The 225,404-nt window shown below is 42.1% G+C and overlaps 12 protein-coding genes and 1 non-coding gene across 26 annotated transcripts; 7 read left to right on the plus strand and 6 right to left on the minus strand.

Annotated features, from left to right (window-relative positions):
* Positions 1–6,237: 6,237 nt before the first annotated feature.
* polr3h (polymerase (RNA) III (DNA directed) polypeptide H) lies at positions 6,238–10,406 on the minus strand. Its single transcript, XM_049562246.1, has 6 exons — positions 10,022–10,406; positions 9,029–9,125; positions 8,543–8,629; positions 7,508–7,571; positions 7,154–7,388; positions 6,238–6,992 (listed from the first exon to the last, which is right to left on the minus strand). The coding sequence occupies exons 1-6, from the start codon at positions 10,130–10,132 to the stop codon at positions 6,942–6,944; spliced, it is 645 nt and encodes a 214-aa protein (XP_049418203.1). The 5' UTR covers positions 10,133–10,406; the 3' UTR covers positions 6,238–6,941.
* Positions 10,407–11,637: 1,231 nt separating this feature from the next.
* On the minus strand, positions 11,638–32,786 carry LOC125878932 (aconitate hydratase, mitochondrial-like). The gene is made up of 18 exons (XM_049560453.1): positions 32,722–32,786; positions 29,330–29,472; positions 28,583–28,841; positions 26,380–26,472; positions 26,104–26,262; positions 25,821–25,971; positions 25,593–25,697; positions 25,409–25,500; positions 23,865–23,970; positions 23,304–23,461; positions 23,005–23,078; positions 22,710–22,821; positions 21,410–21,592; positions 20,990–21,085; positions 20,506–20,697; positions 20,166–20,298; positions 19,356–19,477; positions 11,638–17,505 (listed from the first exon to the last, which is right to left on the minus strand). The coding sequence occupies exons 1-18, from the start codon at positions 32,755–32,757 to the stop codon at positions 17,374–17,376; spliced, it is 2,346 nt and encodes a 781-aa protein (XP_049416410.1). The 5' UTR covers positions 32,758–32,786; the 3' UTR covers positions 11,638–17,373.
* A 2,131-nt stretch (positions 32,787–34,917) lies between these two features.
* LOC125879477 (protein Tob2) lies at positions 34,918–45,588 on the plus strand. Of its 2 annotated transcripts, XM_049561389.1 has the most exons (3): positions 34,918–35,178; positions 40,451–40,524; positions 40,619–45,588. In XM_049561389.1, the coding sequence occupies exon 3, from the start codon at positions 40,668–40,670 to the stop codon at positions 41,877–41,879; it is 1,212 nt and encodes a 403-aa protein (XP_049417346.1). In that variant the 5' UTR covers positions 34,918–35,178; positions 40,451–40,524; positions 40,619–40,667; the 3' UTR covers positions 41,880–45,588. The 2 variants fall into 2 exon arrangements, with proteins under 2 accessions (XP_049417346.1, XP_049417345.1); XM_049561388.1 differs by having other exon boundaries at positions 40,451–45,588.
* Positions 45,589–50,297: 4,709 nt separating this feature from the next.
* On the minus strand, positions 50,298–66,036 carry tefb (TEF transcription factor, PAR bZIP family member b). Of its 2 annotated transcripts, none has more exons than XM_049560384.1 (4): positions 65,797–66,036; positions 57,780–58,346; positions 55,326–55,543; positions 50,298–54,086 (listed from the first exon to the last, which is right to left on the minus strand). In XM_049560384.1, exons 1-4 carry the CDS (start codon positions 65,900–65,902, stop codon positions 53,871–53,873), a joined length of 1,107 nt encoding a protein of 368 aa, XP_049416341.1. In that variant the 5' UTR covers positions 65,903–66,036; the 3' UTR covers positions 50,298–53,870. The 2 variants fall into 2 exon arrangements, with proteins under 2 accessions (XP_049416341.1, XP_049416340.1); XM_049560383.1 differs by lacking the exon at positions 65,797–66,036 and adding an exon at positions 59,065–59,770.
* Positions 66,037–67,646: 1,610 nt separating this feature from the next.
* Positions 67,647–91,808, minus strand: LOC125878904 (zinc finger CCCH domain-containing protein 7B-like). 2 transcript variants are annotated; one of them, XM_049560382.1, is made up of 23 exons: positions 91,597–91,808; positions 91,275–91,342; positions 91,139–91,175; positions 88,660–88,857; positions 86,923–87,081; positions 85,970–86,050; positions 85,468–85,527; positions 85,229–85,283; positions 84,980–85,131; positions 81,476–82,022; positions 79,791–79,852; positions 79,602–79,695; positions 79,322–79,483; positions 76,517–76,731; positions 74,817–74,917; positions 74,502–74,683; positions 74,273–74,361; positions 71,005–71,174; positions 70,712–70,817; positions 70,369–70,477; positions 68,907–69,043; positions 68,618–68,787; positions 67,647–68,441 (listed from the first exon to the last, which is right to left on the minus strand). In XM_049560382.1, the coding sequence occupies exons 2-23, from the start codon at positions 91,331–91,333 to the stop codon at positions 68,261–68,263; spliced, it is 3,126 nt and encodes a 1,041-aa protein (XP_049416339.1). In that variant the 5' UTR covers positions 91,334–91,342; positions 91,597–91,808; the 3' UTR covers positions 67,647–68,260. The 2 variants fall into 2 exon arrangements, with proteins under 2 accessions (XP_049416339.1, XP_049416338.1); XM_049560381.1 differs by having other exon boundaries at positions 91,088–91,175.
* A 1,506-nt stretch (positions 91,809–93,314) lies between these two features.
* Positions 93,315–106,361, plus strand: rangap1a (RAN GTPase activating protein 1a). Of its 2 annotated transcripts, none has more exons than XM_049562119.1 (16): positions 93,315–93,415; positions 95,070–95,189; positions 95,342–95,469; positions 96,132–96,191; positions 96,362–96,541; positions 98,248–98,382; positions 98,658–98,816; positions 99,161–99,274; positions 99,393–99,492; positions 99,695–99,779; positions 100,814–100,955; positions 101,992–102,108; positions 103,766–103,871; positions 103,991–104,079; positions 104,214–104,378; positions 105,565–106,361. In XM_049562119.1, the coding sequence occupies exons 2-15, from the start codon at positions 95,078–95,080 to the stop codon at positions 104,337–104,339; spliced, it is 1,653 nt and encodes a 550-aa protein (XP_049418076.1). In that variant the 5' UTR covers positions 93,315–93,415; positions 95,070–95,077; the 3' UTR covers positions 104,340–104,378; positions 105,565–106,361. The 2 variants fall into 2 exon arrangements, with proteins under 2 accessions (XP_049418076.1, XP_049418075.1); XM_049562118.1 differs by having other exon boundaries at positions 104,214–104,335.
* A 1,933-nt stretch (positions 106,362–108,294) lies between these two features.
* On the plus strand, positions 108,295–116,441 carry chadla (chondroadherin-like a). Its single transcript, XM_049561305.1, has 11 exons — positions 108,295–108,396; positions 109,765–109,923; positions 110,091–110,285; positions 110,380–110,535; positions 110,653–110,798; positions 112,932–113,170; positions 113,434–113,699; positions 114,824–115,160; positions 115,272–115,624; positions 115,731–115,897; positions 116,132–116,441. Exons 2-11 carry the CDS (start codon positions 109,765–109,767, stop codon positions 116,439–116,441), a joined length of 2,328 nt encoding a protein of 775 aa, XP_049417262.1. The 5' UTR covers positions 108,295–108,396.
* Positions 116,442–116,790: 349 nt separating this feature from the next.
* trnaq-cug (transfer RNA glutamine (anticodon CUG)) lies at positions 116,791–116,862 on the plus strand. Its single transcript has one exon. It is a non-coding gene; the product is annotated as a tRNA-Gln (tRNA).
* A 138-nt stretch (positions 116,863–117,000) lies between these two features.
* On the plus strand, positions 117,001–120,134 carry rbx1 (ring-box 1, E3 ubiquitin protein ligase). The gene is made up of 5 exons (XM_049560969.1): positions 117,001–117,147; positions 118,645–118,723; positions 118,902–118,972; positions 119,691–119,776; positions 119,967–120,134. Exons 1-5 carry the CDS (start codon positions 117,070–117,072, stop codon positions 119,977–119,979), a joined length of 327 nt encoding a protein of 108 aa, XP_049416926.1. The 5' UTR covers positions 117,001–117,069; the 3' UTR covers positions 119,980–120,134.
* Positions 120,135–121,477: 1,343 nt separating this feature from the next.
* On the minus strand, positions 121,478–131,041 carry st13 (ST13 Hsp70 interacting protein). Of its 3 annotated transcripts, none has more exons than XM_049561629.1 (13): positions 130,881–131,041; positions 130,347–130,486; positions 127,977–128,025; positions 127,770–127,866; positions 126,654–126,727; positions 126,452–126,518; positions 126,261–126,345; positions 126,048–126,158; positions 124,137–124,239; positions 123,763–123,879; positions 123,545–123,584; positions 123,129–123,217; positions 121,478–122,152 (listed from the first exon to the last, which is right to left on the minus strand). In XM_049561629.1, the coding sequence occupies exons 2-13, from the start codon at positions 130,454–130,456 to the stop codon at positions 122,018–122,020; spliced, it is 1,077 nt and encodes a 358-aa protein (XP_049417586.1). In that variant the 5' UTR covers positions 130,457–130,486; positions 130,881–131,041; the 3' UTR covers positions 121,478–122,017. The 3 variants fall into 3 exon arrangements, with proteins under 3 accessions (XP_049417586.1, XP_049417584.1, XP_049417585.1); XM_049561627.1 differs by having other exon boundaries at positions 123,545–123,587; XM_049561628.1 differs by lacking the exon at positions 130,881–131,041 and adding an exon at positions 130,658–130,769 and having other exon boundaries at positions 123,545–123,587.
* Positions 131,042–133,289: 2,248 nt separating this feature from the next.
* On the plus strand, positions 133,290–148,480 carry xpnpep3 (X-prolyl aminopeptidase 3, mitochondrial). 2 transcript variants are annotated; one of them, XM_049562203.1, is made up of 12 exons: positions 133,290–133,902; positions 133,998–134,113; positions 136,348–136,470; positions 136,675–136,862; positions 137,052–137,271; positions 137,567–137,751; positions 137,895–137,957; positions 138,317–138,430; positions 139,430–139,515; positions 140,724–140,907; positions 143,673–143,793; positions 146,702–148,480. In XM_049562203.1, the coding sequence occupies exons 2-12, from the start codon at positions 134,044–134,046 to the stop codon at positions 146,866–146,868; spliced, it is 1,521 nt and encodes a 506-aa protein (XP_049418160.1). In that variant the 5' UTR covers positions 133,290–133,902; positions 133,998–134,043; the 3' UTR covers positions 146,869–148,480. The 2 variants fall into 2 exon arrangements, with proteins under 2 accessions (XP_049418160.1, XP_049418159.1); XM_049562202.1 differs by having other exon boundaries at positions 133,290–134,113.
* A 2,505-nt stretch (positions 148,481–150,985) lies between these two features.
* ep300b (E1A binding protein p300 b) lies at positions 150,986–199,962 on the plus strand. Of its 7 annotated transcripts, none has more exons than XM_049560421.1 (30): positions 150,986–153,009; positions 155,226–155,827; positions 157,977–158,153; positions 162,047–162,350; positions 162,830–162,943; positions 163,165–163,407; positions 164,972–165,077; positions 165,177–165,305; positions 165,438–165,576; positions 165,708–165,891; positions 166,106–166,183; positions 166,939–167,018; positions 167,693–167,845; positions 168,363–168,893; positions 169,686–169,931; positions 170,008–170,203; positions 171,066–171,217; positions 175,619–175,858; positions 177,655–177,743; positions 178,844–178,954; positions 181,192–181,248; positions 181,592–181,669; positions 182,212–182,279; positions 183,961–184,111; positions 188,462–188,722; positions 189,000–189,165; positions 191,511–191,678; positions 191,801–191,962; positions 193,761–194,042; positions 195,391–199,962. In XM_049560421.1, exons 1-30 carry the CDS (start codon positions 152,916–152,918, stop codon positions 198,580–198,582), a joined length of 8,553 nt encoding a protein of 2,850 aa, XP_049416378.1. In that variant the 5' UTR covers positions 150,986–152,915; the 3' UTR covers positions 198,583–199,962. The 7 variants fall into 7 exon arrangements, with proteins under 7 accessions (XP_049416378.1, XP_049416380.1, XP_049416381.1 ...); XM_049560423.1 differs by having other exon boundaries at positions 178,874–178,954; XM_049560424.1 differs by having other exon boundaries at positions 171,066–171,184.
* Positions 199,963–205,669: 5,707 nt separating this feature from the next.
* Positions 205,670–211,069, minus strand: cbx7a (chromobox homolog 7a). The gene is made up of 6 exons (XM_049561478.1): positions 210,745–211,069; positions 209,446–209,489; positions 209,218–209,283; positions 208,999–209,065; positions 206,939–207,254; positions 205,670–206,846 (listed from the first exon to the last, which is right to left on the minus strand). The coding sequence occupies exons 1-6, from the start codon at positions 210,811–210,813 to the stop codon at positions 206,326–206,328; spliced, it is 1,083 nt and encodes a 360-aa protein (XP_049417435.1). The 5' UTR covers positions 210,814–211,069; the 3' UTR covers positions 205,670–206,325.
* Positions 211,070–225,404: the final 14,335 nt, after the last annotated feature.

The following is a 225,404-nucleotide window of genomic DNA, read 5'->3' on the forward strand; positions in this document are numbered from 1 at the left end:
GATGCCTCCTTAGTCAAATCCCCTTTAACGTTAAGGGGGTAGTGCAGTGATGTAGTAGTGTGTATCCTAAAGTTGGAGAAAACTTAACAAGAATGATGAAAATGAATGTAGCACAGAGGCCAAGATATCCTGACTATTAGTGCATATGGGTTTTAAAAAGTGTTGCTACAATTCTTATAATGCAACTTAGCTGTGTGTTTCCATCAATTAACAACCTCCAGGGCTGAAAAATGAAGACAATGTGAAAGTGCCAAAAACTGCAGTTCACCTAATGGCCACTTGAGGCTGGCTCCAAACGTGAGTCAGTCCTCATAAAGCTCCATGTTTAATGTTCAGCTTTACAGCAGAAACAAACAGCCTGGTACAAAAGACGGTTTTGGTCTTTATAGCTGAGTTGCATAGCAAATCACAGTGGCAATACATCTATGTCCAAACAGGTGCGTCGGAGAGGGATGAGCAGAACACAACTTGAAGAGAAAAGTCATCGGGTTTCATCAGGTTTTCCTGATAAAGGTTTAGTTTACTGAAACACTGCAGCATTAAAATAATTATTTTTGCAAGTTAGCTGTGCACAGGAGTTTTCTCTACAAGTAACTACGGCTACAGCGTTGGTTAGGTAACTAAGGCGTGACCCTAAGTTCACAGAGTATAGGTGTAGCTATAACTGTAACTATTTCAGTGTGTTTTCAGTTCATGAAAATCAATTGTAATATTGAGGTTGGGGTCTTGGTCTTGCTCAGAGTTTGGTTAAACTAAAAGACTCTTTATGGAGTCAGATGTTCAGTTTCTCTAGTAAGAGGTCTACATTTTGCTTTAATTGTTTCATTGGTTTTCCCTATTAAAGGGGTTTTTTGAGGGAGTTTTTCCTTGTCCGATGTGAGGGTCCAAAGGACAGAGGGATGTTGTATGCTGTAAAGCCCTCTGAGGCAAATAGTGATTTGTGATATTGGGCTTTATAAATGAAACTGAAAACTGAATTGAATCGAATCAAATTAAATCGAAGCCTGTTTTTCACAATAAAAAAAATCTGCATTAGCATCAGCGTTATCACAGGTAACCATTGCTATAATGCACTGTGATGACTAATTTAGCCGCCTCAGGATTATCTCCACACTCTTATCCAGATATGGTCACTTCTGGTTCCAAAAATCCAAGATGGCGATGGCCAAATATTTTCATTCATTCATTTTCTGTGTGCTGGAGCCTATCCCAGCTGACATTGCCAGAGGCAGGGTTCACCCTGGACAGGTCACCAGACTATCACAGGGCTGACACATGGAAACAGACAACCATTCACACTCACATTCACACCTACGGACAATTTAGAGTCACCAATTACCCTGCATGTCTTTGGACTGTGGGAGGAAGCTGGAGTACCTGGAGAAAACCCACGCTGACACAGGCAGAACATGCAAACTCCACACAGAAGGGCCCTGGCTGGCTGGTGGATTCGAACCCAGTGCTAATCTCTGCAAACTCAAAGCTTCTACACTGGAGTCCACAAAACAGTGGGTGACGTCACAATGACTACATCATTTACACAGTCTATGGTTTCCATGAGACCCTCCTAATAAACTCCACATCTCCAGTGTGTAACACAGGGTTCCTGTTAGAAACATGAAGTCTTCAAGCCCCACTTTAGATGACAAGCTGACCTTGGGATGGAAATCTTGTAGACTGCCCCTTTAAATCCAGCCCCAAGTTTCATGACATGTAGAAACACTAATTTTCTTTTTCTCACCTGCACCTTTCCCTTTGTGAGTTTCCCTTTGGCTCATTTGGAAACTATCTACATTCCTCTGAAACCCCCGTGATCATTAGGGGTTATCTCTGCTTCCAAGAATATTTATAAACGTGAAGATTCAATTTTCATATCTACTTGACTTGCATTCCTATCTTAGTGTATCACAGGGCGTTATCATTGTACAGTGTGCATTCAATACATGTCAGAGTTAGAGTGTGCCTAAATTATTCATCTCTGTCTATGTATAGAGTGCATTGTTCACTAATACTAAAATCCGCTTCATATCCTGTCGAGGCAGGTGACCTTGCCCTTTAATACCTTGTAATCTGTGATCCCCACAGTGATATTTCAAGGTCAGGAGATAAGATAAGATCAAATATAAGATAAGATAAGCCTTTATTGTGTCTCTAAGGGGAAATTTGTAGTGGGGTTTTTGAGCACCCACCTTTAGGAATAGGGTTGTGCATGTAACTATGCAGATATCCATAATATACCAGAACATACACACCAAGAATATTACTTGACGTCCTACACCAAAAACTGCACACACATCCCATAATAAATCAAAACCATAACCTTAATATTGCACCGGATATGACGCGGCAGATGACTGATCTCCGGTCAGTACTCAAGGGTTGATACACCCCACAAACCCCATTAACACTGACACACGCCGCGTCGATCCATATAGGCAGGCTTTACATGTTTTTCACGCCCACGCACACACCATCCTCTCGCCTGTGATGATGCAGGAGCTCCGCACGCGGCGTGACGTCAGAACAGCTGCAGAACGCCGCCTCCAGTCCAGTGGTGCGTTTCCTGACGTCAGCGCCCCCATTCCCAAACGATCAATTGCATCCAAACAGGAGTACTACAGGCGTAATATTACACAGGGTCCGGACACACTAAGAGATGAAGCTCACAATATGAGAAACTGCTTCAGTGGAGATGGATCCAAACATTCAGTTGACACACACACACACACACACACACACAGACACCAGCAGCAGCAGCAGCAGGAGAACATCTGGATGTGCAGAAATGAAGCAACAGACTTAAGAGGGTCACGGCTCCACAAATCTCTCCCCTGTCCCGTGATGATCATGAAAAGGCAGTGTGTCAGTGAAATGTGTGTGTGGAGTTAGTTGAATTCACTTTCCTCAGAAAACCATGAAACCACATTTTACATATTTGCTTCTCCCCTTGTTTTATTCTAACAAACAACCAAATTAATACCGGATTTAGAGCCTTAATAGCTAATATCTGCAATTTCTCAAAGCATTCATGCAGGATAACTTGGACAAAAGCAGGATGAGAGGTCCGTCACAGAGAGCAGGACGCGGTCAGATATTGAGGACGTGTTCCACCAGTCCATCCTCAGCACAACCACAGATGAACACATCATCTAAAATAAAATCTATCTGATTTATTTGACGGGTTACCTGTCCAGCATGCAAAGAATACTATGTCCCGACCCCAAAACAAAGCCACCCTGACACACTCCCCCCTGCAGCCACCTCAACATGCACATATAGCCACAGAAATGTTACTTACTGCATCGGCTGCTCTGCTCCGGTGGGTCGAGGACGATCAGCGCGTGTGTGTGAGTCTGCCTTGACTCGGTGTGTATTATATAACGACTTGTTAAATAAATAAGTCGACTAAATCCGTGCAGTCCGACGGAAAACCCTGACGTGACGACGCGAGGGGCTGCTGAGTCTGCGCAGCTGGCGGAGATTCCGATGGCGTGATGCGACTGTGTGTGTGTGTATGTGTGTGTGTGTGTGTGTGCGCGCGCAGAAAATGACTCTTCATTCCTTGTCGTGTGTGTCATCTGTTGGGGCACAGTGAGCTCAGTGTTGAGAGGTACTGATGATGTTAACCACACTGCAGCTGCTCTCGTGCTGATCTGTTATTAAGGATGTGTGATTGATTTTACATTTTCACATATGTCACTTAAAACCACCAGAAAAGGTTTTAATGCCTGTGATGAGGTCAGAGAGCGTTGATTTAGCTCCACTGTGTCTGTGGTTATGAATATATGTGCATGGTGAATACGCTTCCTGCAGACAGTGTTTGTGAAGCATGAAGCAGGGTCACATGCACACCACCTCCTTTTGTCAGTAAACACTCTTCACAGTCTGACCCAGTTTCACAACACACGACTGAGACAGACACGGACTGACCATGCAGTTGTCACATGACACACAGCCCACTGCATTTCTAATAATTACACAGAAGTGTGTCAGAGTTGCTAAACTAATAGAGACGAACATTAAAGGCACAGTTCACACAAGACACAATAATATTTTTCCTCTTATCTAAAGTGTTGTTAATCAGTCTGGATTGGTTTGGTGTGAGCTGCTAAGTGTTGGAGATGTCTGCCTTCTCTTTAATACAATGGAGCTGGATGGCACTGGCTTGCAACACATTCTCACTCCAACCTCGTCACGTATCAACGTTTGACTCTCCACGTCCAGATACGACGTGCAATGTACCACGGGTGCATTTGTTGTTGACGTTCTGGGACACCGTGTCAAGTTCTGCCTGTTACATGCATTGTCTTCTTTCAAAATACACTTCAGTTCTCACAGGAAATTTATTGTTACCATACAGCTTCTTTAAGTACAACACTAGGAATTGTTGGGTTCAAGAAAAAAGAACAGGGTTTGGCTTTATAATTTTACAGGAAGCGAGCACTGCTCTCCTGGGTGAAAGTCGGTGTTTGTTGGCCCAACTTGGACATTGTGTTTCCCCCGACGCCGCCGGGCAGCAGCATATCATGCCAACGTTAAAGGACGACTGTTTTTCATCGGTATCTGACGCCACAAGTCACTGCCCGAGCACCGCGTTTTAGGACTTCTGAGTAAGACCAGGTTGCAGCTTGTGGTGCTCAAAGCATAAAAAAAACCACATTAAGATAACTTAACAGCGATGTCTCTTTCCCGAAATCGCAACACATTCTCACCCCAACCAAGCCTCCAGGAACAGCCCTGGGTTTTGGAGCCAGTTTAACATGGTGGCCAAAAGTGGAATCACACCACAATGTGGAAGATTCGGGTAATTCATACAGCAAAAATAGAGCTTTTTTTGGCTTCATGTGCAACTTTAATAGAAATGGCGGGGGGCTTGTCTCAACTCATCAAATACCGACGCTTGGTCGGTGGCCCATCGCATCAAAATAGACATGCTGGTTACCCTTCCTGCGTCGGTGTTGGACATTCAGGGACAGCGTGTCAATTTCGGCTTGTTGCATGCACCATCTCTTTTAAAATTAAACTTCCATTTTCAAATGCACAGTTTCTGCTCTACAAATTTAAACAGTCTTCTTCAAAATAAACTTAGAACGTAGGCAACAACAAAAAAAAAAAATCATTTTTAGGTTTACTTCCTTAGGTTTAGGCAACAAACGCACGTGGTTAGGTTTAGAAAACAACATGATGGAGAAAAAAAACATAATGTAACATCACATGACACATCACTAAAATAGCATGCTAAACATAATAGCACACTTCATCAATATTAAAACAACTCCACTGACTTTTGGTTTCATACTGGACGTGAAAAGCAGGCTTTCAGATGAAACTGCAGAGTTTGTTTGCGGACTTTTCCATTCTTTTTACTATGGTAGCTGCTCAGAGCATTAACAAATGCCGCCTTCAACATTGTCTCACACCGCCCCCAATGGTTGCCTCCGTGCCTCGGTGTTTGACGCCGACATGTATTAGAAGGAGACTGGGGTGGAAATCATGACCCGGTGGCTCAAGCTAATCCACAGACCTTGATGTGAGCAGTTTCATGTAGGGACTATTCTCTTTGTACCAAACTACACCCACCAACCGTATCACTGCTCAGAAGGAAGCGTGCAGCTATTGCTAGCTCACCTTGCACCGCTGACCCAGCTAACATTACAGCTCAGCTGAGGAGGACGTCATTAAGGTTTAAGAGCACGAGCCTCTCATCCATGAGTAGATGCACACTTTCTTGTGTGCAGTGATACGGTTGGCAGGTGTAGTTCGGTAGAAAGAAAATAGCTCCTACATGAAACTGCTCACAACAAGGTCTGTGGATTATCTTGAGTAACCAGGTCATGATTTCTGGAAAGAGACATTGCTGTTGAGTTTTTCAAATGCATTTTGTTGGCGCTCTGAGCACAAGCGTGTGCCATCCACTTGCATTATATTGGAGAGAAGGCAGACATCTCTACGGTCGGTATCTTCAACACTCAGCAACTCACACCAAAACAATCTAAACTGATAAATAAGACTGCAGGTTACGAGGGAAAATATGTATGTTTGATTTTGAGTTGGACTGTCTCTTTAAGAGTGCCCAGCGCAGATGTGTTGTAAACAAGCAGCACTGTGGCCTTCACTGCCCTTCAAACTGTAGGATTTAAAAGCTGCTCGCTAATCCGTTTTGATATACTTCCTCTAATCACACAAAATGAGAAATCACAACCACTCACACTGATGATACGTCCTTTTACTGTGAGACTGTAGAGAAATAGACTGCAGGGATGTTAAATAAACTGAGGATGTGTGAGGGAGAAATAACAAATAAGCTTGAAAACTTTTTCTCGCACTGACAAAAATATATTTTATTGCTGTAATGTTACCTCTGCTTGCACCTTGATATAAATGTGTTATAAGCTGTCCTGTGGGTCTAATTTCTACCAACAAAAATACCACTCAGCCTTTTTGAATCGTAAGGTCTCAGCATACAGCACCACATTTATTCATCCCTAAAAATGCTATTCAGTGTTGACTTTAAGCCATTTAAGTCAGTTTTGTGCCTTGTATATGTCCAACTATCACACTGAAGTTGTGATGACAGTTTGTTACAAATAATGAATCATTTAAACATTGATTTCTTTTGAATTCGAGGTCAGAATCTCAGGTAAAATATACCAAATGATCACAAATGTCCTTTGAATCATTCTGTTTTTAAATATATGGGTAATTTTACATGTAAACATGAAGCTGGTAAGTTAAGAGCAGTTTTTACCACACAGTCTCAGTGTGACAGAGAGTAGATCAGTCACTTCACACCGATGTCATCTTGGTTCAGAGAGCAGCTCGACTTTGCGTCTTGCCGTCTGTACCCAAACAGCTGGGTTCTGCATCTCCAGCCGACCGTCCCTCGTCTCGATGGTTGATCTGTTTGAAACCACCAAATGTCCTCCTCGTCCTCTGCAGTGCTAACTGTTCCACCATGACAGCAGCCCCAGCCCCGGGTCGCAGATGGTCCCCTGAAACAGCAAGGCAACAGCTCAGGATGGACGTGAAGCGACGCACAAGGGTGGTTATAAACATTTTAATTAATTAGTCGTAATCTCAGAAAAGGTAGTGTTACACCAGTATAAGAGCCCAGTCACACCAGCATTTATGACAACCAGAATAAATCACTTACAATCAGAGTGTACGGTGCCTCTTTCTTCTCCACGCTCTCCTCTGCTGGCGCCGCCGTCGACTGACCCGGTTGTGCTGCCGTGTCTGCCGTAGCGGTGGACGGGCCTGTCGGCGACGTGTCCACAAAGATTTCATCCGTCACTCGAAAACGGATCTCCTCTCCTTGGTCCATGTAGAGGTCGTGGGCCCCCTCGTCCGTCTCGTATTCCCACAGCCAGACTTGCTCTGCTTCATCACTGAGGCTGCAGCTAAGGTCCGCTGGACTGATCAGGAGCTGCAGCTACAGTCACATTCGTAATGATATGTGATGCAATCCACTTTCCGACATCTACAGGAACATTTAGAAAAAGGATACAACTTTGCAGGCTGTTGAAGTGACTCTGGTGGAATGAGAATGTCGTCAAAGAAGCCCATCGTCACTGTGAAACAGACGTTACAGTGTCAGTGTTTACATCGGTACATGTGAGAGCAGAGACACATGTGAGCCCTCAGGTCGACTGTTTATAATGTCTTCTAATTCTAAACACAATTCAGACTTTGTAGTGGAGTTTAATTTCTTTTTCTTCTTCTACATAAACCAGTTCTTGTTACGATTCCAACACTGAAGATAAATTATATTAAAAGAAAGTCAAATGAGGAGTAGACAGCAAGAGGTAGGTGGCTTCTTTGGTACCAGAGGTGTGAAAAAGTGTAACATGAAAAGAAAGAGAACCAAATAACTGAAAACTTCTTGGATCCTAGCGGGACTGATTTTTCATCGGCTTATCCAAAGCCAGGTCACGGGGGCAGCGGGCCAAGCAAAGCACCCCAGATGTCCCTCTCCCCAGCAACTCCTTCTAACTCCTCTAATGGGAGGAGCCCAGGAGGATCCTGATCAGATGCCCGTACTACCTCAACAAACCTCTTTCTATGTGAAGGAGCAGCGACTCTACTCCGAGCCCCTTACCCTATCTCTAAGGCTGAGCCCAGCCACCCTGAGGAAACTCATTCAGCTGCTTGTATCCACGACCTCATTCTTCTAGTCACTACTCAGAGCTCATGACCATACATGAGGGTTGGGACGTAGATGGACCAGTAAATCAAAAGCTTCGCCTTCCAGCTTAGCTCCCTCTTCACCAAGATGGTCCGGTACAGCGCGTGCATCACTGCAGAAGCTGTGCCAAACCGCCGATCCACCTAATGCTCCATTCCACCCTCACTCATGAACAATACCCTGAGATACTTGATCTCCTTCGCTTGGGGCAGCAACTCTCTCCCAACTCAGAGGGGGCAATCCACCATTTTCCGGCGAAGAACCACGACCTCTGACTTTGAGGAAACAAATAATCCATTTGCTAATGCATTTCTGGAGATTAAATCAAACATGCTGAGGTGAAAACACAGACGTTACCATGAACTCCCTCTTGACTGCAGTACTTGATCTTGCCGAGCAGGATCTCGTCGAGGAAAGGATGAAAAACAACGTACCTGAAATGAACTGACAGAAAGATGGGAGCCAATCAGTGGGTTAGAGTCAGGTTATTCATGACTTAAGATCTGAGTGCTAACAGTGGCACTAAGGGTGTTTCACTGTGGTGCCTGAGACCAACCTCTTTCACTCTGCAAGCCTGAGAAAGTGTTATATTATTGGATATAAGAAACAGCAGCAACCTGTTTTGGCTCTATATGAGCATGTCCTTTAGTACTTTACTCTGAGCAGGGCACTAAAAGGAAACTGTAGGACCGAATTTATCATAAACAAATTAAAACGAGGCAGCTACCCACTTATTTACAATCTGTTTGCAATATTTGGCAACACGTCTAAAATCTTAAGTGGCAATAAAAACACAAAACATGTTATGATGTGAGTCAGAGAGGAGATGAGAGAGCATCAAACCTTTGGTGTGTGAGGCTCCGTCCCCCGGGAATATGTAGGAGTCCTCCAGTTTAGTGATGTCATACAAACAGATGCACAGGCCAACGTTATAGACCACCTGTGGAGATACATTTGTGTTAGTATTATTCGTTCTCCAGCACTTTAGGGTTTATTGGGGGTGTTTTATAGGCAACAAGAAGAAAACTACTTTTATTGAGAAAAGGAGAATGTTTTTATAAAGTATACACTCTCCAGCCACTTTATTAGGTACACCTTGCTAGTGCCAGGTTGGACCCCTTTGCCTTCAGAGCTGCCTTAATTCTTGGTGTCACAGATTCAACAAGGTGCTGGAAACATTCCTCAGATATTTAGGTCCATATTGACATGATGACATCACACAGTTGCTGCAGATGTGTCGGCTGCACATCCATGATGAGAATCTCCCGTTCCAGCACATCCCAAAGGTGCTCTATTGGACTGAGATCTGGTGACTGTGGAGGCCATTGGAGTACAGTGAACTCATTGTCATGTTTGAGATGATGTGAGCTTTGTGACATGGTGCGTTATCCTGCTGGAAGTAGCCATCAGAAGATGGGTACACTGTGGTCATAAAGGGATGGACACGCTCAGCAACAATACTCAGGTAGGCTGTGGTGTTTAAACCATGCTCAGTTGGTACTAAGAAAATCTCCCCCACACCATTACACCACCAGCAGCAGCCTGAAGCGTTGATACATCAACAAGGCATTTTGGCTCACTGGATATTTTCCATCCTCTGTAAACCCTAGAGATGGTTGTGCTGAAAATCCCAGTTTCTGGCACCAACAACCATGCCACCATCAAAGTCACTTAAATCACCTTTCTTCCTCATTCTGATGCTCAGTTTGAACTTCAGCAGCTCGCCTGAATGCACTGAGTTGCTGCCACGTGATTGGCTGCTTAGCTATTTGCGTAAACACGCAATTGAAACAGGTGTACCTAATAAAGTGGCCGGTGAGCGTGAACATATTATACCTTGTTTGCCAGCTTCTTGTTGAGCTCCTCAGCTATGGCGTCGTTGAGTTGTCTATGGAAGTCCCACGGAGGGATCCTGACAGTGTCGACCATCTCCACCAACACGAACATGATGTAGGCTGGACACTGTGAGCAGGTACTCACTAGCACAGGAACATAAACACACACACAGACACACACAGAGCTGCTGTGGTGAAATAGCCGCACTGAGCTGTCAGGTGCCGCCAAACTCACTCTCACAAACGGTTTCCTGTTTTCACACAGCGAGGATTAAAATGCAGATCAATAACTGCTCACAGTCTGCCTAATGTCACTACTAAAACTATGATAATCTGCAGCGAACCAAGTCAGAGCAGTCCATGATGTCTCCATGTGATGATTTACGACAGTGAGTTTTTACGACATGTCGCAAAACTTAAAGCGACAGTGCACATTTTTAAAGTTTCCATTTAAGAAACAAAAACAAAAAACCTTTACTAAACATCTTCAATTCACAATAAATAAATATAATAAATAAATTAAAAAAAATACTAATTCCAAGCAGCATATTTTAACACGGAGAAAAAAAATAATAAAAATAAAAATAATAAAATAAAAATAAAATTATTATTATTAGTGCAGTAATAGTACTATTATACATAATTAGATAGCTACATATAGATATCTAAAATTATTAGCTCTGTTATTGTTAACATACAATGATTTTTCTTTGTATATACCATAACAGGTTATTTGGTTTCCATACTTTTTAAAGATTTAAATATAAATCAATAGATAAAATGTAAAAATGATGTTCAATGATACAATTGGCTAAATATATACATAGATACCAATATATAGGTACCAAACTGTCATTTTCTGTTTTCTTACATTAAATTTTCTTTATGAATTGTTAACAAAACCCTTGACTGCAGTACTATTAATAATTACAACTGTTTCATTTTGTCATAGACTATTTACCTCTATTGACTAATCTTTTTTTCTGTATTTGTGTAAATGCTTTCAATCCATTTATTTGTTCAGTGAAGTTAATTTGAATTTTTAGTTGTTTTAATTATCCGCATCTTTAATTAAGGTGCCACGCTATATCAGTGCAACAATAAAATAATAAAATTAGGAGTCTGAGCCAGTTTGCTTGGCTTCATGTTTGTGAAATTCACTCTTTATAATAAGCAACTGAATTATTTTAGAAACATTTACTTCCATTCCATGACATGATGAGACACTTTGCATCAGTCTGCACTCTCTGATCTGAATAATAAAATCACGAGCGTAGTTTAAATTTAGCTGAGTGTGGAAAAATAATTATATAGTACACAGAGTTCAAATCCATTTAAGTAGATACAGGTATGCAAGTATATATGTAGATACTTCAAAGTTGTGGCTGTTGTTTTGAAGTGAACAGATAAACATTACTGTATAAACAGAACAGACAAATAGTTATGAATGTTAATCAAATGTCAGTGAACATATGTTGAGGGTGTTCACCACAGAGTGGATCGCAGCCTGTTGGAGTTCACACCGAGCACTTGAGGGCAGCATCTACTGTAAGACTCCGTACAGACAACACATGATTTCATCACTGATTCCATTACACAAAGAAAAACACAAGACAGTCACTTCACAATTTTATCTTTATTAATTTACCAGTTATTTTGTAAATGTCAAGATAACTTTAATCTCCCGAGCAATAAAACTGTGGGTGTTTTGAATCATCTGCTTACATAAAGTCAAGTTTAATGCTGTTACTGGAGTGTGAGGGGAATCATCATTGTGATAAAACATCTGTTCATATTACTTATCTGCTGTACCTGAACAAAATGAAGCAGGTTGTAAAATAGATATCAAACACATCCAGGAGGACCGAACGGAGCACACCTGAGTACAAAAATCACACAACCGGCATGCCTTCATAAACATCTGATTTGTCACTTTACAGTAGCGCTTTTAAAACTCAGAGGCTTCAACCAGTGAACGACAGAGCATTATCTTACATCAGCGGTTGTTTTAAATGTGCTGACGGAAAAATAAAGATTAAATTCATCAGTATTTTTTAAAGAATAAACATTGATCCTTGTGAATTATGTGGGAAATAAAACCCTGTGTATAATCAAATAATTATGCACAGTAATATATTTGAAAGATCACATACTGACGGGGTTGATTTTTCAAACACAACTTAAAGGAGCTCTTCATGATATTCAGAGTGGATCTATGATTCAGAGGTTGTCTGCACACGGCTCTCAACATGGAGGCGGCTGAGCTGGAGGCTAGCAGCCAACAAACAGTTCTAACAACGGCAACAGTGCAGAGCTAACAATGTTAGCCTGGGAGGGAACAAGGGGGTGGGCGCTATGTTTCAGTGACAATGCCATCCTGATATCAGCTGTAACCGCCATAAGAGTGCAGTGCAGAGTGGCAGCAATTAGCTCACAGGGACACACTCACAGGGACTCACATGCACCAACATGCTGCTAGCCCATCCACCACAACAAAGGACAGAGAAGCTCGACGTGACTACATTCTCTGGTCAGGACGCCATTACTTTGCTATATCTTTACATAGCAAATCGTTTTTTCTGCTATATTAATGCTCTGAATATCATAAAGAGCTCCTTTATGGGTAATTATTACTTCCCAACATCTCAGTATTTTTATCAGGCATCTTTGGCAGTAAATCTGATACACTGGTGAGCAGTGTTTAACCATCAAAGTGATGATCTTAATGAGGATGTAAAACATGATTCGTAAAGAGCAGCTGATTATATGGACAGATAACCCCTACGTGGAGTCATTAACGTCCAAAACGACTCTAAAAGTTGGGCTGCTGCTATTCTAAATCATCTCTGTCCCTGAAAACTATCTGAACAAAACTAAAAGTTAAGAAAATACACATAACAAGTCACCTTTCTTGAAATAACACATCTCTTTTCACTGTCTGCAGCTGACAGCTACGATCCGACACCTGTGCTTTAATTTAACCCACAATCCAAAACTGGTTTGTGAAACCATTCGATTAAAGGAACTTGAGTTTAATCAAGATCACACAGGGGACTCTATGTTATGACATTATGTTACAGGAAGTCACAAACAGAGTTAACAGCTCTCATTTAGACAGGCAGCATACAGCATGTTACCAGCACTCTCTCTCTCTCTCATATATATATATATATATATATATCTATATATAATGATTTATCATTTATGTACACACCCCTATACAAAGTGCAACTATATATCACATCATTTACTCGGTTGTTTTAAATGTGCTGACGGAAAAATAAAGATTAAATTCATCAGTATTTTTTAAAGAATAAACATTGATCCTTGTGAATTATGTGGGAAATAAAACCCTGTGTATAATCAAATAATTATGCACAGTAATATATTTGAAAGATCACATACTGACGGGGGTTGATTTTTCAAACACAACTTAAAGGAGTTCTTCATGATATTCAGAGTGGATCTATGATTCAGAGGTTGTCTGCACACGGTTCTCAACATGGAGGCGGCTGAGCTGGAGGCTAGCAGCCAACAAACAGTTCTAACAACGGCAACAGTGCAGAGCTAACAATGTTAGCCTGGGAGGGAACAAGGGGGTGGGCGCTATGTTTCAGTGACAATGCCATCCTGATATCAGCTGTAACCGCCATAAGAGTGCAGTGCAGAGTGGCAGCAATTAGCTCACAGGGACACACTCACAGGGACTCACATGCACCAACTTGCTGCTAGCCCATCCACCACAACAAAGGACAGAGAAGCTCGACGTGACTACATTCTCTGGTCAGGACGCCATTACTTTGCTATATCTTTACATAGCAAATCGTTTTTTCTGCTATATTAATGCTCTGAATATCATAAAGAGCTCCTTTATGGGTAATTATTACTTCCCAACATCTCAGTATTTTTATCAGGCATCTTTGGCAGTAAATCTGATACACTGGTGAGCAGTGTTTAACCATCAAAGTGATGATCTTAATGAGGATGTAAAACATGATTCGTAAAGAGCAGCTGATTATATGGACAGATAACCCCTACGTGGAGTCATTAACGTCCAAAACGACTCTAAAAGTTGGGCTGCTGCTATTCTAAATCATCTCTGTCCCTGAAAACTATCTGAACAAAACTAAAAGTTAAGAAAATACACATAACAAGTCACCTTTCTTGAAATAACACATCTCTTTTCACTGTCTGCAGCCGACAGCTACGATCCGACACCTGTGCTTTAATTTAACCCACAATCCAAAACTGGTTTGTGAAACCATTCGATTAAAGGAACTTGAGTTTAATCAAGATCACACAGGGGACTCTATGTTATGACATTATGTTACAGGAAGTCACAAACAGAGTTAACAGCTCTCATTTAGACAGGCAGCATACAGCATGTTACCAGCACTCTCTCTCTCTCTCTCATATATATATATATATATATATATAATGATTTATCATTTATGTACACACCCCTATACAAAGTGCAACTATATATCACGTCATTTACTCACAGGTCCAAAGTCAGTGACTTTTTTTTAAGTATATAAGGATTCACCTCAGGAAGTGTAATTATTAATCCACACTTCCTGGACTACAGAATGAAGAAGTGACTGATTTATTAACTTTCTGGTTAATGACAAGCTAAACAGAGGACACCTACATAAAACATAGCAGCAGTGACCTCAAACATCCCTAAGCTCGCAAAAATATATAACCACAGTGTTTCAGTGGCGCACACTAGGTATACATTATGTCAAACTTAATCCAAGAATGATTTTGAATCTACATTTTCTACTGAAAACTTGTGTATCAATAGTGAACGTTACGCGTTGTATGTCAGTCTTGTGGAGTCACACACGACAGAGACGTGCGCTACAGAGTGAAATGTTTGCAAAGGATAAAAGAAGCATGGCGAAGCACACCTAAAACTACTTCCCTAACTCTACAAAGTGCTAGTGTACAGGCATCTGGACACTAGATTGTGCGTTAGTTTGTGTAAGAAGACAGCAGGCTTTCTCATGCTATGGAGGACCAAACCTCAACCTGAAAAAACATTCAACTCCAAGACAAACAGCCTGTCAGATCCCGTTACAGCTACACAAGGCAATTTCACACGCTGGCAGCTCCAGATGATAGTGAGGACCAGCAGAAACAATGAGAGAAAATATCACGTGTGAGAAGCTTTGACCCAAAGGATTTCATTGGGTTGATGAGACAAATGACCTACTATAGAAAAGTGGAGCTTTCTCCGGACATTGTAGGCTGATTTTTTATGATACTGTTATGCCGCAGTTTCCTTCCTACATAAAAAAAAAAACTTGCCCGCAGCAACACAAATCTGACTTCAGCCCATTTCCCCAAACGTATCAGGTTGCGGTTTGGACTGCATGAAGCAGCCTGGAGAGAGCAGCAAGAGAGACAGGGTGAGCAAAGAGAGACGCACAGATGCGAACACACACTGATGTTAACCTAGTAAAACAATCATGTATAACACACACATACACACACGCACCCACACAGGACAAAACACAGATGGAAAGAAAAGAAATAGCAAGGCTAGCGCTGACACAATGGCGGTATGTGTTGTGTTGTCACACAATGCGGTGTTATATCATGCAGAAAGACAGAGAACAAGCAAGTAGAGCTAAAATGATTTGTCGATTAATCAATTAGTTGATCGACAGATAATTAATTGAAAATCAAATAATCGTTTTAGTAATTTTAAAGCAAATGAGGCCAAACAGTTGTTGATTTCATGCCTCCTAAATCTGAGAATTTGATGCCTTTCTTTGTTATATGTGATAATAAACTGTATCACTTCAGATGAAACCATTTAAAGACATCAACTTGGGTTATGGGAAATTTCACAGGGCAAATTTCACTATTTCTTGACATTTTACTGACAGAACAATTCATCGATTAATAGAGAAAATAATGGACAGAATAACCGATAATGAAAATAATAATTCGTTGCAGCCCTGTGAGCCATCATGCAGTGAAAGAGACCCAGGGAGTGTACACAGATTCAAGGTCAAAACGAAAAGTCCAACAGCAGCAGCATAAAAACACAAGACCTCAGACGGAGTGACGATAGATTGGGCTGCAGTTGTACCGTGACAGTGGACGGGCTGACAGGATTTCAACCGATCCTGCTTACAGTAAATAAGTCAGTGTGCCTGGCAGTTTGTTTTCACAGTGGCTCAAAACAATGACTAGTGAGGCGACACTTGTTCAAGTTGAAGGCAAACCTAGCAGCCCGCCACAGGAGGAAAATGAAGGACGACTTGTGGAGTTTGTCGCTATTTAGTGCATTTCAAGTATGCTGCGTTCCAATGGGGTTGTGTTTACCACATTCACGAGAAGAGTCCAAATAAACGCCTCCTTGTTGTGGTGTTCACAGCTTCATAAGCTGAATTTTCTGAGAGCTCTGAGTTCATGAGCTCACATTCACGGCTTCCCATGTCATAAACACAAGCTCAAAAGTTCCATTTGAATGCAGCATCACATTGAACATGTGGTGGAAATGTTCTTCAGGTCTGGAGATAATGAAGGAAAGGTACATTCATGTGAGTTGGACAACTCAGTGAGCTTATTGAGCTGTATGGATGGAAACCACTGTGACAAATATAAAACAGGAAGCCTAATGAAGAACAACAATTGTCTGGTCTTTGGACGGACTTTGCAGTTAAAGATTTTGAAGCAGGAAGCTGTTAACTCGTCATTAAATATTAGGAAACTGTTATCTCAGCTTCACCACTTCTATTTTAATCGTATTTTGAATCTAACTTTATCAATGCAGGGTCTGACTCAGGTTTGTATACTGCTAGATTCGTTCACAGATTTAGGAAAACACAGCCTCATTCAACTGTCTGTGTGTGAAACAGTCAGCTGAGCGCTGCAGGGTAACACTCAATGAACAACTAAGCTTGACAAATCTGATTTTAAACTGAGGAGTGCTGCCAGTACGAACGATGCTGCCTTTTACAGACACACTCACACTGCTAAGCTTCGGTTATGTGCGCTTGATTTGAGCATGTTTGTGTAATTCTGGCTGTCGTCCGGGAGTGCTTTCACAGTAATCCTGTCTGTGCATGTGCGTGCCCATGTCAATGTGTGTGTGCGCTTTTCATCTGTGCAGCGACCTTGTGTGTGTGTGTGTGTATGTGTGTGTGTTTTCTTTAACTGATCATGACTACAGCTGTCCCTACACCAACATTTAAACCAACAGGTCTGGTAACTACCGTTCACCGCGTCTCTTCCTCTTTGCGAAGCCCCTTTCTCTGCCCTCACTTCTCCCCTTCTTAACCCATGCCAAGGCCCCTTGGTGGCCCCTACAGGCCCCACCTCCCGCGTCTCCACCTATTACTGGAGCTCCTTCATCCTGTTGAGAGCAGAGCCGGCCCTGAACCACTCGATCTGCGTCTCGTTGAAGGAGTGGTTTAGAGTGATGGACTCCTTGCTGCCGTCGCTGTGCTTGATCACTGCTGCCAGGGGCTGAAAGGAGCAACAAGATGCATCAATCATTTATCCAATTTTTCTTTGACATAATGTTAAGAAAGGCTCCGCTGTCTCTGGGGTCAACATTTCATTAAGCTGGGCATACACTGTATGATTTAAGTCAATTTTAGAAATGTTTAATTGAATTCTAACTCGTGCTGTACGAGTAAATCATCTGCAATGTAAGGCCAGAGCTCACTTTTTATGCGCTCATTTTGTACGGTCCGATCATCAACTCAGTCTGTGTGTGACTGGAAAGAAAGCTTGGTTGAAAGCTCAGAGGCAGGTAGAAGTTTGTTTGCCAGCTGAAGTCTGTAACGCTACACCAGTATGGTTCAGATGCATTATTGCCAACGTTCTTAGTTCATATACATCATGAAAGGAGGAGGAGGAGGAGGAGGAAACATCAACGTGAGAAAGAGTGAGAAAAAAAAACACATGATCTTGGGGAATCGACTCGTCACTCTGCTACAGCTGTGCGAGAGCCTGACAAAAATCTACTATAGTTAACTAAAACTAAACTGGGATTACAGCCTTGTGGTTGTAGGTCTCCACGAACCAGTTAACATCCATGTCTGTCCAGACACACATGTAGCAATGGCAGCCGACAATGCTTCAAATACAGATGTTGCTGCAAAGAAGCTTCAAATTCCAAAACCAAAACTAATCGGTTCACCGTTGAGTCCAACCGAATGTTCATGCCAAATTTGACAAAATTCCCACAAGGCGTTCTTGAGATATATCGCCCACAAAAATGGGACGGACAGACAAAATCCAGTCACAGCTTTTGGTGGCACAGAGGTACAAAAACTAGGTGGGAGAGAACATTTTATTTATTTAACAAGAATTTAAACTAGACTTGAGAAAAAAGGAAACTAACTAAAACGATACAGGACCCATCACACCCCCTGTTTGCAGTGTTTGAGTGGCTTCCCTCTGGATGTCGTCTTTGCTGCCCAAGCTGCAGGACTCAGAGGAAGAGGGCAACTTTTGTTCCCAGAGCTGTCCTCCTGCTCAACTCACAGCCATCACTGACCCGCTGCCTTAGTGATTTCAATACACCCAACCCCCCATCCACCCACCTCCAAACCTTCCTTTCTCAGGAAGCTTGAGACTGTATAGGAGGGCTGGACTGGACTCTAATGCAATGCACTTTAAGAATGTGTTTTTTACACTTGTTTTTATATTGTAGTTATTTATGTCTTGTGTGTTTTTTCTCTGAACTACTCAGTGTGCTGCTCTTAAATTGCCCCTCTGGTATAAATGAAGTTATTTGAACTGAACTGAACTGAACTGAACTGAATTGAATTGAATTGAATTGAAAGTAATTCAAACTAAACTAAAACACTCTGGAAACTAACTGAGACTAAACTGAATTAAAAACAAAATTTAACAATAAAATAAAAATGAAAAATATAAAACTATGATACCCCTGGCTTACCAACTGCCAACCAAAATTTATGACATGTCAGAAATTCAGCTGAACGTCTGGTGGCCATTCGGGAACAGATGGTCGAGCTCTGATAGCTACCTGCTCCCTGTGTACGCTGCATGAGAAATGATGCCCAACAAAGCTGAAATTCAGTCCAACTCTAAAATGAGTCGTGCGGCTGTTGTGTTTGTCTTTTAATACCAATGCTGAACTTCTAAAGTGTTGCACCTGACGAATCCCTCCTGTATTATGAAAACTAAAACCACGAAAAACTAAACTAAAACTAAACATTTTGAAGACACAAAAAAATTGGGTCCGACTCTAAACTGAGTTGTGTGGCTCAGAGAAAAATCAGGTCAGAAACAGGCTCAGATCATACAGTGTATGGCCAGCTTTAGTGCAGAATATTGCTCACCTTGCCAGGAGCAAAGGATTTTAGCCCAGCGATTGTAATCTTGTCGTCAGGGCGAATTTTTTCGTAGTCCTGGGGGTTAGCAAAAGTCAGAGGCAGCAGGCCCTGCTTCTTCAGGTTAGTCTCTGTGACGAGGAGAAAAGATGTAAATATGACAAATAACAAGACACCGACACTGATACTGTGCTTCCATAAGAGAGGGGCTCTTTGTCTAGGTGCATCTGTTACAAGGTCAGGGAGCATAATGCATGTGAGCATGTGTGTGTGGTTGTTATGGACTGGTTCCAGATCTCATGATGAATAAGCTGCTCCACTTACACAGAACTCATGATGCTAGAAATCTTTTTCATCAACACCAAATGACACTGAAAGCTTTGCATACAGAAAACTGCATCAACTGCATGCAATGGTTTATTTTGTGTGTTTCTGGTTCTGAAGAAATCTTTTCACACCAAAAAATGAAAGCAACATTCCTGATATCAGACGGCCTTTCATCTGCCCACTTACCTGCATCAAGCCTTCGATTACAAACTGCCACTAATGGACTGTAATTATAACTTGGAGGCTCTCTTCCATACTCCTTATTCTGGCAGAATGTAAACATGCCAGACTCAATAATCATCAGCTTGCTCTGAAAGCCAACCACACCTAAAGATGCCGCTTCCCTGCTGCCTCTACCGTTCACAAAGAAAATAAATTAACGGTTTGAGTGTAAAGATGATAAAACTGCAGTGATGCCTGAATATCTCTAAAATGAAAGACAGATTAGTGGTTGCATGTTATTTTATTCACTCTCTGTGCTCTGAAACTTACCGTGGATTCTGGCAAAGCTCTTGACGATGATGGCGCGTCCTCCAAGGTGTCGTGGCTCCAGGGCAGCGTGCTCTCTGCTGGAACCTTCTCCATAGTTCTCATCTCCGACCACCACCCAGTTCACTCCATTGGCCTGGATTATACAGTTAAACAAGACGAAGGAAACATTTAAACTGCTGTCAGGGTGGTGACAACGTGCTAAGGAGGAAATTGGGAATTTAGTTGCTGGAAAAACATGTAACACAAAGACAATTTTGCCTGGTGTTCGTGTGCCATTTAAATCAATGTAAAGTCTAAATGTAAAACAAATCATCAACTGACATCATCCCATCAAACTCACCTTGTAGTGGCGGGCCACATCGGGCACACCTCCGTACTCTCCTGTCAGCAGGTTTTTGACCTTGTTCACAGCATCGTTTTCACTGTTGACTGCACCAATCAGCAGATTGTTGGAGATGTTGTCCAGGTGACCACGGAACTTCAGCCAGGGCCCGGCAGCGCTGATATGGTCAGTGGTGCACTTTCCCTTCACCTACGGCCACGGAGAAAAAGAGAGGAAGAGGAGGAGTGGGCAATTCGGAGGATGAGGGAAGATGGAACAGAAATTTGACAATGGCTATTCAATGCTACACCATCCATCCATCCATCCATCCATCCATCTTCATACACTTATCTGGGGCCAGGCGATTCTGTGCCGACTTGAGGGTTTTACTCTCAGATCAAAGAAATTTTTCCAAGACGGGTTAACTGTGGCAAAAGTCTCGTAACCTGCGCTACTCCTTACTTACACATCCACCACAGCTTCCCTCCCACTTCCTGCTCACCTTGATAAGGACCCTCATGTCCTCCAGGTCTTTTCCATGCCACTTGTCGAAGGGCTCCAGCAGCTGCAAGCGGTTGCTGGTGGGGTTCACGTCCACCTGAACAACATCAATTCAGTGTAAGACATAAAGGCTCTTCCAAGAATATTTTCAAAGGATAGTGGGGCAGACAACTCCAATATCAAACTGAATTTTATTTGAACATCAAAAAATCAGTTTGTTTTTTAACAACTGTCACATAACACATCTCTGTGTGAAAAAGCCTTGATCACACTGTTAGTTTACACTGACTCTTTCATGTACCTTCTCAAACTCTGACAGAAGACGCTCACCTCACTTGAAGTCTGTTTTATTAATGCTGTGCTGCTCTCTAGGTTGTTGTCATAAGACACTGTATCTTATTAAATAAAAAAACAGAATCACCTTCACCGAGCTGCCCTCAGACGGGGGGTGCTGGTAGGTGTCCTGGCCTGGGTCGAAGTCTCTGGAGGGGAGCTCGTCACCAGTAGGCGGAGTCAGCTTGAACTTCTCTCCGTTAGGAGCGGTCAGGTAGTCGGTCTCTGGGTTGAAGTTGAGAGTTCCAGCAATAGCCATGGCGGTGACGATCTACAATGAATTACATAATAGGCATTTAGGGTGTGCAAATGTCAAAACCATTAAGGAATACAGAGCTAAGATTTTTATTGTGAAGTCCTCTACTGATACACACTCACTATGCTGTATGTATGAGCTACTGTGAGGCTGCCTATTGATGCCCATGTGGTCATGAATTGATCCTTTGCTAAGTCCTGCCCTTGGACGCAGACTGGCCAATCATAATGCAGAATCGGGCCAGCTCAGACCAGGGTCCGACAACAACACAGCTGTGCTCTATTGACTCTAATGCAGTCGTTCCACATTTCCTTCATTTTCAGGCTGGTTTCGTGGATTTGGAGCTAAATGTTGTGCCGTTGTGTATTAATGATACTCGTTACCTGGAGAGGTTGGAAAAAGATATACGTTTCTTCCCTGTTCCAAAACCAAAATCAAACCCTGAAAAGTGTAGGGTTAGCTAGCTAGCTACTGAAGATATAGCCTACTGAATGTATACACATGCTGCTTTTGCTTTTTAATGATTATAACAGTGAAACAAAGAGCGACCCTGCTGCACAGGAACCAGTGAAGGGAAGCAGGGAAACTTTGCTGGTGTTCAACCAGCTGTGTGTCATCGAAGTGTGTGCAGATGAACGTTGTTTGACTTCCCCCAGAGATCCCCGCCTGGTAGCAACACGGGGGTGAAGCCAAACACAGTTCCTCTGCACACACTGTGATGCCACACAGCTGGTTCAATATCAGCAAAGTTTCCCTTTATATTCATTGTCTTGTGTGGCGATCAGCAGTGATGTGGTGGTTCACTTTTATACTGTGATCTGTAGCCTATAGTTCAGCTTTAGCTTCTAACTATCTTTGTCTTTTTAACCTGTTGTTGCTGCTGAGTCAGTTTGACATCCTGGATATATCCTTCAGACACAGACTGTAGACCCCTCTGTCTGCTTCTCTCTGGAATCACTCTTTCATTTGTCCAAAAATATGATTATATTTCTTCAGGGAGTGCAGTTAGTTACAGTGTGGGCTCCATGCTTACTCTGACAGCTTGTCGGACCATCACAAAGGGGCGGGGCTTAGCGAAAGGTCAATTGCTGAGCTTGTATTTCACTTGATGTTCAACCTGCAGACTTCTTACCTCAGGAGAGGTGACAAAAGCATGAGTAGCGGGGTTGGCATCATTCCTGCCAGTGAAGTTCCTGTTGTAGGATGTGACAATAGTATTCTTCTCTCCTTTTTTCACATCCTTCCTGAAGAAAGTCAGAACACAGAGCATGTTAGTCTGATGCGTTGTGTTTAACCTGCATCACTCAGGGGAATTTTCTATTTGATCTTCCACCTTTACTACTGTGAGCCACCTGTTTCAAATCAGGTCTAAAGCCCTGCTTGTGTCCCTTAGCGGCTGAAGTTATCGTTAGAAATAGCATGCATACCTGTCCCACTGTCCGATGCAGGGTCCACAAGCGTTGGCAAGTACGATTCCACCAACATCACTCAGGATCTTGGCCTGAAACAGGTACAACATGAGTTTGAAGAAATCCTTTCTTGCATCTTTTCAACACACATCTTTGTATAAATGTTTTCTGTAAAACTACAATTACTGCCACACGGTTGTATTCCTACACCAGCCAGTCAAGTTGTAGTTCACATCCACGTCTATTCAGACTTAAACATGTAGTTAAGACTTTAAAAGAGTTTAATGAAAGGTCAATGATGTTGTAAAGAGACTCACATATCCGTCCCTCTCGATAGTGGCGCGGATCTGCTCAGAACCTGGGGTGACTGTGAACTGGGCCTTGCACTTCAGACCTTTATCCAGAGCCTGCTTGGCCAGAGAGGCTGCTCTGCCCATGTCCTCGTAGCTGGAGTTGGTACAGCTACCGATCAGACCTGCAAGACACAAGTTCAACGTTTGTAAGAGGAGAACAAGGAAACTAAAGTGAATGAGTCTACAGTTACAGTGGAAGAGTTTAAGTATTCATCTGTGCCTATGAAATAAGAGGAAGGCTGTTAAAGAAGAGAAGACAGAAAAGACAAGCAAGCCTGAAATTTTACATCTTTGTCATCTTAATTATATTCTACTCATTCTGTCAATGACTGGAATTATACTGTACTCGGCACGCATTTAGTAAGCTACTTTGGAAGGCCACACGCAGAGCTGTAATGTGATGCCATCCTGTCAGGTCAATAACACAGCTGCTAGGAACAAAGAAAGAAATATCCAATTTCACTAGACAAAGCATTAAAAATACTGACATTTGTAAGATAATACAGCTGTGTGACAAATACTGACCAACTTTAACTTCCAGAGGCCAGCCGTTCTTCTTGGCCGTAGCCCCGATATCAGACACGGGGTGGGCCAGGTCAGGGGTGAAGGGCCCGTTGATATGGGGCTTCAACTGTTAGTAGAAAAATAAGGCATAATGAATTCATAGTTCGGGTAATGTGGGACATGTGTGCGTATGCTATAAATATTGTTTTCTAAATTTGGAAACTTTTTAAAGAGGAACACTAATAATAAGCACTTAAGCTGCCTCACCATCCACATGACACAGAACAGGATGAAGCCAAAGTATGTGACTAAATGAGAAGTGGGTGCTGGAGTCTGTTTTAGTGTACAGCACTTAAATTCACATCAGGAAAGCTTTTACTTAACATACCAACACATGCATAATTTGGTAGGTAGGCGACTCTTAAAGGGGACATCTTATATTTATTTTAAGGTTCACACTTGTATTTCAGGTTTACATGCTTTTATTAAAACAAAAACACTTTATTTTCATCATACTGTCTGTGCTAAAACACCTGTATTCACCCTCTGTCTGAAACACTCAGTTTTAGCACCTGTTTCTTTCAGCCCCCCTCTCAAAAACAGCCCGGTCTCCTCTAAAGTGGTCAGCTTTTTTTGTGGTTTTCCATATTTCAGTGTCTCTGCACTGTAACTGCTGCTGGAAGAATGACTGCAACGGAAAATAGCAGCAACTTCTACCGTAAAAAAGGAAAAAAAAACAAAACAATAAAAGCTTCTTGTTACAGGGCTGCCCCTAACTAAGAATTTTACAATATTAATTGAATTATTAAATTATGTTTTGGGCGGAGCAACACAATGGTTTGAGTTGAAGGTGTGAGAAAGAACAGTATCAGTAACATTGTTAACACTGTGCTACATTACAGAGAAATACAAAACCGTACTAATGAACCTTCATTAATATAGGCCTATATTTTATCTCCAAATGCACGTCACACACTGAGCGAGCCGCCTGTTAATGACGCTGTGGGCTAATGGGCATGTAGCTACTTCCATGTTTCAGATGATACGTCATGTTTGTAGTCGACCAATGAAGATGAGTTTACATATCACCTTGGGTTCGTCCTTCACCTTCTCAAAATGAGCCCACACTTTGGATTTCCTGCCCGACATGTTATTAACTAGCCTGTGGAATAACCGCAGGTACCAGCCCTGGAAATTAACCTGACTGCTGTCTGACTGCTGAGCGTGGACACTTCCTGTGTCTGTCCTTTCAAATTAAAGTCACACATGGTCCAGTCATATAGGTTTTGATTTATTTTGACAAGGTGCAGCTCCTCATAGAGTTTCAGGTTTGTTTTTTCTGCGACTAAGCAACCAATGAATTCTTGCCGACTAATGACCTTTCTGGTTGACTAATATTTCGACTATTAAGGGGCAGCCCTACTATGTAATGTAAAAAACAGTAGCGTGCCTGGGGTGTGGTGGTAGAATAAGTGTTTCACCAGCCCATCACTCAGGTAAAGGCAGTCAACCTCAGGGAAACACTGGCCTTAAATTACAAGACTTGTGACAACGCTTTGACTCACCTCACTCAGGTTAATCTCAATGAGCTGGTCGTATTCACAGCCTTTATCTGGGACCAAGTCATCTTTGAACTGATCGGCCACAGTCGCGATCTCTGAGAGGGAATGAGGGAGGAGACAAAGTTGTAGGTGCGACACACTGAGTGAATAAAGACTAAACAGACAGAGTAACATTAAAGAAACCGACCTCCACGGCCAGTTTTCTCCATGTACGTCCTCATGCGGTGGTTGTAGGGGAAAATGGATGTGGTGGCTCCAATCTCAGCACCCATGTTACAGATAGTGGCCATTCCTGAAAATTCAAAGAGTGAAATAAACTGAAGTCGCCACTGTTCTTCCTGTCTTCAATTTTCACATATAAATAAAGAGTGTCTATCACAAACATTCCAGTTTTTCAGATGTATCTCATCCCTACCAGTGCAGGAGATGGAGTCAACTCCAGGTCCGTGATACTCCACAATGGCTCCTGTGCCACCTTTTACAGTCAGGATGCCAGCCACCTTCAGGATGACATCCTTCGGAGAGGTCCAACCAGACAGGGTTCCTGTCAGCTTCACTCCAATCACCTGAGGGGAAAAAAACATGAAAAAAAAAGACAAAGGTAGAAACATTTGTAGAGACACCTAGTGGTTGAAAACAGGTTGAAACTGCTTTGAAATTAAAATTAATTTACAAGATATCAAATGGCCAGAACTCACTTTCGGACACTTGAGCTCCCAGGGGATTCCAGCCATGACATCCACGGCATCAGCGCCACCCACTCCAATGCAGACGGCCCCCAGGCCACCGCCATTAGGAGTGTGGGAGTCTGTACCAATCAGCATCACTCCAGGATAGGCATAATTCTCCAGGATGATCTGTCCAAAGGAAGAGACATTCAGAGTCAGTCAAACATTTTTTCCTGGGGCCTCAAACTTCAAACAAAGTGTAGTTTGAAATAATTTATAGCATCATTATAAATCAGTGTAGTGTACCTGATGGATGATCCCTGATCCAGGTTTCCAGAAGCCAACTCCATATTTAGCAGCAGCAGTGGCAAGAAAGTTGTACACTTCCTCGTTTATCTCCTGCGTTGAGAGTTATTGGGGAACAGTTATTTTCACATATGATGCATGAGAATCCTTGATGTAACCATAAAATAATAAACTTTGCTGCAGCACTTAACCCTGAACCCTGTAATCCAACAATATGATCACACCTACAGAATTTGAACCAACCCGTTGCATCTACTGTACCCCAAGAAAACTGTTTAAAGGAACAGTTCACCCCAAAATCACAAATACATATTCTTCCTCTTACCTGTAGTGTAATTTATCAATTCAGATTGTTAAGAGTTGCCGAATGTTAGAGATATTGGCTGTAGAGATGTCTGCCTTCTCTCTAATATAATAGAACTTGATGGCACTTGGCTTATGGTGCTTACACGCCAAAAAAATACATTTAAACAACTCAACAGCAATGTCTCTTTCCAGAAATCATGACCCAGTTACTCAAGACAATCCACAGACCTTGTTGTGAGCATTTTCTTTCTACCAAAGTCCACCCATCAACTCTATCACTGTGCAGTAGGAAGCGTGCATCTATTCATAAAAGAGAGGCCTTGTACTTGTGACAATGCGAGATGTAAACATTAATGGCGTCCTCCTCAGCTGAGCTGTAACATTAGCTAGCTCAACGGACCATATGCCGCCCACCAGGACAATGCCATGATGTTGTTTCTAGTAGACAACTACAGCACTCCTCAACAAGCTTATGACCCTGAGGCAGAGGCAGACACCAAGCGGCAACCTCCGGGGCTGAAAAATGAAGCCAACGTGGAAGTGCCACTGTGTCACTGTGCAGAACAAAGTGTGCATCTACTGCAAACTCACCTAGCACCACCAAGCTAGCTAATGTCACAGCTCAGCCAAGAAGGACACCATTAATGTTTACACCCGCTCTGTCATGAGCACAAGCCTCTCGTCGTTTGCAGGGTGTAGATTGGTAGAAAGAAAATAGTTCCTGCATGAAACTGTTCCCAACAAGGTCTGTGGATTATCTTGAGTCAGAGGAAACATATGTATTTTTGATTTTAGGTTGAACTGTTCCTTTAAGGCCGCTACCTTTGCAACCTCATCAATCCCCGCTAGCTAAGGATCAATTATTAAATAAATCTAAACAAGCCAGTTCAACACAATATACCTTACTGTTAGTTACTGAAAAGTTATCTTGAAATGCAGCTGCACTAATCAAACACTGCCCAAAATAGAAATTGGCTCTTGTTGCACTCATTGTGTTGGTTGATAAAAACTGGCTCAACTAACACAATGAGCCAAAAGTCAGAGGAGAAACTTATAAAGCTGCTGAGTCTCTCCATAACTGCTTCCTGCCGACACATTAATGGGACCTTATGAGGTTGGTATCGGATACACACTTTACAAGCAAAATGGATAGAGTTACAGTCTGTTGTTGTTGGCATCAACTCTGTGTGTGTGTGTGACAGGCTGTAAAAACCTGAACCAGCTCTGGTCCCCTGAACCTGAAGTCAGCATTACGCAGTGTTGTAATGTTTTGTCAGTCATGTTCAAACCAGTGGGATGATGACCTCCTTTTATATTTTGTTTTGTAGTAATAAGCATTCAAGTCCATGTCCACTTGTCAAAACTCTGTCTGATCAGATTAGACTGAAAATGTATGGCAGAATGAGGCTAGTAGCAAAGCAGAGAGGCACCAAAACATGCATCTCATTAGGTGAAAAGTGTCAAAGAGAAATCTTTTCTTCTGTCAATAACAATTTGCAACCAATGGTCGTACCATAAAAACATATTAAGGCTGTACCAAATGTCACGGTTTTAAATTTGGAGCTTCTTTCGAGGTTTGCGAATGAAGCTTTGAATGTCTGTCGTCATATTTTATGAGTCCATCACCCTAAAGAAGGCTTAAATTTGACTTTTGGACTTGACAACACTTTGGAGTAATTGGAAATGTTTGGATCACACAAGTCGGAAACTATACAAACAGTATAATACTTATAATATCAGTGTCGGCTAATCTTTATCTGCAACTGTGCAGAAATGATTTCGCAAATTTCAAATGTCAACATTATGCATGAAGCTTTTAAGCATTTAAATATTCAGCACAGCCAAAATATTAAAACTACAATATGTATAATACCACGCTCCATCCATCTGTTCTCACCTTAGCTCTCTGCAGGTCCTCGGCCCCTCCGATCTGAGCCTCAATCAGATGATCACAGTGGATGGTGGAGGGAACCGCCACCTTGGGCAGACCACTGCTGATGAACTGCAGCATTGCCATCTGAGCTGTAGCATCCTGCATCGCCACGCGGTCTGGACGCAGGCGCAGGTAGGTGCGGCCGCGGTCAATATCCTGCCCCACTGGATCATCCAGGTGACCGTACACAATCTTCTCCGACAGCGTGAGAGGCCTGCCGAGCCTGGTGGGGTGGAGTAACACAAAAATGTAGCATCGGATACCACAAAAATCTTCACTTCTTATATCTACACATATATTTTAAATGTTTTTGCAGTGTCCTCCTGTGCTTTGTGTATCACTCCTGGAAAGCACTACATTTCATCTGTGGCTAAGAATCATGGAAAAGCCCTGAACAACTAAAGATACTATAGCTTATCAGGACAGCAAACATTTGGAGGCAAGCTGTTCATGTAATAGTCACATAACAGCCACACAAAAGGCATTTCCTATTCCTGGATTACAGCATGTGCTAAGCGCAGTACGAGGGACCTCCAGGACATCCAAAGTTAGCTCCGTGGCCCCTGTTGACCCTGACAAGTCAACACTGTAAATGCCACAAGATTAACTGTGCAGCTGTAATGAACACCAGCCATTCCTCGTGAGCCAAACTGTAATCAACAAGGAACTCTATGTGTCCATGTGTAGTTCTGAGAAGTCTCAACTGCTGACCTCCTGCGCACAGTGTTGATGTTCTCGTGCATCTTCTCATAGTTAACGCTGGAGCCGGGCTCAAAGCGGCTCATGGCCACCTTGGCCTTAGCGCTGAAGGCTGAGGAGACATGAATGCGCCTTGCACCAGTTCCAAGGGCCAGCTAGACCAGAGGAAACAGAGGACAGTGTTGAGAATTAACAACACAGTTTTACTGCACAATTTAGGACTAACACATTACGATTTTAGTTATATAATAAATACGCAGAGAAAATAGAGGTCACTAAATTATGCAAGAATGGAACCACATGTGAGGATAGTTAAAACATAATCTTGTAAGTCGCACCAGTAACAATGTGGCCTACAGAGACGCAGAGGAATCCTCCATTTTGGTCGCAAACAGGCTGGGTCAGTTTGATTAGACATTGATCAGATCAGCAAGAGAACTTGGAATGTCTCGAACCGCTCTACAAATCAGTATTGGAGCTGAACAAGGCATTTTTAAATGAACAGTCATTGTTACATTGTTTTTGGATTGACAACATTTTTGGGGGATTTTTCAGTGCTGTCTTATCAATACTTAATTTAAATGTCAGGATTATGTTCATGCTGGTAATGAAAACAGGCTGTCAAAATATTATCCAAATCTTTCTTCTCCAGCAATAGCAAACTGACATTAATCTATTTGTAGACACTGTGTAAACCATTTTAAGACCTCTCTTTTAATAACTTTAATGTACTTCAAGTGTGTGATGTAAAATTTTATTGAGGAGTAAAATAGATAATATACAACTACTGCATCAACATTCTGGCAGAAACCCAATATAACACTGAATATTAGAAATTAAATCAGAACACTGCTTAAAGAGTGGGTGATCCAAGCCAAAATATGAGGGATGCCATGTTCACTTCCTTTAGATCTCACCCTTAGTGTTGATATTCAGCGGAAAATCACAATGTTCAGAGAAAAGTGGGTTAGAGTTTATCCAGCTCATATTTCAGGGTAAGCCTCGCCCACTAGGCTGTTACTATCAGTGTGATACACTACACTCTAAACTATGAGCACTAGAGGTACAGGCAAAGTAGTTTAGAAGAGCATCATTTACTACAAACATAATCAGTGTAAATAAACTGGCAGCAGCAGTGGAAGATTTGCTCTGATGCCTTTTCCCATTGCTCCAGGATATGTGGGTTTTTGGTGGCCAGCATTGAACAGTGATCAAGAATAGGCAGAATAAGGCCAGTATGGTCATTCACTGGTATTTCATTAGCAGAAATAGACATTTTGGGATGTCATTAGCCCTTGCAATTTACAGAATACCTAATGTTAAGCCTAAATGCGGAGACTCAAACTAATCGGGTTGGTTCCCAGGCTATCTCATCATCAAAACTATACTCAGATGTGTTTAAAACATTCACAGAACTCTTGTGGCCACACTAGAACACACTGACACACTACTGGGCAGCAGGCTCAGTGTTTGAGCCAGTTCTTTTGACAATAACAGGTGCAATAATTAGTTTGATTGCATGGGTTTTATATTATGTTGTAAATCAATGCAATGCTATCTAGCCTCCCTCATGTTTACATAATAAACTAAACGTGCAATAAGTGAGACTGATGGCCTTTCCTGTACTGCTTAAATATCAACTAGTTCTCTTCAAATGGAAAAAGACATCTCATAAACATTGGCAAATGGAGGTAAACGGCACATCTAAAATCAAAGCACATTACTCTGGCAACCATTTTCGTCTCATTTCCACTTATTTTCTTATTGTGTAATTTTATAATAGGTATGTTCTCCCTGTATTTTTCTCCTTATACCACTTACAATACCATATTTATTTATGGGAATAAGACTTGTTGACATAAGTGAACGTTTATGTGTGGTGACATCATCTGTGAGAATAGTTTTTGATTTATATTCTCAAATATCAATGCAAATATTAAGATAATAAATTGACGAAGCACCACGAAAAGCAAGACTGCACCTAGGGCTGAGCATTATCTTGATGTTATTTCAATATTGTAATATGAGATTGAATATTGTCTTAGATTTTGGATATTGTTATTAGCCTATTTTTATATTTTATATAACCTTTATTTGACCAGGAAGTTCCACTGAGACTGAAAATGTCTTTGCAAGAGAGACCTGGCCAAGATAGCAGCCAATCAAAACACATTTAAAATGCAACAAATACAACACATAATGCAAAAATCCACAATAAAACAACATAGCGGCCTCTCAAGAGAAACAAGCGCATGTCTCTGTCACCACATTCTTCGTGACGCCCTTAAATTCATCAATGGATATAAGCATTTCCGATTTAAGATCCTTTTAAAGAGTATTCCATGTCCAAGGTGCATTGTAGGAGAATGCAGTTTTCCCCAGATCAGTTAAAATCTGCGGTACATTAAAAAGCAGCCACTTGGAGGGCGTAGCTGGTAACCAGAGGTAGGCCAGAAATTTGCCCAATATTGCTTCATGGATAAAAATACACCAGTGTGAATGGTCAATGACGTCCAACCCACTTGTATCCTAAGTGCTGTCCTGTCCTGGTTTGTATGACAATAAAATTATGTAATTTTCTGAATTTGCCAGACTGTTCTAGCTGCTGCATTGTTTGCCTTTACCCATTTTGTCATTATGTCCACGTTGATGATAAACATTTATCAAAAATCTTATTGTGTAGGCTATATATTTCGAGAAAGCACCATAGGCAATCCTACAATATCCTAATAATAATTCAAGGTATGTGGTTAAAATTATCATGATATTTGAGTTTCTCCATATTGCCCAGCCCTAACCTCACCCAGCAGACAACAGAAACTCATGTATTCATCATTTACAACACATGACACAGAGTGTAGGGCGCAGGTTACTTTTATGTTAACATCCTTTAGTAAAAAGTTGCTTATGGAGGGCCCTGTGTAATTCAAAATAAGCATGTACTATTTGATTTCATCCACTAACCAACAGAGGCCCAGAAACACACCGCTCAGCATCAGCCCCAGCTGTCAGGAGTGAACTATTATAAAGAGCGTATGACGAAAACTCCGTAACCTTGCGATCACCTTGTAAACATCAAGCCACCTGGGACCGTTAGCATCCACTACTCAGTTGATACTGACTAAACTTGATGCTGTTATTAACATTATAATAACATAACACTGGTATCTGTACAGTCAGACTTGGTTTATAACGGTAACGATGCGTCGCTGTCATGAGTCAAACGAGGACACGGTGACCTCACTAACGGCGGCTCGGTGCGCACTCTTCTCTACATTTACCGGCTGTCGGTCAAGCTGGAGCAATACCGGCTGTACTAAACGTTAACACGTATCTATTGTCACATGTGTACTCGATAGCAAGGCATTTAAAAACTCTGCGAAGGAAAAATAACGTTTTCTTACCCGCAGCCTAGTGACTGTCAAACAGTAAGACGCCATTTTGTTCACTGACAAAGATGAGTGTCGGCTTCGTGTGACGTCACCGGTTTATGGAGTCCGTTATTTAATTATTGGGTTAAAAAAAAATAATTGAATTAAATTCAATAAGTAAATGTTAATATTTTTGTAAATAAGATATTATTGAATTAAAAATGTTTTAAAAATAATAAACGATTTTTATTATTATTATTATTATTATTATTATTATTATTAATAGTAGTAGTAGTCATCTATTTAAATTAATGAGACAAACAAAGCAGTTATTCTTTTTCTTCATACAGTCCTTCTCTGAACTCTCTATTGACATCTTTGAAAAAGAAGTTTCTACATGACTTCTATGTGCCAGTTGCTACATCATATCTTGATAACACATTTATTTCATATAAACTTTATCTTGTTGTTATAGGCATAAACTAGGCAATGGTAGAAAGTAACAAGCATTTACTTAAGTACTGTAATTAAGTACAATTTTTAAGTATTTGTACTTCATTTGGGTAGTTCCATTTTGAGCTACCTTAAAGTCTACTTCAACTCCACTTCATTTCAGGGACAAATGAAAAAATGTCCTTTTACTTCTTTGACAGGTACTTTTAAGTTTCAGATTTCATATATAGGCCTACGTAGATTTGCCCATTTATCCAACATTGTACTGATTAAAATAGATAGCTATATACAAAGTAGCCAGGACGTAAAACTACAACTATAGCTTCACCCCAGCAACACAGTATCAAAATATTGCTTACACAGTGATGCATCAATAATGATACAAATCAAAGAAAATCTACTGCTAATATTCAGTATTTTTGTAATTTAGTATTGCTACTTTTCTTAAGAAAAAATTCTCAATACTTTTTTCACCACTGGAACTAAAAGATGTCCATGAAACATAACATAATATCACATATGATATGATAGAAATATAATAAATTGGTACATTTTTGTATTTTTAATGCAATATTAGACACTCAAGTTAAAAAAAATCATAAAATAGCCTTGGCTGGAGGACATTATTGAAGTGAACAGCATGTTTATAGGCTCACTCTGTACTGTCCATTCCTTTAATGTCATTTTCAACCCCGTTTTATGTTAAAAATATTTTCTACCTGAAATCCAGTACTTCGAAATTTTTAAAAAAAATCAAAAACAAATGCATGATTATGTATTTCAAATGCCTTAAGTTGATGTTAGCGTCAATAGCTGTACTGCACCGGAAATTAGTCTTTTTTTTCTCCATGTGTTTTCATCTTTACAAATAATATTTTTAAATGCAAAGGCATACTTTAGTTTTGGTTAAAAGCCCTTCATGTGAGCTCTAAAATCAATGAGTCAAGTGATGAAGTAAAGATAGGAGGCATGCCTGCAAAATATGGTAACTAAATGTGTACATGTAAAATTAAAAAAAGAAATTAAATACAGAACATTTGGGAATGTGTGGGTTTTAATTCATATAATTTTAATTGATTCATTTTGTTTATACAAAGTCCATTTCCATAGTCCAACTGATTGGACACCATAAATTCTATAATATAATAGAATAGAATAGAATAGAATAGAATAGAATAGAATAGAATAGAAACCCAGAGTCAACAAAAAGCCAAAGCACGTTTTATTATTTAACACTCTCATTACCGCACGTCATTGAGTGATAAAGAAGAACATCATTTCCCAGAAGCCCCTAGTACAAGCCAGGTTTCTTCAGCTGTTAAATGGAGGCTGCAGCCCAATACTGTGTGGGTCCTCCCCCCTCTCAGCCAATAGAGACTCTGTTGCTATCACCGCTTATATTTTTAGCAAATTGCTCAGCACCGTAGAAAACTACAAATATCCCTCCGCCGATTAAACTAGAGCCTGTTAGGTAAACACGGACTGAAAAACGTTGCATTTTCAGTTTTTGGCGTCGCTGCTTTTCTAAAATGACTACAAATACACATATTATCTTGAAAATTAAAAATATCATGTTTATCTTTTTATTTATTTTTCAAAATCAAGCTGCAGGTTAATATAAATATAGATAATAAGTACAGAGATGGTATTAATGATTTGCAGACAGGTGAGCAGGTGCATGGACACCGTTATTTAAAATAATAAAACAGCAGCTACAATAATATAAAGAAAGTAGTCCCTGCCGTCACGGGCGTGTGGGCGAGTCACACTGTATAAATACGCCGGGTTGTCAAACAGTAAAGTTTCTCTGGACCCTCCATGCAAACTGTCAGCTGAAGACTAACTGGGAAAATCCTTTGGCTGTGTGAGAATTGGGGCAGCAGTTAAAAAATACCAACAACACCAAGGTGAAATAAATCTAGTGGTGAATATCTGCAGCAACGACTCGATAAATCCGCCTTGCAATCCGAGACAACACAAGGGAATAAAAACAGAAACGCAGGAGTACAAGTCAAGCTGGAGCATCAGAGACGATAGGTGAGTAATTAAATGTCAGCCGGTGCTTTGAAGGGCTTCATTTTATTTAACAATCCGTATAAGGCGTGTGCACTGACAACAGCATGTTGCTGTGTGTTGCTGTTTGTCCTGGATGTCCATCAAAACGCGCTCACTATACTGAATGAGCACAGGTTCAGCCATTAAATACAGACTTTTGTTTTTCTCTCAGGCCATTATATATCAGCTGAGGTGCCCCTTAAAATCTGCTCAGCTGTCATGTTTCTCTGTATATGCTGTGTGATGGGGTTGTTTATGCTGAGGAGGGACTCTTCTTCGTTGCACAGTGAGCACACACTCGGTCGATAGGCTGTTCACCACTTAATTAGCCTTATAATTTAATTTACAGCGACAATTTGGCATGAGGGGGGGATTCTTCACTTGCATGTCAGCTAAACCAGTGTCCTTTCTGCTCCAGTGCCTTTTGACTGACATATGGCAGTAATCCCCAGGTAGACCCTGCTCCCTTATTATCTGAGCTTGTCATCACACATGCAAACCTGGCTGATATTTCTCCAATCTCACGCCACCTCTTGCATGTTTACCTCCATTGTTGTGCAGCATGCAAAAAGCTCCATGTATGTCAATATATTTACAGTTACACAGGGAGAAGTGAGAGGCATTCAGCAAAAAGGAAAATTGTGTTGAGGCTTTATGTCCATGGCCTCCATAAACCCTCCCTCATAACATTTCTAAAGGTGCTTCTGCTTTCATATTTCTGTTATATATAATGTGCATTAGCTTGTGCTGCCTGTAAGCTCACTAGATGTGGTTCTCAATAGATGAAACCTGGCATGTGGTGGATGCTTTGCAGCACACAGTGCCACACATTTGCAGCTCTGATAATGAGTCCATGTAAACAAAAATAGCACTATAGGACCTGCTGCTGCTCTGACCCGCAACAACAGGCCTGCACAAAATGAAGCCTTCAAGCTGTGTGACAAACCTGCAGGTGAGGAATAAATATATGAACACAGGCAGGGGATTTATGGACGTGAAAGATCTTGGTGTTTTTATTAAAACTGCAAGCTGTGGTTTAAGATTAGGACCATTTCTTGCACTCCTGAAGCAACACATCTGCACATATTAACTGAGCTATTCCCCTGATATCATTGGATGACATTGTGTTTATTGCTGTTGCCTTTTTTTTATAATGAGAGGTAGGAAATGCAGAAGAAGCTGGAGGTAGCTTAGCTGTGTGTGTATTCAAGGTTTTCAGTGATGCTTGCTGTTGCAGGTGGACCGGTGGATTCTCATGCGCTCAAAAGATCCTTTCCTACATTTCATCTCGTGTTTAATAACTCAGGTGCTGGAGAGGAATTTGCACCACAGATGATGCAAAATGGGGCCCTATTTATAGCCCATTCTAACCAACCCCCCATCTTATCCTTCAATGTCACCTTTTTCGTGCGATAGGGGGAAATGTAAATCTTGAACTGTCACTCCGGCAGCCCTGCATCCAGCCTGCGCAGCTTTATCGGTAATAACATTAGAATTGTCTTTAATCGGAGGCGTCTTTCTAATCTTAGCTGCCGAATCCCCATCTGGCAGGGAAGTGAATGTTAGTGAATTGTTTGTGTGTGTATAGAGGGGGAAGGGAGGGGGTGATGGCGCGCACTGCATGGTGGGAAATGCTGTTCTGTGAAGTCGACTAACTGTCCTGCCATTTTACACCTCTTCCCTCTGTGTTTCTGTGGTGTTGTTGTGTGTTTTTTTTTTTTTTGCATGTAATCTTTCATTCAGTTTGACTCTGCCCGGTGATGAATGGATGCTGTGTGACTGTGCTGAAGCATTAGGCAGGAGGCACTCCGTGGGATCGGATTCAGATTATAAAGGATTTATGAGGCCCACAACACAGCATCTGTTACATCCATCAGTAGATCCTGCAGCCGATAAAACCAAAATATAAAACGTGTGTCAGTGGTGTTTGCTACTGAATAAGAATAGTGGTCGTGTAAATGAATTTGCTCACCTCCCAGTATGTAGATTAGGTGAAACTGGGATGTTTTCCGCTCATCACACATACTGTATTTTTGCTATCCTGTATAATTCCATTCCTAAAGCCATAATGGAAGCTTTTCACACCATTTCCCCAAGCTCTTTGAATCTATTTTTGACAGCTTCAGAAACATTTCACAACACATTGCCCAGTTTTTTTTTATTTGAATCAATGTTTGCCCTCACAGGTCAGTATAGAAATGTCTCAGTACATAATGTATTAAGCTGTGGCTCTTCTACTGCTCTCATGCAGGCGTGTATGTTTCTTGCTTTCATTAGAGCAGTGACCTATATGGAGGCTGGAGTGTGCCACTCAAATAATTATGTAAATCAATGAAGCGTTCACTTAAAGGGGCGCTTTGCTGATTTTCAGCCAGCTCTGTATCATAACAATGTGGGTGGTATATGTGGAAATCAAATGTGGTCAACTTTCCTCCATCCTACCAGTGCTCAGATCTCCAATCTCCCCCTCCTTACCTAGCTCGAATTACTGTTTGTACTGCCTCATTTTTGTAGGCCCACCACCATGGACACAGAGTATAGAAGCGGATCAAGAGAGAGAGACCCACCCCTCTTTCTTTCTCTCTCAAGCACAGACCAAATTCAGATCAGACTGTTAAACCTAACAGTGCTGATCAAATATGAACCAAAATTCTGTTACTGTGTTGCCTATTTCCCGCCTTAAACGTTTTCAGAAACATTTTAGTTTATGTTTTAACTGCAATACAACAAGGAGTATAGAAGTGGATCAAGCGAGAGACCTGCCCCTCTTTCTTTCTCTCTCAAACGCAGACCAAAATCAGATCAGACTGTTAAACCTAACAGTGCTGATCCAATATGAACCAAGATTTTGTCACTGCATCACCTATTTTCCACCTTAAATGTTTTCAGAAACACTTAGGTTTATAGTTTAACTGCAGTACAACAAGGAGTATAGAAGTGGATCAAGCGAGAGACCTGCACCTCAGACTCAAATCTAACTGTAAAATAACGCTGGTCAAATATAAACCAAGATTCTGTCACTGTGTTGCCTATTTCTCCTCTTAAATGTTTTTAGAAACATTTATGCATACTGTTTATCTGCAGTACAACAGAGAGTATAAAAGCGGATCAAGAGAGAGACCCACCCCTCAGACTCTGTTCAAACTGTAAAACAAGGCAGTGCTTATCAAATATAAACCAAGATTCTGTGTATTGCTTAGTTCTCACCTAAAATGTCTCCAGAGACATATTTTAGTGCACTGTTTGGCTGTAATTCAAGATTTTGCTTTTTTGTATAAACGGAGGTTTTAAAAAACTGGGATAAGATGGTAAAACTAAGCAGTGCTGATCTAGTACAAACCAAGGTTCTGTTACTGTATTGCTTATTTCTTGTATAAAATGTTTTCATAAACCTATTTTAGCTAACCGTTTAACTGTAATATGACTATATCTCTTTCTTAAATTTAGACCAAATTCAGGATCAAACTGTAAAACCAGGTAGTGATGATCAAATAAGAACCAAGATTCTGTTACTGTATTGCCTATTTCTCACCCAAAATGTCTTCAGAAACGTACTTTAGTTTACTGTTTATTCTCTTTGACATATTATAGTTAGAAGTGGATCAAGAGAGAGCTCAGACCAGACTCCAGTCACACTCGTTTACATGACACTTGAAAAAACTGAATTATTGCCTTAATCCGACTATAACTGGACAACTGAATTGCATGTAAACGCGTTAATCCGACTAATATCGGAGTTCTCCAACTCTGATTAAGACACCCAGATAATGCGATCGGAATTCAATTTTCTCTGGCATGTATATGCCGTAATCGGAGTTAAACTAGACAATGCATGTGTGCATGCTCCACACCCCCCGTGCTGACGTATGACCCCGGAACAGACAAGACATGCTATTGTTGTAGCCCTCCAACAGAATACGGCGTTCTTGTCTGCCTCTCGAAATCACCATGACCACGAGGGATAGTGTGCACCTTATCTGCACAATCAGTAACGCGTACTTACGTATGAGATGAACAAAGCTGTACGATTATCCATCTTGCTGTTGTTTGAAAATGCCGGTCTGCTGCCTGACTCCAGTTGTTTATTATTAAGTGATGTAATAGGTCAACCGGAAAGGGGGCCGTATTAACCTGCTGAAACGACGCATATCGCCACCTAGTGTTGAGGAGGAGGACACGTTCCCGTCAGTAATTCGATTTTCTCAGTTGCTTGTAAACTGGGACAAGGAGAGAAGTCTGATGAGACGCCAAAATCGAATTTTGAGCATAGCTCGATTAAGCTGTGCATCTAAACGTACTGACTGTAAAAGTAGGCAACGGTGATCAAATATAAATCAGGATTATGTTACTGTTTTGCCTATTTCTTGCCTAAAATGTCGTCACACATATTTTAGTGCACTGTATGGCTGTAACATGAGAATTTGTGAACAGGAAGTGGGCAGAATATTGTTAGCTGGATTGTAAAATCAGAAGCTGAAAATACTGAAATAAAACTGTAAAACTAAGCAGTGCTGAACAAATATAAACAAAGATTTTGTTACTATTCTTGCCTTAATTTTTTTCAGAAACACATTTTATTTCACCATTTAACTGTAATTTGAGATTGTTTGTTATCGGCCAGAGACAGACCCATTATTGTTTCCTGCCAAAAAACAGCAAAGCTAGCATCGCATCACCCACCAGCCCAGAGCTTTTATTGAACCTGTGAGGTGCAGTGCTTTCTGGTAGTTGTAGGTTTTATACCTCCAAAGGGAAAGTGAATACCACAGCCTCTCATCATCATCATTTTCTCTCATCACGTAGCACTGATTTCAAAAGTATTTGTCTTTCTACTGCATAGATAGCAAAAGTGCCTCATTTAATAGCGTTTCTTTACTGTGATGGAGGTTGTGTGAAGGTGAAATATTGCAATTGTTCAAAGAACTGGCAGAAAACAATATATATTTCAGTATATTTTAGTGCCGATGTTGGTGTTTAGACAAAAATTAAACACATATATTTTTCATTTAATATCGAAAATAATGAGCTGTAATTAATTACTGAGAGAGTCTGTTAATTCTGGTGGCACACTCCAGCCCCCGTTCAACAATCTGGCTTTCTATGTCCAAAAACTATAACTGTAATTAATTGTTTACAGCTGGGTAACAGCATCCTCCCCCGTCTTTATTTTTAATTCATCTCCCTTGATCTCCCCTTTAATATTCCTCTGGTTCTTTCTTAAAATGACTCCTTTCTTCTGTTTTCTTCTTCACAGTTGGGACCTGAAAACATTGCTACGTATTTGTGATAACAAAAGACAGCCTGCAACCTGCTGCCCCCGCCTTCAAGGTGCCTTTACCATGGTGACACTAAAAGAATCATACACTTTACAATAAGCCAGAGGGAAAAACTCCTTGTTACAGTTGCATTGCCTCACTTTCAGCATCATCTTGATCACTTTGCTCCCACGACGGCGCTAACCTGGTGCAGCCATGCATCTAGAAGTGAAGGTCGCCCTCAACTTCATCGTGTCCTACCTGTACAACAAGCTGCCTCGGCGTCGAGCTGACCTGTTCGGCGAGGAGCTGGAGAGGATACTGATGTCTCGTTTTGAGGGTCACTGGTACCCTGAGGCCCCTCTCAGGGGCTCCGCCTTCCGCTGCATTCACCTGGGAGCGCCGAGGGACCCCGTGGTGGAGTTGGCCGCCAAGAGAAGCGGACTGGACACGGAGGAAGTGCGTGCAAATGTTCCTGCGGAGCTCAGTGTTTGGATTGACCCTTACGAGGTTTCCTACCAGATTGGAGAGAAGGGGGCGGTGAAGGTTCTCTACCTGGAGGACCCCCCAGGCCTCGGCTGTGACAGCGAGAGGGCTGAGGGGGTGATCAGAGAGGGTAAAGGAGATGCAGAGGCAGAGGAGGCCAAGAGTCTGGGCTTTAACCCAGAAGCTCAGGTGTTTGTCCCAATAGGAAGCCAGGCATCTCCCGCCCTCATGCCTTCGCTCTCCAGCTCTCCCACACCTCTATCTGCCCAGTCCTGCCCTGGCCTCTTCAGCTACCCCAGCTCCAGCACACCCACCGACCCTGCTGCCCACTCCTCAAACACCTCTACCCCTTCACCTCCCAGCGGCGGGCTGCCCTACCTCTCCACTCAGCAGCCACCCTCCGCACTTCCCACCGCCCGTCCTCAGCCCATCACCTTCACCACCGCCAGCTTCGCTGCCACTAAATTCGGCTCGACCAAGATGAAGAAGTGCAGTGGGGCCGGGTCGGCAGCTAGCTCTGGAGTCGTCATACCACCTGCCCAGAGGATGCTCACGCGCTCTCCCACCACCATCTCAGCTCCAGAGCTGCTCAAGCACAAGCCCCTGTCTCTCTCCTTGCACTCCCTTGGAGGTCCCATCGCCAGCCAGCTCTCTCCCAACGCCAAAGAGTTTGTCTACCCAGGATCCCCAGGCCCGCTTTACTTTGATGCTGACACCCAGCCCATGCAGCCCCATGCCAGCCCATTCCAACCCCCCCACACTGTCAACACCCACCCGTCCTTTGACCCCTTCTCCAGCCCTCCCCCCACCCAGAGCGTGGGCATCATTGGCAGCAACGGAGGAATCTCCTACATGGAGAAGCCGCCGTTTGTCGAGGGTTTAGGAAGCTACAACCTGCAATATCCTAGCCAGTCCTTCCAGCCTGTTGTGCTGGCCAACTAAGCCTTCATTTGTAACGATAAGAATTGTCAGAGGAGGTGGGTTTTGGACAATGATGCTCCAGATATTTTCAGTTTTTCTAACAAATTGTTCTAATACTAATACAAGTTAAGAATTAGTTTTACTACAAAGATTTAAAATACCACGTCCACTGAATAATTCATGTGATTTGTTTCGTTCCTCCAACCCCACCCTGCCCTTTTGTCCGTTGCCGTTACTCATCACGTTGTGTGTGTTGGCTCTGATGACAGGAGTGGGTGGGGTGGGGGTGAGTTCCTTTCTACCTTGAGTCGTTGCCAATCTCTTTATGTTTATTATTTAGCATTGAATGTTAATGTGAGGGGCTTTTTTCCCCTTGACTTGTAGTTTAATGGACCCGGCTCTAGTATAGCTCTGTTTTTGCACTGCACTGTCATGCTGTGAAAAAGGACCTCGCCAAGTCCTGCAGGGAACGACGGCTGTGGAAAGCTCAGCACTTTGCTCTGCAATCTGCTCTGCCCTACTTGCCACAAATACAGAGAGGGGGGCTCTGCTGTCTGTGTGTGTGTAGTCCTGTTCTGTTTTGTTGTGGCTCAGCGTGATGGAGAGACTCATTGTTTGTACGGTGGGCCCCGTTACCCTTGAAACGCACTCGTGCGCGGGCACAATTTGACTCTGTTGTTGTCACGGGGCGCATATTGGAAGCAGTTTATCGTCAGCTGGAATGCGTACATGACACGGGTTTAAATGAAGTGGGAGCAGCGGAGGGAGCAGAAGGGGAGCATTGGGGTGGTAAGGGAGTGATGTAGTAGAATGTATTGTATCTGTCAGGGGAAGCTGCAGCTGGAAGGTCAGGGAAACCTTGGGGAATGTGAAAAGCAAGTCAAATTTTTTTGCATTTTAAGACAATAACACTGCACTGATACCTCAATTATACACACTGGGATGTAAGTTATGATCTCATACGTGAATTCAAATGGACGCACACATGCAGAAACGTGCACATGCACACAATTCCAGTTAGCGGTGTGTGAAGGTGAAGAGGCGTAGGGGATGCAGCAGGGATTGTGATAAATGGCTTAGCATGACTTTGACTATGAAGGAGAGGTTTTCCTCTGCATGGGGAGGAGAGAGGAGAGATGGGAGAGAGGGGAAGACCAAAGGAAAGGGAGAGCGAAGCAGTTAGAGGGTTGTGTTGCCTCGGTGGCGTCCAGGCTGTATTGGCTTAGAGAGCGACACTTTAAAACCCAGAACACGTTTCTGGTGAGCTTAAATGGTATTGAAGCCAAAGGCTCACACTGTTCTCTCCCTCCTCTTGAAATTCTTCACTGATCTTTTCTCTTCTGGCTGTTAACAAAGGAAAACCAGAGTGATACAGTTCAGGTTGTGTGTTTTTCCGCAGTTACGTGGACAAAGATGAATGTGGTGTGTGGCTTTTGTGGCTTTATTGGATAGCGTGTCAGATCTGTGGAAGTCTCTCGTCCCTAACAATGGTTTGTTTACCAGCCGGGTCCATGTGATTGTTGGTTAGTCACTACAGGGAAGGGTAACTCTCAGATGTCCGTTTGAGCTGTCCGGCACTTTATTACTGGGCTCCTGATGCTGCGTGTCGCCCACAGACACGAGCGATACGCCATTCCTTCGCCCTCTGTTTGGTAACAATTAATTCAGCTGTCATGAAATGCTTTAGAGATTCAAACAGGAGCTTAATTTGTATTCAAATGCATTGCGCTGGTGAGGAGATGCTGTTAGTCCCGTCCGTTTATTTGAATGTTTGCAAGTACCCATAAATGTTTTTGTATAAGACGACCCGAGGACCCTTGACTTGTGCTCACGCTGGTTTTTGCAATGTGACAGCTTGTCATATGCATGCAAGATTTTCTTTCTTTCTTTTTTTTTTGTTTCTTTTCAAGGGAACGGGGTGGGGAGGTACACATCTCTGTAAATGTTACGATTGTGAGGGAAAGATGCATTTATAATTTTCTTGTTTTGTAATTTATTTCCAATATTTCTATATTTTTGTTTTTGCAAAATGATCACTTAACATTTGTATGAGTAAGACATGACGAGTCCAGGAATATGTATATACAAAGTTCTTATGTTCAGATTCTTTGTTTAGTTTCTTACATGCTGAGGTTATTTTTTCAGAAAATAACGTGAATATATGCAAACCGAGACAAAAATAAAAAGATGTACAGAATAAAAAGTATTGAATGTGTATTGTACCTTGTACAGCATTTGTCTAATAAGACGGGTAAATGTATTCATTCTTCAAGTTGGAGTTGAAGTTCAAGATGTGAATGTTTACAGTGGGATTGTGTAGGAAAAGATGGCTGATATCACTTTTCTCTCTCTGTGCTCCCAGGGCAGTCTGTCAACACTACTCCCATAGGCAGTACATTTAAACCAAAAATCTCCACATTTCAGATTTAATTTAGAGTGCATAGAATGTCCATCTCCCCGTTTTATGTGAATTCACTGCATATTGTGTCATCGCCCCGCTTATTTTTGCCCCTGAAATTGTCCATCACCCAGTTTGTTCCCCTTTGTTTTTTTGTTTTTTTTTTTAAAGGAACAGCGCGTAAGATTTAAGGGGATTTAGTAGCATCTACTGGGGAGGATTGCAACCAACTGAAACTTTTCCCAGTTAGAATTTCTTAAGTATTTGTTGTTCAGGAGGTTTTTATCAGGAGCCAAATTAAAACCAGTAAAAACACTGAGCAGTTTCACATACACAATCAGTGTTCCTCAGTCGCTGTTTGGCATATCTGAGAGGGGCCATGAGCCCAACACCTGCCAGTGTGGCTCAGTTTTTGTCTCTGATAACTTACAGTTTGCTCACCTAATTTCTGATCCAGACGTTTAGGAGGGTTTTCCACAGAGGTCTCTTCCTCTCTAAACAAGCGGACCAGGTGATTTAAACAGATCAAAACACTGAATAAAACAGTTTCAGGTTACAAATTAGTGTTCCTCCAATGCAGTTTGGCATGTTGGACATAGACTGCTAGCCCAGCACCTGCGAATGTGTGCTCACCTTTTGTCGCTGATAACTTAACATCCAGATGTTTAGGAGCATTTAACCAGAAGCCAAATTATCCATAGAGGTCTACTCCTCTCTAAAACAAAAGGACACAGTGGTTTAAACCAGTAAACACACTGAATAAAGCAGTTTCACTTTACAGATCAGTGTTTCTCCTATGCTGTTTGGCATGTCACCTTTTTTCTCTGATAACTTAAGATCCTGACATTCAGAGGTTTTTCCTAGGGACCAAACTAGATAAATTTAAACATCAATAAAAACATCAAGTGAAGCAGTTTAATGTGAAAGATAAAATAAAATCAGTGTCTTTCCAACGCTTGTGTCGCGAAGTGGCTTCTAACTACAGTGGATGACACAGATATGTGAATGGCCTCATCTAGAGCCGGTGTTTGATTTGACCGCTCTGGGTTGCTGCGAAACACAGACCCGCTCCTTATGTAGATATAAATGGCTCATTCTAAGCTAACAAAAACAATTTTTATTTTCAGGTGATTATACACTAAAGCAGTGGTTCCCAACTGGCTCAAGGTCCACACAGTTTAATACATTCAGCGTCACACTTGCGTTTGGCCATGTCGTCGAGCTAGTTTGCCATTTCTGTCAAGTAGCTGTCACTCATTCTACAGCAGGAAACAGCACTTCAGATATGCCAGAAATCCACTGTAATTCAGAATAAAGTTTTTGGTTTTTTTTAACAAATTTGACACGTTCGTGAGTCACTTGCAGGCCAGTCAGTATGGACCAACGACCCACCAGTTAGGAGCCACTGTACTAAAGAAAACATACTTCTGCAAATATATCCCCCTAAATCCTACACAGTGGACCTTTAAATAATTTCACATCAACACTAACACTCCTATATTCGCCTGTGTGCGACCACAGTACCTGACCCCAGATTTATACGAACAAAATGTTATTTTACCTCCCTCGTATCATATATTCCATCAGATGTTACTTTTCCTCACCCCATTTTTTTTTTGTCCTCTCCTCCCCATCAGCCTGGTCCTTTGGTCCTGATACTATAGCCATATCCCAGACTGTCTTTGCTTGCACAGATGCTCACCCTTCTCCAGTGCAATGTAATGCCATAATTTAAATTACCCTGAAGGATTTAAGGGGTTTCTACCTCTCTGCACCCGGAAAAAAAAAAAATTATAGTATATCTCCTCAATAGGACGACAGTGTTACGGCAGGTTCAGAAGGGACGAAGGAAATGAATGTGCTGTGAATGTGATCTGATGTTCGTCAACCCTGGTTGAGATGGCCTGCAGAAAATACATGAGGCACCTGTTCATTTGTGTGTCTCTGAGTGTGTAGAGATTTTTAGTCACGTGCATGTCCAAATTGTCCAAGTGACTCCTTTTTTCTTTCCCCACATCTGTCAGATTATTCAGAGCAAACGAGGTGAGTTATTAAATTTCTCCTGCATACAAATCAAGCTCTCGAGGTGAGAGATCTGAGGATGTGAGCAATTACCATAAAAGCTGTTTTGCCCTCACATCTTTTAAGAGTGAATGCCAGTCTGTGTTTTACACTTGAAAAGAACGCATCAGATAGTGTTTGAAACATCAACTCTCAACGCAGGCTACTCTACAATCAGGGTTGAACACTGACGAAGAGGAAAAACAAGAATTTTGTATTCTGATGTCCTTTGCTTATATCGACGTGTGCGTTTTATTTTGCACTTTGGAATATTTCATTGTCATAAAAGAAGTTTATTTTCTATGTAAAATTTAACATTTAAGAGTCAGATAGATATAATTAAAAGTTCAGATGATGTATAAATATAGTGCTTTCTTTCCTGCCTGTATTTTATTATTTTTTTCCTATTTTGTATCTGATCTGTACACCCTGTAGATGTGTAATGAATCTTTCACTACTGAAATGCAATGACCTGTTTTCTGTGCTGCCCCTCGGGAATGGGGAGTTACTACTGCAGTTTCTTATTGTATCAGATTCTTTTTTAAGTTTGTAATAAAAAAGAACAGATTGGCAAAAAATAAGCATGGAAAATAAGCTAATTGTGTCATCCTCGTTTGTGTGCATGCGGAGCTGTGTGACCTTTATTGTGACACAGATTTTCAGCTTACTGTTACAGATACATCAAGACATGGGTCTACATTTTGGGGGGGTGGGGTGGCGATACACACCTTAATATTGGGAGCATTTGTCTCCAGCTTCTGGGTAAAAAAAACCCTCACATCATGTATAAATAAAGAAATGGCGCTGAACAAACCCTGCCTCAGTTAGTTAGCTTTTAGCCACCAACAAAAAGACCCACCAAAAAAATCTATATCAGTTTAAGTGAACGCTGTATTTATAATAATTTCACTGCTTCACCTCGCTGTCAGAGAGCCTTTTTGGACAGGGAATTGAAGCCATTATATCAAAGTCCACAGACTCCATTTTACTTCGCAGAACACTGGAGTTGCTGGTCTACGGTGACCCCAAATGTTTAGTGTGTGAGGTAAAGCAGAGCAAATATTTATATAGAGTGTACACTGACACCAATATTGACTTTTCTAGGTGCCAGAATATGTTTTGCTTCACTCCTGTGGCGGTAGATTTGGTACATTAAAGATGTGATTGTTGTTATTTGGTCTATAAGAACATGAAACTAGCAGTGGAGTTTTATTTTTGATGAATTAGAGGCATTTCCACCATAGATTGATGCAGAAAGGGGACACATTGGTGCCTAAGAATCAACAGAAAAGGGATGTCAACAGTTAACTGTTAATTGATAAACCGCCAAGAATATTTTGTATGTTTATTTTTGCTACTCTTCAGTTTACTGCACTGTGCACCACCAGTGCATGGTGGGACACAGACAGCTGGTTAGCCCTGTTAACATGTGGAAACACGGAGCCCACTGCCCACCCTCAGCTCTCCACTGTTAGCCTTGGCTCCTCTGCACTGTACACCAGCTGGGTTGGGTGGGAGCTAACTAGCAGCGCACCCTCTGTATTTTGAGCCACAAACCCCCGTTAAAGATTTTTTTTTTTTTTTTTTTGTATTTTTGCCTTAACTGATAAGACAGCTGCAGATTGACAGGGAAGGTGGGAGAAAGAAAGAGGGGGATGACACGCAGCAAAGGGTCCCAAGTTGGACTCTAACCCAGGCCACTGCAAAGGACTCAGCCTACATGGGGCGCACACTCCACCAGGCGAGCCAGGGGTTGCCCGAAAACCCCCTTTAGCACTTTTAACTACTATTGGCACTGTTAGCAATGTCAGCACAGCTAGTGATGCTGACATAGTGAACAATAGGGATGTGAATTAGCCAACATGCTTCTTCTTATTTTGCACAATGAATGAATATATATATATATATATATATATATATATATATATTCATATATGTCTGTCTATGTATTTCATGTCTCCATCTGCTGGTGGGCCATCATGATAAGAGTATGCATAAATAATATGATGTTAATTCCACTGCAGAAGAGACTTGATGACCGATAAAATTAGGTGGGGAAAAAGTGGACATATCAATATCGGTATTGATTATCGGCCTGATGAGTTGTTGCGGTTGTGGCTCTAGTCCGTATTTCAAAGTATTCTTAAGCAAGATACTGAAACCCAAATTGCTCCTGATGGCTGTTCCATTGGTGTGTGAGTGTGTTAAAGACTGAGTAGCAGGTGGCATCTTGTTCTGAGTGGTTGGAGGACTAGAGAGTCACTCTACAAGTGAGGTCCATATATTGGCAAAAAAACCAATATGGTGCATCCCCAGTTAACAATGCTAAAGGAGCTTTGTGGCCCAAAATGAAGCCACTTACGCTCCGGGGGCTACCTGACGGAGACTGCAGGGTGGTTGCTGTTTCAGCAGCAATGCTGTCCCACTATTGGGATGGCATCACCAGCAGTAACTGCAAATGAGCAGCACTATTAGCTACCTCCAACCCAACCTGGCTAGTTCACAGTGCAGAGCAGCAAAGGCTAACCTGAGCTAACCAGTGAGACCACAGGGTGGGCAGTGGGCACCATGTTTCCGCATGTTGGCAGGGCTAGCTGTCTCTCTGTCAGAGAAGCCAACAGAAAATAAGATTTTTTTTTTTTTTTTAAAAAAAGCAAGATATTTACTTCACAACACAATAAAATTGTACTACCTGTCATTTTGTGTTTTTTACTTAAAGGTCAGGGTATCGAAAGTAAACTAACATACCTACACCAGACTGCAAGACACTAAGGGTTTGTCCCTGGACCCCCCCTTTCATGTGCCCCCCACAATATTTAAACGAAACCTACACCCTTGCATCCAGCTATACCTCTCACCTCTTAGTGTGTCATACTCAGTTACTGTTGAACATACTGCAGATCAAAGCCATGAAAAGTAGATGCCTGTGTTCCTGTGAGAAGCCTCAGATTGAAATGCCGGAGCTCTTATTGCAGTAAACAAATTCAAGTGATGTTTGATCAATAATTCAAAGCAAAGATGAAATTCTCAAATGGTGAGGAGCCAGATTGCTCACCACCCACCTCAGCTGGACCCATCCCAGCAGATATTACTTTAAATTTCATCATCCAGCGCTCTCTGTCTGTCTGTCTGTCTGTCTGTCCGTCCGTCCATCCTGTGCTCGTGTGCCTGTCGGATGCAGCCAGCTGTAAGGTTGGCTGGCTCATGTGAACACGCTGGGCTGCGCTCTGTATAGTAACATGTAGTGGTGTGACATTAACATGCATGGCTGGGCTCCTCCTTGGCTCTCCTCCACGTCTTCATCGCCCACTCACTGCATCCCATCTCCATCCCTCCCTCCCTCCGCTCACATGTTTTTAACTGCATCCCTGTTCTCCATCTTTCTCTGTCCATCCCCTTGCCATCTTGTTTGCACCCCCCTTTCTCCTTCACCCCCTGCTCTTCCCTCCTCAGCATCCTTCCCTCTCCTCCCTCCTCTCCATCCTTCCAACCACCTGATCCATTCCTCGCCTTACCCCCCCCTCCCTATTCCCAGAGCCCCTCCCTCTCTTCCTCGCTTTCCTTTCTCCACACACACACACACACACACACACACACACCCATCCCGCTGGTCTTTGAGGCTGCTGCTGCTGTTACGCAACGCTGCTCCCCAGTGTGTCGATGTGATCATTACGCAACATCTCCTACTCCTCTGGAATACTGATGAGCAGCAGGACCGAGGCGAAGAGGGGACAGTGAAAACAACAAGGCGAATGAAAAGTGTGATCATGTTATGTGTGTGTGTGTGTGTGTGTGTGTGTGTGTGTGAACGTGTGCATCAAGGAGGAGCTAAAGGATGAGGAAGACGTCTCCAGTCGTCCACCAAACTGTGCTTTCTTTTGTTGTCTATTGTTTCTTTGTCTCCCAGCACCAGTGTGCCTCCCGTTAAAGCTGCTGCAGCTGCTCGATGACTCAAGCAAGGTCAAGCAAAGAGCCCCACATGTCATTAAATCCCAATTTATTTAAATTGCATGATACAAGATACAGTTAGGACATGGTACTGCAGTTGCATGTATCCCATACATGATTAAAGACAATACAAAAACACCTAACAAAAACATATATGTTTATATAAAAAGAGAAAGTAAAGCAAAAACACCACATAACAAACAAAACGTTAAAAATCAATAGACTTTTAAATATTTTTTTCTTCTTCCTCAGGAGTATTGTAGCTACTTTGAATAGCAAACAAGGACGCTGTGTCATTGATGTGCAGCACCCAAAAAGCCAGTGCCAACAGTTTCAGGCCAGAAATTTGTTAAATTTGTGTTAAAAGATATGACATAATAACATTCCTTTACTTTCCTTTATTAGTTGCAGAGAACAGCAGAATGACTGTGGTAAACATTAACAATAAGAGAAAGCAAGAAAGCGCAGCTGGTTTTGGTGTATCAATACTGCAGAAAATAAGTACTGAAACCGTTTTAAATATTCAGAATCAATACGAATCGATAAACTGATATATTTGACAACGCTAGTTCGGATGTAGACACTATTTTGCACCATCTAAAGGTAAAGGAAACAATAGAGCTCTCAAACATGCGCCACCTGCAGGCAGAGTGGTACAACTACAGTTTTTCGTACAGGTTTTGTGCATTACGCAAAATATTTGACATGAGAATTAACGATTTTAGTTGTCCCGACACATCTATGTTTACTGGCTTCACTCTGGGCATGTCAATTAATGCTTTCATGCTCAATTCTCTAATGATGTAGTGCCCGATGAAGCTTAATTTTAAGTCATAAATGGAGGTTACAGTTACTGAATTTTCCTCTGAAACAATTGTTTTAATTTCTACTAACAGCAGAAGAAGCGTTGAATAAAAGAACACAAGAAGAAAACAGGTGCTTCAATTAAAATAGAGATTGCTACTGTGTGCAGAACTATAAACAATCTTGATTTGTGTCCTCTAAAAGACCGTCTTAGCCTGTACCTTTCGTTAATTTGGTTCAAAATTAACCAAGAATTTGCATCCATCGACCACAGTCAACGCCGAGTTTGAATGTCAATGCAACATAAAACACGTTGCTAGGTAATGTCTCACACTACACCATCAGGAAACTGGAACAAACACAGAGCCTATCGAGAAAAACACAAAATCACTGACTGATCCAGTGTACTGTATCTAGATATAGATCAATCTTATATAGTAAATAGAAAACAATCCACACAGTGATCAAAAGATGCTGTTTTCAGCTGACGTTTGCCCCAAGGTCAAGCACTGGCTGCACAGGGATAGGTGGCGCCATTATGCAAGTCATAAACACAGGACATCACAGCAAAGATGTTCTGCTTCTCTTCTTTTGACAGAACTGTACAATAGACCACCGACCTCCCCATCAAAAACATATCTAGTTTTCAGTGATGGTTTACAGACATAAGTACACTTGGTGTAAAATATTCAAGAAAAAACAAAACAAAAGACAAGTTGACAGGGTTTCATGCATTAGGATCCTAGACTACAGAGGATCTAAACTGGAAGCACAAATGACTTTGGGGGCATTTTCTATTTAGTACATCATAGCAATTTTACATACAACATCATCACTGAAATAAAACGAGCATTATATAACAGAGTATTATTGCCACATTTATTTTTCTTTCCAAGATTACGGTGATTATGAGCACAAGCCGACTGATCGCAAAATGTGCATCAGCCAAAGACACTTGAGATATAGAGTCCCATAACAGTCTGTAATGTATTTACTAATTTAGACACAGCCAGTTTAGCAAAAAATAAAAAGAACTATAAACTCGGAGTTTTGCCAAATGGAACTAAGCTGCTTTTTATGTGCTCTCTGTTTCAACCAACACCACTTTGTAGCCCTACGGAACGCTTAACCATTCAAAACAGGAAGTGTTGGATGAGGTAAATAAGAGTGTGCCCTCTCCTTTGAGAGTTAGACACATGCTGTGTGTGTGTATAGAGAGGAAAAAAAATCCCATAAAACTATATAAATCTGTTTTTAAAACAAACATCCAAAAACACAGTTTACCCATTGATTTCCCTGCATTGGTTTCGTTACAAGTATTGTTCCTCAGAGGAAATAATTATCTGACATATTGTTGTACATCACAATCAACAGATGCATTATTACCATCAGAATAAATACAGCACTCATTGACTATTTGGCAAATATAAGGAATAGTATTGGGTTAATAAAGACATGGTCAGAATCCCTGTCTGAGGGAATAAAGACCATGAGACAATCATTTATTTACAAGGATTAGAAGCAGTCAACTTTGGGCCTGGCTAATGTTTTCTCTTTTTAAAAATCAATCCAGCCATCACTACACCGAGACCGGGCAGGCAGTGGCTCTAGCACCCTCTACCTGCGGTGTGCAGTAAAATAAACAACCCTACGCATTAACATACCCCTCCACCAGTGAGGGCCCTGGAGATCATCACACGTTACACCTTCAAAAAGGAACCGACAGAAAAAAACTCTTCATTTTAAAATATCTTTTTAAGGAAACCCAAAGTCTTTGATAAAATCTTGTGTGAGGCTCTGGAAGCTGATCTGAGGTTAGTAGAAAAGCAAACTACATCACAGTAGCTTTAAATTTTAGGTCATGCATGTTTTTTTTCCCTAATACGCTACTGTGTCTCCCGTTGTGGTGGTAAATAACGTCTGCCACCACTATAATCTGTTTTTAAGAGAAAGTGCAAAAATGGATTACACACGGATACACGCACATATCTATGTGGTGCAGGGAGATGACTATATATACAAAGTTTTTGTGTGCGCAGAGGCGTGCATGTGGGTTACAAGAAGGAAGAACTGTGACTGAATCACACCACTAATCTGTTTCTCCTCTGCCGACCTGAGGTCTGTGCCTCCGCTCTCTTCAGGCTGGAAGTACCGCTTTGAATCTGCCTCCTTTATCCCGTCTGTCTCTCTCCTGCCCTGCCGTGAGTTAACGAACATCCTTCATCTGAGCCTCAGCCGGAGTATTTTTAAAGGAAGTACAGACACAAACATGAGTGCAACACAAGGAAATGTGAGGGGCGGCATGTGTGCACCGTTCTAAATACAGGACTTCTAACTGACGTTACTCGATCATGCTTTGGTCCACTAAGAAGAAGTGCTGTGCAGTGATAAAAACTGATTTGTGTAAGTATTTAAAAGCCTGTGATTCTTTTGTACCAGTCTGCTCTTTGCTTATTTCCTGACTTTCTTGAGACCGTCTTAAGACAGATCAGATTTATCCATGTGTGTTTGACCATGGGAGTGTCCACAATTGTCCCCTTCCTCTCTGAGTGTAGGAGCCAGGCGCTCTCCACAGGCCTTCCTGTGACCACCGCTCACCTCATGTCTCACCGCCTGCCAGTGTGCATCCGAAACTCCAGCATCGAAACAACGGCTGGAGCATGACACAGTGACTGGAGGTCAGCAAAGACGACAGTGCAAATTTAGATTCCCTTGGTGTTTGTGTCTGTGTTGAATTCTGCGGGGAAGGGAGTTCAGCTTTTTGTCTCATTGATTACGTCGTGGGTTTTGTTCTGAGTTCTTTACAGTGGGCCATACTTCGCCTCATACCGGGTCAGGATGTTCTTGCAGCGGCCACAGTCCTTCCGCAGCTCGGCTACTTGCTGCCGCAGCGCAGCGTTTTCCCGCTCCAGGAAGGAGGCGCGCACTGTGATCTGGTTCTCCTTCAGCCGCCGTGCGTCGCGAGAACGCTTTGCTGCCACGTTGTTCTTCTTTCTCCTGGACCAGTATTTGTCATCCTGAGGGCAACAGGAGAAGCACAGTTGAACATAACCAACATTAGTGAGGGATTTGAAACAAACGAACATCTGTGTAGTGAAAACATCCCCCACATCTTTGATCTCTAATCCACAGGCCACCACTCTGTTTGCTTTAATCTTCACCAGAGCTGACCACAACAACTGCAATCACACTTAATCATTCTGTCAGGGTCAAAACTATTGTACAAAATTGTACACCAACTGTATCTATTGAAGGGTAACTCTGGTATTTTTCAGCCTGGACCTTATATTCCCATGTTTTTGTCTCTAAGTGACAATGACAATATTTGAAACTGGTCCACTATTGAGCGAGAGGGCTGCAGCTAGCAGCTGCAAAACACTGTAATGTAACCACTAGGGGTGGTCGCACACTGTCAATTTACGTCCGCTAAAAGAGCTTTTATTTGCCACTGACAGGCTCAGATTGTTATTCTAAGTGTCTGACACATTATGGAAAGGATCCCTTCAGAGATAGACCTCTTAGTTATAGAGTAAGATCCTTTTTGTTTAACCAGAAACAGCCCTGAAATCGTCATTGCCAAAAACCCACCAGACTCCATTTCAATAAACAGTGATTTAAGCATGTACAGAGACAGCATGTTTTCACACCTAACTGGGTGAATCAAGGATTATTTCAATTAAACCAGAGTTGATGGTTGTTCAGACAGTGAAAAGACAAACCAAGATGGTTTTTCTGAGGTTTATTTTGTCTCTGTCGACTTTGAATGAAGCGTGTTTTGCAATGATAAAATTACTGTTTATTTAAATGGAGTTTGGCAGGTTTGGCGTTAAAGATTTCACAGTTGTTTCTGGTAAAGCAAAAAGTATCTTACTCTTTAAGAAAGTGTCTATCTCTGTAGAGATCCTTTCCATAATGTGTCAGACACTTAGAATAGCAATCTGATTCTGTCAGTGACAAAAACAAGCACTGTTAGTGGATGTAAATGGAAGGCGCGAACATGCCTCGAGTGCATCTGCCATCTGCAGCCCTCTGTCAATACTGGACCAAGCTCAAAAACCGTTGTTCCTATTGGTAACTTAGACACAGAAACATGGGAAAATGGGGTCCAGGTTGAAAAAAGTTACCCTTTAATGAAGCAAACTAAAATAATACAATAATAAGTCTCCCATTCATCAGTTGCTAACAGTTTGCAGCTTTCAAACAAAGTGTTTCTTTGGTGCTCAATAGACACTGCACATATGTTTAAACTAACCCACCTTCTGCTCATCAGGAACAAACACCTTCTTGGCCTTCTTGATCATCGGCTGTGGTTTCAGCTCCTCCTCAGAGAACTTGTGTTTGCGCGGGTTGAACAGCTCTCCCCCCGGCACGCTGGACAGGACCAGGTCTGTGGGGTCCGGCTGGAAGTTAATGTCCACCTCAATGGCATCTGGGTCGATGGGGGAGGGCGTGTTGCGCTCTGCGGGGCTGCGATCTGTGGGGATGGAGAGACAAAGTAAACTTGGATACATGAGAGGCCGCAAAATGACACAGTGGGGATTAAGTGACAGTGGGGTGTATGTTACACATGTTTAGACAGACTTTTTGAGCTCATGGCACACAGTGTAAAATGACCTTTTCGCCTCATTAGATGTGTAAAGAGCAATATCAGGACTTACACTTTTTAAGTGACTGAGCCCTAATATTGTTGATTATAGTTTATCAATAAACAATTATAACTTTAGTATACTAAACAGAAAATACCAAACACTTGCAGGCTACTGTCAGTCAAACAAAACAAGCAGCTTTAAGACACGACTTTGGTACAGTGATAGACCTGATACTCAGCTTGCTCTGCCCGGGGGCCACTTTTGCAAAACGACAGAAGGTCAGGGGCCAGCTTCTAGGATTTGAGGACATAAGGGGCTTAGACCCGACCTCTGTCAGGCCGTCTGGGGAATCCTCCCCTGACACTTTTTGACAATCAAGCTGTATTTTGTAATTGTAATTTAAATGCATTCTGGCACCTTTCAATCAATTTATTTTCATTTGTGGATTAGAAAATGGGCGGCAGGTCACCCAGCACCCGATAACGAACCATAAACTGAGTATCACTGAATTGGTTCCTGTTCACTTCCTGTCAGCTGCCAAGGAAAACTACCTACAGTGGAGGATTTTTTATGGTTTCCTCGTTCCTTGTTCCTTTTGCACACTGTTATCCAAAACAGTACAAAGATCCTGTAAAACATCACCGCTCTGTGAGGCTCATAGTGTTCAGTATTTAACTCTGTGGGAATGTTTGAGGCTGTGGCTGTGGTTCGAGTGTTTTGGAGTGTGCACTGTAATTCCTTTCTCTTCTTCCCAGACTGGGTTTTAAAACAATGACATGTCTTTCCTGATGTACTGTAATGTCATTTTTTAAAGGAAAATTTAATGGCTGCATGTTGGGCTGGGCAATATATGGATATATATCCTAAGTGTTGTCTTTTCCTGGTTTTAAAGGCTTCATTACAGTGAGTTGGTGTAATTTTCTGAACTTATTAGACTGTTCTATTATTTGCCTTTACCCACTTAGTCATTATATCCACATTACTGGTGACTATTCGTCACAAATCTCGTGTAAATATTTTGTGAAAGCATCAAGAGTCAACCCTGCATAATCGCTCCAATATCAACAGGTATCTGGTCAAAAATATTTGGGCGTCTGTGTGTCTGTGTGATACACTGATTTCTGATTGTAGCTGAATTTACAGCTGTTCATATGAGCTTATGATTTTCTCAACAAAGCAGTGACAATGTCTGCATTTGGTTTAGTTTTAAGGCTTGGAGATACAAGGTTTTCACAGGTCGCAGTGGCGTATAGTGGACCGGCATGCTGGCGACAGGCCAAACACAAAGTTATAGCATGGGCTCAAAGGTCAGGTTTAAACTGTGTGTCTACGTGTTCAATGTTAATGTTACGCCAGCACCTACAAGGGTAGAACGACTAATAGTACACCTCTATTTATTGACTGTTTTATTCTGTCTCAACATTTATTATTAAGTATTTATTGCTTTTATTGGTATGTTTTCTTTAATCATTTTCATCTCTATTTCTCATTATCATCCGTCTTCTCTCTGATGTTATTTTGTTTAATTTCACCTTAATTTTTGTGTTGCCTTCACTACTGTTTGGCTTCTATTGTTGTATTACCACTGAGGTATCTTGCTTCAGCTTTAGAGGGACACCTTTAACCAAATTTAGGACAGATTTTTGGACAAATCATGTTATACTTATTTAAGCATCACAGGTTAGCATTGCAGACAAGTAGTATATATGTGGTCTTGTGCAGAGCTAAGTGTTCTGTAGGAATATGGTGATTAGAGTCAGTTAAGTCAACAGCTAAGTGTGAATATGAAGTAAAATGACAGTATTATAGTAGTTTTGTTTGGTTTACAGTTGTTAAGACCTAAAAAAAATCAAGTTTAAGACTGTTTTAAGGCCTTATTGTAGACACAAAGATGAGGACAAGGACCTGTAGACACTCTGTATTCAGCTTCTGTATACAGAGTTCAAGAGTCTCAGCCAGCAGGAACTGTTTTGCTTAAACGATTCAGTCTAACAGTAATGGGGGAACTTAAAAACAAACAGGAACAAATAATGAAAGTCAATGGGAGTTATCTGAAGTATCATAAAGAGGAACTGCACAATGACACATCCACAAAGAGTATAATAAAAATATATTTGTCACCTGTTTTCTTCTCTGTCACTTCTGCTGTCGCCTCCTCAGGCTCCTCTTCTTGTCCTTCCTCCTCTTCCTCCTCCTCCTCCTCCTCCTCCTCTTCCTCTAGTTTAGCTGGTTGTAACGTGGTGACGGTCACCGTTTCCTCTGGGTCTGAGGTGACCGTGGAGGTGGCGGAGACAGAGGGGGAAGCTGCTGAGGTGGGGACAGTGGCTTCAGCCTCAGCAGCATCAGCAGCAGGAGGAGAAGTAGTAGCAGCAGGAGTAACCTTGGGGACGGATTTGCCTTTGACTCCCACTGAGGCCAGCGTCTTCTGCAGCTCCTCCTCCTCCAGGCTCACGGGGATCCCGTTCTCCAGGAGGAACTCATCCAGGTCCATGTACTCCAAGTGGAAGGTCTCCCCATCGTAGGGGATGGTCTTCTCCCAAATGGCCGGGGTCAAGGAGGCTGATACGCCTCCGCCACCACCACCGCCACCGCCGCCTCCTCCTCCTCTGGAACCTCCACCAGCACTGGCTGCTCCGGCCCCGCCTCCCTCCACATCCTCAGATGAGCACAGCTTCTCTTTCTCTATTTCTGCATTAAAGACACGAGGGGAACAGTGGTTAAAGAAATGTTTTCCGTGTGTGCACATGCCAACCCTGGTCCCCTCGGAGAGGCTCAGACAGGTGCACGCACAGGGACGCATAATTAGTGGATGCAAAGAGGCAGGGTGGAGAGAGGGGGGTGTGGCAGTGTGCAAAAATTAATCAATTAAAAAAGAGGATTTACATCAAATTAGCCTGTCAGTGAGTTTTAAAGTGGATGGAAAGATGGAATAAAAGGCAGACTGAGGCTTCAGGGACGAGGACAGAGCGCCTGCCTGCTCCACACATGCACCACCACAACACAAACCACCACCACACACACTCGGGACCAGATAACACAACACTAGTGTGTGCGTTTGAAAGCCAAACACCGCCTTTATCTCTGAGTGTCTTCCCAGTGTGCGTGCGCTGTGTGGAGAGCAGCACAGAGGAGTTGGAACTTTCTGTTCTTTTTATGTTTCCTCGCAGCCTCACATGAAACTGGCTCCGTGCAACATATGGCACATCCGTCCTAATCCGGTTTATTTACCAACCATAATGTCATCCAATTGCAATTAACGCCGCATGGCACAGATGTGATTACGCACATTTTGTTGCATGTATAAACAAACTTGTGGTTCACAATGCAGAGACAAACGGAAGCGCTCTGTGTGTGTGTGTGTGTGTGTGTGTGTGTGTGTGTGTGTGTGTGTGTGTGTGTGTCTTACCGTCCTCGCCTTCCTCCAGGATGTTAGGAGGAGGGATGTCCATGATCTTCTTCAACACAAACGGAAAGGACTTCTGCGGAGCCGCTGTAACGACGGCACCGCTCGGCTTGAGCGCTGATTTGCCTGACATTGTTCCCTGCTACGCTGCGAGCACACCGGGGCGATGTTCCCTAACGGTACCGAGCCTCCTCTTCCGCCTCCTGCACCGGGATGCAACAGGATCTCTCACACACGCGCGGATCTCCCTTTGTTTTCACTGACGGTGCCGATTTCAGGCCTGTTTGTCAATATCTTTAGGATGCAAAAACAACACTACACAAGCCCCTTGTTCTCTGTGCCCACCGAGCGCTCATGTTGGATATTCATGAGTCGCGTGCCCCGCCTGTTTGTGGAATAGTAGAAGCTGATTGGCTGACAGTGCTGTCTGTGTGAATGTGTACGGGCGCTCCTCTTTGTCTGTGTAGTGGCTCTGTGGCTGCTCATTGGCTGCACTCTCCACATGGAGATCAGTTCTTTATATAGAGAGGTATGTACAGTACATATGTGCACCATAGTAGGAACATACAGTCTCGTGCATGCTGCATATGAATCCAAAATATATAAATAATATAAATAATCACAGCGCGCGCACACATCCTGCAGGGAGCATCCAATCTTAATCACCTGCACACCTCTATCATGACCACACATTAACCTTCACACACACACACACACACACACACACACACACACACACACACAATAAAATACAATGGAGTGAGCTCGTGCATCCTTCCCTCCCTCAGTCCTGCACAAGGAGACACTCGTGGCAAAACACGTGCCCTCCGCCTCCATCCTACTCACGTGAAAGTACAATCTGTCGAGGGGCGTGGCTTCACATCTTTAGCACGTGTGGGCCAAGGCGAGCTGGAGCGGGCGCGCGCTCGTTGCTGGAACAGCTGTCACGGGGACCCAAAAGGTAACTGAGTGCATATTTATCACCTGACAATAACACCACCTCGTGTCTTTAAGATACATTACCACCTTTTGGTTCTACCTCCTGAAAAAACTACAATGTCTCGACATCCCAAAACTACATTTTAAAATAAAATAACCCTCTAAATTTAACTTTTGTTTCTTTTGTGTGCACGTGCTCCTATCGTTTATACTCTCTATGCCACCCATCATTTCACCCAACCGTTATTATAATATATTTTTATTCTTCTAATAATGACATTTTTCCACATCAAACGCTACAAAGCGGAAATCTCACGTTTCCGTGCACGCGCTGCTCCGTTGCGCGCCACAGTGAGCGCGCGAGCAGGATGTTTAGTTTCAGGAACACGATGTTCAAACCGCAAAAACACCCCACCTTCCCCACTAATCTCTTATTTGTCCTCACAGACTCACCACAGTGGCCACACGGTAAACAAAGTGGAGCTGGTCCAGCACAGAGGAGACCAGTTAAACCTCTGCAGCTGCGGCTGCTCCATCACTGCATGCACTGTTTGCATTCCTGTCCTATCTCCTGATGGTGCAATAGGTGGAGGAAACACCAATGTGAAACTTGTGAAACAAACCATGCAAAGATTTTAACATTTCCCTTGATTTAATAATTGAAAGTGTTGATGACGGGGTAATATCCTGCATACATAGAGCCAGTGACCGGCAAACATCCCTTGTGGTTCACCCATGTTACACCACTATCCGAGAATACTGTGTGACACCCCATGACTGTATGACTGTCAGCCACAGCACCACACACGAGAACCAACCAAACTCTACAACAGCATCTAAAAAAAAAACACTTGTCTTTTTACATGCATCTTGTCTCAGTCACTCTGAACAGCCGGTTCACACTTTCATTTCCAGTAGATTACTGTAATGCTCTTTTTTGCTGGACTGACAAAGCTTCTTCAGACTGCAGCAGCAGAGTTTTAAGAAAAACCAAAAGGTCTGATCACATCACTCCTATTTTATCTTCTCTTCACCGTCTCCCAATAAAACAAGTCTTAGGTTAGGTTAGGCTGTGAAGCTGCGCCTACTCAGGGCAACAAAAAAGTTTATCTTGGGTGCTTCGGTACAATGGACAATCAAGAGAGGATGGCAGGAGAAATATCCACACACCTGTTTAACTGAGCTGGACAGCCACAGAAAGGTTCCCAGGCTGAGATCAGTGCCAAAAAATAATAAAGTCAATTTATTCAGACTATCCGTGCACAAAAAGAAGAGTGCTCAATGTGCAAAAAATAATAATGTAACATATCAACTACATTAATAATGAATCATTTATTTGATCTAGCTCTAAGAGACGGCACATCAGAGGAGGAGAGAGTTCCTTTTACAGCACCTGAGGATTACAGCACCTGTTTTTATGAAAAACCCTCTTGATTATTTTGATCTGAGGACCCTTAGGGACTAAAGAAATATAATAACTTTCAAGGTCATCGAGGAATGGACACATAATTTGACTTCAGAGGTAGGGAGTCACCACCTTCTTTTCATCTCTCTTGTTTACCATGCCGGTAAATCTGAATGAATTATTCTTTGGTGCTCATGGTTTCAGTAAAATTAATTTAATGACTCGATTAAGGAGAATGTAATCGAGCTAACAATATGTAGCATCCAATGTTAACTCAAGTGGGTAGCCGACAATCTATTTTCTACATCCAAAGATCTTCTCTAAAAATGAATCACTTGGCAGCCAGCCCAGGCCTCTAATTGGGACAGGCCTTTTTTTGTCAAAATGTGTCGCCACACCGGGTTAGTAAAAGGGACTGGGCGTTTAATTGAAGTTTTATGGTATTTTTAATCTAAGAGTGCTCATACTGCAATCCAGACTTGTCATTTAGTTTGCATACTGACTGTTTGGAGTTTATTTTGTCAAGTAAGAACACAATAAAACTGTTTTACAAATGTGTTACATAGCTTGAGACTCCCTCTTTGAGAGAATGATGAATATTATGGTGGTCATGTGGCGGGGGTAACTGGGTAAGTGTGACATTGAATCATGTGTGGTACTGCACCTGTACTTGTGCAAAAAAAGAAAAAAATCACAGTATACAAAGCTGACAATCCTTGCTATTTGGTAAATATGCTGCAGAACTTGTTGGGAAACAAGAAAAGCCTTGGGCTCAGATTTGCTGTTTACAGTGCAAAACATGCAAACATAAGCACGTTTCAGTGCCCTCTACTGTCGGTTCACATCGATGGAGACACTGTGCTCATGGAGCAGCTCAGATAGGAGGCGGCCTTGAGGTCCAGCATGAAGGTTTTGTTTATGTACTGCATCAAGGATCAATTAATCGAAGCAGAACACCAGAGCAGCACCATGCTGCCAATATATTTAAGTTTACAACATGAGTATTTCTGCATGTGTTTAAAGACAAATCATTTCACAGATGTACCAAAAACTAGAGGTCAGTTCATTCTTTCTGCCAGAGGTCAGATGCCAGGGTGAGTGCCCCTCTGTCTGTTTGTCTATTCCCATCAACCCTGCTATGACCCCTCCAAGACTTAAAACATCCATCCGTTTTCATCCGCTTATCCGGGGATGGGTCGCAGTGGCAGCAGGCCAAGCAAAGTACCCCAGACGTCCCTCTCCCCAGCGACATCTCCCAGCTCCTCCTGGGTCCTCCTCTCTAAGGCTGAGCCCAGCCACCCCACAGATGAAACTCATTTCGACCGCTTGTATCCGCGATCTCATTTTTCCGTCACTACCCAGAGCGTTAGACAGACTTTACACAGCCATGTCCACATTTTTAATTTGCATTCCACCAGTTTAGAGACAAATTTAGTCAGTGAATGCAACCTATTTTAATTCATGAAATATGTTAGAAGCATAGTAAAATAGCATAGTAGCAAAGCAATGTTTCCAGTGCTATTAAAGGTCACTTCCACTTGGATGTGACAGTCTGATTGTAGACAGTAAGCCGACCATGATGCACTAACTGTCTGCAGGAGTGTCGCCATTATCACATGTGATCTGGTTCAATTACAGCTGGAGGCCTCTGTTGGATGTCACTTCTCCTCACTGTCACTCCAACTGTCAGCTATCGAGTAAAAATGCCCAAAACAAGAATCTAACTAAAAAAAGCAAGTAAGCAAGAAAGTCTACAAGATGAGCAGAGTGCACAAAGACTCTAATGATGTGATGAAACCATGAGTGAGGAGTGTTTCAGTGTTGTTGCATCAGCTGCAGGCTTCTGTATTGTGACTGCACTGTGAAACAGCAGCACACACACAGTCTGCTGACTTAATACAGCTCGCTAGTTTTGGCCACTTATACCACATTTTGAGTCATCGGAGGAGACGGACCACCGGCTCAAACTTGCAACAGGTTTAATTTGAACGTACAACCATGGTCACCTTTACTACAGTAATCAGTACAATGAGTGTGTTTACATGGACATGAATTAAGCGTTTATGATTGGGTGTTTGGAGTACCCTGTTTATGTGTTTATGCGTGTAAACACCATATTCCGTTACTGAGAAACCTGAACATGCTAGCTGGAGTACTCTGAAAGAAACTGGGATGTACAAATTAGTTAATTCATTAGGCAGCAGAATGGCCACTGCTTGGATTATTATCACCAGTGATGTTGTGAGTGGTCCAGGTGAAGGTAATTTATGCCTCCTAACATACTGTTCGTAGTTTAATCCAGTGGTTCTCAGCCTTTTTTGTGTCAAGGGCCCATTAAACTGATAAAAAAAATAGGTCATGGGCCCCCATTTGATATGATTTCACTTCAGGGACCTCTTTCTGAAAATATTTTTGGTAGTTAGATATGATTAAGAGCAGAATTTCTCCTGTTGTCATCTACAGTTGATGAGATAATACCCTCCTGAGACCCTGCGTCCTCTTATGAGGGCATCACATTTTGGGTTTACTTGATCCTTTACTTCATTTGACGTAACTTGACCTGTCGTCCTTGTCCGTGGACACTTTTTTGTGCCAACTAGTGCTAGTGAGAGCACAATACAATACTCCATGTAAAAACAAAATGGCAGCCATCTTTGCCAAGTCAGTCTGCAGCTGATCCCGACACAAAAGTGGACGGGGTAAAACCCTGATCAGATTATATGGTTGAAACTTGTTTACGTCTTATTAATAATGTTTATAGTTATGGCAACAAATTTGACCATTTGAAGGGGCTTTGAATTTGATCTTAGCAACAGTAACAAGCTAAGACACTGTTAATTAGGAAGTACTCCTTTAAAGACATTAGGACTTAGGCTGAATTTATACATCTGCGTTGAATCGACACCGTAGCTACGGCGTAGGCTCCATGTTGACGTAGACCCTACCCCGTAACCTGACTTGCAGACCTTCAGCTTCATATGAGCAGAGGAAATCTCCACTCATCGCTAGGCTAATTTATACAATGTAAAATGCCATAGGCTTGTGCTAATAACGTTAGCATGTTGGATTTGTTTGGAAAACGTGTTTATATAAGACAGTTGTTTTGTTGGTGAACCTTGTGAGTTGTAATGGAGCCAAACTATGTGCCGTTACCTTTGTTAAATGTTGCTGTTGTCCCTGGTTTTATACGAGAATAGGGAAAGATAGCTAGCTACTAGGTTAATTTATACAACGTAAAATGCCATAGGTTTGTGCTAATAACGTTAGCATGTTATATTTGTTTGGAAAATCTGTTGAGTATAAGACAGTTGTTTTGTGAGTGAACCTTGTGAGTTGTAATGGAGCTCAATTATGTACTGCTACCTTTGTTAAATGTTGCTGTTGTTCCTGGTTTTATACGAGAAGAGGAAAAGATAGCTAGCTGCTAGGCTAATTAATACAATGTAAAGTGCCATAGGCTTGTGCTAATAATGTTAGCATGTTGGATTTGTTTGGAAAACGTGTTTATATAAGACAGTTGTTTTGTTGGTGAACCTTGTGAGTTGTAATGGAGCTAAATTATGTACTGCTACCTTTGTGAAATGTTGCTGTTCAGACTGGTTTTGTATGAGAAGAGGAAAAGGTCGCTAGCTGCTAGGCTAATTTATACAATGTAAAATGCCATAGGCTTGTGCTAAAACATTAGCATGTTGTATTTGTGGGGAAAATGTGTCCAGATAAAGACAAGTGTTTGTCTGTGAATGCTGCGAGTTATAGTGAAGCTGATTTGTGTACTTGTGTTTGAAATTGTCTCTATTAAGCCATGTTTAATGTGTGTTTAATGTGTTTTTAACGTGTGTTTAATGTGTGTTTTGAATCAACTAAACTTTACAGCACTTCACAGAAACCTCCACCGCCGACTAGTGTTTTAGAGGTGTAACTGCAGAGTGACACAGACACACCAACGCACAAGTTTGAATGCTCACATTCAACATATCGTATCTTACATATCGTTGACAATATTCAGGTTTTTTTTTTTTATATAATTACTGGCTCCTACTGATCCCAAATAGCTGAAATAATTTAAAATGCATACCAACCAAACGTTTGGGTCTCAGGAGGAGGATAATGGAGGAAGTGGAATCTATGATCAGAATATTCACTCTCACACACTGGGCTCACTTTCATAGTGAATTACAAGAGCCCGCAGACTCCTGATTGAGAACCACTGGTTTAAATTGCATAGGTTAGTGTGTGGATCATATGCTTAGCAGAATAAATCCAACAGTACATTTCCCATTTCCATAAGCAACATCAAATTGCACGTACAACACTTTACAGTATATGAAAACAGCTGCAGCAAGTTTCAAGGCTGTCTGTCGGCTTTATAAATCACGAGACAATATTCTTACCGGTGTCATCAAAGGCAGGGAAGGAGAAGGGATAGTCAGCCAGGGACTTGAGGAGATCAGGAACATCGCTCCTATCTCCAAAGAAGATTTGGTTAGCAGTTGACATGATGACCGACCCGTGAAGAATCTAGTGATGTCTGACAGAGAAACGCTCAAACTGTGACTCAGCACCTGACTTCAGTCACTTCTAACCAACTTTGCAGCAACTCACATCACGGGGACGTCTCCATGTGTCCAAACAACTTGTATTCTAATGAGGAAGCGGAGCCACGCCCCTCGGATGATGCTGATTTGACGAGCGCTGGGCACGCGCCTGTCAGTCACGCCGCTGAGCCAATGAGTAGCAGGGGGCGGGCTCTGAAGGTGAGAACAACAACAACCCTGTTGAGCTGAGCACATTTCTCTCCACGCACGGCAGCACGTGCAGGGGAGAGAAGGCTCGAGGACAGGAACCCGGAAGCTCTCCGCGCCATCTTGTGACGTGTTTGAGTACTGCAGTAAAAAGGGAAGGCTCAAACTACATGTGAAATGAACTGTTTGTTTGTTTGTTTGTTTTTTTCTATTGTCATTCTTACTTCATTTATTATATTTTAAAAATCTGTTTACTGATATTAAATTATTTAATTTTCAGCTTTTGTAGAATGGCACTCATCTTTGTACATTGTATTGTTAGATAAAGTATTAAAAAAAAACATGGCTGATATTACAATGAAAATGTATTTACTTAAAGCATAGGAGGAAGTGTTAGCAGCAATATTGCTATGTTTACAGGTCTAAACAAACAGTTTACACTTTTCTATCTGCCGGAGTTGTTACAGTTTTGTATTTTCTATACAAGTTTTTTTTTTTATTATTTTTTAATTTTGTTTTTAGTTTTTAATTAATTTTCAGTTAGTTTCCAGAGAGAGTTTGCTGGTTTAATTACATTAATTCAAATTAAATCTATTTTATTTTATTTTATTTAGTTGTTTAGAAATACTTTAGGTTTTTTTGTTTGTTTGTTTTTTTAAATGGGGGATATTTATCATATTGGCAACCCAGTCTAAAAGCATAATGCACCAATGCCTTGCACACTCATCATGCTTTTTATGTTGACAAAATTGACCAAATTGACATATAGGGGGTTTGCATGTCCCCGAGGGTCTCCCAAGGGAAAATGGTCCCAGGGGAGGGGCAAGACTATGTTGATTCAAAAAGACCACAATGAAATGGCACATTCGGGGACAGAGTACCTCACCCAGTATATGGACATTAGGGCCCACCTCTAGAGCCAGACCTGGGCGAGGGGGACTTGCCAGCGAGCATCTGGTGGCCAGGCCTTGGGCCATGGGGTCTGGTTTGGCTCAGCTCAAATGAATAACATGGAGCCGCCACTCTATGAGCCCACCGCCTGCAGGAAGTAGCATCTGAGCTGGGTGCATTTATGTGCCGAGCATGCTGACCCCTGGTGTCACAGCATAGGCCTAAATTTGTTTCCTTCTTAAGTTAGACTAATAGCAAATCTAATCCCACTGTGTAGGATTTAAGGGCATCTATTGGCTGAAATGGTACATAATAGTCATAACTAACTGGTGGACTGGTGGACAAACCAAAGTCTGGCTCAAGATAGTGACAATCGCATTTTCGTTTCGGCCACCTTAGCTCTCCTCACCCTTAGCACACGAGAGAAGCTTCAGTTCTGCAACCTCACTGCTAGATGCCGCTAAATCCTACAAACTGGACCTTTAAATCTCAAAATAATAATTTGGCTAATGTAGCAACACCCGTCTCTGACAATAAACATATTATAAACAGAATGCTCCACATAAAAACCCACAAAGTCAAACACACCAACAAATCCACATTACATCTTTGCTTGAGTACAAACTGATCGTGACAATTTTTATTGAGACTTTGAGAAATCATTTGTGAGGATTATTTCAATTCACAGTAAAAGGCCTTGAACCCACTCTCTCTTAGTGAACTATGGAATGAAAGCTGTAAATATTACTCCCCGCTCAAACAGGACTCAAACAGAGGAGAAAAGAGTAAAACTAAAATTTAACAAACATTTTTCAAAAGGCTGAATGCATGGTTACATATGAACTTTTTAAGAATACCCTGTGGTGAACGGTGTGTGTGTGTATCTGCTGTGGCACCAACATGAGCCTTAGATTCACAACACTAAGAAACTTTCTTTACCGATGTCTCAGCAGAACAGCCATGAGCAATACAAGTCGGTCTGAAAATGTTCCATACTGTAACAAGAAATACACACAATTACCAGTTTAAAGTAAAGAGTATATGGCATGTCAGGGAATGCAAATAATAAATGTGCTTTGTGTCTTATTCCAAGTGATTTTGGCAGGAAAATTGGAACTGCTAGTTTCATCACATCACCTGCTGAACTTTGGTCCTGATTTTAAAAATAAACTTAAATGCTAGTTTGGCAGTTATCAGCTTGTTAAGTTAAAAAAACATCTCCTCAGCCCTGAAGTAGAAAGTTGTACTTCCCAAAGTCAAACTCATCAGGCATGATAAGCACGTCTTCTCTGGCTTTGGCCAACTTCCGCCGCAGCAGATCTCGTCTCTCTGTCCACTCCTGCAGCTCCTCTACGCTGTGGGCGAAGTCGCAGCTCACACCATCGGGACAGCCACCATCCAACCTGTCAAATATTAACATCATCAACACTGACATGCTGAAAAGATCAGTAAGATAGAAATTCAGAGGGTGTTAAGTGTATCTTTGGGTTTCTCAGATACTCAAACCAGTTGCCTTTAGCTGTGAATTATTTTTTTTACACGAACTGAACCCCAAAACTGATCCAGGTAAAGGTCTTACTTGGGGCAGAGTTCAAAGCACGGGCCAGGGAATCGGTAGCTCCACGTCAGAGCTTCATCTTCTCCCTCACAGCTGAACACTCGGTCCTTGTGCTTCTCAGTGGAGATGTGCTGCTGCCACTGCCGCTCGCTGTTACTGTGCTTACCACACAGACGGCAGTGGAAGCCACTCTGAAATACAAAGAGGAAGCAACAGCGTCATTGTCTCCTTTCAGATGCACAGTCAGGAAGCACGACGTGTACGTTTCAGTGTAACTGCTTCTGGTCTTTGAAAACAAACGTGTACCCACCATTGGCTCAGCATAGTCAGTTGGCATGACGATGTATTTCTCTTCTGGTACAGGCTGGGTGATCGAGGCTCCGTCTGCTTGGCGGTTTTGGGTGGTTAATGTCAGCCACATGTCGTATATCTGCTGCATTTCACGCACTGCAGGCATAAAGACAAATATGTTATCACTCTAAGTTGTTATCTATAAAAACAGACTTATTGCTTACGAATATTTTGGAGACAGGAAATTGGTGACACAGATGGTGAGGTGGAAGCCTGACTGCAGAAACAGTTTAATATTTTTTGGCACATGCCATTTTTGGCTTTTGTATGTACATTTTTAGTGTGAATCCTACGCATTGTTTTATAAATGAGACCTCTGGTTTGGTCAAGGAGGAGGAATTTAACTGTCCATCGTGAACCTGACAGTGACCACATTTACGTGCACACTAATATCCCACAATTATTCCGAACATGACAAAATTCTGAGTCATACAAGCAGCGTATTCCCTTTGGATGTTCAGAATTAAGCCTTATTCAGAACTGTTCCCAAAAAGATAAGTGAGATTATTCAGGTTTTAATGGCACTCTGTGGACATGTATGCAGAGCATTCAGAATATGCGTCTCAACTGGGGTTTCTACTGCAGTTTGCTACACACAGCCTCCTGCCTGTTTCCAGTGGGATGTCGGGGCTTTGCAGGCAGGTCACTCTGCAGGGTCCTTACAAAGCTGGGGATAGTGGGGCTGGCTAAAAAGAGTACCGTCGCCGCAGAGAGAGCACCACTACAGTAGGTGGCTCTGGCTGAGGAGGGAAACCCCGTGGTCAATTGGTGCTGGGATGCAAGCCGGGGACTGATCACCCCCGTCTGGGTCGCCTGGGTGAGGGTGTCTGATGTTTGAAAAGACCCGAAACACCCGATGATCCCGGGATACATCACTAATGATGCATCCCAGTGCATCCACAGGATGTATTCTATAAGTAACGGACAGCTCTGTGCGTCATCATGCTTGCGTTGGGCAGAAAAAAAACACTTTTCTGGTAGGGAAGGAAGAATCCACCTACTTTTAAACATTATTAAAGACTTGAATACCAAGAAGTTTTTTTTTATATGAGCAAATATTGCAATGCTGAACTTTTCAGGAAGGTGGTTGCAGGATTAAACGCAGTAGAGTGTGTTTGCACAGTGGAACAACTCTGCCACCAGTGGAAATCCTATTTTTACGCAAAGAAGCAAAATGACAAGCCGCTCCTCTTCCAACATTTTGACGTCATAAATGACATGTTAACGGGAGTGTGTGCTGCTCCGTGTAAACAGGAGTATTAGTGGAACATTTATTTTCATTCGAAATGTAAACAGCTTAGAGGTTATACTGTCTTTTTCAGAATAAGGGCAAACATATGAATATTTTGTGCATTTATATGTAGTCAGTGTTGAAGGAGTCAGTGGAGTGCTCTTTTAAAAACACTATTCTAATAACTCACAGTCATTATTCTTCATATACATCCACATGTCTCTCTCCTCCGGGCTGTGAGCGAAGGTGCAGTTTCCAGAGTAGTTACATTTTCTTTTCTCCAAAATTTGGGTACATATCTGCCAGGAGAAAACGTGCAGCTGTTAACACACATCACAATATATTGTACAAACCTTTAACAAACACCACGACATCAGGCAAACTTACAAATGTCATCTTAAAGCACCAGGTATATAAAATATTGTAAACATAAAAGACAAGCAATGCAAGAAAGACCATCGCTCATCAGTGTGGGATTGTTGCTTGGTTGAAACTACTTGTATGAAAGTGCATAGGAGCAGAGGAAGACCTACATCATACTGCACAGGGAAGTTCTTGGCATGTGGCAGCGGTCGAACCTGAACCCATTTACCTCTCTCCAAGGACTTGACCAGCAGCACCCACCTCTCTTTACTCCATCTGAAGGTGACGACACAAGAAGAGGACAAAAATATGAGGTGGGAAATAAGTGGATTGTTCTGACTCACTGTGATTTACCAGTTGTATATGTGTGCAACATTTAACCTTTCACCTTTTTATCAGACAGGCTTGAAGATAAATCTTTGGGTGATGGGGAAACTCTGCTTATATATCATTTTGTACTCACGTGTGTCTGGCCTTTGCATTGCAGTATTTGAGGGTTTTGTCTGGTTCACTGATCAGGCCGTCCCGCCAGCAATAAGAGCAGGCAAACTTCATGTTCATATTCAGATTCTTCCCACCTCCTCCTCCTCCTCCTCCTCCTCTTTGTTTGCTCCCACCACCTCCAGAAGACAACTGCTCAACATTAAATGATAAGAAAGATAAGCGTGATAGTCATTTAACAACATTTCTTCTTTATCTTTCACTTTTAAGCTCAAAAACAAATCAAAAACCTTTGATAGGCCTTTCCCAAACTGGACACTTCCCACTAAATGAAGCACCCTTCGTTAAAGTGTAGGTCAGTGTTTCCCAACTGGTCCAGTCACAGGGTCCAGTTATCTCCTCAGCCATTAGTTCAAGGTCCACACAGTTAAAAACATTCAGTATCACACTTGCTTGGACATCACAGCTAGTTTGATGTCTCTGTTAAGTAGCTGTCTGTTAGTCACTCGCTCTACAGCAGGAAACAGCACTTCAAAATAAAAGCTCTGTGCTGGAAATTCACTTTACTTCAAAATAAAGTGTGGTTTTTACAAACTTTACACATTTGCGAGTCACTTGCGTTCCATTCAGAATGGACCCGTGACCCACTTTTGGACCTCAACCCACCAGTTGGGAACCACTGTTTTAGCACAAGTTGGCTTTTTATGATTATATTGCACTATTAAGTTCTTTGTTTTCCTCTGAGAACGTCTATTTTTTGGATTTGGAATCAATAGCTAGCCTAGCGAGGGAGACTCCACCGCTTTTTAGGTTCACCAAACTTAAGGGGAGGGAACCAGGTCATAGTAGCAGCACGGTGGTGCAGAGGTGCAGAGTTTGCATGTTCTCCCCGTGTCAGCGTGGGTTTCCTCCGGGTGCTCCAGCTTCCTCCCACAGTCCAAAGACATGCAGGTTAATTGGTGACTCTAAATTGTCCGTAGGTCTGAATGTGAGTGTGAATGGTTGTCTGTCTCTATAGCCCCTTTTACACTGCCAGATTTTCCGCGAATGTTGGGCCGTTTTGCCGTCAAGCTGCGACACACAGAGCTGGATTGGCGAGTTGATCCAAGTCGCCCAATTTTCCATCTCGTAGGGTAGACATTGGCGGAACCTTCTTGGTTTAAAAAGACCGAGGCGGCCTTCCGCAATGGGAGGGGCTGTTGAAGACTTGTGGGAGGAGCTGTTGATGACGCCACACATGCGACCCACTGGTGGTGGATAAACAGGAAACAGCTGATAGCAGGAATTAGCGAGCAGCTAGTAGCAAGAGGGAAACACAAACCTGACAGACGCTGTAAAGATGAGCAACTGGGGAGACAAGGAATTGCGCGCCCTCCTTGTTCTCGCAAACGAAGAGGCCATTAACTGTCAGATGACGGGGACGGTGAAGAACAGGTCAACTAATGAGAGAATCGCTGAAGGACTGACCAGCCGTGGCTTCCCTCCCACATCACTGATTATGTCACACGCTGAGCTACACGTTTTGTTACTTGCTCACGCCCCCCATTGCCCCGAAAAAAGCACATTCTGTATAAACAAAAGTAGGTAGGCGGCATTTTGCTGCACTCCCCGATTTTGTTTTTATACTGCCAATGCTGAAAAAAGACTGATTGGGCTTTCCTGCAAATTTGCACAACTCCTATCTAAAAAGGGCTTATGTGTCAGCCCTTTGATTGTCTGGCGACTAGGACCGTAACGGTACATGTATTTGTGTCGAACCGTTCGGTACGCGACTTTCGGTTCGGCACGACCCTGTACCGAATTACTGGGCGCAGGATATTATTTTATTTTATTTTGTTTTATTTTAATTCCGTTTTTGCGAGCCGAACCATTTAAAATATCTAGTTCCCCGACGGACATAATTGAGTGACGGATCGAGTCCGACCGTAAATCTCCGCTTTCACTTTGTGCAGCGCATTCTGGCATTTTGACAACATGGCAAGTGAGCCTGACGAACCTGAAGACCCACCCCCACACCTTAAGTCCTCCGTTTGGGGACACTTTGGTTTCAGGGTAAAATACGAAGATGGAAATAAACAAGTGGACAAGACAAAAGCAGTGTGCCGGCACTGCAGAACAGCGGTCGGGTATGTACTTGGAAACACGTCTAACATGCTAACGCATCTAAAGTGACACCACCCGAGTTTAAACGTTAACTGGCACGACTAGAAAAAGCAATCTGGTGCAAACTACGATATCGTCGTCGTTTAAAAAGAAAGAGCGTTTCCCTGACCATCGCGCTAAAGAAATAACCAACACCATTGGAGTTGAGTAAAATTGTTTAAGCTGCACTTTAGATATAAGCATGTTTTGTTTCCTGCACTTTAACAAAGTGGGAAAGCTAAGTAAGTTCCTAGTAAAACTGAATCTGAGCAGGCTTTAAAGCTGACCAGCTGCACTATACTTTTTATTGAGTAAAACTGTTAAAGCAGAAATTTATATTTCTATTTTTATTCAAACAATGTGAAAAAGCAGGATTTTATATATATTTGTTTCATTCAAAAATTGTGTAAAAAGAGTTAACTGCTGTGGTGGTATGTTTTAATAAGGTTACCAATAAGTAAAAGATATTTAATAGTTATATTAAAAACGAACCGTGACTTACTTGGTACTGAGGTACCAAGATTTTTGTGTACCGTTACACCTCTACTGGTGACCTGTCCAGAATGTACCCCGCCTGTCACCCAATGTCAGCTGGGATAGGTTCCACCACACCCCTGACCCCTAACAGGATAAGCGGTTACAGAAAATGAATGGATACATTTTTACCACTGTATAAAGGACGAGCCTACAGCAATGAAAAATTGAAACGTTAAAAAATAACTCATTCATTTCCATATAATTCTTAGTAAAAGTCACATAGAGCCACTGAAGAGGGGCTAACAAGCCGTATGCAGCTCCAGAGCCACAGGTTGCGTACTCCTGGTTTAGAGTATCAATACAGCAGCCAGCTACAGGACCAACTTCCCTTTCTGCAGTGGAAAAAGGGATTGTCATAACTTTTTGTAACCATGGAGAAAAACGAGAGTTAGTCTCATTTTATGTTATCCATATGTATTTGTTCCACTTCCCTCAGCGTGAATGTGGAAACGGAGGAGTAAAGGAGGGTAGGGAGAAAGGCCCATGGGGTCACTGTTGCAACATGCAGGTTAATTACATTTACTACAGTAAGAACAAATGGGAGGTATGCTGGACAAGTCTGGACATTGTCTTGTTTCAATAAAACTATGAAACAAAAAATGCTTTCTTACTCTATTTCCTTTCTGTTTGCTTGAGTTTGCTTGATCCTGTTTGTCTTGATACTTTATGGATATTTTTACGATCTCATCTGGGCTGATACCTGAAAACAACACACACACACACACACACACACACACACACACACACATAGAGAAATAAAGTCAACACTTGTTTTAAGAGAAACAGCACAGGCTATTGATTGTATTCTTATTCCTACTGCATGTGTCTGACAGTCTGCACCTGTGTCCCGCTGCACCCTCCATGTTTTCAGCTCTATGGGGGAGTGGGCAGAACAGCAGCTGTCCTCTCTCTGGCAGCCATACCGGATGGCTTTGGGGCACAAATCCAAGTGGCGCTTGACGCTCAGCGGCCGCACCTTACTGTAGTTCACACTGTGGGTCCTCACCACAAACGCCAAGCACCTGACGGACAGAGAGGGACAAATCAGAATGCATTTAAGATAGAGTGAAAGACATAAGGAGAAGAGAGCTATGATGATGATGATGATCAGAGGATGAGGACTCTAAGTGACACTTATGTTGTAAACATGCTCACTTATTGGCATCGAAGCTGTGGCGAGCGTCCAGGTTAGAGCAGATGGTGTGATTGTCTTTAGAGCGGTTACTGATGATTCTAGGTTTACTGTCATAGCATACCTACGGAGACACAGGGACGAAAATAAAAGAAGGAACAACAAACAAGAGGAAAGACGGAAACACAGAAAGACACATTTAGAGACTGAGAGGTGATGATCTTAAATGATTCATGATATTGATACATAAATCTGACACAACAAAATGCTGTGTAAACGTTAAAGACACAAACAGACATATGAAGACTGAAATCATAAATACAGTAATGCAGTGGGACAATGGACAGAACAAACACTGGCTACTGGTTCTTCTTGTTCGCCTGTACGACTAAGACTCGAGTTTGTGCTTAATAACAGAATACCAATAAATTTAATTAGTATTTTAATAAATGAACCAACTAAATATACATGTACATAAACAATTCGAAAAATTGGGACACTTGCTCACATTTCTATACATCTAAAACTACTTAATTCTGTATTTCTACATTTCAACCACTATTTATTGGTAGATGTTTGTGTTTGTAGTTTAATGATGTCAGTACAATCTGATTCTCAAACAAAAACTGACAAAAAGTAATAGAAAAAAACAGAAATAAAAATGTTGACACACATTAATAAATGAAAGTGTAAATACATACAAAAATAACACTATATTTGCAGGAAATTTCTAAATTAATTCACTTAATGTATTCCTTGATTAATAACTAATATTTATTAATTCATTAATTTATTATTTATTTAATTACTTACATTTTCTTTTCTGCATTGTGGAAATTGTAATAAAGCATTTAATTAATTTATAATTAATTGTACAATAAGAATAAGCATTAATTAATGTGTTTATAAATTTACTGATCTATAAATAAATAGACTAAATTAAAAAGATAATTCATTATTGATATTACAATGAGCAATGAAAAGAGTAATTGTAAAACGTATTTACAGACATCTTAATTAATCAATTAATAGTTCAGATTAAAAGGGAGCTATATAAACAACAAAAAAAACAACAGTAAATAAGTATGTCATTTAAAAATACATTAATTAATTCATTATTACATAGTTGAATTTAAAAATCTATTTAAAATGTAGTTGAAAGCTAGAAATAAATAACTGGATTTAGAACTGCACTGAGAATACTTTTATTTATTCTTTTAATTATTAATTAAATATTTATTAATTTATTTCCAGATTTATTCTTGCATTTATGCATGTGTTTATTTACTAATGAATAAGTCAAATTTTTAAAAATGTATTTCTAAGTCGATTTTAAAAATTGTAATATTAATTTTTAATTTAATTTTTTAAATATTATTTTTAAAAAACATTTTTCATAATTATATATGAAATATTCTTTATTATTATTATTATTATTATTATCATCATTACTGTCCAAATACATAAAACAACTGTAAATATTTCAGTGGTCAAAACAACAACTACAACAAAGTAAACAGCAAGACATAAAAAAAAACAAATCCATAACTAATGAATAATATATAAAAAAAAGAAGCAAATTATAAAATAGAAATACACATTATAAAAAATTAAGTAAAACAGACAAGACTTGAGATTTAAAAGGTTTTTATAATGATAATAATAATAATAATAATAATAATAATAATAATAATAATTGTATAAACAGTGTAATGGCACTAACCTGACAGAGGAACAGGAACATGCCTTTGTGCTCCTGCAGAAGGTGGATGATGCTGTTCACAGGATCTGGTTTGAGGTCTGCAGTTTTAAACAGCAGGTTTCTGTCCAGCGTCCCCTTCCTCTCTTCTGTCCAAACGTCTATCTCTAGCTGGTTGTAGGCAAATGTGCATTCCTCTCCGTACTGACACCGGGCCAGAGCCCCGGACTTCAGCAGCTCTGAAACGTAAAGAGAAAACACAGCTCATGTGAAAAGTAATATTGCAGTAATATTCTGATGCAGGAACCAGAGACACTGAACTTGAACAAAGCCCGGGAGTGTGTAAGTGCGGTGAAGTCTGGACATTTGGATTCAGCCTATGTCTGTAGTATTCGAGATATTTCCGTCTGGATCAAAGTGGAGGACCAACTGACAAACAATGACCTATGGACAGACATTACCATCTATATAGTGCAGTGCTGCTAGAATAACTAAAACCTGTTGCTTTACTCAACATAATAAGGTGTCCACAAAAGTTTCTGCATCACTGCCAAAACTCAGATATCATAATAGCTGCTGTGATGACACCCAGCACCATGTGCAGAGAGCACACTGAGCCACTGGGACACTCTTCCTTCTTGCATCCTGTCAGCAAATGATTAACGCTCATTTCCTGCTCGAGGTCAGACCAGCAGTCTATTTGGGCCATAAAATACGACGAGCAATGTGTGACCTCCGAGACGTGAACTCCTCTCCCTGCATTCCAAAGGTCTGTTGAAGGAATTAGCTTGTCAACTGTCATAAAACACTCACGTATGTTTTGTCTCTGGCTGTCTGTGAAGAAACTGTCTCTGTTTGGTTACATCTCAACTCAAACTCATTTATAAAGTTTAAAAGCAGCTCACGTTGACCAAAGTGCTGCACAAAAGGAATAAAATGCTAAAAACACACACACACACATAAGAAGCAACATTACTGTCACTGCTCACATTTAGAGACACAGCACACACAGGCACACATCAGGACGGGACAGAGAGGACTGAGTGATAGAGAGTTACAGTAGTCTAAATAGGAGGAGATGAGAGCGTGAGTGACTGTCTGCAGGTCTTTGAGGGAGAGAAATGGCTTGATTTTGGAAATGGTGCAGAGTTGGAAAAAGATGGCTTTAATACTGCCTTTTTTTAGTTTGTCAAACTTAAGGCGGAGTCAAATATCACACCAACATTTTTGACAGGGGGTTGTACATCGTTAGAAAGGCTGCCGAGCTGGTCAGAAATCCTTTGGTCAGTTTAGACAAAAGGGGTTTTTAAATTTATTTTTATTCTTTTATTCTACACAGACATAACCATGGGAGGAGTAAGAAATAAGTCACAGTGGGAAAACAATCCCTTGAAGTTATCAAAGTCAGTCTTTTTGTAAAGTTCTGAGACGTAATATAAATGTATAGAGACACAGGTCAAACAAAACACACCAAGCTGTCATGATACGTCAGAGGGGTATTCCAGGTAGGAGGTTCAACAAACTCTGAGTCTAACCCTGAACTCTGAGTTGATTTACCCTAAGATGGGAAACTCTGAGTTACCGGTTCCAGAACAGCTGATCTGAGTTAGTTCAGTCAACTCTGAGTATGTTCACTCTGAGTTAAGCCGACAATAAAAAGCCATCATCAATGGAGCTCCGACTCCACGATTCACCATGGCAACAGGTAAATAAAAGACAGGCCTCCATTTTAATCCAGTGGATGTAGAGATATTAATGCATGTGTAGCAGACGGTGCACGAAAAACACAGGCGGCAGCAACTGAAAAATAGGAAGATTTCAAACATATAGGCTAGGCTATAGATCAAAGACATAAAGACATGCCTGTAAACTCACAGTGTGACCCAGTAATAATATGTTTGGTGATTTGCACTTGAAAAGACGTTGAGGTTAAAATACAGTAGATTTTAAAATGTTGGACATCTATTTGTATCTTGACTCAACAGCATTCAGTGACTTTATTTCAGCTACAAATGTAGTAAATTTAAAGACACTGAAATGCTGCACCATTGCTCACTCAGAAATATGAACATATAATCCCCAATATTAGGCTATAGGAGTTATGTTCCATCAGTGCGACCAATGACATCAGTGACAGAGATCATTAGTCATTGATACTACGTATCTAAAGCTTCATACCCATTTTTAAAATTTAAATAATTAGACCTACACATTATGTGCAATAAACATTTGGGAGCTGCTCTGACAGACTGACAGTCTGATCCTTGTGCACAGTGTTATAAAAATAATAAATATAAAAAGGACAGAGGTTTGATTCTGAGCTGAGGGTGAATTCTCGCTGTGTAACATTTGAATGTAAAGACAAAAACTGAGGTCCAAAGAAATGATTGATGTGCATAAATTCAGTAACTTAAGACAGTCCTGAGTAACAAACTAATATCCAGCAGGATTTAGACTGTGACAGATGGTAAATCTCCGCTAATGAATGCACTTCAATACAAGCTTTGACACGGACTGAATGAATGAGGAAATGAAACAGCGTGTAAGAGGTAGGAGACAGAGAAAAACTCAGGGTTTATTGAAGAAAACCTGCCAGCGAGCAGGTTATGTTCACAGAGTCTGTTACCATGGTGACTACCTCAGAGTTTCAGTTACCTCTCTTTCTGGAACGGATAACTCAGAGTTTCCCTCATCTCAGGGTTAACTTACTCTGAGTTTTCACGTTACCTGCTTTCTGGAATACCCCCCAGTTCAACTCCAATAACGACGAACACTGGCTGCCAACAGATGATTCACCACAAGAGATCCTGAAACCATTGAGAGCTTTACCTCTGCAAAGTACAAACGGCCCCTTGAAGGAACTCCGGGTAGGAATCTTTCTCACTCTGATCCACTCTGAAGGATGATCTGCTTTTCGTCTACACAACAGAATGTCCTGCTTACACTTGTGAACCAGGTCTGGCTTGTGAACAAATGAATACACCCCTTTGCCTGCAACATTAAAAGAAGAACTTCAGGGTGAAGATGAAACCACAAGAGCCTTTCAAGACGTGCTCCAAACAGGAAATATTAAAGGGTTATTTGAGACGAAGCCGGACTGCTGACATACCTATACGTGGGTAACAAGCAAAGCAGGCCGGGAGGAAATCATGGGTGGAGGACAATGGATTAGAGCCAGCAGGTGGTGCTTGATTATTCTTCTCCTTTGTTGCCACAGAAAGACAAAGAGATTTCAGTTAATTTCAAACAAAACACACAACAGCAGAGCAGGAAACACACACCAGATAATCAGTCTTACTTTGTAGTTATTCTTTGGAGATCGTATTACTGGAGCTGCAGCAGCGTGAGAGCCTGTGATACCTGACAGGAAATACATTACACATTATGTAAACATGTAATGCGAACATGCTTTGGACATGTTTTAGCTCATTTATTACAAACAAAGAGTGGTATTAAATATTTAAAAAAGGGAGCACTTAAAGTCCAGTGTGTAGGATTTAGGGGAATATATTAGTATAGGTGGAATGTAATATATAATGAGTGTAATTTTCCCGCCAGAGATGTGACGTTCCACGTCCTCAGAGCCAGTCCGTGACGCTAGGGATCAGCACGCCAGAGGTCCAGCCCCTGCCTGCCACCTGGCACACAATGCACCGAACCTTGAATGCTGTGTTTGCAGGTAGTGGGCCCACAGGGTGCTGGCTCCATGTTATCTACTCCCCCCCAGGTCTGGCTCCACATGGGGGCCACAGTGTCCCCATACTGGGCGAGGTCCTCCAAGTCCGAATATGCCGTTTCATCAAGGTCTTCTTGAATTGCTCTAAGTCTGGCCCGTCCCCTGGGACTACTTTACCTTGCGAGAGCCTACCAGGGGGTATTAGCCCCGGACAACACAGCTCCCAGGTTCACGGGGACCCGCAAACCCCTCCACCATGTTAAGGAGGCGATTCTTGGAGGAGTGTCTGATCGGGCATCTAATCAAGTTGCGTCCTGGGCGCCTCCCATTGGAGGTGTTCCGGGCACTTCCAACTGGCAGGAGGCCCTGGGGCAGACCCAGAACACACTGGAGGGATTACATATTTCATCCGGCTTGGGAATGCCTTGGGGTTCTCTAGGAGCAGCTGGAAAGCGTTGCTGGGTAGAGGGACGTCTGGAGGGCCTGCTGCCCCCGTGACCTGACCCCAAATAAGCGAATGAAAATGGATAGATGGAAGTTTAATTTTCTTGATGTACTGTATAATCACCTGAAAATTAATATCATTGTGTTTTCGTTACCTAAGAATGAGCCGTTTATATCTACATAGGGAGCGGGTCCTCATCCACGGAGATTGCCATGTTTTTACAGTAGCTCAAAATGGACAAACCACACACTGACTCTAGATGGAACCATTTGCGTTTTAGTGTTGGCCACCGCAGTGAGCAGCCCCTCTACGACGACGTGTCTGATTTTTAATATGAAACTGTTCATTCAGTGTTTTTACTGGATTAAATCAGCGGGTCCGTTTCTTTCAGAGAGAAAGAGACCTCTCTGTGGATATTTCGACTACTGGTAAAAACCTCCTGAACATCTGGTTCTTGAGTTACCATAGAAAAAAAGGTGAGCACATTTTAGCAGGTACTGGGCTGGCGGCCTGTCTCTAACATGCCAAACAGTGTCAGAGGAACACGTGAAGCTGCTTTATTTAGTGTTTTTCCTGGTTTTAATCATCTGGTCTGTTTGTTTTGGAGAGGAAGAGACCTCTGGGAAAAACTCAGCTCATGGTAAGAATCCTGAACACTGAAGGAATTCTAACCAGGAGAAGTTTCAGCCGGTTGCAATCTGCAATCCTCACCACTAGATGCCACAAAATCGCCACGAAATCTTACACACTGTTCCTTTAAGTTGCTTGAATCTCATATGAAAATACTCCACACTTTGACTTTCTAAGTGCTCTAATCACTCTTCGATTGAAGAGTCACTCTTCGACATGAAATCATAATCACCAGTAGAGCTGAAATTGGAGAGCGAGTCCAGGCCTGTTCCCCCGAAGGAGACTGCTGGCAAAGCTGTACTGACACCTCTCACTGAGGGAAACATGTCCAGGACATCAAGGGAGTCGAGCGGATCCGCAGCTTTCACAATATTTTTAGGGACTTCTCCACCACCTGGATCAGGCACCGTCTTTATGGTATCTAACTCATCTAGCAAATCATCGAGGGACTTTCCCCCTGCATCTAATTCTGTGTTGGACTCATTCAAAGCGATAGCAGCAGCATTTGGAGTCGCATCCGAGAAGTCATCCAAGGAATCAAGGCCGTCCAGAGCATCCAGCGCCGTGGAGGTAAAGGTCGGAGCGCCCACACCAACTAGAAATCCAGAGGTCAACAGGTCGTCGAGGGTATCCAGTGTCGCAGAAGTGGTGCTGCAGCCACCACCTGGAAAGGAGTCCAGGGAGTTGAGCGGGCTCACAGCTGAGCTGAAGAAGGCCGGGGGTAGCTGCGGTGTCGGGGCGGGCAGGACAGACGTAACTGTGTGTTTGCTGGTGGGGGTCTGGAAAACATGGAGAGGTATAGTGGCGTGAAGATGGATGACAATAAGGGACAGAATATAAAAAAACTATGAGCAAAGTGACACGGCTGCTCAATTTAATGATGATACACAAAGTTTTTGGGGGATGTTGGCTGACTGTAGCTGGATAAAACTACAACTGCCGCCTCGTGGTTAGATGCCTCTATCAGGCAGCCAATTCACAGTTTTCATTGAAGTCCGTCCAGACTCATCTGTAGCCATCACAGTAAATAATGCTTCAAATATGGATGTTGCTGCAAAGATTGTATTCTAAAACATGGATGCTTCACACAGATCTTCAACCTGACAGCATAGACGATCTACACCAGGGATGTCAAAGTCATTTTAGTTCATGAGCCACATACAGCCCAATCTGAACCAATAAAACCATCTCAAAATGACCTGTAAGTACCATCAGCTCCAATATTTTCCCTTTTTGTGTATAGAATTACAAGTACATTCTGTAGACGTTCATCCTTTTACAAAACAGATGAACAGCCTGCGATGTCGTACTAAAAATAAGTGCAATTGCAACACTATGTCTCAGTTTTTCCACTTTCAGTCAGCCTGCTTACATGTACATTTATCCATATATTTCCTGAAACAGATTCTTTTGTACTGAAGCTGCTGATTGACAATATTTTGCACAATGTTCAATAGCTTTAAACATGGTGACATTAAAGTCACAATGTGTAATTTATGTGGTTGTTTATTAGTAAATAACTATTGCTTTCATAAATATATATTTACTAAAGTGTAATGCAATTCACATACAAATGGAAGCTTTCTCATAGGCTTAGAATGATTTCTCTATATATACACAGGCAGGGCGCGGTCTGCTGGAGGCTGCCCTCTTGCGTCGCCATATTTGAATACAGTGGCCGAAAAGGATATACGCGCTTTACGTTTACCTAGAACTTGCCGTCACTGGAGACGGTTAAGGTGAAGATCAATCCGGGGCGCTTCTGCGTGAACCTGCTTTGTACTTTTATGATTCTGTCGCACTTTAAATGGAGGACCACACATATGTTTTGCCCCGTAAGAGGGAAACCATGCCACCAAATAAAAGAAAAAGATCAGATAAGCGAGGACAGGACAAAACGTGAGTGAATATCGCCGTTGCTTATTCCAGGTGGAAAGAACTCCTGAAGGAGAAGGATTTCACAAGGGATGCAGAGGTTGCCTGCTTTCTGCTAGACAGGTAATTCAGTCTGATATTTTAAAATCATTTTGGCTTCATGTTTGCAACTACTTTTCCCTCTCGTCTAAGTCTGAGTGACGGCTACGTTTACGTGCTAACCTTATCCTAGCCTTGGCTAACGTTATCCCAGAGCTACAGCTAAATGGTTAGCCTAGCCTACAGCCTAATCTGTTGATTCTTCTCACGCTGCTGCGGAGGCTGCCACCCTCTCCTGCTCCTCTTCCCATTTGGATTGCCGAGACACACCTCTTCGCCTGGCTGTTCCAGCACCGCCTCTACCCCCTCGCTCCCTTCCTCTCCCTGGTCTTCCTCCTCTCCCTCTTCCTCATCTCTCTGTGGAAGAACACTCTGGAATCGCATATATTATAATTGTACCAACCTATATTTGCCGCACTGTGCCGCGACTATCACATAAAACGTGTTATTTTAGCATTACTGTGCTAATGCTCGTGTTACCAAAACAATTAGAAATAAAACACTCCTAACATATATCTCACAGATAACCTATATCTCACTAGTAAGCTATAACATATCGTGACATGGTTTAGATTCCTAAATAAATATTCACCTCGTCGCTAGATACTCCTGAAAAACTCTGCTGTCTGCACAAGGCTTTTTGTCCTACGAGGCCACCATCACTTACCCGATGGGAGGGGTGAGTGAGTGAGCGCTGCAATCTAGAATTTGACCGCTGATGTCACTGTTACTCACCATTTTTACACACTGAGGGTTTAAATATTCACTGTAATATCAGAGAGCTGTGTCCTGGTCAGGGTGGAAAAGCCTCTGAGGCAGAATTTTACATGAAGTACGCACTGTTTAACTTGCTCCTGAAATCAGGCACCTCTAATCATCCACTGGGCCGGATTGGACCCTTTAGCGGGCTGGTTTGGGCCCACAGGCCGTATGTTTGATACTTCTGCTCCACACAATCAGTACAGTTCCAAGGTGGACACCGAGATTAGTGTCACCAACTCAGTATCTGACCAAATGTCTCCCCTTCTGTTCCTGAGATATGACGTTGAATTACAACCAGAAAAGAGTTTTTGTAGAAGTAGTGACCAGATGTCAGACTGTCAGCAGCATGCATCCAAGAGGAAGCTATAAAAACTGTGTGCACGGCACCAAAAAAAATGCAAATAAAGAGAGACAAAATGTCAAGCAGAGTGAATCTGGGGTTGGCTTTCACGTTCCGCTACGCTGGTGATACTGTCACAAACATTACGTACCCAACAATTCCTGCATCGCATAACCATAAAGGAAAACGTACAACCTAATTCTTGTTGTTTTTAGAGTCTGACCTCTAATGTTTCCTCCCTACTGGGCACATTTGTCAATAAAACAGCAAACAACTGTCCATTATCTGTTTCATGACCTCCACATCTACACTTCAACGGCATCAGTGTGTAAGAGATAAAAAGCTGAAAGATTGTTTTCTGTGATGGCTAGGTATCCAAAGCAAGACTCAGACTCGACAGGTTGAACTCTACAGCACTGGAATGAATGAAAAAGTATGCAATGTGTTGTAAACGAACTAAAACATGATTAAACCTGTTCTTTCAAAAATACCATGTGTGTAATGCCCACACTTTTAAAGACTTGGACAGTATCAGTGTATCACACATGCTCTCCCAGTGAAGCAGTCCTCCACAATCAAGGACTCCTTCACTCCATTATCACTGACAAAGGTTAGTTTACTACTCCACAAGGACAAACGCAGCACAAACACATATTTCACCTCCTGCTCGTTGGGGAAGCAGTCCAGCAGGCTGTCCAAGTCATCTCCCATCAGTTCGCAGTCCTCCAACGTGTCCACCGTGTCGAGCACCACCGAGGAGACGGCAGGAGTTGGGGAGGGACTGGGGGACGGAGACATGCTGGGAAAACGGACTGAAGAGAAACAGGATGGAATTTATTAAGACCATACACTGCATGCTGCCTGTTGTTGATGCAACATAATTTTGATAAAGGATTCAAGAGTTCACACCTGGTGCGAGGCCACTCAGAGGATTCATACCGTTTCCTACATGAGCAGCAGACACCTGGAAGTATATAATATATAATAAGCATGTGAAAACAAGAGAAACTGATTAAATGCTTAACAAAAAAAACATTAGCTGTTTTCTCATTTGGGAACTAGAAATATTGGAATTTGGAAATTTGTTTTATTTTTCATATTTTTTTCTAATGTATGGTGGTGAAATGTTTAAGATAATAGAAAGTTGCCTTGATGGCTTCAGTAGTCATGTTTCCATTTGCAGCGCCTCTCATGATAAGTGCACCTTCCTGGGAAAGACAAAAACAGACCAGATATGAGAGACACAGCAAAGTGAGGATCAAGTCAGGACAAATCTGCACCATGTCTGCACTGGAGTTAGGCAATAAGACAATATACGCAGATTTTTCTTGACCATATCTACAGTCGTAGGCATTTCTTTATTATCTCTGGACTCTATTATCCCCTTTACATATTTAATTGCAACACCAATGTACTTTTTTAAGGTATTTAATTCACACTTAAATCATTTTTACTACAAGGACACTAAGTCATGATTTATGTATTGTTATCACAATATGAAATTACAAGATTTTATCCTTGCCCAACTCTAGACAGCCTCCTATCTGACTATGACAAAGCTGAAGACTGAGAAACTGAGAACTGGTTGAGAAACATTATTCATTTATTTTCTGCAGAGAACAAAATCTAACTGGTCGTCACTTTACTAACCTTTGCTCCAACATAGGGTTTCCGATTTTTCAGTCCCAGATGGACGGCCAGCTCCTGAGCGAGCTCATTCACCTGTTTGTCCTGTCAACAGAAAAAAAACAAATCAATCCAGTGCACCAGCGACAAGTCTGAAACAGTTACCATAAGGAAATGTGAAATGTTGCATGTCCAGAACCAGTTCAATTCATGCTTATAAACACTGTTCAATCTCTTAAAACAAAACAAGAAAAATAATTTGTGTCACTGGCGGAGCAGAGAGAGGCTTCTGAAATGTCTGATGGATTAACAACGTTGTCTAGAGCAGCCGCAATCAGAACACATTACAAGTGCACTCAGTGGAATCTAGGGTTAACTGAATCTTCAAAGGAGAGGCCTGGCCCAGTGGTTCTGTGGTTGGAGCGTGCATCCCATGTACAAAGACACCGTCCTTGCCTCAGCAGCTGTGGGTCTGTTTCCAGGCTGCAGCCCTGTGCTACATGCCATGGTAATGGTATGCCACAGTGCCTTAAGCTAAATGCTAACACTGGCATGCTAACACGCTCACAGTGTCTTTGCTAACATGCTGATGTTTACACGGTAATCACAGTAAAATGGTTCAATGCTTAGAATGTTCACCATCACTGTTTAGCACGTTACCATGGTAGCATTTGCTAATTAAACAAGTAAAAATTAATAATCCAAGGTCAAAGGCGATGTCACTAGTTCTGTGTGCACTTGGACATAAATAAGTGTTTGAAAAACTGCAACTGTTGACCTGCTGGTCATCCTCAAATAAATTTAGGAGATTTCATGGGGATTCATCCTAACAGAAAAATTAATATTATTATATATAATTACACTATGATATTGCATCTGTTTACTCTGGTACAAAGAAGCATTTCACTTTAAGGGCCAGCCATCACCATTCAAAGGGTCAATCTAAAGTTTTCATTTTCACCCTCCCCTTCCTTTACCAGCCGAGTGATGAGCAGACAGTCTGTGGTGCAGTTGTAGGCCTCCTTGTACTTCCCCAGCTCCTTCAGACAGAGTGCCTTCCTGTACAGGGCCCTGCGGCTCTCCTTACACACTTTCAGAGCACTGTCGCAGTCCTCCACGCCTCGATTATATTCCCCCTGTGGAAGACATGAGAGATGAAAGTAAAGGACAGAACTGAAACATTTCGAGTCGGATCAGTTTCGTTTTTATAAGCAGCTTGTTGTTCGAAGGAGGAGGATGAAGAGGAAAGAAGAAGGAGGAGGAAGAAGGGGGAAGGAAATGAATAAGGAAGGAGGAAGAGGAAGAAAAGAAGAAGAGGAATATTGGAAAATGATGGAGGAAGGAAATGAGAAAGGAAGAATAAGAAGAAAAATAAGGAAGAAAGGAAGAAGAAGAAGGCGAGAAAGGAAGAAGAATAAGGATGCAGAGGACAAAGAAGAAAGAAGAAGAGGAAGGAAGGAGGAAAGGAATAAGGAAGAAGACAAAGAAGAAGAGGAAGGATGGTAGAAGAAGGAAAGAAGAAGAAAGACAAATAAGGAATGAAGAAGAAAAGGAAGGAAAAGAAGAAAGGAAGGATGGATGGAAGAAGATGAGGATGGATGAAGAAGAAAAAAGAAGAAGAGGAGGAAAGAAGAAGAGGATGAAGAGGAGGAAAGAAGAAGAGGATGGAAGATGAAGAAGAAGAGGAAAGAGGCAGATGATGAAGAGGAGGGAAGTAGAAGCAAAAAGATTGGAAAGGAAGAAGAAGATGAAGACGGCATAAAAGGAGTTTTAAAGAAGAAGAAGAAGAAGAAGAGGAAGACGATAAGGAGAAAGGAAGAACCATTTTCTGTGAGCTAAACTACAGTTTAAATAACACAGAAAACACTACATTTTAAACTCCCCTGTGTCTGTGAGGACTGGGCCTGAGATTTAGTCCTGGTCCTCCCAGGTTCGCCTTGGCCTCCCCTTGAACTCATGCTAAAACCTCCCTGTGACTCTTATCATGTTGATGAAGTGTCTCTCCCGCTCCCAAAGCATTCATGTACTGCCTTGGTGTCTGTGGTGAAATCCCCTGCACTGCATTATTTATGGACTTTCCCTCGCTACAGCATAAAATAGTTTACATAGTGAAAAACATTTCTGACAGGAAGCTGTGATGGACGAACCACTGGCATGTTAGGCAAAGGATAATGTACAATGAGGAAGTCATTACTGCTGAATAAAACTCCTTCAGGAAGCTGGCTCCAAAAGCGAGTCAATCCCTATAAAATGCCAAACTGTACAGCAAAAAACAGTTTTGGTATCTGTAGCTATTTTCGACCATGTCATGTCAACTGTACAGCAGTGGATTTTTATACAACTCTCTCGTTAAAATGTTAAGGCTTAAAGTTTATTACACTGCTACATGCTGAAGAAATCAATACACATATTAATTTAAAAATTATTGATTGCTTCTGCTAGGCGTCTATGATCAGAGCTGCAGCCATAGCAACAAACAAAGCCTTGTAATAATGGGTATTAAAGATTACAAGTTAAGCTGTCATTATAATGGGTCGATCCACTTTTATCTGGCTCCTTAACTGACTGACTCACACACAGATCAGGTTTGGGTGTGGAGGAGCGTTTGTCACAAGCCCTCAGTACATAGTCACAGCTGTACACATTCTGTCAAACAGCTGTCTACATCTCCACAAGTGTCTGTCTGAGCTGCACTGAAACAATCTGTGTCTCACCATGCTGTGGTAGGCAGCAGCCCGGTTGACATACAGGCTCTCCAGCAGAGCTTCGGGGATCTGGATCTCCTCGGCTGCAGCGTAGCAGGAGACGTTCAAGCCTTCACTGAACTCCCTCACCGCCTGCTCCCACTCACTGTCTTTGAATAAAGCGTTGCCCTCTTCAAGCAGGTTGCACACTAACCGGGTCAGGAAGTCCTGAGAGGAAAAAGAAAGAGGGAAATAAGATGCTAGTGGTTGTTTGTCCCAAAAACTGGATCAGTCACACCCCACAGTTAAGCTTTTATTCCGTTTATATATCCACCCTGTGCAGCCCAACCATGTCAATTTTATTATTTTACTCTTGGATCACACTACACATGCACATGGACAGTTAGCACAATGGCTTTTAAAATACCATCACGTCTACTTTACTGGTTGCTGTAAACATTCACACTGTTCACACTGGCCCTAAGGTGCTCCCTTTGTATCATAACTGCAATATAAGAAATAATATGAAGCTTCAGCAGAGTCTGCTGCCATGCTAGCCGCTCTGTGAGGTTGTACTTTGGCACTGTGCTGCTTTGAGCTTAACGCTAATGTCAGAATGCTAACGCGCTCGCAAAGACAATATGTTACATTAGGGATGGAGGATAATATCGGAACATCAGTGGCATCGGCCGATGTTGGCTTTAAAATGAAATATCAGAATCAGGCGCCATGCTGATTTCGTCTGATATCACAAATTAATATAAATATTTTTCAGAAACAAAGAGACAACTTGTTGCTCTGTACAATCAAACGTAGATCAGAATCTTGTGTCAGGTGCTCATGGAGAACAGGAAATAACAGGGATCACAGGAAGGCAATCCAGGTACTTTTAAAATACAGAAAACGAGGAAGGAAGTATTAAGAAGCCTTTATTGTAGCGGCTAAATCATTCAAAGAGCTGACATGTTTCGAGCACTGCAGGTCTGCATCAGGGCTTTAAAAACGTGTCATTACATCTGTTTTACAAACTTATTAAACCACAGTAAAGTAAAACAACACCTTTAGAAAACAAAAGGCTGTGAATTATTATTTTCTTTAGGGCTTTTTAAAGTTTAAAGGAAATGTTCTTTATTAATGCGTATAAATCAGACAATTAAATACCAATGCTACACAGTGCAAACACAAAAAGGCTTCATGGTCTTCATAAGTAGGCTACATAAATGAAAATAGATATAAAAATAAGGTTAAACTGGGTAATATGGTTTTAAGTTGTAACCGTTCTTTAAATTTCTTAATATATTATCATTATATTATTGACGCTTATTTCCTGATATTGCTATGTTTTATGCATGTATTTTATTTTTTCCCTTTGACCTTATCTTTTTCAGTCTCTACATATGTTAAATAATCCTAAAAAATGCAAAAAAAAAAAAAAAAAGAAATGTGGACTTTTACATAGAAAAGCTTCACTTACTTTCAGAAAAAAAAATTTAGATCAAATCAAATAAACATTAAATTAAAAATACATGCAGTAATTAACCTCGCAAACTCAAATTTAAGACTATTTAATGACTTTTAAGGCCTTATTGTTGTAACACTGAATTTAAGACATGTTTTTTGTATCATAGTCAGCAGCATCTATAATAAATGACATGCTTATTCTACATAAACTATACATATGAATATTTTCTTCTGTATTTTTTGTCATGTACAGATACAGTGATGCTTGCTGCATAATATACGCGTTGATGTCCAGTGTTGAGTCTCTGTTTGATCATGAGACGACACAGTCAGTGCACAATACCCAGCAGGGATTGTTGTAACTGCATGACGTCACTTTCACATCCTGTCTGAAAACACAGTGTTTCAAGCTGGCATATAATGCTGACACACATATTGACACCTGCACTGATGATTTTATACCTAATATTTATGGTTATGCTTTTTGTGTGGTCGTTTCATCAGCTTTTACTGTGTATTATGGAATTGTTTGACTTTATCATCTATGGATACATGGCTGTTTTTTTTCACTGTGTCTTGTAAGGTGTCCTTGAGTGCTCTGAAAGGCAACTATAAAAAAAATGCATTATCATTATTACTAAAATACAAGTACATAAACCTTCTGTCAGGACTACAGGACAAGTTAGCAGGATTTGTCCTCTGGGGGACAATGAATACGCACAGTTTCATAGGAATCTATGCAGTAGTTTCATTGTGGTATTGACAGGAAGAATGGTTACAGCAACCAGCAGCTCTTTCAAAAGTGATTACTCTGAGTATTACGACAGCTTTGAAAGGAATCTGAAACCCAACGCGGCCTCCAAGAGGAGAATGGGAAGAAGTCCTTGATTTGACATGCAGCCAGGAATGAAAACAAAGACAGAGGCGTTTTAGGAAACAGAAAGCTCAGGAGCAACTTATGACTGAGTGATTGAACATGATGACACATAAAACTCACAGGACAGGAGTGAAGAGACAGTGGAGACAGACATGACATTGTGTTTGGTACCTGGTAGCCCTCTGGCTCTGGATAAGCCAAGGAAGATCTACAACACAAGATGCGTCAAGGATGTGAGTCGTTCAGGGACAGAGCAGGTTTCACTTTCAGTCAGTCTGCATTCAAATTAAATAGAAACACATCTCACTGTATAAACATCAGAGATCTGCTTATCTCTTCCTTGCGTTTCTGTCTGGCAGGGTCCATGCTTGTTCCCTGGGGAGAGGACAAACACACCACAAGTGGATGGATGTTGATAGTGTTGAAATGTAGCTGGTGACCCCCCCACTTCCTCCATGAGCACAAAGCAAGAATTGACCACTTCTGTCACATCCTGCACAGACACCCACCGAGCCTGTCACATTCATTTAGCATTAAATATAAGTACTAATACCCAGCATACAAGCCCCTCAGCCCTTTTGTTTCCCTGGCTATCATGGCGCGAGTGGGCCAACTTCAGACACACCTACCGTATGAAGTGAGGAAGTTCATTGAACCGAGGCAAAGTTTAATATCCGAGGAGGAAAGACGGAGAAACTTTCGCCAGATGAGATGTGGAGACACTGCAAACCGACGAGGCAGAGTCCCGCCAAGGCTCCGTGACTGACTTTACATATCTCAGTTAAGTTTCGATTCCCAGCAGCCCCAGTCCACCCATGAGCCACCCACAAACCTCCACACTGGCCCTTTAATGAACACATGTGTTTGAACCCTCAGTACATTCTTTCAGGCACCACTTCCTGCATACACACCATAACTTCCACACACACGTTTTTATTCTGCGACGAATTCACACACAGTTTGTTTTAGTTCTTTATTTGACATTACGACACAAGCTATTTTAGGAACAATAACCGTGTAATCCTCAATATCAACACGATGTCCCAAGTGGTTCCTGACAGATTGTACTCGGGGCTAAATATCCACCGTGGTTAGTTGAAGAGTCTACAATAACGTAAACAAAAAGATATTAATAAATAAGTACATACATTTATTTATTTATTTATTATTTTTAAATAATTTATTTTGAATTGTTTGTCATAGTAAGTTTATTTATTGTATTTACCAAATTAAATACACTTTTTTTATGTTACAATCAAGGGGTCAAGTAAATCCAGTTTCCACCTGAAATTGACTGACGCAAAATTATTTTTTGTGTATTTTCCTCTAATTTTTTAACATTACATTTACAGTAATTTTATATACTTTTTTTTTTTTTTACATCTAAGAGTCACTAAATCAAGTTTCCACTTGAAATTGACTAATGAACTAAAATTATTTTTTGTATAATTTCTTCTAATTAATTATCATTATAGTTACAGTTATTTTCTATTTTCTATTTTATTTACCTGATAAATTAAACTTTTTTTTTTTACGTCTGTCAGTAAATCACGTTTCAACCTGAAACTGACTAATGACCAAAAATGTATTTTGTATAATTGTTTATTATTATATTTATACTAAGTTTTTATTTTTTATTTTTATTTCATTTAAATGATCGATTAAACTTTTTTTTTTTTACATTCAAGGAGTCAGTACATCTAGTGTCCACCTGTAGCCGTCTAATGACCTAAAATTAATTTTTGTATAATTGTTTATTATCATATTTATAGTAAGGTTTCATATTCTTTTATTTAAATGATTGATTAAACTTTTTTTACATTCAGGGATCAGTACATCAAGTTTCCACTTGACACTGACTAATGAACTAAAATATTTTTTTGTAAAATACATCGTTTACATATTTAGACCTGCATTCAACAAAGTGGTAGAAACAACAAGGGATGCCTATAAATACATAAATAAAAACAGAGACAAAGCCTGATATTGCCACAACAATTGTATTGTTTTATTGTTTAATTGATTATATTATATTATATTATATTATATTATATTATATTATATTACATCATACTCATTTCTAAACCAAGTTTATTTGTATTTATTTATTGTATTGTTGTTGTTTTTTTACATGAACAAATGTGATATTTGCCCATAACGTTGATGGTATTTTTAAAAATCCAATTGATTAAATATATTGTATCTTTAACTCACTTATTTAACTTTAGAAACACAAACTCAAACATTTCAGACAGTATTTCCCACAGACTGGACGTGGTAGTGACCATGAACGCACCCAGGACCGTTGTAGTCCAATTGGACTACAACTCCCTTGTCTCCCAGATGTGCGGCCGTCAAGTAGTGTAGTGTGCTGAATTTGGTTTTAAACGCCAGGAGTGAGCGGGAGTGTATGACTGGACTGGATTCAACCGGCACAGCGGTGTTCAGGTAATGGAGATATCAATTTCTATTGACAGTAGACGAAGTTATGAGTTGGAGTTTATGCAATAACGAACATAAACCGGGGACCGGAGGGGTCGAGTTAACGGTTTTCAGATGGCCGCCCGGAGAGGCCGTGTCAAAGCCACGCTCTGTCCTACAAACCTGGGCTAGCTAGCTTACTAAATGTTCTGTTTTGTAGTTCTATAACCACCGGACGACGTATTTTGAGTGTCCAGCAGGCAGGTGACATGTTACTGAATCGACGGTTGTTAATAACGGTCATAGCAGCTCCACTGTCAGTAAACCGTTTTGGTGTTAGCATGTCGTTAGCACTCGGCTAATGCTAGCCGCCGGTTGCTTACCGTGGAAAATCCACCCCAAAAGAACATTCAGTTGTGATGAGTGTAGCCCCAGAAGTCTGATTGTGCAAAACCCGACTGTATTAAAAGAGCGTGAAAACCTATACTCATGAATTTTAATTTAATTTGTCACTATCTTCATCAAAATCCCATCTAATGTTGTTGACTTTACCAAAAAATAGAAGTTGTTAGTTTAGTGTATACACAGGAACTCTGGGATTTGTTCCTAATCTAAGATAACTGTAGATGTAATATTTTTGTCTGCGTGCTGTTCAGCGTACAAAGAGACAACTACAAGTGTATACACTGAATCTGATCTGCAGTGTAATATCGTGAAGCAGATGTAAATATTATTTTAGGGTGGATTTCCCCTCAGTGAAAACAGCTTTTTCAGCAGTTCTTGTTCAGTGGAGAGGTCGGCCCAGCTTTCCAGGAATAAACAAGGTAGTTAAAGCCAAATGTCCACACACTGTTTTGGAGTTTAAATAATTCTATTAGGTGGTCAGTGTTCTGGTGCTTATTTGGTAATTAGTGCAGCCTGTGGGGCAGAGAGGAAACCAACTCTGTTACCGAACTCCATGGATGGATGCATGGATGGATGCATGGACGGCTGGTTGTTTGGTTGGTTCTGAGGGGAATATAGACATCCAGTAGCTAATATGACACATACAAAACACAGGTACACACAGTAACAAAGACTAGAAACACAAGAACAAAAACACAACAATGAAAGGACAGTCTAGCCAACTGAACTTCTACAGAAAGCTGCAACTATAAAAGAGTGTGAGCTAAAGGAGGTGGTGCAAATGTAAGGTGTTTAACAGTAGAGCTGCAACGACTAACTGATAAGTTGATTGATTGTTTTGAGTATTTACATGTGAATATTTTGTGGTTTCTTTACTCCTCTATCAAAGTAAACTGAATATCTTTGGGTTGTGGGTAAAACAAGACATTCCAGGATATCATCTGGGGCTTTCAGCAACGCTGATCAACATTTTTCATCCCTTTCTGACATTTTAAAGTCCAAAGATTAATCAAGAAAATCATCGACAATGAAAATAATTGTTAGTCTCATCCCTAGTTAGCTGTGTAGGTATTGCAAATGTAAGGTATTTAAAAAATAAAAACTGTGCAAGAATAATAAGGATGGATACTATGGATGATATAAATTGCAAATTGAAGATAAATATATCTATAAAATTGGACTGAGCATAAGATTAACACAGCCAGTAACGAACTGATACTCCAGCAGCCTTATGACAGATGGCAGATTAAAAGTGAATCGTGTGTTTGTCCCTCAGGTGTCTCGATGGCGACAGACATTGTTGCGCAGTTGGCCGACTCTCTGGCCAAGACTGGAGTAGAGGACGGTGAGCTGAGCTACAAAGGCCAGGGGAGAAAGCTGGACGACGCCAAATCAGGTGAGTGTCAGACGTCAGTGTCCCGGAAACCCTGACTATAAGCCAGTGAGGCTTGATCAATTTAACACACTTAAGTCTGGGTTGTAACGATTTGTCATTATAAACATCCCAACACTCCCATCCCTCTTTCTTAACCTGTTGCCCCTCTGCAGTGGCGGAGATGGTTAAGGAAATCCAGGACTTTGAGGACTTACAGGCTCTGAGGTTGGAGGGAAACACTGTGGGTGTGGAGGCAGCACAGGCCATCGCCAAGGCCCTGGAGACAAAGAGCAAGTTCAAGGTTTGGAGTGTTTACTCTCCACCTTTTTCATCATTCTCATTATGAATCGTGCCCTCATCACCTTCGTCACACTGCAACTAGGAACTGTTTGGCATTTTTACTTGATGAACCTTTAAAAAAAAAAAAAATCCTGAAACAAGGACATTTGGCATTTTTGCTTGGACATTCGAGTTAAATATTAAAAATACTGACAGATTATTTTCCATTTGATCTTATGTCTTGTAGTTTTTTGTTTTATTTCTAATGATAAAATAATGCTGTACCGTATAGAGATGCATCTAACACTTATTTTCATTATCGATTTATCTGCCAATTACCCTCTCGATTAGTTGTTTTGTTGTTAGTGTCAGAAAATAGTGAAAAATTCCCTGTGTTATTTCCCAGAGCCCAAAGTGAAATCTTTAAAAAGTATGTTTCATCCAACTAACGTCTAAAAACCCCAAACTGTTCAGTTTATTATCATGTATGACAAAGAAAAGCGTCAAACTCTCTTAAATGTTTATTTGATTATCAAAATAGTTGCCAGTTAAGTTTCTTTCAATCTAATTATCTCTGCAGCTCTGGTACAGTACATCGAAACATGATTTTGCCTTGTTGCTCCAATAGATTTTATTCAAGATTGTTTTGTGTCTGACACTGTGCATCTTCTGTCTCTCTTTCAGCGCTGTTACTGGAGTGACATGTTCACAGGTCGTCTGCGCTCTGAAATCCCACCTGCCCTGGTAAGGCACTTCTTTCTTCTTAGAGCTTACTTGTTGAAATATTGCCCTCTTTCCATGTCCTGCTCTACTCCTGAATGATGACATAGTTGTAACTATATTGTCTTTGGCTTTGGGACACTCCTGTACTTATCCTGCCTTTGATTTTATCTGTTTCCCTCCATGTGTTGTAGAATTCACTGGGTGATGCTCTGATGCTGGCGGGCGCCAGGCTGACTGTTTTAGACCTCAGTGACAACGCCTTTGGACCAGATGGGGTGAAAGGCATCGAGAAGCTGCTCAAGAGCACCGCCTGCTACACACTGCAGGAGCTACGGCTCAACAACTGTGGCATGGGCATCGGAGGGGGGAAGGTCAGTCATGAGAACCTCTTTCTTGAGTTTAACATTTCCTTTATGTAGTATCATTGTTTGATAATATACACTCAGTACAGTGTAGGGCTGCCCCCTCAAAGTTGACCAAATGTTAGTCGACCAGAAAGGTCATTAGTCGGCAAGATTTCATTGGCTGCGTAGTTGCAGAAAAAAAACCTGTGAAGCTCTGTAAGGAGCTGCGTCTCGTTAAAATAACTCAAAACCTTTATGACTGGACCATGTGTGAATTTAATTTGAAAGGACAGACACAGGAAGTGTCCACGCTCAGCAGTCAGACAGGAGTCAGGTTAATTTCCAGGGCTGGTACCTGCGGTTATTCCACAGGCTAGTTAATAACATGTCGGGCAGGAAATCCAAAGTGTGGGATCATTTTGAGAAGGTGAAGGACGAACCCAAGGTGATATGTAAACTCATCTTCATTGGTCGACTACAAACATGACGTATCATCTGAAACATGGAAGTAGCTACATGCCCATTAGCCCACAGCGTCATTAACAGGCGGCTCGCTCAGTGTGTGACGTGCACTTGGAGATAAAATATAGGCCTATATTAATGAAGGAACATTAGTACGGTTTGTATTTCTCTGTAATGTAGCACAGTGTTAACAATGTTACTGATACTATTCTTTCTCACACCTGTAAACACAGGCCAAACGCAGCTATAATCCATATGATAGGTAACGAGATGTAACCTTTACCCTCACCTTCACCGCCTCTCTTTAAATCACTTTATAGCTTGCTAAACGCTTACCTAAGATTTTCTTCAGGGTTTCCACTTCCAGACCAAGGGGCCTGAATGTTGACTATGTCTAAGTATGGTGGGCGGCTCACATGGCTGCTCCAGCTGCAGCTGTGCCTACTGGACCGTGCACAGAGTGCGGAGAGGAGCTGTCATGGTGCAGCATCAATATGTCTGTGACCAAGTGTTTCCATTTTTGCCATCAGAATTTGAAAATATTAGTCACACAGAAAGTTCCACATCAGCTGCAGCCATCTTGGCTGTTTGTGACTGGCTTCTTTTTACTAAGATGGGTTATGCTCACTGTAGTATTCCCGGCACAACGGTCCACGAGCCAAAAATGACATCATCTGTTATTTTTTTTTACACAAAGAGCAAAGGCTGTGCAAGTTCCCAGTCATTCCATCAAACTAAACCCGCCCTGCGTGGGGACCAGACTCACCTGCCAGAGCAAATAAAGCATTAGTTTACAGATTCATCTGGCTAATGATTGCCAGTCTAACTGCATAAGTTTCAGTTTAAGTCTAAGCACTGAAGTACAGCAGTCAGTTAAAGGCAAAGAGATGAATGCTGTCAAAATGTCAGCTGCTGTTAAACCTCTGGCCATCACATTGGATAATGTTTGTTAACACAGTTTGCAAATTCTCACCTCCAGTTTGACTTCTCAGGAACGTATGTATGTTAAATTGTCATATTTTTTTAAAATGATATCACTCCAGGTTCCCACGGATATTACTGTGGTTGTAATAATGGAGGATTTACCAAGGAAAATGTAATGTCATGAGGGAGAATCTAAATTCACCAGTGTACTAATTTGATCAAAGTCCTGGGTATCAGAGCAGAGAGATGTTTTGAAAGTTTTTGGTGAATTGATATTATGTGGAATTTAAAGAGAATTTCCTGAAACAAAAATGATTGTAAAAATTCACATCTGTGTTTCTCCTCAGATCTTGGCTGCTTCATTGAGCCAGTGCCACAAAAAATCCAGTGCAGAGGGCGCCCCTCTCGGCCTGAAGGTGTTTGTTGCAGGGAGGAACCGCCTGGAGAACGATGGAGCCACTGCCCTCGCTCAGGCCTTCCAGGTACAGGACTCACTGCTCCTGGAGCTTGAACACAAAGTCTACTCTGATGATGCCACATTGTCATACTGCATCACCTTACCACCATTGTGATTTTAGCACCGCTTGTCTCCCTGGAGCACCTTGTATGACTCATTTAAAACTCTGATCTCACACCAGTTTATATCAGTACAGCTCATATTGTCATTTAACTGCTTAATCACACTTGTTCAATCTGTTATTGTAGATGAACTGATGTGTAGGTCGACTAATCTTCCGCTTACATTTTGTGTTCCCAGTTGATGGGCAGCCTGGAGGAGGTTCACATGCCCCAGAATGGCATCAATCACCCTGGTGTGACAGCTCTGGCCACGGCCATGCAGCACAACGCAGGCCTCCGCATCCTCAACCTCAACGACAACACCTTCACTGAGAAGGGGGCTATCGCCATGGCTCAGGTACAGAGACGTCAGACATTAATATACATTCAGTAGGTTATATCTTCAGTAGCTAGCTAGCTAACCCTACACTTTTCAGGGTTTGATTTTGGTTTTGGAACAGGGAAGAAACGTAGATCTTTTTCCAACCTCTCCAGGTAACGAGTATCATTAATACAGGCACAACATTTAGCTCCAAATCCACAAAACCAGCCTGAAAATGAAGGAAATCTGAAACGACTGCATTAGAGTCAATGGAGCACAGCCAGCCCAATGCTATGTTATGATTGGCCAGTCTGCGTACGAGGGCAGGACATAGCGAAGGGTCAGTTGAAGCTGTAGTAAATAATGTGTGTCCTTCACAGGCCCTGAAACACCTACGCAGCATCCAGGTGATAAACTTTGGAGACTGTTTGGTGCGGCCGGCTGGAGCCATAGCTATTGCAGAGACTGTATCAGAGGGACTCCCAATCCTCAAGGTGAGCGAGTTATACACTGTCACCACCTCTCAGAATAATAATTTATTGGATTTACATGTCACAGGTGTTTGTGTGTGAGGACAACATGGATCTGAAAATATTTTGTTTTGTGTAACAGGAGCTCAATCTGTCATTTGGCGAGATTACGGAGGAAGCCGCTCTGGCTGTGGCACAAGCAGTAAAGGACAAGGACCGGCTGGAGAAGCTGGACCTAAATGGTAAAACCTGCAAAGAGAAACTCTGCTCATCACATTAGTATCTTACGCTGTTAATCCTTTTTAAAAGTACAAAAAATCTACTTTAAATTTTTCCTGATTGTGGTTTTAAAACAGTAGATGACTTTCATCTTTGAATCGTTATTTAGAAATTAAGTTTTAGTTTTTTGACTACGCTGTATAAAATGATCTCTGTGGTTTTCAGGAAACTGTCTCGGAGAGGACGGCTGCAAAGCTCTGAAAGACACCATGGAAAGCATGAACATTGGAGATCTTTTAGGATCACTCAGGTAATCACGTCATACTTTAGCTCCACATGTCCTTCTCTGTACCCGTCTATGCTGTTGTGGGTCACAGGGGCCTCGAACTTAACCCAGCATGCACTAGGGAGCAATTTAGAGTCTCCAGTTCACCTGATCTGTTCATGTTTGGACAGTGAGACGAAACCAAAGCAAAGGTGTATGAACTCCATATTGAAAACCCTCTTTCGGTGGAATGACCGTCATGTCACCCTCTCAGTTTTTGAGTTATGTTTTGTAAAACATATTGGGCTTTATAAGATCCAAGATAACACCACAGCAAGACATGAGCTGTTGACAGATAGAAGATTACTTTTTACTTCAGTCAGTAATTAAGACTGAAGGCCAGAGGAAAAAAATCAAACACCTAAAGAGGATATTGATTTGAGTTGATTCCAAATACCCTGACCTTAAACCTGTAAAGCTTTAGGCTTGATCTCAGAAATTTGTTACCATCAAAACCTGGATCGATGTATGCCTGCTTCATAAAACCAACTGAAGAGAATCAAGAAAAGATATTTAATCGTGAACAATCCAGTTTTGCCTTGCATCTAGTGTAGAAAACAGTTATCTTTAGATTAAAGCTGGAGTGCAGGACTTTTGTCTCCCCCCTCTGGTAGTGAGAGTATTTACACTGTTGACAGGTGCTTGAGACATGTACCCATCTCCCTCGCCCCCAGGAGCACTTTCTTTTTACTTCCTCTGATAGCAGAGTTTCTTTTTTTCTGGAGCATCCACACTAGAAACTTTTCTTGGACACTTGTTAGAGTTTTCTGCCGGACTAGCTGCAGCTAGAAAAGTCACCACAGACATGAAAACTCCAGTGTGCTGTGAAATACAGAGAGGTTTCCCTGGTGGCTATAGGATGATGTTTTAGACAGTATGCGTCACATCTGTACCTGAAAAACGGACACAGTCTGCTCCACAATGACTTTACACATGATTTTATCAAATAACAGTCATTCGGAAAAATGCATCTCATCCCAAAATCCTCACTAATGAGCTGTGTTTATAATTTGCCTCAGTGACGATGAGGGTGAGCCGGAGGATGATGACGAGGACGAAGATGAGGACGAGGAAGAAGATGAAGATGACGAGGATGTGGATGAGGAGGAAATAGAGGAGGAAGAGGAAGAAGAGGAGGAAGAGGAAAGCAATGGCATCAAGGTAAGGTAAAGGTGTGATCGTGATGTGAGACGTCAAAGAAAAAGTTAAAGGAGCTATATGTAAGAAATCTAAAGCAAATAGTCATAAAATCCTCCTAATATGTCACAAAGACTAAGGAATAATGTTCATATAACATACTGATCTCACCGACAATAATAGTTCGGCCAGAATATTCGCATTTAAAAAACATTTTTACGGTCCGCAAATCATGTTTATGTTTTGAATTTGTGTTTTGGCCTGTTGCGCCACCCACCGCCGTCTACCAGTCACGCAGTCAGTAGAGTCTCAGCATCAGTTAAAGTTACGACTGAGCTACAGCAGCACGGCAAGCAGCATTAGCAGTGTCCCGGTACATAGTATTAGCAGCCGGCTCATCCTCAGCTGTATCCCGGCAGCAGCGTTAACAGCAGAGAAACCGGACTTGCTCTAACGGTCCGCTGGAAAACCGAAGAGCAGCGACGCAGCCCTGCCACAGCGGCCACCCGTGGGTAAACAAATAAGTCTCTAGCGTGCCGCTGTTCAGCAACCTCGAATCTGTAGGGGGGGGGGGGCGGACACGACTCGCAGCAGTATTTTGAATTTGAGTGCAGTAACCGTTTTGGCCACATTCTTACATACAGCCCCTTTAACACAAAAAATAAAACATTAATTACCTGTGCGTACATGAGTTGAGTGAAGTTTAAATTTTGACCTAACAAATAGCTGCAACAAATATCTGGTGAGAATTTCTAAAGACCAAACAAAGTGAAATAATGATGAATACTTCACAGACAAATCTTTGTGTTCTGACACTAGGGGATGCTACTGCTACTCTCCCAGATTAAGATTCTGGACTGAAAAGAGGCAAAACAATGAATTTGAAATGGAAAGATCTTACTGTATAATTGTTTTCACTCTATCATGAACTAAGAGCATTTGTTACTATTTAACCACGTCAGTCTGCGTTACATAGATGACACAAAGTCCAATCTGGTGTTTTTTGTTCATGTGTCTTTGATATTGTTGTATAGTTGACTTTCCTCTTTTTCCCTCATAGCTGTCGACCCCCACATCAGCACCCCGGCCCCCAGACGTCTCCTCGTTCCTCAGCTTCCCATCCCCAGACAAACTGCTAAAATTGGGAACTAAGAGAGCGATGCTGATTGAGCAGCAGGTAAACACAGGGAAGATGTCATGTAGTTTCCACCCACAGAACTGCATCTGTCTGTTAATGGGAGGCACTAAAGCCTAAAAGGAACGTCATTGTGGTTACCTATAAAGGTCCAGAGTGTAGAATTTAGGGGGATTTATTGGCATAAATGTAGTATAATATTCACAACTATGCTTTTATTAGTGTAAAATAACTTGAAACTAAGAATTGTTGTGTAGCAGTAGTTCTCCTACACACTTGAACACGAGAAGTTTCAGTTCTGTAACTCCACTGCTAGATGGCACTAAATCCTGCACACTAGACTTTTAAGGACATTTGAGCTCGGAATTTAATGCTGCATATCCACTGCATGGTACGACACTGCTTTCTTTAAATCAAACGGTTTGTGCATTAGTAATAGATGTAGATAGTACCTAGCACCTGGTACTTTTTTGGTACCATCTTAAGTCCTGTTTCCACCACACTTTCGGTATGGTACCTTGGGAACCAAAAGCAACCCTTCAGACATTGTGCTAGACAGTAGGTCCGTTAAGCGTTTCCACTGCAAACAGTACTCTTTCATGTGGGCAGGGTTGTTGTCACTCACTGCTCCGTCCAGCACTCACTGTATTTCCCCCTTTATTAGTCTGCACCTCGTTTAACATCCACAGAACGAGGCTGCACACCAACAAAAAGCGAAATTTAAGGTGTGCTGATGGATTTGAGTTGTCAATTCATACATTGAGTAACATGACAAGTTAATGTTCCACCTTAAAAGCCGCCAGCAGTCGGCCCAGTGAATTATTTTTCTCAGACTCCAGCTGCTGTGAGAGGCAGCAAAACATCCTTTCATTTTATAGTGACAGTTCACTAATAAAACTCTCCACAGTATGAACAGTGGTTACATGAGCCTCAAAACCAGCCTCTACTGACCAATCAGACTGCAGTGTTCACAGCTCCACCTTTTAGTGCCAGATCTGTGTGCTAGGTGCCCCAACAGAGGGGGGACCAAACATGGGGACGATAAGGAACGGTTCCCTTGGTACCATCCACAACTTTTCACAGTGGAAACAGAAAAAAGCGTGCCGAACTGAACTGAACTGTACCGGATTGCTCGGTGGAAACTGAGCTTTGGCCGAGGTGTCACGCAAGCTGAGTCAATACTAGTAGGTGAAGTTAAAACACTGCAGACCGCTTACTGGTCATAGAGAATTATCACCAGTGCAATACGGGACATCCTGGACAAATTCGGCATTTTTAAATACCGCCAATAGACCAAAAACATTTTTAAACACTCGGACCAGATTTTTAAAAAATGTCAGCCAACAAAACTGCGCCACACATTACGGCATACAAGTGCAGAGTCTTAACAAGTGCCAATGTTCAGTTGCAGATGAAAGGATTCAGCAAGTGTTCACTGAAGATGATTTCATGGCACTTTAATGCAGTGATCAGAGACTCCCACCCACACTGAGGGGGAACTATCTGCAGTAGAAAACTAAATACATAAAAAAGAACTGGTACCAAAAGTGAGACAAGTCAAGTTGAGCTGCACCGTGCAGTTGAAATGTGGCATAAGATTTTTTTTCCAGTGTGTTTACTTGAAGTGAATAAACAGTTTCACAATGTGAATGAAGCAGGGTGGACATCATTAACTGTTTCTTCCTGTCTCTGTGTTGAGGTGGACGTGTCAGATGCTACAAAAACAGCTGAAGCCTTCCTCAAGATTGCGTCTGTCTACAAGGAGGAGAATAATGATGTGAAGACTGCAGTGTTGGACAGTGTTGGTGAGACATCAGCTGATTAAATTGTTGTTGTTCATGTTCTCACTGACAGAAGTGCATGACTGATGAGGAGGAAACCTCAGAGTGTCACAAATTAATTTAGGATTTTGTTTTCCTTACAGACACTCTGCTGAAGAAAGCTTTTGCCACTCCTTCCTTCCAAGGCTACAGCTTTGTATCATCTTTGTTAGTGTTGCTCGGACTTCTCAAGGTCTGTCTAATCTCCACACATTCTTCCTTGTCACTCTCTTGTGTCTGTTGATTCCTTTTCCATTGTTCTAACACACTTTTCTGTCCTCTCGTCCTCACCATCCATCTCTGTGTCCTGTCCTCCTCGCTGCTCAGAGTGAGGACAAGGTAAAGCCTGTACTGGTGGTTCCCGGTCACCTCCACACCTTGGAGCACGTTGTTCGACAGGACTACTTCCCCAAAGAGAGCGTGGCTGTGCTGGAGGCCTTCATGTCCCGGTAAGGGCGTGACTGAGTGAGCCAATCAGCAGGCAGCTTTCAGGTACAACACACCACCATTACTAAACTGTCTTAAGGAGTCAAGCACACACTGAAATGTTTTTGCACCTGGTGCACGTAGTAATGGTCGTGGGCACTCTGGTGGTTACTAATTTCTCTCTCTGAATGGGTTTATTATTTTATTTTTGTTAATAAAGTTATGTTTACCTCACCCCTCAGTTCCAGCGGGCTAACAATTACCTGTCTGTCCATATGACATGAATTAAAGCAACGGTTTTATGGTCATTTATTGTTAAAGTTATGAGAGATTTCAGTTAATCCCTGAGCAGCTGCCTTATCAGAAATACAACGGAACAACAACCTTCTGTATGTGTTTACATGAAAACAAACTTGTATTGTTTTACTGTAGAAGGCTCAATAATTTCGACTTTTTCCATCATGCCATGAGCAACACTCATCCATCCATCCATCCTTTTTATATCCGCTTATCCGAAGCTGAGTCACAGGGGCAGCAGGCCAAGCAAAGCACCCCCGACGTCCCTCTCCCCAGCAACGCTTTCCAGCTCCTCCTGAGGGACCCCAAGGTGTTCCCAGGCCAGATGAGATATGTAATCCCTCCAGCGTGTTCTGGGTCTTCCCCGGGGCCTCTTACCAGTGGGACGTGCCCAGTAGGCATCCTGATCAGATCTTGAACCACCTCAGCTGACCCCTTTCGACGCGAAGGAGCAGCAGCTCTACTCAGAGCTCCCTTCGGTTGTCCGAGCTCCTCACCCTATCTCTAAGGCTGAGCCCAGACACCCCACGGAGGAAACTCATTTCTGCTGCTTGTATCTGTGATCTCATTCTTCGGTCACTACCCAGAGCTCATGACCATAGGTGAGGGCTGGGACGTAGATGGGCCAGTAAATCAAAAGCTTTGCCTTCTGGCCCAGCTCCCTCTTCACTGTGAACCTTTACCTCTGTGGTGATTGCCAACACCTGTCTGCAGCCACCATCGCTCCATCTCTCCCACTCAACCACAGCATAGGGCACAAGGGGGACGAACAATCCATTAAACATGTGGGGACTTCTTTTGTGTGTTATTACCTACATGTGTTTATATTGTCTGTTTATTTTATTTATATTGACCGTAAACAGCAAAACCACAGGGAAACACAGAAAAGTAGCCCTCATGATAAGAAGATGTGTGTGTAAAATGAACCTCTAATCGTGTGTGTTATCTTCCACAGAAACAACAAGGCTCTGGAGTCATGTGGCACCGCCAGAAACAGCCTCCAGTCAACACTGCTGAGGGTCAGGTCTGAGGGCTGAGGACTGTGGACACACACACACACATACACACACAGACTGAGCTCTGACTGATCACTGATGGACCTTTTGGAAACTAGCACACATGAACCCAAACCTGAAGCAAATAAAGCAGAGCAGCACTTGAGAAGAACAGACTCCACTTAGACACACTCACTGTGTCACTGCTGTCCTTCACAAGTTCAGCATCAAACCTCTTCCTCTGGACTGGACTTGAATGCTTGGTGTTTTGGAGTATGCTCTTACAGTGTGGACTAACTGAAGTGCTTTGTGTGCACTCACACAACCACAGGACGGCACTGACAACTTGGTCTTAATGCTCTTTGTGTTCTGATGAATAAGAAAAGGCCCCACTCCTCACATTAACTAAGGTCTGTGTGTTGTCTGCTGGTTAGTGAAGCACAGATCACACTATGGTGAGAACTACAATCAACCCTGGCTTGAAACTTTAGCTTGTGTACATTCTCTATTTCATATCTAACTTTTACTATGCTGTTGTTTTATATTAAATGTTTATTGAATTCAATATTATGGTCAAACAGCGGTGTGATTAAACATATATATTGACCGATAAATATTATCAAAAGAAGACTATAAAGTACCATAGAACAATCAAAAGGGATGAAATATATCTTTATGTATTTTTTGCCTTTAGTGAGGCACATGGTGCAGAGTTTCTGGATTTTGTGACGCGGAAATAAAGCTGGTTTGAGTGTTGGATGCGTTTCAAAGTCTTTGCCTATTAACTGCGTAGAATCTTTATTCAAGAAATAAAGATATTCCTGGGGCGTTGGTGGCTTAGTGGATAAAGCAGGCACCCCATATACAAGGCTGTTGCCACAGCGGCCCGGGCTCGACTCCAGCCTGTGGCCCTTTGCTGCATGTCATTACCCCCCTCTCTCTCCCCCTTCACGCTTAACTATCCTATCTGTAAAGGCAAAAATGCCCCAAAAAAATATCTTAAGAACAAAAAGAAATAAAGATATTCTTTAAAGCAGTAATCACAAGAACATACGAGTACATGGAAATCAAGCATTAAAACAGCTCGTTTGAGGTTTTATTGCAACAAAAATAGATCAGTTTTTATCCCTGCTTATTAAATGGATCCTGTTTTCTCATGTTATGTCTCTAAATCACTCATAAGAGCGACTTTTTTTTTTTTAAATTGGTCCAGTATTGAGCGAGAGCGCTGCAGCCGGCAGCTACGAAACGACCTGCAGTGTAACCACTCGAGGCATGTTTTGCCACTGACAGCATTATGGAACAAATCTTCAGAGAAAATGCTTTTTGTTTAATCAGAAACAGCCCTGAAATTGCCATCAACAAAACCTCCAGACTCCATTTATATAAACATTAATTTAAGTGTGTATAAAGGCAGCACATCTAAATGGGTGAATTAAGAGTTTATTACAACCAAACCAGAGCAGGTGAGTGTTGGGACAGTGAACAGAGGAACCAAGATGAGTTTTGCGAGGTTTATTTTGTTTCTGTCGACTCTGTTTTTAAAACAAGGTGTTTTTATGATACGCAGAGAATTAATAAACACAGAACCAGTGGGGACGCAAAGATAACCCCACCTGTCCATCAACCCAGGAACAAACGAAATGAGACGTAACATCCTTAATTCAATGTCCATACGTTGGAGGTGAGGAGTCCTTCCACTTACATAGGATGAGCCTTCTGGTCTGAATGAATTGATGAATTAATTATTATTGTCATTACACAAAATAAAATAGTAAAAGGATAAGATAGCAGCAGCAGCAGTGATAGACAGGTGCATGTTTAACCCTGTGTATTATGGTGGAGCAATAGAGGGCACACCACCTGGTTTTTGATTTGATCGTCCTGAACCTTCTGCCAGATGGTTACAGTTCAAACATGGAGTTGCCGGTGTGTGTAATGTCTGTGAGGATACTGTGGGCTTTCTTTTTGAGCTTGTTAGTGTAAATAATGTCCAGTCCAGGGAGTTCGACCTGATGATGCGCTGTGCCGCCTTCAAAGAAGAGACAATGTCCGCCTGGGCTCTGTTTCTGGCGACCTTGAATTAAGTGTGCTTTACAATGATGAAATACTCTTTATTAATTGGAGTCTGGTGGGTTTGCTGATAACAAATTCAGGGCTGTTTCTGGTTAAACAAAAAGGACTTACTCTTAAACAAAAGGTTTTTTACTGTAGGGATCCTTTCCATAATGTTGTCAGACACTTAAAATAATGATTTGAGCATGTCAGTGGCAAAAACAAACACTTTAAGTGGACTTAAATTGACAGTGTGAACACGCAGGTGGTTACATTGCAGCCTGCTCATCTCTGGGTCAGTTTCAAAAGTTGTTCCCATTAGTTACTACGACACAACAACAAAAAAAGGATCCAGGTTAAGAAATGTTGAGGTTACCCTGTAACAGTGAGTCTGTGGAGGAAACTCAGGTTTTCTACATATGTTCTTGTTTCCTGATCTAATTTGTTTTGTGGCACTGGAGGGGTCAAAGAAGCGAAAAGCCTTGATGCTACAAACCAACAGTTGCTCCCTGTGTTTCAGCCTCCTATCTGGACAGAAAATGTAAAGCCAAGGTGTTAATTTGCAGTGAGGGGGCTCAGGGATCAGGGGTCATGTAGAAGAATTTACCAAAGCCTTGTTTGTTAGCCTGCTGCACCACAGACCGTAACTGCTGGGCACACTCAGAGGGAAATTAAAAAGTCGGCGGCAGATAACTGAAGTCAAATCTGGCTGTGACAGCGTGGCACTCTGCTTGAAGGTAAGACAGTTATTTTCTTCAGTGAGTTTGTTTTTTGTTTTTGAGGTCAGACTTTTAAGTTTTTTCTCACAACAGTTTTTCACATGATGAGATGGTCTTGTGCAGATTTGAGGTATTGAAAAGTAAATAGTGTTTGAAAATCAACAACCAAAATATTTTATATATTTAACCAATCTGTTGCAACATGAAGAGACAAATAAGTAGTCAGTAATTCAGGTAATAGTCTGAACAGTTAAGCATTCATTATATGTTTAATTTAAAAGGCTGTTACATTCTCTAAGCACTCAAATTTGTTGGAGCTTTTGTCTGCTTGTACAAATACTTGGTGAAGAGTTTTGACAACAGCTTTAAGTTTTTCTTCCCCAGTTTTGTTTATTGAAAATTTCAGAGCATACATGAATTAATAATTCAGTGTCTTAGGTTTTAATGCCAAGTAAATATACATATGTTAATATACATATGTAAATACCTACATGGAAAGATAGAGAATAATAATAATAATAATAATAATAAAGGTTAAGTGAAGAGGACTTAGTAAAAAAATAAATAAATCAATAATAATGATTAAAAAAATAATATCACAATGTTTTAAATAAAAACAAAGATAAAAATTAAAAGAAGTGGAAGCAATAGAAAAACAATTAAAGTGGAGCTGAAATTAATAAAAATACATGTAAAAATATACATTAAAAAAAAACTTAATAACAAATAAAGGAGTAAATAATAAAGATTATAATAACCAAATTTGAAATAAAATAAAAATGAAATAAATCAGATGTAATAGTGATACAACAAGACCAAACTTAAGATTAATTAGAAATAAATAAAGAAAAACAATTTACAGTAAAAAAAAAAAAAAAAAATAGAAATAAAGATAGAGTAAATAATAAGGATAATAAAAAAAGATAATAATATAATCACCAAATTTGAAATAACAGTACAAAGGAAATTAAGTGCAGATGTAATGGTGACAAAAATATCTGGAGTAACATTTAATTAAAAATAAAAACACAAATTATTGTAAAAAAAAAAAAAAAAAAAAATTAACATAGAGATCATAATAGTGTTAATGAAAATTGAGTAAATGAGTTGATAACAAATAAATAAACAATAATAATAATTGGGGGACAAAAGATAAAAATGATATTAAAAAAGAGACATGATAATAGTGATACAAAAAATAAGGTAAAAAATTCATTGATAATTATAAAATAATAATATAATTAAAAAATACAATTAGCAGTAAAAAACGAACAATAAAGATAAAAAATGAACAACACCATATTTTTCTTGAAGATAAGGTATATTTGTTAAACGTTTACAGCTTTGACTTTTTAATCATATTTCTAACATATTTTATTGGCACAGATGCATTTCTTCTCTGCTGCCTCCTTCCTGCTGGTTCTGGCGCTGAGTTTTCCCGCTGAAGGAGGCAAATGTCCCAAAGTGTGCAGCTGTGACAGCAACAAACTTACAGTCGCCTGCATTGGCAAGAACTTAACGGAGATTCCTCCGACAATAGACGAGGTGAGGGTGTCTTTTTGATGCATTTTAGATGTTTCTTCAGTTTGAATCTTTAATCACCCTAAATAAATTGGCTTAAGACCTCTTGTATGCCACTCATGCTGCTGTACAGCTATAGCAGCAAGAAGATAAGTGTCTTAGGTACCATCTGTGTTCTGTCGCTCTTACAGATCACAGTAAAACTTGACTTGAGGAACAACAACCTGCAGGTGCTGTCCAGGGGGGCATTCATCCTCACGCCCTACCTCACACACCTCAACTTGCAGCGCTGCAACATTATCAAGGTGAAGGAAGGCGCTTTCAGGACCCTGGGTCGCCTGGTCTCCCTGAATATGGCCTACAACAAAATTGACATCCTTTACCAGGTGAGAGGAGACTGAGTTCATTATTTAAACATTTTACAAACACATATAATGTTGTCTGATGTCTCTTTCCCTCCCTCTCTACCTCCTACCTCAGGAGTCCTTCGACGGCCTCTCCTCCTTGAAGGAGCTGCACCTGGACCATAACCGTGTGGAGGAGATCCAGCCTGGAGCCTTCACGCAGCTGGGTTTCCTCAACATGCTGGCCCTCACACACAACCAGCTAGTTTACATCCCCAACATGGCCTTCCAGGTGCACAGATTTATGGGATTAGATTTTTTAATATCAAATACAAATGCAGGAACACACACATGAAATGCACACACTCCACGGTGATTTATAATGTTTGGCATCTGACTGGTCTTGCAGGGCCTGAACAGTATCAAGTGGCTGCGTCTCAGCCATAACTCCCTCAACAACTTGGCCCCTGAAGCCTTCACTGGACTCTTCACCCTCAGCCGCCTCAGCCTGGACCACAACGAGCTGCAGTTCTTTCCCACTCAGACCATGACCAGGTGAGACCACCTGAGGGATCATTATGGGCATTATGCAAGTATAATTTTAATATCAAATGAGGCTTATGACCTCTCATCAGTGTCACTATAGAAACAAATGCAGCAGCCTTTTACTAACAAGAGGTGAAGTTATTTTAGCAAACAAACCTGATTCTATTATCACTGAAGATGTCTTACTGATATACTGACCAGTATGAGACTGGTAAGAGAATGGAAGCTCCTTTCCGTGAATGTGTTGAAAAAAATGGAACCTGTAAGTCATCTTGATAAGAAACATTTTTAAGATGAGTTATATATCAAAATAATGAAAAACTTTCAGCAAATAATGACTTTATTCTCAGAAAAATAGTATGGAAAATATATTGTCACAGTAACTCAAAATAATGAGTTTGTGTCTCCCAAAAAAATGAGATCTTTTTAAAATAAGGACTTTATTCTCAAAATAATGACTTAGTATTTATAGATAATGATTTAGTGTCCAGAAAATATTGACTTAGTATCTTAAAATTATGATACAATTCTTGGAAAAAATGACTTAGTATCTAAAACATATTGACTTAGTAACTCAAAATAATGAGAAACTTTCTTGAAATAATGAGTTAGTGTCTCAAAAAAATCAAAAGTTCTTTAAAAAATGGACTTTATTCTCTAAATAATGACTTAGTATCCAAAAACTATCAACTTAGTAAGTTAAGATAATGACTTACTATCTCAAAAATTACTCAGTATCCAGAATATATTGAATAAGTGTCTTAAAACAAAGAGAGGATTTCTCAAAATAATGAGAAACTTTCTTGAAAAAATGAGTTAGTGACTTAAAAATAATGAGTTGTTTTTGTTTTTTTTTTAAATAAGGACTTTGTTCTCAAAAAGAAAAAGACTTAATATCTCTACATAATGGTTTAATATTAAAAAATATTGATTTACTTGAACTTAAAATAATGACTTAGTATCTTCAAATTATGATAAAATTTCTTAAAATAATGATATTGACTTAGTAACTTAAAATGAGAAACTTTCTTACCATAATGAGTTAGTGTCACAAAAAAAATCAAAAGTTCTTTAAAAAATGGACTTTATTCTCTAAATAATGACTTAGTATCCAAAAATACTGAGTAAGTGTCTTAAAACAATGAGAGGATTTCTCAAAATAATAACTTGCTATCTCAAAATAATCAGAAATTTTCTTGAAAAAATGAGTTAGTGTCTTAAAACAATGACTTTTTTTTTTTAAATAAGGACTTTGTTCACAAAATAATCACTTTATTTATCTACGTAATGGTTTGATATTCAAAAATATTGACTTAGTAACTTAAAATAATGACTTGGTATCTCAAAATAATAAAAGACTTTCTTGTAAAAATGACTTAGTATCCAAAATATATTGATTTAGTGTCTCAAAATAATGACAAATGTTATTAAGGCATTATTTTGAGATATCTAAGTTATTATTTCGAGAAAGTGTCTGATTGTTTGGAGATAACAAGTCATTAATTTAAGATAAGTCCTTAGTTTGAAAGAGCTTCTCAGTATTTTGAGACACTAAGTCATTATTTTGATAAGTTTCTTCTTTTTGATGTCACTCATTATTTTCTCATCAATCGTTTCTCTTTATTTTGAGATGTTTACTCATGTTTACTCTGAGACACAAAGGAATTATTTTGCAAAAGTTTCTCATCAGCTGGGTCGCCATTAATTCAGAAGTGAGGGGGACATTTTGGAGTAAGACTATTTCTTTGAATGATTTATTGAAATATTCTTTCTGCTTCTCCCTAGTCGCTAATGAACCAAACCAAATAACCAAAAACACTTGATGACTAGGAGAAGAGGTCATCTTTAACGTCAGCTAACTGCCATCAAAACCACATAACTCAGCTTACATGGTTGTACATTTTTGTTCAAACATACAGCACATCCTCTGCACTCTGGGCTTAGAGAGGCAACAGAGGGAGCGTGCCTGTCTGCTGTGATGACAAAAGAAGCAGCAAGTGTGAACCTTGCCCGCCCACTCGCATGCATGTGATTTGGGGCTACATAGAATTGACTGAATTTTACCTGAATCAGTACATCATCATTTTTAACCACTCCAGCTTCATGACACTAAGGATGCTTTACTCTCCTCTCCTTCTACAGACTCCCTGAGGTCACGCGCCTGGACATGAGCCACAACCCCATGACCTACCTCGGGGAAGAATCCGTCTCCATGACGAAGCTTACGCACCTCTACCTCGACCACATGTCCCTCCAGGACCTGTCGGATCAGGCTTTGTCCCGTGCCCCCCTCCTCTCACACTTGGACCTCAGCCACAATCAGCTTCGTTACCTGGAGCCCCTCTCAGGCCCCAAAGAGCTGACCAGCCTCAACCTGACCGGTACAACTGTGTTCTGACACTTTTTTATTGACACAGATTTAGACATGGAAGATAATCACATACCATGTCTCTTCTTTAATACATTTTGGCAACAATTAAATCGTAGGCAACTGGACTTTGATTTTTGATACATATCTAAAATATATTCTAATAATCAAAGTCCAGTTGCCTACGATTTAATTGTTGCCAAAATGGAATTGACCTGGATAAATGAGAATATCCACAGACTTCTTTAATACATCCATTACTTATTTTTCTTAAAGGCAACCCAGTGTACTGTAACTGCTACATGCGGCCCCTGAGGGAGTGGGCGACTGTCAGTGGTGTGAAGCTGCTGGGAGCCTGTGCCGGACCACCTCATCTCTCAGATGAGCCGCTGCAGGCTGTGGTTCCTTTGGACCTGCGCTGCCGCAGCAGGGGGGAGGCGCTGCATGACGAGATCGAGAAGGAGGATGAGAGCACAGGAAGCGCCCCACCAACAGCCAAGCCCAAACAGAAAGTCAAGTGTCCAGTTAACTGCGACTGTGATGTGAGTGTTTAACAGTCCAGCTCCAACATCAGCTGCTCTGTAGAAAAATGACAAATTTTTATATTATTAGAATATATTTTAGATGTGTATCTGTATATACATTTGTTAGGGGATTTGTTGTTTTTCAAATAAGCTGGCTGTCCTTTACCTAAAAACACACACACACACATATATATATATATATGTATATATATATAGCTTTAATTTGAAGGAGTACATTGATTGTGAAGAACAAAGCATTTACTGGAAAGAAATGGAAATGGTAAATGGACTGCACTTGTATAGCGCCTTTCTAGTCTTTTCACCACTGAAAGTCACATTTACCCATTCACACTGGTGGCCAAGACTTCCATACCATACAAGGTGCCAGCTGCTACTCAGTTTTTAACACACTCACAGTCTGATGGAACGGCCAATTTGGGGTTCAGTATCTTGCCATGGGATACTTCGACATGCAGACCGGAGGAGCTGGGGATCAAACTGTCGATCCTCGGATTAGTTGGAGTACCAGCTTTATCATCTGAGCCACAGTCGCCCCACAAGCAGTCTCAAGTTTAAAACCACCACAGAGAGGCCTCCAGTTATTTTCGTGAGGGGGGCCAGTGGTCCAGCAATTTTATCAAGGTGGCCAAGGAGAACCTGATATAGCATTGGAGGTGGGGACTGTTTAATCCTCCGCTACTGTGAATGGGGATAAAATTATTTAATCATGCAGCTCTTCTTGATATTTGAAATGTTATTGGATTGAATGGATCAATTCCGAAAGTGAAGCAGGTTATTTTGTAGGGGCTGTGACACTCAACAAAAGGTATCCACTGATTTACGGACGTCTCTTTTACAATGTAAGTTTATGGAAAAAAGTCTTTTTGGGCCCAAAGTCATCACGTGACAGACCTAGAAGTTGTATTTACATGGTATGGCCACTATGTAATATTGGCTTTGAAGTCTGGCGCTGTTCCAGCCACCCCTTGGCAGTGACTCCGACCTAGCACCACAATACAGACAGACAAATTAAGCAACTAACTTTTCAGTAAAACATCTGAATGCTTTGTCAGTCACCTTTTATAAAAATCCCAATAAGATGTTTGTTTTTTTATACTCCACTGTGATATGACCCTCCCCAGATTGAAGCCCAGCACGCCACATGTGAGGCTCAGGGTCACACCAAAGTCCCGCGAGGCTTCCCCACCAAGACGCAGCTGCTCGACCTCCGCAGTAACCACTTCCACTACCTCCCTACCAACAGCTTCCCAGGCACCAGCCAAGTTGTTTCTCTTCACCTGGAGTTCTGCAAAATCCATGAAATCGAAGGCGGTGCCTTTCGGGGAATGAAAAACCTGTTTTACTTATATCTCTCTGACAATGACCTCACGTCCTTGGACCCTGGAGCTTTTACTGGAGCCACCGAGCTCACGTATCTTCACCTGGAAGGGAACCGACTGGTGCAGTTCCCTGGATCAGGTGAGTGGTAGTCTGGCTGCAGTTACAGGAATATACACTGTAATTATGTGTGTGAATAAACAGTAAACTAAAACACATGATATTCTCTGTTTCTTTGTGTCTCCCCTGTAGCTCTGTCAGTCTTACCAAATCTGTTTGTGTTACACCTGGAGCGAAATGCCATCTCCAAACTCGAGCCCACTGGTCTGCTGTCCTCAGTAACGCCTAAACTCAGGGAACTTTATCTGACCAATAACACCATAACGGCTGTTGCCAAGGGTGCTCTGGATTCTGCTTTCCTGGGTACACTTCACCTGGATTCCAATCAGCTGACAGAGATACCGACCCAAGCTCTGTCTGAGGCCTCTAACCTGGAGGAGCTCAGCCTGTCTCAGAATACAATTCGCTGGGTGGGACCAAACGCGTTCAAGCCAATATCCCAAAGTCTGAAGAGGCTTTACATGGATCACATGGGCGTGGAGAAGGTCCCCTATGTCTTAAGTGTTCCATGCATCATAAAGTTTATTTTATTGTCTTTTTTTCAATCTATCATGTTAGCTGATCAGCTCTTTAAATTGTATCACCATCCAGATGTCCAGGGATGCTCTGGTGGGGTTGGGTCCAGGGCTGAGGGCTCTGACTCTGAGAGGAAACCAGCTGGAGGAGCTTCCTGACCTGAGCCCACTCACCGGTCTGGAGGTGATCGACCTGCAGGACAACCCCCTGCTGTGTGACTGTGCTCTGCTGCCGCTACGCAGGTTAGCGCAGACTTTCCCTGAACTGATAAATTGAAATTGATTTAAAGGAAACATCTTCCCCAAATGAAAATGGGTATATCAATTACTCATCACTGACACTGAATTTGTGAAGAAAGCTTTTCTTGCATGTCTCCAGTTGGTAGTGAGATTGTGAACTTGCGTCACTGCTTCATGATCAGGGGGGTAAAGCTACAATAATTATCTGACTGTCTCTGCCCCCCTTCTGTCTCTCAGGTGGATGGAGAATGTAAGTTTGGAGGTGATCGCCACATGTGGTCACCCTCTTGAGCTCAGAGGTCAGAGGGTCAGGGACATCCAGGTCTTCACGTCCTGCCTAGAAAGCAGCTCTCCTCCAGGTGAGAAGGTTGCCGTGGCCCCTGGCCCTCCAAAAGTGAAGAAAGCAAAATCACCCAGCCTCTCCAAGGCCCCTGGAGTCAAAGCAAGGCCTGCAAAGCTCAAAACTAAACCACTGAAACCAACCAGGAATAAACCTCAGAGGAAACCTGCAGCACCAAAAGTCACAAAGAAGAAGAAGACACTGTAACTGTTTTTATTTTATTTTATTAAATGCTCTGTGTGGAATTTAATAAAAGAAAGAAGCAACCTGAGACCTCAGCCTGTTCCCTTCCTAATCTTGAAGGATATACACATGTATAACAGGGTTTGTTTGACAGATGGAGTCAAGATAGTCCCATTGATCATTGTTATCATTATTACCAAGGCCATCTTTTATTTCAAAGTGAGAGCTACAGTGAAATAAGATCATCATACACAACCAGCCACAAACATAGGTTCTGTACTTTTATAAGAAACCTGTTTAACCTAAGCAGATCATGAAACACAGAGTATATAGACAACTTTATCATGTCATGAGTCTGGTCAAATTAATATGTGGTTCCATGGTGTAATGGTTAGCACTCTGGACTCTGAATCCAGCGATCCGAGTTCAAATCTCGGTGGAACCTAAATTTTTGCTTCTCCATTTTATTTGTCAATGAAATGTCAAATGCTGCAGTTCATTTAAGCAACATAGAACAGCCAGCTCCTCTCCAGAATGACCGTATCACGACACAAACGACTAAAATCCCGGATTAACACACTAAATACACCGACGGAAATCGCTGTGTTTCTTCCGGGTAACTGAAGCCTCACGCGAAACTTCTCCTTTCAAGATGGCAGCAGCTATGGATGTAGATACGCCGAGCGGCACAAACAGTGGAGCTAGCAAGAAGCGATTTGAAGTAAAGAAGGTACGGTTTCATAGAGTGACTCGGTGTTTTTGTGTTAAGAACCTGTACTATCTTCCAGCAGCCACAAATGATCGTTAACACATCTCACAGCCACTAACTAGCTAGCATACCCGTTAGCTTTCTCGCGCTAACTCCCTGTGGCTTGCCGATACGGCTGTAGCTAGCTAGCTGTTAGCCTGCTCCAAATAGCTAACTCCCTGTAGCTTGCCGAAGGCTGTAGCTAGCTAGCTGCTAGTCTGCTCCAAATAGCCAACTCCCTGTAGCTTGCCGATAAAGCAGTAGCTAGCTGTTAGCCTGCTCCAAATAGCTAACTCCCTGTAGCTTGCCGAAGGCTGTAGCTAGCTAGCTGCTAGCCTGCTCCAAATAGCTAACTCCCTGTAGCTTGCCGATAAAGCAGTAGCTAGCTGTTAGCCTGCTTCAAACCGTTAACTCCATGTAGCTAGTAGCTAACTAGCTGTTAGCCTGCTCCAAACAGTTAACTCCCTGTAGCTTGCCGACAAGGCAGTAGCTAGCTAGTTAGCTGTTAGCCTGTTTCCAAACAGGGCATGAATTTGCACTTCTCTTTTTAGCTACAGCAAAAAAAATATACGTAGAGTCTTTAGTGAAGTGACGGATATCACTAACCCTTATCACGATGTAATTAACAAAACAGAAAACAAATCCCCATGTTAACTTTAAACCTTGAGTAACGTTAAACAACAAAGCTCTTAACTCTGCGAGCTAAGTTAGCTTAGCTAAACCTGATTTCCGTAGATTGACAGCCCCCGCAAACAGTCAAAAACTGGAGTTACAAGACTTCTATGACTTACTTAAACTGTAATATCGGACTACAGGTCAACCTTAAATAAGGTGTGACTGAATTTTGTGCTTAACTCTCAACAAAGTAGCCGCTAACGGTACCGACTGATTAAACATTTTGATTTGGGAACCCGGCTTTCAGGACTACGTTCATCAATTAACATTAGCTACGGTATATCAATAAGATGTAATGATACGACAAGGTGATGTTGCAACTCTTATTTCAGTCAAGCTCTTGAGTTTATATTTCAGTATGAGGTATGAAAGAAGCAGAGATACTATGCCTTTTCTATTTATAAATTAAATTACATCTGGCTGAAAATATTAGAATAAGTACAGTAATGTAACAGTATGAAGCCAAACTGTTTTGTGTCACGTCATTCAACAGCCCCCTCTACCTACCTGATTTCTTTGATTTGGTTCATAAACTCCCAAGTAAAATCTTTCCTATTGACATTCATCTGTAAAGATGACCATCAGGTCAAACATCTTGGGCGCTACCGTTCACTTTCTGTTTCCATATTGTCTGCTGCCTAGATATGACAAGAGCATATTAAAATGTTTTTATCTGAAATATGAAATGTTGACATGTGTTGTGAAGCTGTTCATTCAATCTGTTCACACCACTGTCAACAAGTCCACTTGCAATGGAAGTGTTGGTCAGATAATTTTTGATTGTGACTCTGATTTTCCCACCAGTGGAATGCTGTGGCGCTGTGGGCGTGGGACATTGTGGTGGATAACTGTGCGATCTGTAGGAACCACATCATGGATCTTTGTGAGTTCACTTCCACACAGCTTTGGATTCTGACACAAACTGGACTACGAATGTCAAATGACTTTCAGTCATGGCAGCAGCTTTGACAACAAGTGTTAGGCTCTGACTTCCATTCATCAGACTTGTCAGTGTGTTTTGTGAAATTGCATTGTTGACACATTTCTCTCTCTCTCCTCAGGTATAGAGTGCCAGGCCAACCAAGCTTCTGCAACCTCCGAGGAGTGCACTGTAGCCTGGGGTGTCTGCAATGTGAGTCTCTAACAGCCTCTAACATACACATGTCTCTGATCGGGCCAATTATGGTTGTCATTTTTTACCCTTCAAGTGCAAAGTGGTTCCCAATAACAGCTTTTCAAGAGGCCTCTGGTGTATGCCAGGTGAAATCTAACTATTAATGTTAACATCACAAACAAAAATTGTCAGAAATTTCAAGAGATGGATATCTTAAATCCTTTGAAAATAAAACCAAAGTTGTCTGCTTGAGTAGATACGACTTGGGCTACATTCATATTACAAACAGATGTGGCCTAAATCTGATTTGTTTGCTCTCGTGTGACATGTTTGATTTTTTTCAGAGTATTGTGGAGCAGCAAATCATTTGCAACATTAACGCTTGTACCACTGTGTCGTTCATTTTTTACCCACATGCCTGTGTCTCACACGTGACTATTTTTGTCGTTCCAACACGCGTATGTGTGACGTTATTGGTTGCTATGAGGCGTTTTGGGGCAGAGATCTGTTCACACTGATGTCAAACCTGTGTCACTTCAAACATGAATATTAACAGTCTTGCCAGAAATGTTGGACTGGGAGAAAAAAATCTGAATAAAGCATTAAATCCTGTAATTAGAAGATAGCCTTGGTTAGATATCTAATTAGTTATTAATTTTGACCATGCAGGTTTGAGATACATTTACATTAACAATAGACAATTAAGTTATACAGTGCATGTTTTTCTCTCCCCCAGCATGCCTTCCATTTCCACTGTATTTCCCGCTGGCTGAAAACCCGACAGGTGTGCCCTCTGGACAACAGGGAGTGGGAGTTTCAGAAGTGAGTATCAGCACTTGTAGATTCAAATATAACTCTCGAAATTGTAGCACAGATGTATGGCCGTGCATTAAATCTTAGTTTGGCTACAACTAATTTCCTCAGACAGTGAAAAGTTGTGAACATTCCTTTAAATGAACATCTGTACTGACAGAACATCCTCTCTCTCTCCTCGTTTGTCATGTTTTCACAGATACGGACACTAGCTGTATTATTGCTGATCTATTTCTTGGCTGCTACAAGCATCATCCTTACTGTTTCCCTGTTCACCCTGCTTGTAAGCCTAGTTGTTTTACGCTTATGTCTTTGTTTTGGTATGTTGTAAGTACACAAATAAACAATAATGTTGTCAAAAATCAAATCTTGTTTTACTTGTACAGACAGTAGTTTTAGTTTCTGGTGGTTCAGTGTGCTGGTTTGTGAAGCAGGTTTGGGCTGCTGAAAATAACATGGTTCATCATTTACTTTGATTGTGTGCAAAGACTCATTCACAGCTTGGTTAAATGGTAATTTAGGTATTTTTCAACCTGGACCCTATTTACCCATGTTTTTGTGTTTAAGTGTCCACTGACAGTGTATGTTTTTGCTGACAGGCTCAGATTGTTATTCTGACTGTCTGATGAAATTACAGAAAGGATACCTACATAGATAGCCCCGTAAAATCCATTGTGTTTCACTAGAAAGAGCCCCAAAACAACTAATGCCAAAGCCCCCAAACTCCATATAAATAAACAGTAATTTTAGCGTGTATAGAGGCAGCATAGTTTCACATCTCACTGGGTGAATTAAGGATTTATTACAACCAAACCAAAGTTGATGATTGTTTGAAAAGTGAAAGGATAAAGCAAGACTGTTTTTGAGTTTTATTGTGTTTTTGTTGACTCTGAATTAAGTATCTTCTATGTGATAAAATTAACCACTTTTTTCAATGGAGTCTGATGATGGTGATTTCAGGGCTGTTTCTGGTTCAACAAAAAGGGAGTCTTAAAAAAGGTCTTACCTCTGTAGGGATCCTCTCTATAATGGTGTCAGACACTTTAACAACCTGAGCCTGTCAGTGGCAAAAACAAGTGCTTTTGATGGTGCATTATTAGCTATTACTAACATTTTATTGCAGCTTGTTTCCAACTTAAAAATATGTTCCCGTCAGTCACTTTGACACAAAAACATGGTAGAAACATGGTCCAGGTTGAAAAATAGCCAACCTACCCATTAACAGTTAAATTACATTTTGGTGAACAAAAAGCTGCTCGTTCAGATCAGCTCTGACGCAGTGATCCAGGTCAGTAATCCTCTGGCTGTAAGACAGATGCTCTGTGAGGATTACATGTCCTGGTGACCCACTCTCCCCCTGGGCCTCGGTTACACTGCAGCACCTGGAGGGACTTGCCTGTATACTCAGGGTTTCTGTCAATCGGACGAAGAAGCAATTTGTTGATGCACCTCAGCCTTTAGGAATTAATGATTTTGACATTTTGTCAACCAAAATGATCGGAGGGAAGAAAATTGGCAGATTAATCAATAAAGGTTTGGTAACAAGAATTTGAGTTTGTCAACAGAAATATTTCAAATTCAGCTGGTTTGCCTACAGTTGAGGTTTACACTGCCCCAAAACTTTTCTCCATTAAACAGATGAGAACCTGCAGTAAAAATTAGTGTGTTGAGCGTGTTGTTCTGTAAAACCAGAGAAGAACATCAAACCTGTTTTGCAGCAACAGAACTTTTATTATTGTGAATCATTTTTCCAACAGGGTCAGACAACAAGATCAGTTAATTTTTTTTTTGCAGTTGTAATAATAGATCTGATAACAAAAAGCGCTGACAGTTGTGTGTGAGAGTTCGGCTCCACTCGGAGAAAGGAAAGACCAGTAGCTAAACCATCACCACGTATTAAATGGCTGTGAAAATATTTGTGAGCTGGCGTCTTAATGCAGGAGCTCCCAGTTTAGCTGTTGCAGATACAGGTTGAGAAATCAACCTGTGGTTAATAAAGTCCCAGCTGAGACGAGTCAAGAGGAAGCTGTCAGACCTGACTCCTGACCATCGGGTGGCTTAGTCAAGACGTTGCTAAGTTCTAAGTACATTTAAAAAGTTGCCCCACTTTCTCTACATGACACCAAATAACCTGTCACCTGCTCCCCCTGTTTGATCTGCACACAGTGGAATAATTGTTGAAAAGTGTTGTGGCTCTCCAGATTGTTTCACCACATATCCACTCTCCTCTCATCTTTGGTCCTTCCCAGTCTATGGCTGTGGTGGGGCTCCAAATTTAGAACTCAGCTTGGTGACGAGGGCCATGATTTTGGGGTTGTTCTGGTACTTGGCGATGTTAGCCGGGTTCTGTGCCACATCCTGGAAGGCAGCCATCACCTCAGGGTCCTGGAGTTCAATACAAAGTACAAACGGGGTCACCTTTATTCATGTAGCGCGTTTCAAAATCAGTTTTAAAGACACATTTGAGGATCTGAGTGAAGGCAATGTCAGTGATACCTTAGCGTACACCCACAAAGTCCTGATGAAGCAGGTTAGCTGAGCTTTTAACTCTGAATAGATCATATCTAAGGATTTTTTTCACCCTAAACTTTTCAAGAGTAGTCCACCAATTTTGTATTGCACTATAGGCCTATCGTTCGTGGGACAGATGTAAAGCTCTGACAAACTTCATTCTGACATCAGTCATCCAGCTCCTCCTCCAGTAAACCTACATGTGTACTTGAACCATCTTATACTGGCAGCAGTGACATCAATCAGAAGGGTGATTTTGAGAAAGTGCACAACTAGTTCAAAAACTTCACCTCAGTTCAGGCACAGGTGTTTTCTGACTTTGAGGGCATTGACATTGACAAGAGTGATGTCCCGGTTAGTCAGGTTGAGTGGCAGTATTGTGAGCTTTCTTCTAATGGTGTGGCGGCTGTGAGAGCACGTTAGCTGTTCTATGTAGACAGGATCCCCCACCCTCTAGCTTTTTAATCTCTTTGAGTGAACAACAGGATAATACATCTAAGTCCATCTCTATTTGGTGCTGCCAAAGGCTCAAATACATGCTCTGGTGTGTGGAATTAAAACATATCCCTCCTCTCAACATCATCCTCCCCGTTACAGTGGGGATGATGATTTTGTATTTGTTGTCCTGTCTGTTTCAGAACCACTGTAACGACCTGCAGTCTTTATGCTAAGCTAAGCTAACCAGCAATAGCTTCATATTTAGCATTCAGACATGAGAGTGGTGTCAATCTTCTAATTTAACTTTTGCCAAGAAAGCAAATAATTGTATTTCCCAAAACCTAAACCTTTAAGGTCAGTATAACCTAAGCCGTGGGACATAGCAGTGGATGTGGTGGAATGTTAGGATCACCTTCATGGCGTTGAGCACCTCAGGATCCTTCAGGAGATCACCGAGACCAGGCATGCCGGGAGGGGCTCCGCCTGGGAATCCGGCAGGTCCTGCAGAATATAAACGAGACTCATTAACTGTAGCAGCGCTCATTATAGCGCTTACAGGTGAAATCACATCTGTCTGATAAATTAATGATGAACAACAGCACAGAGAAATAGACTGCTACCTCAAAATGGTGACTCAAAATAAACAAAGACCTGTAACTCTCAAGGACATGATTCCTCAAAACGAGACTGTGTAGCTGATTGATAAATTCTTTTAATGTGTATAAAAGAATGAATTATTTTCCACAGGTATTGCTTCTCTTATAATTGACATTTGGAGTGTTCGTCTCATCCCATCATGCACTGAACCGGCTTGTTTTCACCTCCTACCTGGGAAGAACCCTCCTCCAAACTGTCGTGCTTCCTCATCCTGCTGAGACACAGAAGAACAGGATCAGTTTATCAGTGTCGGACGCATTCAATAGTGGCTTCCTCACTGAAAACTCTCATTGTGAAAATGGTAACAGCGTTTTATTCGTGTTCAAAATGATGAATCCATGAATTTAGATGATGCATTTGTTTGTAGTCAGAGGTGGGAAGTATCTCACCCTCTGAGCCCGTGCATGCTCCTCTCTGGCTTTCTTTATCCGCTCTTGTTTTTGCTTGATCTCCTTCTCTTCTCTCTTACGCTCGTATTTGCGTCTGTGCTCGATAATTTTGTTAGCCTGAAAAAAACAAAAAAGGGGAAACATGACAAGATTAACACAGACCTCAAACTCACAGCTGGGAGCATCAGCTTTCATTCCCTGTCAGCCTTCAGGAGCTTCTGAAGCCCTCCAACACGCAAACTGTTTATCTGCATCAGGATCATGTGAACACTGAAATAGATCACACGATATGAATCCTCTACTCTGAGCTTACGCACACATAAATAAACATATCTGTATCACAGCTATATTTCCTCTTTTCTCTGGCATTATACCTTGGGCTGGACCTCCTTTAGCATCGCACTGGTGTCCTCGTCATAGTCCAGTTTACAGGCTGTGGCCAGATCCTTGGCTGCCTCCTCCCAGTGGCCCAGCAGCCTGCAGCACGCACACACACACACACACACACGAGGCAGAAAGCAAAACATAGTACTGTCAGATCTCTCACCAGATGGCAAAAAACTGCATGAATTCACTGACATATGAGGCCTTTAATAGTTCACCCATCCTCAAACTAAGCTAACAGCAATCTTACATTCATTTTACTTCACTCTGTGTGATCAGTCTGATAAAAGTCTTGATTACAATCTGTGTTAGACTGCGATATAATCAAGAATAAATGTACAACATTTTTCACAACTGGTGATAACAGTCTTTTCATGCTGCACTCTGATTGGCTGCTTTGTCGATGTGTGTCGTGGCAGTCATGTTCTACGAATCTGGTACTGCATCTCTGACAGTTATGATTCTGATGCAGGCCATCTTTGGTCACCAAAGCTCTACAAACAGCCACTGGTGGACGTGCCTCCCAGTGCAGACTAGGGCCGTTTTAGTCAAAGAAATCATCACAACTGTCAGCTCATATTAACACAGTGAATAAGGGCCTTAACCCTCTGTTAAAGATGTACTGTACCACCTCTTCTAGCAGACTACAACACATTCTGTATTTATGTCTTGGTACTCCTGTAAAGATGTTTATGCTGAGATAGCCCCAATTTGAGTTTCTTAGTCTGTTGAACCAGTGCTACAAACGCTGTGCCGGTTAAAATAAAAATGCTTTGTCAAATTTTAATAACTGAGGGAACACATTTTGCTAACAAGGCAGAAAGTGTCCCCTCTCGTCCCCCTTTAAACTGACTGATTACACAAGTTGAATGACAGCAGGCAGGGGGAGGAAGGGTCCGGTATGGTGACCTCTGACTTGCATCTCTGCTTTTTGCAGATGATGTGGTTCTGTTGGCTTCATCACACTGTGACCTCCAGCAGGCACTGGGGCGGTTTGCAGCTGAGTGTGAAGCAGTCAGGATGAGAGTCCACCTCCAAATCTGAGGCTGTGATTCTGGAAACAGGTGATTTGCCTCCTCTGGGTTGGAGAGCGAGAGTTACTGCTCCAAGCGAAAGAGTTCGAGGAACTCAGGGTCTTGTTCACTGGTGAGGGTAGAATGGAGCGTGAGATAGATCAGGTGTTTGGCACAGCATCAGCAGTGATGCAGGCGCTGCACCAGACCGTCGTGGTGAAGAGAGCTGAATCAGAAAGTAAAGCTTTCAATTTACTGGTCACTTTGCGTCCCAACCCTCACCTATGGTCATGAGCTCTGGGTAATGACCAAAAGAATGAGATCACAGAAACAAGGGGCAGAAATGAGTCTCCTCTGTGGGGTGGCTGGGCTCAGCCTTAGAGATAGGGTAAGGTGCTTGGATATCCGGAGAGAGCTCGGAGTAGAGCTGCTGCTCCTTCGCTTCCAAAGAGGTTAGCTGAGGTGGTTCAGGCATCTGGTCAAGATGCCTCCTGGGCACATCCAAGTGATGGGAGGTCCCGGGCCAGACCCAGAACACTCCCGTCTGGCCTGGGAACACCTTGGGATCCCACAGGAGGAGCTAGAAAGCGTTGCTGGGGAGAGGGACGTCTGTAATACTTTGTTCTGCCTGTTCCCCCCCAACCCGCCTTCAGATAAGTGGTTGAAAATGACTGGATTGATGGAAAATGACAGCAGCGCACTCAATGAGTAAACTTAATGCTTCCAGCTTTATTGAAAGCAACACTAATATAAATTCATTCTACATCACTGGCCCTGCTATAACACTGAAATATTAATGCTAGCAGTCAAACAAGATGAGGTGTGTCATATTTGTGAGTGTTATTTGGTTATGTTGTGTGGGTGCCAAGGTGTAAAACAGAAACATACTTGTGAGCTTTTCCCCTCCACTTGTAAGGCTGTGCAGAGTCTGGGTTGATGCTGATGGCTCTGTCACAGTCTCTAATGGCTGCGTTGGGTTTCTTCATCTGGATAAAGACGCTAACACAAAAAGGACAACTGATTAAACTCACAGGCCTTGTTGAGTGTTATTTAAATGCTCTGCCATGGTGAACCTGAATGACAGACTCCGAGGACTCTCACCTTGCCCTCTTGGCGTACATGATGGCTACACAGGGGTTCAGCTTGATAGCTTCGGTAAAAAGATCCAGAGCTTTCTGCAGATCGCCTGCAAGAGAAAACAAAATTGGTATTAGAGATCATAACTTTAATTCACTTTTGAGCACCTTTCCATTCACCTAATCAATACAGAAGCTGTATCAGTACCAATCTACCTTCTCCTAAAGCATCGATGGCTGCCATCTTCTTATCACTGGCCTGGTCCATCATCTCCTCTGTGACCTGAGGAAATCATGGTGTACGCTTGGTTATTTTCCAGGCATAAAATCTCATTTAATAAACTGAGAGAAGAGGTGTGAGTGTGAATAAATGTATGCATGATTAATAGATAACATAAAAAAAGCAACAACATTTTACCTCAACATTTTCCATCTCTCCCATCTCCTGTGGTTCATCATCGTCTGGTTCGATCACCCCCTCTCTGTCAATTTCTAAAAAAAAGATTTGACACTTACAATGAGCTCTTGTTGGGACACATACACACACACACACACACACACACACACACACAACATCCATTACTGCTGATCAAAACATTGTAATAAGGATGTACAGGTATCAAGTGCGGTACATTTACTGAGAAAAAAAATCTGCGTCTGAACGCCCGAACCTCACATAGTTAAGTATGACGACTCTTTCCCACCCAGGAAAAATAATAAATGAATTTAAGTGATGTATAAAAATGGGGACATATTTGCAAACTGTGAAAAAGCAGATATGTATGGAATAAATAAAGGGCAGACTCCTTGGCTTTTTCATTAGCTTGAGATTGGAAAAAGCTAGCCTGGTGCTATCAATAAAGAGACAAAAATCCAAGTCTTAAAACAACATTACAATACTTTGCTAGGAGTTAAGGGTGGGTGATACAGCCCTAACGTAATATCACATTATATCCCTCTGCAGGGAGGGTAAGTTGCTAAAAGAGTCTGAGAAATTCGGGGCTGTTCATAAAACATTCAGGACGCCACAGTTTATCCCACACTGCTGAAGCTGCTCCTCTTTTTGGAACCACCGCAGAGTCTGTAATAATATCACTTTGAGCCATGCTTATTGTTGCCGTGGCTAACAGTTTGACATCAATATGCCAACAAGTTGAGATATCACAATATGAATTTTTCATGTGATATTAAAAATTACACCGGTATTATTCTGAACAGTCGTGACAGTGACTATTCTGATCATGGGTTTCACTTCCTCTACCGTTACCTCCTCGACTGCGGCTGACAGCTACATAATTCTGGTGTTAATCATATCTAACAACCAAAATCTTTTCAGATGGAGGTCCCTGAAGAAAAATTATACCAAATGGGGGTCTGTACTGAATGTATATCGTTTTAGGGGTCCTTGACAAGAATAAAAGTTTAGAACCACTGACCTATATCACTACGTTTTGCCAACGGCTGAGAGTCAGTTTCCATTTGACAAACTCCTAAAAGAACGCAGATGAGTCAATCTTAAAGAAAACATGTGTACCTATATCACTCTCCTCACTCTCAGACTGCACAGCAGGCTCTGGCTCAGGAGGTGGAGCTGGAGCTGATGTAGGAGGAGGACCACAGGGACAGCCGCCCTACAAGTCAGAGAGCGCTCTGTTACAACATGATGTGACAAGCATGGGAAAAAAATCTGAATCATCAGATGTTTTCAGTAAATGGCATAATTAAAATATTCCCGTGTTACCTGGCATGACTCCTTTGTCTTGGATGGGGGAGGGAGTGTTGCACCCATGCTGCGGTATAAAATTATGGAAACACTTATTTTATTTGCCAAGACAGATATTTTAATATGGTTATTTTTTCTATGAACATGTGTTCAATAAAAATGCCCAGAAAATGTATTCATATCACAAAAATATATACATCCATATTAAAATACAAACATGCATATACTGTTACATAGTTAAGGTTATTTTCCTTTCCCTGTTGCCACTTCATAAATCTCATTTATCAGAGTTGTCTTTATCTTTTTTTTTTTTTCAACTATTTTCACAATTAATTGTTGTTTTAATTTTTTATTTTATTTCTACTCATAGATTTATATTAGCGGTGTCAAAACAACTGATTTATTAATACATAGATTCTGAATATTTGAGACTGACTCAGTACTCATTTTCTGCAGTATTAATACACTGGTTCTCGCTGTGCTTTCTTGATCTCCTTTATTATCAATGCTACAGTCATTCTGCTGTTCTCTGCAAGTAACCAAGAAAAGTCACATTATAGCATTGTTACATTTATCTGTTAATAAAAGACTTGTATGCCCTCAGTATCATTTGTCCCGTTATCAAAAAAGGTATCTAATATTGCTATTTTTAAAAGTATTATATTGAAGTTAGAAATGACAGTGTTGTGACAAAACTTTTGTATTTGCCTCATTTTTTTTATAGCTATTCTTATTTATGTTTTACATATATATACTAATTCTGACATTGTGCAGCTGCAACACTTAAACTGCCCCTCTATCGATTAACCCTTTGAAACCTGGAGCAACATCCCTTTTCTTATGCTGTTTTCTGACGTCTTTCACAAGTATTCAAACCCTTTAACTGAGCAAATTGGTGTGATTGCTTTTAAAATGTTAGAAAAAGGCACTGAACAACTTGGTAAGAAATGTGCCATAAATTGTGAAAAAAATTAATAAAAATAAATCTAAAAAAAAAAAAAAAAAAAACTAGAAAAAAGTGGGAAAAAATTTATTTATAGTAATTATTACATTTTAAAACTATGTTTCAGGATTATTCTAATTTTCAAGCACTCTTTCTAAGCTATTTCCTTTTGTGTTTGTTTTAACTCTTTTCTTTGTTTTATTTACTAATTTCTTGTTTTTTTAAATTTTCTATTCTTGCTAATTTTCTTGCTTGTAGTTTTCTTTTTTTTAACTAATTTCTTATTTTTTAATTTTCTTTTTTTAAAATTAATCTTCTTGTTTTTAATTTTTTTTAAAAAAATTAATTTCTTGCTATTTTTTGGGGGGGGGGTCATTTGTTCTTTTGTTGCTCATTGCTTTCTTCCCATGTTTTTAAAATAAATCAAGCCAATTTGCTCAGGTTTCAAACGCATAATTAAGTCTTGTCTTACCTTGGGTCTATAAAATGTCAAAAACAGATCCCAGAACATGTGGTGATCAAACTGTCTTCAAATTGTTCTGTCAAATTAATAGAGAGTTTCACCAGAACATATTATAATTTGAGAAGTTAGAACCAGAGGATTTGGGCCATTTATGGTTGGGAAATCAAACAAGTATTTATGTAAATTGACTTTGTTGCACTACTTTATTTATGACAGTGTTTTACTTGGTGGCAAAAAAAACCTTAACCACACCTAAAATTTTATGCTAACCATGGACTTTCTGACTCCAAATTTTTGACAAAGTGTAAATGGTTCCTGTGTGTTTTGACTAGTTACTTGTCCTAATGTAAATGATCAAAGATAAAGAAACACTCCCTTGTTGAATCAAGAGTTTGACACACACACACACACACACACATACACACACACACAATCCTGTACTTCTATCTTTGTGAGGACCCTCATTGACATAATGCAATCCCTAGCCCCTTACCTACAACTAAATGCCTAACCCCTACATTAACCTCAACCATAAAACCAAGACTTAACCCTTAAACAGACCTTTGAAGAAGAAAAGACTGACCAAAAATGTCCTCACCATGTAGCATGTACAAGTACACACACACACCCTGTGGTCCATGGTTTTTACTAGAAGGTGGGCGGGACTGGGCACGTGGTCTGTTGGCGACTTCATCTAAGTATTTTAGTCATGTAGTGAAGCGTAATGTATCCATTTAAGAAGAAATAACGTGATTATTATGTCAGTTGTGAAAAATGTTTTCATGTGACAAAAATCTGGACTTGTTTTTCTGAGTTCATGAAATAATAACCTCTTTTTGCATCATGTGAGTGCATTATGCATCTGTGCGTTAGTGACATAATGACAGAATAAATCCCCTATGAATCATTTACGTAACAGCCTGGACACATGCACGGTGCGTTGACAGGTTGGAGCAACAGTTCTGCCCCCAGGTGTACTGACCTCTCCAACCAGGTCCGGAAGAATGCCATCTCTGGAAGGTGCAAGAGCTCCGGGTTGGACTCGCACATGTGCACGAAGCCCTTTAATTCTGCCACTTTCCGTGGGTCCATGTTGCCCTGTCACGTCCAGCACACAGCGCGCTGCATGTGGAGGAAAACCAGCAAGAAAAACAAGGAACAACTTAGCCAAGTCTGGCTTTGTTTACGTACGTGCTCACCTGCTAACGTTAATGCCCGCGTTGTTAAGCTAGTTATGCTAACGTGCACAGGTTCAGTGACCGTGCGCTGCAACCACACTTTATTCACACTTACAAGTCAGGAGCTAGCAATGAAGAAACCATTTAAAACGGCTGTTAACTGCAATCTCAATGGTCGCAAACCAGAAGTTTCTGGAAATGTGAGTCCAATGGGTGACGCGATAACTGTTTGACGCATGATAGCATCGTTAGCTAAGTTAGCTTCGATACGGGCCGTGGTTAATGACAAACACTTGCTAGCTGCAACCGTTAATGTCAGTAATCGATGGGAAACGCACCTGATCGAAGCTGTACACCTGTCACACCCGAGAAGAAACCCCGCAGAGGAAGGCTGCAGTTGATTTTTATCTGCACAACTCGGCTTCACCGACGGTGTCGTCGCTCCCGTGTTTTCATTCAGGCGAGCTAACGGACAGACTGACAGCAGGGCTGTGACATTGCTGCCCGGAGTTTGGCCTCGCAGGCATACATAACCGGAAACGATACAATACATGTGTAGCGGTTGATGCCAAACGAATGAAAGCCAGACATTGGTTATTGGTTAAAAAAAAAAAAAAAATCAAATCAAATAAAAGCCTTTTCAACATTACAATATTATTATTATTATTGATCCATCCATTTTCATCCGCTTATCCGGGGCCAGTCACGGGGCAGCAGGCCAAACAAAGCACCCTAGAAGTCCCTCTACCCAGAAACTGTTTCCACCTCCTCCTGGGGGACCCCAAGGCATTCCCAGGCCCGATGAGATATATAATCCCTCCAGCATGTTTTGGGTCTGCCTGGGGGCCTCCTACCAGTGGGACGTGCCCGCAACACCTCTAACAGGAGGCGCCCAGGATGCATCCTGATCAGATGCCTGAACCACCTCAATTGACCCCTTTCGACGCTAAGAAGCAGCGGCTCTACTCCGAGCTCCCTCCAGATGTCCGAGCTCCTCACCCTATCTTTAAGGCTGAGCCCAGCCACCCTTCAGAAGAAACTCATTTCGGCCACTTGTATCTGCAATCTCGTTCTTTCAGTCACTACCCAGAGCTCATGACCATAGGTGAGGGTTGGGATGGACCAGTGAAGCAAAAGTTTCTGGCTCAGCTCCCTCTTCACCACGTAATTGTAACACATATATACCGTAAAACTTCAATTAGTAACCAAGTCCCAATTAAACAGCTAGTCGCTTTTAGTAGCATGTATCAATCAGACACCTGATCTGGTTAAGCAGTTCATGTTTCATTTTTATTACTAATGTAGTTCTTCAGATGTATAAAACCAGGTTGTTGGATACCTCAAATTATGCGCCCATTCCTTGACTACACTATAAGTTATTCATATTCCTTCAGTCCCTACGGGTCCTTAGATCAAAAGAGTCAAAAGGGTTTTTTATAAAAATTAATCCAAGTTGTGAGTATTGTTTTAACAGGATAGACAGTGGTGGTGTGTCGGTATGCCTGGTGCCGTAATCCTACATTGTTGTAACTGTCCATCAGAGCTACACCAAATTCCTCGTTGATATATTAGCTAAAGCCGAATTTGTATACAAGTAATATTCATACTGGTTTAAATAAACAGTTTGATTGTATTTGAGCAAGAGTTTTGTGCGAAAGCAATTAAAGGCCTGTCCCAAATAGGCCTGCTGATCTCAGTAATTTAAGCAGATAATAGCCTGGACTATTAATTGAAGTTTTACGGTAATTACTAATAAGTTAAACCTTGAATAGACATAATGATACAAGTGCTTGCACAGCCTGTAGCCTCACAAAACAATTTGATTAATTTGCATAATATTTTTGCACGTCCTGAACAAAACCGTAAAGCTTTTTTAAATCCTGTGGCAACTATATTGCACATATTTGTGATATTATAGTATATATTTTAAAGTATCTTTGCTCTTTTATTATCTTGCAGTATTTTGCCTTACTTTTTCCTCGATATATGTTTATTGTATGCACCATAACCAAGGCAAATTCCTTGTAAGTTAAAACCTACATGGCACTGATTGATTCTCATTCTGAAGGGTAAGCTGATTATAAGTACAGTGCTACCTGCGAGTCTAAATTTAGGGAAAAAGGAATTACCATCGTAACTGTGAGGGGTTTTTTTACCCCTGAGTTTGGGCTCTCAGGAAGTTCTCCCAGACCATCACCGACAGCCTCCACCAATCAAATGGTTATGTTTTGGTTTCTCATGTACTGGACTTCCCAGAGCTGCCAATCATTTATAGCTCAAGATATGATCATTCATATTTTTGTGACCTGGATTAAAGACAGTCATGTATAACATATGAAAAACATTAGCAAGACTACAATATAAAACTACTCTGTTGTAAGTAAAAGAAAAATGCCCACTGTGGCTGCTAAAATATTATATATCACAGGTCTGTTACTGGACTGTTATTACTGATGCATTAACAGGTAAAGCAGCATTTTACTGTACTGTACATCACATTCATACTTGTAAGTGGAAATGATGCACTCCATCTTTCACTGTGTTTAACGTCTCTTTCCTTGCTCTCTTGTGCTCCATTTTTGTTAATTGGATTTTTTCCCCTTTTTATTTTTGTTGCCTTTTTTTTTCTTAATATTTGTACTGTATCATCATTTTGACCTTTGACTCCTAATTTCTTTTCTTTTTTATAATTTAATTTTTTATTGATTTTATTTAGGCTGGCACATGACAGTTCCACACATTAAATGAGACATTCAATCTTGACAAACAAAAAATAAAAATACAATAGAAACAGGGTAATAGAGATCCGTGCAAGACGAGGTACAGAATCAGTCCCAGTCTGCCAAAAAAACAATAAAAATAACAAAATCACATTTGAATAGATAAACATATTTTAGTGGAAAAACTCAAATGAAAGTATGGACCTAGTATGGCAGAATATGGGAGCTTTAATAGAAATAAAAGAAGAAGAAAAGGAAGCAGAAGAAAAAGAAGCAGAAGAAGAGGAAAAAGAAGCAGAAGAAGAAAAAATGGAAGAAAATGAAGCAGAAGAAGAGGAAAAAGAAGCAGAAGAAGGAAAAAAGCAGAAGAAGAAAACGAAGCAAAAGAAAAAGAAGCAGAAGAAGAAAACGAAGCAGAAGAAGAAAAGGAAGCAAAAGAAGCAGAAGAAGCAGCAGCTTCGGCTCTGCCAATCATAGCAAAGGGGGCGTGGCTTAGCATCTCTGCCTGTGACGCCAAACTCAGGGCATCAAACTCCCACCATTTTCGAATGATGTTAGCTAACATGCGAGCTTCAAGCTAACGAAGCTAACTGTCAACCAAAGGGACATTTAACAGTTATATGAGTCAGTTTTAACGTCGGTAAGTCCTAACAACATACCGCCACGTTGACTCCGTAAATATCCAGCGTTTGTTGAGTACTTTATACTCCAGTGGCTGTTACCTCATGTCTGTAGCAGGACGACATGCTGTGACTGAGCGGTGTCCTCCACTACAGCAGCAATGTTGCCCTCAACCAGCAGCCTGGTCCGGTCTGCTGTCAGGCTGCTGCCGCGGAGAAACTGGAGCCGAGGTGAGCCCACTTTGACACTTTGGGTTTGTCTGTATTTAAGTACACAATTAAGTTATTTGTACTTTTGAACATTTTTATTCTATGCTACTTAATACTTCTACTCTCAATACATGTCAGAAGGAAATATTAAGGCATTAGTCCACTACACACTCCAAACAGTTGCTAGGTAGTTTTCATAGAACCGCATTTATTAGGGATTCACGATAATATCGACAGGTTATCAGTATCGGTTAACATGCTTCTTCTTACTTTGCATAATGAATGAATATTACATAAATTGAAAAGTATTGTATTCCATGTCTCCATCTGCTGGTGGGCCATCATTATCAGAGTATACATGTGTCATATGATGTTAATTCCACTACAGAAGAGACTTGATGATCACTAAAATTAGGTGGGGAAAAAAGTAGATTTTTCTATATCAATATCTGTTATGGGTTAAATAAGTTGTTATATATCAGCACATCAGATACCTGCAAAAAAAATATCCAATATTTTGTAATGTTACGAACATACAGCCTATGGTTGCAAATTAAATCTCACTGATGGGCCAGTTTGACTCACTATGTATTTACTTTTATTTTTATTTACATTTCTATTGATAGTATTTTTACTCTGATGTATCTGTTCCTTTTACTTTAACTCAACTTAAATTATATAGCACCCTCCATACAAACATGTTCCAAAAAGAGGAGCAGCTTCAGTAGTGTGGAATAAACTGTGGCGTCCTGTATGTTTCAAGAACAGCCTGGATTTCTCAGACTCTTTTTGTGACTTACCGCTCAGAGGGAACTCATTCAGTAGCTCCTCTGGCAGCAGCACAGCGTCTCTCCCTCTCCTCTCTCGCTGTACGCACATGTCATAAACCTTTGGTAATGTAAGCCTACGTGAGGCTCACAGCTCAACAAAAACTCCATATATGTGAATGTGTGATAGCTGTGGTATCATAACAGCCTGTCACAGGTGATTAGAGGAGAAATGGCAGAGCATAAAGGTCCAGGGACATTTTTTGTATTTGGGAACTGTTTATATGTGTAATTTGTGGTAGATTTTATTTTGTTGTAGTATTAATATTGTATACAGAATCTGAATGTCACACTGAGTTACATAAACATAATGTAACATAAACAATTTCCCCTCGGGGATCAATAAAGTATTTCTGATTCTGATTCTGAGTTACTGTTGTTGTTCACAAACTAAAGAAATGAGAGACCATTTTAGTTCATTTTTTACTGAATATTTGAAAATAAACTGATTAACAAGTAAAACTATATCACTTATTTTGTTGTAATACTATTTTCTTAAATTAATAATAAAAAGAATCATCAAGAATATGGTTATCACAAAAATGCCCTGAAATATTGTGATATTATTTTAGGGCCATATCGTCCACCCCTAAGAGACATAGTTGTAAGGATAACACAAATCGTCATACATAAGTGAGACAATAAAATATTAAAAAAAGTCAGTCAGACAAAACAGATCAATCTAACACAAAAGATGATTAAAAGCTTGTAGAATAAAAAGAAAGTAAATAAATGAAATAGAATGGAAATAAACAGGAGGGATAAGATGAGGTAAAACCCAATGGTTAAACACTTAACAATCAAGACTGTGATTTTACTTTTAAAAATACAAAGAGAGTTTGATTTCTAATATCCAGAGACAGTGAATTCCACAGAAAGCACTCTCGCCAGGACTTTTATGGGACACATGAACAGCATTTAAAAACAAAGCACTGGAGGATCTTAGTGATCTGACTGGAAAATAAAATGATAGAAAGTCTCTAATGTATGGAGGGTTGAGGTCATTTAAAGCTTTATAAACAAGTAAAAATGTAAATAAAATAAAAAATTGAAATTAAATAATAAATTAAATAGAACACTTGGGAGTGATACACTTGATATTAATCTTTATTTGTCTTCACTTGGTATGAAACAGTGATATTGTGATGTATCAGATCAGTTCAATCAGCTGCAGCGCTGCGCTGTCCGATCAGTAACTGATATCCAATCAGTGGGGTGTGTTGGTTTGTAAAAGACTTCCATGGAGGCTGCACTTGTGTATCCTCACTTCCTTTCCCTCCTCTCTCCTCGGCTCTGCCAAGTGCATTTAACAAATTGAGACGTCCTTCAAAATGGTGGGTGTCAATTAATTTCTAGGTCAAGTGATCAAGGAGAGAGGAGTTGAGGAGGGATACTGGGATGAACCCTGTGTTGTGTTGCTGTCTGCAGGATGTGTCTGGTGCCCGTGCAGAAACATTTCTGTGAAACCAGGAGGTTTGAAACCAAAGACAGTTCCTCCTCGGTACCTGGGCCAGCCCAGCCCCTTCACCCATCCACACCTCATCAAACATGGTGAGTACTGGAGCGCAGGAGCTATTATGAATCACAGATAACTCAAGGCTCTTACGGTTAACACATACAGTCTTCACTCTACACTTCATGTGACGTAAAGAAATAAGAACACATCAACAAGGCGAATAGTAGTGCACAGTGTAAGTGTAGGCATAAGATGCTGTTCAACACTGAAACACCACATATGTGATCTCTGCTCCTCAGGTGAGGTGACCCCAGGCTTGAGCCAGACAGAGTACGAGCTCCGCAGACACAGACTGGCCTCACTTATCGAGGCCCAGTCAGACAGGCTGGGACCCTCTGCCTCCTCCAGCACCCATGTGGTCATCGTTCTATCCCATCCGACCCGCTACATGACCAATGACATCCCTTATCCCTTCCACCAGAACCAGGTGCATGTTTATATTTGCTCTAAATCTTAAAGTTACAGTTTAAGACATCTTATCTAACATAAACAGAAAGCAATGTGCAGATAGAAACTTAAAGTATAAGGAGAGTTGTCTGCTCTTACTTTGCAGTCTCATGTTTGTAATTTCTTGTCAGTTCTGTGTAATGTTAACAAGGCTTTCAATGTTCTGCAGGATTTCCTCTACCTCAGTGGCATCCTAGAGCCGGACAGTGCCCTGGTTCTTTATGGAAAAGGGCGACCAGACCAGGCCATCTTATTCGTCCCCCGCAGAGACCCAGGCAGAGAACTGTGGGACGGGCCCCGGTCAGGAAAGGACGGGGCGGCTGCTTTGACCGGCATAGAGAGAGTTCATAGCACAGAAGAGCTGTGTGTTGTGCTCAAGAGCCTTAAAGGTGTGAGTGTGAGGGTGCAATACATTTGTCATTGAATAAGGTGTTGTGTTGCTTCATTTTGAAGTGTTTATTAAGCCCCACCCATCTTAGTTACTGTTGGTGCACCTGTCAAGCCTTTTGATCGAGTACTGCATTTGTTTTTTAAAAGATTTAAGCTGTCAGATCATATCATCTTGTCACATGATCACATAGAGACCTGATGTGTTTTTGAGCAGAAAACACGAGCTGACATTCGACCACTAACTAATCAGAACTTCACTGTTGCCATTTTTTCTCTGCTTCAATCCTCTTTCAGGCAATGTGCTGTGGTACGACAGTTCTAAGCCCGCCCACCCTCGCCTCCACCAGGCTCACGTGAGTCCCGTACTGGAGGCGGGGCCGGTGCCGCACTCTGTCAGGCCCCTCATACACTCCCTTAGGGCCCTCAAGAGCTCGGCAGAGGTGGCGCTCATGCAAGAAGCAGGTCACATCACAGCACAGGTTGGTGTTTAAATCACTGTGTTAGTTTCATAATAGTTTGTGAACAGAGCAACAATTTCATTTTTGTATTGTCATGTGTCTCTTTACGCTTCTTAAGATAGATGTACAGTGTTGTTTCTCTAACTCATATCCTTGTCTCTCAGGCCTTTAAGAGGACGATGGCCATGTCTCAAGGAGACATTGATGAAGCTGTAATCTTTGCCAAGGTAACTAAAAATTTAGCCGGGGTATTTTTTCTGAATCATGATGGAATTAACAATAGCTACTGCATGAAATAATTAACCGTCTTACAAAGATGTCAGTTTATTAAAGCTCAGAGATTACCAAGCCAGATTGAAGTTACTGTGGTTTGGTTTTTACAGCTCTGTTTTTTAGTCACTGCAAATTTAGAAGATGTTTTCTCAGAAATGACACATTATTATATCATTTTATATATATATATATATATATATATAGTAAAACCTTCTTCAATCTTTAGTTACTGCGTCTTGATTTTGTAGAAAGTATAGATGACAGCAAACATGAAGCTCTCACAAAGAAAAAAAATCTTTTGTTAATCTTCCAGTTTGATTTTGAGAATCGGATCCATGGCGCCAACTTCCTGGCCTACCCCCCTGTTGTTGCTGGAGGGAATCGAGCCAACACTCTGCACTACATAAACAACAACCAGATTATCAAGGTGAAGGAATGTGTTGAATGTGCTCGCAGATCTGTCCTGACACATGAGGTGCAGTGCACATCTGCATTAAGCATTCTGGTGGTTATGCACACTGCTCAGAAAAATTAAGGGGACACTTAAATCACACATCAGATCGTGATGAGGAATTAATCATGTTGAAAATCTTTATTGATGTACACTGTATAATTTGTTGAGAACAAAATGACATAACAACAGTCAGTGGAAATCAAAATCATCATCCCACTGAAGGCTGGATTCAAAATCACACCAAAAAGTAAAAGTTTGAAATCACAGGCTGATCCAACTTGTGTGAATTTCATCACGGCAGCTCATAACGTGAGTAGTGTGTATGGCCCCTGTGTGTCTGCATGGAGTCTGTTTCTGACAGTGTGGTCAGAAACATGCACACCGGTAGCCTGCTGGAGGTCATGTTGTAGGGCTCTGGCAGTGCTCCTCCTGTTCCTCCTTACACAAAGGAGCAGATACTGGTCCTGCTGCTGGGTTGATGCCCTTCTACGACCCTGTCCAGCTCTCTTCATGTAATGGCTGGTCTCCTGGTATCTCCTCTATGCTCTTGAGACTGTGCTGGGAGACATAGCAAACCTTCTTGCGACCACATGCAGGTACCACCTCATGCTACCAGTAGTGACAAGGACACTAGCAGAAGACCAAACTAGAGAAGAATCAGTCAGGAAGGATGAGGAGAGAGCAACTGTCTGTGGACACCACATGTAAAGCCATTCCCTTTTGGGGGTCGTCTTGCTTTTGCCTCTCCATTGCACTTGTTGTCACTTTGATTTGCACCAAAGCAGCTGAAACTGATTCACAATCACTTGTGCTTCCTAAATGGACAGATTGAAGTTTAACTGACTTGGTGTTATACTGTGATGATTAAGTGTTCCCTCAGTTTTTTTTGAGCAGTGTATGTAAAGTAGTGACTGAATATCTTAACCCACTCATTATACTCTCGTTATCCCCCCTCTTCCCCTCTTCCATCAGGATGGTGAAATGGTTCTGCTTGATGGTGGTTGTGAATACTTCGGTTACGTCAGTGATATCACTCGAACATGGCCAGTGAATGGAAAGTAAGTCAGCAGTAGGTTGTGATGCTTAAAGACAAATAATGTTGATACAGAATATCTTTGCATTGGTGCATTACAACGTATGCTACAAAGTCTTCACTATGATTGTTTTCTAAATTCAGACCTTTAACTGGAATCCATTTGTTTCTTGAACATTACTCCTAGATCGGTTTCTCAGTTTTTATCTTGGATATTTTCAGGTGGTATAATTTGTTTTGAAATCTTTCATGTCATGAGATTTTAGCGCCATTAAGTAGTGTGATGGTGTTTTTGAGAATTATTCCAATGGCAAACCACAAACATATCTCAAAGGCATACTAAAACCGCCAAATGACCATTGCTAAATCGATTTCTCACCTTGTTTCAAGTGGAATTAGTTAGGAAAGCTTTGTCTCATGCCTCTGGTGAACGAAGAATCCAAAAATGGAAAACATTCTTGATGAACAAAACTATATCAAAACATCTGTTTTCCAAACTCTCCCACAACTCGTGCAGTATAATCCAAGTCCTATTTGTCAGTCGCATGCGCAGTGTTTCCCAGTCAGACAGACCTTTCTGATGGGGAACTAAATAGAAAGTGAAACTTATCTAAGTTCTCTTCAAAGCCAGACTCCATTGACTAAAACAGTAATTGTACCTTGCTGAAGATGGGAGCTGCTGGTCTACCACTGCCTCGATCGGTTAGTTAGTTTGTGATATTGTGTAACATTTGTGTTTAAAGGGTTAGTTCAGAGTCAGAAAAGTCACTCAGTAACAAAATTTACCTAACTGATCAAGGGAGTAGCAGACCAGCAGCTCCTGTCTTCAGCATGGTAAAATGACCAATTACAGTTTTTGTCAATGGAGTTTGGCTTTGAAGAAAACAGAGACAAGTTTCACTTTAAGTACTGTACTCTGTCAGAAAAAGCTGTCTGTTTGGGAAGTACTGATCATATGACTGGAAAACTGAGGCTTGAATTACACTTTACGAGTTCTTGTAAACAGATGTCTAGATATAGCTTTGCTCTTGTTAGACCCGGTCGCCTATGGCACAGATTCATCAAGAATTTTCTCAGTTTTTGGATTCTTCATTCACCATGGAGGCTTTTGAGAAAGATGCAGTTTTCTTCATAAATTCAGTGCAACACAGGGTGGACAGTTGATACACAAATGATCATCTGGGGTTGAATTATTCCTTTAACAGTCTGCTGTTCTCACCCGCTCCCTGCCAGGTTCAGCCCCGCCCAGGCTGAGATGTACGAGGCCGTCCTGGAGGTCCAGCGCGCATGTTTGTCTCTGTGCTCCCCGGGCGTCAGTCTGGATCACATCTACAGCACCATGCTGGCTCTGCTGGGACGACAGCTCAGGCGGCTAGGCATCGTCAAGGCCAGCACCACTGATGCTGATGTACTGAAGGTAAAAATGATAGAAACAGAAGTAGGATGGGTTCCGGCTGGTTAGTCTCGCCACCAGACAATCAGAGATCTCCGCCCTTTGATAGGCCGGGGACACTCCTTTCTAAAGTGTGTTTAACGCACCAGAGAAAACGGCAAGCAACAAAGCAACGCCTCTTGCATTTTTTGAAAGGACACGCCCTCCCGGAAATGTGTGCTCCCCCTTTTCTCGTCTGCAAGGAAACAAACAGAGCTTAAAAATGGATGCCGAGAGATTTAACTCAGTTTTATCAAACGTGTGCTCAGTCCACAAGATTGTGGAAATGAGGGATTTACAGCGACTTTGTTTAAAATTTTTAACGCAGTTGGACTATGTTTACGAGCACAAGAGTTCAGCGAGCCACCGAAGGACCGCCCTGTGGATTTACTATTGGTTCTGCAACGTAGGGAGTTTTTTTAAACTCTGAAATTGTATCCGCCCATCTAAACACAAAATCAGGGAGAAAGACATCAGTCTTTAGTTAAGCAAAGCGTCTAAAGACTGATTTGTGAGTCTACCGGATGGTAGACATATCTGAGTTTTGTCCCGTATGAGGAGCACTTTAGTCTTGTAGAAACACTGGACTTAATGAATATGAGCAAGGAAGGAGAAGAAGGCAGCAAATTCGATTCAGAGCAGTATTATTTTCAAAGGCAGCATAGTTAAATGTTGAGTGTTTGTGTTATTTTGTATGTGTGTGCCTGGATGCATGTGTGTGTGCATGCAGACCAGCAAGCCTTTCTGGAGGTCAAGCAGCAGGTTGGGCAGACCAGCAAAGCCCCACTGGAGGATGGCCTCTAGTTTTGAGGTTGTGAAAGGCAGCCAGTAAGTGATGACCTGGCTTTAAGTCAGAGCAGGATTCTTGTGACAGGACTGGGTGGGTGTTACCAGAGACACCTGACGAAGTTCGAAACAGCTGTACTGCATTAACAGCTAGGGTGATTCGTGACAGCTGTGTCTCCAATGGCAGTGGGTGTGTCACATGCTTGGTTATCCAGTTTTCCTGTAGAACTTCTCAACTTTCATCTTCTCCAGTTGGATTTTTTCCAACTCCACTAGTTTCAGTTTCTCCTCCATGAGGACAGACTGGAGGGGGTCAAGAGCTTCCCTAGTAGCCTTTGATGAGGCTTTGCTTCTCCTTGAACCGTAGAAGGTGTGGCTATGGCGTCCAGAGCAAGTAGAATGAGAATAGCTGCAGGAACCACTTCCTGGGTTCTGTACAGTTCCACTAACAGTATTCTGTCCATGTCGAACACTCACTGAAGAGGTGATGTAGTCTTTGAGGTGGGCTGGTGGATGTCTTGGTCGCTGAGCTCTGCTGCTTCCTGATGGCATTGTTTTTGGCTTTTGGTGATAGCCAGCCATGGGCACACCAAAGTATCAGGAAATTGACTTAAAGGACGCACACACTGTGGCAAGAAGGCAGCATATGTAGCCTCCAGTTATTGGACAGTGATGGCACTTGTGGCAGGAGTGTTTGTGTCATCCTCCCTGCCTTAGGTGGGTCTGGGGTGGGGACTTTCAACTGTTGCTGCAAGTACAGGATGTTTCCCAGATCCAAAAATTCAGCTGCTCCTGAAAAATAAAATGAATAAAGGGTCTCTGATTAAAAAAAGAAGCCCAAGATAATATTTCAAGTTACTAACATGCCTTTTTGCTCACAGACACATGCACTCACACACAGAATTTTGTATTTTTTATGTTGCTGAAGTGAATTTAAATCCAGCCCTGCCTGTTGAACGTCAGTCAACCACTCCAGAGGGGAGATAATATCAGATTATCACTGTTACCATGTCAGCTGGGCATTGAATTTAAACATTTTTGTTGGAGTTTATTTATGCCCTCGCTAGTGGTTTGCGGTGAGGAAATAGCCGTAAGCTCCTCTGGCCAATGTAAATTATGAAATTACCTAATTACAACCTCCATGAAACACAATATGCTCGGTAAACTTTATGTAACAGAGGCATTCCTCTCCTTCAGTGGTTCTTTTTCAGAGAAATAACACAAGAACGCCAAACCATAGCTGAGTGTATGTTTACTCAACTGATTTATTTTAATGTTAAAAGGAGAATGTAATCACCAAGAAAGGCCTGGGGCATGTTCAATATCAAAACAGTGTGCACCATTTTGCTGCAGTTTCTCGGTTGAACAATATAATTCCTTGAAACCGTCTGAAACAGGCCTTGAGATATGCTTTGTGTGGTGGGTGTGTCAGAGGTGTTACCCAATCAGCAGTGATGTATATATAAACCCTGCAGTATTAAAAAGTCAGTGTGCATGATGGATCTAAGTCCTTTAGAAATGTCTCCACTGCAGCTTGAGGTATGCAACAATTGAAGACACTACAACAAATGCCATCAATATTTTTTGTTTTTGTTTTTTAATAGAATAAGCTGCCTTCTCAGCTGCCAAAGTTGCAATGCTTGTGTGACAGGGTGTTCAATGCATTTAAATAAACATTTTGATATGTTTTACGGGGGCTTAACGCGCCCCTGCAAGCTTCAGGCCACCTCTTCTGCCTTGTTAGCTTGAATTTTAAAACAAACTTTTGATTGTATTGTCACTATTCTATTGTACGTAATGTGTTTACCTGTAATGTAGTTGTCCAGATGCTCCTGGGTTCAGTCCTGTTCTGTTAGTGCACATAGAGCCATGTAAGCCACTGTGGCATATCATGCTAGTTTTGTTTATCAACAAGCTGTGGATATAACTACTTAAGGCTTTACTTTTGTTTATGCTCATCCCAGGCTGCACGACGGTACTGCCCCCACCATGTTGGCCATTACCTGGGCATGGATGTCCACGACACACCTGAGCTGTCCCGCTCACAACCTCTACAGTCAGGAATGGCCATCACAATAGAACCAGGTAAAGACAAACTAGTCTTTTGATTTTTTTCTGTACAGCTGTGGCTGTGTTGTCTGGGTAAGGCTGTGCAATTAAACGTCTGGTGATCGTGATTACAATGTTGAGGTCCAAGAATTTCTAAAATTAATGAAATCGAGGGTAAACAATTTTTGGTCACGGACGCCTGGAGATGTTATTTTGTCTTCTACGGAAGCCGTGCATGCGCAATACTGCCCCCTCCCCTCTTCTCCTCTATTCACTCTACGAACCAGTCAAGTAGGTGAACTACGAATAATGCAAGGGGCAGGTAATCGCTGAAGATTTCAAAAGCAGCGTGCGTAAAATGGCAGAGCGAGAGCGAGAGAGGTTGGTCTGTGTGTGTGTGTGTGTGTGTGTGTGTGTGTGCGCGCGCGCGCGCATGCATTGGGGCCGAACTCCACCGTGCGCGATACAGAGAGCAGAGGAGAATTGTTAACGTGCGACCACGTAGAGACAAAAATGACATGCCGTCATGTAAACAATATAAGTCATCACATGTGCCGCATAATCGTTTGCATAATCGTGATTTCAATTTTGACCAAAATAATCGTGATTATGATTTTTTCCATAATCGAGCAGCCCTAACTGTGGGTGATAACAGGTTTTTAAAATCACAAACTGTCATGGTTTGGTGCAAGTTCAGTACAGCAGAAAAAACAACAAATGTTTAAAGATAAATTTATTTTAATTTCTATTGAACTAACATTATTGCAAGTGTCAAATCTCCTTGCTGAGGACTGAGGAAACATCTTGCCAACTGGCAACTTAAGTAAACAATTTTCTTTATTAAAAAAAATACAAAAACATTTGAACAATTCTGCATCACACTTTACAAATACTGAACAAACACTTTCCCAAAAGGCAGCAGGTCACAACAGTCTATAAAAGTGAGAAGCATATCTTGGTAACTGGTAGCTTTGTCACCTTCTACCTATGCCAATCCTCAATGCCTATGTGCAGTTTCACATAGATTGACCACGTCAGTGAGTAGAAAAACGTGGGACAGACAGAATGACTGACTGACAGAATGACACACTGACAGTTTCTGTGATTATGTACAGCATACCATACCATGACTTAGTCATACCAAAAATTAGAAAACACCAACATTGGTCCACAGGGGGAGCCACAGCGATCGGTCGCATTTTAGCCATTTTTAAGCATTTTTCTGTTGTTATAGCGCCACCCAGTTGCCAATTAGAGTTAAATTTCTCCAGTCACCTTGAGGCGTCCTGTTCTACATATCTACCAAGTTTAGTAAAAATCCATATGGCGGTTAGGACTAGATAAGAAATGAGCTCTCTAGCGCCCCCATTTTGTTTGATGGGGTCAATAATGGAGGGGTCCCCTCAGATTACGTGTGGTCATATGCCTACAAAGTTGCGTGGTGATGGGTGAAACCCTTGAGATGTTCTACACCTTTATGTGATGAGCCACGCCCTCCGCAATATTCATTGCCTTATAGAAGCTCAGTTTTAGTAAGTTTTCCAACTTTTGCCAAGAGGGAACTTTAGATATTGCTCCCTAGATTATGTTCACCCAGTTTCATGCAGATCGCTCAAACTTCCTAGGAAGAGATCCATTTGAAGTGTTTTTCAAAAAATTCAAAATGGCGGAAAATCTATATAAGTGGAAGTTATGGGTTCTTGAGGCAAATGTGTTCCTCATGAGGAGAGGCATCTCTGTGCAAAGTTTCATGTCTCTACGACATACGGGGCATGAGATATGCCCATTCAAAGTTTGCAATTTCAGTCGGTTGCTATAGCGCCCCCCTTTGGCCAATTGGTGAAATATTGCTTCGTTCGCATCCTCCCATGACCTTCTACCGCTGTGCCAAATTTCACATGGATTGACCAAGTCAGTGAGGAGAAAAACGTGGAACAGACACACACACACACACAGACAGAGTTTTCCTCATTATATAGTAAGGTAAGATATTGAAAATAAAACTTGTGCATCGGGAGGAGTGTTACAGTTAGTTCCACCTTGGCTGTATTTGATTATTCAAAGCACACATTGATAAACTTTAATGTGCATTAGCATGTAGTTTGTATTTGCTCTCACGTAGTCTATTACGGTGCAGCAACGCAGGCACATCGTCCTCGCCCTGTTCACAACTTTCTCTCTGTTGCACTTGTAGCTGACTGGGAACCCGCAGGTGGGTCTTCCAGCTCCAGGTAGCCTGACTGTAGCTTGGCAAGTTCCAGTCACAACTGTTAATAGAATGTGAGGCATGTTTGAGATAAACACTGATGACTTGTGGAGCCTTCGCACTTCATGCAAAATATGTCATGATGTCTTTTTTGGCTTGTGCACCCTCACGCCAGGAACACTACAGTGAGCACAAACTAGGGTTGCATACCAGTATACCAGTTTTAAGGTATATTGTGAAATTATAATTGATGGTTATCATACCATGTACAATTGCTTATCTATGATATTGATATTTACTACACTGCTACTACTACCCTCACTACGAGTCACATTCACCCATTCACACACATACACGCTGGTGGCTGTGGCTGAGGCTATGATACAAGGTGCCACCTGCTACTCAGTTTTTTAACACACTCGCACACTGATGGAACAGCCATCAATTTGGGTCTACGTCGACATGCGGACTGGAGGAGCCGGGGAACCACTGATCTACCAATTAGTGGAATACCCACTCTACCTCTGAGCCACAGCCGTCCCTGATTAGTCTGTTTACACTTGTCTGTTGCTCAGCGCTACGTCACGTTTCATTGCTCTTACTCTTTCTTTTATCTATCCAATTGTGTCCAGGGTCATTTTGATATACAGCTGTTGATCATGCTCCTTGGAAATCAAAAATGGCGATGTCAGGCTACATTGTTCCTACTTTCCAATTTTTGTCTTTCTCTTGTCACAGGGTTGTACATCTGCGAGGACAATGATCAGGCACCGGAGCGTTTCCGCGGCTTGGGTATCAGGATTGAGGATGACGTGGTGATCCGAGACAAGGGGGGCCCTCTGATTCTGTCCTCTGGGGCGCCAAAGACCATCGCTGATGTAGAGAAGGCCTGCGCCCAGAGATAGGGCAGGGAGAGACAGACAAGTCACCAAGTGAGCTGTGGCATCGATGGCAGGCAGTGTGCTGTGCTTTTCCAAACGTCTCCACGGTGATGATGTCATCAGGCTCAGGGCCCAGGTACATGAATGACAGGTGGGAGCACACTGCAGGACTCTGGTTTAAGCCTCAGCAAGGCCTCAAACATGTAGAAATGTGGTGTGGAAGATCATAGATTTTGTGGGTGCTTTTGTTGTCTACCTAAATGTTTAAAGACACTGGTTTTATATTTGTAGTTCTCAGTGAATGATGATGAAGAGCTCATCAGCTGTAAGAGGTGGGTTTAGTTGTGTGTGAAGGGGTTATGGTGTAACTGACATGTTCTTCCTCAAAAAACATGTCAGGGCTACAGCAAAACCACATGGAGGCCATTCTTGATCATGTATAACACATCCATTTTGTGTTGTGATGGTGCTATCAGTGGGTTAATCCAACACTGAACTATAAATAAAAACCTAGAAACAACAGTCAACCTCTTCAATCAAGTATTCAGCTGAAGACCCAGTGGTTAGATCCAGCAACCATTTTGTTTTTCAGAATTGCCACCATCATGTCACACCAGGACATAATTGTTTGCTTCTTGTCTCACTCAGAAAACTTTCTTTAAGCCTACATACACACACTTCCTTTGTCTCTTACACACACAAAAAAAGCAGAAGTCTTCTCCAGCTCACGCTACAGTAAAAAAGATCAAAACACCAAGTTGTTGAACATTCACCTACCGAGCTGCAGGAAGGTCAGGGAGACCCGGAGCATGTTAAATAAACACACCACCATGTTAATACACACAGGTGATGAATAAAGATGTCTCACACAGCTGGTCCTGGTAAGCCTGGAATGATGGTAATGATTATACCAATACACTGAAAAGGCTTATAAAGTGTACACTGAGAAGGGTGTGTGTGTTACGTGTGTCTCCTCAGCAGAGAAATATGATCTTTTTTAAAGACACTTGTGTTTATATGTATTAAAAAGATCTCATTGTCTCATATTTAATGCAAATACATGATTTTATTTCATATTTGGTGACAAAACTGTATTTTATTTCACTCAAATACAAGTTTAAAGTATTTGTATGTCACTCTGCTTTATTCATGTCACTGTTTAGATGTTGTACTTTTTACTCCGGGGTGGCAAGGTGGTACAGTGGTTAGCACTGTTGTCTTACAGCAAGAGGGTCCTGGGTTCGAACTCGCTGGCTGGCTGGGGCCTGACACCTCTGTGTGGAGTTTGCATGTTCTTCCAGTGTCAGGGTTTTCTCCACCTTCCTCCCACAGCCCAAAGGCATGCAGGTTAGGTTGTTTGGTGACTTACGTTTTGTCATTGTCATAGGTGTGAATGGTTGTTTGTCTTTATCAGCTCTGTGATAGTCTGTCAGCCTGTCCAGGGTGTACGCCACCTCTTGTCCAGTGTCAGCTGTAATAGGCTCCAGCCTCCCTGCAGCCCTGAATAGGACAGGTGTTTACGGACACTGAATACTTATAATCCACTAAATTTATTGTAAAGTGTAGATTTATATTTTACAGCAGGACATATGAGAATATAAGACATGATGCATTGTCATAGGTTAAACTGCCCTATACTATTTGCTGTTAATGCATAGGCAACAATATTGTGATAATATAAAAGTAACACTCAGAGGGGCCATTATTCTGCCTTGAGTATTTATTACTTCTGATACTTACAGTTCATTTTGCTGATGTTACTTTGGTATTTATTTCAGATTATTTTTATGGCTTTTTTGCCTTTATCAGAAAGGACAGGATGAGCGGGAAAGGGGAAGAGAGCGGGGACGACATGCAGCAAAGGGTCACAGGTTAGAATCTAACCCATGGCCACTGTGGCAAGGGCATGGCCTTTGTACATGGGGCACCCAGGTGAGCTACTGGGCACCAGTTACTTAGGTATTTTTATGCCTCTGCACCAGCAACAGCTGTTATGTTTTCAGGTTATTCATCCATATGTCTGTGTCACATTCTTGTGAACGTGAAATCTTATAAATGTCTTGAGGGAATTTCCTCAAATTTGGCACAAACATCCACTGGCACTTAATGAGGAACTGATTATAATTTGTTGGTTATAGGTCACTGTGACCTCACAAAACATGTTTTTGGCCATAACTCATGAATTCATATGCTAATTATGACAAAGTTTCACACAAATGTCTAACAAGATAAAATCGATCAATATCCAAAAAGTCGACTTCACTGTGACATTCTGCAAACATACTTCTCTGGCCATTATTCAACACCATAATTCACTCATCTTAGATGTCCATCTTGAAACTGTGGTTTTTGCCGGGGTTAAGATGCGTGTGAAGCATCTTTTTAGAACTTGTAGCTTCTTTGCTGCAACACCCATAGTTGAAGCGTTGTCTACTGTCATGGGCACATATGAATCTGTACAGACATGGGTGTAAACTGTAACTGCATGCACACTGAAAAAAAATGTTTTACACTGGGATTTTTCTTTGCACTTTGAATGTAAATAAGGTGCCAGAGTGCATACAAACACATCCAAAAAAAAAAAAAAAAATTAAATACTGCTCAAAAGAAAAAATATTAAAGGAACACTTAAACTATGTATTTTTAATAACATTTTAGGTCTACATGTAAAAGCCCAACCAAGGACAAGAGTTGTGTTTAATTTGAGCGTGTCGACATATAACCACACATGCAGTTTGATCAGCTCTTTTTGTTTTTTTCTGAACATATACTGACCAGTAGGAAGTGAGAAAACATATATACAAATGCATACATATGCACAGAACATATGTGCATACACATATATCCGCCTGAGACCCTGTGTCGTCATATGAGGACACAACATTTTGGGTTTGCTGCACCTTATATTTCATTCTGCATAACTTAGTCTGCAGCGAATCCCGACAGAGGAGTGGACAAGATACAAAACCTGATCAAATTTTATGGTTGAAACTTTTTATTTGTGCTTAATAACATCTGCAGTTTAAGACTGCATACAAATTTGCACCATTTTCGCAATAGTAACAAGCTAAGACGCTGTTAATTAAAAATAACTCACATTGGGACTTTATTACTGTTTTATCGCAGCAGATTATATAGGGCAAGGTGTGACAGACTGTTCCTAAAGACAAAAAGGACTTTACTAGCTTTGAGTGTGGAGCATTCATTCACACAGAGCTACAAAGTGAACAAATCACAAGACTTTTAGAAATGTTGCGTTATTCGCAATTTTGTTTTGTTCATGTTGCCATGTTCAGGCATTGAAATGAACAGCTTTAGATTTGAGCAGTGACCTCTAACCCACAGAGTTACAAAATGTTGCGCTGTTTTCAGTCGCTCAAAACATTCAAGCATTGAAATAAACTGTTTTATACTTACTTGCACACTTGTGACTATTAAAAAGAAGCCCCTTTTTTTTCCCCAAAAAACTTCTTACTGTTCAAAGACAATGATTAGTTGTCTATACTTATCAAGTCCTACTATTCCCAAATAGCTCAGAGGAATTGAAGGTGCATACCAAATAAAAGCTGGGGTTTCAGAAGGACATACACATGCAATAAAAAGAAAATACAAAATAATAATAATAGAAATGATTCTTACATTGTTCTTACATTGTTTTTAACTTTGATACTACACGCCATGTGTATTACATCCAAGTATTCTATCACCATTCAACTAGCTTTTTGATATGTACTATTTGAGCTGCTGTAACGCTGTGGGATCAATTAAGTTTTATCTTATCTTATTAATAATAATAATAATAATAATACAGTGGAGTAAAAAGTATAATATTTCCCCCTAAAATGTAGTGAAATAAATTTGTAAAGCAGCATAAAAAGTCAATAAATTAAAATAAAAGTTGGTCAGAAGCAGTACTTCTGTACAGTAGTTGAGGCCACTGATTGCAGCTGTTATCACCGCTGTCTGAGTGATGGAGAGAAACATGGAGCGCCACTGGCCCCTACAGATTGAAATCGGAGACTGCCGACAGAGCACGGAACCGGTTTCCGGACAATCCCGAACACCTACGAAGACAACCTCCCCTCTTCTTCCCTTCCTCCCTCCCTCCTCCCCTTCACGCCTAATGTTGCTGTACCTCCAACCCTCCCCCCGTATCAGAGGAGTAGAAACAACAAGCCGCCATTTTGTTTGTGCGGACAGACCGTCAGAAACAGGAGGAGATAACCGAGAGAAGGAGCGACTCCGGCAACCGACGGCGGCCACTCCGGGAACCACCGGGAGGAAGAAAGAGTGGCGAAATCCTGTCGGTGTTACCGAGAGAGAGAAGCATCTCCGAAAAGATAAGACGTCAGTGGAGGGAAAACCGAGTCGGTGATATATATGTATGCATGAGAAGGAAACACTCCGAAAAATCCAAGGAAGGGGGTGTTTTGCGGAGCGGAGACAGAGAGGAGAGGCGGAAGAGGGCTATATATTATCATAGCGAGGAAAAACCTGCGAAAAGGGGACAAACATCAACATGAAAAATCATTATGTGTCCGCGGCGGAGGAAGGAAAGAGTCCGCATAGACAATTATATAAATAAATTGCTGCCGGGCAGAAGGGAGAGGTGGAAAGAAAGACGGGTTTAAAGAGAAGGGGAAAATTGCCAGGATCAACACGAAGGGGGGCATTCTCCATCACAAAGAGTCAATGAGAGGATTTTGTCAGCCCAAAATATTTTAGGGGAGGGGGTGTCAACATTAGTGTGCCGAGCTGAAGCTTTCCGCTTCCGAAATAGCAATAATTTGTGAGCGACCCACCGTCATTTTTTTTTATCACATTTCTCGCCTGTCGCCGTAGCTGTGCTCCGGATTTTGTGCTTAACATCTTTTTCCTCTTGGCCACTTGGACATGCTGTAAGATTGACAGGTATCATTTCTGGGAATATCTATCATTCTTTTGCATTATCTTGAGATTTCAAGAGCTTGAAAACCTGGAGGAGGAAGCAAGATAAGTAACCCCACACACTGTCCTCTGCAAAAATCAAACTAATTGGATCAATCTGACTGCCCGCTGATTGGCAATTAGAGCCGTGATTGCCCTCAAGAACTGTACTGTCAAAGAAATTGCACAAGGAGAGGGGATTTCTTTTTGGAGGAGATTTTCTATTTTCAACCCTGATTGCTGTCTGCAATAGGCATAATCGTGCAAAAGGGGGTTGCAACAACCAAATGTGCAATACGACTCTTGCTCCTTTCTGACCCAGTGCCTTGCATGGTCAAACACTTAAGTGCACATTTTAGTCAGCATGGACATGCAACAGCAAAGTCATGCATGGATATATACACCCGCAATATATTGTCTTTTTATCTGAGTAGCTGCAAGAGTGCTGACTTTTCTGCAGAACTGCTGTGCTATTTATTCAGTTAAGGTTAAAGCCAATGCAAGTTTCTTTTCTTAGTGTTGCACTCGAGTCCAGAGATCCACACACGCTTTAATTGTTGAGGACTACTGCTGGTGAGGAAACTGGCAGCAGTGAGATGCCTGGTCAGGTAAATGCAACCGAGGATCTCATAACTGTTGCATGAGGAAACAGCCTCCAGAAGTTAACACAAGGATACACACACACATAGCAGTTTTTGGATAGCAGTTTTATTTTGGTGCCCTGACCGAGACTGTCCACTGGAGCGATTCAGACCTGCTACACGGGATTTCTGCGCCGACTATGGCGGACAGGACTGAGTGCAGCACGGAGGAAGGATCCCGGGACGATTTTTGTGTCGCATCAGAGGCTACATGAGGTTGTCAGAGGGCCGCACGCTTGCCTTTTCCGCCGACTCCACCTTCCCACCTCCTCCTGTTCAAATCTGCGAAGAAACAAAATCTCCGACAGGGGAGGGGGACTGATATCTGCAGAGAGGGAGAACTGTGAGGGAAAGAGTTCAACATTGCTCTCTTCTCCCCTACCGTCCCCCCGAGCGGTGGGGGAACGATCGCAAGCATTTCTTAAAGGGGTAAGGAGACGCAAATAAAGGAAATAGGTTTGCCCTCCGTGGATCTACAGCAAAATTGTTTAATTCGTCAAAAATATGGCCGATAATGTCCTGGAGTCCGGCCCGCCTTCAGCCAAGAGGCCCAAGCTGTCCTCTCCAGCTCTCTCGGTGTCTGCCAGTGATGGAAACGGTAAATATATTGCATGCATTACTTCGCCGATAGATAAAACATTAACTAGCTTCGACTGTTGGTGTATTAATCACTGCCCAGTCCTGGGAGTCCCACTGGAGCTGCACAGCGACTTAGTTGAGAGCTGCTCCAAAAGTAATGCTTTTAAACATTAATTTAAGTGTAGCATGATTTAAAAAGTCTACATTAAGAGTCTGTGTAGCTAAAGAGGAAATGTGATGTGGTGCATGAGGCTGGAGCAACTTTCCTGCAGGGATGTTTTGATGTGTTAGCATCAACATGCTAACTAGCTACTAACTATAAGATCCACCTCCAAACAATGGAAGAGTCGAGTCACCCCAGTTTGCTTCAAGTTGTCTTACTCGTCGAAAAGTTGATCAATTGAAAGCACAAAGGCACACACACGTTAAACACGAAGCTACAAAAATACTCCGTAAACTTTAAGGCTAATTATTGTTAGCAAAACAGCTTTAGGAGAAAGTAACGGTAACTGAGCGAGCTAGCTAGCTAGCTAGGTAGATAACCCCACCGGACCGGCTCAGCTGAGCTCGGTAGCTGGCTAGCAAAGAAAAACAGTGATTGTTAACATGCTAACCTCATTTAGCACCAGACCAACGTTTCCCCGTGCTCACTAACGCTTTCTGTAGTTCAGTAAAACTATTTGAGGCCATGAATTTGCTGTGCTTCACGTGTTGTTAGCCGACACTGTTTTTATTGAACTATTGTACACCAGCTAGCCATTGTTCGACACTTCATTAAAGTTGCACAAACCGTTGTTGCCCAACTGAAGATGTTGCAGTGTGTCAGTTTTGAGTGTGGTATCGTGTTTAAATGAAAGGGCAGCCCGTCTCTGAGATGTCCTCTTTCATGTCTTTCGTTTAAAAGGCTTTTTAGTTTCTTAAATCCTTTCTCAATAGCGACGGAGCCCACTCTTGTTCACCCTCCATTGTTTGAGTCTGCACCGTGACGCCGCGCTGCACTTTTTGCAGTTTGTTTTTCTAATGATTCAACACTTATCCCAAGCACTTGAATGCCCTTCAGTTTGATTGTGAATTAAACTTAAATTAATTTACACAAATTAAGAATGAATGTATAAACTCCTGGCATCACCTCCTGTAATGAGACATGATGATTTAGGTAATAGTTGGCACTGTTTTCCATTTGGGATTAAACAGCCAACATTTATATCATAAAATAATTTCTAATTTCACAAAAAACTTCATGTAAAGGGTGCAAAGATTGGTGGCCACACTATCAGCTCTCCAGCTGTGTCAGAAAATTAGTTAGTATGAATTTCAGGCGTGATGCATGTGTAATTTCATTCAGTATCTGGGATCACATTTATAAAACAATGTGTAGGATCCATACTGAAAATGTACATACAGCCAAACGTCAATATTTGACAATATCTACTAGCAGGCTTCCACCTCACCATCTGTGTCGCCAATTTCCCATCTCCAAAATGTCATAAGCATGGGTCAAACTTTTGCATGGCAAGTGCCATACACCTCTTTCAGGCCTCGTTGTGTGCGTATGCAGTATTTTTAAATGAGACCCCTGTGATCATGAGTAGTCTCATGCATGAAGTCAAACACCAGCACAGCATATCTACATAGCAGCATTGATTTTTCAGGAGAATTTTATGCGATGTTGGCGTGCCAGAAGTCATTATATATGCAATAAAACATGCAGGTTATGTTTCTGTGGTGCCATCTGAAGGGACAACTTGGTTTGTCGTGTCAGAGCCTGAGCACTAAAAATTATTTCAATATATTTCACTATACTCTCAAACAGCTTTCCCTTTTCATTTGCCTCCCATTGCAGCGGACATGACTTCTGATACCCTCGCTGTTTAATGCCTGTACACCACATAACTGTAGATCCAATGCACACACCTACCTGGGTACTGTAGTGTTTACCCCTCTGCGGCTTCTCACCCTGACCTTACTGCGTTCACTCTACATGTTTGGCACCCTATCAAACCACAAACTGATGCCCAGGAGAGAAATCCAGGCTGTGAGAAGCAGCTACTGCTCGACTGCCTATCTCGCTATGAGCTAATGGTTGATAGTTTTTATGCTGCCAGAGTTGTACCACACTTATATTAAATTATTGCTAAAAAATGTTGTATGCAGTGCATATCCACAGTTTCCAGAGCTGTGAACTTAATCTGTGATTTTCTAATTGTTAAAAATGTTAATGTCTTTCACTCCTAGATTTCGGTTCACTCTTTGACCTGGAGCACGACCTCCCAGATGAGCTCATTAGTTCCTCAGACCTGGGGCTAACCAACGGAGGGGATGTCAACCAACTCCATACCAGTCTTAGCGGACTCGGAGGAGGGCTCGGTTTGGGAGGCCAGGATGCAGCTGCGAAACACAAACAGCTGTCTGAGCTCCTGCGTGCTGGAGCGCCAGCACAGCAGGGTGGCCCCACTTCCAACAGCACAGCGCCCGGGGCTTCCATGGGGATGATGGGGGGTGTCAGTGTCTCCTCTGGTGGACCTCAAGGCATGCCCCCCCAGGGCCAGCAGCAGCAGCCTGGATTAATGCAGCAGGTTGGGATGGTTGGAGGGGTGGCAGCACTCAATCGGGCAGCTGCCATGATGGGTGCCCAGAAGGGCAACACAGGACAGCAGCAAGGCCTGATTGGGGGGCAGGTGATGAATGGCTCACCAAGAATGGGTTACCCTGGCAGTGCAGGCATGGGTAACAATGGTAATCTGTTAGCAGAAACCCTGCAGCAGCAGGGCGGTCAGCAAATGGGACCCGGGGGTCAGGCAGGGATGAGGCCACAGCAACCCGGAGCACTGAACAAGGTAAGACACTCAACCCAACAGAGCCAGGCATCGCAAATACTCTGGTTGTCAGGCAGAGATAGATAGATAGATAGATAGATAGATAGATAGATTTCTCAGTAGCAACTATTTGATAGTAAATTATCAATTGTCTGAAGATGCAAATTTAATTAAGATTCAAATACTGGTCTAAAAAAAGTTGTTTTGGTGCTCTGCTGAATCCCATGCCTGCATGCAGTTCGTCTGAAGTATGAAAATACTTTCAGAATTTTCATATGAAAGATGTTGTGGCATTATATTGTTAAAAGTAAATTCTACTGCGTACTTCAGTGCAATCCATTATATTTAGGACATTAATATATAAATAATATTGGTCAATATGTCATAGCTCTACCATGGCCACACGTGGGAACCTGCATCTAAAATTTTTATTAAAGTTTGTCTTTAACATTGGGTGTCTGCAGGTCCTTAAAAGTCTTAAAATATCTTAGATTTGATTTTATAAAGGCCCAAAAAGTCATTAAAAACCCTTAAATTAGAATTCATGAGGTCATCATTGCCATAAACATTTTATCTAATTTTATTTATCTATCTAATATCTTTTTGTCAAAATAAGTCAAGCTCTTGGGCGTGAAAGTCCGCATTTCTTGTGTTCCAAATCTTTAAACCTCCCACAAAATTTATACAGTCTTTTTTACTTTCTACTTGCACTTAACATGCTGGCAAAATGTAGATTAACCTAACCCACTCTAATAACCATATTCCTTCAAAAAAACCTACCTTTGCACAGCATCACATATATTCTACTTATTTTTATACTCAGCTGCAGTGTTTGAATAATAAAAAAGATTATTTGTCCGGAAACATGTCTTAAATTTGATTAAAATGATCTTGAAAAGCCCTTAAGAAGCCTTAAATTTAAGAGTCTAATGCGTTTAGACACGCTCACTGCCTCATACATATGTATAAAATATTGAATTTTAAAATTACCGCAAAGACATTGTGGAAATGTGATTGGTCTGGATGGAATTTCGTGAGTCGCTAAAGTCATTCAAAGCGGCAGATTCATAGTAATACCACCCTAAAAGCTTTTAACATTCGAGTTTGTTACAGTTGAAAAGTAGTTTCGGTTCACAGCATGAAACGCAGACTCATGGTTTCAGACCTGAGTGATGCTCTAGACTGAACCAGACCTGTAGTTTCTCTTGTCTGACCGCTGAAGAGGAGTTCTCCAGAGCAGCTGCAGACATGAGTGTGGTTATGTGTTGGATTCACAGCCGCATCACCGTTCACTCTGTGGTATTGATGGTTAACCTCCTTGCTAGTCAATACGCCACAGGACAGTTTTGACTGAATGTGTGAAATGAAAGCAGTAATGCAAAGTTTTTTGGCATAACTAGTAGTATAACTCTGTGGAAGTGCGTCAGCAAACACAGGATGTTTTTTGGTAATGTCCTGTAGTTCCAATATGCATCAACAAAGTGTGTGCGTTATCCATGTTCAATGCAGAGGAAATGATACCCAAGTTGTTTTCTCAGACGACAGTTTCATTAGACTCTTAATAGTCACATAGCAACGATTACCACATCACTTTAAGTTTTTGCTGTGCTGCTATTAATACAAAGAACAGTTCAGTCTGACTCTGATGTAGCTGAAAATACTGTAGGCGAGGGTTTAAGACCATAGTTGGTGGTGACCTTGTTTCTAGAACCTAAACACTGACGTCTGATGTCTGTGGTATTAATTAATTGTGGAGAATAAAGTAAGGTCAGGATAAAGAGGAACTAATATTGTAACTGAACAGTCACAATGGAAGCTCATTATAAAAGACTAATTGCCAGTAGTAATTGGAAAGTGATACCATGTGGTTTCTCTAGCACCATTTACTCACTGGCACTGTCAGAGTAATTTTATAACAGTCTAATGTAGTTTGATATGTATGTATTTGTAGTGTCATGTAATTATCATAAGACCTCCCATATATCTTCCTTGAGTGTTAAGATTTATGTTCTGGCTGCTTAAATCATGCTCACATGTTCACAGTGATTGATTTGATCTCTAAACTATCTATTTCCCCCTCTTCTCCGTTTATCTCCACATGTCTCCTCTTCCCTGTTGCTCATCTCATCTTTCTCATCGCCTCTTGGCCTCCCCTCACCCTGCTCTTCAGATGAATATGATGGCCAACGCGGGCCCCTATGGCGGTCCGTACGGCCAGTCTGGCCAGGGGCTGCCTGGAGCAGGGCTGGGCCCACAGCTCCAGAATAAGGCGGGCCTGCCCAACAATATGGCCTCCCAGTTTAACATGGACAAGAAGGCACCACCGGGTCAAGGCATGCCTGGGATGGTAAGATTTCTTTGGATAAACTCTGTGACCATCATGCATCTAGAGGCCACTTATATTACTGCAGATTAAAGGTGAAGTCAGCAATTGAAGATTGTTGATACACATAATCAACATGAACTTTTCATGTGCTGATAATGTTTACCATCCTGCCGATTTCACACAGTCATTAGCCATGTGTGTGGAGGTTTTAAAAAAAAAAAAAACTAGGCAGATGAACTTGTCTCTTAGACTCTTTTCCCCAAGACTTGAGAGGCCTTTGCTCACTGAGTCCATTTTTTTCAAATGCGTGTTTATAATCCGTCATCTGAAAAGAATCGTTACGCACAGAAACCTTGCACGCTGAGTCCGATGTGTTTTGTTGTTCTACTCATTGTGAAAATTCACAACACGTGACAAAATGCCTCTCTCCACTGGAGTTACCTATCTGGCTGTCATCACTCCTTCCCTGTCTTTCATTTGGCACCGCAGCTTCATGAAGGGGAGAAGCTCTCAATCTCTCTGTGCGTTCAACATCCTCCTCCTCTTCATCATCATCCACCTGAATATTACTTTCTGACCTGTTGAACGTAGCTACCTGAGTTATAAAATGATTCTCTGCGCCCCATTCATCTGTCTTGTCGCAGCTGTGTCCCACTGGCACATGTTCGTCACTGATTCTTGGTCAAACGTCTCTAAAGGCTCTGACAGATGTGAAAAACGCAGAAAATTGAAACTGTTCCAAAAAAGAAAGTTTCGGACGTAGTGAGCAAGCATGACTGACACAACGGTAAGTCTTATTTATTTTTAGATGTGCGACAATTTTGGACAAAAAAAACTGACTGTGTGTGGCATTTAGCAACAGTTGTAAATACTTTTACCTTCAGACGCAAACTAACTAGATGTCGCACAAACTAGTTTGTTTCCAGCAGAGCCCTGACTCGACAGCCACAGGTCACACAGTGCAGGATTTCTTTTTAAATGATTTTACTGGCATGTGTTGTCACGACAATAGGGCCTTAATGCAAGTCACAGTCCAAGTGAACATCCCCTGTTGTACCTGAGTAATGTTTATATCACTGGCTATATAATATTTTAAAACCCATCACCAAGGCTGTCATGTCTTCTTGACCAACCTCTCGTATTAGTCATGGACCACTCTGTTTGTGCGAAATGTGGTTTGGTATTTAACTGCCTTTCTAATCTTTCCCTCTTTCTTTCTGTTACTGTACGGCTCTGTGATAACAGTGTTTACAAGTGTAGTCATTTGTTCTGGGGCCCTTAATGGCAATGACACTGATAAATTTGTTATTTTGTCATCTACTGAATCCTGACAATTGGACTTGGAGGTTTACAGTACAAAATTCTTCTTTCGTAACATTTTTGTGAATTAAATTTATCCACAACGTTTTGTGCAGTTAAGAAAGTTTGGTGAATCTGACTAGGTCCACCTGCATTTTAGATAATATTTTTTTTTTTTTTTTTTTTTTTGAATCAATGGTTTGTCGGACGACAGATGCTACAATCATAAACTCTAGTTTGTTTCGTTCAGCAGCAACAGAGTGAGCAGCGCAGACTGAAGAAGTCAGATTTCACTAATCATGCAACAAGAGTAAGGAGAGTTGACTGACAACACGATGGCAGAGAAATTAGTAACTGGTAGCTAAATTACCTGCAAATTACCTCTACAGATGTTTAAGACGAACTCAGTTGTCTCACATGGGAAGCAGTCCTATGGTGAATAGAATAATCATAGACGTGGCTGTCTTGCATGGGATTTTAATGAAGAAGCTCAAATCCCTATTACAATAATCTCACCTACCTCAGAGAAATTAAACCGTTTGAAGTGAGATTAACCAAACGCCCCAGAACTGTCAGATCGCTATGAGTCACTGAAGGTTATTAATGTCCCTGTTCAAGGCCATAAATTGTATGTAAATGTACAGAGTGGCTCTAAAAATGTTGCCCCGTTTGTTTGCTCGCCATTTCAGACTCTGTTATCCATCAGTTTTTGCTTCTCTTGGGTCCCTCGCTCTGTTACATGCTATATCCCATATGCGAATGATTCAGATTAGAGCTAGACTGATAAATCAGCCAGTCTTATATTAGCTCGTTACAGATATATTGGTATTGGAGTATATGACTTTGCTGGACATAAATGCTAAACTAGATTTGAGTTAAATTAGAATCAGTGTCGCCGTTACATAGTTTGTCCACCAGAGAGGTACATCGTTATCTGATTTTTCTAAAAACTCTTTAAAAACCTGTTAGCCCCAAAAATCTGATATCTGATGAGCTGTAATTCAAGTGAAAGTTGGACATTAGGGAGGTATTGAATAAGAAGAATTAGGCGCTGATTATATTCAGCCCATGGAAGTGATCAGTAGTCAGCAGATTGACTATTTTTACATATTCTGAATTTGATGCAGGTCATGCAAACAGGATAGGATATTCCGAATTAGGCTTTATTTCCGATTTGAGCATTTTCCAGTTAGATGTGGGATATGCTGGTATTACACAAGTTATAAGAGCATTCTTTGGACATGGATACAGCGCATTTGGAGTATGCATCTCGATTAGGGTTTTTACCACAGTTGGTGACACGCGTCCTCTTTTTTTGGGGTGGGGGGGGTATGTACAACTATAACAATACCGACCTTTTCTAGGAGGTAGTTGAAGGAAGGAAGAGGAAGGCTGTGTACTCTCTGTGTCAGCTGCACAGTTGTATTACAGGCATGCATTATTTCTTATGCTTATTGCGATTTGGCTGTAACTAAACACAGGCTTTATTTATTTCAACACAGAACAGTCTCATTCATGCTTTAGGTGGCTTTTCTGTTTTTAATTCCACAATAGCTGGAAGCAAAGTTCTGAAATTGACTTTTTTGCTTCATTATTCACAGAGCATTTTATAGTGTGTAATCGCTGAATCACTTAACTCTCAACTATTTTGAGGTATTAGACTGAAGACACCGCCTTTGCTTCATTAACAGAAACTTTTACAAGTTCTTTTGACAGTTAACACCATATCAATAATCCCTTTGACACTGCCTGCTGAAGGCAGAATGTCGCATCATTATCCCACCTCACTGTTCTGTATGAAACAAAGAGTTGCTGAATCGGTGGTCAGAGTTTTCTTGCCTTTAAGCCGGCAGCAGAAGTAGTAACAGCGCCAAATTGACGGGTTGGGATGGGATGGGACGGGATGGGACTGGTGTGACGTTTTTACAACATGTTATGTGTGCGACCTATCACCAGGAGATTTAAAAAGCAGCTGGAAGCAGTTAGCAGCTAACTCAAGAAGATAAACAGCAGCCAAAAATGTCCTTAGACAATGACGTGAGAGAGCTTCTTTACCTCTTAACAGAGGACGAGATCATCTGCCATATAATATGGATGGTAAATGATTATTACCATGTTGTGCTGCTGTGATTGTTTAGAAAGCGCTGCCTGACTTGTATGTCATATTTTACACTAGTGGCTGTCGCTGTTGTTACATATCACGCTCATCGCGCTTCTTGTGCCGACATGCATGCATGCGACAAAATCACACACTGGGGTGGCACTATGTTGGTGTTGTTTTGGCTCTCTATAAAAAAAGCAAAGACGGCATAATGAATGATCTTCGTTGCGGACTTATCGCGGGATCCCTGCATAATAAGGGCTTCTGTCTATGTCTTAATCCTCTTGTGGTCACACCAGTAATTTCACTTTAAATCAGAGAAAATCTGCTATACTCTACATATAGTTTCTCTCTGATGCTAGACGATAATCACAAGAGAAGATTGATCACTGGATTGATTTGTTAGCCGCCAAGTTGTTACCAAATTGGCCATCGGATGTGGTCCTTGAACACCTCCTCATTACAGTCTTGGTTCTCTAACACTCATCTATTCCTCTCTCCTCTCTGTCCCAAGGCCTCTCAGCAGCAGCAGCCCGGAGCAGTTGGTGGCGTATCCGTTAGCGGAGCAGCAGCAGTAGGAGGGGCCCAGGTTGGGCTCAGTGCTGTAGGGGCGGGTCCCGGCGCAGCGCCCCCTACCGCAGACCCAGAGAAACGGAAGCTGATTCAACAGCAGCTGGTCCTCTTGCTCCACGCGCACAAGTGCCAGCGCAGGGAGCAGGCCAACGGGGAGGTGCGGCAGTGCAACCTGCCTCACTGCCGCACCATGAAGAACGTGCTCAACCACATGACTCATTGCCAGGCTGGCAAGTCCTGCCAGGGTGAGTCTGTTGAATTATGCTGATTGCTAGTTTTATGGTGTGTGGTTTATATCATAAACACTAGGCAGTGTTTAAAGTTGTCATGTATCTGCAGTTCATTTTACCTTTTTTCTGCTTGTTCTTGTATGTTGTTTATATCCCTCTTGGTTTGCCTCCCAGTTTTTTGTTGTATCAGAATGAGTTATTCTCTCTTCAGCTGGCCCTTCTACTGTATGTTTTCCTCTCTTCTCTCATCTGGACGTAGTTTTATTGTACTGAATGACTCATACAATAACTTTCTGAGTCTCTGGCTTCTCTCTCTTCCCCCTGACTTTCCTGGCTTTTTTCCTCTTTCTCTCATCCTTTTCTTGTCTCATTATTCATCTCCCTCCTTCACTCTTGTCACAATTTCTCTTTTCACTTGTTCTCCCTCTCAATCCCTCTTCTCTCTTTTTCACGTCTCTTCCCTTTTCTCAAACTTCTTTCTCTTCTCCCCACAGTGGCACACTGTGCCTCATCCAGACAGATCATCTCTCATTGGAAGAATTGCACACGACATGACTGTCCTGTGTGCCTGCCACTGAAAAACGCTGGAGACAAGAGGAATCAACAGTGTGAGTGTTTCTCACTCTGTGCGTGTGTGTCTTTGAGCAGTCTACATGCTCAAGGCTCTTATCATTGACTTATTACACAGTATTATCTACCATGAAATGATTGAGAGTCCTGTTACTTAAAGATAAAGTGAATGACAGTCAGCTTGAAGCCACAGATGCTCATCCTCTGCTACCTCCCGTCTCATCAATCCTCTCCGCCCTCCCTCTTGTTCTCTTGACAGCTCTTGTTAACAGTGCAGGGGTTGGTTTGGTGAACTCCTTAGGTTCAGGGGTGCCTGGTGGACAGTCCAACACTCCAAACCTGAACCCTCCCAACCAGATCGACCCCAGCTCCATAGAGAGGGCCTACGCTGCGCTAGGCCTCACTTACCAGGGCAACCAGATGCCACAGCAGCCACCGCAGGCTAACATGCCAAACCAGGGGTTGCCGGGGCAGCCTGGGATGAGGACTCTAAACACCATGGGTTCGTTTACAATGTCATTGTGCATATCATTAATTATACTGCAACCTACTAGCACTTTCACTGAGCATGGGTGTTCATTTTTGAACTTGCTGACAAACAAACAATACAGGGCTGTCTTTGGTTTGGTCTCGTTTTCTATCAAATGACGTTAAGGCGAGTGGGGCATCCAAAAAATAAAAAGCATATTAGTGCAAACACACTCCGATGGGGGCCGAATGAAGGTTGACAAAAAATGTTATGAAACGTTCAGAAAATTCCTGCGCAGCATTATCCAAGTGTCTTGTATCCATTTGTGGATTAATGGAAATATAAACACAACTATCTTTCCTAAACTATTGTTTAACAAACCATTTTTTAAAGCTATCCAAAAAGGCTTTGGTCATTGTTGGATAGTGTCTGGTGTCAGGTACAAATGGCCTCCTTGGTCTCATCCAGCTGCAGACTGACTACTGGTTTAAGACTTTGTCACACAAGTTCAGTTTGTATTTTGCTGGATAGGTTCACTGTTATGTTAAAGTCCTAGTGAAACATAAGTTGGATCGTCTTGAGTTTCTATACTGTGACATATTTTCCAGTGAAGCTGAATATTTGAGCGGTGTACAGTTACAGGAGGGATTTCAATCACATACTTTGCATTGTATTGGACCGCTAAGAAGTGGGCGGGCTTAGAGTTTAGCACAATACAAAGCTACAGCGTAGTCGGCTCCACACACCTTCCTCCTTTTGGGCATGTTCAATCTGAAAACAATGTGCACCGTTTTGCTACCAGTTCTGGGTTGAAAGACATGTTTCCTCTACATTCTATGAAACACTGCCCAAACGGGCTGTGAGGTACGTTTTGTCGTAGGTGGTGGGTGTGTTGGAGGTGTTGCAAATCAGCAGCGATGTGTAAATAAACCCTGTCGCACTAAAGGCAGTGCACTCGCATAACAAAACAGGTTGTTCAACGCTCCACCACCCGTTTAATTAAACATTTTCCTGCATTTTGTCAGAGCTAAACATGCCCCTGTTGTTAGATCAGGAGACAGACAAGGGAGAGATGAATGAATCAGACATCAGCCACATTGTTTTGGAAATGAAAACTCTAGTTTTTGCCCACTGATATCAAACACACATCTCTTCTTATCTCCCTCCATATTGCTCTGTCAGCTACTACGACCCACAAATGGTAAAGTGTGGTTTTATATGACCGGTGTGGGTAGTTGGTCGCCCAAAGTCTCATTTAATTGGATGAACTTTTGTAAACACCCCTGAGTGCAGGGTGAGTCATCAAACATTTGAGATGATTTTACAGGAGGAGAAAGACAGACTCCGATAATGATTTCTTTTCTACATTTTTGTCATAAAACAAGAGATAAATGAGCAATTAACACAGGGACACAGGATTAAAATTGTGAAATGTATTTTTCATTTTTCTGGATCTTTAAAGAAGAAAATCAATGAATCATCGTACTTCTTCTGATGAAAATGTTCTGATTAGAAGATGCATCTTATATTGTCAGCATTTCCCAATTAAAATAATATCATTCAAACTCTGTAACTGTAACTCTGTCACTGTTTCCAGGTGGAAACTCCATGGGAGTGAACGGTGGTGTGGGGGTACAATCCCCCAACCAGCAGTCCAGCCTACTGCCAAATGCCCTCTTGCACGGCAGCTTGAATGCACAGAGGTAGGACTGCTGTAATATAACTGACTAAGAAAGTCAAAATTAGCTCTGAATTGGCTAAAGTCTCACTACTTCCTGTCTTCCTTGTCTGTCATTTCTCAGTTTGATGAATGATGGTGTGGGGAACCTGGGCTCCATGCCCACAGCGACTCCTCCTTCTGCCGCAGGCATGAGGAAGTCTTGGCATGAAGACATCACGCAGGACCTCCGCAACCACCTTGTCCATAAGCTGTGAGTCTGCTTTATCTTGCTACCAAGAACTCTCACTATAGCCGGGAGCTAAAAAAAAAACGATGATATGAGATCATTTTCAGCGCTGGGTGTCATTTTGGGCGCCTTAACTGTATCTGTGTGTCCTTCTTGTTTGTGCATGTGTGAGAGCAGCGTGCAGGCAATCTTCCCCACTCCTGATCCAGCAGCCCTGAAGGATCGGCGGATGGAGAATCTGGTGGCTTACGCCCGAAAAGTAGAGGGTGACATGTACGAGTCAGCCAACAGTAGGGTAAGACACCATCACATGCAGACTGTAAGGTATTGTGGTATGACCTTCAGTTTGCAGTCATGAAAGTATTTTATGTGCTGTTGCGATGTGTCCTGTAACATCCTCTCATGCTTGTGTCGCGTCTGTTCTAGGCGGAGTACTACCACCTGCTGGCAGAGAAGATCTACAAGATCCAAAAGGAGCTGGAGGAAAAGAGGCGGACACGGCTCCAGAAGCAGGGCATGATGCCTGGCCAACCTGGCATAGCCTCCCCAGGCCTCCCACAGGTGCCTCCTAGCATGGGACAGCCACCTATGGCTCCTGGGCAACCCCCAAGTAAGTACATATACTCTTTACCTCCCTCACATGCTTCTGTGTGTACGTAGACACACACATTTGTTATTTTAAAGTGTGAAAAAGAAGCAAACCACTGGTTTTTCATACCATTTTTCTCACCCTTTAAACATCTTTTGCTCATCCGTGGTTTTACTGGTATTCAGTTATCCTACAGACCAGAGCTTTATTCCTGTAACTCTTATCATCCCATCAGATGGTCCTCACGCCGATCCGTCCATGGTTCGACCAGCTGGACCCAATCAGATGGTCAACAGGATGCAGAACCCAGCAGGTACATCCCTCGTTACTGTATATTACCTTATTACAAAGGCCAGACTTAACTTGCAGAAATGTTTTTAAAATAATAAGGCCAGATCTAAAGTTAATACAAATGAAAAATATGAGTAGAGTGGGTCAGATGGCTTATTGGTTGTAGAAGAGTAAACTTAAAAGTGATCTAAGTTGCTGGAGATGTTTGGAGTGGTTACATTAAAGGTTTGGTTCACTCAAATTATGAGACTTCTAATGTTATCAAGCCATACAGATAGTTTTGACACTGGACACTGCTTGGCTTCAGTGTGTGAAGGACATTTGTAGGGGGTAGTGACAAGTGTTAGATGAAACTCCGTAAATCTGTTGTCAGCCTGCTAGCCGTAATACCTCCTGCAGTTTATGCTTCAAAGTAAACTTGGCCAGGTGACATCCTGTCTAACTGTCTGTGTTTTACTGTTTTTTTCAGTTCAGTTCAAAAATGTTTCTTTTCAGCAGGCTCGCTAGTTTTCTCTGTTTTGACTCGTAAGTTTACTGATAAAGAAACTAGACATGCGATGGGTCAGACTGACCCACACTGGAGTGCAAAACACATCCTCTTTTGCTCATGCACTAATTTGTTTTAATTCCAGTAGATCAATACTGATAGAATATTTTTTTTTTTTCCATGTTCAAACAGTTGTTGGACTTTCAAATTAAAGTGACATCCCGAATGTGAACACCTCAGAGTCACCTCTCACTTTGACATGCCTCATTTCTGTCCTCCTTCACTTCTAGGAATGAACCAGTTTGGTCAGATGGGGATGCAGCAGATGGGTCAGAGGTCTCCTCTTCCTCTTAATGCTCCGATGAACCAGGTATGCATCACTGTCACCATCTTTGTCACAGATTACTTGAAGATATATAAATATTATGCTGGAATGTCACATAAAAATGATTTTACAAAATAGATACAGAAAGGTTTCGACCAGTGACACTCAGTTTATGGGCTGCGGGCCAAATCTGGCCCATGATAGGGTGCTGGGTGGCCCACCGGCCATTTTCTAACTCAAAATAAAAAAAAGAAAAATGTATATAAGGTGCCAGAGTGCATTAAAAACATCCAAAAATAGCTTGTGTATCCAAGAGCCAGGGAGGACCCCCAGACCCCCTGACAGAGATCTGTGCTAAGCCCCCTATGTCCTCATATCTCAGAAATGCCCATGCAAACATCTGACCTGTGCAGGGCTTCTGCAACTGGCCCCTGGCTTCCTGTCATTTTGCATAAAGGCCCCCCTGGCAAAGCAAGTTGAGTGTCCCTGGTTTAGACAGTGTTGTTCTCCTAACTTGAACACTGCTGGTAACCTCAGCTGTGATTGGTGTGGAGGAGGGTACACAAAGTCAAAGAAACCAGAAGAACCACTTTTACAGTAATCAAGTTTGCATATGCATAAAAAATAATGCGCATTAAAAAGTAATTTTGACTGTCTCTTTTTTTAAATGTTAATTGACTGTCCAAAACTTCACATACCCTTTGTTGTCTCGTTTCCAGATGGGTATGGGAGCAACAAGGATGGGCCAACCCAATGCCACACAGTTACAGAACCAGTACCTCCCTCCAGGCCAGTTTCCCGGGTCCAGTCCTGGACTTGGCTCTGGTCCTATTGGCATGAACCAGCCAGGAGCACAGACCGCCGTGCCACCGGTAAGGATTAAGTGACAAAGTGACAGTACCTTGTAACGTGAAGATGTGTTTGATTCCAAGGGAAAACTGTGATATAATGAAATTCAAACATATCTTCAGTGGATGTGCAAATGAGGACAAACATAAGCATCAACTCTTCAAGTAGCTTAGTGGGAATTGATGGATAGTGATGAACACTGTATAATTAACTGAACTGTCTTCAGGATTTTGGCATATAATTCATGACCGCTGTGAGAGATGGATTGCAGTTCTTTATTGGCTCTATCTCAAGGTTTTAAGACTGATTATTTGTGCTTTCTGGCAGTCTTCCCTGTTTAATTAATTCACTTTGTAGGTTTCCAAGAGAGATTGGAAATTAAGTGTTGTGACTCAGAAGTTCCAGAGTTGTATACCTGGTAAAATCTTGTGCTATATAATAAGTCAGACCCATGTTCTTCATTGTTTCTCCCGTATACTGGAGATCCATCCACAGTTTCTATGAGAAAGATTTCTAACCTCTGTGTCCTGTCCTCTGTAGCCAAATCAGATGTCAACACCGCCTTCCCTCCCAGCCAGCAGCCCTGCAGCACCGCCTGCCTCTTCAGCTCCAGGCTCCACAGCCCCTGTAGGCTCCATGGGGCCTGGTAGTGCCAGTGCTGCTGGGCCTCTACCCAACCTGCCTCCATCCTCGACGCCCACCCAGCCAAACTCCTACCCTCACTGCCCACCCATCCGAACAAACTCCCCCTCACCTGCACGCAGCTTAACGCCTCAACCGCATCAAACACCCCCAACGTTACCTCGTTCTCAGACCCCACAGCCACAGACTCCCAGCACGCCACAGCTGCCCCCTCCACAGCACCCGCAGCAGCAACAACAACAACAAGCTTCACAGCAACAACAGCAGCAGCAGCAGCAGCCATCGGGGCAGGCGGTGAACTCTGAAAAGGCCAATCAGCTTCCACAGCAGACACTTGGGGGTGCGGCTCCCTCAGGCCCCCAAACAGGTCAAGCTTCTTCTGTGCCTACCCAGAATGCTCATGTGCCATTGCAGCGACCGCAGACCCCAGTGAGTAGATCACCCTGCTTTCAATACTTTGCCCACTCTTTTCCCAACCCAGCTTGCCATTTTTAAAGTACAGGTAAAGCAGAAATAAATGTGTAATGAGTTTGTCACAACACAAAAAGTAATTTATTAACCACCCAGCCAAATTTAAACGATTAAAAAAATCACCAAGTATGTAAAATAAGCTTTAAAAATAGCGGAAATGAGCCGGGGGCATGTCCGCTGAAGGAGCTGAAACGAAATCAAGCCGCTGGGAAGCGACAGACTCTTGTTGGCAGCCAACTCCACAATGCAGAATTGCACAATTTACCGTCTTTTCACGTGTTTTCAACAAGTACACGTATAATGTGTTTAGAAAGAAATCACTGATTTTGTTTTATCCGAACTTTAAACCACCTTTAAGCCTTCTTGAGTGATGCTCTTGGCTTCCTGCTCGCTCTGCTTCAGTGAGCCTTTGGTCATGAGTAGCATAGAGTCCTTTATCCCTGTTATACTTCCATGCAGGTCTGATTGTTCTTTAGTTTCCTCTCACTCACAGAGAGTAAACATAAAAATGTAGGTTTCATGGAAAAGTCTGGGGAAAGCTTGTCAATTTTAAAAAAAGACTGCTAAGTTCAGGCTTTACACATACATGGATGGCTTCAAATGAGTGTGAATGAGATCAGAAAGTCCTTGAATTTAATTACAAATCAGTGGTGAATGAGTTTGTTAACCCAACCAAAAAAAGAAAAAAATATGTGTCCTTTCATTCATAACTTGCCATTGCTAAACATCACTCCATCTCTTTTACTGCAGCTGTCTCCGAAGCCTTCTCTGACAGCAGACGGTCAGGTGTCCTCTCCAGGCTCAGTCAGCAGCAGTGCTGACCCCAGTTCCCAGGTCACCCTGGCGGACGGCCCCGCTCCCAGCCAGGAAGATGTCAAAATGGAGGTGAAGAAGCAGGAGGAGGAGGAGGACGACGAAGGGGCCGACGACCAAGGAGAGGGCAAGGGGAAGATGGGGAAGGGCCATAATGACGTGAAGACAGAGGAGAAACCAGAGGTAGGACCGTCCATGTCGACTTACTGACCTTCTGATCGAGGAGGTTGTTATACTGACTCTTGAATCTTCCTCTCAGGTAAAGAAAGAGAAGCTGTCAGGAGATGGGTGTAAAGGCGAGCCCATGGATACGTCTTCGTTCTCAACATCGTCGTCAGCGCCAGCAGGTGAAGACAAGAAGCCGGAGGTGAAGAAGGAGCCCAAAGAGGAAGAGGAGGGGTCAGGGTCAACAGCCAACAGCAGCTCTCCAGCCAGCACTCAGAGCAAGAAGAAAAGTAAGTGCAGAGTCTTCACTGTATCACTGACTTAACAGCTACTATTACCTGCACATTAATGAGGGGGTAGAGTTGCCAAAAAGCGTACTCAAGTAAAAGTACTTTTAACAAGAATTCAAGCAGAAGTAAATGTATGTTTTGTGTAGAGTCAACTTTTATTAAACCTCTTCTGTCGGAGTTAAAACTGCTTCGCAAAAGAGAATTGTTTCGCAGACAGTTATGAGACAGGGAAAGTACAAATGTGTCTTTTGAATAAACTGTGAACTTATTGTCCAGTTAGCAAACTCTTGATTTTCTCTGTTTAATCACCATTTAGTGAATAAAATGGTGAGCAATTGCGAACACAATGCCAGGGTGAAATAAACAGAGCACCAAAGAAAAAACAGAGGGGCTGGTTATTGAGTTAATTTTTAGCTCACCAACTCGCCTTGTGTGTAATCACTATTAGAAGTCTCTACGGATCCAAAATAATGGACCCGAACCCTAATGGATCTGAGGAATTTATTCTGAGACACAATATGACCCAGTAATTTTAAATAGGTATATATACCCAACCAGTTCATGCATAAGATATAATGGACCCAACCTGGTACATGTCCAAGATGAGAGAGGTTCTAATTTGTGGCCTGAAAAATCTGGTATTTCTTTCATATGGACAAGCTGCTACTACTTAATATTTACAGTCTGTGTGCAATGTGTCTGGTGTGTGCTGTGTGATAAGGTCAGTGGAGTTTCCCTGTTAACAGTCCCTAAATGCTGCAGAGAGGAGAGGCTTCCATGCAGTTTGTTTCCATGCCTCTTCTTCCTTCACCTTCCATCGTAAATCTCTTTCATTCCTCATTTCCTTTTCCACCTTTTCCAGTCTTTAAGCCGGAGGAGCTGCGCCAGGCTCTGATGCCCACACTGGAAGCTTTGTACCGGCAGGACCCTGAGTCCCTTCCCTTCCGTCAGCCGGTGGACCCCCAGTTACTGGGAATACCCGTACGTATTCGAACTAGTAACAAAACTAACCTGGTAAGGGACTGCACTGGCTGCCATTTTGCTTCAACTCCTCTGAAAACGTAGCTTTTTTTTTGTTTGTTTGTTTTCATTTTTCATCTTAAATATCATTTTGTCATAGTTGTAATGTTTTCTGAATTTATTTGATATGTATCTGCTTCTAGTTTGTTTTAATCTTTCAGTTACGTTTTTCTCGCATTGCATGTCAGAAGTTTAGAAAATGAGATTTGAAAGTGTGCGTGGGTGTGTTTACGTGTCTGTGTGTGTGTGGTCTCTTTTTTGAAACTTCTTGTCATTTGTAAATCAAAGCAATGACTCTTATGAACATTTGTCGTAACTTTGATGGAAATACGAAGAACAAAAAGTAGATGATACACAAATCAGATTTAAAACAACATTTAAAGTTTGGCTGGATTGAAATTTAGGTTTTTGTGCTGACAGCTGATGTTTAAATCCCCCAAATATGATATGAATATATGATATGATATGAACCTTAAAAAAGAGCTTCCATCAGAGTATTATGCTTAATTAACAAATATCTATTTGCCTTTTATGGCACTCCAAATACGCTGGTTTCACACTGGAAGCAGAAGCGCCGCAAAGCATGCCAAGTGTCAATGATACCCTGCCTGTTTCCTCTCGGCGCCCATGTTAACTAGTTGGGCTGCTCACACATGACACGCCATGGCCCCGAGCTCCACGGCCAGCTCACAATCTGCAGCGATAGTTCCGCTGTCTGGTCTGTTTTTTACGCAAGCCACGGACAAATCTGGCAGTAAAACACACTGACAATCTACTATAAACGCTATATCAGATATAATATATTATGATAAATGGTAGAATATGCACCCTGTGCTTCCACATATATGTCAGTTGTGTCTAAACAGAGCAAGAGAGACAAGCAGAAACTCACAGCGTTACATGTGATTAGAAAAGAGCAGAGGAACAGGATCACTTGCTGATTGGCATGGAGTAACTGGCTTCTTGTGCCACATTCGACATACAAGGAGCTTCTGCGTCCAGTGTGAGCATGGCGTAAGGAGACAGTAGTGGAGACATTTCATCAGTGTATTTTAATGAACAAAGTCCAAACGAAGAGCATAATTTGCTTTAAGCTCTAACAAAAGTTCATAAACCACTTGCTTTCATTTATCACTTTAATTTGTTTGCCGTTGACATCTGATTTTAGGTTTTAATTTGAATCATCATTTTTTGTAGTTTTCATCCCAGTATTCCATCGCTAGCTTTCTAGTTCAGTTCCTCACCAGTAGTAGTGTGTTGGTGTTCAGGTGGGCAGTGTGTAGAGGTGGGACAATACCTTTACCCTCATTGCATCCAAATTAAGCGGGGGAAGAGCACTCCATTCAGTACAAGACGTAAAAATCATTATCGTATTGCAGACAGAGTGACAGTGTCTGTGCTCCCACTGCCTCGTGCAATATGAAGTTTAATAAATGTCGTTTTTAGAGCAGTGATGAGCGAGCACCAGGCTATTGGCTCACCTCTCTGCAGGGACCTCCACAGTCAAGTGATGCAACTTTCCACTGTTGCATAATTATATAACAGCATTTTCACATAAACATTCAGCCACTTGTGGAAAATGTAATATGTGGGATTTGTACACTGAATTGTTCTGGTATACATTCAGCTCTGCAGACCGACAGGGTAATATGCATCACTTGTTCGTTCATGTGAGTGGTTCCATTCAGAGACCAGGGTCTGTTTCCTAACTGTTGTTGCCATGGTGACACCGAGATGGACCCTGCTCTTTGAAACTCACACCTCCTCTTAATTTTTTATTTTTTTGGTTGAATCTCCAAAAAGGCTTTCTTTTCCTCGCCCTCCTCTCCGCTCCTTTCTCAAAATGGTGTTTGAGTTTGAGAAGAAGCGGAGGAGAGATGACGGGAAAAAGAAAAACCACTTGGAGACTCATTCGTCCCCCTTTACATTCGCTTCCCCTCTGCACCGTTGGCTTTAACTCTGCCATCGTATTGCACTCATGCTGCTGGCGTTGTTAATGCCAACCACTTTGTTGCTAAAGACAGTAAACCTCTGTCTGCTTGTTGCTGTTGCCACTGCTCTGTTCTTCTTGGTTTTGCACCCTGATGGCTTTCTGGGCCTGAAAGATTTGTTGCTTTCAGACTTCAGCAGAGAATCATTCCCCCAGCTGTTGCACAACACTGTGTGACTGAATGAGCTACTTATTAAGACAAATTGATGTACACCAGGCTTGGCTTCAGTTGCTGTAGAGTGCTGCAGGGATGACATTTTTTCGTAGGCCAACCTGAGAGTTAGCATCCAATGGGATTTGTCCACTGGATACTGGATTACTGCAGAAAATAAACTCTGTGGCAAACAAAAGTAGATAGTACTTGGGTATTTTCCTCAGCAAGATAATCTTGACAAATGAGCACTTTCATGCAGGGTGCCTGCAGATCCCTAAAAAGTCAAAAACAAGGCTTTAGTCACTGTTGAAATATCTTAAATTAATCTTTTTAAAAAAGTCTTAAAAATGCAAAAAACATGGGAAGCATGATTTTGAAAATTCTTTTTAACGTTGCATCATAAAATCTCAAAATAATTGGTGACATCTTTATTTATATATACATAAAATTGACTGAGTGACACGCATTTAATTATTTTATTTATTTATTTTTTAATAGGGACATAGGTTTTCAACTCTAGTCCCTAGCTGAGCTTCAAAATGTAGATCTAAAATGGTATTAAAAATACACAGTTTAAAACATCATAAAACCACAATACTCTATAAACATGGAAGGCACAATAATGTACATGAAACACAATCCACACACCACAATACATACATCACAACATGTCCCACAATACACCTACTACAACAGCCATACCACCATACACCAAAACACTTACGCTAATACCCCTTAAAAGTTTGAGCACATTTACCAAAGAATGAGTGCAACCCTGGTTTGCTTTTAGCCAGCACTTGACCTTTGTTGTGAAGGATTTTAAATGTGTAATCAGTTTGATTTCAGTTGGTAATGTGTCCCAGAGTTGACAGCCTGTTATGGAAAAAGCTGATCCTCCAAATTTAGATTTATGAGATTTGACCAGCAACACTCATGTTGTGTTTCTAGAGGGATGCTTAGAGCAGAGGATCTACTGTCTGCTAGCTAGCTGTTACTGCACTCTGGACGACATAGGGAAGTGCTAATTTAACACAAATTTGGCTTATTAACCAAGAATTTGTGGCACGGCTGAAAGTAGTACAAGACAGTGCAAACGAAGCTCGGTATATTTCACACAAAAAGTTTTTAGAACTTGGGACGATGGGAATCAAGGCAGGGAAATCCCACATGCAGAGTGAGAAACACAAAATCACCAAGAAAACCTGCCAACACCACCAGGTGTTTCCCACTTCTGTTCTTCCCCTGTCTCTGCCATGAGACTTAAAAGTCATGTCTTATGTTACAATAAACATCTAGACAAAATTTATCCCCAACCGTAAGTCAGAAAATGATGTCAGTCCTTGTTTTTTCCCCTTTTAATTTTCTGTTATGGTAAAACAGGTGTTAAATTTTATTCTAAAAAGGCATTAAAAGTTCTTAGTCTTAATCTTCCCATAAGTGTAAATGGAATAACCAGAGTTGAAAAACTTATGTTAGACTTTAACGATCTACACCACAGTTGCATGACTTCAGCTTCACCACCATGCCAAGGTTGTAACGTAGCATTTGTCTTGATGACGTCCTGCAGCCTCTTTAGCCACATGTTAGCAAACAGCTTTTTTAAGACACGTTAAACCTTCACAGTTCATGAGCGGGATATTTAATGGCATCTTTTATGTCTCAGAACAAAGTGTGAAAGTTTCTTAACCTTGTGTTAACCACAGACCTTATTTCAGGCACCAAACCAAAATCTCATTGACAGTAGACAAATGAACCAGAAGTGCAAACATGCTTACTCATTTCCAGTTTTAAGACTCATTCCTGCACCACTCTATAGAACATGTAAAATGCAATCTCATCTCATCTGGAGCCAGTTTTTCCATTTTTGTGCGGCAGAGGACCAGACAGACTTGTGACAGTCACCTGGTCCCTGTGCGCAGCACATAAAGGAACTTGACTTTAAATGTAGGGTGCAAAGCAGAGAGCTGTAGGGCAGAAGTTGTCATGTCTCTCTGTTTGCACGTGAACCTTCTTCTCTGCAGCGCTCAACAACATTGTCCCCCTGCACCCTCTTCTCTCCCTACTCTGGTCCCGCCTGGTCGACTGCAACGCCTTCATCACATCTTCATCTGACAACGCTGATGATGATCATCATACTCTTCCTCTCCATCTCTCTCACCTTGGTCCCTCAAATGACCAAACTGTCCTCTGACCCATCTCAACTAAACCTCAATCTGCCACTTGAATCCGGATGGCGCCCGTCCCAAATCAGGACTACTTTGACATCGTGAAGAACCCCATGGATCTGTCGACCATCAAGCGGAAGCTGGACACGGGACAGTACCAAGAGCCTTGGCAGTACGTCGAGGATATCTGGCTGATGTTCAACAACGCCTGGCTGTACAACCGCAAGACGTCCCGCGTGTACAAGTACTGCTCCAAGCTGGCTGAGGTGTTTGAGGCAGAGATCGATCCTGTCATGCAGGGCCTGGGATACTGTTGTGGGAGGAAGGTAAGGCAGGAGGGTGTCCTTTTGCTTTTGTAAACTCATTTGGTCCCAATATTTCCTTTAGTGAAGACTAAAGGAAAGACTAACTTTGCTTGTCTTTTGTTATTTAGCTAATTTATGATCAGTAGTAGGGTATAAAGAAATATCTGTATTTGCTTTCAGGAGGAGAGCTAGAGGAGAATTTGATACCACCCTCATATGTTCAGTAAATGTAACGCTACAGCCGGTTAGCTTAGCTTAGCATAATGACAGCTACACAGCAAAATCCACTAAGCACTAATTAACATGTTATATCTAGTGTGACATATAACATACACGTTGGCAGCACTTGTTAAACAACAACAATGGCATAACACGGCAATAACAATCATTTACCATCCCTGTTATATGATGGCTGAATCCGGAGGGTAAAGAGCTCCCGGACCTCATAATCGTTGCAATTTTTGGACATTTTTGGTTGCTGTTCTTCTTTGAGTTAGCCGCTAACTGCTTTTTAAATCTCCCAATGGTGTGTTGCACACATAGCATGTTGTGAAATCATCACACCTGACACATCCATGGTCCTGTCTTGCCATTTTACACTTTTTACACAGATGATGATTTGGTGCTGGTACTAACTCTGCTGCCAGCTTAAAGGTGAAAAATGTCCCCCATTCCTTGTTTGTACTTTTCATACGAACGGCAAGGAAGAATTCCTCTGACAATAGTAACCTTATAGTCAGACATAATTTACAGAATAGATGAGTCAGCACTATTCATCAACTTACATGACATGAATATGACGGCAACGAGTAAAACGGTCTCCAGGGCTGTCTATCAGCCGCTTGCTGCTGTCGCCTGCTCTCATCCATTTTCGAGGCGAGGTGCAGTTCATCTCGAACGAGCCTACTGATGAGTGTAGATGGCGTGATCCTCACTCACTCCCGGACTTTCCCCCTCTCACACACACTGGCCTACACTGGCAGACCCGTTCCCTTGTTTTACAACATGAAAAAAGAAACGCCTGCACATTTGCGGGTCACACAAGCAAGTAATTGTAAATTATACTCGCGCTGACTCCAAAAATGGTCACAAAATGCCACCATTTGGTTGCAGTCTGGAGCCCTGAATGACACAAACCATCACAGACTGTTGCAGCTAAAGAGCTCAGTGAATAAAGAAAAATAATTTTACCTTATGTAAGAAGTTTGTTTTGATCTCACTCTCTCTTGGCTTTAGCTCTTTGTTTACTTTCCTCACTTCAGTTTCTCTTCCCGTACACCGAGCTGAACTCAAATCAGAAAAATTTCATTCACCGACAGGCTCTGCAGTCTTTAACACCGATTCAATATGCTGAATCGTCTGTAAAAAGGGCCAACAAGGGCTGTTGAGGGCCAACGATGAAGGACACACCGCAAAGAAGAGACCACCACATTCTCTTGACGGCCGACTGTGGGCTTTTATTTCAGGGCCAGACTACCTGCTTCTGTTTGTTCGTAGTATTTATGCTAAGCTAAGCGGCGGCCTGTAGTGTTAACAATAATGAGGGTGGTATCGATCTTTTTGTCTGCACCGTCTCTCCACCAACATATAAGTATTTCCCCAAAGAGGTAAAATTGAGGTGTGGTTTAGGCTCAGTGTGACCACATAAATGAGTCAGAAAAGTAATGCAAACATACGGGCGTGTTGTGAGCTATGAGGGTTTTTTTTGTTTGTTTTTTTGTTTTTTTTGTGGATCCAAGTACGGTATGCTTGTGTGAAAACTGTTTTCCTCAGATAACCGCAAACAACCTTTTCGTTTTTTCTCTTTGTTGTTGCAGTACGAGTTTTCCCCCCAAACTCTATGCTGCTATGGAAAACAATTATGCACCATCCAACGTGACGCTGCTTATTTTAGCTACCAGAACAGGTAAGGGCTTTCGACACATTGGAGCACAAGCACACACACGTCACAGATAAATAAATACCCTTAAGGACGTCTTATGGACATTTAGACATGTTGCTGTGATCGTGCAGCCAATGAGATCAACTTGTTTTGTGTCTTGTTGTATTTTGCACATTGATTATATTGCCTACATGCAATCAGTGCAATCACAGATGAGTTTTAATTTGGCTTCAAATGGTTACCCTGGCACCATCCTCCATCTTCACAGTTCACCGTTTTAATTTTCATTATGTTCTCATTCATAAAGTGGGCTCCTGTCTTCTTCTGCAGTTATTCTTTATTTGTTGCACCATTGTTTCCCACTGAGTAAATTTACATGCACAACACATGACGGCTTGCATCTTCTGATATTTACTCGCATAAGTAAATAAATAAAGGGGGAGGGGGTTATCCATTCTCACCACCAGAAGAAAGGGTCCCACTTTATAAATGAACTGAAAGGATGATGGGTCTCTGTTGCTTTATTTTTTCCTCATCCACCCTTTCATGTTGGGAGACGACTCGTATCCTCACCCCCCTCCTCCTCCACAGCTCCTAGTGGTCTCTCATGTTGCTGTAATGTTGTTGTTGTTTACCACTGGACGTCTGACGCTAATCTTTGCTTTGCCTTGGCTCTCTGTCCTCTGTTGGTTGTTGTTCACATCCTGTCCGTCCCTCCCTCCTCCATGTCCCCCCTCTCCCTCTCTGTCCCCTCCATTGTCTCCGTCTGACCTGTAACGATTTATTTCACGCTTTTTTAATATTCATTTTGACCTCCCCATCTCCCTCCCCCCCTCCCTTTCCCTTCTCCCCTTCTCTCCCTCCTTTTTTAACGCTTGTGATGTCTGCATTGGCCTGTTTTGGTGTGACCAATCATCCACTCCAAAAATTTACGCGCAAAATCAAAACACCCGCCCACACAAAAACCCTGCATCACGATTGGCTGCTTCCTCCTGGCGACGACCTACCTTGCCCTCTGCCTCCTCCTGTGTGTCCGCCCCCTGGCCTGTCCTGCCCTGCCCTGATTGGCGGCTGCTTCTTCGTGCCCTCTCTGTGATTGGCTGTGCTGATGACGAACGGTGTAGTTCACCAAAATATGGGCTTCTTGCTGACAGGTACCACTTCTGCGAGAAGTGTTTCAACGAAATCCAGGGCGAGAGCGTTTCCTTGGGGGACGACCCCTCCCAGCCTCAGACGTGAGTACCATCACACTCCCGCCTTCCTCTCACACGCAGCAGAAAACAGCTCTCTCATCAGAAATTTGAGGTTCTCATGTGATGCTTGCCCAGATGAGCAGTTATGCAATTCTGGTGTTGGAAGCATCAAAGATTGAATGTAACCAGCTGTTATAAACTCATTTTTTGGGATATATACTCCAAAAAAAGCTGTTTACAAGCATGAATTTAAGGTTAACCCTTTTGCATCCTGTTTTACCCTCTCATTTTAACTTTATGTAGCTTTAAGGTTATAAAAATCATTCCACAGAGGGGAAGGGCACGAAATTATCACAGATCGTAGCATTGATAAGCTCCAGATCAAGATTACAGGATTAGCTCTCGGCATTGGAGAAATTAGAGAAACTTAAAAAATAGATTTCCTATTTATTCAGGCTACATAAACATGATCTTGCTCCTGTTATCTCACCAAAACACATTCGTCTATGATGCATTTTTGCTATTCCCAAGTGGAGCCTGTTGTATGTGCGAGAAGTTGGGGGGCAGCTCCCCCTGACCACTCTCTCACACATACACACACACACCCTGGTCTAAGTGACAGCGGTGGTGGACAAGAAGTAAACGTTCAAAAGTCTGGTTCCACTTCACTGGAGTCGATGCTGACAATGCTCATTTGAACTTTTTTTGCGTGTGAGGGTGGAAACATGAGCAGCTTTTGAAACACACAGGCAGAGAAATGCACAGTTTTTGACCGCCTAGCTCATAGTTCATCTCTTGTTGCTCCGTCAGCCTCAGGTATGTGATGTATGCTAGCAGCCAATAGCCCACATGGAGTTAATTAAATTATACAAATGTAGGTTAATGATTAAAGGTAAACATTAGCCAGCTGATTGCTTAGCTATAAATATTTGTGTCTAAGAAAATAACAAAAGGAGTCAATAAGAGTCAAATTAAAGTACTGTACCACATTAGTGTCTGAAAGAATCACATATCCAGCCTGTATTGGCTTATTCTAGTTGCTCATTAAAGCTGCGTGGTGTTTACACAGAGTGAAATGTTTTACCTCATGCACTGTGTTTTGTGGCTGCACCACTCCATGAAACAGAAATATTAAACAGTGAACATCTTGTGCATCATTTTCCCAAAGTTCGGCCTTAGATTTTCAGTGTTTTTGGAAACTTTGGGATCTTTGATCTTCTTGTCAATTAATTGCATTCATTGGTATCTGGTTCAGCCATCTTTTTAAGTCAGTGCCAAACATTACCTGGTTTCAGCTTCTCCAATGTGAGAATGACTATGCTTACATGCCCCAAAATTGTTTTATTTTTACTTAAAAAAAGACAATACCCCTACTAAGCTGTTTACATGGCTAATGAAAATGAATATTTCACTAATATTCCCATTTACAAGCAGCTATGCGTACTCAGATTAACATCCCCTAACATGTGGCGTCATTATAAGATGTTTTATAAGTTCACCACTGATGGTGGACATGTTAAACCATGCGAACACTGCCTTCCTTTTTAATTCCTTCAACCCCCTTCTTGAAAAGGTCAGCATTGCGATATTTGTCCAAGGACATGTTGATCCAAGTCTTTCATAACATTTAAAAGTAGGTGTGTTTCTCCGTAAGACCAGAGATATGGGCTTCGCTTTTGGGTGTGCATCTCGACCCCAGCCTTCAAAACAGTTGGTTAGTTGGTATGTGTACAATGCACAAAGCTTATTGTCAAGAAGACAGGAGGCTGTGTGTTACTAACTGCGGTAAAAACCCTAATTGACAACAGAGACAATGGAATATGCTGTTCATGTGACCCATATCCAATTCAGAATACTGTCATATTTGGAATAACAGTGGAAAATTAGTTTGCATGTAAACATAGTCATCGTAAATTAAATGTCTTTGGGTTGTTGTTTGGACAAAATATGACATTTAATGATATCACCTCATGCTCTATAACATTATATAGACCAAATTGATAAAGGTTACGATGATATTTAGATATGCTATGAAGGAAATTTCAGAGCCTCTTTTCTTATTGGGTTGTTTCATCTTGTCATATGTCATAATTCTGTCAGTATTTCACATTACAGTCTTACAGGAGTTTGTATCTCAGTATGATAGGTAGTGTTGAATTTTGAAGCTAGTGGTCACATTTTGATTTTCTGTACGCCTTTTCTGATTTGAGGATATTTCTGCACACAGCAGGGACTACTGTGTTGTGTCTCAGTGTTTTATTGTCTGGTGTTTTCCACAGGTCCATCAACAAAGACCAGTTCCAACGAAAGAAGAACGACACACTCGACCCTGAGTTGTACGTCCCCTTCTTTTAACTAATCAACTCTCATTTACAATTATTACACACCTTCTCTGTGATAATGTAAAGCCACTGTTTTTGTGTATTTAGATTAAATTGCATCATGATTATGGATTTTATTTTTAGTTAAGCCACTTGAATTTGGTGCTTATGTATAAATGTTAAGTGATTATATCTGAATAATAACTTTAGATATCGTAACTGTCCTTATTCGCTAAACGTACTTATTTAGCAGCTCTTTCAGAGGAACAAACAAAGTGTCTCTGTAACCCATGGCACGTTGCCTTACTAACTTTGGATATTGTGTCTGTCTTTTGTCTCCTGTTCTCTCTCTGCTCAGACTTGTGGAATGTATTGACTGCGGTCGTAAAATGCACCAGATCTGCGTCCTGCATAATGATACCATATGGCCATCGGGGTGAGCCAGCTATCATACGCACACTCTGTACATTCTGCTGCGTGACTGGAAAATTAATTTGGCCTTTTGTGGTCCTTGAAAAGCTTGAGATTCATCTAAAAGTAGCATGAAGACCTAACAAACACATGAATACACATTTTCATCTAGCTGTAGATGTGCTGTTACAAACAAATTGTCAAAGAATACACAGTTCCAACTTTGAGGTACAAACTGAGAATATGTCGGAGCCTCAGGACAGAAAATGTCTGCCAATGTGGCGGCAGCAGATACTCACACAAACAAAGTCCTGCAGCTCGAGTGCAGAGTGAGAGGCTCTCATTCCTCTGAGTTTGATCTGCCTTCATGTGTGGTCTGTTTGTAATTAAAAGACGTGAGCAACGTCAGAGTCATTAAAGCTGTTTAAAGAAAGGAAGACGGACATGAAAGACCAAGTCATCTCTTGATTAAAGCCACTTAATCACTGTCATCGGTGCTGATTGTGACAGAGCTGGTGGCAAGCTACAAATTTAACCATTTGTTGTTTACTTCCTCCTCAACCACAGCTTTGTGTGTGACAACTGCCTCAAGAAGGCCAACAAGACGCGAAAAGAGAACAAATACGCAGCCAAAAGTAAGTGCCGTGCTACTGGCTCATTTCATGTCTGTATTTTATGACCTTGCCTGCTTCCTTTCCTTCATCCAGACTTTGTCATTGTGTTTTCATCCCTTTTTCCTTTTGCCTAAACACCAACATTTCAGAACATGAACTCTGCTGCTATCTAACAGCGGTTTCACTGTATCATTGTACCCCTAATTTGATCGTCTTTGTACTTGGTAACATTAGTCCTTTTCCCATTGCCATGGCGTCCTCTGGTGATGGATAAAGCTCCCGGTTCAGCTATAATTTGTACGCATACGTATTTGCGTTGCAACAACTCCCAATCTGAGTTTTCCACCGTCGTGACCACCTTACTCACATGTGAAGGCCCAGACACACCAAACTGACATCTAAGAACTAGTGGCAACAAAGGCCATCTGTTGCATCACCTCACATCATTTGTCTCTGCCACAAAGTTGTGCTTGAACACACCGCAAAGACTTTAGCCACAGCCAGCTACCACATACGTTCTGCACCTGTGTGAGAGGATATAACTCCCCATACCAGCAGGTGGCGGTCGGCTGAATTTGTCATTTGAAAAGGGAAACCAGAGGGCTGTCAGAACAGATTTAAGATGCTAATTAGCCAGTTTGCACTTGAACAACACAACCTGATGCTGAAAGAACAGAGTATATCTACTGTGCACGAGCCCATGCCTGTTTCTGTCAAAGAGCTCCGTGGCTAAAAAGTATTTTTACCTCAAAAAACAAGTGTGTTTTGATCTCACACGAAACTACCAATCGGATCTCATTCACCGATGGGCTTTGCTGTCTCAGTTGCTGATTTCAACATGCTGAATAAGCCAAAAAAAAAAGCCAACAAGGGCCGACCGGTGCCAGTGGTGTGGGACACGCTGCAAAAACTAGGGCGACAGACGCTCATCAAAGGCCGACTATCAGCTCTGTGTGTCAGGGCTCCTTCTAACAATAACCGTTCCACCTCATCAATGGCCCAGACAAAGAAATCTCTGGTCTTACATTTTCGTTATTGTCGTTCCTCTGTATTTTTTTTAAGTAGCTAAGCAACCAACCACAGAGTCAACAGTCTAGTTCCTGTTAACTCCAGTGCACACATGTCCAGTGTACAGGAATGGTCATTTGATGTGTTTGAGGCATGTTAGTATGGATGGAGATTATTTGTGAAACAGTGCTAAAACACTGTTTTAAAATGACAACATATTTGTGTGGATGAAGCCTCAATCAGTGTACTTTCGACTGAAGCAGATGTATACTGCCACCACTCTCGTGTCTGTGCGACAATATTTACTTATATTAAATAAGTCTTGTTGTCAGCGTGAGTTTGCCAGACAACCAGCAGAGACTCCATAAGGTCACTGGGCCTGGCAGCATGTAACCCCTGTGAAACCACAACATTTTGTTTTAACACTTACGCACTTTTACAAATTAAACCAAGCAGATGCAACCTGTTAACTGAGGAAAATCTTTTCATGTATTCTATGTAGTTAGACACAGATTTTGTCCCTCAGCTGTTGAAAACCCTCTGTCTGACAAATTCAGGAATAAGTTCAGGGTGGTAAATTGGCTATAGCTACAAGTGAAGCGAGCTTGGACACATACTGTTCCTATCTCTCGGTCTGTTCCCACCCCTCTCTGTATTCCACCTCTCACTCTTCATCCTGTTTTGTCTTCTACAGGACTTCCTCAGACCAAGTTGGGGAGCTATTTGGAGACGCGAGTCAACGACTTCATCAAGCGGCAGAACCTCCCTGATTCTGGTGATGTCACCATCCGTGTGGTCCATGTGTCAGACAAGGTGGTCGAGGTCAAGCCGGGCATGAAGTCCAGGTAGGAGGTCATATTTCACCGCTGCGAAAGATGGCTTGTTGATTAACTTTGATATTTGTACATATCGCTCATCAGTGCAGCAAAACACTGAACGTGATGGCAAACAAAATGGATAATTGGCAAAGTTATCCTATCGTCATTTTATTTTAGAAAATAAACCAGAAGAGACACAGGGTTTTCCACAGTGTTGTAGTGGAGATTGACAAACACATGCATGAACAAGCATTCAAATCACTGCAGTATTTAAAACAGAATCCTGTCTGTGGTTGTTTTATTACAGATACAAAATTAGACAAACATATTGCAAATATGGGCTTTATCATTCACCACAGCGTGTTGTATCATGAAAAAAAACACACAAGCTGAACACTGATACACTGAGCAGGTGTGTGAAGTGAAATAATCTCGACGATCACAGTCATCAAAAATAAAAACGCTGGCAACAGAGTAAAAGAATCTACAGTAAGAGAGGAAACTCTTCGTACAGCTTCTTCAATACTGCACTTCTCTACAGTACCCTCACTTATCATTTCTTAGTTTGTACATCCTCATCTCCTCTCCTCGCGTCTGAGTCCCTCCCACCTGAGATGCAAGCAGATGAAGCAAGGAAGAGACACGAGGAGAGGAGTCAAGGCAACAGCCTTGTCTTGTTATAGCATACCACTGTATTGTATGATCTCTGTCAGATGAGCGTAACAGTGTTCATCGCACATTTGAAAATTTTAAACAACTAATACAACCAAAGATTATAAAAGGAACAATTGACATTTCTGAAGTCATGGTTTGTATGTTCCAGCCGCGTGTCACGCCTCCTTAATACGTCACAGGTACCGCAGAGGATACACCTGAGCACCCGTAACTCCCCCGGCCAGCCTCTTCTCTCCTTGAGATACCTTTTCATAATAGAGACATCTTGCAAGACCCTGCACAGCTATTGATTTTCAGTCACAGGCAGGTGATGAAGAGCCACAAAAAAGAGAAAGGAGAAGAGGCCTATGTGTCCCTGAAAGTTTATAACTGAGGAGAACAGGATTTCCCTTCATGTTTTACAGTGGAGGGGCTGAGTATTGCCTGAAATAAGGCGCACATTCGCTAACAGAAGAGAGTATTATGTTTTTGTTAAATATAATAATATGCTTAATGGGCTTGAGGATAAACAAGCGGTGCATCACACAACATTATTAAAACCACTGTCTAGTAACCACACTGATAACGAGATCAGATTACGTTGCAGTAATTAATTAGAGCTGTGCATAGCAGTGATGGAGAGTCAGTCACCATCAGATGCGGATCAGACATCAGGCTGAATTTGGTTTGATAATGATGATGATAATAAAGGACTCAGGTTACACCCACAAGAGGCTGCATCGAGCTGCAGTTAGTTCACAGTTTGCACTGACCATCGACGGCTGTGATCAGACGAGGGCGAGGAGCAGCGCGAGGGGCATCGCTTCTCCAAGACCAGTTTCCAAACGGCAGTTCCTCCACAGCTATGCAAAAACAAAATGTGCAATGTGTTGTTGCTAGGCAACAGCTGGTTGGCCACGGTGCACAGTAGAGCACGTAACAGGCAAGTCTGTAACAAGTAACTGAATTTAGAGTTTGTTTACTAAAGTGTGGGAAATATTGTGAACACTGGTGGAGCATAAATGCACAGTGGGAAACGTTTTTATCTCGGAGGCAACAAACGGATTTTAGTACGACAGCCTGCTGATGAATGTTAGACCACCCACTGCTACAGCAGCACAGTAAAGTTTGTGTGTTGTCTAGTTAATATAGTATTAATGCCACTTCATAATCCGTTTGGGAAATCTCACCAGCTGGCGTTTTCCACAAAATGCCAACAGTTAAAGCACATCCCACACTAAATTTGCTAAGTCCATTCTGTGCTGTGGTTTTGTCCTGAGTCCTGGCTGATACTCAGTTAACCCATTTGTGCCTGCAACGGAAATTTTTAATTTCCTTTTGGAAGTGTTGTCTTGGCTCGCCTAAAGCCAAATCTGGAGAAATTATCAGAAGTGGTCAAACAGTTGCTGAGATACAGCAAATGTTCAGACTTTGGGCACCTGGGACTGCTGTTCTTTCATATCTTTCTATAGCTCATATTTCTATAGTGGTCCCGTGTGCCCAAAGACTAAATATAGTAGGATAAGAAAATGTCTGTATCTTAGAAACTGCAAGGAGCACAATCAAGTGTTTGGCATCCATGATCTCATAATAACTTCAATATCACAGGTACGCACACACATGCAGAGTGAAAAATATTTAATGTAGAAAACGTTTAATAAACACAATGCAGCAGTTTTCTCATTTCTCAAAAATCCTGATAACTATAGATCAAAGTGTGATTTTTTTTTTTATGTGATCAAAAAGTTTCATAGTTGCCCCAAAGACTTCCGCGCCAGATTTCAAGTCCAGTCAGAACAAATGTTGCAGCATTTTTACTTATTATAGTTGATGTAGTTTTGTGGCACAGATGTGTTTAAAGACTGTAATGTGTTAATTTAAACATTCCAGTCACTGGTTACACGCTTGCATCTCTTCTGTTACCCACTCCCTTCAACATTCAACACTGCAACTCGAGAAGTCGTCATCGTCTCAATTCGAACCAGCCAATTATGACTCTCATATTTAAAGCATTGCACTGTAAGGTGGTGTGGTCCATATTTGCACGCCACCCAATGTTGTGATGTCTTATAGTTCAAAAGATGAAACCAGTATTTCTACTACGTGCATAAATGAATGACGCTGCTGCTATATGAAAGTGTCCCTATGCACAGTTAACTCACTTTATTTACTTTAAGCAGCCAGATTCGGGGCCCTAGCAAGGATTATATATCGAACACCCTCAGATAAGGGTGCTCCAATCGAATGCCCACCAATCTGTATGGATCAGTAGAGCTGATCAGATGACACAAGACACACAAGAATTTTTTTTTTTTACATGCTGTTAAAATGGCTTCACTGGTCTGATGGTTCTGAAAAACTGTAGCTCACGCTTAACATTTACTGTTTCATGCGGGGTTTACTGCTAACCTGACGTCCAGCATCTGCCTGTCCCAAGTGCAGACACTAGCCGCTTTTACACTGCCAGCGAATGTTGGGCTGCTTTGCCGGCAAGCTGCGAGCATTTAGACACACAGAGCTGGATTGGCGAGTTGATCCGAGGTGCCCAATTTTCCACCTCGTAGGGTAGTCATATTGGCGGAACGTTTTTGGTTTAAAAAGAATGAGGCGCCCTTCCTCCACGGGAGGGGCTGCTAAAGACTTGTGGGAGGAGCTGTTGATGACGCCACACATGCGAGCCACTGGCGGTGGATAAACAGGAAACAGCTGATAGCAGGAATGAGCAGCTAGTAGCAAGAGGGAAACGCAAATCTGACAGACACTGTAAAGATGAGCAACTGGGGAGACAAGGAATTGTGCGCCCTCCTTGCCCTCACAAATGAAGAGGCCATTAACCGTCAGATGACGGGGACGGTGAAGAACGGGCCGACTTATGAGAGAATCGCCGAAGGACTGACCAGCCGTGGCTTCCCTCCCACGTCACTGTTTACGTCACACGCTGAGCTACACGTTTTGTTACTTGCTCACGCCCCCCATTGCCCCGAAAAAGGCACATTCTGTATAAACAAAAGTAGGCAGGCGTCATTTTGCTGCACTCCCTGATTTTGTTTTTATACTGCCAATGCTGAAAAAGGACTGTTTGGGCTTTCCTGCAAATTTGCACAATTCCTAATTAAAAAGGGCTACTGTCACACCACCACACATAAACACTAAATCCTTCTGTAGAGGTTGCAATACACTGTTCTGTTTTCTGATAGTGGTTTATTTAGCTTCGCTTTGTCCTGTATCATGCCCACACAGCCAACATGGCATCTTCATGTATACCAGCTCTTTTCATCTCTGCTACTGGAATCACAGGGATTATTAAGTGAGACCAGAGGCAATTGTAACAACTTTAGGTTTTGATGATATAACTCAAACACGTCTTAACCGTTGGGATATAGTTTTTATGTAGGTAACTGTGGTATCTGTGTTCTACTTGTTGAAAGTCATCAGTTGTTTTCACAAATAATGAACGAGTCTTGATATTGATCCAAACACTAAATGTCAAATGTTACATCTGTCCCCAGGTGCAGGAGTGTTTGTAACAGCATATGGGAAGCATTTGACATGTAAAGTAATGACAGTGGTGCAAAATTAAACTCTCAATTTAGCACTGCTGCTTGAAAATATCCCAGGGGAATCACTGTAAACATTATGGTAAAGACACAGAAGTAAAGAGCTGATGATGATGATGATGATGAGGCTGTGTTCCTCACCCTGGCATCTCTTTTTCCCCTCCAGGTTCGTTGACAATGGAGAGATGTCTGAGTCCTTCCCATACAGGATGAAAGCCTTGTTTGCATTTGAGGACATCGACGGAGCAGATGTGTGTTTTTTCGGCATGCACGTTCAAGAGTACGGTTCGGACTGCCCGCCTCCCAACCAGAGACGGGTGTACATCTCTTACCTGGACAGCGTGCACTTCTTCCAACCTCGAGTCCTCAGAACTGCCGTCTACCACGAGATCCTGATCGGCTACCTGGAGTACGTCAGGAGGCAGGGGTAAGAGAAGAGTTTCGACTGTCTTGTAAAATAATACCTGCAGCAGACCCTAACTGAGCAGCTGAAATCGGTTATGTGATTTCTTTAAATGCAAACTTGAGCATTACAGTCACACAGGCGTTAAAATATGAGCTTATTATGCAGTTAGAAGTGTGTCATTAGGCTTTGTGTTCCAGGCGCTGCTGCAGACCGCTTTCAGTGCATGAAAATGAGCAGGCAGATGGAATAAAAGGAAATCAATTTACTTCTCTGCTAATGAATACACCGTCTGTGTCAGGTATACAACGGGTCATATCTGGGCCTGTCCACCCAGTGAAGGGGATGATTACATCTTCCATTGTCACCCAGCGGACCAGAAGATCCCCAAGCCAAAACGGCTGCAGGAGTGGTACAAAAAGATGCTGGACAAGGCTGTTGCCGAGCGCATCGTCCATGATTACAAGGTGAGACATGTTTTCTGATTAGTCTTTGTGCCAACAGCGTGAGGTAATGCATTCATCACTGCATAAAACAGGCAGGCCCAGAGACGCTGACTCATCCATAGACCCAAACGTCAGGCTTTCTTTCTTGATTCACTCTCAGGTTTGCCTTAAAACAGATGATCCCATTCTGCTAATACTGTATTCTTTGAGAAAACAGTCTCACCACAATAAATAAGCTGTTCTGGAGCTTCTGATTATGCTGCATGTGGATTTTAAATGTCTTTTTAAATGTCTTGAAAGCTGTGGTGTGGGACTTTAGTGCTTCCCTCTTGCAGTGAGCGTAATTACACAAACACTGTTGAGGCGTGTTTATAATGTCTGCCTGTAGGTGAGCTGCCTGCAGTTGATCACTTTATTTTGTAGACCTTTTGGGCACGGCCACCCATCACATGAGCGAAATTAACATTGCATAATAATTCCTTTACCTTCCATTCATTGCAAACAAGGAGCAAATAAAACGTTGCTTCCGCTGGCAAAGCAAATTTACGTCTTTGCATCGTGTGGAGTTCAACTTTGGTGAACTCTTTTTATTCTATTCTATTCTATTTTATTCTATTGTATGATATTGGCAATAAAAAATACAAAGTGCCCCACAGAAGAGATGATACCTGGCTGGCAGCAGAGCCCTGATCGAGCCCCATAAAAAATCAGGCCCGACCTTGAAACTGTGCAAGCCAGACCCATGGCAGCAGTGATGCCTGAGCCTGATAATGAACCTGAGTTTTATTATTTAATTTTAATATTTTTTATTAAGTATTATAAACATTTTTTCGGGCCTTTTACAGGCTAATGGCTGACATGTTTTTTCATGCCACTTCTCTTTCTCGTCTTTATTTCGATAGTCTGTCACCTCATGCTGAACAGGTTTGGCAGAGTGGGCTGTGCCCCTCGGTGCATCTAGTCTGCACGACAGTCCTCAGCGATGCAGTGCACTGACGATGATCACTGTTCTGCATGTTAAGCACATCTACGGCGGTGGAGGCAAACACTGTCTTTCCCCCTCTTTCTCTCTTGATTGAGTCCATTAAAACTCCTGCCAATTATGCATGAGAACTAATAATTTCATTTAAAAATTTAAACCCACTGATAAACTGGCAAAAACCCGACCAGATTCAAGTCCAGGGGGGATTATGAGAAATTACAGCCCCACGCAGCCCAATCCAGGCAGGTCATGCCAGGTCCAATCGGGCTCTGTCAGAGAATCACAGCTCTAGCCGGCAGTAAATCAGGTGGACTCACTTTCTTACCCTAACCTTCCCGTGTAATCAGTCTAACATTTATTTATTTTAGTTATTTGACAGTAATCAGCGTGTAGTTGCTAAAACGTTGAGGCAGAGGGTACTGTCTGTAGCTCTGGTTGAGGATGAGAGGCTGTCAGCAGATAAACAGAGATCTGTGTGGGTACATGAGACCCTCAAAAAGAGGCTGGATCATGGGGAGTACCACCAGTTGGTCCAGGAGCTTCTCCTCCATGATAGACATTTCCAGGCATATTTTAGGATGACTCAGGGGCAGTCTGACAACCTGCTGTCTATCATCAGGCCGTATAGCTCTGGGTATCCAGCAACCGCTACCACCAGTTTCTCCACCAATTGTAATCTTGTTGTCGTGACTACCACAGAAGGCCCGCCTCTCAAATCATCTGATTGGACAATGGGAAAAGAGATGGCGCCAGGTGCCCAAAGCGCAGAAACGCAAGGCGTGTCGCAACACAACACCGCAAGAAAAAAAGCTTCATTCTCATTAAAAACAATTACACAAAGCTGCGTCCAGTGATCAGGGCCGAAGACACTTACTAGGATTTTCCACCATAGCCTTCATCGTACTCCCAGCTGCTGCTCTGTTGCTATGGTTTCACCCCCCTTCCTGCCCACATTAGCTCTGGCTGATGTAAAACACACTACTCCTGGTGCACCAGCTAAGGAAAGTCACAAGAGACACCAAACAACACAATGCTGGTATCCTGCGAAACACAGAGCGCTTCTCCTGGCAGCGTGGGGCTTAATCAGCATTTTGTGAATTTGTTCGGCAAAGGCTTGAATATAACAGACGTTCATTCATATGTAAAAGTCCCACACTCCAGCTTTTAAATCAGAAAAATTTAAATTTGATATCTAAAATTCCGTGACAACTGAGAAAACTCCATCTGCTGATAAAGATCATGTGATATGAAATGTGGTGAGATGTTCTCAACTGCTGTTTTCCACGGTCGAGAGTAAGCTCTGAACCTGGAGAGGTGTTGAAAAAGCAAATAAGGACATTAAAGGCATTACAAGCACTTAGACACTTATCCCTTTATCCCTCAGGACATCTTCAAGCAGGCAACAGAGGACCGGCTGACCAGTGCCAAGGAGCTGCCGTACTTTGAGGGCGACTTCTGGCCCAACGTGCTGGAGGAGAGTATCAAGGAGCTGGAGCAGGAGGAGGAGGAGAGGAAGAGGGAGGAGAACAGCACCTCCAATGAGAGCACAGATGTGAGTAGACTAAGGGTCCACATGTAGTCCTCACTCTCAGGCTCATTCCTGTCACAAAATGTTTTTGTTTGTCACAGCAGTGCCATGCAGATACAGTGAAACTCACATTAAAACATTTACAGGTCACAAAAGGAGACAGCAAGAACGCCAAAAAGAAGAACAATAAAAAGACAAGCAAGAACAAAAGCAGCATGAGCCGAGCCAATAAGAAGAAACCAGGGATGCCCAACGTTTCCAACGACCTTTCCCAGAAACTCTACGCCACCATGGAGAAACACAAGGAGGTATGCAAGTCGAATTTGATTAGCTGCTTACTCTTTTATTGGATTACATGGCATAATTACAAGAACATTACGCTGACTTGTCTTCAGAGTTGTCATGCTAACTCCACTCTGTGGATGCAGATCATTAAAATTTTAGCATCCGTCACTGCTGCTGTTTTAAAATGTTGTAGAGTAGGTACATCTTATACTTGGGCAACAACTGAGCTTAGTAAAAACAATGTCCTTCACCCCACCATACTGGCAGCAGACAAATACTGAATTAAGTGGCTGTATTCTATAGTTTTATCTTAAAAATGGATCACATGACGACTTGTATGTAACCCACAGAGAATTACCACCATCTCTGCAGTTCCCCTCAGCTCTACAAAGGGCTTTGTCATCTTTCAACTCGTTTTGGTTTTATCGCCTGTTATTTCAGCATTTTGACTCATTTTCACAACTGTTATCAACGTCAGCAGGCAGCTGTTTCCAGCAGCAGCACAATACACATCCCTGCCACCAGTATCACACCATTCCACTGATGATAAACCCCCTCCATAGATCATATCACTCCTGTTCTCCAGCATTTTCACTGGTTTCCTGTTGAATATCACATCGATTATAAGATTCTGCTCCTCACCTTTATGGCTCCCCATAATCAAGCCCCTTGATACCTGTCTGACCTTAGATACTCTTCTGCAATCCAGCTCACATCACCGTCTCCCTGCTTGATTACCATGGGTTCTAGAGCCTTCAGCCATTATTAATATTATTTTAATAGATTTAGAGCAACTGATGCTGATGCCTACCGTACTCTTTAAGATGTTGAAAAGACTAAAGTGTAAAGACAATGTGAGTTTTTAGGCACACACAATAAGATTTTGCAAAGACTGGGGATCTTGCAGGGTCACTATTTGCAAAGCTACAACTAGATTCCTTTTCAGATATTTCCCATCCTGCTTTAAGAAATATTACATATTAACTATTCCTTATGTGTCCGCAAAAACACATGACTCTATAAAAGGTGTTCTTGTCAATTCAGCATCAATATAATCTATAGAGACAAACTGTATTTGTGTACCAACTTTAAATGTTTGATTTTGTCGCCTCAATATCCTACTAGTCAGTTAGCTGCAGTGTTTTAGTGGGACAAGACCGTGGGAATGAGAGGCAAACTGTTTCAAAAATTAAGATTTCTCACTAAAGTAAGTACTGGTTGGTGGATCACAGCTCCATCAAGAACTGTATGGTTTGACTAAAATGAACAATGACAGCAATATAGTCCACGATGAGCAGCGCTAAAATCAACCTGCGTAGTTGTCCCTCCATTGTGACATTAGTGTGACACAAGTGTACTCTTCTTCGACGTTTGCTTTACTTCCTGGATTTTTCCCACATGGAAATTCTGACCAATCAAGAGCAGCTTTCTCACACAAGGCATTTGATCTGGTCCGCTTGTAAATGCTGCCGTGAAAACACGAACCAACTCTAGGCAATTAAACAACTTTGGAACTACATGAGTCCCTGATTCAGACCAAAGCAAGCCGACTCTAGGTCTGAAAGCACCCTAAGAAAGACTCAACTACAATAAACAAGAAAAGACAATGGTATATTCATACACGGGAAAGTGAGAATTAAGGAATCTTACTGTAGCACCTCTTGAGAGTAGATCAAGCTGTTGCACTGGAGGGTTAAGGTTGTTTATGTCTATTCTTGAATGTCTGTATTGATCTAATATCAAATTTCATGACAGCCTATGTGTACAATCAGGTCCTGAATCACACCTCTTACAGCTGATGCTCTCCTCTTTTAATTCCAGGTCTTCTTCGTCATCCGCCTTATTGCTGGTCCCACTGCCAACTCGCTGCCCCCCATCACTGACCCTGACCCCCTCATGGCCTGTGACCTGATGGATGGCCGCGACGCCTTCCTGACTCTAGCCCGGGACAAGCACCTGGAGTTCAGCTCTCTCAGGAGGTCCAAGTGGAGCTCCATGTGTATGTTGGTGGAGCTGCACAACCAGAGCCAGGACCGTTTCGTCTACACCTGCAATGAGTGTAAACACCACGTGGAGACACGGTTCCACTGCACCGTCTGCGAGGTGAGGATCGAGACCCAAATCTTGCTTTTTTCGATCAACCTCGCCCTATGGATTTAAAGTTTTAGTGGTGACAAGAAAAAATGTTTTCCTTTTTGAGATTGGACATTTTAAAAGGCTGTACAGCCATGATCACACCGTGCTGCATGTACGGTTATTGGACAAATCTGTGGCTGTTTAACAGTGCCACGGTGTGAACATGGCCCCAAAGTGGCACTGGGACGCTTTTGCTGTTCCGTTGACCTGCACGATTTTTTTTTCTCCATCTATTTTCTTTGTTTCCAGCAGAGTTACGAGCTAAGAGAAAAAAATTTCAGATTACAGATTCTCTGTTTTTTTTGCCTCTGGTGAAGTGTCTGCTGAATAAATAAGGTCAGAGGTTTTAACTGAAAGGAGACAACAGAAGTCTGGTGGTTTAACAGATGTGTTTTTACCCTCCAATCCAATTTGAAACAGCTTATTCCATTGTACTGCCGTCATTGTTGCTGCCAGCTCCTCTGTGACCTTTGAGTCGGGGACAGCGTAGAAAGCCTTGTGCAACCTTCAGTACATATGGAGTTAGTAGCTGCCCTGGGCTCACCCTAGAGTCTTGACTTGAGACACGACTCCTCACTGTCTTCCAATTAGCTGTGTGACACCTGCTAGCCCAAACAATAACTCTTTTGACTGGAATATTTATCCTTAACATTACCAGATACAATTTTGGAAAATCAAGGCAAGATCATGGTCATGAAGACTCATTCCTATTGGTCTGACAGTAGTTAGCTTTTGGGGGCAGCCAATATTTTGGGGTTATGGTGTAGCTAGAGGTAATTTGGTTAACAAATATTCAGGCCAAGACTTCCTCTTCCATGCACCGGTCATTGTTAACAGTCCGATCAGCAACTTGAGACACAAGAATGGAGTTGAGAGATGAAACAGATATCTGTCAAATTATCAGCAAATAGCAGATGATTGCGGGATTGCATTTTGGCCAATTTGTTCTGCCTCTTTTGCTTGAGCCCTCTCAAATGTGATTGGTCGTTACCACTCAGACTAGAAACAGAAACCAGAGCGCCTCTGATACCAAAATGTTGTCCTGTTGCCTACAGACTCTGCATTCATGTGCAGACATCTGTTTATAGAGATTATACAACACCAAAATATTGCAAAAAGGCTGAGTTGGTGTGGGTGCTGGTAAGATGATGAAGGATAAAGCCGTTTTGAAGGACTGTGCAAAATGTAGTGAATGTACAATGTGCAGAACACTTACGGTAGTTAGTTTCACTGTAAAGTATAAACATGTATTAATCAATCCAGTACTTCGCTCGTATTGATCTTCCCATCTCTCTTTTTCCCCTTCCTTCTCCAGGACTATGACTTGTGCATCACCTGCTACAACACTAAAGGTCATGAGCACAAGATGGATAAGCTGGGGCTTGGACTGGACGACGACAGCAACAACCAGGCGGCAGCAGCTACCCAGAGCCCTGGAGACTCTCGCCGCCTCAGCATCCAGCGCTGCATCCAATCGCTGGTCCACGCATGCCAGTGCCGCAACGCCAACTGCTCCCTGCCGTCCTGCCAGAAGATGAAGCGCGTTGTTCAGCACACAAAAGGCTGCAAGCGCAAAACAAATGGCGGCTGTCCGATCTGCAAGCAGCTCATTGCTCTGTGCTGTTACCATGCCAAACACTGTCAGGAGAACAAATGTCCCGTCCCGTTCTGTCTGAACATCAAGCAAAAGCTCCGGCAGCAGCAGCTGCAGCACAGGCTCCAGCAGGCGCAGATGTTGAGGAGGAGGATGGCCAGCATGCAGAGGGTGGGGCAGGCAGCCGGAGGGCCACCAGGAGGACCTGTCGTAGGACTTCCGTCACCAGGGAACAATGGTACAACAGCACCCAGCACCCCAACCTCTGGTGGAACCCAGCCTCCAACACCCCAGACACCGACTCAGACAATGCCTCCAGTCACGCAGCAGGGAATGGGCCCTGGACCTGGAGTACAGCAGCAACAGCCACCAGGCGGGATGCCCCCACAAAGTGGCATGCCTCCTCAACATCCGCTACACCATCAGTTCCAGCAGATGCCAGGTGGAGGAGGCGGGACTGGGGGGATAATGAGCTCTCCCCAACATCAGCAGCAGATGCTTCCTCAGGTCCAGCAGCAGCAGCAAAGTGGAGCAGGGACCAACCCTCAACAGCTCCAACAGCATCCCAACAATTTGCCCCCATATGCCAGCAGACCCCCGGGCTCCTCCCCACTCCATCAGTCCCAGGGCAAACCTGTCCTTGGCTCCGCAACACCTCCGCAGCAGCAGCAGCAGCAGCCTGGTGGCGCTGTCATACCTGGAAATGTTGGGGGCCAACAACCACCCAGCCAACCCCAGGGCCAGCCTTCCCTTCAACAGCAGCAACAGCAGCCTCCGTCTGGCCCTCCACCGGCAGCAGTAGAAATTGCCATGAAGATCCAACAGGTAGCCGACGCTCAGAGGAAGTTGGCTCTGAGACAAGCAGCCCAGGCAGCTGCGGGCTTGATGCCTCCTCACCCTCACCATCAGCAGGGTCAGGGTCAGCAGATGAGCATGGGGCACCCAGGGGGAGTAGGGATGGTTGGCACCCAGGGTATGCCACCACAGACCCAAGCAGCAGTGGCAGCTGCTCGGGCACACATGGATCAACAACAAGGTGCTCCGCCAGGGATGATGGTTGGTGCTGGTGGGCCCATGCAGCAATCCCCTCAGCAGGGTAACCTGCCGCAGGGCCAGCTGCCCCCTCAGGTACAGCTTCAGCAGCAGAGGATGGGTGCTCCACTTCAAAACCCTCAACAGCAGCAACAGCAGTGGGCGGGCCAGGGCATGCCGCCTCAGCAGAGACAAGCTATGATGAACCAATTGGGCCATCCAGCCATGATGGCAGCTCAACAGCAGCAGCAGCAACAGCAGCACCAACAAGCTCAGGGCCATGCTGCCTTGATGAATATGGCACAGCAGCAGCAGCAAGGTGCTGGTGGAGGCATCCCAGGGGGAGCTGTCCCTGGAGCTGCTGGTATCCCAGGAGCTGGTATTGCTGGTGGGAACATCCCCCAGGCAGCCCTTCAGGAGCTGTTACGGACTCTCCGCTCGCCGAGCTCACCACTCCAGCAACAGCAGGTCCTCAACATCTTGCGGTCAAACCCACAGCTCATGGCTGCTTTTATCAAGCAGAGGGCCTCAAAATACAAGGGGGGTCAGGGGGGCCCCGGGGGACCAGGTGGTGTCCCTGGAGGTCCTGGTCCCACAGGGGGTCCTGTTGGGAATGTCATGGCAGGAGGGGTCCCGCAGGTGAACATGAATGCTGCAGGTGGCGGCCAGCCGGGGATGCACATGGGGGGTCAGGGAGGGACAAATGTCAACATGGCCACCATGGCCCAACTACAGCAAGTACAGCAGCAACAACAGCTGCAGCAACAACAGTTACAGCAGCAGCCGAGGCCGATGCTCAGCAGTTTACAACAACAGCAAGTGGCAGCTCTCCAGCAGCAGCAGCAACAACAGCAGCAGCAGCAAGGGGGAGGCAGAGGTATGCAGGGCCAGGGGCCCCAGATGGGGAATCTCAACAGTCCCCAGTTCAGAGAGCTGCTCATGAGACGACATCTCCAGCAGCAGCAGCAGCAACAACAGCAGCAACAGCAGATGGGGGTGAATCATGGTCAGTTCCAGCAGCCACAGCCTCCACAGGGGCAGGGCTACATGGGACAGCCTGGGATGCAGCCTCCTGCAGTGGGACAGGGACCACCTGGAGGTCCGCCTCTTGGCCCTCAGCAGCCTGGTGGACCCCCAGGCCAGCAAGGGCAGGGTTACCCAGGGTCAGTGGCCCAGCAGCAGGCCACAGCTGCACTCCAGCAGAGGCTCCAGCACCAGCACCACCTCCAGATGCAGCAGCAGAATGCCATGGCTGGCCTGCCAGGGGGCGACACAGGGCCAGGTGGAGGAGGTCCTCAGCAGCCACCTCAGGGCCCTCAGCCCAATCAAAGTGGCCCCCCACCTTCATCGTCTCAGGCTCTGCTCCAACAGGCCATCCATCAGAGGATGCTTCAGCAGCAGCAACATCTGGGCCCCGGGGGGTCACCGGCCCAACACAGCAATCCCATGAGCCCTCAGCAGCCGCAACAGATGGCCCAGTCCCCCCATCCACACCAACACCTGCAGGGCCAGGCGCTGTCCACATCGCTAGCCAACCAGGTGCGATCCCCACAGCCTTCGCCCAGACCTCAGTCCCAGCCGCCACACTCCAGCCCATCTCCGCGCATGCAGCCTCAGCCCTCCCCACATCACATCTCCCCCCAGATGCAGACAGGTTCGCCACACCCAGGCCACCTGAACCAGCACCACCCGGGCATGGTGGTCCCTCAACAACAGCCAACGGCCCAGCAGCAGCAACAGAACTCTATGGAGCAGTTTGGGTCGGACCAGAGCGCCATGCTCTCACAGCTGAGCGGCATGGCTGGTCTACACGGGCCGGGGGGCAACGGTCAGGACCCGCTGGGCCAGAACATGAATCACAACCCTTTAGACATCATGTAGGAATTCTACTAAACGTGTCAAGCTGAGCTGAGACGCTCTGTGATTCTTCGCACAAACTGCACTCACCCAGGACAGTGTTATTGTTATTACTTAGCCTTTCTTTTTTATACTATTATTAAATGTTATTTAAAATGTTTTCAATAAAGATGCATTGAACTGAACTTCCTATGGGAGATGAACAATAAATCAAGCAGTCGTTAAATAAATTAGAATAAATGAATTGTAAGTTATTGCTGTTAATATATTTTTTTGCCAATTGTGGACAAAGAGGGGGGGTGGTTTCTCTCGCGCCGCCCCCCTCACCTCCACCTCTTGCTGAATACAAGAAAGGTGATATTTTCGGGGTTTTGGGAGGGGGGGTGGGGGTGGTATATAGGAGTACTTGCCTTTTTTAAGAAATGTTTTTAAGATTTTAAAGTGGTCGAGAATTAAAGAGGAAATGATTTAATGCAAAGAACTTTTTTATCGGTTTCCCCATCATTCAGTCTGTTTCTGTTCTGCAGAGCGATGTGGATTATTATTAATGTAAATCCAAACATGATGCATATCTTCTTCTTTTTTTTAAATGTTTGGGTTTGCTTTATTTATTGTTTTCTTTTCAAGGGGGGCGGGGTGGGGGTGTTATGTACCCTGAGACTGCTACAATTCGTATAGAAATATATTTTTGTTATTGACTGTTATGACGGGGGGTTAGTGGAGATTTCATCTCACTTTCTTTAGTTGGGTCTGTCCAGGTGGGAATAATTACATGTCAGTGTTTTATTGCAGTGGTTGAGGGTCTGCTGTGAGTTTGACATGTTGAACGGACATATTGTGACGTCCCGGCCAGCTTCTGTATTGGACATCGGTCATGCTGGAAGGGACTCTTCCCTCGCAAACATGCAAGCCCTCTCCCTCGAATGTGTGTGCACTCCTTCCTTTAAAGACACTTAATATGGAGCAGTGGAGGCTTGGGGAGGGGGGGTGCATACCTGTGTGCCTGAAACATTTTGAGTACATGGGCTGGGATGTGAAAAACAAATGGGTGGGGTGGGCTCCTTTTAGTGTTTTTAGGATTCCGCTGTTTGGAGTTAAACAGAGGATTTTGATCCAAATGAACTGTGTTGCACAGAAATGAGGTGAAAGGAGGAGATAGGAGCAGTCGCTCTCCGTCTCTTTCTGCCTCGTCCCCTTTGCTGCTCCCCTCGGACTTTAAATTCCCTCCCCCTCCTCCTCTTCCTCTTCCTCAGGGGGAAGTTGCTCCCCCTCCCCTCAAACGCCATCCTCTTTATCTTTCTGCTAAGAACTTTGGGAGTTTAATTTAATATTTTTTACTGTACAAAGGAAACACAAACTGTGGACTCAAATACTGTTTTTTATAATAAAATGAAAATTACCAACCGTGATGTGTCCTGCATGTGGCTGTTTGTCGTAAGTAGAGATTTGGTGAACACGAGGCGCACGACGAATCACAACAGGGCTCACATATAATTGAGGTGAATCACCATGGTAACCTGTTCTGGATAAGATAAAACCCTGCCAACAGCCCGGCCACTGACCAATCAGATCACTGCACAAACTGAGTCATCATTCCTACAGGGACATGAGCACTGACTTATTAGTGACAGGTAATAAAGGCTGATCCAGTTCTCTTATGTGACCATGCTGGGTTTAAAGGGACAGTTCACCCAAAAAATCAAAAATACATATTTTCCCTCTTACCTGTAGTGCTGTTTATCAGCCTAGATTTTTTTTAGGTGTGAGTTGCTGAGTGTTGAAATCAGCTGTAGAGATATCTGCTGTCTCCAATATAATGGAACCAGATGGCACTCGGCTTATATTTAAAAAACTCAGCAGCAATGTCCATCCATCAATCCACCTTCATCCACCTGTCTGAAGCGTGGTCATGGGGGCAGCAGGCCAAGCAAAGCGCCCCAGACGTCCCTCTCCCCAGCAACACTTTCTACCTCCTCCTGGAGGACCCTAGGCGTTCCCAGGCCAGATGAGATATGTAGTCCTTCCAGCATGTCCTGGGTTACCCCGGGGCCTCCTACGAGTGGGACATGCCTGAAACACCTCCAGCGGGATGCGCCCAGGAGGATCCTGATCAGATGCCTGAACCACCTCAGTTCCCCGCGGAGGAAACCACCCCAGCGCCTGCATCTGTGATCTCATTCCCCCTGTCACTACTCAGAGCTCTTAACCACAGGTGAGGGACCAGCAAATTGAAAGCCTCACCCTCTGGCCTAGCTCCCTCCCCACCACAACTGTCCGGCGCAGCGCCTGCACCACTGCAGAAGCCACACCAAACCACCAATCCATCCCACGCTCCACTCTACCCCCAAGATATCTGAACTCCCTCACCTGAGACAGCAACCCTCCGCCAACCAGGAGGGGGAAATCCATCGGTCTCCTGCAGACAACCATGGCCTCAGACCTGGGCGGGGTCAGCGCCTCCAGGTCTGAGCAGCAATGTCTCCTTCCAGAAATCATGACCTGGTTACTCAAGATAATCCACACTGTGTCACAAATTCATCCAATCAGTCTGTAGGTCATTTCTGATTTGCACAAGCTGCTGGTCCACGAGTGGATACACATTTCTGCGCAGAGATTCAATTTGTGGTTGAAGTTCAGTAGAAAGAAAATAGTTCCTGCATAAAACTGCTCACAACAAGGTCTGTGGATTATCTTGAGTAACCAGGTCATGATTTCTGGAAAGAGACATTGATGTTCAGTTTTTCCAAATGTATTTTTTGGTGCTTTGAGCACCACAAGCTGAGAGCCATGTAGTTCCATTATATTGGAGAGAAGGCAGACATCTCTACAGCTGATATCTCCAACACTCTGCAACTCACACCAAAACAATCTAGCTTGATTAACAGCACTTACAGTTAAGAGGAAACTAGGATTTCTTTTAATTTGGGGGCTGAACTGTCCCTTTAAAACTGAACTCCCGACAAACAACGGGATAGTTTACCACAATACAAACACACTAAGTGATGATTTGCTGCATTTAAACTTTTCTCTTGATGGTTTTAAACTGTTACTTCCAGCTGTGAATACAATGAGTCAGCTTTGTGATGATAATTTGCAGTAAAATGATACTTTATATTATCTTATTTGGGGGAAAAAAAACAATCCACATTGAGCTACAAGTGGAACATCGGTGTCCTCTCTGCTTTGGGAGCTGAGACAGTCTTAGTCTACTTTTAACATTGTCAAGTGTGTCACATGTTTAAAATAGTTTGTTCATCATGACTAAAAACAAAAACTCACTATACTATTGAACATGTTGAAAATGCCAAACTAACTAATAGCTTTAACCATGGATGGACGGCCAGGGAAGGCACATATGATCAGCAAACCCCTGGACATGCAAAACGACCACAAAGACATGATAAAAGACTTCTCTGTTGTTCTCTTGCATCTTGCTTGTAAAAGTTTCTAGAGTCTGTCCACGGCTTTTTTTCTCTGTATGGAGCACTGAACATCAGCAGGACTACTTTATGAAGCAGGACTGCTAAGTTTCTAACTGCTGAGTAAAACTTTTAATTTGATTTAATTTAATCTAATTTTATTTTATTTTATTCAATTTTATTTTGTTTTGTTTTATTTTATTTTATTTTATTTTATTTATTTATTTATTTTTATTTTGTTTTGTTTTGTTTTATTTTATTTTATTTATTTGTTTTGTTTTATTTATTTTATTTTTTTTTATTTATTTATCTTTTTTTTTTTTAATTAAGACAAATAACAAAACAACATATAGCCACACACAGCACAGTACACATATACATATCTGGGGGTCATGTAGTCACGGCTAAGCCTCCCTTCAGCCACCAGTTTAGCATGTCATTAGCATGTTAACTGATTCCCCCAAATAAGTACCATAAAATATACACATATAGATTACATACACACACCCACACACATCTCCACAGATGATGTCATGCATAAAACAAGCAAACATGCTCACACACATACACAAACTCACAAGCATACGTACACTCAAATGTGCATTAATTAGGAGCATGTACAGAGGTGGGTGAGTTTTTATTTGGACATTAACATTTGCAAATATGTTTCATTTTTTCTGTGAGAAAATTAGATTAAAGTCAAGTTTTAGGGGGAAAAAGAGCCTAACCACCGGTACATACAGTATATTGTGTTTGGATCCACTCCCCTGTGATCACAGCTGGTTTCTATTCCAAAGTCAAAAGAGGCTGAGCAGGAAAAGTACATGCCATTACTGACATGATGCTCACTGATCTTGTGATTTTACAGGATAAACGTGTAATTTTCCCTTTTCCAGCTCAACCAAGATTCCAAATTCCACAGTAGCACGGTTAAATAAGAACTTCATGTCTTCTAAATGATGTTTCTTGTTAGTGACCCTCCTCCCACTCCCACGGCTGCACTTCAGACATACTGAGCCTATGATTCAGACACTATTAAACTTGTACTTGATGGCGTCACTTTCAGTAATCTGTCTTTCCTGAGAACAACACGTCCTCTAGTGGTGGCACGCAGCACACGATGGTTCACTGTCAAGGCAGCTACAGTGGAGCATAAACACATTCAGCGGTGGGACGTGTTTACTGTGTTGTGACTGTGTATTTTACCACAGCTCTAGAAAAATAGCTGTTTTTTTAAAAAATGCATCTTTCAGAATAAAAATGAGTTATGTTTCAGATCATTAGAGTTTCTAAAGGCTGCTCACACAGTAGGAGCAGGTTTCAGAAGCCTCAAAGGTCTTACAAAGTGGAAAACTAAAATGTAATACAAGTGTTACACAGGCCACTGGATCCCAACCTGGGTGGCCTTTCCCCCTCTAGGGGCCGCCAAAGCTTCAGAGGGGTTCACGAGGCCTTCTTACATTTTAAGGGGTGAAAGAAAACTTTTTTTAAAAATGTGCATCAGGCCTATGTCTCGACATTTCATTGAAGATCTGCTCAAAATCTAATCAAAATTAATTCAAACTGCAGGTTTGACACAAACTTCCTGCAGATATTACCTTCATGATTTTGGCAATTTATCAGTTCTGTGCTGTTATTGTTATGCACTGAATACAATATGAAATATTCATCAAATGTCATTTACTTTGGGTCCTCTAAGGCAAAAGGTTGGGAACCACTGACATAGGCTATATTACTGTTGATTGTGGTAGTTTTTGTAAAGTGAGGGTAAGCCAAAAAGTATAGTATGTTGAATAAAGTCATAAAAAGTCATAGTATAGCATGTAAAACAAAGTTATATGTAAAAAAAAAAAAAAAAAATATTATTATATATATTTTTATTCACTCAGTAGTTTGTGCTTGGTGACTTATTCTCCAGTCATTTCAAATCGTGCCATTCCCCCATGCTTGGCCTTCATTCATTCCCTTCACCTGACGTTCCCCGCCCATCTCCTCACCTGCACTCTATCCCCTCATCAGCTCCTCAGTATATATACTAGCCCATTTCCCCTTGTCCTCTGCCAGATTGTCTTAGTTTCTTGCTAGCACTCCAGCCCTTACCTTATCACCTGAAGATTGTGTTACTCTGCCTGATTCCCTGGATTCTGACTCTATGCCTGATTACCTGGACTCTGATTCCGTGCCTCACCCCGGTCAGTGAGGTTTGCTCTTTCTGATTGACCTACTGGTTCTGACCCTTGCCCGTTTGTTGGACTAAACCTTTTGGACATTGAACTGAACTGATTGTTTCTTGTTGTGCTTGTGAGTTGAAATTCAAATTCGAAGTGTGTGACCATCACAAAAAGTCATAGTATAGTATATAAAAAAAGTCATAAAAACATCATAGTAGAGTATGTAAAAAAAAGTCATAAAAACATCAGAGTAGAGGATGTAAAAAAAAGTCATAGTACAGTATGCCAAAAAAAGTCATAAAAATGTCAAAGAGTATGTCGAAAAAAGCCATGAAAATTAATAGTATAGTATGTCAGAAAGTCATTAACATCATAGTGTAGTATGTCAAAAAGTCATTAACATCATAGTATGGTATGTCATAACAAGTCATAAAAAGTTATAGTATAGTATGTCAAGAAAGTCATAAAAAGTCATGAAAACGTCATAACATAGTATATCAAAAAGTCATAGAATGGTATGTCCAAAAAAGTCATAAAAAGTCATAGTATGTCATAACAAGTCATAAAAAGTTATAGTATAGTATGTCATAAAAAGCCATAAAAAGTTATAGTATAGTATGTCAAGAAAGTCATTAAAAAAAAAAAAGTATGGTATGTCATAAAAAGTCATGAAAACGTCAGAACATAGTATATCATAAAAGTCATATAATGGTATGTCAAAAAAGTCATAACAAGTCATAGTATTGTATGTCAAAAAAGCCATAAAAACATCATAGTTTAGTATGTCATAAAAAGTCATAAAAACGTCATAATATAATATTTCAAAAAAGTCATAGAATGGTATGTCCAAAAAAGTCATCAAAACATCATAGTAGAGTATGTCAAAACAAGTCATAAAAAGTTATGGTATGTCATAAGAAGTCATGATAAAGTCATAGTTTATCATTAAAAGCCATAAAGTCATATGTCATAAAAATGTCATTGTATCGTATGTCATTTAATTTATTAATTGATTTGAGTTTTCTATGTGTTTTCCTCAATGATGTAAGGTGTCCTGATAATTAATGTACATATATACCTGCAGTAATCCCACATGATAAATAGGCTCCAGGAGACATTTTTATTTTAGTACATATTTATTGGAAATGCAGTCAAAATAAAAATCAATTTTCAGAGAGAAGACATGTTTGACGATTCATCTTTGTCAGAGAAAGACACATATAAGTGACATAAGTTAGTTTAGCTTATACAAGTGACATGCAATAAATAATAGCTCACTACAGCCTGACCTATAACGTACATTTGCTTCCATTTGTACACAGCGAAACAGCGGCGGTGTAAACTGATATAGCCTCTTTTGAAACGCACAAAGGCTAGTGAAAAGAGTGGACTATCAATTGGTAATACAAAAATAGAACCAGGTAGCATTTCATACTTGAAAAGTAAAAGGACAGACAGACAGCAAACACAACTTCTTTTTGTGCATCCAGCCTCCTTGAAATGCAGAACTTCATCTAAGCGGCAGGCGTTAATTCTTTCTCTTTGTTTTTTTTTTGTGTGTGTTTTTCTTTTCTCTTTTGTGACAGAAATAAACCTCTTCAACAAACCACAGGACAGGGCTTTGTGCATGTGTGGCACAGACTGACAGGGCATGCAGTTATCTCTGTGCAAATACTGAAAAAGAGCAATTTACAAAACAGTATTTGTAAGAAAGAGGAGCGACTCAAACAGGCCCGGAGAACAGATCTGAGTGTGTGACCGATGTCTGGCTGGAAAGCACTGAGGATAATTGGAAAAAATTAGCTGCATGGAAGTCGTATATGTACTGTTAGGTTTGCTGTCTCAGCATCTGTCTCCCATTCTCTGTAAACCCAGTGACCCCCGGCAACGAAACCTGCCAGAGATCCACTTAGTACTCTGGATTGCAGAGGATGCTTCAAGGACATTTTTGGGGCCTCAGGCTTCCTATCACACCTAATAAATGAGCCACAATCATAAAATTACCACTCATTTATTTATTTAAAGGCAACAATGTCTTCATTGAACTCAGTAGGAAATGAGTGTAGCTTTGTAAACATGTGGAGTTACATAACATAAACAACTATTTACATATACAAAATGAGTGGCAAGTCTAATTAAGGTTATTTAAATCTCTCCCCATCTCTCTGTCTGGTCATTCAGTAGCCCTTAAAGAAGCCTTCAGCCACTGTCGCTTCCTTAAAAGTCACTGTCAGAGAGTTGATAGTCACTTTTGTAAAAATCACCTTCCCAGGATGTCCTGCCGCGGCGAAAGCAGGCTGACAGCCCGATGTCGTCGTGGTAACGCTCTGATTGTCGCCACTCACCTCTTCCTCCTTGCCTGCCTCAGTGGTGGAGCAGTCAGCTGCCGTCTCGTTGCTCCCCTGAACGCTCACTATCACCGAGGTTTTGTTGTTGATGGGCTCTAATGTGGGACACTCCGGCTCCACGCTCTTCTCACCTCCATCCCAATCTGACCTGTTGCCCATGGAAACCGCATCTTCTGGTCCGGCCTCAGCCACCGAGGCACTGTCTTTTGATTGGTCGCACACAAAGGTTTGGTTCTGTTTCTCTTCAGGTATCTCGCCACCTGGTCCGTCAAGCCATGTTTCTATACCTGCTACTGGCATCTCTAAGTCCTGTCGCTCCAGCATGGGCGGGGAGCTGCAATCTGACTGACCTTAAAGTACCAAAAAGAGACATTCTGTTAATTGTCAAAGGTCAAAGGTCATGATCAAGCTGCTGAATTTCTTATTAACTTGTCAAACAAACCATATAAACTGTCTTCGCGTCTCTCCTCTGTGGTGCATTCAGACCCGTGCTTCTCTTCTTCGCTGGTGCCGCCCCAGTCCTCCTCAACAGGCTCCTCCCTCTTCCTCAGTGGACGGATGGTTTTGTTCGGGGGTCCCTCTGGCCCCCGTTTGGACACCCTCTGCTTTCTCTTTCTCCTGGCTAAGCGACGGTACAGGCTGGCCCGCTCGCCCTGGTCCACATCTGTGCTCATGGAGCGGGTGAGGGAGAGACGCAGTCGAGGCGCGGGCTTCTCCGAGACCTTGTGGGCACTGCGGAGGTCCATGGCAAAGATGTTCTGGGGCAAAGCAAAGATGGCAGGTTAGTACATGAACCGTGAGCACATATACATTTTGTTTGTATACTACATTTTTCTTACTGTCAACAAATCCCATAAAAAGATCAAAACCAACTATCAACTAAACCTACTAAGTACTGTCTGTGTATCAAAGCCTGATTATAGCCTGGTTCTCTGTGCCATAGAGTTCTACTGTTGTCCAAAAAGTCTGCAGTCATACTAGCAGGCACAACTCTGGGACACTGAGCTAGATGCTAACACCATAGCACGCTAACAACCTCACACTGATAATGCTAACATGCTGATATTTAGCAATTAATATTTACCACCAGATAAAAAATCTTAGCTATGTCTGTTAGCATGCTAGCATTTGCTAATGGGGCTGATGCTCTTTAGTTTTGCAGAGATTTGGTCATGAATCATTGGAGGAGTGTTGCGAGGGTGTGAGATTTTCATGGTACGATAACCGTCTCAGAAACGGTTTCGTGATATTTAACAGGCTACATCAGCTGATCTCAAACAGCCCAATCAACTAATGGATCAGCTCACTGATGGAAAGAAGTCAGCTGATAGATCACATGACTTCTTTCTATGCAACCAATTGGCGAATCTCATTCAGGGCGCCCTATTTAAACTGCTCTGGCCTGCCTACTGTTGTTGCTTCCTCTGCAAGCTGCTTTGCAACCTGCCTCCACCCCAGCTCCTCCTTTTCATGCTGTGTCTGACTTATCAATGTCATTTCTGTTTGCCATTGATGCTGCTCTGTTCTGTTTCCGGGGGGTCTTTGCTGCTGCTCTCCCTGCCTTTGGCTTTTCATGTAGGCACATGGAAGGGCAGGGAGGTGTGCTATCTCTGCCTCAGGTGTTCCTTGTTTGCACATGGAAGCGCAGAAAGGTGTACTCTGTGCCTTAGGCTTTCCACGTAGGCACATGGAAGGGCAGGAAGGATGACTCTGCTTCAGGCTTTCCTTGTTTGCATGTGGAAGGGCAGGCAGTTAGGCTCTGTGCCTTAGGCTTTCCACGTAGCCACATGGAAGGGCAGGAAGGATGACTCTGCCTCAGGCTTTCCTCATTTGCATGTGGAAGGGCAGAGAGGTGTACTCTTTGTGCCTTAAGGCTTTCTGCTTAAGCCTAGGAAAAGCAGAGGGGCCCAGTACAGAGCCATACCGCCAAATATAATGCTAATGGAAATAAAGTTTTCTTTGACAAAAGTGTTCCTGACCGAAATAGTGTAAGTGTAGCTTAATCTGTATCTGAAACTGTGCTTAAATACTGAGTTTAAAGTGAACGAATAGACCTAAAAAAACAATCTGAATGTCAATGCTAGCCCTAATATGATGTGTACTAGGGATCTGGAGGGAGATTTCTAAAGAAAAAAAAGTTTTTCTGAGCTTTGGCTGCAGGCGTAAATCTTTTTAACAGAAAACTTGCATTACAAACTGCAGATTTGGGTTTGAAAGGGGTATTACCCGGCAGGCAGGGTCATATGAAAGATGCCATGGTTGTATTTTAGGAAATGAGCTTGACCTTTAATAGGAACGAAAAGTCAGCATATCTCTGACCTCTGCTTCAATTTTGACACTTCTTGTTTTTAATACACTCAAAATTGCGCTTCCTGTTACGCAACATCCTCAACTGACAACCATCCATCTTTATAAACAAACCCCTCACTGAGCAGTCAGCGTTAGCAGAGAAAGGTATATAACAAAGGCTGGTGAGACAAGAGGAAAGTTAAGTGACGCTACCCGCAGGACGAGCCTCCTGGGTCTGAGACCTTTCCTCCGATAGGCCAGAGCTCTGATCTTCTCCTGACTGAGAGAGAGAAGTAGAAACAGGAAACAGAGAGGCGGGAGGGAGAGGACAGAGACAAAGTGACAAAGAGAAACAGACTGTGAGCAAGAGAACAACAAAAAAAAAAAGTGCTTTGCAAGCATAAAAACCAAAAACTCGCCAGGATTACTCACTTCTCTTCGTAGGCCAGGACCAGGCGCGGGTCCAAAATATTGTCCTCTGGTTCCCAAGTACTGTACCTGCCAAGACACACACATTCAGATTATCTATCTATCTATCTATCTGTCTATCTATCTATCTTAACAGCATGTGACGCTCAGGTATCAAGAAGCACATTTTGAAAAGGCTGAGTTTATATTGAGGGGATGAGGTCACTGGATGATGACTCAAGGCTTACTCACTTCGGGGACCATCCTTGCCATTTGAGCAGATACTCCACGTTACCCTGAGGAGAGACAGAGAGAAGGGGGGTGGGGGTGGGGGGGTGTGGTCAGAGGAGGTGCAGCAGAGACACATTCCCACAACCTGTGTTTTAAATCTGCTCCAGTGTGATGCAGAAACAGGCTGCTGGGAGCGCGTGAGTGCCAGAGGAAAGCAATGACTGTCACTTTAAAGTGTGGAGGGAGGGAGGGAGGGGGTGGAGGGAGGGTCATGGACATTTTTCTCCCTTTCAAATGATGTTTTTTTTCTGAGGGATGACGTCAATGACAGCGGGGCTGGGCTGCCTCCAAACAGCAGCTTTTCTCCCTCGCATTGGCGGTGACGTGACCGCGCATGGTTTCACCAGCCACTTTCGACAATGTACGAGATCCATCGAGAACATTACACCGGCAGCCCTGATAGGTGGGGCCTCGGGAACATGTAAACAACGTGGGGTTGCGCAACGTTCAACCAGCAGTGAGCCTGGGAGAATGATGACAGTCACCCAGAGAGGAAAAATAACTCTATCAATCCCCGGAGAGCGCGAGCTGTTTATTATGAGGACAGCAGCCGCGCGTGTAGTTGCAACATGTCATTATGTCGTAATAAACTTTATCACAGCCTATTATTATTATTATTATTATTATTATTATCATTATTGTTGTTATTATGACACGCAGGTGATGTCGCACTGCACTTTCCAATTATTTTGCATCACGGAATAAAATGTGCGTGCACATGCTGCGACACATGCCGCTCAATTTCTCTCCTGTGGCGATACTCTGTTACGGTTCTGGGTCAACACTTCCACTGTGAATCAATGGGTCACCATAACGCAGCATTCAGTGACATTACGCAGCAGTTTCACACCGACACTCCGCCGCTCGCTGCTGGCGTAACTTATATCAACTGCGCAGCTCCCCGCACACACACACACCGGACCCGTTTTCAGACACACACCCCCTTTTTGCATTTTACTACAGCTGCGTAGGCTCCCTCAAAAACACGTACATGCTGCAGCATCTCAGCTGCTGCACAAGAAGGTTACAGGATGCGACCCGCTGACAGGCTGTGGAACAGTGTTAAACTTTGGCGCAGTTAATTTAAAAAACAGTCGGAGCATCTCTCTTGCGTAAAGTATAGGCAAAGTGCGTAGCCTAGTTTTTGTTGTGCACGAGGACAGCGGATGGCACACTGAACATACTGTTCCGACCGGGTAAAAACACAAGAAAATAAGTTATGTAAGTTATATGAAGTATGTTACAAGTCGCACTTCTTACCTTCCTCACTCTCTTCTTTGTTATTGACTCAACAGCAAACACTTGGTCTCCGATAGATGACAGCTCCATCTCCGCGCGCTGATACACACGCTCCAAAACAAGACGCAAACTGGCTCTCGCTGTTGTTGTCGAAATAAAAATTGTTTAAAATAAAAAGAACAGAGAGGACAAAATGATCTCAAAGTGTCCCTGCAGCTGCTGGATGTCCGTGTGAACACTTGCTGTGAGCGCTGAGCCTCTGCGCTCCTCTCACTCCAAACTCCAGCTAGGCTACCTGCCTCCCTCACTTTTCTATTAAAATCTGCGACACATCAACACAGGACAACGCTGCTTTAAGTCGGGCGCGCCGCCTTTCCATTGCGTAGGGCCGAGCCCCCAGTGTGCGTGCCCGCGCCCGCGGGGACGCGCACGCAAATTGGAGCAGAGTGCAGAAGAGGGACAGAGGAGGAGGGGGGAGGGTCAAAGCGACAAGGTTACATGAAACTAAAGTTAGGGGAAGGAGTGGGAGCGCATAATGGGCGATTTCACAACATTTCCTAAGAAAAATATTACAAGATAAAGATTTACTGTGCAGGAAAAAATAAACAATGTATACACACACAACAATAATCCCTTTCAATCATCACTTATGACCCACAAGAAGTGTGTGGTGGTGTATTTATCAGCCTGTATTTCCTTTTTCATTTGCTTTGTTTGGGACATTCCTGGACATAGGTGAGGTAAAAAGGTAGCCACAAGGTGCCAAACATAAGCAGCACACGTCCAAGAGGAGGCTTAGAAGACTGTGGACACTGCGGACAAATGTAAATATAGCCAGGCAAAATGCCAAGTTGCAAAGCTTGTTCCAAAATAAAAGTGAATCTGGCAATCTGACTGTGACATCTGTCACCCCATTGATTGCTAGGGTTGATTCAGCTGATCTAGCTGGCTAGGCGGGTGTCCCCTTCCTCCCTCACTGCTCCATGTGTGTCCCTCTCGAATAATGGCAACCTGCCACGTATCACGCCAATGTGAAAAGATGGCTTTTTTCGTCAGTGTTTGATGCCGGAAGTGCCCAAGCGCCAATATTCGACAACTTTGGAGTGAGACTGGGTTGGTAAATCTCCAGACGCCCATGTTAAAGGCGCCCAGGAGGCATCCTGATCAGATGCCCGAACCAAGTCAACCGACCCCTTTTGATGAAAAGGAGCAGCGGCTCTACTCCGAGCTCCTTACTCTATCTCTAAGGCTGAGCCCAGCCACCCCACAGAGGAAACTCATTTCAGCCGCTTGTATACGCAACCTCATTCTTTCGGTCACTACCAAGAGCTCATGACCATAGGTGAGGGTTGGGACATCAATGGACCAGTAAATCAAAAGCTTCTGCATCACTGCAGACACCGCACCAAACCACTGATCCATCTCACGCTACCTTCTACCCTCACTTGTGAACAAGGCCCTGAGATACTTTAACTCCTTTGCTTGAGGCAGTAACTCTCTCCCAACCGGCAGAGAACCATGGCCCCAGAATTGGAGGTGCTGACTCTCATCTACATCCACCGCCACTGCAGTCTACAAGTCAGATCCACCCCTTACTCCTTGACAGCTCCACCCTCTCGCCCAATCCTGGCTCCAAAAAAACGGTGATGGCTGAAATGCAGAACTTGGGGCTTCAAAACTGCACTCCATAAACCAGTGCTGGACTCAACCTCTGACTTCCAAAGCAAAAAGAACACAGCAAAACTCTCTGCTATATGGCAAATACACCCCCAAAATCAGCAGACTGTTCCTTTAACTAACACAACATCTCACTCCAATTGTAGCCTAAAAATAGGACTACTATGACTGATATAAAGGCATCTGCTCTTTCACAGGTGTAATACAGTCAATTAAATGAAGCTGTGCAGTTAAAACACTGAACTCCAGCCTGAGCATGCAACAGAGTGTGAGCTCGTGTATTTTTATGTAACAGTAGTAAAGGCAGGAAAGATCAGAATCTGCAATAGAAATGAAAGCTTTGCTTCACTCTGTGGTGGAGATGTTCACCCCTCCAGCTCTGTTTGATCCAAATATGGAACTAAACAGCTAAACATGTACTGAAAGTCTTAATTTTACATCCAGAATGCTAAGCAACATCTCTGCAGAGAGGAGGGCTGGAGATAAAGTCGAGTACAACACAGAAGGAAGATCTCAGTGATGATAATGACCGCTTATATGTTGCAGCCAACATTTATTATATAATCATTACAGAGGACTGACTCTTGTTCAGTGACATGGTCACAGCCTCTGATCACACACACACACACACACACACACACACAAACACTTACCTAACTTCATACCTGAGCGTGTACTCGTCCAGCCCCCAGGTGGGGACAGCTCATGAAGGTAAAGTGAGTGCTGTGGAAAAAAGGCCCAGAGCCAGTTTCCTATTATCTTTCATTGAGGCTGGTGTGGATCAGTTTACAGTAAAACTCTCTGTAACTACACACACACACACACACACACACACACAAACATACACACGGTCCATGGTCTCTCTGCACCTGGAACACTTGCATCACTTACGGGCATTGGGTGTCATGGCAACTGTTTCTCAGGCAACCACTGAAAAGCTGGATGATGATGATGATGAGACAGCAGGAAGAGTTGATGAACAGCTCAGAGCTGAAGAGTGATCCACCTCAGCTGACCCAACTGTGACCTCTGACCCTCGAATTCTAAGATCATATAAACAGCCCGACCAGAAAACCCTGTAATAATTACATATTATTCTTAAGTTGATAAATATTTTAACATTTGAGGTATTTTGTGGAGTATAATCACTTTATAGTGACCCAATGATGTTTGTGTCTGCAACTGGAATTTGGCCAGTTTATTTGCCCAAATTCTAATTCGTCACCAGACACAGCCTGACTTATTTCTTTCAGTGTACCAAGTTTCGGCCGATGTTGGGCCAGGTTACTATTGATAACGGCCCAGTCAGTGTTTATGTGCACAGTTACCTTGAACTATGGTATTTGCAATTGGACTACTGTCCGTGTCCCAGTTTACAGGCTCGGGAGGGGACTTGATTTATTGACCGAAGTATGTCCATCTCCGCTTCGATACGTGGCAATATGCCCCCTTTCAGCTTGTTAGTATTGGACCTTTTTCTGGTTGACTTATTACGTCACAGACCAAACAACAAGTTAGCTACAGTTAGCTAGCAGCAAACTGGTACCATGGCGGACAACTTTACAGCGCTGTACATTTCGTCCGTCCAGAAATGCAAAGCTCTGGATGTAGATTTTGCCACAATGTTAATGGCTTCTACTTCTGTTACGCATTTAATGCTATCCGACCTCCAGGTCAAAACCCAGGGTGGAAACTGCGGTGCATGCACCAAGCGCCAAGGCCAGTTTGGGTCTGATTGACTGTATACATGCAGGAGTAATTCGACTTACATTATCTGGGTGTGTTGGTTTAACTTTGAGGATTTAGTACAATTTCAGTCAGACTAACATGTTAACATGTATTTTAAAAGTCTTGTTTTAGTCAGACTAGTACAATAAATCAATTTTCTCTAATGTCATGCAAACATACTGAGTGTCGGCAGCCATAATCAGGCCAGTGTATTTGGCCCAATTCTGGGGCATCATTCATCTCAAGTCTCAACCAGGTCGGGCAACTGGATAAAGCCTGACTCATTTCTTCTGACGTTTGGGTTTGGGCCAACGCTGGGCTTTAAGGCTGCTTTCAGACCTAGAGTCGTCTCCTTTGGTCTGAATCAGGGACTCATGTAGTTCCAAAGTTGTATAACTGCCTAGAGTTGGTTCATGTTCTCACGGCAGCATTTACAAGCGGACCAGATCAAATGCCTTGTGTGAGAAAGCTGCTCTTGATTGGTCAGAATTTCCATGTGGGAAAAATCCAGGAAGTAAAGCAAACGTTGAAGAAGAGTACACTTGCAAGATAAATGTGACACTTTCTAATGTCACAATGGAGGGACAACTACGCAGGTTGATTTTAGCGCTGCTCATCGTGGACTATATTGCTGTCATTGTTCATTTGCATCGAGGTTGGAGCACGTTCTCACCACAAACGAACCGCACTAGAGTTCGTTTGTAACCAGACTGAGACCACCTCTTCAAGAAGGTCTCAGTCCGGTTGTTTTGGTGCTCACCTGAGTGCAATTGCTGTGTTCACACATGCCCAAAGGAACCACACTTGGGGGGTAAACAAACTTGAGTTTGATTGAACCGAACCAAACAGGGCAGGTGTGAAAGCACCCTATGATTAAAAAGTCTGGAGGTGTCTACAGTTGTTCTGGTGAGGTTAGATATAGCAAGAGTGACAACTATGATTATTTTCATCATTAATCTTGCATTTATTTTCTCAATTATTTGCTAATTCTTTAGTATATAAATGACAGAAAATAGTAAGAGCCTTCTCACATATTCCAAGAGCCAAGGCTGACCTGCTAAAATTATCCTTGCAACAGTCCAAAACCTCTCATTTAATCAGTTTATTAAGCGTCTCATGATGACAGAATACCAAGAGAACCAGAAATGCTAACAATATGTGGGAGTGGTCAACAAGTTGTTATTTTTGCTTAAAAAAACCTTTCAGTACTTCATAAACAAGTCATTTTCATTTTCATTTAAACCTTACCAGTAAAACAGAACTGAAAGTGAAACTACCTATGCTGTATTCAAAACCAGACTCCAAAACTTTTTTTTTTCTTGTTTTACTTTCTGTTTTCTTTTGCAAAAGTGCATGTGTTGGAGAAGTGCTGAGCATACAACTGGATAAAAGAGACTTGGATTATGCTGCACAAGTTGTGTGCTGCAGTTAGCAGATGTTAAACAGATGTTTTGATGTAGTTTTGCTGTTGTTCCACGTGGCCCACAATAAATCAAATAATTGATTTACGAGGAAGCATGCAAGAAAAACAAGGTTTTCTTTACGAATGTTCATTTTGTGGGTGAAGTATCCCTTTAAAACTGTACTCCAGTGATCCAGTCTGTCACTTCCAGAAAGTGGTTGGACTTGTAGAGACAGATAACATAAATTGATTCAGCAGAGGCCAAGATATACCAGCTTTTAATCCCTGGGGTGGGACAGTCTCCAAAACCTACAAATCCTACATTTCCCGAAAGGAAACTGGATAGTGTCTTTCATTACATCCTCCAAACCTTGTAAAAAACCCATCTTTCAAATATCCAGCCAAGTCTCACTCTCAGACAGTCAAAACACACTGCTTGTCAGTGGCCCTCGGTGCCGCACAATGTTTATATGAAATGAGCTTTTAACCAACCCTAATGTAAACCCATCCATGTCATTAATAGTTGGTCAAAGTGATAGACGTGGAGGGTGAGAAAGCCTGCTTGGGGCGGGTGTGAGGGGTCCAACAAGCACAGGACTTTGACCCATGCAGTGTTTGTGTCCCATGTGAAACTAACAATCAACATTGGATTAATTTGTCACGTCAGCCGTCAGCTCACAACTAATATCAACCATGATCTTTTCCTAAACTTAACTGCGACCCCCTACGTCAAGATACAACACAAAAAGCTGCCCCAGTGTCACTGTAGTGACGCCAGGGGCTTTTGCCCAAACATCAAAATGTGACAAGTAGGGATGAGGACATGTTGAATCTTCACACGTCAAGTCCATAACACAGTTTCTGTTAAAACTTTCTCATACTGCAATCCCTTGCAAGATGGAAGTCTATAATTTCAAGTCGGTATTCCTGACTTCCGATCTCAATGCGTCCCAGTGCATCTGCCCAGGAAAACATATAGCAATTCTCTGCGCTTCACAAGCATCGAAAGAGGCATCAATTCCTGAAATAAAGCAAGATTCGGAATTGGGTATCCACCTCTTTATTGCCATTAGACTGCTGCAATGGTCTGCCCACAGGACTCTCAAAAAAAAAGCTCTTCAGCAGCTATAACTTATTCAGAATGCCGTCACCAACGTCTTGAAGAAAACTAAGAAGTATGACCTTTTAACACCAGTCCTAAAATCCTTGCACTGGCTGCCAGTCACTCAGAGACCAGACTTCAAAATCTTGCTGCTTGTCTACATATCACTCATGTGCTTGCGCCATATGAACCTCCAAAACCTCAAAGGACATCTGGATAAAAAGCAAAAAACTTTCCTGTTTTACACTGCATACTCTGTTAATTGTTTCTAATTGATTTACTTGTGCATCTAAATATGGGAGTAACGTGACCTTTTAATTGTTTTAGTTTCTGCACAAGAAATTTGTGATCTCATTGTGTACTGTGGTGTTTTAACGTCCTTAAATATGTGACCATGGGCTGCAGAGATGTTGCAGAGTGTTGCTGTGTGATGCTGATCTGATGTCTCCGGTAACGTCTCGCGCTGATCTCATTGTGTTTAATGGTGTATTTCTCTTGCATGATGATCGTATAGGGAGCTGCGTTACCGTATCACTTTAAAAACTGTAATACGGGAACAAAACGGCTCTGTTCCCGTAAGGAGGAGGTTATCGCAGCAATTCAGAAAAGAAACACGGCGATCACATGACTCGTTATCTGCCCGGATACTAGTGTGGCGGAGTCGGGAGCCGAGGATGGAGCGGCAAAACAACACGGCAGGACGATCGCTCCCACCCACATGTTATGACTCACGCATGACTCACCAAACGTGACGGTAAGGAGATCAGCGCCACTTCTCTGGAATAACAACAGAGGAAAAACACAGAGGGAGAACTTGCAGCAGTGTACCGGGAATCCATGCGTTTCTGATTTACTTCCCTTTGTCCAAACCCTGTGCACCCCTGAGGGCTCCACTTCATTTGTTACAGAGGCAGCACTGCTGGGAAATATCAAACCCATCAAACCTGCAGTGAAACATGAAGCTGCACAAACTTTGTCTGACAGGAGGCTGCTAATGATCCACACGTATTTTTTTAGGAAACGTTTTATCCAACAGATATTAAAGGGGGGCTCTGGTGTTTTTTAACCTGGACCCTTTTCCCCCATGTTTGGTGTCTAAAGCCCCGTTTGCACCAAACACTTTTGGTATGTTGCCTTTGGAACCCCTTAGAAATGATACCTAGACCCTAAACAGTACCCTAAAATGTAGGCGGGGTTGTTGTCACTCACTGCCCCATCAAGCACCCACTGTGCAAAGATGGAAGTCTGCACCTGGTGTATCGTCCACAGAACAGAGTTGCACGCCGATATTTTCACAACAAAATACAACAGGCTGCAGTGAGAGTCTCTCTCCATGGGATATTTAAAAATAGCATGTTTGTGCATTTATTCCTTTTCAGGCAAGCTCAGGGGTTTAGTGCTGCTAGAGTCAGGATTAGGATATATGCTGTTCACATGACAAAATTAGTGCACATAAACGCTTTAAGATCCACTCATTACTAAAAGTGTCTGTCATATAAAAACTAAAGTGATGGTCAAAGTTGTCACCAGAGCATGTGAGCGGAGCGGACCGGGTGAAAATTTCCACTCCTCGCTCGCAGACCTGTCACTTTGCGCCGCTCGTCTGCTCCGCTTGGTTCTGCGCATTCTTCGCTCCACTCCATCATAAATTTTATCCCGCTCCACTCGCTCACCACTCCGCTCAAAAAAACTGCGTCGTACTACCCTAACCTGTAATCTTCTATTCACAAATAAAACATGAGCTTGGTAGATTCTCCCCCCTCCCTGCAGTTAGGGACCGTTCTCCACGGTACCGCTGTCAGCAGGGTGGAAATAAGTCAAAGTGTGGAGAAGATGGACCGGGTTAAGTGGCCAACCTCCGGGGAAGCCCTCTCGCCTCTCCCCGCAGTTAGGAACCGTTCTCCAAGGTACTGCTGCTTCTCTTCTCAGTTTCTTTTCTGAAGTACACAGTAAACTCCATAGTTTTGAAAGAAAATAGTGTGGGTGTGCACAGGTGCAAAGATGCATTCTGCGTGGGGCATGAGCGACCGGAGCGAAATTGGAGCGAGAGATAAGGCTCCGCTCCACCTTTTAAAAAAAATAGCCGCTCCTCGCTCAACACAAAATCCTTCCGCTCCCCGCTCAGCTCCGCTCACATGCTGTGGTTATCACAGTGAAATTTAAGGTGTGTTGATGGATTCACATTGTCAACTCATGCATTGAGTAACGTTACGAGTGAACGTTCCACCTTAAAAGCTGCCAGCAGTGAATGAAGTTATTTTTTCTCAGACTCCAGCTGCTGTGAGAGGCAGCAAAACATCCTTTCATTTTATAGTTACAGTTTACTAATAAAACTCTCCACAGTATGAACAGTGGTTACATGAGCCTCAAAACCAGACACAACTCAGCCCTGAGCAGAGTGACCGTCCTCTACTGACCAATCAGACTGCAGTGTTCACAGCTCCACCTTTTAGTGCCAGATCTGTGTACTGCTCACAAGGTCTGCTGACCATAGCCCAGTTTCCACCAAGCAGTACGGTACATTTCAGTTCAGTTTTCTTTTTTTTTCTGTTTCCACTGTGAAAAGTTGTGCATGGTACCAAAAGAGCTGTTCTGTCCCGTCCCCATGTTTGGTCCCCCCTCTGTTGGGGTACCTAGCACACAGATCTGGTACTAAAAGGTGAACACTGCAGTCTGATTGGTCAGTAGAGGACGGTCACTCTGCTCAGGGCTGTTGTGTCTGGTTTTGAGGCTCATGTAACCACTGTTCATACTGCGGAAAGTTTTATTAGTGAACTGTCACTATAAAATGAAATTGCTGCCTCTCACAGCAGCTGGAGTCTGAGAAAAATAATCTAATTTACTGGGCCGACTGCCGGCAACTTTTAAGGTGGAACCTTAACTTGTGACGTTGGACTTCCGGTTATGGTGGCGCGTTGAGGAGTCTTGGATACACTTGCTCCGTTGCGAAATCTGAAATTAATACTACTTAAACAATCTTATTCTGCATAAAAAATGCCACGAAAGGTGTGTATCGACTTGCAACAGGTGAATATACTGAAGAAAGGAAGCAAAGATCACAATAAGACAACTGAAGGAGGTTTTAAGGTAACAGGGAAGTGGTGCAAGTCCTTTGCAGACTGATAACACTGACGATGCAAAGAGCATTGAAAGTCCCTACAATTCGGACATTATAAAGGCCATACAATCCTTCAAACAAGATTTTCATACTGAAATGTGTGGTGTATTATCAGTAATTAAAAACGTTCAAACTTGTAATGTTACTCAATCCATGAGTTGACGACATGAATCCATCAGCACACCTCAAATTTCACTGTGACTACTGTGACCATTACTTTAGTTTTTATATGACAGACACTTTTAGTAATGAGTGGATCTTCAAGACTTTATATATATAAATTTTGACTGGGACGGCATATATTCTAATCCTCTCATGGAGAAAAAGAAGAAGCGTCGCTGAGTGTTGTTCCTGTGGGCTCCAGCGACACCAAACTCCCAAGCTTGCCTGAGATTTTGTTCTGAAAAGATCGGCATGCAGCCTCGTTCTGTGGACGATAAACGAGGTGCAGACCTCCATGTCACCGGAAATACAGTGAGTGCTGGACAGAGCAGTGAGTGACAACAGTCCCCCCTACATGTTATGACTCACACATGACTCACCCAACGTGATGGTAAGAAGATCACCGCCCCTTCTCTCAAATATCAATAGAGGAAAAAAACAGAAGGGTAACCTGCAGCCGTGTACCGGGAATCCATGCGTTTCTGATTTACTTCTATTTGTCCTAACCCTCTGCACCCCTGAGGGCTCGCACTTTATTCGCTTAGCCCATGACAGAGACAGAGCAGTGAGTGACAACAACCCCGCCCACATTTAAGAGTACTGTTTGCAGTGGAAACCCTAGGGTCTAGGTACCATATGTGAAGGGTTACTTTTGGTTTCAAAGATACCATACTAAAAGTGTTTGGTGAAAATGGGGCTTTAGCATTTCCACTGCAAACGGTACCCTTTAATGTGGGCGGGGTTGTTGTCACTCGCTGCTTCGTCAAGCACCTGCTGTATTTCCTCATCAGCGGTGACACAGAGGGAAGTCTGCACCTCGTTTATCGTCCACAGAACGAGGCTGCACGCCGACGTTTTCAGAACAAAATAGAACAGGCTGCAGTGAGAGTCTCTCTCCATGGGATATTTGAAAATAGCGGGTATTAACTCAATAAAACTACCACTAAAACTTTTCCATGACTTTTCAAGGACCTGTAAAAAAATTTCGAGTCCATTTTACAGTGTATAAAGAACAGAACTGTATTCATATTCACTTTAAATGCTTCAAACGACAAGTACAGTCATACAAACACTTACTACATATCCATCTGACAGTGACTCAAGCATGAGGGAAAATGGAACTAATTATACTGTCACTGTATTCCTTATGCATTTGATTACATACACATTCGCGGATGCAAGTGTGACAAACAATGCGGCAACATAAGACTGGAGGCATGCGCTTTTAAAGTCTTGAAAGTTAGTGGACGTGGAAGGTTATCTACAGAAGATAAATGTAATCATTAATTTTCCAAAACTTTCAGTCATTTTTACTAATCTCTTGACTATTCCAGGCCTGGAAAATGAGATTTTGAAGTTTCATGACTTCTCCAGGTTTTCCATGACCTTGGGAACCCTGATTAATGACAAAATCATCATTGACACTTCATTCCATAAAAATTATGAGCAATAGAGTGGAATGACAAAGGAAGAGAAGATTGAACACACTTGGCTGAGAGGCTTTTGTTTGAAATGCCACCTTCAAGATTCTGATCTCTCAAGAAACTGATCTCTCACAATGTTCAGATTGGATTTCGGCTGATTCTTCCACTGAGACAGCCTTTAAATCCTGAAGAGTTTGGGGGGCTGCTTGTGAATCCTGAGCAAGAAATAACCGTTTCAAAACTTCAACAGTTAGTGTCCTTGGCTCCCAGACTCTCCCTTAGTGTTGTTAAAAGAAATATTGATGTAACACAGTGGTAAACACACCCCTGTCCAAACTTTTTGTAACGTGTAACAGGCATTACATTTAAAATGAGTGTATATTTCTAAAATATAAGTTTCAGTGTGATCATTAAATACTGTCTTTGTGCTGTATTAAACTGCATGTAGGCCGACAAGGAATTACGAATTATAGCGTTCTGTTTTTATTTATGTTTTACACAGCGGCACAACTTTTTTAGAATCAGGGTTGTACATAAAAGTTATTGAAATCAATCCAGCCTATGTACGTGACAACTGAATAGCTCTGCAATGCATTAAGAAACTTGCCTGCATCTAAACTACCATAATGTTTTTCTTTACAAAATACTAAAGTATAAAACAGTAAAGCCTCTCGGTAATCTTTATGGCCTTGTCGCTGTCTCAAGGAAATTTCTCTGTCCCTTGAAGAGACTATTTTCGAGTTTTTGTTGCTTCTTTACCTGCATTATTCACGTCGCCTGTTCGTCTTTTACGTAGATTACATTGACAAATTACTCTTATTGGCTATTTGCTCATGGGGCTTTTGGTTGCACTTGCAGATCTTTGAGACAGGATCGAGATATCTATAATTGTAATTATGAGCGTCTTACAACATTACAGAAAGGACCCTACAAAGATTGATGCGTTCCTCAGTACCTTTCGCTTCAGTTTTTTTGTGTGTCTGGCAACCAAGAAGTCTCATTCTGAAATCTCACGAGAGGTGACTTGTTGCTTGAAGAAAATGGTGGGAACCTAAGTGAGAGTTGGAGAGAGGAGTGCTGATAATATTAAGTTGTGTTGGAACACTGTGAGGTTTCAGAAAGAGACTTCTCTTTTAGCGAGACTTAGACACAAAATAGAAGAGATCGAAAAGCAAAAACATTTTATTTCTTTCAAGGTAATTTTGTAAGACATGCTAACAATCTGAGCCTGTCATGGCAAAACAAATACTTTTAATCGGCGTGAACCGACGGTGGCATTCAGGTTGCATTGCAGCCTGTTTCACTTCCGCCTTCTTCCTCAACATTTCAAAAACTGTTGTTGGTATTAGTCACCTAAACACAGCAACATGGAAAATATGGTGCAGGTTGAGAAATACCGGAGTTCCCCTTTAACATATAACATTTGGTAGCAGTTACACCCACACAATGTGCATGTCTGCAGTCAATCAGGACCAGCAGTGGAAAGTTTTGAGGTATTCCCATTTATGCTAATTTATACTTGAACTGCACCGCAGTACTTTTTACTCTACGACACTTATTTGACAGCTGTGCTTACTGGAAAGTTTGCAGATTACAATTTCACACACAAAACATTTGATTATTATATAGAATATGTTATAAACTACTAATCAGTGGTGGAAACTGCCAGCAATTTGCTCAGCTGGTGCAGTAAACTGCTACTTAACAGTAATAACGGTGACATAATAACTACTTCTGCTAATGCTTTTGTACTTCTGGAGTAGAATTGAATGCTGGACTTTTACTTGTAATGAAGTATTTCTACAGTGTGGTAGTGTGCTACTTTTACTTAAAGGGGTAGTTCAGTTTTTTTGAGTGGGGTTACATGGGGTATTTATCCATAGGCAGCATATTACATGCAGTAGATGTAAGTCAGCACGGCCCCAGTTTGGAGAAGCAGGCTGGAGCCCGACACGGCAGCTAGGCAATGTATTGCTGTGGATGGGGGCCATCAACAAAACTCTTTTTAGCCACCTAAAAAACCCAATATGAGTTCAAGTGTACACTATATTGAGAGTATTGACACTAATTTACTTTTCTGTCAGACAAACTGTGCCAACGGGAAAGGCATTTCCGGCTTCAGTTCCCCATCTCTGCTCTTGTAAAAGCCGCCAGACTCCATTGAGAAAAACAGTGATTTTACCTTGTTGAACACAAGAGCTGCTGGTCTACCTCTGCTCTGATAAGTTAGTTAGTTGGTGTTATTTTATGACTTTGGTGAATGTGAACTAACCCTTTTAAAAGCAAAAGTCAAGCATCAACACAAACACAGTAACTAAACGAGGCAGCGGTAGACCCGCAGCCACTTTGTCTAGACAAAACAGCTTCATTTTACTGTTGGAAATCAACGTCTGACGTTAAGGATGCTTTCAGACCTAGAGTTGTCTTGCTTTGGTCTGAATCAGGGACTAATTTTGTACAAAGTTGTATAATTGCCTAGAGTTGGTTCGTGTTCTCACGGCAGCATTTACAAGCGGACCAGTTAAAATGCCTTGTGCAGGAAAGCTGCTCTTGATTGGTCAAAAATCCAGGAAGTAAAGCAAACGTTGAAGAAGAGTACACTTGCAAGATAAATGTGACACTTTCTAATGTCACAATGGAGGGACAACTACGCAGGTTGATTTTAGCGCTGCTCATCGTGGACTATATTGCTGTCATTGTTCATTTTAGTCAAAGCATACAGTTTGAAAACGAGGCGCGGCTCCAACTAGAAAACAATGTTTTGATGCACTGGATGTGCTGAATGTGCATATTAAGGCAGTACAGGAGGAGGTGCACATTAATAATCCTCCAGGACTGTAACATGCTCATGTTTAACCCAAACAATGTGTCATGTGACTGCAGTTGCTTCACATCCAGGTCAGAACACCTTCTCACCACAAACCAACCGCACCAGAGTTCCTTTGTAACCAGACTGAGACCACCTCTTCAAGAAGGTCTCGGTCCGGTTGTTTTGGTGCACACCTGAGTGTGATTGCTGTGTTCACACCTGCCCAAACGAACTGTACTGAGGGGGCAAATGAACTTGAGTTCAGTTGAACCGAGCCAAACAAGGCAGGTGTGAAAGCACCCTAAGGTAAAGCAGTGAAAGAGTTTTCTGTTTGCGTCTCTGTTTCATGTTATTTGTTCATGTTTTATCTGCTTCCTGTTTTATTTTGTAGATTCTCTCCTCATGTGTCGTGTCTGGTTTTACTTCCTGTCTTTGTGCATTTTCCCGCCTGTTTTCTGTCACACCTGTCTCGTTAGTCCTTCCCTGTTCCCAGAGTCTTCCCTTCACACCTGTTCTGTATTAGAGGCCGTTTACACGTACACGGTGATTTTGATAAACGGAGACATCTTCCCTCGTTTGTGCCCTTCGTTTACACGCAAACGGAGATTTCTCCTCTGAAAACGAGTCTTTCTAAAAACTCCAGCCAGAGTGGAGATTTTGGAAAACTCCGTTTGCGCATTTGCATGTAAACTGAGATAAACAGAGATAAACGGATTTATAGGCAGCCGATGTCACAGTATGCACCGGAACTTGCGCCTGTGTCAAAAGTGCGACCTATGTTGCTATGGTGACAATGGATACATGGAAGGCTTGAGCTTCTTGTTACACTGCCACCTACAGGTTTGGCGTGCTCTTGTGTATACATACACGGGTAAGTGTAAACAAAGATCTTTTTGAAAACGGAGACGGTGAAATGTCCGTTTATGAAAATAGCCGGCCACGTGTAAACAAGACCCCCTCTTACTCGTTTGCTCCATCCTAGTGTTCCCCTCCACACCCTTGCTGTCAGCCAATCCCCATTTCCCTCCTTTTGCTTGTATCCACCTCCTCCAGCTGTGTCTAGTTTTTTGTGTATATATACCTGTGCGTTTCCCTTTGTTCTTTGTCAGTTTGTCTATGGTCATCCCTGTGTTCTTGATGTCGTCCATGCTCCATATCATGTCTTGGTTTTTCAGGTTTATTTTTTGTTCCGCTTTCATTTGGCCTTTGTTACCTGCTGTATCTGGTTGTTAACCGGCCTGGTAGTCTGCATTTGGGTC

Source organism: Epinephelus fuscoguttatus, linkage group LG19, assembly GCF_011397635.1.
Source record: "Epinephelus fuscoguttatus linkage group LG19, E.fuscoguttatus.final_Chr_v1".
Taxonomy (NCBI): domain Eukaryota; kingdom Metazoa; phylum Chordata; class Actinopteri; order Perciformes; family Serranidae; genus Epinephelus; species Epinephelus fuscoguttatus.

Coding starts and splice junctions, on each gene's coding strand:
- rbx1 (XM_049560969.1), top strand. CDS start 117,070: ATGGCAGCAGCTATGGATGTAGATACGCCGAGCGGCACAAACAGTGGA. Junction 117,148..118,644: donor AGCGATTTGAAGTAAAGAAG/GTACGGTTTCAT, acceptor TTTTCCCACCAG/TGGAATGCTGTGGCGCTGTG. Junction 118,724..118,901: donor GAACCACATCATGGATCTTT/GTGAGTTCACTT, acceptor CTCTCTCCTCAG/GTATAGAGTGCCAGGCCAAC.
- chadla (XM_049561305.1), top strand. CDS start 109,765: ATGCATTTCTTCTCTGCTGCCTCCTTCCTGCTGGTTCTGGCGCTGAGT. Junction 110,536..110,652: donor TCCCCAACATGGCCTTCCAG/GTGCACAGATTT, acceptor CTGGTCTTGCAG/GGCCTGAACAGTATCAAGTG. Junction 113,171..113,433: donor GACCAGCCTCAACCTGACCG/GTACAACTGTGT, acceptor TTTTTCTTAAAG/GCAACCCAGTGTACTGTAAC.
- cbx7a (XM_049561478.1), bottom strand. CDS start 210,813: ATGGAGCTGTCATCTATCGGAGACCAAGTGTTTGCTGTTGAGTCAATA. Junction 209,490..210,744: donor CAAAGAAGAGAGTGAGGAAG/GTAAGAAGTGCG, acceptor GTCTCTCCTCAG/GGTAACGTGGAGTATCTGCT. Junction 209,284..209,445: donor TGGCAAGGATGGTCCCCGAA/GTGAGTAAGCCT, acceptor GTGTCTTGGCAG/GTACAGTACTTGGGAACCAG.
- LOC125878904 (XM_049560381.1), bottom strand. CDS start 91,333: ATGGACCCTGCCAGACAGAAACGCAAGGAAGAGATAAGCAGATCTCTG. Junction 79,696..79,790: donor CTCCAAAGAATAACTACAAA/GTAAGACTGATT, acceptor GTGGCAACAAAG/GAGAAGAATAATCAAGCACC. Junction 70,818..71,004: donor AATGCAAAGGCCAGACACAC/GTGAGTACAAAA, acceptor CGTCACCTTCAG/ATGGAGTAAAGAGAGGTGGG.
- ep300b (XM_049560421.1), top strand. CDS start 152,916: ATGGCCGATAATGTCCTGGAGTCCGGCCCGCCTTCAGCCAAGAGGCCC. Junction 181,249..181,591: donor GACACACTCGACCCTGAGTT/GTACGTCCCCTT, acceptor CTCTCTGCTCAG/ACTTGTGGAATGTATTGACT. Junction 189,166..191,510: donor GCATCGTCCATGATTACAAG/GTGAGACATGTT, acceptor TTTATCCCTCAG/GACATCTTCAAGCAGGCAAC.
- LOC125879477 (XM_049561388.1), top strand. CDS start 40,668: ATGCATCTAGAAGTGAAGGTCGCCCTCAACTTCATCGTGTCCTACCTG.
- tefb (XM_049560383.1), bottom strand. CDS start 59,194: ATGTCAGGCAAATCAGCGCTCAAGCCGAGCGGTGCCGTCGTTACAGCG. Junction 58,347..59,064: donor CCTGGAGGAAGGCGAGGACG/GTAAGACACACA, acceptor TCTTTAATGCAG/AAATAGAGAAAGAGAAGCTG. Junction 54,087..55,325: donor TTGTTCCTGATGAGCAGAAG/GTGGGTTAGTTT, acceptor TGTTGCCCTCAG/GATGACAAATACTGGTCCAG.
- polr3h (XM_049562246.1), bottom strand. CDS start 10,132: ATGTTCGTGTTGGTGGAGATGGTCGACACTGTCAGGATCCCTCCGTGG. Junction 8,630..9,028: donor CGGAGCCTCACACACCAAAG/GTTTGATGCTCT, acceptor TCTTTCTGTCAG/TTCATTTCAGGTACGTTGTT. Junction 7,572..8,542: donor CAGTCAAGAGGGAGTTCATG/GTAACGTCTGTG, acceptor TCTGTTTCACAG/TGACGATGGGCTTCTTTGAC.
- rangap1a (XM_049562118.1), top strand. CDS start 95,078: ATGGCGACAGACATTGTTGCGCAGTTGGCCGACTCTCTGGCCAAGACT. Junction 95,190..95,341: donor GCTGGACGACGCCAAATCAG/GTGAGTGTCAGA, acceptor GCCCCTCTGCAG/TGGCGGAGATGGTTAAGGAA. Junction 104,080..104,213: donor TGTTGCTCGGACTTCTCAAG/GTCTGTCTAATC, acceptor CTCGCTGCTCAG/AGTGAGGACAAGGTAAAGCC.
- xpnpep3 (XM_049562202.1), top strand. CDS start 134,044: ATGTTGCCCTCAACCAGCAGCCTGGTCCGGTCTGCTGTCAGGCTGCTG. Junction 136,471..136,674: donor TCCACACCTCATCAAACATG/GTGAGTACTGGA, acceptor TCTGCTCCTCAG/GTGAGGTGACCCCAGGCTTG. Junction 143,794..146,701: donor GGCCATCACAATAGAACCAG/GTAAAGACAAAC, acceptor CTCTTGTCACAG/GGTTGTACATCTGCGAGGAC.
- LOC125878932 (XM_049560453.1), bottom strand. CDS start 32,757: ATGGCGTCTTACTGTTTGACAGTCACTAGGCTGCGG. Junction 21,086..21,409: donor CTGAGGGCAGCTCGGTGAAG/GTGATTCTGTTT, acceptor GATGTTGTTCAG/GTGGACGTGAACCCCACCAG. Junction 20,299..20,505: donor ATGTGGCCCGCCACTACAAG/GTGAGTTTGATG, acceptor TGTATAATCCAG/GCCAATGGAGTGAACTGGGT.
- st13 (XM_049561627.1), bottom strand. CDS start 130,456: ATGGACCCACGGAAAGTGGCAGAATTAAAGGGCTTCGTGCACATGTGC. Junction 126,159..126,260: donor ATGTACGCCAAGAGGGCAAG/GTGAGAGTCCTC, acceptor TTTTTGTGTTAG/CGTCTTTATCCAGATGAAGA. Junction 124,240..126,047: donor TGGAGGGGAAAAGCTCACAA/GTATGTTTCTGT, acceptor TGCGTGCTGCAG/GCTGCTGGGCCACTGGGAGG.